Source organism: Pongo abelii, chromosome 1 (assembly GCF_028885655.2).
Source record: "Pongo abelii isolate AG06213 chromosome 1, NHGRI_mPonAbe1-v2.0_pri, whole genome shotgun sequence".
Lineage (NCBI taxonomy): Eukaryota > Metazoa > Chordata > Mammalia > Primates > Hominidae > Pongo > Pongo abelii.
Genome location: NC_071985.2, coordinates 201,282,190 through 201,509,059, shown reverse-complemented (window position 1 = coordinate 201,509,059; position 226,870 = coordinate 201,282,190). Strand labels below are relative to the sequence as shown.

Genomic DNA, 226,870 nt, shown 5'->3' with positions numbered 1-226,870 from the left:
TACTCTTCCCTAATGCCTTCTGGTTATTTATCCTAACAAAGGAACAAGGGGAAGGACTGAGTTTAGGGAGAGAATAGAGCTTATCTGCATTTTAACTGTGCCTAGGGCATTCTAGTGAGCTTGGATTCATAATGGAAAGGGATTCCTTAAAGTCAGTTGATTTATACTTGGCAAGCTATTTAATCTCTGAGCCTGTTTCTGTCTTCATTGTTGATTACTGTAAATAACAGCTAATAATTTACTGATTTCTTAGTATGTGCCAGGAAAATGAGAAAAACTGAGACTCAAGGAGGATAAAAAATTTGCCTATGGTTAGAAAAAGACTTCATGGCCTATTCTTTTGACCTATTTGTACCTCTCACAGCCACAAGTGCTTTGAAATATTAAAGCATTATGTTTGCATGAGGGGTTCATCTAGGATGACAGATCATCTAGGTTTACCCAAGAGAGAGTTTCTGGGGTATGGGACTTTAAGTGCTAAAACTGGAAAAGTCACAGGCCAGCCTCGACGAGTTTGTCACCCTGTGTTTACATTGGATGCTCTGAGTCCAGGGCTGACAAGGGAGGAGTTTGGGTGGGGAATTAGGGAATCAGATGGCATCCTCATCATATATAAATGGAGGCACAGAACCTGAGTCACTGACTGAGGAGCCACTGTTAGGTTCGTAGACCACTATACCCTCAGTCTGCTAGGATTTCTACTCGGGAGCCACAGAATTTTATAGGAAAGCTTACAGGGCTGAAGCCAAACAGATCTGAATTCAAATCCCAGCTCATCATTTGCATATTTCCAGAGCTTGTTTTAATTTTTTTTTTTTTTTTTTTTTTTTTTTTTTTTTTTTTTTTTGCTTTTTGCTTTAAGAAGAGCTGTAGGGCCTGTTTACTCCATCAAAGTAGGATAAAAATTGCTACCTACTGGCTGGGTGCAGTGGCTCACACCTGTAATCCTAGCACTTTGGGAGGCTGAGGTAGGCAGATCACGAGGTCAGGAGATCGAGACCATCCTGGCTAACATGGTGAAACCCCGTCTCTACTAAAAATACAAAAAATTAGCCGGGTGTGGTGGTGGGCGCCCCTAGTCCCAGCTACTCGGGAGGCTGAGGCAGGAGAATGGCATGAACCCAGGAGGCGGAGCTTGCAGTGAGCCGAGATCGCGCCATTGCACTCCAGCCTGGACCACAAAGCGAGACTCCATCTCAAAAAAAAAAAAAAAAAAAAAAAAAAGAATTGCTACCTACTGAATGGGATCTGAGAAGCAAATGATGTGTTTGAAATGCCTGGCATGGGGTCTAGACACAATACTGCTCAACCCTTAAGTTTCCCTCCTCCTTTTTTCCCAGGCTTGTGGGTCTTATCCAGTCCTGTTACCTGTCACAGCCTTCGTCCTCCTCCTGTTACCACTTATGGCCCTTGGGATCTTCCTTTGAGAGCCTCGACTTGTTGGGCTTGGCCCACCCACCCAGCTGCCCTGTATGTCAGTCACCTCCCCTGTAAGCTGAGAAGGGATGACATCAGCCTTTCCGTCTTCCCCACTCCCAAGCCTCTAGGCTGTTTTGAGCCATAAATATTTTAACTGGGCCTTTCTCTGGCTGTTGCCAAGGTGATGGGCTCTCAGGGGACTGGGGTGGGAGTGTGGAGGTGGGGCTGGCAGCCTGGGGCCTGGCAGCAGAGCTGGCCCTGGAGGAGTGGGTATGAGGCCTGGCCAAGAGCCAATGCTTGCAGCTCGACAAGCAGGCTGTTGCTCTACCTACCTGCCTTCCCTTTCCTCGGCCCCTCAGAGCCACTCCTATTGCCTACAGGCCCACTTCTGCCCTTGGCTGCTGCTCTTCGACCTCAGATAAATTGTTCAGTGTCCCTAGGCTTTCATTTTAACATCCGTAACAAAAATCCAAGAAAGCAAAGGAGGTTTTGTAAAAATGCTGTAAGATGCGAGGCTAGTGAATCATGATTGGAGAAGCTAGGTCCCGCTGCCCTTTCTGATAGACCTAAAGGCTGAGGTCTTGATGTCATGTGGATGTCACCCTAAAGACAGCTCTTAGATATGCCCTCTCTCCCCTTCCTCCTTCCCCACGATGCACCCCCTGCTCTTTTTCCTAAATTTCCCAGGTCTAGCTAGATGACCTCGCCTGCCATGGGGTAGCCCAGGAAGGAGTTGGTCCTGGTGGCTTATGAGCAGAGTTGAGAGTCTCTTTTGCTTGAGATACAGACATTCAGGTCCCTAAACTAGATGTGGCCCTCATCCTTACCCACCTCAGCTCTTTCCTGGTGACCTTACATCTGGCTAGCTGCTAAATTCTAGGTTGTGGCAGCATGCCCCACCCCCTCTCCTTGGGATGGGTCTAAGAAGGCCCATAGAGGGGGCACTGGGATCCATTCCCTACCCTACCATTGAGAATCGCTGCAGTTGTATCCAGGATTCCACATCTTATGCCCAGCTTAATTTCTCTGTTGTACTTGGAGTTGAGATTCCTTTGTATCAGGCTCTCTCTGGTGGTTAAGATGGGCATTGCAGAAAAATAAGATGAATGAGAGTGAATTTCAGGCCACCCTGAGAGGTGGGGATAGCTTACACTAAGGAAAAGAATCTGTGTCTCCAACTCCTAATAACATCCGCTCCATTTGTCACACAGGATATCTCTCCCATGTGTTTGCTTCTCTCCATTAATCCTCACAACATAGTAATTTTCCTAATTGTACAGATGAAACAGGCTTAGAGAGTTGAAATCAAGTCCAAATTCTTTACTGTGTGTAACATTCAGGATAATCAAGTGATCCGAATTGAACCTATTTTTCCAACCTCATCTTCAGTTATTCTCAAGCCAAACTGGACTCACCCTTCTGGAACATAGCCTACTTGACAGTTCCCTCTATCTTAATTACCTTAAATACATTACCTGCCAAAATCTTATCTCTTTTTAAACTAAAGAAATATGATATTTTCTGGGTTTTCTATAGTTTACATATATTTGTAATAAATATAAGATGTGGGAAGACAAATGTCTGGATGAGAATGGGGGTGGGGGGATTGCCTGACAGGTGGGAGGTTGTGTGGGGAGACTAATGTATACCTGGAGTGAGAATGGCCCAGGAAACTGGAAGAACATGAAGACACCTGGATTCTCTGGTATTGAAAATCAGATGTAAGTATTCTTGCTGGCAAGAGAAGGTGAAAGCAAATCCCTGGTGGGCTGGGACCGGGCTGCAGGTGACATTTTTTTCAAAGCCTTCCATCTTACATTCACATTAGTTTGCTTTGTTTGAGATGAAGTTTTGCTCTTGTTGCCCAGGCTGGAGAGCAGTGGGATGATCTTGGCTCACCACAGCCTCTGCCTCCTGGGTTCAAGCGATTCTCCTGCCTCAAGCCTCCTGAGTAGCTAGGATTACAGGCATGCGCCACCATGCCCGGCTAATTTTGTATTTTTAGTAGAGACAGGGTTTCTCCATGTTGGTCAGGCTGTTCTCAAACTCCCGACCTCAGGTGATCCGCCCACCTCAGCCTCCCAAAGTGCTGGGATTACAGGTGTGAACCACCGCGCCTGGCTTGTTTTTGTTTTTGACACAGGGTCTCGCTCTGTTGCCCAGGCTGGAGTGCAGTGGCACAATCTCAGCTCACTGTAACCTCCACTTCCCAGGTTCAAGTGATTCTCATGCCTCAGCCTCCTGAGTAGCTGGGATTACGGGTGCAAAAAACCACACCTGCCTAATTTTTGTGTTTTTAGTAGAGGTGGGGTTTTGCCATGTTGGCCAGGCTGGTCTTGAACTCCTGGCCTCAGGTGATCTGCCCATCTTGGCCTCCCAAAGTGCTGAGATTACAGGCGTGAGCCATCATGCCCAGCCCACATTAGTCTGCTTTGTACTTCACAATATATCCATGTTTTAATAAAAATAGCTAATGCTTCAATAGCACTGAATGTATGCCAGGTTCTAGTCTAAATACTTTACATAGACTCTCAAACCCATAAGGCTTGAGGAAACTGAGACCCAAAAAGGTTAAGTAACTTGCTAATGTCATACACCCAGTAGGTGATGGGGCCAGGAAGTCTGGCTCCAGAGAACGTGTTCTTAATGACTGCGATTTGATGTTGAAAATTCTGCCTTACAGGCTGGGCGCAGTGGCTCACGTCTGTAATCCCAGCACTTTGGGAGGCCGAGGCGGGCAGATCACAAGGCCAGGAGATGGAGACTATCCTGGCTAACGCGGTGAAACCCCGTCTTTACTAAAAAATACAAAAAAATAGCCAGGCCTGGTGGCAGGCACCTGCTACAGTCCCAGCTACTCGGGAGGCTGAGGCAGGAGAATGGCACGAACCCAGGAGGCGGAGCTTGCAGTGAGCCGAGATTGCGCCACTGCACTCCAGCCTGGGCGACAGAGCGAGACTCCATCTCAAAAAAAAAAAAAAGAAAAGAAAATTCTGCCTTATATTTCCATTGAATAAAACTGACATTCCAGAAAGCTGCATTGTGTTTTATCCTGCGGATTCATCACTTCTGTGTACCACCAGAGGTCTGCATAGTCTGGTCTGAAAACTGCTGATTTAAGGCCTGGCGCGGTGGCTCATGCCTGTAATCCCAGCACTTTGGAAGGTCGAGGCAGGCGGATCACCTAAGGTTCAGGAGTTCGAGACCAGCCTGGCCAACATGGTGAAACCCCAACTCTACTAAAAATATGGAAATTAGGCATGATGGTGGGCACCTGTAATCCCAGCTACTCAGGAGACTGAGGCAAGATAATCGCCTGAACCCGGGAGGCAGAGGTTGCAGTGAGCCGAGATTGTGCCATTGCACTCCAGCCTGGGCAACAAGAGCAAAAGTCCATCTCAAAAAAAAAAAAAAAAAAACCTGCTGATTTATAGGACACATTTGGGCCAGGTGTGGTGGTTCCATTTTGTAAACCCAGTGATTTGGGAAGCCCAGGCAGGAGGATCATTTGGGCCCAGAAGTTGAAGACCAGCCGGGGTAACGTAGTGAGACCCTGTCTCTACAAAAAAAAAAAAAAAAAAAAATTTTTTTTTTCTTTTGAGATGGAGTCTTGCACTGTCGCCCAGGCTGGAGTGCAATGGTGCAATCTCAGCTCGCTGAAACCTCCACCTCCCAGCTTCAGGCAATTCTCCTGCCTCAGCCTCCCAAGTAGCTGGGATACAGGTGCACACCGCCATGCCGGGCTAATTTTTTTTTTTTTTTTTTTGTACTTTTAGTAGAGATGGGGTTTCACTATGATGGTCAGGCTGGTCTCGAACTTGTGATCTGCCCACAGCCTCCCAAAGTGCTAGGATTACAGGCCTGAGCCACTGCGCCTGGCCAATTTTTTTTTTTTTTTTTTTTTTAATTAGCCAGGCACAGTGGTGTGCACCTGTAGTCCTAACTATTTGGGAGGCTTACGTAGGAGGATAACTTGAGCCCAAGAGTTGGAGGCTGAAGTGAGCTATGATTGCACCACTACATTCCAGCCTGGGTGACAAAGTGAGGCTGTGTCTCTAAAAAACAGGACAGATTTGCCAACTTTTGGCCATGGTCCCAGAATAACATGACCAAAGAAGAGATCTCAGCTTCCAGTAACCCAGTGACAGGATTGGCTTAGAGCCAGTGGCATTTCCTCAAAAACTTAAGACTCCTGGAAGGGCCAATAGATAGCAAGTTTATCAGGAAATGAAGGCTCAGGGAGGGGAAGTAAGGGTTTCAAAGTTACAAAACAGCTGAGACGTGTGGCCACAGGTCTGGAAGACAAGGGCCTAGCCAAAATCCTGCCATCTTACTATTTTCTCCAGAGATTAGTAATGATTGTATGTGGGATATAAAAATATTTTTTACAAAAGAAAAGATAAATATTTTATCCAGGGAAACTGTAAGAGGCAGATTTGAAAAGAACAAAAACCCTAGGTGTTTCAGGTAGATTCTATGATAGAATTGTAGATTCTAGATTATTTCAGTTGCAGTTGTCAAACACCAGGCACAAACTGGCTTTCTGGAACAGAAAAAAATCCATAAAAGCTTCAGGTATGGTTGGATCCAGGATTCAATTGATGCCATTAATAAAGTGTTGAGTCAGGCACGGTGGCCCACACCTGTAATCCCAGCACTTTGGGAGGCTGAGGCAGGCGGATTGTGAGGTTGGGAGTTCAAGACCAGCCTAACCAATATGAGGAAACCCCATCTCTACTAAAAATACAAAAATTAGCCGGATGTGGTGGTGCCCGCCTGTAATCCCAGCTACTCAGGAGGCTGAGGGAGGAGAATTGCTTGGAGCTGGGAGACGGAGGTTGCAGTGAGCTGAGATCACGCCATTGCACTCTAGCCTAGGCAACAGAGCAACAGCGAGACTCCATCTCAAAAAAAGAAAAAAAAGTGTTTTGGCTGGGCGTGGTTGCTCACACCTGTAATCCCAGCATTTTGGGAGGCCAAGGCAGGAGGATCACATGAGTTCGAGATCAGTTTGGGCAACATAGACCCTGTCTCTCCAAAAAACAAAAACAAAAAAAACTTTTTTAATTAGCCGTGTATGGGCCAGGCACGGTGGCTCACGCCTGTAATCCCAGCACTTTGTGGGGCCAAGGCTGGCGGATCACCTGCGGTCAGGAGCTCAAAACCAGCCTGATCAACATGGAGCAACCCTGTCTCTACTAAAAATACAAAAATTAGCTGGGCATGGTGGTGCATGCCTGTAATCCCAGCTACTTGGGAGGCTGAGGCAGGAGAATTGCTTGAACCCAGGAGGCGGAGGCCTCAGTGAGCTGAGATCGTGCCATTGCACTCCAGCCTGGGCAACAAGAGTGAAACTCCATCTCAAAAAAAAAAAAAAAAAAAAAATAGCCGGGTGTGGTCGCATGCACCTGTAGTTCCAGAAACTCTAGGGGCTGAGGTGGAAAGATCACTTGAGCCCAAAAGGTAGAGGCTGCAGTGAGCCATAAACACACAATTGCACTCTAGCCTGGGTGACAGAGCAAGACCCTGTCTTGAAAAGAAAAAGAAAGAGGCCAGGCACAGTGGCTCACGCCTGTAATCCCAGCACTTTGGGAGGCCGAGGCAGGCAGATCATGAGGTCAGGAGATCGAGACCATCCTGGCTAACACAGTGAAACCCCGTCTCTACTACTAAACACAAAAAATTAGCCAGGCATGGTGGTGGGCGCCTGTAGTCCCAGCTACTCGGGAGGCTGAGGCAGAAGAATGGCGTGAACCCAGGAGGCGGAGCTTGCAGTGAGCAAGATCGCACCACTGCACTCCAACCTGGGTGATGGAGCAAGACTCCATCTCAAAAAAAGAAAAAAAGAAATGTCTACTGATCTCTTGACCTTTTTTTTTCCTTTTGAGACAAGGTCTCTGTTGTCGAGGCCAGAGTGCAGCCTCAAACTCCTGGGCTCAAGGAATCTTCCAGCCTCAGCCTCCTGAATAGCTGAAACTACAGGCATGCACCACCATGCCCAGCTAATTTTTAAAATTTTTTGTAGAGATGGATCTTGAATTCCTGGGCTCAAGTGATCCTCCTGCCTCTACCTCCCAAAGCACTGGGATTATGGGCATGAGCCACTGCAGCCAGGCATTTCTTGATTCTTCTGTGTTTCCTTCATTGTCAGCTAAATAATTCTCAAAAGATGGCAAGATGGCCACCAAGACCTCCAAGTTTATAACTTACTTGCTCAGCCAGCCCAGAGGGGAATAAAAATTTCCTTCCCAATAGTTCTAACAAAGATCCTAGGATTGCACCTCATTTGGGCCGACAGGTCACTAATCCCCTCCTACTCCCCAACAACCCCAACCAGTCACTACCCTTAGGAGGCAGGAATATTGGAATGCTTTGATTTGCCAAGCCTGTGTCTTCTGCCCACAAAGGAACTGCAAAGTAAGGCAACCCCACCAAACCACACAGACTGAGAGTCAGAGGAAGAGTAGTTCCCCAAGGGAAAAATCAGTGTTCTTATGAGAAGGAGGAAGAATAGATGCTGAGCAGGCAAATTCAGTAGAGTCCACCACTACAAGGTGGGCTGGAGCCACAGGTGATAGGTGGGTCACATTCATGGCAGTCCATACAAGTGGACTTACCTCCCCCGCTTTTTTTGAGACGGGGTCTCACTCTGTCACCCAGGATGAATGCAGTGGTACCATCGTTTCACTGTCATCTCAAACTCCTGGGCTCAAGTGATTTCTCTCCCTTCAGCCTCCCGAGTAGCTAGGACTACAGGCACGCACCCACCATGTCCGGCTAAGTTTTAAATTTTTTGTAGAGACAGGGTTCCCCTGTGTTGCCCATGCTGGTCTCAAATTCCTGGACTCAAGTGATCCTCCCACCTCAGTCTCCCAAAGTGTTGAGAAAGTGTTGAGATTACAGGCATGAGCCACTGCACCCAGCCTCTAACAGAATTTCTTTTTTTTCTTTTTTTCTCTATAAGTATTTCTATGGCTGGAAAAAAGAACTCCCAGTCCTGCTTTCTTCTTTGTTTGTTGAGCCAGGGATAGTCATTTTCCATCCCTGGGCTACTTTTCCCCTTGAAGGGAAGGACTGACTTGGTGTAAAATCTGTCATAATTGGCCGGGCGCGGTGGCTCAAGCCTGTAATTCCAGCACTTTGGGAGGCCGAGGCGGGTGGATTACGAGGTCAGAAGATAGAGATCATCCTGGCTAACACGGTGAAACCCCTTCTGTACTAAAAGTACAAAAAAATTAGCCGGATGTGGTGGCGGGCGCCTGTAGTCCCAGCTACTCAGGAGGCTGAGGCAGGAGAATGGCGTGAATCCGGGAGGCGGAGCTTGCAGTGAGCCGAGATCGCGCCACTGCACTCCAGCCTGGGCGACAGAGTGAGACTCCGTCTAAAAAAAAAAAATCTGTCATAATTTAAAAATATACATCTGTTGAATTGGACTCCATATTTCCATTAGTGCAGGCTACATACCTTGGAGTCATCCGTATCTCTTCCTCACACACTCCTATCCATTTTGTCAACGGGTCCTGTTTTGTTTTTGTTTTAATTTTTTTTTTAAATGGGGTCTTGCTACATTGCCCAGGCTGGAGTGCAGTGGCACTATCACGGCTCGCTGCAGCCTCAGTTTCTCGGGCTCAAGTGATCCTCGTAACTCAGCCTCCCAAGTAGCTGGGACTACAGGCGCATGCCACCACAGCTTGCTCATTAAAAATTTTTTTTTTGTAGAGACAGGGTCTCACTTTGTTGCCCAGGCTGGTCTCAAACTCCTGGGCTCAAGCAATCTTTCCACCTCAGCCTCCCAAAGTGCTGGGATTACAGGCATCAGCCAACATAGTCAGCCCAACAGATCCTGTAGACTTTACCTTCAAATCCAGAATTCAACCATGTCTCACCATCTCACCCAACCTGGTGCAAACGATCAACATCTCTTGCTAAGATCATTGCCACAGCCTCCTGCCTGGTCTCCCTGCTTCCACCCTGGTGCCCCTGCAGTCTATTCTCACCATACAGCTGGAATAGTTCTTTTAAATAGAAGTTCAAACCCTAAAATAGCTCTGCATCTCATTCAAAGTAAAAGCCACACAGCCCGACATGATCTATCCCTTCTAATGTCCTACTCTTATATCTATACCTATGTCACACTGGCCTCCTTGTTATTTCTTAAACACACCCTCTTGGCTGGGCGCAGTGTCTCAGGCCTGTAATCCCAGCACTTTGGGAGACTGAGACTGGCAGGTCACTTGAGGTCAGGAGTTCAAGATCAGCTTGGCCAACAAGGTAAAACCCCGTCTCTACTAAAAAGTACAAAAATTAGCCGGTCGTGGTGGCACGTGCCTGTAATCCCAGCACTTTGGGAGGCCAAGGCAGGCGGATCATGAGGTCAGGAGATTGAGACCATTTTGGCTAACATGGTGAAACCCCATCTCTACTAAAAATACAAAAAATCAGCAGAGTGTGGTGGCACACACCTGTAGTCCCAGCTACTCGGGAGGGTGATACAAGAGAATTGCTTGAAACTGGGAGGTGGAGGTTGCAGTGACCCAAGATCACACCACTGCACTCCACCCTGGGGACAGAGTGAGACTCCGTCTCAAAAAAACAAACAAAAAAACAAAAATTAGACCAGGCGCGGTGGTGCACACCTGTAATCCCAGCATTTTGGGAGGTCAAGATGGGTGGATCATTTGAGGTCAGGAGTTTGAGACCAGCCTGGGCAACATGGTGAAACCCCGCCTCTCCTAAAAATAGAAAAATTAGCCGGGCATGGTGGCGGGTGCCTGTAATCCCAGCTACTTGGGAGGCTGAGACAGGAGAATCACTTGAACCCAGGAAGCGGAGGTTGCAGTGAGCCGAGATCATGCCACTGCACTCCAGCCTGGGCAACTGAAAGGGAGACTCCAGTCTCAAAAAAACAAAACAAAAACAAAAATTAGCCGGGCGTGGTGGTGCGCGCCTGTAATTTCAGCTTGTTGCGAGGCTGAGGCAGGAGAATCGCTTGGACCCAGCAGGTGGAGGTTGCAGCGAGCCGAGATTGAGCCACTGCTCTCCAGCCTGGGCAACAGAGACTCCATCCCCCAAAAAAACAAAATAATAAAATAAATACACCCGCCTGCCTGAGGGACCTTGCACTAACTATTCCCTCTGCCTGAAATGCCCCCTTTCTCCAGAAATCTGCACCACTGACTCACTCATTTCCTTCATGTGTTTACTCAAGTCAACTCTGAAGCCTACTCTGCCTGCCCTATTTAAAACTGCAACCCCATCCCCCTTTCCTGTTTTTCCTTCACACCAATCATTCCCTTCTAACATACTACAGAATTTACTAATTTTCTTCATGTCTATCTCCTCCCACTTGACTGTAAGCTCTATGACTATTAATGAAATATCACTAATTCAATTAATTGAATACTGCTATTAAGTGCCAACCACTGTGCTAAGCAATGGAGCTACAAGATGACTAAAACTGCTTGTAGGTCTTGTGAGGGAAGAAATCCTAATGACAATAAATATAGCTCATTTAGTGAATGCTTCTCCAAACATCATGATGGCTAATACTAAAACAGACTCAGTTCTGCATGCTCTATCTCATTTAACCCTCACCGAAACCTACACGGTGACTATCAGCAGCCTCATCGTAAAGCATAAAAAACAAGATTGCAAGGCTGGGAAATGGCAGAGTCAGGATCTGAACCGCGGTGTTGACAATGAGAACGGTGCGTAACGTCAAATGTGAGAAATATTTAGGACTTAGGCTCACAAAGACTAAGGCAAAGATCGGATGTGGGGGCCGAGGGAGGGAGGAAATGACTCCTGGGTTTTGACTGGGGTGGACTAAAGAGCAGTGAGGCCTAAGAGGATGAAGCGCAACGTGGGGCTGGGCTGGAGGTGCCCGCGGACCGCTCAGGGATATGGTCCACCCCCAGGCGAGCGGAGAGGCCGCTCCGCACCCTCCCCCGCTCGCCGCCGCCCCGGTCCAGGAGATGCTGGGAGAAGACACGCACGGGAAGAGCAGGAGGTGGGTTCCGTTCCCCTCCCTCTTGAGTCTCTTCAGCAGCAGCTGCAGGAAGGGCGTGGGGGACCCAGAGACAAAGAGCGCGCAGGCACCGCCTCCGTCCGGGCGGCCCCTTTAAGAAGCGCGCGCCAGCTTCCAGCCCGCCTTGTATGCAAATGTAGCGGCGCGGCGGGAGCGCGCGGCTGATACCCGGGACTGGGCTGCGGCGGTTAGTCCTCTCCCGGCCGCCGTCGCCTCCGACATATTGCCCGCAGGAGCTGCGGCGGCGAAGCGGAGAGCACCGGGGGGAGGAGATGGGTGAGCAGAGCGGCTCAGGCTCGGCCTGGCAACGAGCGGGCGTGCGGGTTAGGATGGCCAGGCTGCTAATTGCTGCCCCACGCGGACAGGAGCCCGGTGACGGGAGGGGGAAGGGATGCGAGCGCAGACGGGATCCCGCCCCCTCCTGTCGTTTTGCGGGGTGGGGCCTCTGTTGTGGGGGCGGGACATTGGTGGTGGGCGGGGCTTCTAAGACGATGCCCTGTGGGGGCTTGGGCTTTGGTGAGGACCCGCTCGTCGGGGCTAGAAAGGGGGGCGGGACTTACCAGTGGGCGTGGCTTCAGCGCTAAGGGCGGAGATTCTGGGCAGGGGGCGCTAGCGCAGTCGGCGTTTCTGAGCTGGAGGGGCTTACACTGGGGGCGGTGGGCCGGGGAGACTTCCGACTGAGGGAGCCCGTTCTGGAGTGGGGCGTCTGGGCTGAGAGGGCTTTTATTGGCTTGTGGGCGGGGTTTCTGGGCTGACAGTTGTGTGTAGGCGGAGCTTCTGGGCTGAGGGGCTTTATGTGGGTGCAGAGCTTCTAAAGAGAGGAGAGTGGGTGTGGGCAGAGCTTCTGGACTGGACTAAGGGTGTTTGTGTGGGATTTTCTAAGCCAAGTATAACAGCGTATGAACAGAGCTTCTGGTCTGGGGGTTTATGGAGGGCAGAGCTCTTCGCCAGGTACTTTTTAGAGACTTGTGGAGGTTTATAATTTTGGGCATACATCCAAGCCCAAAATTGGCTCCGAAGTGTGGGAAACGCTTCCGAGCTGAGATGCTACGCTGTGGGGTGTATGTGAATGGAGGCTACTGTGTTACTGTGAAGAGAGATGAACAGGTTATAACTTTTAAAAAATATGTATATGTGTATATATATTTTTTAATAGAGACCGGGTTTCGCCATGTTGCCCAGGCTGGTCTCCAACTCCTGGCCTCAAGCGATCCTCCCGCCTCGGCCTCCCAAAGTGCTGAGATTACAGTCGTGAGCCACCACACCCAGTCAGGTTGTGACTTTTTTAGGTGCTTAGGAGCTTTGTGCAGAACTTTTGTGCAAAGTGGTGCATGGGAGCTTGGGCTAGACTGCTCAGCCTAGTAGGTCCAATTTTTCGGTCCACAGCCACAGGATTCTCCCAGCCATATCCTTGACCCTTTATTTAGGCCCTGGGTCCTGCCTATGAGATCCCAGAATGCCCTTTGAGCTGAATCATGGGGCCCTGGATGATAAAGCTGTCCCAAAGGTACCCAGAGTTATAGGCCTTCAGAAACTTATGTCTGAATGGGGCCCAATGTGTACCAGAGTTGAGAGCACACGACCCAGCCACGATACTGTGACATAGTGTAAGCTGAGTTTCCTAATGTGTGAAAAACCTACCTTGCTGGGTTCATTCACTCATCAACATATACTTGCTGGGCACTGAGGTAGGGGATATAGCAGTGAAAAAGACAGATAAGGTAACTGACCTCATTGACCTTTCATTGTAATAGGACAGACAAGCAATAAGCATATTAACAAATGCATAAGATAATTTCAGAGAGTGAATTGTGGTGGAAAAAAAGAATAGAAATTGCAGAGAGAGTGATGGGGAGAGTTTTGAAGTATCAAAACTTCAGAAATGGCACTCAGGGAAAAGCTTTCCAGATAGGATATAATAAGTGCTAGAGGTAGCAATGAGCTTGGCTTGCTGAGGAAAGAAAGATCAAGATGTTTAGAGCATGGGGCGGGTGGTAGAGGGTGGGTGTGAGGTAGAGAATGATTGGGGATGAAGCTGAAGATGTAAGAAGGGGCCAGATCATAGGTCTCACTGAGGATTAACTGATAAAGTGAGATACTAGGTGACTGGCAGCTGGTATCATTGCTGTTATCCTTGATATATGCCCCCTGGCTTGAGGCTCTATTTTATGTTGAGCCCCACAGGAGGACGAAGAGGTCCCAACAGGACATCTTACTGTCGAAATCCGCTCTGTGAGCCAGGATCCTCGGGGGGCTCTGGTGGAAGCCACACTTCCAGCGCATCGGTGACCAGTGTTCGTTCCCGCACCAGGTAAACCACCTCTCTGTCTCACCCCTCACTGTGGCCTCACAGGGACAGTGTGGACAGGGCTCTCTGACTGGATTCTAAGATGTGAAATCCTAGATGCCAGTGGGGGCTTAGAGGGGAGTAAGCAGCAGAAAAGACCCAGAGGGAGCTCAGTTGAGGGATCACTTGGACAGATGCAGTGGAACATGGTAGAATAAATCCAAAGGCCTGGATTCTAATTACAGTTCTGCTCCAGATTTGCTGATGGCTTGGACAAGTTGCCTTCCTTCTCTGGGCCTCCTTTTCCTCATCTGTAGGATGGACCTAATAATTCTTTCTCTCCTAGGGGGTGTTGGAAGACCTGAATAAGATTAGGGATAGGAAAAGGCTTTGTCGGGTTCCTTTGTCTGACAAGCAGGATTAGGAAGACCCCGTCCTTGCTATGAGCTGCTTTTCTGATCTTATCCCACAATCCTTTGCCTCAGAAGCCCTTCCTGGTAGGATTCTCAGGTCAGCTGCTGATGTTGTTCCCTCCCCATTGTCAGGAGCAGTTCTGGAACAGGCCTCTCCAGCCCTCCTCTGGCCACCCAAACTGTTGTGCCTCTACAGCACTGCAAGATCCCCGAGCTGCCAGTCCAGGCCAGCATTCTGTTTGAGTTGCAGCTCTTCTTCTGCCAGCTCATAGCACTCTTCGTTCACTACATCAACATCTACAAGACAGTGTGGTGGTATCCACCTTCCCACCCACCCTCCCACACCTCCCTGGTAGGTACCCAACAAGGGTGTGTGTGTGTGTGCATGCATGTGTGTGTGTGTGTGTGTGTTTCTTTTGGTTTCAGTTTAGCATATCCTACTAAGCACCACTGTGCACTTGGCTCCATGCTGAACATGGAGGGTGCTGAAGGAACAGGAAACTGATGATTCACTGAATACTCCTTGTGTGTTTAGTAGCACATTGGGCACTGTAAGTGTATGGGAGATGAATCTGACAAAGATTTTGCCTAAAGGAGCTCAGAGTCTTTTTTCTTTTTTCTTTTTTTTTTTGAGACGGAATTTCACGTTGTTGCTCAGGCTGGAGTGGAACGGTGCAATCTTAGCTCACTGCAACCTCCGCCTTCCAGTTTCAAGCGATTCTCCTGCCTCAGTCTCCCGAGTAGCTGGGATTACAGGCATGTGCTGCCATGTCCGGCTAATTTTGTATTTTTAGTGGAGACAGGGTTTCACCATGTTGGTCAGGCTAGTCTCGAACTCCTGACCTCAAGTGATCCACCCGCCTCAGCCTCCCAAAGTGCTGGGATTATAGGCGTGAGCCACCGCGCCCGGCCAGGAGCTGAGAGTCTTAATCCAGTAGTGGAGATGAACCACAGGCATACATGAGTGCTTCAAGGGGAGGAAAGACTTCAGTGCAGAAACAGTATAGGGACAGGGGCATGTGTGAGCAGAGCAAGAGGGCTCACATACCACTCTCTTATCCCAGGGACTGTCACACTTCCCTTCTCGGGGTCCTGTCCTACTCCTCTAGGTAATTTCCTGGCCTGACTCAGCTGGAGGCCGATGAAGGTCAGAGAATGAGGACAGTCTCTGTGGAAAGAAATGGGCAGGGGGAGGTGGGTATGAAAAAAGCCTGCGTATGGGCAAGGGGCCCACATGACCCCCAGGCCTCTGCCCCCTGACAGAACTTCCATCTGATCGACTTCAACTTGCTGATGGTGACCACCATTGTTCTGGGCCGCCGCTTCATTGGGTCCATCGTGAAGGAGGTGATTGGGTCCTAGAGGCTGGCCAGGGACTTTGGGATTCCCCTTTTCCCCTGGGGATGCCAAGGAAACATGCCCAGCCCTTCAGCCTTAGGGTATTTCCTTGGGGCTCCCTTTGGACTTGGTTGAAGAACATTAGTTACATCCCATCTTGGAGTTTACTGGGCATCAAAGAGAAGGATTTACCTTGCCAGGTTCTGCCCAGCCTGCTGTGCCACCTCTCCCTGGGTGGGATCACAGGTCATGCTGGGTGGGATTTGGGCACAGCCCCTTCGGCCTCCATCCAAGGCCCCATCCCGTCCTATCTTGCCCTGACCCAGGCTTCTCAGAGGGGGAAGGTCTCCCTCTTTCGCTCCATCCTGCTGTTCCTCACTCGCTTCACCGTTCTCACGGCAACAGGCTGGAGTCTGTGCCGATCCCTCATCCACCTCTTCAGGACCTACTCCTTCCTGAACCTCCTGTTCCTCTGCTATCCGTGAGTACCCCTCACTTCACCCCTCACTGCCCAGCACCTGGCCCCTGACCTCTGCCCTGTCCGTAGCTGGCTCACCAGGCCTCCATATCTGGAAGATCGGAGGCGGGCAGCAACATCCTCTCACACTGTCTGATGACACTCACTGAGGTCAGGATAATTAGCCTTTTCTTGCAGAAGAAACTGAGGCGGCATAATTTACCCAGCTCTCACTATGGGGGAGGTCAGAATGGGACTCAGATTTGCATATATATCCCGAAGGAACATTCCCAAGAGGGAATGCATGGGCTTTGTCTCCCTCGCTCTTCCTTTCCCCTCCCTCTGGTTCTTTCCCTTTCTCTGTGTCTCTCTGTGTATCTCAGTGTTTGTGTAATCTCTTGGTATCTCCCTGAGTCTGTGTGCCAGCAAACAGCTGCATGGTTGCATGTCTCTGTGTGGGTGTCTATGCATGAAGCGTGTGGGTGTCTATGCATGAAGCATGTGTGTGCGCCTGCATATGCATGTGTGTATGCCTTTATGCCTGTTTTTGCTCTCTTTCTCCATCTCACCAGACCCTAGATTGTTGAGGATGGAGAGACTATTTTGGGGATGTGCCCAGGACTGCCCATTTCTGGCCTTGCATCAGGGAGAACTTTGGTGAGGTGTTGGATCTGGCTGCTTCTGGGGCAGGCTCCTGGCTGCCTGAGCATTAACAGTCATTTCCCAACCCCTAGGTTTTCTGGTTCACAAAATTCCCCAAGCTGGGTCAATCCTGGTCTCTGGGAAGCTTCAGAGCTGGCACCTCCCCCTTTCTACCCTGCATGTCCAAAAAGGCGCTGGCATGGGAGCCCGGTCACACTTCCTTCACTTATGTCTACTTTTTAATTATAAGAGTGACATGTGGCCAGGCGCAGTAGCACACACCTGTAATCCCAGCACTTTGGGAGGCCAAGACAGGCAGATTGCTTGAGTCCAGGGGTTTGAGACCAGCCTAGGCAACATGGCAAAACCCTGTCTACTAAAAACATAAAAAACTAGCCAGGTGTGGTGAGGCACGCCTATAGTCCCAGCTACTCAGGAAGCTGAGGTGGGAGAATCAGCTGAGCTCAGGAGGTCGAGGCTGCAGTGAGCCGAAATTGTGCCACTGTACTCTAGCTTAAGCAACTGGAGTGAGGTCCTGTCTCAAAAAAAAAAAAGTGACACGTGTGTCTTATAAAAACATTAAACTTTACAGAAGCTTTTAACATGGAAAAAGAAAGTCCCACATAGTCTTATTCCCCCAGAAATCCATTACTGGCAGCGTATTTTCCCAAAATATTTTCTGTGCAAGTACACACACATGCAATTTTTTTGTTTGTTTGTTCTTGAGACAGTCTTATGTCACCCGGGCTGGAGTGCAATGGCACGATCTCGGCTCACTGCAACCTCTGCCTCCTGGGTTCAAGCAATTTTCCTGCCTCAGCCTCCCAAGTAACTGGGATTACAGGTGCCCACCACCACGCCTGGCTACTTTTTGTATTTTTAGTAGAGATGGGGTTTCACCATGTTGGCCAGGCTGGTCTCAAACTCCTGGCCTCAACTGATCTGCCTGCCTCGTCCTCCCAAAGTGCTGATTACAGATATGAGCCACCGTGCTCGGCCACATGCAGTTTTTTAAAAAACAAAAATGGTATTATGCTATGCATGATGTACAATTTACCACACTTTTCACTTAATCATATAACAGATATTTTTCTATGCCAATACATGTGGGTCTGTCTCATTATTTTATTTTATTTTAGAGATGAGGGTCTTGCTGTATTGCCCAGGCTGGAGTGCAGTGGCTATTCACAGGTCTGTTCCCACTACTGATCAACACAGGAGTTTTGACCTGTTCTATTTCTTTTTTTTTTTTTAGACGGAGTCTTGCTCTGTCGTCCAGGCTGGAGTGCAGTGGCACAATCTTGGCTCACTGCAAGCTCCGCCTCCCAGGTTCACACCATTCTCCTGCCTCAGCCTCCTGAGTAGCTGGGACTACAGGCGCCCGCCACCACGCCCAGCTAATTTTTTGTATTTTTAGTAGAGACAGGGTTTCACTGTGTTAGCCAGGATGGTCTTGATCTCCTGACCTCATGATCTGCCCGCCTCGGCCTCCCAAAGTGCTGGGATTACAGGCATGAGCCACTGCGCCCGGCCAACCTGTTCTATTTCTAACCTGGACCAGTTCATTCCCTCCTTAGGCAATTATGTGGTCCCCCACTCCCAGGAGGTCACCATATGGATGCTGAACTTTTATGCAGGCACCTCATCGGCATAGCACATTATAGCCTAGAATTCCTCGGCTCAAGCGATCCTCCCACCTCAGCCTCCTGAGTAGCTGGGACTATGGGCATGCGCCATCATGACCAGCTGCCTCATTTTTTTAATGGCCTCACAGTATTCTATGTTATAGAATTTTCACAATTTATTTGTCTTCTATTGGCAAACTTTTTTTTTTTTTTTTTCTCTGAGACGGAGTCTTGCTCTGTTGCCCAGGCTGGAGTGCAGTGGTGCAATCTCGGCTTACTGCAACCTCCAACTCCCGGGTTCAAGCAATTCGCCTGCCTCAGCCTCCCAAGCAGCTGAGATTACAGGCATGCTCCACCATGCACAGCTAATTTTGTATTTCTAGTAGAGATGGGGTTTCTCCGTGTTGGTCAGGCTGGTCTCAGGTGATCCGCCCCCCTTGGCCTCCCAAAGTGCTGGGATTACAGGCGTGAGCCACCATGCTCGGCAATTTTTTGTATTTTTGGTAGAGACGGGGTTTCACCGTGTTAGCCAGGATGGTCTCGATCTCCTGACCTCGTGATCCACCCACCTTGGTCTCCCAAAGTGCTGCGATTACAGACGTGAGCCACTGTGCCTGGCCTACTGGCAAACTTTTAAGTTGTTTCTAGCTTTTCCTTATTCATAACAATGAGGCATATATCTTTGCATATGTGTCCAATATCTCTGCACAGTAGATTCCCAGAAGAATTAACTACACCAAAAGATAAATTCATTTAGATTTTTCATAGTTATTAACAAATTGTCCTTCGAAAGGGTTGCACTGGTTAGAACTTAAAGAGTTGCCTGCCGGGCGCGGTGGCTCATGCCTGTAATCCCAGCACTTTGGGAGGCCGAGGCGGGCGGATCACGAGTTCAGGAGATTGAGACCATCCTGGCTAACACAGTGAAACCCCGTCTCTACTAAAAAAATACAAAAAATTAGCCGGGCGTGGTGGATGGCACTTGTAGTCCCAGCTACTCGGGAGGCTGAGGCAGGAGAATGGTGTGTGAACCTGGGAGGTGGAGCCTGCAGTGAGCCAAGATCGTGCCACTGCACTCCAGCCTGGGCAACAGAGTGAGACTCCGTCTCAAAAAAAAAAAAAAAAAAAGAGTTGCCTTAATTTGACAGTTTATGGTTACTACCTGGTGAATCTTTTTTTCCTGGATGCAGAAGATAACACGCAATGTCCATATTATGCTTTATTTTTCATTATTTAATTTAAAAATGTTTATTGACCAAATATAAACATATTGTAAAAAATTAAATCCAATAGTGCTAAAAAGCTTATAATGAAAACCATTGCTGGGCATGGTAGCTCATGCCTGTGATCTCAGTGACTTGGGAGGCTGAGGTGAGAAGATTGCTTTAGCTGGTGGGTTTGAGGCCGAAGTGAGCCATCATCACACCAGTGCACTTCAGCCTGGACAACAGACTGAGACCCTGTCTCTAAAAATAAATAAATAAATAAAGAGAAAAACATTAGTCTCCAGTCCTGCTTTGAGATTTTTAGTCCCACTCTTCAATAGCAGTCTCTTTTACTTTCTGGAGTTTTTTGTTTGTTTGTTTGTTTGTTTGTTTAGAGACAGAGTCTGTAAACCTATTATCCAGTTCTAAAGTGCCACTGCGCTCCAGCCTGAGTGACAAGACCCTGAGTCAGGGTCTGGCTCTGTTGCCCAGGCTGGAGTGTAGTGGTGCAATCTCGGCTCACTGCAGCCTCTGCCTCCCAGGCTCAAGCTATCCTCCCACCTCAGCCTTCTGAGTAGTTGGGACTACAGGCATCAGCCACTGTGCCTAGCCTGCTTATTCTTTTTAAAAATTTATTTATTGGCCAGGAGCGGTGGCTCACGCTTGTAATCCCAGCACTTTGGAAGGCCAAGGTGAATGGATCACTTGAGGTCAGGAGTTCAAGACCAGCCTGGCCATCATGGTGAAACCCCGTCTCTACTAAAAATACAAAAATTAGCCAGGCATGGTGGTGCACGCCTGTAGTCCCAGCTACTTGGGAGGCTGAGGGAGGAGAATTGCTTGAAACTGGGAGGTGGAGGTTGCAGCGAGCTGAGCTTGCACCACTGCACTCCAGCCTGGGCAATAGAGTGAGACTCCATCTCAAAAAAAAGAAAATTATTGACTTATTTTAGAATTGAATAAGAGGTTTACATAGTTAAAATTCAGAAGATTTAAAAGAGTATACCATGAAAAAGTCTCCCCTTGACTGCTGCCTCCCAGCCACCCAGTTTCCTTTCCAAGAGGTAATTATCAATGTTTTTGGTTTCTTGTATATCCTGGAAACAAATGTTCTACGCATATACAAACATACCACATACACACATATGCAAGTATATTGATGCCCTGCAATGACAGATGATTTACCTCACCATCCCATCCTTATTGTTCCCAGTAATTGATAGCTTTTAATATTTTTAATTTTCTGTTGGTTATTTTTGTCGCTAGTATAAGTATCCCTATACTTTTTTTTTTTCCATCAACAGTAGTCAGTATCTTGAATCCTTTTTATGTAAGACAAGAATATTAGGCACCCTACCCAACCACTTTTCCTCCCCTCTTCCTCTTTTCACTTCCTGGCAGCTGTATTTTTACTTTTATATCGTCAAGCTTGACATTCACATTCTCCTATGTAACCACGTTTAAGCCTTCCATTCTTTGTCTAAGCCTAATTCTGAAAGTTAAAAACCAGTATGTGGCTTTGAAATAATTATGTGTATGAAAATACCATTCACTCCAGGGCCCAGTAGTATGCATACATGATATTTCTTCTCTATAGTTACAGAGTTACAGTCTTGGACCTCTTTATTTATTTATTTATTTGTTTTTTTTTGAGATGGAGTCTTTCTCTGTCACCCAGGCTGGAGTGCAGTGACGCAATCTCAGCTCACTGCAACCTCCGCCTCCCAGGTTCAAGCAGTTCTCCTGCCTCAGCCTCCCTAGTAGCTGGGATTACAGGTGTGCACCACCACACCCAGCTAATTTTTTGTATTTTTAGTAGAGACGGTTTCACCATGTTTGCCAGGCTGGTCTCGAACTCCCAACCTCAAGTGATCCATTCACCTTGGCCTCCCAAAGTGCTGGGATTACAGGCATGAACCAACAAGCCCAGCCAGGAACTTTTTTTTGTTTTGTTTTGTTTTGTTTTGTTTTTTTGAGACAGAGTCTTGCTCTGTCACCCAGGCTGGAGTGCAGTGGCACCATCTCAACTCACTGCAAGCTCCGCCTCCTGGGTTCACACCATTCTCCAGCCTCAGCCTCCCGAGTAGCTGGGACTACAGGCACCCGCCGCCATGCCCGGCTAGTTTTTTGTATGTTTAGCAGAGACGGGATTTCACCACGTTGGCCAGGATGGTCTGGATCTCCTGACCTCGTGATCTGCCCGCCTCAGCCTCCCGAAGTGCTGGGATTACAAGTGTGAGCCACTGCACCCAGCCTGTTTTTTTTTTTTTTTTTTTTGAGACTGAGTTTTGCTCTTGTTGCCCAGCCTGGAGTGCAATGGCGCCATCTCTGCTCACTGCAGCCTCCACCTCCCGAGTTCAAGTGATTCTCCTCCCTCAGCCTCCCGAGTAGCTGGGATTACAGGCATGCGCCACCATGCCCGGCTAATTTTGTATTTTCAGTAGAGATGGGGTTTCTCCATGTTGGTCAGGCTGATCTCGAACTCCCGACCTCAGGTGATCCACCCACCTTGGCCTCCCAAAGTGCTGGGATTACAGGTGTGAGCCACCACGCCTGGCCGGCAGGAACATTTTTTTAAAGGACTTCTTTTTTTTTTGAGATGGAGATTCGCTGTTGTGCCCAGGCTGGAGTGGAATAGTGCAATCTCGGCTCACTGCAACCTTCGCTTCCCAGTTTCAAGCGATTTTCCTGCCTCAGCCTCCCGAGTACCTGGGACTACACGCGCCCGCCACCACGCCCGGCTAATTTTTTGTATTTTTAGTAGAGATGGGGTTTCACCATGTTAGTCAGGATGGTCTCGATCTCCTGACCTCGTGATCCGTCCATCTCAGCTTCCCAAAGTGCTGGGATTACAGGTGTGAGCCACCGCACCCAGCCTTAAAGGACTTCTTTAAAGGACTTGTACTCCCAGCTACTCAGGAGGCTGAGGTATAAGAATCAGTTTATACCACACCAGGAGGCAGTGGTGCAATCTCAGTTTATTGCAACCTCTGCCTCCCTGGCTCAAGCCATCCTCCCACCTCAGCCTCCCAAGTAGCTGGGACTACAGGTGCAGGCCACCATGCCCAGCTAATGCCAGAGGTTACAGTGAGCTGAGATTGTTCCACTGCACTCCAGCCTGGGCAATAGAGCAAGACCCTGTTTCACACACACACACACACACACACACACACACACACACACACACACACACACACACACACACACACACACACACACACACACACACACACACACACACACACACACACACACACGTTCCTAGTGTCAAGGTGAAATGATTTTTCTTACATTCCGTCAGTTACTTAAAATCATAGCACATTTTAGTTTGCTTCAGGTTTACATCATAACTTCATAACTTTCTTATATGGCTTTTTATTTTTCTTGGACTTTCTAATTGCCTTTTTTCTTATTGACAAAAGAATGATGAGCCTTCATCATATCCTCAAGTTTATCCAGCCTCTCAGTCATACTGCCTGTTGCCTGGAGTCCATTTCCTCCTCCCTACTTCCCCTTACAAAGGCGTCCCTCCTGGAGCCCTTCCTCCTCCTGCTGCAGTCTGGAGTGTTTGCTCTTTAGGTCTGCTGTACAGCTTTCAGCCTGGGACTTCCCTTCACTGCCCTCCTGGGTTGGACCCCCTGCTTCCTGAATCCCATGTCTTCCTCTTTCTTGGTTTTCTTATTTTGCTGGAGTAAATTATCAGGTAATTACCTTAACAGTGGGTACATTGGAGATGAGTCCTTGCATGTCTAAAAGTGTGTTTATTCTGCCCTCATACTTGATTGATAGTTTGGCTGAATGTAGATTTCTTTTTTTTTCTTTTTTTATTTTTGAGACAGAGTCTCGCTCTGTCGCCCAGGCTGGAGTGCAATGACACGATCTCGGCTCACTGCAACCTCTGCCTCCCGGGTTCAAGTGATTCTCCTGCCTCAGCCTCCTGAATAGCTGGGATTACAGGCATGCCACCATGCCCAGCTAATTTTTGTATTTTTAGTAGAGACAGGGTTTCACTGCATTGGTCAGGCTGGTCTCCAACTCCTGACCTCGTGACCCGCCCACCTCGGCCTCCCAAAGTGCTGGGATTACAGGTGTGAGCCATCACGCCCAGTCTCAATGTAGATTTCTAAGTTCAAATTCACATTCTCAGAACTTTTGCAGTTATTATTCCATTGTCTCTAGTATCCAGTGTTGCTAGTTTGAAGTCTGATGCCAATTTGAGTTTGTTTCCAGTTCTTTTATAGATGACTTGTATTTTCCTTTCTGAAAGCATTGAGGAATATTCTGTTTATCTTTTGATTACTTGAAATTTCAAAGGATGTGTCTGTTGTGGGACTTTTGTCATTCATCCTATCAGGACTCTAGGACTTTTTTAACCTGGAGATTTGAGTACTTCTTTAGCTTGGGGAAATTTTCCTTTGATATTTCTTTGATAATATCTTCCTCTCAATTTTTTCTATTATCTCTGGATTTCTGTTCATCAGATGATAGACCTCATAGATTGGTCGTCTTTTTCTCCTATATTTCTCTAATATTTAATCTCTCTCTCTCTCTCTCTCTTTGTATGTGCATTGCCTTCGGAGAGATTTCCTCAGCTTTATCTTCTAGCTTTTTTACTGAGATTTTTTCAGCAATCATATTTTTCGTCTCTAAGGCCTCTACGTTTGCTGATTGTTCTTTTCTCATAGCATACTATTCTTGTTTTAAAAATCTCTTATTTGGCCGGGCGTGGTGGCTCACGCCAGTAATCCCTGCACTTTGGGAGGCCAAGGTGGGCGGATCACAAGGTCAGGAGTTCAAGACCAGCCTGGCCAACATGGTGAAACCCTGTCTCTACTAAAAATACAAAAATTAGCTGGGTGTGGTGGCTCATGCCTGTAATCTCAGCTACTTGGGAGGCTGAGGCAGGAGAATTGCTTGAACCCGGGAGGTGGAGGTTGCAGTGAGCCGAGATTGTGCCACTGCACTCCAGCCTGGGCAACAGAGTGAAACTCCGTCTCAAAAAAAAAAAAAAAATCTCTTATTTTCCTCAATTTTGTCTTTTCACTGGGGTCAATTTTTCTGTTTCATGCTGCTTGTTTTCCAAGTATAGTTAGCTTGTTTGCTTGTCTCTTTATATGTAAAAATGAAGGACTGAGTAGCAGGAGTGCATTTTCTTTCTCTCTGTCATTGTTTAAGGGGGTGGGAGCTTTGACTGGAAGCTCTAAGTACATGGGCAGTGCACACTGACTGGCACGCTTTGCTTTGAGGATGAGTGAGTGAAGTGCTGGTTGTTAGGCTTTGAGCCTCCGTAGGCCAGAAAGGGAGTGGTGGGGGTGCTACTCTAAGATATCGCCATTAGAGATCTCAATTCTTAGTTTACTCAATTTCTTTAGAAAAGAATCCTTCAGGGTGTGTTGTATGAGGTGAGTAGGGGAATAAAGGGACTGACTCTTATAAATAAACATGGGTCATTGTTTAATCCCATTTATTCAGCCGTGCTCCCCACTTCATCTTCTATCATATGTGCCCACTTCAAGCCAGAGTCTCTCTTGGGTCACTCTGGGTAGATAAGCTCCCACCTCCAGTCCAGTTCGCTCATGGCATATTCTAGACTTGTACCGTCCAGTTGAGTAGCTACTAGCCCCCACTGGTTATTGAGCACATGAAATAGGGTAGTCTGAGTTGAGATGTGCTCTAAGTGTAAAATACACACTGATTCTGAACCCTTAGTACACATACACACAAAAGAAAGTAGGCTGGGCATGGTGGCCCATGCCTGTAATCCCAGCACTTTGAGAGACTGAGGCAGGCGGATGGCTTGAGCTCAGGAGTTTGAGACCAGCCTGGGCAACTTGGCAAAATGCCATCTCTACCAAAAATACAAAAATCAGCTGGGCATGGTAGCCTGCACCTGTAGTCCCAGCTACTTTGGAGGCTGAGGTGGCAGGATGGCTTGAGCCTGGGACGTGGAGGTTGCAATAAACTGAGATTGCACCACTGCACTCTAGCCTGGGAAACAGAGCCAGGCCCTGTCTCAAAAAAAAAAAAAAAAAAAAAAAGAGAAACTAAGACTGGGCACAGTGGCTCACGTCTGTAATCCCAACACTTTGGGAGGTCAAAGCAGGGTGGATCGCTTGGGCCCAGGAGCTTGAGACCAGTCTGGGCAACATGGCAGAACCCTGTCTCTACAGAAAATATGAAAATTAGTTGGGCATGGTGGCACGCACCTGAAGTACCAGCTACTCGAGAGGTCAGAGGATTGCTCCTGAATAGCTGGGACTACAGGTGTGTGCCAGCACCTGAGCCTAGGAGGTGCTGCAGTGAGCCATGATTACGCCACTGCCCTCCAGCAGCCTGTGCAACACAGCAAGACCCTGTCTTAATAAAAAAAATGAAAATAAAACATCTCAAAATATTCATTATATGTTGAAGTGATAGTATTTGCATGTATTGGGTTAAGTAAAATAGAATCTTAAAATTAATTTCAGGAGGCTGATGCAGGAGAATCTCTTGAACCCGGGAGGCGGAGGTTGCAGTGAGCTGAGAATGTGCGACTGTACTCCAGTCTGGGGCACAGAGTGAGACTCCGTCTCACATAAAAAAAAAAAAAAAAAAAAGGCTGGGTGCAGTGGCTCACACCTGTAATCCCAGCACTTCAGGAGGCCAAAGCGAGTGGATCACCTGAGGTCAGGAGTTCGAGACCAGCCTGACCAACATGGAAAAACCCCTTCTCTACTAAAAACACAAAATTAGCCAGGCGTGGTGGTGCATGCTTGTAATCCCAGCTACTAGGGAGGCTGAGGCAGGAGAATCGCTTGAACCCGGGAGGCAGAGGTTGCAGTGAGCCGAGATCATGCCACTGCACTCCAGCCTGGGCAACAGGAGTGAAACTGTCTCAAAATAATAATAATAATAATAATTTCTTCTCTTTTTTTTTTTGAGACGGAGTCTGTCGCCCAGGCTGGAGTGCAGTGGCGCGATCTCTGCTCACTGCAAGCTCCACCTCCCAGGTTCACGCCATTCTCCTGCCTCAGCCTCCCGAGTAGCTGGGACTACAGGCGCCTGCCACCACCCCCGGCTAATTTTTTGTATTTTTAGTAGAGATGAGTTTCACTGTGTTAGCCAGAATCGTCTCGATCTCCTGACCTCGTGATCCGCCCGCCTCGGCCTCCCTAAGTGCTGGGATTACAGGCATGAGCCACCGCACCCGGCCCATCTCTTCTCTTTTTTAACGTGGCTAAATTATGTGACTCTGGTGGCGGGCGCCTGTAGTCCCAGCTACTCGGGAGGCTGAGGCAGGAGAATGGCGTGAACCTGGGAGGTGGAGCTTGCAGTTAGCCGAAATCTCGCCACTGTACTCCAGCCTGGGTGACAGAGCCAGACTCCGTCTCAAAAAAAAAAAAAAAAAAAAAAAAAAAAGCCAGGCACAGTGGCTCACGCCTGTAATCCCAGCACTTTGGGCGGCCGAAGTGGGCGGATCACGAGATCAGGGGATTGAGACGATCTTGGCTAACACGGTGAAACCCCGTCTCTACCAAAAATACAAAAAAATTAGCCGGGTGTGGTGGCAGGCGCCTGTAGTCCCAGCTACTCGGGAGGCTGAGGCAGGAGAATGGTGTGAACCTGGGAGGTGGAGCTTGCAGTGAGCCAAGATCTTGCCACTGCCCTCCAGCCTGGGTGACAGAGCCAGACTCCGTCTCAAAAAAAATAAAAATAAAAATTATGTGACTCATCTTTCTGTTGGAAAGCAGTGCTCTAGACCATGACTGCTTCTTCGTCTGTCATCATGTCTCCATCTGCTTTCTAAATTTGTCAAATCATTTGTGCACTGATGACCCTCACTCCCATTTTTTTTTGCTGATACAGATTTATTTTCTACTTTGATAGACTCACATGTAGGGTGGAGGAGATGGGAGGGAATCTGCTGTCATGCATATGAAGCTGCTTCTAACTTCTAACCTGCCAGAGCAGTCTGTCACCAAATAATTTAATTGATCATAGGACCTATCTGCAGTCCTTCTTAGAGACAAAGCCAGCGAGATTCCTTAAGTTTAAGCTGGAGACCTTTGTACGTTCACATAGGTGCCCCCACCCCCTCATTACTACAAGATACCCTGAAGAGTATTTCGGGAATCCCATTTTAGTCTTTTTTCCTGTCCCCATAGAATCACTGGCCTCTTCCTTTTCTAGTCAAAATTCTATTGATCATCTATTCTGGGCCAGAAACTATGCTAGGGGTTGTTGTAGGACTAAAAGACAGTATTTATGAGAACACTAGTGTAATACCTTGCTGAGAGTAGGATCAATACAAGCTGTGTCATTCAGGGCAAGTTAAGGAAACTGAGGCTCATAGAGGTTAAATGACTTCCCATAAATCACAGAGCTAGTAAGTGGCAGAGCTGGGATTTTTTTTTTTTTTTTTTTTTTTAAGACAGGGTCTTATTCTGTCACCCAGGCTGGAGTCCAGTGGTATGATCTCAGCTCATTGCAGCCTTGAACCCCGCTAGGATCAGGTGATCTTCCCACCTCCAGCTCCCAAATAGCTGGAACTATAGGCATGTAATCTGGCTACTTTTTGTATTTTTTGTAGAGACAAGGGTTTCGCCATCTTGCCCAGGCTGGTCTTGATCTCATGGCTGAAGCAGTTTCTCTACCTCTGCCTCCCAAGGTGCTGGGATTACAGGTTTGAACCACCCCACCCAGCCCAGAGCTGGGATTTTGATCCAGGCCTATTTGACCCTAAAGGTTATGCTCTTGACCACAGTTCTGTTTTTATATTATGGACTGTACAGTATAATTGACCACAATTTTCTAAGCTATTTTATTTAGCCTTACCACAGGAAAAATGGTAGCATCCCTATTTTATAGACTGGAAAACAGAAACTCAGGTAGGCTAAATGACTTGCCAGGGACACTCAGATATTTCTTCTTGGGACCCCCAGAAAAAAGTAAAAGGAGATTTTTTTTTTTTTTAGATGGAGTCTCACTCTGTTGCCCAGGCTAGAGTGCAGTGGTGTGATCTCGGCTCATTGCAACCTCTGCCTCCTGAAATGTAGCATTGTCAGCCGGGTGCGGTAGCTCATGCCTGTAATCCCAGCACTTTGGGAGGCTGAGGCGGGTGGAGGTCAGGAGTTCAAGACCAGTGTGGCCAACATCATGAAACCCCGTCTCTACAAAAATACAGAAATTAGCTGGGCATGATGGCGGGTACCTGTAATCCCAGCTACTCGGGAGGCTGAGGTGGGAGAATCGCTTGAACCCAGGAGGCGGAGGTTGCAGTGTGCTAAGATCGCGCCACTGCACTCCAGCCTGAGCAACAGACTCTTGTCTCAAAAAAAAAGAAAAGAAAAGAAATGTAGCATTGTGATCAGCCCTAACTCCTGGGGGCAGCCCAGGAACCCTTGTGGGGGTGTGTAATTCTGAGGACCTGGGGAAATTGAGAGGCCCCAAGCTTAAAAAGGGAATATTTATAAAAGCCCCTACTATGATGAGCATGGCGCTTACTCACTTTTTATAATTACTCTTCTAGACTATGGGCCCATCTAGTTTTCTCCGCATACAATAGCAGCCACACACATAATTAGCTCCAGCCCTGCTCTCAGGGCGCTGCTCAGGGGAAAGGATTTGTTCTGTTCAAGGGCCCATTTCAGTGCCTGGTACATAATAAACACATAAATATTTGTTCCTGAACCGCCCTCCTCTGCAAACTAAAGAGCTGTTGTCATATGCACCCATAACAACTCATTACTTATACCTCTCGTGTGTGTATTTTTTTTTTTTTTTTGAGACAAAGTCTTACTCTGCCCCCCAGGCCAGAGTGCAGTGGCACAATCATGGGTCACTGCAGCCTCAACCTCCTAGGCTCAGGTGATCCTCCTACCTCAGCCTGAGTAGCTGGGACTACAGGCATGTACCACCATACCCACCTAATTTTTTGTTGTTGTCTTTGTTTTTGTTTTTTTTTTTTGAGACAGAGTCTCACTCTGTCGCCCAGGCTGGAGTGCAGTGGCGCGATCTCGGCTCACTGCAAGCTGCACCTCCTGGGTTCATGCCATTCTCCTGCCTCAGCCTCCCAAGTAGCTGGGACCACAGGCGCCCACCACCACGCCCGGCTAATTTTTTGCATTTTTTAGTAGAGATGGAGTTTCACCGTGTTAGCCAGGATGGTCTCAATCTCCTGACCTTGTGATCCGCCCGCCTCAGCCTCCCAAAGTGCTGGGATTACAGGCGTGAGCCACTGCGCCCAGCCCATACCCGCCTAATTTTTAAATTTGTTTTGTAGAGATGGGGTCTCACTGTGTTGCCCAGGCTGGTCTTGAACTCCTGGGCTCATGTGATCTTCCCACCTCAGCATCCCAAAGTGCTGGGATTACAGACAATGAGCTACCATGCTTGTCCTCTGTGTACACTTTTAACTACTCATAATGATTTGTTGAGCAGGTGCCTTGATCTTTGGTACCAAACAGTTCTGATTTTGAGCCCCACCCCCACCTGCCCTATCACTTCCTTACTAATGTGTAAGCTTTGGGAATTTACTTCACCTTTCTGAGCCATGGCTTCCTCAGCTGAAAAGGGGACAAAATAACAGTACCTAATGAATAGTGTTATGAGAAAAGAGTTTGCCTGAAAGCATTCAGTACAGTGCCTGGAACATAGGCCATGCTCAGCGAATGTGGGCTGTTGCTGTTGTGAGTCATCCCTAGGCTGCGAGTGCAGGGACTTGTCTCTTGCTTCCTACTGTAGCCCCAATGTCAGCATTTCTGCTATACCCTTAGTGCTCGGCATGTACCGAGTGGTAATACGTGTGCTGAATGACTGGCCATTGGATGGGAGGGTGGATGGATGGAAGGACTGGTAAATTCTCCCCTCTGGGCAGCCAGGAGAGCTGAGGCCCAGGAAGGAAAGAAGATCCCCTCAGTGGCTGAGAGTTGGGATCCTGGCCCACGGGCAGGCCTTCCCTCACCACCGTCTTCCCCAGCAGGTTTGGGATGTACATTCCGTTCCTGCAGCTGAATTGCGACCTCCGCAAGACAAGCCTCTTCAACCACATGGCCTCCGTGGGGCCCCGGGAGGCGGTCAGCAGCCTGGCGAAGAGCCGGGACTACCTCCTGACACTGCGAGAGACGTGGAAGCAGCACACAAGACAGTTGTATGGCCCGGACGCCATGCCCACCCATGCCTGCTGCCTGTCGCCCAGCCTCATCCGCAGCGAGGTGGAGTTCCTCAAGATGGACTTCAACTGGCGCATGAAGGAAGTGCTCGTCAGCTCCATGCTGAGTGCCTACTATGTGGCCTTTGTGCCTGTCTGGTTCGTGAAGGTGCGTAGCTCAAGCCAGGGAGGGAAAGGGCCTAGCTGGGACCTTACCCTGCTGCCAGCCCTACGTGAGTTCTCCTGCTGGCCTAACTATGCTGTTTTTGATGTGATTTCCCATCTCTTCTCCTCTCGAGGACTGGAGCGACTACTGTCTCCATTTTATTTTTTATTTTTAAAGACAGGGTCTTGCTCTGTCACCTACACTGGAGTACAGTGGACAATCATGGATCACTGCAGCCTCAAGCTCCTGGTCTCAAGTGATCCTCCTGTCTCAGCCTCTTGAGTAGCTGCGACTACAGGCATGAGCTACCATGCCCAGCTAATTTTTAAATTTTTTATAGAGATGGAGTCTCACTATGCTGCCCAAGATGGTCTCAGAATTCCTGGTCTTAAATGGTCCTCCTGCCTCAGCTTCCCAAAGTGTTGGAATTACAAGCGTGAACCACTACATCCAGCCTGTGTCCATTTTATTTTACTTTTTTTATTTTTTATTTTACTTTATTTTTTTGAGACAGAGTCTCATTCTGTTGGCCAGGCTAGAGTACATGGCACAGTCTCGGCTCACTGCAACCTCCACCTCCCAGGTTCAAGCAATTCTCCTGCGTCAGCCTCCCAAGTAGCTGGGATTATAGACATGTGCCACCATGCCCAGCTAATTTTTGTATTGTTAGTAGAGACGGGGTTTCACGATGTTGGCCAGTCTGGTCTCAAACTCCTGGCCCCAAGTGATCCGCCCACCTTGGCCTCCCATAGTGTTGGGATTACAGGCATGAGCCCCCACACCCCAGCCTGTGTCCATTTTAGAGTGCAGAGAACTAGACTCACTGAAGGGAAGTGACCTGTCCAAGGTCACCCAGCCAGTGAGGGATACATGGCATTGTTATTCATAATACTTGATTACAAAGACTAGTGAGTTTGTATTTCAGCAGCTGTTGTAACACAGACATGTCACAATGTCTGGCTTTATCATTTAGTAAGGAAGCCAGTGTTCATCCAGATTTGAGTGATCCCAAAAGCCTGTGCTCTCTTTGTCCTAACCTCTCAGTCTCCTGGGAAGGTACCTCCTCAGCTGCAAGCTGCAGTGGGCTTGAAAGAACTTAATGTCTTTTTTTTTTTTAGATGGAGTCTCGCTCTGTCGCCCAGGCTGGAGTGCAGTGGTGCGATCTTAGCTCACTGCATCCTCCACCTCCCAGGTTCAAGCAATTCTCCTGCCTCAGCCTCCCAAGTAGCTGGGATTACAGGCGAGCACCACCATACCCAACTAATTTCTGTATTTTTAGTAGAGATGGGGTTTCACCATGTTGGCCAGGCTGGTCTTGAACTCCTGACCTCAGGTGATCCACCCACCTCAGCCTCCCAAAGTGCTGGGATTATAGGTGTGAGCCACCAAGCCCGGCCCTTTTTTTTTTCTTTTAAGACTGGGTCTTGCAAGCTCTATGGCCCAGGCTGGAGCGCAGTGGCGCAATCTTGGCTCACTGCAGCCTTTGCCTCCTGGATTCAAGCAATTCTCCTACCTTAGCCTCCTGAATAGCTGGGACTACAGGTATGCACCACCATGCCCGGCTAATTTTTGTATTTTTAGTAGAGACAGGGTTTCGCCATATTGGCCAGGCCAGTCTCGAACTCCTGACCTCAAGTGATCCACCCACCTTAGCCTCCCAAAGTGCTGAGATTACAGGCATAAGCCACCGCGCCCGGTCCTTAATGTCTTTTGAGCACCTGTAACACACCTGGAGCTTTCATAAGTGTTACAATCCTCCTAGCGCCTCTTGGAGGTGGTTCATGGTTGCTCTTTTTGTTTTGTTTTGTTTTGTTTTGTTTGAGACGGAGTCTTGCTCTGTTGCCCAGGCTGGAGTGCAGTGGCACGATCTGGGCTCACTGCAAGCTCCCCCTCCCAGGTTCACGCCATTCTCCTGCCTCAGCCTCCCGAGTAGCTGGGATTACAGGCACCCGCCACCACGCCTGGCTAATTTTTTGTATTTTTAGTAGAGACAGGGTTTCACCATGTTAGCCAGGATGGTCTCAATCGCTCAATCGCCTGACCTTGTGATCTGCCCACCTCGGCCTCCCAAAGTGCTGGGATTACAGGCGTGAGCCACCGCGCCCGGCCTTTTTTTTTTTTTTTTTTTTTTTGAAACGGAGTCTTGCTCTGTCGCCCAGGCTGGAGTGCAGTGTCGTGATCTCGGCTCACTACAACCTCTGCCTCCCAGGTTCAAGCGATTCTTCTGCCTCAGCCTCCTGAGTAGCTGGGACTACAGGCGCACGCCACCACGCCTGGCTAATTTTTGTTTTTTTAGTAGAGACAGGGTTTCACTATATTGGCCAGGCTGGTCTCGAACTCCTGATCTCGTAATCTGCCCACCTCAGCCTCCCAAAGTGCCAGGATTACAGGTGTGAGCCACTGCGCTGGGCCTAGTAGTTGCATCTATCCTCATTGACAGATGAGGAAACTAAAGCACAGAGAAGGTAAATGACTTGCCCAATGTCACATAAATAAGCAAAAGAGCCAAGATTTGAATTCAGGTCTCTTGGACCCCAGAGCCTGTTCTCTGGCTCAGAGTGGTGGGCAGTAGGAGCAAATTTCCTTGTAGAAAACCAACTAGTGGGCACAGGGCCTAAGCCTTCTTTGTTGGGTGTTTGATTCTTGGTTTCAGGGTATTCTGAGGTCTCCCCAGGACTGTCCTAACCTCTCAGTCAGGTAGAATCAGGGAAGGAAAGGGTGAGGCCATTATGGGGATCCCAGGCCTCACCCACCTTCTGCTACCCCCAGAACACACATTACTATGACAAGCGCTGGTCCTGTGAACTCTTCCTGCTGGTGTCCATCAGCACCTCCGTGATCCTCATGCAGCACCTGCTGCCTGCCAGCTACTGTGACCTGCTGCACAAGGCCGCCGCCCATCTGGGCTGTTGGCAGAAGGTGGACCCAGCGCTGTGCTCCAACGTGCTGCAGCACCCGTGAGTCACCTTACCCTGCTCAACCCAATCCCAGCCCTTCTGGTCAGCATCTGGAGTCACTTGTCCACCCGCTGATTAACTTATTCAGTTAGCAAATAGTTATAGAGCGTGTCTTGTATATTATTAGGCCAAGTGTCCAGGGTGGGGTATGGTGGGGCCTGACACACGTGTTCCCTGTCCTTAGGTAACTTGCAGTGTACTGAAGATGGGAGGGGACTGATGGTAATTCATGGATTTGTTGACTTTCTCTTTGCTGACTGTTTATTCACTCATTGCCTTACTTGCTCATGCTTCACTCTTCTCTTACCTGCTCACTCATCCACTGGGTCATTACGTCACCTACTCTTTCAGCAGACATTTACTTCCACCCAATCCACACCAGGCCTGTGGATGTGCCAGGCAAAAGAGCTTGGACTTTGACTTAGGCCCAGCGGAGATAGAGGATTTTTAGCAGTGGAGGGACCCATGCCAAGGTGTGCTTTAGAATCATCAGCCTGGTGCCAGGATGTGGTGCTGTGCTAGTTGATGCTGAACCCTGGCCAGGGAAGGACGAGATGGGCAAAAGAGACCTAGCTGCAAGAAGGCACTGCACCCAGAGCAGACACAGAAGTCACACTGCTCAGGGTCCCTTTTCCAAAGTACTTTTCACCCCAGGTTATACTAATTTTCCTGCCTGTATTTCCCCATTAGACTGGAAGCTCCTCAAGGCCAGGATCACCTCGGAAGCACATCTGAGTCTTGGGCCCAGGACAAGGCTTGGCAGAGAGGAGGCCCCTAGGACAGGTTTGCAGAGGTAGGCCCACCAAGGAGCAGAGTTGCAAGCAAGGCCATAGAAGCTAAGCCTCCTGGTGTTGGCTGTGCATGTCAGTCAGGGTCCCTTTCAGGCTCTGTCCTGGAGGTCCAGAAGAGTGACTGGGCATTGCTGATTGGGCCAAAAGGAGGCTTGGCTTAGCCTTGGGCTCTGAGGGGTGGGAGGAATAGAAAGATAGAACATAGCTGAACATGAGGATATACCTGTCCATGGCTCACCGTGGTCCTTCGCGTGGCTTCTCAGATGATGAGCTGGGTCCTGCTAGATGTTTCTGCCTCATCTTTTACCATGCCCCAACCCATCCTCTGCTCTTCAGCAAAGCAAAGCAAATCTCCTCAGGTCCTCATATGCTTTATGGACTTGTGCCTCCAGGCTTTTGCATGTGATGTGTCTTTTGCTTGGGATGGTCTTTCCATTCTTTCTATCCTGATTAACTCCTATTCATCCTTTAGCACTTTGCTTCCTCCAGGAACACTTTCCTGACCATCCAGAATGGGTTCAGTGCCCCTCCCCTATAAGGGGCCCCTCCTTTCAGTGGTCCATAATACCATAATCATTGCATTTAATGCTTTCTACTGTGTTTGCTTAGTTACCTGCCTGTCATTTCAGGACTGAAAGTTCACAAAGGTCAGGGCCCTTGCCTGTCTAGCACTCAGTTGTCTCCTCAGGCCTTTTTTTTTTTTTTTTTTTTTGAGATGGAGTCACACTCTGTTGCCCAGGCTGGAGTGCAGTGGCACAATCTTGGCTCATTGCAATCTCCACCTCCTGGATTCAAGCGATTCTCCTGCCTTGGCCTCCCAAGTAGCTGGGACTACAGGTGTGCACCACCACACCCGGGTAATTTTTACGTTTTTAGTAGAGACAGGGTTTCACCATGTTAGCAAGGCCGGTCTCAAACTCCTGACCTCAGGTGATTCACTCATCCTGGCCTCCCAAAGTGCTGGGGTTACAGGCGTGGGCCACTACGCTTGGCCTAGGCCTTTCTTTTTAAGGTAAAATTTCCATACAGTGAAATGTGCAATCCTTTTTTTTTTTGAGACAAGGTCTCACTCTGTCCCCCAGGCTGGAGTGCAGTGGTGCAGTCACAGCTCATTACAGCCACAACCTCCTGGGCTCAGGTGATCCTCCCACCTCAGCTCCCAAGTCGCTGGGATTACAGGCGCATGCCACCACGTCCAGCTAATTTTTGTATTTTTTTGTAGAAACGAGGTTTTGCCATGTTGCCCAGGCTGGTCTAGAGCTCATGGGCTCGAGCGATCCACCCACCTCGACCTCCCAGAGTGCTGGGATCACAGGCATGAGCCACTGCACTTGGCCTACAAATCTTAAAGGGTACAATTCTTTCAGTTTTGATAAAGGTATATATGCTCATGTAACCCACCCCTCATTCAAGATATAGAACATTTCCAGCCCTTCAGAAAATGTCCCCATGGCCCTTCCCAGTGATCTTTCCCCCAAGACAATTTCTGTTTTCTTTCACGAGAGGTTAGTTTTGCCTGTCGTAGAACTTAATATAAATGAAATCGTGTCCAACTTCTTTTTTTTTTTTTTTTTTTGCTACGGAGTGTCACCCTGTCACCCAGGCTGGAGTGCAGTGGCGCGATCTTGGCCCAGTGCAATTTCCGCCTCCCAGGTTCAAGCAGTTCTCCTGCCTCAGCCTCCCGAGTAGCTGGGATTACAGGCATGCGCCACCATGCCCAACTAATTTTTTGTATTTTTAGTAGAGATGGGGTTTCACCATGCTGGCCAGGCTGGTCACGAACTCCCAACCTTGTGATCCACCTGCCTCGGACTCCCAAAGTGAAGCTGGGATTATAGGCGTGAGCTATTGCACCCGGCCCCAACTTCCAACTTCTTCTTCTGTTTTCTTTTTTTTTTTTTTTGAGATGGAGTCTCGCTTTGTCGCCCAGGCTGGAGTGCAGTGGTGCGATCTCGGCTCACTGCAAGCTCCGCCTCCCAGGTTCACACCATTCTCCTGCCTCAGCCTTCCGAGTAGCTGGGACTACAGACTGGGACTACAGACTGGGACTACAGACACTGCACCTGGCTAATTTTTTGTATTTTTAGTAGAGACGGGGTTTCACCGTGGTCTCAATCTCCTGACTTCGTGATCCATCCGCCTCGGCCTCCCAAAGTGTTGAGATTACAGGCGTGAGCCACCGTCCCCGGCCCCCAACTTCTTTTATTCAGCATATTGTCTGTGAGGTTCATTCATGTTGTGAGTCGCACAGTAACTTTTCTTTTTTGTTTTTTGAGACGGGGTTTCGCTCTTGTTGCCCGGGTTGGAGTGCAGTGGTGCAATCTTGGCTCACTGCAACCTCCACCTTCCGGTTTCAAGCGATTCTCCTGCCTCAGCTTCCCAAGTAGCTGGGATTACAGGCCTGTGTCACCATGCCCCGCTAATTTTTTTTTGTATTTTTAGTAGAGATGGGGTTTCACCATGTTGGCCAGGCTGGTCTCCAACTCCTGACCTCAGGTGATCTGCCCACCCTCGGCCTCCCAAAGTGCTGGGATTACAAGTGTGAGCCAGTGTGCCCAGCCAACTATTTTTTTTTAAACAAGTGAGTCAGCAAGGCCAAGAGCATTGGGTTGAGAAGGGAGCTGCTTACTGGCTGTGACTTGCAGTCCTCTGGTCCAGGCCCTTGGGATTCCTGGGAGATCTCACAGGACATTATAAGAAAGCTCACTGGGCTGGGTGCGGTGGCTCACGCCTGTAATCCCAGCACTTTGGGAGGCCAAGGCGGGCGGATCATGAGGTCAGGAGATCGAGACCATCCTGGCTAACACAGTGAAACCCCGTCTCTTCTAAAAATACAAACAAATTAGCCGGGCGCAGTGGCGGGCGCCTGTAGTCCCAGCTACTCAGGAGGCTGAAGCAGGAGAATGGCGTGAACCCGGGAGGCGGAGCTTGCAGTGAGCCGAGATAGAGATAGCGCCACTGCAGTCCGGCCTGGGCGAAAGAGTGAGACTCCGTCTCAGAAAAAAAAAGAAAGCTCACTGGTCCCACCATCTCATTCACATGCTCACTAGGGCCTCTCTGTGCCAGGCCTTGCGGCATGCTCTGAGGACACAGGGATGGATTAGATCCTCCCACTCAAGGGCTCTCAGCCTAGTGAGGTATACAGATGGGAAATAAATAAATGACCAGCATTGGGGAATGTGGACTAGTAGCAGGAGATGCAGGGAACAGTTAAAGGATGCCAAACGGGCCAGGCACGGTGGCTCATGCCTGTAATCCTAGCACTTTGGGAGGCCGAGGCAGGCGGATCACCTGAGGTCAGCAGTTCGAGACCAGCCTGGGCAACATGGCAAGACCCTGTCTCTACAAAAAATACAGAAAAATTAGCCGGGCGTGGTGGTGGGTGCCTATAGTTCTGAGACAGGAGAATCACTTGAACCCAGGAGGTGGAGGTTGCAGTGAGCTGAGCACCACTGCACTCCAGCCTGGGCGGCAGAGTGAGACTCTGTCTCAAAAAAAAAACACTCATAGGTGGGAATCGAACAATGAGAACACTTGAACACAGGGTGGGGAACATCATACACCAGGACCTGTCATGGGGTGGGGGGAGGGGGGAGGGATAACATGAAGAGAAATACCTAATGTAAATGATGAGTTAATGGGTGCAGCACACCAACATGGCACATGTATACATATGTAACAAACCTGCATGTTGTACACATGTACCCTAGAACTTAAAGTATAAAAAAAAAAAGGATGCCAAACTCTAGGGAGTTTGAGAAAGGCTTTGTGGAGGAACCTGGGTTTTGAAAGATGATGAAGATCTTACCAGAAGGATTAGGCTTTGGGAAGGGCAATCCAATTGGAGGGAGCAGCTTAGAGAGAGACGTGAAGCAGTACAGTGCTGGAGGAACGAGAAACAGCATGAGCTGTGTGGTGAGGGTTGTGGGAAGCCACACAAGACCTCAGAGGCCATGCCAAATCCTTGGGGCCTTGACCCCAAGGGCACTAGGAAGCCTTCAAAAGGTTTTAAGCAGGACCAGGCACTGTGGCTGACGCCTGTAATCCCAGCACTTTGAGAGACCGAGGCGGACAGATCACCTGACGTCAGGAATTCGAGACTAGCCTGGCCAACATGGTGAAACCCCATCTCTACTAAAAATACAAAAATTAGCTGGGCATGGTGGCAGATGCCTGTAATCCCAGCTACTCTTCAGGCTGAGGCAGGAGAATTGCTTGAACCTGGGAGGCGGAGGTTGCAGTAAGCCAAGATTGCGCCACTGCACTCCAGCCTGGGCGACAAGATCGAAACTCATTCTCAAAAAAAAAAAAAAAAGCCCACAAAGAGTTTTAGGCAGAGGGTGGTCAGGCTGAGCTTAGTATTTTACAAAGACCACTCAGACAACTGTGTGGTGGACCACTTGGAGGCAATGGTGAGACCAGATGAAGCAAAGGGACCCAGAGAGGAAAAAGGGTTTTCTCAAGAATCTCTTAGTAATTAATGTCAGCCCTAGACCACCTAACTTACAGTACAGTGAATTTCTCATGATTCTTACCCCATTTTACAGAGGAGGCAACTGAAACCCAGAAAAGGAAAGTCAGTGTGTCTAAGTGATAGAAATGGGAATAGAACCCTGGTGATTCCCTCTTGCCCATTCTTCTGGTATCCCTTTTGTGGGTGAGCTGGGGATAAGGGGTACCATTGAACTGTGCCTCCAGGTGGACTGAAGAATGCATGTGGCCGCAGGGCGTGCTGGTGAAGCACAGCAAGAACGTCTACAAAGCCGTAGGCCACTACAACGTGGCTATCCCCTCTGACGTCTCCCACTTCCGCTTCCATGTGAGTCTCCTCCCAGGGGAAGGAGGGTTGGGGCCTGAGAGGGTGGGAGGATCTGCGGGCAGGAATGTGATGTCATTGCAAGAGAAAGCTATTTTCAGTATTTCCCCAATCCAAAAGAAGACAGTGCACACATGTAGCACAAGGACAGCCATATAAATTGTCACTTAATAACTGCAGCTCGGTCGGGCATGGTGGCTCTTGCCTGTAATCCCAGCACTTTGGGAGACCGAGGCAGACAGATCACCTGAGGTCAGGAGTTCAAGACCAGACCAGCCTGGTCAACATGGTGAAACCTCATCTCCACTAAAAATACAAAAATTAGCCAGTCATGGTGGTGGGCGCCTGTAATCCCAGCTACTCGGGAGGCTGAGGAGGGAGAACCACTTGAACTCAGGAGACAGAGGTTGCAGTGAGCCGAGATCACGCCACTGCACTCCAGCCTGGGCAACAGAGCAAGACTCATTCTCAAAAAAAAATAAATAACTGCAGCTCATTTGGTTGTAGATCTTTGAGAACATTGGACAGAGGGAGAGAAGATGATACAGTAAAAGAAGGGGCTCTTGGCAGTGAAAGACAATACTGTCTTCATTTGTTACTGTGTGCCAGGCATGTTGTTAAGCACTCTCCATGTACCTTCCTACTCAGCCTTACCCTGAACCTTGTACGTGAAAGATATGCTAGGGTTATCTCTGTTTTTAGATACTGAAATCAGCTTAGAGAGTTTAACTTGTTAAAGGGTGCCTTCTTGGGAAACTTGAGAACTAATGGTAATGACTCATGACTTAGCTATGGAAAGGGCTGCTCAAAATTATCTAAACTAGTGATCTCTATTTTTTTTTAAATTTCACTATGAAATCCCCTCCCCCCCTTTTTTAAAAAAACAACCAGAGTCCAAAATCCAATATATGGAACCTCCTGGCACTGCTCTGTTTGGAGGAGTTAGAACCCCCTTCACTTCCTGCTCACCCCCACTGTAACTCCTAAAGGATCCCCTTGAAACCTGGGGCTCTAAGGAACACAGCATGAGAAATCACTGACCTAGGCAGATGTCTTCATTTCACAGTTGAGAAATCCAAGCCCTAGAGAGGAAAGGGACTTGCCCAAAGTATTGCAGCCTGTTAGGTGCAGAGCTGAGCCTGACATCCTGGTCTCTTGGCCTCCCATTTCCTACCACTTCTCCTGTCCTGTAAGCAGCTCTTGAGATTTAGGTACCTTGGCCCCTGTGGAATCAAAATCCCTAGACACTGTGCACGCTTTTGAAATGATCAGAGATGTTTTTTTAGTCCCTACATTCTACCTTGCTGTTGAGAGTGAGCTTTTGCCATGTCCCTTGGCAGCTTCCAGCCTAGCTAGGGATGTACCTATGAAGTAGTAGGTAATTCAGGCTATAGAGTCTGTAATAACTTTCCATGCCTATGTCATAGGATTCTAATTTGTTCAGGCCCGACAATACCCAGGAGATGACATTAAAAGGTGTCGATTTTATTGAGGGTCAGTGGATGAGGGAGAAAAAATTTTCAAAAATTAAAAAAAATTTTTTTAAGGGTGTTGACTTTAGACCACAAAAAGAGTTTGAGAGAGCAAGCAGAACCTGTCAAGAAAGACTTCCTAGGGGAGGTAGAAGTTGAACAGGATCTTAGATGACGTACGTCAGAAGCAGCAGTCCTATCAGGAGGAATACCACAAGCAAAGGCAGATGAGGTGGCAAAGTCCACATCCAACCCCAGAAAGTCTTCCTCCCCACCCATGTCTGCATGGGGCCCCAAGAGCCTGTCCCCTTCACTGGCCCACCCAGAACCCCCATCCAGGAGGAAGGTTTCTGGAGCATACCTTTTAGCCATGCCCACCCCCTTCCGGGCAGTTCTTTTTCAGCAAACCCCTGCGGATCCTCAACATCCTCCTGCTGCTGGAGGGCGCTGTCATTGTCTACCAGCTGTACTCCCTAATGTCCTCTGAAAAGTGGCACCAGACCATCTCGCTGGCTCTCATCCTCTTCAGCAACTACTATGCCTTCTTCAAGCTGCTCCGGGACCGCTTGGTATTGGGCAAGGCCTACTCATACTCTGCTAGCCCCCAGAGAGACCTGGACCACCGTTTCTCCTGAGCCCTGGGGTGACCTCAGGGACAGCGTCCAGGCTTCAGCCAGGGGCTCCCTGGCAAGGGGCTGTTGGGTAGGAGTTGGGGGGGGAACAAAAGACAAAAAAATCCACCAGAGCTTTGTATTTTTGTTACGTACTGTTTCTTTGATAATTGATGTGATAAGGAAAAAAGTCCTATTTTTATACTCCCAACAAGCCTGTGTCCTGTGGTTCTTTCCCTTCGTGTGTGTGAGACCTATTGCAGAGGTGTGGGATTCTGGTTTAGGAAGCCCCAACATGTGGCTTCTGAAGCCTCTGTGGGTACTGCCTTCTTCAGTAGAGAGGAGATGAGAAGGCACTGGAGGTCATAGTAGCAGTGATAGCTACTGCGAACTGAATGCTCACTGTGTACCAGATGCTGCTCTGTGTGTATTTCAGGCCTTGCCTTAATCTAACTTTTATGACAACCCTAGGAGGAAAGTGCTGTCACTCCAATGGATGAAGAACTGGAGCTCAGAGAGTTATAGTGACTTGCCCATAGTAATACAGCTAGCAAGTGGTAGAGCTGGACATAAAACCTCTGAAAGGCCAGGCACAGTGGCTCAAGCCTGTAATCCCAGCACTTTGGGAGGCCGAGGTGAGCAGATCACTGGAAGCCAGGAGTTCGAGACCAGCCTGGCCAAGATGGCAAAACCCTGTCTCTACTAAAAATACAAAAATTAGCCAGGTGTGGTGGCGCATGTCGGTAGTCCCAGCTACTTGGAAGGCTGAGGCACGAGAATCGCTTGAACCTGGAGGCAGAGGTTGCAGTGAGCTGAGATCACGCCATTGCACTCCAGCCTGGGTGACAGAGCAAGATGCTGTCTCAAAAAAAAAAATAAGGCCGGGCGCCATGGCTCACACCTGTAATCCCAACACTTCGGGAGGCCGAGGCAGGTGGATCACCTGAGGTCAGGAGTTTGAGACGAGTCTGGCCAACATGGAGAAACCCTGTCTACTAAAAATACAAAATTAGCCAGGCATGGTGGGTGGCGCATGCCTATAATCCCAGCTACTCAGGAGGCTGAGGCAGGAGAATTGCTTGAACCCAGGAGGCAGAGGTTGCAGTGAGCCAAGATCCTGCCACTGCAATCTTGTAGTGCCAAGACTGAGCCAAGATCCAGCCTGGGCAACAAGAGCAAAACTCCGTCTCAAAAATAAAAATAAAAAACCTCTGAAAGATGACACTACTATCCTGGCAGAATGTGGTTTCTTGATTATCTCAGCATTCAGTCACTGAGACCCTCCTTGCTGGGTATTATGGTAGATGGTGAGGATGCCAAGACACTGGAACAAGCAAGTAATACTACACTGGGATGAGCCCAACAGTTACAAGGTACAACAGAGCAGAGGGGAGAGAATGCTTAATGTTCTCTGGGCTTCTTGGAGGAGGGGATAGTCTGAATTGTATTAGCCACTTCCTAGGTGGACAAGAGAGGAAAAGGGTGTTTCAGTTAGAGAAGCAGGCAAATGTAATAGTGCACATGCAGTAGCGCATAGATTTGGAACATCCTGGTGTGTTTTGGAGAAGGTAAACAGAATGTGGATCTTAGAGCAGTAAGGATTAAAAAAAAAGTGGAGCGGGAAAGGTCAACAGAGGCTGGATCAGGGAGGACCAGTAGCCCTAGGCTAGCAAAGGTTTATGACCAGGGTCACGTGCTAGAGTAGAAACAGCTGCTTGTAGGGTCACTGCCTCCTATGGGCATAGGATGGAGGGTTCAGGCTGAAAGGAGAGGAAACGGACACTCAGCCATTCTCATCTATTCAGCCCACGTTCCCTGAGCCCGTCTTGGCCATAAGGTGTGCAGACGAACTCGCAATGGTATATGGGAGACATACACCTCAACAAATATTTTTGGTGCCTCTATTGAGGCAGACACTGTGCTGAACACTGATACGGTTACAAAGATAAGGATGATACTATCCCTTCCATAGACAGCAAGGAGAGATGGACACACACTGTGAGCATATTTGGGTGTGAAATACTAAGGAAAATTAGTGTCCATTTCTTCCTGTAGTAGCAGAGAGGACAGGTGCCCTATCTGGAAAGACAGGCTTACCCAAAGAGCTGATAGCTGAGTTCGGTGTTGAAAGTGAGTAGTTCCCAGAGTCGGGCGCGGTGGCTAACGCCTATAATCCCAGCACTTTGGGAGGCTGGGGCGGGTGGATCACCTGAGGTCAGGAGTTCAACACCAGCCTGGCCAACATGGCAAAATCCCGTCTCTATTAAAAACACAAAAATTAGACTGGGCACTGTGGCTCACGCTTGTAATCCTAGCACTTTGGGAGGCCGAGACAGGTGGATCAGGAGTTCGAGACCAGCTTGGCCAACACAGTGAAACCCTGTCTCTACTAAAAATACAAGAATTAGCTGGGTGTGGTGGCAGGCACCTGTAATCCCAGCTACTCGGGAGACTGAGGCAGAAGAATCGCTTGAACCCAGGAGGCAGAGGTTGCAGTGAGCCGAGATCACGCCCCTTTACTCCAGCCTGGGCGACAGAGCTAGACTCTGTCTCAAAAAAAAAAAAAAAAACCAAAACAACAAAAAAAAAACCCAACAACAAAAAATTAGCCGGGTGTGGTGGCGCATGCCTGTAATCCCAGCTAGTCAGGAGGCTAAGGCAGGAGAGTTGCTTGAACCCGGGAGGTGAAGTTTGCAGTGAGCCGAGATCATGCCATTGCACTCCAGCCTGGACAACAAGAGCAAAACTCCGTCTCAAAGAAAAAAAAAAAGTGAGTAGTTCTCATGGTTAAGTGGGGAAGGGAGGGCACTGCATTCTAAGCAGAGGGAACAGCATATGCAAAGGCACATGAGAAGACAGGCGCATATTTGAAGAAAAGTGGTTCTCCAAATATGGTTGGAGCCTGCGTTGCCTGGTGGGGAGTGTCCCAAGAAGCAGGTAAGGACCAGTCTATGTGCCAGATTAAAATGTCTGGGCATTACCTAAGGGCAGGCAGTGGGAAGTTGCTAAGCAGAACAGTTACACTAAGGTTTCTGCTTTTCTTCTTTTTCTTTTTTCTTTTTTTTTTTAATGAGACAGCATTTCTCTGTGTTGCCCAGGCTGGTCTTGAACTCCTGGGCTCAAGCAATTCTCCCACCTCAGCCTTCCCAGTAGCTGAGATTACAGGTCTCTGCTTTTCAGGAGATAGTGGGTGGGAGCCGGAGAGTCTGGAGGCAGGAGGCCAGAGAGGAGGCAGGCAAAATAGAACAGGGCAAAGTGATGAGGTCTCACCTTAAGCAGGGGCAGTAGGAAGGGAAATACAGTGCGCCCCTTCCTGACCTTCATCCTAGAGTTTTCCTTTTGATTTCTTTGCCTCAAGAAAATGGGCCAGGCGCACAACTAAAGTTGGCAATTTGTTGTGACAGGCCCTCGTTCTGCTTCCAGAAGATAGATCCCTCTGTGTCTTGAAGATATAGCCTGGCTCTGTGTGTCTGTGTGTCGAGGTGGGGGACAGGAGGGCTGGCATGTCATGGAAAAAGAAAGGCCTGATATGTACTAGCCATACGTCCCGTGATTGAAAAGGCATATGAACAATAAGAGCCTCAATTTCCTCATCTCTAAAAGGGGAGATCATGTCCCTTGCTCTGTGTAACTCAGTTTTTTGTTCATTCCTTTGTTTATTCATTCAATAGTTATTTATGGAGCACACACAATGTGCCAGATTCTGTGCTAGGTGCTGGAGATACGGTGGTAAACAATATAGAACCCACCCCTGCCTTCAAGGAGCTTGCTGTGAGGTTAAATGAAATAACGATATGAAATCACTCTGTCAACTATACTGCATGGGTCTCATTTTCTTTTTTTTTTTTTAAGAGACGGGGGATCTTGCTATGTTGCCCAGGTTGGTCTCGAACTCTTGGGCTCAAGCAATCTGCCCACCTCAGCCTCCTAAATGCTGGGATTACAGGAATGAGCCACCACATCCAGCCTATTTCTTTCTCTCTCTCTCTTTTTTTTTTTTTTTCAGAGACAGGGTCTCACTCTATCACCCAACCTGGAGTATAGTGACACAGTCATGGCACTGCAGCCTTGATCTCCTGGACTCAAGTGATCCTCTCGCCTCAGCTGCCGAAGTACAAGTGCGTATTACCATGCCTGACTAATTTTTTTCTTTTAATTTATTTTTTGTGGAGATGCGGTCTCACTGTGTTGTTGCCCAGTCTGGTCTTGAGCTCCTGGCCTCAAGTGATCCTCTGGCCTCAGCCTCCCAAAGTGTTAGGATTACAGACAAGCGTGAACCACCACACCTAGCCCTGTTTTTCTATTTCTCATCTCCCAATAAGATTGCAACCTCAACTAAGGCTACCTATGTAGGCCTAATCAGAAAACCTGAGTTTAGTCTTACTTCTTTGTTTCCTTCTCTCCATAGCCTCATTGAGCAAGGCCCTTCCCCTCTCTAGATGATTCATTATTCATATTCAGCCCAAGGTCTATGATTGTTGTTTTTGTTTTTAGAGACGGAGTTTTGCTCTTGTCTCCCAGGCTGGAATGCAGTGGCACAGTCTCGGCTCACTGCAACCTCTGCCTCCCGGGTTAAAGCAATTCTCCTGCCTCAGCCTCCCGAGTAGCTGGGATTACAGGCGGGCACCACCACGCCCGGCTAAGTTTTGTATTTTTAGTAGAGACCATGGGCAGGCTGGTCTCGAACTCCTGACCTCAAGTGATCCGCCCGCCTCGGCCTACCCAAAGTGCTGGGATTACAGGCGTAGCCACAGCGCCCAGCCGATTGGTTTCAACTATTAAAAGAAGGGATAAACTGGCCTGGCGCGGTGGCTCAAGCCTGTAATCCCAGCATTTGGGGGCGGGCGGATCACCTGAGGCAAGGAGTTCGAGACCAGCCTGGCCAACATGGTGAAACACCGTCTCTAGTAAAAATACAAAAATTAGCCAGGCGTGGTGGCAGGCGCCTGTAATCCCAGCTACTCGTGGGGCCAAGGCAGGAGAATCGCTTGAACCCGGGAGGCAGAGTGTACAGTGAGCCGAGATCGCGCCATCGCACTCCAGCGTGGGGGGACAAGAGCGAGACTTCGTCTCAAAAAAAAAAAAAAAAGGAGGGATAAGCTTCTGGGAGAAAAAGTTCCGGGGAAAGAACTCTCACTATAAAAAAGAAATAGCAGAAACAGCTGGGAACTCCTAGACACACTTAACTTTCTTAGGTATCCCTCCCAGTCTCCTCCCAGCCACTCCTTTCGTATTTCATTTCCACTCTCCACCTTTAGTAGCTGCGGTCTCTTTAAGTACGCACTTTCGGTGTAATGATAGGCGGTTGGGCCAATAAAGCGTTTCGTCCTGGAGTTAACTGGTTTGTCCCTTTCGGGCTGCCGTCCTGCAGATCCGCCATATTGTCTACTGAAAGCTGCCGCTGAAGCTGCCGCTGCTGCCTCCGCCGCCAAGAGTAAGCGAGCGGAGCCGCGATGGGTGAGTGAGGGAACCACGCAGTAGGGTTCTTGGGCTCAGGGAGTGTCGGGGCCTGGGATTTGGCGAGAGCCTGTCTCCAGTCTGCGGAAGATGTCTGCATCCCCTCTAGCTAGGTCTGAGGGGAAAAGTCAGGCCGGGAGTGCCCCTCTTGCCAGTTTTGGGCCGAGCTAGGGCCCGTGCTGGAAGCAGTCCTTTGGTGCTGGTTCCGGGGACACCTTGGCACGCCTGGAGCCCCCCACATGGTGGCCTCGGGCAGGAGTCCACGTGTTCCTGGGAGGTAGAAAGGGGCCTACTCTCTGTCCTGCGCCCAGACTGGGGCTGGGGGACGGGCTCCCGGCGGCAGGCCTGGGCGGCGCTAAGGTAGCTTTCTCCTGGGTTGTGTTTGGCCAACGCGTGTCTTGACTAAATTCAGTGGCTCCCCTGAACTCAGGGAAGTCCTACCTACGTAGCGAGGTGGAGTCCTCTGGTGAGGGGACGCCAGGCGAGCCAGCACCAGGCCGGTAAGCATGGGCAGCCAGGCCGAGGGCAGCTTGCGCCGCTGAAGGCCGGGAGAACGGAATCAAGGCGGAAATAGTGTGGTTCGGTTGGGCTCAGAGTGGTATCCCTTGTGATAGTAGAACACCAAAGGCCAAGTCCTCTTGGCCATCTTTAGGTTGGGGACTTTAGGTTTCTGGGCTGGCCCTGGTAAGGAGAAAAGGAGCGACCTGTTGATCTTTCTGAGGGGACTCTGGCTGGCAAGGCCTCTGTTCAGAGAGAATACCATGGCGAAGTCTTTGGATTTAGAGACAGAACCAACAGTGGTAATTCTCTAAAGCAGTAAAAATTGTGAAATTTGCTAAGCTCTTTCTACGTACGGGCATTGTTCTGATTGCTTTACATGTCTTGTTTTACTTAATTTGTACAACCTAAGGAAATAGATGCTACCATTATTGCCATTTTACAGATGTGGAAGCTGAGCTTTAGAGAAGTAAAGTAACTTACCCAAGGTCATGCAGTGGCTAAGCCAGGGTGAACACTCCCAAGCCTAGTTTGTAACTGCTGTTTATTGTTGTTGTTGTTGGTAGAGTCTTGCTCTGTCGCCCAGGCTGGAGTGCAGAGACGCGATCCCAGCTCATTGCAACCTTCTGTCTCCCGGGTTCAAGCGATTCTCCTGCCTCAGCCTCCCGAGTAGCTGGGATTACAGGCACCCACCACCACGTCCGGCTAATTTTTGTGTATTTTTGGTAGAGACAGGGTTTCGTCATGTTGGCCAGGCTGGTCTCGAACCCCCGACCTCAAGTGATTCGCCTGCCTCGGCCTCCCAAAGTGCTGGGATTACAGGTGTGAGCCACTGCGTCCAGCCTGTTTTTTTGTTTTGTTTTTTTAAAAGACCTGGCCCTCTAGTGGTTGGGCAGGGAGAAAAGGGGAAAAAAGCTTTTAACCCTAGGCAAAGTTGTAAATGTGTTTGGGTTTTCTGTTCGTTTGTTTATTTTGTTTTGTTTTGCTTTTTGTTTTTGCATGTGGGCCCACTTTGAAATTTTTTTTTTTTTTTTTTTTTTTTGAGACGGAGTCTGGCTCTGTCGTCCAGGTTAGAGTGCATTGGCGTGATCTCGGCTCACTGCAACTACCACCTTCCAGGGTTCACGCCATTCTCCTGCCTCAGCCTCCCGAGTAGCTGGGACTACAGGTGCCCGCCACCACACCTGGATAATTTTTTTGTGTTTTTTTGTATTTTTAGTAGAGACGGGGTCTAGAGACCATCAAGCCAGGATGGTCTTGATCTCCTGACCTCGTGATCCTCCCACCTCGCTTTCCAAAGTGCTGAGATTACAAGCGTGAGCCACCATGCCTGGCCACTTTGAAATCGTTTTTCTGAACGAAACTGAAAGAGTCCAGAGTGAATTGATAACTCTAATTATTGTGTGTGTGGCAAGCAAAATGAGAATCTGAAATTGAATTTTTTTTTTTTTTTTTTTTTCTGAGAAGAAATTTCACTCTTGTCTCCAATGCTGGAGTGCAGTGGCCGGATCTCGGCTCACTGCAACCTCTGCCTCCCGGGTTAAAGCAATTTTCCTGCCTCAGCCTCCTGAGTAGCTGGGATTACACGCATCCGCCACCACGCCCAGCTAATTTTTGTATTTTTAGTAGAGACAGGGTTTCACCATGTTGGCCAAGCTGGTCTCGAACTCCTGACCTCCAGTGATCTGCCCGTCTCAGCCTCCCAAAATGCTGGGATTACAGGCATGAGCCACTGCGCCTGGCCTGGAATTGAATTTTTTAAGATCTGTGATTCTAAGGAAGCAGAAATTATTCACTTGAGCTTCAAGGCAATGACTTTAGAATCAGATCTGGTATTGGAAGTCACTTAAATGTCAGACACAACAACACATATGGAAAGCATCTAGCACAGTCCACAATAATGTTTTTCTTCCTTTCTGAGCCTTCCTTTTCTCACCTCTAGAAAGAAGGGGTGGGGCTGTGTTATCAAGATATTTGGGGACTAAATAAGATAACGGCATTTGGGCTGGGCAAGGTGGCTCAAGCCTATAATCCCATAGGCTGAGGCGGGTGGATCACCTGAGGTCAGGAAGATGACACCAACCTGACCAATATGGTGAAACCCTGTCTCTACTAAAAATACAAAAATTAGCCGGGTATAGTGGCGTGCTCCTGTAATCCCAGCTACTTGGGAGGCTGAGAAGGGAGAATTGCTTGAACCCGGGAGGCAGAGGTTGCAGTGAGCCGAGATCGTGCCAGCCTGGGCAACAAGCGAGACTCCCTCTCAAAAACAAACAAATAAAGAAAAAACAGATAACAGTGTTTGGAGCCTAAAGGGCTCCATGAATATCAGAACAGATTCTTTTCCACTTTCAATAATGTTCCTTTCCCTTAAGCACTCTGGTTTCCAGGTTTCCCTATTGAGTAATAAGACTGATAGGCCTTTCGTAGTAGCTGGAGCTTCATCTTTCAGTGAAAAAAATTTAGGGGGTTTTATGTTATAAACTTTATGTTATAAATTTTATATTGGTCTTCAGTTTCAGAAACACTGTTGCCTCAAAGGGAAAGAGCTAATGTTTAATAAGCTTAGTGAAATAAGTAGAGATTTACTCAGTTTTATAGATTGGGAAACTGCCTCGGAGAAGATAACACAGCTAGTAAGCCACAAAGCCAGGAGTAAGATTCTTACCCATTTTGCAGCACATAAATCTATAAGACTTAAGGAGTTAAGAAATAAAGTTAGTCCTATTCTGGTACAGTTCAACATGAAAGTTCTTCAGTGGAGCAACAAACCCTGACCAAGGTCTTGAAGGGGATTTTTATCCTAGAGTCAGGTAACTTCCTCTTTCCAGCTCCATCTCAGGTACCTCTCCCTCATCGTAGCTTGTCTTAATGAATGTCAGCTTTTTGTTTGTTGTACACCAAACTAATGCATTCATTTAATTCTAACATCTAATCTAAGGTATCTTGGGTTATCTCCATTTACGCTTACAAACTGAGGCTTTGAGAAGATTGGGTGACTAGTCCAAGGCTGGTATTCTGGATCCTTTGGGCACTGGAGACACTAACACAGCCTGCCTTCACATGCCCACAAGTACAGAACCTGCTGTATTTCACTGCCTCTTAAGTGTACTCTCAGTCTGTATCCTACTAGCTCAGTCGTATATACTACACTATTTCTGCTATGCCAAACTTCATTACCCTTAACAGACCTTTGCAGTGATTTCCCTGCCACTAGGTGCCCTGTAGGGGTGATATTTGTAGCTCTGGAGATTGCTTTATTCTGACCCTCTAGCAGAGACTACAACCTCATGAGTCTTGGCAGACACTACTTGTCTTTTCACCATTACTACTACTTTGCTAACTGGGAATCTGGCCACCCTTCCTTACCCCAGGGGGTGGGTCTTGATATAAACTCTAAACCAATCATTGTAACTCTAGCTCCCTAGACAGTGATTGATTTAAGCATGGGCATATGATGCAGTTCTTGCTAATTAGATGGGAAGGGAAGCCTGGGGAACTTCTGGAGAAGCCTTCCTTATTTAAAAGAGACTTGCCAGCTTTTATTATTTTTTGCCAGTTTTTATTTTAACCCAGGTTGCACCAAAATGTGTGAACCACAAAAAAAGACAGAGATGGGAAAGCTATAATAATAATAATACCCAACACTTGTATAGAACTTGCTATGTGCTAGGTACTCTTCTAAGTAGAGGCATACCTCAGAACTAAGGCAAGTTTGGTTCCAGACCACTGCAATAAAGCAAATATAATAAAGCAAGTCACACGAATTTTTCTGTTTTCCAATGCATATAAAAGTTATCTTTATACTATACTGTAGTCTCTTAAGTGTGCAATAATATGTATAGTAAAAGTATCTCTTTTATTTAGTTAGTTATTTTTTTGAGACAGAGGCTCGCCCTGTCACCCAGGCTGGAGTGCAATGGCGTGATCTTGGCTCACTGCAACCTCCGCTTCCTGGGTTCAAACGATTCTCCTGCCTTAGCCTCCTGAGTAGCTGGGATTACAGGTGCCCACCACCACACCCAGCTAATTTTTGTATTTTTAGTAGAGACAGAGTTTCACCATGTTGGACAGGCTGGTCTTGAACTCCTGACCTCATGATCTGCCCACCTCAACCTCCCAAAGTGCTGGGATTACAGGCATGCATGAGCCACCATGCCCAGCCAAAAGTACATATCTTAATTTAGAAATACTTATTGTGAAAAATTGCCATTTGGTGAGCTGTAATCTTTGCTGGTGGAGTGTCTTACATTGATGTTGATGGCTGCTGAGACTGATCAGGGTGGGGATTGTCTGGGGTGGCAGTGACAACCTATGAAATTTGCCACATCAATTGATTCTTCCTTTCACCACAGATTTCTCTATAACGTGATACTGTTTGATAACATTTTTCTCCACAGTAGACCTTTCAAAATTAGAGTCAATACTCTCAAACCCTGCCACTGCTTTATCAACTAAGTTTATGTAATGTTGTAAATCTGCCGGTCTTGGTGGCTCACGCCTATGATCCCAGCACTTTGAGAGGATGAGGTGGGAGGATTGCTTGAGCTCAAGAGTTTCAGACCAGCCTGGGCAACATAGTGAGACCCCCATCTCTAAAAAACATTTTAAAAATTAGCTGGGTGTGGTGGCGCGTGACTGTAGTCCCAGCTACTCAAGAACGAAGTGGGAGAATTACTTGAACCTGGGAGGCTGAGGTTGCAGTGAGACATGATTGTGCCATTGCACACCAGCCTGGGTGACAGAGCAAGATCTTGTCTCAAAAAAACCCCAAAAATCCTTTGTCGTCATTTCATGTATGTGTGTATGTATGTATATATGTATTTTTTTATTTAAGACAGGGTCTCACTCTGTCACACAGGCTGGAATGCAGTGGTGCTATCAACAGCTCACTATAGCCTTGAATTCCCAGGCTCAAGCAATCCTCCTACCTCAGCCTCCCGAGTAGCTGGGACTACAGGCATGCACCACCATGCCCGGCTAATTTTTTAAATTGTTTTTAAAGAGTGTTGCTTAAGCTGGTCTTGTACTGGGCTCAAGTGATCTTCCCACCTTGGCCTCCCAAAGTGTTGGGATTACAGATGTGAGCCACCTTGCCCAGCCTATTGTCATATCAACAGGATTAATGGCATTTTCACAAGGAGTAGATTCCATCTGAAGAAACCACTTGTTTGCCCACCCGTAAGAATAGCTGCTCATCCATTCAAGTTTGATCGTGAGATTGCAGCAATTCAATCACATTTTCAGTTATCTAGTTATCAAATTTTTACTTCTAGTTATCTTGCTGTTTCCACCCCATCTGCAGTAACTTGCTCCATTGAAGTCTTGAACCTCTTAAAGTCATCCATGAGAGTTGGTATCAACTTCTTCCAAACTCTTATTTATGATATTTTGACTTCTCATGAATCGTGAATGTTTTTATAAGACCTGAAAGTTGAAATCACTCAATTCATACAGAATGGATGGATTCTGTATGGCTACAGAATGGATGTTGTATTAACAGGTGGGAAAACAACATTAGGCCGGGCGCGATGGCTCACACCTGTAATCCTAGCAATTTGGGAGGCCGAGGCGGGCAGACCACTTGAGGTCAGGAGTTTGAGACCAGCCTGGCCAATGTGGTGAAACCTTGTCTCTACTAAAAATACAAAAAATTAGCCTGGTGTGGTGGCGCACACCTATAATCCCAGCTACTCTGGAGGCTGAGGCAAGAGAATTGCTTGAACCTGGGAGGTGGAGGTTGCAGTGAGCTGAGATCACGCCACTGCACTCCAGCCTGGGCGACAAGAACGAAACTCTGTCTCAAAAAAATATATATATATATATTCAGTAAATCAAGCTGTAAACAGATGTGCTGTCATCCAGGCTTTATTCCATTTATAAAGCATAAACACAGTGGATTCAGCATACGTTTTAAGCTTCTGAGATTTTCAGAATGGTAATTGAGCATTGACTTCAACTTAAAGGCCCCAGCTGCATTAGCCCGTAACAAGAGAGTCAGCCTGTCATTTGAAGCTTTGAAGCCAGGCATTGACTTCTCTTTAGCTATGAAAGTCCTAGATGACATCTTCCTCCAATGGAAAGCTGTTTCTTCTACATTGAAAATCTGTTGGCTAGTGTAGCCACTTTCATCAATGATCTTAGCTAGATCTTCTGGATAACTTGCTGTAGCTTCTACATCAGCACATGCTGCTTCACCTTGCACTTTTTTTGAGACAGTGTCTCACTCTGTCACCCAGACTGGAGTGCAGTGGCACGATCTCTCCTCACTGCAGCCTCTGTCTCCCGGGTTCAAGCAATTCTGGTGCCTCAGTCTCCTAAGTAGCTGGGATTATAGGTGTGCGCCACCATGCCCAGAACATTTTTGTATTTTTATAGAGACAGGGTTTCGCCGTGTTGGCCAGGCTGGTCTCAAACTCCTGACCTCAAGTGATCCGCCCACCTTCGCCTCCCAAAGTGCTGGGATTATAGGCATGAGCCACCACACCCGGCTTCACTTTTTTCTTTTCTTTTTTTTTTTTTTTGAGATGGAGTCTCTGTTGCCCAGGCTGGAATGCAGTGGCGTGACCTTGGCTCACTACAAGCTTGGCCTCCCGGGTTCACGCCATTCTCCTGCTTCAGCCTCCCGAGTAGCTGGGACCACAGGCGCCCGCCACCACACCCGGCTAATTTTTTTTTGTATTTTTAGTAGAGATGGGGTTTCATCGTGTTAGCCAGAATGGTCTCGATCTCCTGACCTCGTGATCCGCCATCTTGACCTTCCAAAGTGCTAGGATTACAAGGTGTGAGCCACTGCGCCCAGCCTTTTTTTTTTAAGATAGGGTTTTTGTCTGTCACCCAGGCTGGGGTGCAGTGGCAAGATAGCACACTGCAACCTCTAATTCCTGGGCTCAAGGGATCCCCCCACGTCAGCCTTCTAAGTAGCTGGGGACTACACGTGTGTGCCACCACACTCAGCCAATTTTTAATTTTTTTGAGACAGTGTGTCACCATGTTGCCCAGGCTGGTCTTCAAGTCCTGTCCTCAAGTGATCCTTCTTCCTCAGCCTCCAAAGCCACTGGGATTACAAGTATGAGTCACTGAGTTTGGCCTTCACATTGATGGCTTCTTTCCTTAAACCCTTTTTTTTTTGAGACAGAGTCTCACTGTCGCCCAGGCTGGAGTGCAGTGCCGTGATCTCAGCTCACTGCAACCTCTGCCTCCCAGATTCAAGCGATTCTCCTGCCTCAGCCTCCCAAGTAGCCGAGATTACAGGTGCCCACCACCATATCTGGCTAATTTTTGTATTTTTAGTTAGAGACGGGGTTTCACCATGTTGGCCAAGTTGGTCTCGAACTCCTGACCTCAGGTGATCCACCCGCCTCAGCCTCCCAAAGTCTTGGGATTACAGGCATAAGCCACCGCACTTGGCTCCTTAAACCTTGTGAACCAGTCTCGTTAGAGCCTGGCTCTGGATTAGGCTTTGGTTTAAGGCAATATTGTGGCTGATTTGATCTTCTGTCAAAACCACTAAAAGTTTATCCATATTGGCAATAAAGCTGTTTTTTCTTTTCTTTTCTTTTTTTTGAGAGAGAGGCTGGAGTGCAGTGGCCCTATCTTGGCTCACTGCAAGCTCCGCCTCCCGGGTTCATGCCATTCTCCTGCCTCAGCCTTCTGAGTAGCGCCCGGCCGGTTGTTTTTTTTAAACATTTTGTGTGTTCACTGGACTAGTACTTTTCATTTCCTTCAAGATCTTTTCCTGGCCAGGTGCAGTGGCTTATGCCTGTAATCCTAGCACTTTGGGAGGCCCAGGCAGGCGGATCACCTGAGGTCAGGAGTTCAAGATCAGCCTGACTAACATGGAGAAACCCTGTCTCTACTAAAAATACAGAATTAGCCGGGTGTGGTGGCACATGCCTGTAATTCTAGCTACTTGGGAGACTGAGGCAGAAGAATCGCTTGAACCCAGGAGGTGGAGGTTGCGGTGAGCTGAGATCACACCATTACACTCCAGCCTTGGAAACTCCTTCTCAAAAAAAAAAGAACTTTTCCTTTGCATTCACAGCTTTGCTAACTGGCGCAAGAGGCTTAGCTTTCAGCATATCTTGGCTTTTCAACATGCCTTCCTCACTAAGCTTAATCATTTCTAGCTTTTGACTTAATGTGGAGACATGCAACCGCCCCCTTCACTTGAACAAATAGAGGCCATTGTAGGGTTATTAATTAGCCTCATTTCAATATTGTTGTATCTCAGGGAATGGGGTGGGAGAGAGACTGTGGAATGGCTGGTTGGTGGAGCAGTCAGAACATAACACAGTATTTATCAGTTAAGTTCTCCATCTTATATGATCATGGCTCATGGCACCCCAAAACAGTTGCAATACTAGCATCAAATATCACTGATCACAGATCACCATAACAGATAAAACAAAAAACAAAAGTTTGAAATATTACGAGAATTACCAAAACGTGGCACAAAGTGAACACATGCTGCTGGAAAAATGGCACCAGTAGACTTGCTTAACATAGGATTGCCACAAACCTTCAATTTGTTTTTTTTTTTTTTTGAGACGGAGTTTCACTCTGTCACCCAGGCTGGAGTGCAGTGGCACGATCTCGGCTCACTGCAACCTCCACCCTCCGGGTTCAAATGATTCTCCTTCCTCAGCCTCCTGAGTAGCTGGGACTACAGGCACCTGCCACCACGCCCGGCTAATTTTTTGTATTTTTAGTAGAGATGGGGTTTCACCATCTTGGCCAGGCTGGTCTTCAACTCCTGACCTCGTGATACACCTGCCTCGGCCTCCCAAAGTGCTGGGATTACAGGCGTCAGCCACCACACCCAGCTAATGTGTGTTTTTTTTTTTTACGCCCGGCCCAATTTTTTTTTTTTTTTTTTTTTTAAAAACACACATTGGCTGGGTGTGGTGGCTGACGCCTGTAATCCCAGCACTTTGGGAGGCTAAGGCAGGTGAAACTCTTGAGCTCAGCAGTTTGAGACCAGCCTGGGCAACATAGTGAGACCCTGTCTCAAAACAAAAACAATAACAACAACAAAAAAACACACACTATCTGTGAATCACAGTAAAATGAGATATGCCTGTACTTTATATATTCATTTAATTCTCAGATTCTTATATTTTAGTTGAGAAAACCAAAGGATGGAGAGGTTTTAGTAACTTGGGCAAATTCATAGCTAATACATGGAAGAGACGCTTACTCAGTATGATTCTAATCAAAATATGGGCTGTTTGTACATAAGCATTCTTGAAGTAGCCAAAGCAATCTCTTCCCCACCTATCTTTTCCTATAGAAATCTCACCTGTTTTTCTTTTCTTTTCTTTTTTTTAATTTGAGATGGAGTTTCGCTCTTGTTGCCCAGGCTGGAGTGCAATGGCACAATCTCCGCTCACCGCAACCTCTGCCTCCCGGTTCAGACGATTCTCCTGCCTCAGCCTCCTGAGTGACTGGGATTACAGGCATGCACCACCATGCCCAGCTAATTTTTTGTATTTTTAGTAGAGACAGGGTTTCACCATGTTGGTCAGGCTGGTCTCGAACTCCCAACCTCAGGTGATCCGCCCGCCTCGGCCTCCCAAAGTGCTGGGATTTCAGGCATGAGCCACCACACCCAGCCAGGCCCTATATTAAATATAAAGTTAAATTTACTAGTCTTTGTCTTTGAGTGGAGGACAGAAACATATTGTGAATACTTGTCAGAAACTCATACTTTTAGGACCAGGCGGACAGCAATTAATTTCAGCAAATGATTATTAAGTGCCCACTATGTGCAAGGGACTTTTCTAGGCCCTGGAAATACAGTGGTTAACAAAACAGAGAAAACCTCTTTCTGGTGAAGTCCCAGATTTTATATTCTAGTGAATACTTTTATGAAATAAACCAAGGGAGACTGTTAGATGAACGGGACAACCCTATTTCCTGGCTGCTAACCTCCAGCCAATTGTTGCCATGGGGAAATGTGGTTCTAGTGTTGTTGATTTCGCATCCTTTCCACAATTCCTCTCCCTCTTGAAGCTGGAAATGTGGATTTTTTTTTTTTTTTTTTTTTTGGAGACGGGGTCTTGCTCTGTCGCCCAGGCTAGAGTGCAGTGGCACTATCTCAGCTCACTATAACCTCTGCCTCCCGGGTTCAAGCAGTTCTCCTGCCTCAGCCTCTCAAGTAGCTGGCATTGCAGGCGCTCACCACTGCACCTGACTAATTTTTGTAATTTTAGTAGATTTCACCATATTGGCCAGGCTGGTCTCAAACTTCTGACCTCGTGATCCACCTGCCTCAGCCTCCCAAAGTGCTGGGATTACAGGTGTGAGCCACCACGCTCGGCCTGGATTTTTAAATAATACCTACTGCTTTGTAAAGGTTACAAGCTAACTTTCAAAATCTGAAAACATTAACAAAAGATATTTGAGGCCAAATATAGCCTGAGAATTGTTTGTCTTATTTGTAAATGTTACTTCAATTAATATTCTGTGTATCTTATGAAATATTACATAGTCTCTGTATTTTACAAAATTATATGTATTTTTTTAAATGTTAATTTTTTTTTTTTTTTTTTGAGACGGAGTCTCACTCTGCCGCACAGGCTGGAGTGCGGTGGCGTGATTTTGGCTCACTGCAAGCCCTGCCTCCTTGGTTCAAGCGATTCTCCTGCCTCAGCCTCCCAAGTAGCTGGGATTACAGGCATGGACCACCATGCCTGCCTAACTTTTTTTGTATTTTTAGTAGAGGCGGGGTTTCACCATGTTGGCCAGGCTGGTCTCGAACTCCTGACCTCAGGCCATCTGCCCGCCTCAGTCTCCCAAAGTGCTGAGATTATGGGCTTGAGCCACCGCACCCAGCCAATTAATTTTTTTATTAATTAATTTATTTTTGATTTATTTTTTTGAGATGGAGTATAGCTCTGTCACCCAGGCTGGAGTGCAGTGGCATGATGTCAGCTCACTGCACCCTCCACCACCTGGGTTCAAGAGATTCTCCTGCTTCAGCCTCCCAAGTAGCTGGGATTACAGGCACCTGCCATCACACTCAGTTAATTTTTTGTATCTTTAGTAGAGACGGGGTTTCACCATGTTGGCCAGGCTGGTCTCGAACACCTGACCTCAGGTGATCCTCCCTCCTTGGCCTCCCACAGTAGTGCTGGGATTACCACCACACCCAGACGGAGTTCCTTTTTTTTTTTTTTTTTTTTTTTTGACAGAGTCTTGCTCTGTCACCCAGGCTGGAGTGCAGTGGCTCGATCACAGCTCACTGCAACCTTCACCTCCCGAGTTCAAGCGTTCAAGCGATTCTCCTGCCTCAGCCTCCTGAGTAGCTGAGATTACAGGCATGTGCCACCATGCCCAGCTAATTTTTGTATTTTTAGTAGAGATGGGGTTTCAGCATGTTGTCCAGGCTGGTCTGGAATTCCTGACCTCAAGTGATCTGCCTCCCTCGGCCTCCCAAAGTGATTACAGGTGTAAGCTACTGCTCCTGGCAGTAACTAGGAGCTCTTTGAGTAATGTGGTAGTCCTGGCAGGAGATGATGGCAGCAGCTGAGATGGTAATGGTAGGGAATAAGAGAGTTAGGAATTTGAATCATCAGGACTTGGTTATTGATTTCATCTGGTGGCTGAAGCCAAGTGGGAAAAAAAATTAAGCATGACTCCTATGCCTGTTGCTTTGAGAGCAGAATGGATAGTGATGCTGACTTTAAATTTGTGCATTTTAAGGATTCTCTGACCTCCAGGGAAGCTGTTCAAAAATCAGTTGAATGTAGAAGTCTGGAGCTCAAGAGTGAGGCCTGGGAATGGAGATAGAGGTTTGATCATCTATTTATCTCTGTACATGGCAACTAAAACTATGGAGTGATTCATAACACTCAGGAAAAATGTGATGAGAGCTGGGCTAAAAAGCTGGCCAGGGTAGATCAGCTGTGATGTGCAGAAAGGAAGGAAACATCAGTAAGAACTAAAAGAAAACAAGGAGTGCTTGATGTCTTAAAAGCCAAGAGAAAGAGGCCAGGTGTGGTGGCTCACACCTGTAATCCCAGCACTTAGGGAGGCCGAGATGGGTGGATCACCTGAGGTCAGGAGTTCGAGATCAGCCTGGCCAACATGGTGAAACCCCAGCTCTACTAAAAATACATAAGTTAGCCGGGCGTGGTGGTGTGTACCTGTAATCCCAGCAACTCAGGAGGCTGAGGCAGGAGAATCACTTGAACCTGGGAGGCAGAGGTTGCTGTGAAGTGAGATCGTGCCACTGCCCTCCAGCCTGGGTGACAGAACGACACTCGACTCAAACAAAAAAGCCAAGAGAGGCTGGGCGCGATGACTCATGCCTGTAATCCCAGCACTTTGGGAGGCCGAGGCGGGCGGATCACCTGAGGTCAGGAGTTCGAGAGCAGCCTAGCCAACATGGTGAAACCCTGTCTCTACTAAAAATATAAAAATTAGCTGGGCGTGGTGGCAGGCGCCTGTAATCCCAGCTACTCAGGAGGCTAAGGCAACAGAATTGCTTGAACCCAGGAGGCAGAGGTTGCAGTGAGCCGAGATCATATCATTGCACTCCAGCCTGGGAGACGAGCGAGACTTTGTCTCAAAAAACAAAATGTGAAACAAAACAAAAAAAAGCCAAGAGAAAGAGAGTATTTCAAAAATAAGGAAGTGGTTGTCAGGATTGAGTGCTGCCAAGAGAACAAGCGAAAAAAAAAAAAGACTGAAAATGTCTATTGAATTTAGCATCATGTACTTGGTAAGTGGCCTGTACAAAGACAGTTTTCATGGCATGGAAGTGCTAAGTAAGCTAAGAAATGAGAGAGGAGAGGCCTGGCACAGTGGCTGATGCCTGTAATCCTGGCACTTTGGGAGGCTGAGTTGGGAGGATCACTTGAGGTCAGCAGTTTGAGACCAGCATGTGCAACTTAGCGAGACCCTTTCACATTTTTAAAGAAAAAAGAAGAGAGAAGAGGCAAGCTGTTTTAAGAAGTTTGGGTGGGCCGGGTGCAGTGGCTCATGCCTGTAATCCTAGTACTTTGGGAGGCCGAGGCAGGCAAATCACCTGAGGCCAGGAGTTGGAGACCAGCCTAACCAACACAGAGAAACCCCATCTCTACTAAAAATACAAAAAATTAGCTGGGTGTGGTGGTGCATGCCTGTAATCCCAGCTACTCAGGAGGCTGAGGTAGGACAATCGCTTGAACCCGGTAGGCGGAGGTTGCAGTGAGCCGAGATCGCGCCATTGCACTCCAGCCTGGGCAACAAGAGCGAAACTTCATCTCAAAAAAAAAAAAGAAAAAAAAGTTTGGGTGTAAGGAGCAAAAAGGCAGTTTGATGAGACTCTTACAATGTCTAGGCAAGAGATTATGAAGACCTAAATTCGTGCAATGGCAGTAGGAATGGAGAAAAAGAGACAGAGTCCAGAAATAATTAGGAAATAATGCCGGCCATTCTTTATGATTGGATGTGATTGGATGTGGGGTGGGAGTTAAGGGAAACAGAACTGTCAAAGATTATTCCCATGTTTCTGGGATGAAAAACTTTGAAGGTATTGGTACAGATCACTAATCCAGTGTTTCCAGGCGTGGTGTTCCTCAACTTTTTTTTAATCACCTTCCTAGGGAACCTTTTTAGACCTTTTTTCCCCCCTAATGTACCTGTCCTATGAAATATTAATACTGAAATAAACTCTGTATCTTTTTATGTACCGAGTCTGTGCTTTATACATAAGAGTAAGTGTACAATTTAGTTTTTATTCAATGCATGGTTAAGAAAGACTAAACAGGGCAGGGCATGGTGGCTCATGCCTGTAATCCCAGCACTATGGGAGACTGAGGTAGGTGGATTGCTTGAGGTCAGGAGTTCAAGACCAGCCAGGACAACATGGTGAAACCCTGTCTCTACCAAAGATAAAAAATTAACTGGGTGTGGTAGCATGCATCTGTAGTCCCAGCTACTCAGAAGGCTGAGGTGGGAAGATTGCTTGAGCCCTGGAGATTGAGGCTGCAGTGAGCCAAGATCATGCCACTGCACTCCATATTGGGCGACAGAGTGAGACCGTGTCTTAAAAAAAAAAAAAAAAAAAAAAAAGGCCAAGTGGCTCATGCCTGTAATCCCAGCACTTTGGGAGGCCAAGGCAGGTGGATCACGAGGTCAAGAGATTGAGACCATCCTGGCCAACATGGTGAAACCCCATCTCTACTAAAAATACAAAAATTAGCTGGGCGTGGTGGTGTGCACCAGTAGTCCCAGCTACTCAGGAGGCTGAGGCAGGAGAATTGCTTGAACCTGGGAGGTGGAGGTTGCAGTGAGCTGAGGTCATGCCACTGCAGTCCAGCCTGGCGACAGAGCAAGATTCTGTCTCAAAAAAAAAAAAAAAGGAATGACTAAACAAAATTTTTAGGTTAAAAATTTTTAACCTGAAATTTTTAGGTTAGGCTTAAACTCCTGAGCACTTTGGGAGATTGAGGAGGAACACTTGAGCCTAGGAGTTTGAGACCGGACTGAGCAACATGATCAAACCCCATGTCTACAGAAAATACAGTAATTAGCGGTGTGTAGTGGCATGCACCTGCAGTCCCAACTACTTTGGAGGGTGAAGTGGGAGGATAGATTGAGCCTAGGAGGTAGAAGCTGTAGTGAGCCAAGATCACATCACTGCACTCCAGCCTGGGCAACAGAGTGAGACCTGTCTTTAAAAAGAAAAAAATCTATTTGGGCTGGACAAGATGGCTCACGCCTATAAGCCCAGCACTTTGGGAGGCCAAGGCAGGAGGATTGCTTGAGGCCAGGAGTTCAAGGCCAGCCTGGGCAACATAGTGAGGCCTCATCTTTTTTTTTTTTTTTTTTTTTTCCCAACAGTCTCTCGCTCTGTTGCCCAGGCTAGAGTGCAGTGGCGCGATCTCGGCTCACTGCAACCTCTGCCTCCTGGGTTCATACAGTTCTCCTGCCTCAGCCTCCTGAGTAGCTGGGATTACAGGCCCCCGCCACCACGCCTGGCTAATTATTTGTATTTTAGTAGAGACGGGGTTTCACCGTGTTGCCTAGGCTGGTCTCAAACTCCTGAGCTGAGGCAATCCTTCCGCCTTGGCCTCCCAAAGTGCTAAGATTACAGGTGAGCCAACGTGTTCGGCCGGCCTTGTCTTTTTTTAAAAGCTGTTTGCGTTTAACTTATTTATTTATTTTTGAGACGGAGTTTCACTCTGTCGCCCAGGCTGCAGTACAGTGGCGCAATCTCAGCTCACTGCAACCTCAGCCTCCTGAGTAGCCGGGACTACAGGCACATGCCACCATGCCCGGCTAAATTTTTGTATTTTAGTGGAGATGGTGTTTCACCATGTTGCCCAGGTCTCGAACTCCTGAGCTCAGGCAATCCACCCGCCTCGGCCTCCCAAAGTGCTAGGATTACAGGCCTGAGTCACCTCACCTGGCCTTAACTTAATTTTTATGGCTGTATTTGCTATGTAACTTTTAATGCAGTTTACTTGCTTACATAAATTGTATCAAATTACAATCCAGTTTGGCAGTTTGTATAAAAACAATGTAATCAAAACTTTAAAAATCATTCAAAACTAGAAAACTAGAATTTATCCAACAAAAGTAAAACAATTTGAAACAATTAAAAATTATTTAGTGAGTTTTTAGATTTTTGCTTGATAATGACCAAAGCCCAAGTCACACAATCCACTGAGGATAAAACATAAATAACATTCATGAGGCAGCCAACAGGCCTGCACAGGCCATCTCTTGCCATATCGAGATCCAGCAATCAATCAAGAGAAAGTTCCCCAGTTACAGCCATCTGGTCACCATAATTTTGTAGCATAGATCCTGCATATATTTTAGCTGCCTTCTATGAAGTCACTGTCAGTCTTGCTCATGTAATAGTAAGATTTTGTTGGGTAAGGTTGAGCTTTGGAGGGCTACGTACCATTCTAACGTCTAACTTTTTTTCTCCCTCGGCGACAAACCTATTTTGCCCTTTTGGGTATGATATTGCCCCCATTGAGAATGTATGCCTTTTAAGAAATTATTTATGCCAGATGTTTCAGAATCCTAATTTTTTGAATTTTAGAAAGTCATTATGGTGCATATAACTTGTATAACACCTCCAGTGAGGTTTGGGATAGAACCCTGTATAGTCAAATATTATGAATGTTTCTGTAGCAAAAATATCCAGTTGAAAATTAATTGAGACTATATATATATAAAGACTATAAATAATCTCATGTGAGGTTCAGATTTTGCCGCCAAATGTTTTGAGACTATATTTACTAAAAAAAAAAAAAAACAAAAAAAAAAACCTTTCCTATTTTCAGAGCTTGTTTTTCTTTTAATTTTTCTTTTTTTTTTTTTTTGGTAGAGATTGGGTCTTGCTTAGTTGCCTAGGCTGGTCGCAAACTCCTGGCCTCAAGCAATCCTCCTGCCTCAGCCTCCTAAAGTGCTAGAATTATAGGTATGAGCCATCGTGCCTGGCCTTGAGAGCCCCTTTGATTTCAGAATTCCAGGTAAGGAATTGTGGACCATGAATTAAGAGAAATATATAAAGAACAGGTTTATGGAGAAGAAGATGCTTTTTTTTCCCCCCATTTGAGGTACTTACAGACATGATTGGAAGGAACCCATGTTCCCTCTAGGTGTTAGGTATAGATTGCAGAAGTCATCAGCATTTTTTAATTTTTTGAGATGGAGTTTTTGCCCTGTTGCCCAGGCTGGAGTGCAGTAGTGTGATCTTGGCTCACTGCAACCTCCACCTCCTTGGTTCAAGTGATTCTTCTGCCTCAGCCTCCCAAGTAGCTGGGATTACAGGCACCCGCCACCACACCTGGCTAATTTTTGTATTTTTAGTAGAGACGAGGTTTCACCACGTTGGCCAGGCTGCTCTCGAACCCCTGACCTCAGGTGATCCACCCGCCTCAGCCTCCCAAAGTGCTAGGATTACAGGTGTGAGTCACTGCATCTGAACAGTCATCAATATTTAAATCACCCAAGAGGCTATAATTTTCTAATGAGTTATGATTGGAATTGCCCACTTTGAGGTGAAGTAAAGGGGGAAATAGGCCCTTTTTTAAACCCCTGGTCATTGGTTCCTTAAGTGTAGCTTTCAAGGGAATGAAGACAGAATGGAAGGATAAAGATTAAGAGAAAGAACTGAGTGTTGGAAGGAAAAGGAAAAACCAACTGTTCAATAGGAAGCAAGAAAATAATGGTTTTTTTTTTTGACCCTAACTTCCTGAAAATTTCCCTTATAAGGAATTTAGGCCTTTCACTGCAGGAGGTGAGAAGAAAAAGGGAACACCATTGATTCAGCATTTAGGCCCTAGATACTTTCACATTACCTCCTTAATCCTACAGGGCCCTATAAAGTTTATTGTGCCCATGTTATTTTATTTATTGCTTTCTGAAGACTTGCGCCATGAGAAATACCCCTGTTTTAGAGAGGCAGAAGCAAGACTAAGATAGTGGGTACTTTGCCCACAGTTATACAGTTGGGCTTGGAACTCAGTTCACCTGACTTCCGAATCAGTGCTCTTTCCACTACATCATGTTGGATCGAGTTGATAGAGTTTGAGGGTGAACATTGGATGTTTGTTCATGGCATGTCTTCTGGGAGTGGAGAGGATTCTTTGTGTGGCCTTTCAGCCTGGCTTTTCTCTCCCATTTCACCCTGGGCCTTTCTCACATGGGGCCTTAGAAGATTGCCTCCTAAATCTAACTCCCTCGTTTTTGATGAATACATACAGGTTAGAGAAATCCCTGTTTCCAATTTGTCAGAAGGGCTGTTGGAAAGGCCCTTTCTTGTATTGTTGCTAAGAGCTAAAAGGAAGAGCTAATCAGAGGGATTTTTATAATTCAGCTGACAGACAATGCAGAACCCTCTTTGTCTGAAGACTGGAGTTGGGGGTGGAGGGTACCGCAGAATAGAGGCCAGGTAGCCAGCAGTTTTGCTATTCTATCTCAGAGGCATTTTGCTGTGTGGACCTTTGTTTTTATGCCTCTTTAACCGAACTGGTCTTGTGCCCCAAACCCTTCAGAAATATTAACCATCTAGCCTTCAAAGACCACTTCAGAGCTTACCCACTCAGTAAAGAGAGTTCTCACTCTCACTCTCTGAACTCATTGTACAGTTACATTCATTATCTTTTGTATTCTTAGAGCTGTGAGTCTAAACTAAGTTGTAAAAGCTTCCTGAAGGTAGAAACAATTACACAGTGCCTATTTGAGATTGGAGATAACCATTTGGTTATCTGCAACACACACACGTACACACACACAATGCAAGTGCTTAGGAGCTATTCAGTGAATATTTTTGTGCTGGCTTAAATGGAAATTGAGCTTTTTCATTTTCCTACTTTAATTCGTTTTAGTCCCTTATGGTACCTAGTGGTAGTGGCAGTGAAGTGTTCCTAGAAAGGTAAGCCACCTGATTCTATTTCAAATGAGATCGCTGGAAAATTTCTTTTGGAGAAACTGTTTGGACTATAGTTATCCTAGTCTTCTCCTGTGTCTCCCTTCCACCTCTTACCTCCCTTCCGTAGATCTGAGCATTGTGTTTACATATTTATATATACACTCAAGGGCCAAAGGACTAGTAAATCCTAAGAGAGAATTAGGATTAGCAAACTAGAAGAACTAGGACTATATATATTTTTTATATTATTTGTGTATTTTTTATATATATATATATACACACACACATTTTTTTTTTCCTTAGACCCTGAGCTTTGAATATATAGTCATGTGTAGAGGTGATAGTTTTCCCCCGGTAGCCTTTAGCTAAACCACCTAGTTTATAAATTTAGCTTTGTTTCCTAGAGTGATTACTGTTCAGCCCAGTTCAGTGAAGATGCTACCAGAATATGAGCAGCCTTATTATGGTCCCATTGTGGACTGATCCAATTGTCCAGTAGAAGAAGAGCCTCTGCCATTGTTGTGGTGACTGGCAATTCTGACAGGCTTGCACATAACACCCTGAGAGCCTCATGTTGCCAGATCTGTTTCAAACTGTTTTCCCGTTTGCAACATTTCCTGGTCATGAATCTCTGAAAGAAATTCAGGAATTTTGAAAAGCCATCTTCAAATCTAACCTACTTTACCAGCATTGCATTTTACTGTTTACAAAGTACTCGGGTATGTATTCTCATTCAGTCTTCACTGTGACTCTGAGATAGTCTGGGTAGGGGTATGAAAATTAAGATACAGATAAATAACACCCAAGTTGCACAATTATTAAGTAGCAAGACTAAGAATTAGATCTGTCTTTTTAGCTCTTCTCACCAGTACCACATCACTTCCAATCAATGTGCCTGTTGGTGGTCCATCCAGCACAGCTACCTTCTGTCAGTACTAGATATTTCCCTCCCTCCCTCTCTCTCTCCCTCCCTCCCTCCCTCCCTTCCTTCCTCTTTTCTTTCTTTCTTTCTTTTTTTTCTTTTTTTGAGACAGGCTCTAGCTCTGTTGCCCAGGCTGGAGTGCAGTGTGAGATGTCAGCTTACTGCAACCTCTACCTACCTTCCAGGCTCAAGCCATCTTCCCACCTCAGTCTCCCTAGTAGCTGGGAGGCATGTACCACCATGCCTGGCTAATTTTTGTATTTTTTTTAGTAGAGATGGGGTTTCGCCATGTTACCCAGGCTGGTCTTGAATTCCTGGGCTCAAGCAATCTGTTTGATTCAAATGCGGTTGTTTTTGTTTTTCCTTTGAGGTGACAGCCTTCAAATGACTACCTAACTACTTGCCAGTCCCTATAATTTTGTTTCTCTGCATATTGGTATTTGTATCATTTGATATTTGTGTTTTTTTGTTGTTTTTGTTGTTTTGTTTTTATTTGGAGACAGGGTCTCGCTCTGTCACCCAGGCTGGAGTGCAGTAGCGCCATCATAGCTCACTGCAGCCTTGATCTCCTGGGCTCAAGTGATCGTCCTGCCTTAGCTTCCCAAGTATCTGGGACTACAAGTGTGCACCACCATGCCCAGCCAATATTTTTTATTTTTATTTTTAGTAGAGACGAGGTCTCACTATGTTTCCCAGGCTTATATTCTTTGTTCACAGCAAGAACTGGATCATACCTCAATTGAGAGATTGAATCAAACATGTGGTGGAATTGAAAAGCAGCATTGACACTCCTGGGAGCACACTCCTTCCAGGAAACAACAAAGGAGTCCTCTTGTGGTTGGTATGCTGTCAAATAAGGAATATGTAGTGCTGGAAACATTCGCTCTCATGGAAATACCTGGTTTAATCTCTCCCACTTATTAGCTGGTTCTTCTGCAAGTTATGCCTCAGTTTGCCTACCTCTAAAATGAGAATTCTATGTGAGTCTAAGCTAATAATCAAATTCTTACTAAATCAATTATCAATCAAATATGAATTTTGCCTGAGAATGCCTCCCTCTACAGATATTAGAGATTGGGGTATTTGAAGGATATTTCAAATATAGTACCTTGGTTTTTAGTCTGGATTTAGTAGATAAAGATTTTTTTTTTTTTTTTTTTTTTTACCATGGCCAGTGATTTTGAAAAGCATTCTAGACTGAACTTGAGAAGGCTGCTTCACAGCTAGTAGAGAGGACACAAGTGTGACTTTCTTGGCAAAGCATTGTGATCCTTGCCTGCCTTGGTGCCTAACAGAGGTCCTCTCCCAGCAGGTCATGGAAAATAAGTAACTTGACACAGGAAAGGAACTTGTATACTGAAAGTCAGTTGGTTTGATAAGTTGATTTAATCACAAAAGTCATTAACGTTGAAGGCATCTCAGGCCAGACGCAGGGTCTCATACCTGTAATCCCAGCACTTTGGGAGGCCGAGACGGGCAAATCACTTGAGGTCAGGAGTTTGAGACTGCCCTGGCCAACATCGTGAAACCCCGTCTCTACTAAAAATACAAAAATTAGCCGGGCATGGTGGTGCATGCCTGTAGTCCCAGCTGCTCAGGAGGCTGAGGTGGGTGAATCACTTGAACCCTGAGATTGCACCACTGCACTCCAGCCTAGGCAACAGAGCGAGACTGTGTCTCAAAGAAAAAAAAAAGTCACAGGCATCTCAAAGAAGTTCATTAAGAAAGGGCTCATGTGGATCACTGATTTATTTTTATTATATTAATGTGCTAATTGCTATATATAATGCCTAAAAAGAATAGATAAACATATGCAGAAGAATTAATTTGGACCCCTGCCTCACATCATACACAAAAAATTAACTCACTGGATCAAAGACCTAAATGTAAGAACTAAAACCATAAAATTACTATAAGAAAAAATAGGGGGCCGGGCACAGTGGTTCACACCCGTAATCCCAGCACTTTGGGAGGCCAAGGCGGATGGATCACCTGAGGTCAGCAATTCGAGACCAGCCTGGCCAACATGGTGAAACCCCGTCTCTACTAAAAATACAGAAATTAGCCAGGACTGGTGGCGGGCGTCTGTAATCCCAGCTACTCGGGAGGCCGAGGCAGGAGAATCACTGGAACCCGGGAGGTGGAGGTTGCAGTGAGCCGAGATTGCGCCACTGCACTCCCGCTGGGTGACAAGAGCGAAACTTCGTCTCAAAAAGAAAAAAATTTTAGGGGTATATCTTCATGGCTTTGGAGTAGGCAATGATTTTGTTAGATAAGACGCCGAAGGCTGGGCATGGTGGCTCATGCCTGTAATCCCAACACTTTGGGAGGCCAAGGCAGGAAGATCACTTGAGCCCAGGAGTTCAAGACCAACCTGGGCAACAAAGTGAGACCCTGTCTCTACTTTTATTTTTTAAAGTAAAAAAAGATTTAAAAATTTAAAAAGACACTGAAAACACACACAACCACATACATACATACACATATATATGTATGTATATATATTTAAATCTTAAGTCTATATATACACACATATATATATACATATATACATATATATGTGTGTATATATAGACTTAAGATTTAAAACTTTTGGCCAGGTGCAGTGGCCTACACCTATAATTCCAACAGTTTGGGAGGACAAGTCAGGCAGATTGCTTGACCACTGCACCCCACCATTTTTTCTTCTAATTTTCTGCCTCCCTGTCAGGGAATCCAGCCTGGCCTCTGGTGTGACAGGCAGGGATACTATAGAAATGAGGATACATTTTCACTTTCTTGATGGTGTCTTTTATTTACTTTTTATTTTTTATATTTATTTATTTTTTATTTATTTTTTTATTTTTTTGAGACGGAGTCTTGCTCTGTTGCCCAGGCTGTAGTGCAGTGGCGTAATCTCGGCTCACTGCAACCTCCGCTTTCCAGGTGGAAGCAATTCTCCTGCCTCAGCCTCCCAAGTAGCTGGGATTACAGGTATGCACCACCATACCCGGCTGATATTTGTATTCTTAGTAGAGACAAGGTTTCACCATGTTGTCCAGGCTGGTCTTGAACTCCTGACCTCAGGTGATCTGCCCCCCTTGGCTCCCCAAAGTGCGGGGATTACAGGCATGAGCCACCACGCCGGGCCCAATGGTGTCTTTTAAAGCATTAAAGTGTTTTATTTTATTTTGTTTTGTTTGAGCCTGTTGCCCAGGCTAGAGTGCTGTGGTGTGATCACAGCTCACTACAGCCTCAACCGCAAGGGCTCAGGCAATCCTCCCACTTCCCAGGTAGCTGGGACTATAGGCACATGCCCCCATGCCTGGCTTTTTGTATTTTTTATAGAGATAGGGTTTTGCCATGTTGCCCAGACTGGTCTCAAATTCCTGGGCTCAAGTGATCTGCCTGCCTCAACCTCCCAAAGTGGGAATACAGGTGTGAGCCACCATTTCCAGTCAGTGCAGCCATTTTATTTTAAAAATATGGGGTCCCGGCCCGGCCCGGCGCGGTGGCTCAAGCCTGTAATCCCAGCACTTTGGGAGGCCGAGGCGGGCGGATGACAAGGTCAGGAGATCAAGACCATCCTGGCTAACATGGTGAAACCCCGTCTCTACTAAAAATACAAAAAATTAGCCGGGCGTGGTGGCAGGCGCCTGTAGTCCCAGCTACTCCGGAGGCTGAGGTAGGAGAATGGCGTGAACCCCGGAGGCGGAGCTTGCAGTGAGCCGAGATGGCGCCACTGCACTCCGGCCTGGGCGACAGAGCGAGACTCCGTCTCAAAGAAAAAAGAAAAAATATATACATATGGGGTCCCACTTTGTTGCCCAGGCTGGTGTCAAACTCCTGGGCTCCAATGATCCACCTGCCTCAGCCTCCAAAAGTGTTGGGATTACAGATGTGAGCCACGGTGCCTGGCCCCAAAATATTTTTTTAAGTGGTTGCATGGCTGGGCGCGGGGTCTCACACCTGTAATCCCAGCACTCTGGGAGGCTGAGGCAGGCAGATCACTTGAGCCTAGGAATTTGAGACTAGCCTGGAAAACATGTTGAAACCTCATCTCTACAAAAAATATGAAAATTAGCCGGGTGTGGTGGTACACACCTGTAGTCCCAGCTACTCAGGAGGCTGAGGTAAGAGGATTGCTTGAGTCTGGGAGGTTGGGGCGGCAGTGAGCCATGATTGCACCACTGCACTCCAGCCTCGGTGACAGAGCAAGACCTTGTCTTAAAAAAAAAAAAAAAATTGTGGAGATTAGAAAGCAGTAGGATAACAAAGTGCTGAAAGAGGCCAGGTGCAGTGGTTCATACCTGTAATCCAGCACTTTGAGAGGCCAAGGCCAGAGGATCACTTGAGCCAAGGAATTCAAAACCAGCCTGGGCAACATCACAAGACCTAGTCTATACAAAAAAAAAAAAAAATTACTTGGACATGATGGCATGGGCCTGTGGTCCCAGCTATGTGGGAGGCTGAGGTAGGAAGATTGCCTCACAAGGTCTAGGCTGCAGGGAGTTGATTGCACTACTGCATTCCAGCCTGTATGACAGAGCAAAAACCTGTCTCAAAAACAAAACAAAACAAAAAAGCAAAGTGCTGAAAGAAAAACCGTCAAGCAAGAATTCTATATCTGGCCAGGCGGCATGGGCGTGGTGGCTCACCCCTGTAATCCCAGCACTTTGGAGGCGGAGACAGGCGGATCACTTGAGGTCAGGAGTTCGAGACCAGCCTGGCCAACATGGTGAAACCCCGTCTCTACTAAAAATACAAAAATTAGCCAGGTGCAGCGGCGGGCATCTGTAATCCCAGCTACTGCGGAGGCTGAAGGAAGAGAATTGCTTGAGGCCGGGCGTGGTGGCTCATGCCTGTAATCCCAGCACTTTGGGAGTCTGAAGTGGGTGAATCACCTGAGGTCCGTAGTTCGAGGCCAGCCTGGCCAACGTGGTGAAACCTCGTCTCTACTAAAAATACAAAAAAAATTTTTTTTTGTATTTAAAAAATGGGTGGTGGGCCCCTGTAGTCCCAGCTACTGGGGAGGCCGAGGCAGGAGAATTGCTTGAACCCGGGAGGCGGAGGTTGCAGTGAGCCGAGATTGCACCATTGCACTCCAGCCTTGGTGACAGTACAACACTTCATCTCAAAAAAAAAAAAAAAAAAAGCTATATCTAACAAAACTGCCCTTCTAAAATGAGGGAGAAATTAAGATATTTCCAGATAAACAAAAGCTTAGGGGGGTTGTTACCACTAAACCTGCAGTGACTTAGCCTATGATCTTAGCACTTTAGGAGGCTGAGGCAGGAAGATCACTTGAGCCCAGGAATTCAAGACTAGCCTGGGCAACATAACAAAACCCCGTCTCTACTCAAAATACAAAAATTAGCCAGATGTGGTGGTGCGCGCCTGTAATCTCAGCTACCTGGGAGGCTGAGGCAGGAGAATCGCCAGAACCCGGGAGGCAAAGGCTGGAGTGAGCTGAGACCATGCCACTGCACTCAAACCTGGGCAACAGAGCAAGAGTCTGTCTCAAAAAAAAAAAAAAAAAATGCTATAAAAAGAATATACTGATATATGCTAAAACATGGATGAACCTCAAAATCATTACGCTAAGTGAAAGAAGCCAGTCAAAGACCACATATTGTATGGTTCTATTTAAATGAAATGTCCAGAGCAGGCAAATCTGTAAGAAATAGAAAGTACCTTAGTGATTGTTTACAGCTTAGGTGGGTGAGCATTGGGGGTGACAGCTAAAGAGTAATGGAGTTTCTTTTTTTTAAATTTTATTTTATTTTTTTTACTTTTTTTTTTCCTTCGAGACGGAGTCTTGCTCTGTAGCCCAGCCTGGAGTGCAGTGGCACAATCTCAGCTCACCTCAACCTCTGCTTTCCAGGTTCAAGCGATTCTCCTGCCTCAGCCTCCTGAGTAGCTGGGACTACAGGCACGTGCTACCACTCCTGGCTTATTTATTTATTTACAGACAGAGTTTCACTCTTGTTACCCAGGCTGGAGTGCAGTGGTGCAATCTCAGCTCACCGCAACCTCCACCTCGCGGGTTCAAGTGATTTTCCTGCTTCAGCCTCCCAAGTAGCTGGGATTACAGGCATGCGCCACCACCCCTGGCTAATTTTGTAGTTTTAGTAGAGGTGGGGTTTCTCCATGTTGGTCAGGCTGGTCTTGAACTCCCGACCTCAGGTGATCTGTCCCCCTCAGCCTCCCAAAGTGCTGGGATTACATGTGTGAGCCACCGCGCCTGGCCAATTTATTTTTAGTAGAGACAGGGTTTTGTCATGTTGGCCAGGCTGGTCTCAAACTCCTGACCTCAAGTTATCCACCCACTTCAGCCTCCCAAATTGCTAGAATTACAGGCGTGAGCCACCATGCTCGGCCATTTTTTTTTTTTTTTTTTAGAGGCAGAGTCTAATTATGTTGCCCAGACTGGTCTTGAACTGACCTGAAGTGATCCACCCACTTCAGCCTCCCAAATTGCTAGAATCACAGGCGTGAGCCACCATGCTTGGCCTTTTTTTTTTTTTTTTTTTTTTTTCGAGGCAGGGTCTTATTATGTTACCCAGACTAGTCTTGACCTCCTGGGCTCAAGTGATCCGACCACCTCTGCCTCCCGAAGTGCTGGAATTACAGGCATTAGCTGCCATGCCCGGCCTTAGAGTTATGGGTTTTTTTTTTTTTTTTAGAATGATGAAGATGTTCTAAAATTGTGCTAATGGTTGCCCAGCTCTATAAATACACCAAAAATCATACTAAATATACTAAAAATGTATGAATTGTATGGTATATGAATTACATCTCAATAAACCTATTACCAAAGGAAATAAAAATAATAGGACTTCTTTGCCAACAGGACACTTAAAAGTCTGCACAAATAGATAGGATCACTTAAAAATTCTAACATGCTCTTTAATTTGTATTAATAGAATTTAACCAGAGGCTCCAAACTAGTAGTCTGTAGGCCACACTTGGCTTGTAGTAGATGTGTCTTACAGGGACTAATATGTTTTTCAAAAATTAAACAAACATTAAACAGTTGGCTGTATATAAAATCCACATTTCTAGCTTCTTTTTTTTTTTTTTTTTTTTTTTTGAGATGGCGTTTCGCTCTTGTTGCCCAGGCTGGAGTGCAAGGACGTGATCTTGGCTCACTGAAACCTCCTGGGTTCAAGTGATTCTCCTGCCTCAGCCTCCCAAGTAGCTGGGATTACAAGTGCCTGCCACCACACATGGCTAATTTTTTTTGTATTTTTAGTAGAGACAGGGTTTCACCATGTTGACCAGGCTGGTCTCAAACTCCTGACCTGAGGTGATCTGCCCACCTTGGCCTCCCAAAGTGCTGGGATTACAGATGTGAGCCCTGCCTCTAGCTTCTCTTGAAAATCAGATCTAGCAAATCTAACAAATGGGACTCATGTGAGTTAGTCATATGTAGGTCTCATTCACAATGATGGAAACCTTAGTAATTAGAGCTGTGTGAAATGAAATGGGTTGCTTTTGTAATAATATATTATCACTGGTAGTACTCAGACATAGGTTATAGGTCAGGGAAACAGAACAATGATTCAGAGTATCAGAGGAGAGATCAGACTAATAATCTAAATCTATTCTGATTCAGCCTATGGATTCTGTTTGATAAAGTGGGAAGTTATATGGAATAAGTAGAATGAGATTCTCTAGGCATTTATTCCTCCCCAATTCATTACATTTGGAGTGAAGATATGGTTAGAAGAGACATCATACACTATTACTGCCAGCCTTTCTGGTTTTCAGATCAAAGCCTAAAGGGCAGACCCTAAAGCCTTAAGTATTATTCATTCTTGAAGCCAAGTTTCAGAAATACGTTGCTTTCCTTCTTGAATTAGTAGTGGAGGAGAAAACGAAAATAAAACAATTTAAGAAGAATTACTTTGCTTTCCAAATATACTTGAGTGTTCTCTTCAAGGACAATGAAAATTATGTAAGTGCTCATTTTACTTTACTTTGGATGCCGGGTAGCTGACATGCCAAAATGCCACTCTGTTTTAATAATTAAGTGGTTCTTTGGGTTCTGTTTACTGCATTCATCTTCCCCCACTTTTTTTTGTTTGTTTTGAGAAAGGATCTTGCTCTGTCACCCAAGCTGGAGCACTGTGGTACCAGCACGGCTCACTGTAGTCTCAAGCTCCCAGGTTCAAGCAGCCCTCCGACCTCAGCCTCCCGAGTAGCTGGGACCACAGGTGTGTGTCACCACGCCTGGCTAATTTTTGAAATTTTTTGCAGAGACAGTCTTGCTAGGTTACCCAGGCTGGTCTCTAACTCCTGGGCTCAAGTGATCCTCCCACCTTGGCCTCTCAAAGTGCTAGGATTACAAGTGTGAACCACTGCACCTGGCTACTTCCCCCAATTTCTATATAAATTTGTATATTCCTAATCCAGATTCTTGTTTTATTTTTATTTCATTGAATTTATTGTAAACGACTTCAGATTCTCTAGAAAACTGAAGTTTAAAATGTTAGATGGAACATTTGAGGGCATGCTGTGTACTTTGCTATAGACGCAAAGATAAGTAAAAGAGTTCTTGTTCTCAAAGATTTAATAATCTAGAAGTGAGAGGTGATGAGGGTGTAAACTAAAATTTATTGGAGGTGGTCAGTAGGAGCCAATTTGGAGTAACAGATAAAAATCAGTTTACTGAGTTGGGGAGGAGAATGTTCATGGGTGACTCCAAGACCAGGTGAATGGTGATGGCATTAACTCCGAAATAGGGAAGATAGGCCGGGCACAGTGGCTCACGCCTATAGTCCCAGCACATTGGGAGGCTGAGGCGGGCAGATCACTTGAGGTCAGGAGTTCGAGACCAGCCTGGCCAACATGGTGAAACCCCATCTCTACTAAAAATACAAAAATTAGCCGGGCATGGTGGTGGGCGACTGTAATCCCAGCTACTTGGGAGGCTGAGGCAAGAGAATTGCATCAACCCAGGAAGCAGAGGTTGCGATGAGCCGAGATCATGCCACTGCACTCCAGCCTGGATGACAAGAGTGAAACTCTGTCCGAAAAAAAAATAGGGAAGATAGCAGAAACTGGTTTAAAGAGAAAGTTGGGTGAAGATAGCCAGTAGGCAAGATGTTTTGACAATAGGGATTTCAAACTTGGTTTAAAAGTAGAGGTGGAAGCTGGCCAGGCGCGGTGGCTCATGACTGTCAACCCAGCACTTTGGGAGGCCAAGGCGGGTGGATCATCTGAGGTCAGGAGTCGAGACCAGCCTGACCAACATGGAGAAACCCCATCTCTACTAAAAATACAAAATTAGCCAGGCGTGGTGGCACATGCCTGTAATCCCAGCTACTTGGGAGGCTGAGGCAGGAGAATCACTTGAACCTGGGAGACGGAGGTTGTGGTGAGCCGAGATCACGCCATTGCACTCCAGCCTGGGCAACAAGAGCAAAACTCCATCTCAAAAAAAAAAAAAAAAAGTGGAGGTGGAAGCTAAGGGAGATCATGAGCTTGGAGTTGGGGGCTCCTCCTGCTGAGAAGAGGACCAAAGGTAGGATTTTGGTACACACTGACATTAAGAGGTTGGCTTTGGAAGACGACCACAGTAAGAAACTTGAAGAGTGGTTGGAAGGCTAAGAGAAAAATTGGGAGAGGATGGTGTTATTAGAATCATGAATAGAGTTTCAGGAAGGCAAATTAGTTTCAGTGACAAATTAGAAAGCTAAATGCAATGACTACTGAGTGGGTCACTGGATTTAACAGTCTAAACTGTCTTTTTCTGAGGTATTTGTGTCTTGTGTCCTGTAGTTTTTATAATGGATGGTTTTAGTTTAATTTTCACATGAATTCTGGAGGAAATTGTGGTTTCTGGGTTTTTAGTAAGAAATTCTTCTGTAATCTGCCTTTGGAGGGTCTGCTTCACTCCAGTCACAAGGAAGATTTCTTTGATATATACTCCTTTACTTACCTATCTGGCAAACATTTGTTAAATAGCTGTTGTGGCTAGGCCTTGTGTCTGGAACAACGTATATGCTCAATGAGTATATAATAAATATTTGAGTGGTGATTCACTCAACAAATATTTGTTGTAGATGCCGGGGATACAACAATTCTGCCTTTGTGGAACTTAACATCCTACGGAGAGCAGATGGATTGGAATTAGTATAATGAAAGAAAGAAAACAGGTGTTCTGACAAAAATAGGGTAACTTACTTTGGGTTAGGGTAATGGGGAAGGACCCAGCAATTCCAAGAGCTAAGGAAAAGCGTTGAAGGCAAAAAGAACAGGAAGTGCAAAGGCTGTGTAGTAGGAAACAGTATGAAGCACACAGCATCACCTATATATATTCTTGGCCAACAATTGCTATATATATATATATGTTTTTTTCTCCATCTATAACCCAGCAACACCAAAAGTTATTTTTAACCTGAATCTATTCTAGCCCCTAGACTTAACTTCCATTTTACAGGAAATACAAGGGATAAGGGTATGAGTTTAATAACACAAAACTAGAATGTGAGGCGTTCTATAAGAAAACTGACCTAGTCTCTTCAGAGAGTATCACAAGCAAATAAAAGGGTTGGGGGAGAGGAGGATGAGCATTGTAGATTAAAAGTGATCAGATGTTGGATAATGATACTGTAGTTTTTAAAATGGCTTTGTTGTTTGCAGTTACGTACTGAAATGTGGATGAAGTGATAGGTCAGGAATTTGCTTCAAGGATCTGGGAGAGGCAGAAGCATAGATGAATGGCTGCTAGTTGATCATTGAATCTGGATGGTTAGTGTATGAGATTCATTTTATTTACGTTTTGTCTACTTTTGTGTATATTTGAAATTTTCCATGATAAAATGTTAAAATAACAAATACAATGTGTGAACCTTGGCTAGATTCAGGGAGAAAAACCCAGATATAAAGGATATGTTGAGATAATTAAGAAATTTGAATATGGACTAGATATTGGGTATTTTGTTAATTTCTTAGGTTTGAAAATGCTGTTGTGGTTATATAAGAAGAAGGTCCTGGGCCTGGCTCACGCCTGTAATCCCAGCACTTTGGGAGGCCGAGGCAGGCGGATCACAAGGTCAGGAGTTCGAGACAAGCCTGGCCAACATGGTGAAACCCCATCTCTACTAAAAAATAGAAAAATTAGCTGGGCATGGTGGTGTGAACCTGTAATCCCAGCTATTTGGGAGGCTGAGGCAGAAGAATTGCTTGAACCCAGGAGGCAGAGGTTGCAGTGAGCTGAGATGGTGCCACTGCACTCCAGCCTGGGCAACAGAGTGAGACTGTCTCGGGAGGAAAAAAAAAAAAAGAAGGTCATTATTATGGGCTACATACTAAAGTAATTGGGTGAAGTGCCAAGTGATGACATTTACAATTTTCAAATGTGCAGTTAAAAATATAGCTATATTATATATACATCTGATAGAATAAAACTAATATGATGTTGTTAAAGATCATTGAATATTAGTATAATTTATAGATATTTATTGTACTATATCAAACTTTCAGTGTTGAAGCAGTTTGTAATGGAAACAGAAAAAACAGTTTGGCTATTCATGAGAACTGAGAAATGGTGCAGTAGCTAAGGGAAAATGAATGAAAAAATGCACTCACAAGTGTCTGGTTCTCAGTATAAGGAATCCCAGGAGGTGAGATTCCTAGAACTGTTCCTACAGTGTGTTTTTAGCTGGCAAAGTTACAACAATACCCAAATTTTGCCATCAACTTTATATTAATTTGCAGTAAATAACTAATAGGTAGACCAGTAAGAAGACAGCAAAATTTAAGCCATCTTTGATGTTTTCTTATGGCATCTTTGGTAAGAAACTGGGCCAGGTAAGATTTGGAAGAACATCTATGAAATCTTTGGATTTATTATTGCTTCTATCACTTGTGTATTGTGTGTTATCTTCTCACCCATCACATCCCAGCATCATGGCTGGCTTTACCTGCTTTGGGGGAATTAATCCTGATGTTGTAGGTGTTAGTCCATACATGTACTTCAGGTTTGTGGTTGGTTGGATCTGTGGTCTAGGATGAGAACTCATTGTATTAATAAAAGGAAAACTTGTACTATGAAGGTGAGTTCCTATAAAAATCTGGTATGGTGGTGGAGGGGAGGCTCAACAGTCAATCGGCCTGAGTTTAAAATGTTTATGAATCTCAAAATGTTAAACATACCGGTGATTAAATGGAGCACTATGGCTATCTTGCTACTCACTAATGTGTGACCTGAGTGAGCCTCAGTTTTTTCATTTATCCATTAGGGCTTTTTTTTTTTTTTAAGTGAATTCTTTTTTTTTTTTTTTTTTTTTTGAGACGGAGTCTCACACTGTCACCCAGGCTGGAGTGCAGTGGCGCAACCTTGGCTCACTGCAACCTCTGCCTCCCATGTTCAAGTAATTCTTCTGTCTCAGCCTCCTAAGTGGCTGGAATTACAGGCACCCACCATCATGCCTGGCTAATTTTTATATTTTTGTAGAGACAGGATTTCACCATGTTGGCCAGGCTGGTCTTGAACTCCCTACCTCAGATAATCCACCCGCCTCAGCCTCCCAAAGTGTTGAGGTTACAGGCATGAGCCACTGGTGCCCGGCCTATTAAGTGAATCTTAACCTTTCTTATTACAGGCATGTCCTTGTGTCTCATGAAAGCAGTTTACTTTGATTGTCGCCTTTGCCCAGGTCTAAAGAGAAGGCTTAATTAACTTGAATTTGATATCAGACACTGGCAGGAGTCGGTGCCTTCTTTAGATTAGATAATTAGGGCCTATATTAGTTTGTGAGGGCCACCATAACAAAGAACCACAGGCTGGGTGGTTTAAACAACAGAAATGTATTTTCTCACAGTTCTGGAGGCTAGAAGTCTGAGATCAAGTTGTCAGAAGAGGTCAGGTGCAGTGGCTCATGCCTGTAATCCCAGCACTTTGGGAAGCCAAGGCGGGCGGATCACAGAGTTTGAGACCAGCCTCAACATGGTGAGACCCTGTCTCTACTAAAAATGCAAAAAATTAGCCAGGCATGCTGGCCCGTGCCTGTAATCCGGGCTACTCAGGAGGCTGAGGCAGGAGGATCGCTTGAACCCCGGAGACAGAGGTTGCAGAGAGCTGAGATTGTGTCCCTGCATTCCAGCCTGGGTGACAGAGCGAGACCCTGTCTCAAAAAAAAAAAAAAAAGGTTGTCAGAAGGGTTGTTTTATTCTCAGCCATTTGTTGTTGGCTTCTATATAGCTGTCTTCATGTTCACATGCTGTTCTCCCTCTCTTGTTTTAAGGACACCAGTTACTGGATTAGGGCCTACCCCAATAACCTTATTTACCTTAATTACCTCTTTAAGGACTCTATCTTCAAATATAGACGCGTTTTGAGGTATTGGGGTTTAGGACTTCATAATATGAATTCGGAACAGACATGATTCAGCCATTTTAAGGCCCCTACCTATTTTGTATTATCATTGCTAGCTCTTTGGTTTTAAAAGCTTAGAAAGTGCATGGCAACATTAGACATTCCCTAGAAATGAAAGATGTGACTTCAGAGACCTATTCACTTTGAGAGAGTTCCTTGACTAAGAAAACCCAAAGACAGTCTAGGACAGCCAGATACTAGAAAAGGTTTATTTGTATTGTGAATTTTAAAAAATTCATCCACAGCAAGTAAGGGAGTACATAATGGAAAAAGCCGCTGGCCTGCTGGATCCCTGAGATTCCAGATGTGCTTGTGCAGATGTTCCTCCTTCCAATCTAACCTCCCTTGTCTGCTTCCCCAGTGAAGTCATAAGCAAATATTTGCGATAGTTTCTTGTCACCATGGTGACTAAAGAAGCTCAGCATGGCTCTCCTCCCAGCTTCACTGTCAGCTGTGCTTGAAGGAGAGGCTAGCGTCCAGGACAGCCCAGGCTCAGTCATGAAAAGCTATGTGTCAGGTAGTAGGGGACAGCAGTTCATAGTGCTGCTTTCAGAAATCTGTTCTCTGTTAGTCTCACAGGGATAATCGGGCCTCAAAGGGAGTGCAGAGGTGCAGACACAGCTCACTTGCAGCCTCAACGTCCTGGGCTCAAGCAATCCTCCTGCCTCAGCCTCCCAAGTAGCTGGGACCACAGGTGCACGCCACCATGCCCAGCTAATTTTGGTATTTTTTTGTAGAGATTGTGGTTTCACCATATTGCTCAGGCTGCTCTTGAACTCCTGGGCTCAAGCAATCTGCCCACTTCGGCCTCCCAAAGTGCTGGCAGTACAGGCCTGAGCCCAGGCTACAATGCCAATTAAAAAAAAAAAAAAATATTCCAGCCTGGGCAACATGGAGAAACTCTACTAAAAATACAAAGATTAGCCAGGCATGGTGGTGGGTGCCTGTAATCCCCACTACTTGAGGAGAATCGCTTGAATCTGGGAGGTGGAGGTTGCAGTGAGCCGAGATCACACCGCTGCACTCCAGCCTGGGTGACAGAGCGAGATTCTGTCTTAAAAAAAAAAATTATTAGTGGTAAAATATATGTAACAAAATTTTCAATTTAAGGTTACAATATAGTGGCATTAATTACAGTTACAATGTTATGTGACCATCATCACCACTATTTCCAAATATTTTACTACCCCTAACAGAAATTCTGTACCCACTAAGCAATAACTCCCTATTTTCCTCTCCTCTCAGCACCTGGTAACCTCTAATCTACTTTCTGTCTCTGAGTTTGACTCTAGGTACCTCATGTAAGTGGAATATTTTGTGTCTTGCTTATTTCACTTAGCATATTAATTTCAAGGTTCAATCATGTTGTAGCATGTGTTAGACCTTCATTCCTTTTTTGGCTGAATGATATTCCATGGTATCCATATGCAGTAGTCCTTGCCTTATCCACAGGCAATATATTCCAAGACCCCCAGTGGATACCTGCAACGACAGATGGTACCAAACCCTATATACTATATTATTTCCTATACATACGTACCTATGATGAAGTTTAATTTGTAAATTAGGCACAATAAGAGATTGAGAACAATAGTAATAAAATAGAACACTTATAACAATATGCCAACATCATCACTTTTGCACTTTGGGGCCATTATTAGGTAAAATAAGGATTACTTGAACACAAACACTACAATATCTGCTACTAACTGGCAGTGTATACAGTGTAGATATACTGGACAAAGGGATGATTCATGTCCCAGGTGGAATAGATGGGTTAGCATGATGTTTCATCGTGTTACTTGGAATAGTATGAAATTTAAAACTTATGAATTGTTTTTATCTGGAAATTTCCATTTAATATTTTCAGACCACTATTGTCCATGGATAACTGACACTCTGCAAAGCAAAACTGAATAAGGGAGGAATAGTATAAAAGTAGAATTGCTGGATTATACAGTAATTCTTTTTAATTTTTTTAGGAACTACTATTCTGTTTTCCACAGTGGCTGCACCATTTTCCATTCTTATCAGCAATCCACCAGGTTCCAGATCTTAGCCAATGTGTACTTTATTATTCTTACTCCATCCTAGTGGGTGTGGAGTAGTACGTCATTGTGGTCTTTAAAACCTTTTTTTTTTTTTTGAGATGGAGTCTCGCTCTGTCACCCAGGGTGGAGTGCAGTGGCACAGTCTCGACTCACCGTAAGCTCCATCTTCCAGGTACAAGCAGTTCTCCTGCGTCAGCCTCCCGAGTAGCTGGGATTGCAGGGATGTGCCACCATGCCCAGCTAATTTTGTATTTTTAGTAGAGATGGGATTTCTCCATGTTGGCCAGGCTGGAGGGTCCCACCCTTAGATAATCTCCCCACCTCAGCCTCCCAAAGTGCTGGAATTACAGGCGTAAGCCACCGTGCTTGGCCTAAAACTTTTTTTTTTCCTTGAGATGGAATCTCACACTGTTGCCCAGGCTGCAGTGCAGTGGCGCGATCTCGGCTCACTGCAGACTCCGCCTCTCAGGTTCATGCCATTCTCCTGCCTCAGCCTCCCATGTAGCTGGGACTACAGGGGCCCGCCACCGCACCCAGCTAATTTTTTTGTTGTTGTATTTTTAGTAGAGGGGGGGTTTCACTGGGTTAGCCAGGATAGTCTCGATCTCCTGACCTCGTGATCCACCCATCTCGGCCTCCCAAAGTGCTGGGATTACAGACGTGAGCCACCGCGCCCGGCCAAAACTTTTTTATATACGTTTTTTTCAGTCAGCTTTCTCAGGTTGAATCATTGTGGTTTTGATTTGCATTTCTTTTTTTTTTTTGGAGATGGAGCAAGCTCTGTTCCCCAAGCTGGAGTGCAGCAGCACGATCTCAGCTCACTGCAACCTCTGCCTCTTAGGTTCAAGTGATTCTCCCACCTCAGCCTCCTGAGTAGCTGTGATTACAGGCACCCGCCACCATGCCTGGCTAATTTTTGTATTTTTAGTAGAGATGGGGTTTCATCATGTTGGCCAGGTTGGCCTCAGACTCCTGACCTCAAGTGATCTGCCCGCCTCGGCCTCCCAAAGTGTTGAGATTACAGATGTGAGCCACCCCGTCTGGTCTGGCTAATATTTCATTTTATAGAATGTATAAAATATTTCATTCTCTATACAATGAAATGTTTCTTTCTCCACTGAATGGACATAATATCCTTCTTGAAAATCAGTTGGCTGGCCATAGATGTAAGGGTTTATTTCTGGACTCTCAATTCTATTCCGTATGTCCATATGCTTATCCTTATGCCAGTACCACACTGTTTTAATTACTGTACCTTTGTAGTAAGTTATGAAATCAGGACATATGAGTCTTCTGACATTTTAAAGAATGTCTTCCTTAATTTCCGTATATTTGTGAATTTTCCAGTTATCCTTCTGTTACTGATTTCTAGCTTCATTCCATGTAGTCAGAGATAATGTTTTATATGACTTCAGTGTTCCAAAATTTATTGAGACACTTTTAGTGGGCTAACATATGGCCTATCCTGGAGAATCTGTACTTGAGAAGAATGTATATTCTGCTGTTATTGTATCTCTCTAGGTGTTCTGTTCATTATTGAACGTGGTTCATTAAAAGTCTCCAAATATCTGTAGGCCACAGTTGGTGGGGACAAAAAAGTCTCCAAATATTTTTTCTGCACTTCTGTCAGAACTTGCTTCATGTTTGGGGGCTCTTGTTTATTGCATATGTTTTATAATAGTTTGATGAATTGGCCATATGATGTCCTTTCTTTTTGGTAACAGTTTATGACTTAAAGTTTGTTTTGTCAGATATTCATGTAGCTATTCCAGCTCTCTTTATTCCCTTCTGATTTCCTTTTGTGTATATTTTTAATTTTTATTTTCTGTGCATGTAGTTTTTTAGATATTTCCTTGTGAACACCATGGGGATTACACTTAATATTCTAACTTTATAACACTCTAGTTGGAATCAATACCAGCTTAATTCAGTAGCATACAAAACTGCTCATGTACAGCATTGTTTCCTCCTTTATGCTGTTGTCATCACACATTGTGTGTTTAAACATTGTGTGACCAATAATGTAGATTTATAATTATTTTATGCATTTGTCTTTTAAATCATGTAGGAAATGAAAAGTTACAAACCGATGTATAGTAATACTGGCTTTTATATCTGCCCATATAGTTACCTTTATCAGAGATCTTTATTTCTTCATACGGCATTAAGTTACTGTGTCCTTTCATTTCAACCTGAAGGGCTCCCATTAGTATTTTTTTTTTTTTTTTTTTTGACAGAGTCTTGCTTTGTTGCCCAGGCTGGAGTGCAGTGGTACAGTCACGGCTCACTGCAGCCTGAACCTCCCAGGCTCTAGCAATCCACCTCAGCCTCCCAAGTAGCTGGGACTACAGGTGCGTACCACCACGTCCGGCTAATTTTTATATTTTTTTTTGTAGAGATGGGGTTTCACCACATTGCTCAGACTGGTCTCGAACTCGGCTCATGTGATCCTCCTGCCTCAGCCTCCCAAAGTGCTGAAATTACAGGCCCAGCCAGCATTTCTTGCAGAGCAGGTCTAGTGGTAACAAAGCCCCTCAGCTTTTGTTTATGGGGAAATGTCATAATTCTCTCTCATTTTTGAAGGACAGTTTTGTCAGATATAGAATTCTTGCTTGACGGTTTTTCTTTCAGCACTTTGCTTTTTGTTTTGTTTTGTTTTGTTTTTGAGACAGGGTTTCGCTGTGTCATACAGGCTGGAGTGACGGTGCAATCACGAGTCACTGCAGCATCAACCTCCTGTGCTCAGGCAATCCTCCTGACTTAGAGGTCTCCCAGGTAGCTGGGACCATAGGTGCACACCACCATGCCCAACTAAATTAAACAAAATTATTTGTAGAGACAGGGTCTTGCTCTGTTGCCCCGGCTGGTCTTGAACTCCTGGGCTCAACTAATCGTCTGGCCTTGTCCTCCCAAAGTGCTGGGATTACAGGCATGAACCACCGAACCCAGCCTTTTTTCGGCACTTTCTTATTCTACTGCCTTCTGACCTTCGTGATTTCTTTTCTTTTTCTTTTTCTTTCTTTCTTTCTTTTTTTTTTTTTTTGGAGACAGGGTCTTGCTCTGTTGCCCAGGCTGGAGTCTAGTGGTACAACCACGGCTCACTGCAGCTTCAACCTCCTGGGCTCTGGTGATCCTTCTACCTCGTCCTCCTAAGTAGCTGGGATTGCAGACATACACCACCATGCCCAGCTAATTTTTGTACTTTTTGTAGAGACGGGGTTTTGCCATGTTGCCCAGGCTGTTCTTGAACTCTTGGTCTCCAACGCAAGCCATTCACCTGCCTTGGCCTCCCAGAGTGCTAGGATTACAGGCCTGAGCCACTGCTCCCAGCCTGACTTTCATAATTTCTAATGAGAAATCACCTGTTGATCTTATTGGGCATCTTTGTATGTGATAAGTCACTTCTTTCTTGCTGCTTTCAAGATTCTGTCTTTGGCTTTCATCAGTTTGATTATGTGTCTCAATGTGGATATCTTCTTTTTCTTTTCTGAGACAGAATCTCACTCTATCACCCAGGCTGGAGTACAGTGGCATGATCTCGGCTCAGTGCAGTCTCTGCCTCCCAGGTTCAAGTAATTCTCCTGTCTTAGCCCCCCCACTTGCTGGGATTACAGGTGCGTTCCACTATGCCTGGCTAATATTTGGTTTTTTAGTAGGTGCCACCATGCCTGGCTAATTTTTGTTTTTTTTAGTATAGACACAGGGTTTCACCCGGCCAGGCTGATCTCGAACTCCTGACCTCAGTTGATCCACCTGCCTCGGTATCCCAAATGTGGATATCTTCATTAGAGTTCATTGAGCTCCTTTGTATGTAGATTCATGTGTTTTATTTAATTTGGGAAGTTTTTGACCATATTTTTTCAAATATTCTACCTCTTTATCTTCTGCTTTTAGGACTCCCATAATGTGGTGTATATTGGTCTTTTTTTTTTTTTTTTTTTTTGAGAAGGAGTCTCGCTCTGTCACCCAGGCTGGAGTGCGATCTTGGCTCACTGCAACCTCCACCTCCCGGGTTCAAGCAATTCTCCTGCCTCACCTCCTGAGTAGCTGGGATTACAGGTGCACGCCACCACGCCTGGGTATTTTTTTTGTATTTTTAGTAGAGACGGGGTTTCACCATATTGGTCAGGCTGGTCTCAAACATCTGACCTTGTGATCCACCCGCCTCAGCCTCCCAAAGTGCTGGGATTATAGGCGTGAGCCACTGCGCCCGGCCCCCCTACTTTTTTTTCAATAGAGATGAGATCTTGCTATGTTGCCTAGGCTGGTCTCAAACTGTGGGCTCAAGCTGCCCTCCTGCCTCAGCCTCCAAATTTGCTGGGATTACAATCATGAGCCACCGTGGGGGGCTGGCTATATTGGTCCTTTTAATGGTGTTCCATGGGTCCACTCGATTCTGTTCATTTTTCTTCATTCTTTATTCTTTCTGCTCCTCAGATTGGATAATTTTAATTGATCTGTCTCCAAGTTTGCTACTTTTTTTTTCTATCTGCTCGTATCTGCTGTTGAACCCCTCTAGTGAATGTTTTATTTCAAGAAGTGTACTTTTGAGCTCTAGAACATTTGTTTGGTTCCTTTTTATAATTTCTTTTTATTGATATTCTCATTTTATTCATATATTGTGTTTCAGATTTCCTTCAGTTCATTGTCCAGGTTTTTCTTTATCTCTTTCAGCATATTTAGGACAGTTGTTTTAGAATCTGTCTAGTAAGTCCAGTCTCTGGGCTTCCTCAGGGATGGTTTCCTATTTTTATAAAATTATTTAAAATAGAAATAGGGTCTCCCTCCGTATGTTGCCCAGGATGGTCTCTAACTCCTGGCCTCAGGCAGTCCTATCATCTTGGCCTCCTGAAGTATTGGGCTTGAGCTACCACATGCAGCTAGGAATGGTTTCTACTTTATTCCGTGAATGGGCCATGCTTCCCTGTTTTTGTGTGTGTGTCCATGTGCCTTGTTATTTTTTAAAGACAATTTTTAAATGGCAAAAAAGGTATTTTATGTTTATCTGCCATATCTAGTGTTTTTCATTTTGTGGATATCCGAGTTTCCATCTGGTATCATTTTCCTTCTACTTGAAGAATTTTAGCATTTCTTTAGTGCAAGTCAGCTACAGAAAAAGTCTCTCAGCTTTTGTTTATCTGAAAAAGTCTTTATTAATATTATTTTTAGTTTAGCCCATGACCTGCTGAATTGCTTTCATTTCAAAAAGTATCTTTGTTGGATATAAAATTCTAGTTTACCAGGTTTTTGTTTTTTCCAGAACATTAAAAATGTTTTGTTGTTTTCTGACTTATGGTTTCTGACAAGAAGCTAGGCCATTCTTATCTTTGGTCTTAATAGGTCTTTATCTGGCTGCTTTTAAGATTTTATCTATCGCTGCTTTTCAAGATTTTGGTTGTGATGGGTCTTGTGATTTTCTTTGTTTTTATCTTGCTTAAGGATTAGCATAGCTTTTAGGGTTAATGGGATTAGATCTGGAAAATTTTTAGTCTTTTTTTTTTTTTTTGAGACAGGGTCTCACTCTATTGCCCAGGCTGTAGTGCAGTAGCATGATCTTGGCTCACTGCAACCTCCACCTCCCAGGTTCAAGTGATTCTCCTTCTTCAGCCTCCTGAGTAGCTGGGATTACAGGCACCAGCTACCACACCTGGCTAATTTTTATATTTTTAGTAGAGACAAGCTTTCACCATATTGGCCAAGCTGATCTGGAACTCCTGGCCTCAAGTGATCCATCTGCCTCGGCCTCTCAGCGTGTTGGGATTACGGGCTTGAGCCACCATGCCCTGCCAATTTTTAGTCTTTGCTTGTAAATGTTTTTCTGTCCTTCTCTCAATTTTTTTCCCCTGTGAATCCAGTTACTAATATATTAGAGCACTTGAAACCATCCTACTATCTACTGAAGTGTCATTTCTGGATCTAACTTTTGACTGATTTTTCTCCTATGGGTCACAATTTTTATGCTTCTTGGCATGTATAGTACTTTTTGTTGTTTGTTCGTTTGGAAACAGAGTCTCCCTCTGTCACCAGGCTGGAGTGCCGTAGCATGATCTCTGCTCACTGCAACTTCCACCTCCCTGGTTCAAGTGATTTTCCTGCCTCAGCCTCCCGAGTAGCTGGGACTACAGGTGCGTGCCACCAAGCTCAGCTAATTTTTGTATTTTTAGTAGAGACGAGGTTTCACCATGTTGGCCAGGGTGGTCTCAATCTCTTGACCTCGTGGTCCACCCACCTCGGCCTCCCAAAGTGCTGGGATCACAGCCGTGAGCCACCACGCTCCGGCTGTTTTTGTTTTTTTAGAGACAGGATCTCACTCTGTTGCCCAGGCTGGAGTACAGTGGTGCAGTCATAGCTCACTGCAGCCTTGAACTCCTAGGTTCTTCAAGCTATCCTCCTACCTCAGCCTTCCAAAGTGCTGAGATTTATAGGCATGAGCCACCATGCCTGGCTCTGGCCCATAATTTTTAATTGGATTCCAAGCATTGTGAATTTTATGTTTTTAGTGTCTGGATTTTGTTGTCTTTCTTTAAAGGATGTAGGGCGTTTTATAGCTGTTGTGTTTTAGCAGTGTAAGGCTTGTTTTTAAGCTTCATGAGTAGCCTTTTCTGGGAATAGTTTAATCCCACTACTAAGCTATAGCCCTTCTAGGGTCTCTACTATGCCCTGAGTGATCAGGGAGAAATCCCCATTCAGATTTGTCTAAAGTCTCTCAGCCCTGTGCGAGCTCTGGGAACTGTTGAGCTTACATACAGCTTCTCAGTTGCCCTTTGCGTGACTCATGGAGCTTCACCTAGCATGTATGCATCCTTAGTCTTCAGCAAAGATTTAGGGAACCCCAAACAGATTTCCCAATTTTTTTTTTTCTGCCTATTTCTTTCCTCGCTGGAATGCTGTCTCAGTGTTTTCAGCCACTTCAGTCTCACTGAAGTCTCTAGTCTCTCCTCCACTAGTGAGATTTCCGTGGTGCTGTTTGGGACCCCTCTTCTGCTATAGAATGTTACTCTGGGCAGAAAGCCAAGGAGACAAGTAGAGCTCACTTAATTCGTTTCTCTCTTGGAGAATCACAATTCTGCATTGCTATTGCCCGATGTCTGAAACAGTTTATAGCAACAGGGGAAATCCTATCCCTCTTATTCCATCATGGCTGGAAGTGGAAGTGATAACTATATTAATATCCAACAGAATAAAAAGGGCAACAAAGGGCATTGTTAAGGAATAATTTGGCTCACTTTATAACAAACTTCTATTCACAGTCAAGTTACAACAGTTCTAAATTTGTATGCTTCTAATGAAATAGTATTAAAATACATAAAGCAAAATTAAACTACGGGGTAAAATGGCTACATTCACTATCAATAAGGAAAACATTAGTGAAGTGAAACATTAATAGAAGATTTGAACAACATGATGGGCATGGTGGCTCATGCCTATAATCCCAGCACTTTGGGAGGCTGAGGCAGGGGGATTGCTTGAGGACAGGAGTTCAAGACCAGCCTGGCCAACATGGTGAGACCCCATCTCTACAAAAAAAACTTAACAATTAGCCATGCATGGTAGTATGAGCCTGTAGTCCCAGCTACTCAGGCTAAGGCAAGAGAATTGTTTTAGCCCTGGAAGTTGAGGCTGTGGTGAACCGTGATCGTGCACTGCACTCCAGCCTAGGCAATAGAGTGAGGCCCTATCTCAAAAACCAATGAATAAATAAAGAACAACATGATGACAACTTAATTTAATGGACATGATATTCAGAAAGCCATGCACAATAATTTAAGAATACAGATTCTTCTCAAGCACACATGAGACACTTATGTAAATTGAATAAATCAAAAGTAATTAGATATTTAGGACTGAATTACAATACAAATATTAATTTGAAGCAAATTTATAAGCCTTAGAAAGGTAATATAGAAGTATAGTGTGGGGCCAGGCACGGTGGCTCACGCCTGTAATCCCAGCACTTTGGGAGGCCGAGGCGGGTGGATCACGAGGTCAGGAGATCAAGACCATCCTGGCTAACATGGTGAAACCCCATCTCTACCAAAAATACAAAAAATTAGCTGGACGTGGTGGCGGGCGCCTGTAGTCCCAGCTACTCCGGAGGCTGAGGCAGGAGAATGGCGTGAACCCAGGAGGCGGAGCTTGCAGTGAGCCGAGATGGCGCCACTGCACTCCAGCCTGGGCGACAGAGGGAGACTCTGTCTAAAAAAATAAAAAATAAAAAAAAAAAATTAGCCCTGCGTGGTGGTGCACACCTGCAATCCCAGCTACTTGGGAGGCTGAGGCAGGAGAATCACATGAACCCAGGAGGCGGAGGGTTACAGTGAGCCAAGATCGCACCATTGCACTCCAGCCTGGGTGACAGAGTGAGACTCCGTCTCAAAAAAAAAAAAAAAAAAAAAAGTACAGTGTGAACATTAATTACTTAGATATACAACTTAAATTAGAAAAAATGTAGAAAGGGGATAGAAATCATATAGTCGAGAAGACTCAATGAAGCTAAAACTTGGATCTTTCAAAAGACTAAAATAAAAATAGTCAAGTCTCTGGTAAAGCTTCTCAAGAACAAAAGAGGGCACAAATAAGACAATATTGATGAAGAAAGTACGCAGTCACAGATAACTGATTTAAAAGAACGTGAACAGGCCGGGCGCAGTGGCTCATGCCTGTAATCCCAGCACTTTGGGAGGCCGAGGCAGGCAGTTCACCTGAGGTCAGGAGTTCGAGATCAGCCTGGCCAACATGGTGAAACTCCGTCTCTACTAAAAATACAAAAATTAGCCATATTAGGCGTGGTGGCAGGCTCCTGTAGTCCCGGCTACTCGAGAGGGTGAGGCAGGAGAATCATTTGAACCTGGGAGGCATAGGTTGCAGTGAGTCAAGATCGTGCCATTGCACTCCAGCCTGGGCAACAAAAGTGAAATTCTGTCTCAAAAAAAAAAAAAAAGAAGAAGAAAAATATTTAAAAACATAGAAACAAACATTTTTCACAGAAGGGGAAACATATAGCAAATAACAACATGAAATCTAACCTCATTAGTAATCTGGGATATGCAAATAATCATCTCTGTGAAATACTTTATGACACCCAGTAGATTGTCAAAAGTATTGGTCAAGATATTTGTCAGTGGCAGTACAATGGAAGACAACTTTGGCACTAGCTGGTCAAGTTAACATTTATTTACCTACAACTGAGTAATTCACTGCTTAGAACAGCGGTTCTTGGCTGGGCGTGGTTGCTCACGCCTATAGTCTCAGCACTTTGGGAGGCCAAAGCAGGTGGATCACCTGAGGTCAGGAGTTTGAGACCAGCCTGGCCAACATAGTGAGAACCCGTCTCTACTAAAAATATAAAAATTAACCAGTTGTGGTGGTGTGCACCTGTAATCCCAGCTACTCGGAAGGCTGAGGCAGGAGAATCACTTGAGCCCGGGAGGCAGAGGTTGCAGTGAGTCAATATCGTGCCACTGCACTCCAGCCTGGGTGACAGAGTGAGACCTTGTCTCAAAAAAAAAAAAAAAACAGCATTTCTCAAAGTGTGGTCTGCAGACCCCTGGGATTACAGGTGGGAGCCACTGTGCCTGGTATGTGTGTTCCTGTTTTATTAAAGATTAAATTTTGAAGCAATAAAAGAGGAGCTTGTCCAAGGTTGCACAGCTAACAAGTAGAAGGGTCAGGATTTGAACACAGACAATCTGTCTCTAGGGCCCACACTTTTAACTACTAAGCTTATACCAATTGCTATAATACCACCTGTTTAGCAAGCTTATTGTAATTAAAGGAGACTGGGGCTGGGGGGCGGGTAGAGATGTCAGGCGCTATTGAGAGCTCCCAGAGAGCTGTATTCCCCCCAGAGTAGGGGAGGGTGAAGGGTGGGTAGGGATAGAAGTCTAGTGAAAAGGAAATGCTGTCCTCTCAAGAGTTTTTGGCAATGTGTATCTTTTCTTCTAGAGACCATGGCGAGCCCAGGGAAAGACAATTATCGAATGAAGAGCTATAAGAACAATGCTCTAAACCCTGAAGAAATGAGACGAAGAAGAGAGGAAGAGGGCATTCAGCTCCGGAAGCAGAAGCGGGAGCAACAAGTGAGTTAATGGGAGTATTCTCAAACATACTATTCTGGGAAACAAGCCCCTATGGTTGGCCTCCACCGTGCACCCTGACTTGCCCTGTAGAAATGTAGCTTACTAGCGGGCGTGGTGGCTCATGTCTGTAATCCCAGCCCTTTGGGAGGCCAAGCCAGGCAGATCACCTGAGGTCAGGAGTTCAAGACCAGCCTGGCCAACATGGTGAAACTTCATTTTCTCTACTAAAAATACAGAAATTAGCCGGACGTGGTGGCATGCGCCTGCAATCTCAGCTACTTGGGAGAATGAAGCAGGAGAATTGCTTGAACCTGGGAGGCAGAGGTTGCAGGAGCCAAGTTCGTGCCATTGCACTCCAGCCTGGGCAACAAGAGTGAAACTCCATCTCAAAAAAAAAAAGAAAAGAAAAGTAGCTTACTTACTGAGTGAGCTACTCATCCAGTTTCCTTTGTTGTAAATAAATGTTGGGAGCTTTGAGAAAGAGAAGACTGACCTTATCCCCTTTTCACAAGTTAGACCAACTTAGACATCATTTATGTCTTTACTGTAACATTCTAGTTCTAGCTCCTTGTTACCTTTTCTTTTCTTTTTTTTTTTTTTTTGAGACAGAGTCTCGTTCTGTCACCCAGGCTGGAGTGCAATGGCATGATCTTTGCTCACTGCAACCTCTGCCTCCTGGGTTCAAGCGATTCTCCTGCCTTAGCCTCCCGAGTAGCTAGGATTACGGGCATGCACCACCACGTCCAGTTAACTTTTTGTATTTTTAGTAGAGACTGGGTTTCACCATGTTGGCCAGCCTGGTCTCGAACTCCTGACCTTGTGATCTGCCCAGATCTGCCCGCCTCAGCCTCCCATAGTGCTGGGATTACAGGCGTAAGCCACCACACCCAGCCCGAGACTATATTAATGCCTCACCATCTGCATTCCCATGCCACCCCACCAACAGATTCAGTCACCTGATTATTATTATTATTTTTATTTATTTATTTATTTATTTCTTGAGATAAGGTCTCACTCTGTCACCCAGGCTGGAGTGCAGTGAGTCACATGATCTCAGCTCACTGCAGCCTCAAGCTCCCGGGCTCAAGTGATCCTTCTTCCTCAGCCTCCTGAGTAGCTGGACTACAGGCATGTACCACCACGCCCGGCTAATTTTTGTGGATTTTTTTTTTTTTTTTTTGTACAGACAGGGTTTTGCCATGTTGCCCAGGCTGGTCTTGAACTCCTCAGCTCAAGTGATCCACCTGCCCTGGCCTCCCAGAGTGCTGGGATTACAGGCATGCGCCACCGTGCCTGGCCAACCTATCCTGATTTTGCCCACCCTTTTGCTATACTATCATTCCTTTGTTTCTTTTTTTTTTAAGACAGGATCTTGCCCTGTTGCCCAGGTTGGAGTACAGTGGCGTGATCTTGGCCCACTGCTGCCTCTGCCTCCAAGTCCTTGAATATCTTTTCCGTGTCAGTATTCAGTAGTCTCCTCTTCTCTTTGTGGAATACATTCCAGGACCCACAGTGGATGCCTGAAACTGCAGATATTACTGAACCTTACATATACTATGTTTTTTCCCATGTTTTTATCTTTTTACTTAAAGGAAGCACTTTACAGCTTCTCTTTGGCACATTTGAATTGCCAGCATCACTACTCTTGCATTTTGGGGCTATTATTAAGTAAAATAAGGGTTACTTGAACACAAGCAATTGCCACCTGATAACCAAGTTGGTTATTAAGTGACTAACTGGCAGCAGTGTATACAGCGTGGAATGGATACACTGGACAAAGGATGTTCACGTCCTGGGCCAGACAGAACAGGATAGCATGAGATTTCAACACTACTCAGAATGGCATGCAATTTAAAACTTATGAATTGTTCATTTCTGGAATTTTCTGTGTAATATTTTCAGACCACACTTGACTGGATAACTTCAAAACTGAATAAGGGGAGACTAATGTATAAAGCTTGGCCTCTTCTCAGCTACTCTAGTATATCCTTGTCAGTTATGCCATAATTTAACATTGGATTGTTCTTTGTTTTCTTTGGTTCAGAGAGTAAGTACTCTTAACTACTGTCTCTTTACTTTCAGCTTTTTAAACGGCGAAATGTGGAGCTGATTAATGAAGAAGCTGCCATGTTCGATAGTCTTCTCATGGACTCTTATGTGAGCTCTACCACTGGGGTAAGGCCCCTGCATGTGCCTCAGGCTGACCTGGAAAATACCTGCTTCTAAGAACAGAAATTGGGCCGTTCACATCATCTACTAGCTTTGCCAGTAACCATGACAAGTTCTTTCCTCTGTGGACCCTTTTGTCAGCTTCAGGAGTCAACAAAGATTCAACTTTGTTAGATGTATCTGAGGAAACATTTAAGAGAAGCCATCAGTTGCCTCAGAATTAGGAATCACTTTTCAAATGTCCCAACTTGAAGCACCTATAGATTAAACAGACCCCTTCTCCTGAGCCTATTATGCCATCCTCTTGCCCTCAATTTTTTAGAAAACAGGATGCCAAGCAGTATTATGTGCTCACATCTGGCTCTAATGTTGATTTGCAAAGTCCTAAACTTGTTTTATGTTCTAGGAGAGTGTGATCACAAGAGAGATGGTGGAGATGCTCTTTTCTGATGATTCTGACCTGCAGTTAGCAACCACACAGAAATTCCGGAAACTGCTCTCCAAAGGTATAAAGCCTGGCCCTTGTCAGAGAGGCCCTATATAATTTAGCCTCTTTTCTTTTCACTGATGTCATCAACTACACGTGCCCTCTCTCATTCTGCTCTAGCCCTACTGACCTTGGTGTTGCTTGTACAAGACAGACACATTCCTACCTTCACACTGGATACTTCCTCTGCCTGATGTCCTCTATTCCCAGATATCTTTGTAGCAACTCCCTTACTCCTATAACTAAATCCTACCTTCAACAGTTTTATCTTTTTACCTTGCCCTACATATTGTCCTCCTCTCCCCCCATTATATTTATCTTCTAACATAATAAAATGACTCTTCCCACTAGGATATAAGCTCTCTGAGGGCAGAGACTTTTGTTTTTGTTCCCTCCTGTGTCCTCTGTACCTAGAACTGTGTGGCACACCATAGGTACTTAGTAAAAAAATTTAATGTATGATTGGAAAAATACCTCTTGTTTCAGTATATCAAATAGTCTTCCCAAGAAGAGAATACTGGTCTTTCTTGAAAGGGAAAAGTGTAAACCATGGTTGTTCATCCCTTAGGCATTCCTCTCTCCCACATCTTTCTTTGCTTACATTTAGTAAGCCAAAGATGAGCATTCTTAAATTAGGGTTGGCTTTACTCTTTAACATTCCAGCTGTATTATACAGTTCAAAGACGAGTAGATATTGTTAAAACCACCTTACCAGAAGGGAGTTTGGGAATGTTTGTAAGGGTGGTCAGAAGTGTCTAAGAAGGATTGCAAGCTGACCCCCATGAAGGGATCAGCAAAAGCTTCTCCTGCGTTTTTATTTTCCCTTCTCCCTTATCCAGAGCCTAGTCCTCCAATAGATGAAGTTATCAACACTCCAAGAGTGGTGGATCGGTTTGTGGAGTTTCTGAAGAGGAATGAGAATTGTACATTACAGGTGAGGCCTGAAGGGAAGGGGTTTGTTTTGTCTTTTAATTTTTGGGGGATACATAGTAGGTATATATATTTATGGGGTACATGAGATGTTTTGACACAGGCATGCAATTTGAAATAAGCAAATCATGGAGAATGGGGTATCCATTTCCTCAAGCATTTATCCTTTAAGTTACAAACAATCCAATTATACACTTTAAGTTATTTTAAATTGTGTAGTTATTATTGACTATAGTCACCCTATTGTGTTACCAAATAGTAAGTCTTATTAATTCTTTCTGGGTTTTTTTGTACCCGTTACTTATCCCCACCCCACCAGTCCCCCACTACTGGGAAGAGGTTATTAGATGAAAGCCCTACTTCCAAGAAATTGCAGTGGGATATTTCTATTGATATATCTCTTAGGAAGTACAAAAGTAATGTTAGGAAACATTCAGGAGAAACCATCAGTTCCCTCACAGCCAGAATCTCTTCCTTAAAACAATTTCAAAAAAGGAAAGACACCAGACTATGATAGACTGATCATTCAGTTATAAATCAGAGGGTATAAGTCCACTACCTGTGTGACCTGAGGCAAATTGTTTAGCCTCTCTGGGTCTCTTGTTTCAGAGATGGGTGATGGGTCAATCCATTGGAACTTGCCAGAACTCAGCTGAAAGGGACTTTGAGAGACCCATTTCATTCTAATCCTCATTTCAGAAATGAAGAAAGTGAAGCTCAGGAAATAAAAAAGTGACCTGGCAAAAGACGCATGGGTGTTGTGGTAGTGCAGGACTAAACCTGGGACCCTGGAAGCCCAATGTCTTATTCTCATCTATATCACATCACTGCATCTTCCCACTCTCTAAAGACGGGAGGGGAAAGGCTTATATTTTATGTGTGTGTGTTTTAAATTCATGGGCAAGAGGCTTGCTTGTGTTTTGTGAGGTTTTGTTTTGGTTTTTTAAATTCATGGGCAGGAGGCTTACTGTTCTGAGCTAGCTGATAGGCATGGCTGCTCAGTCTGAAATGACCTTTAAATCATTGCTTAATCTCACTTTCAGTTTGAAGCTGCCTGGGCTCTAACGAATATTGCCTCTGGAACCTCTCAGCAGACCAAAATTGTCATTGAAGCAGGGGCTGTCCCCATTTTTATAGAGCTGCTTAATTCAGACTTTGAGGATGTTCAGGAACAGGTAATGCTTAGATTTGGTGTGATTCTTTATAGTACCTGTGGTATAATAAAAAATATATTTGGTCTTTGTCCTGGTTCTTGGCACAGTGTTAAAACTCTTGGAATTTCCTGAGTGATAGGAGTGTCAAGTACAGATGGCCCCTGGGACTTGCAACTGGTATCTCAAGTGGGGGCAGTCTTGTGGGACTAACCTGCGGAGTCTGCATTAACTCTAGGTGTTAGTGTCAGAATGGAATTAAATTGTTGGACACATGGTTGGTATCAGAGAATGGGTGGTTGATGTGGAAAAAACTCTATACATTTGTTGTTGGAAGTGCCATTGGAAAAAAGACACCACAGTACCCATATCTCAGTACCCACAAATCATGGAGATAAAGGTACAACTTCCATTTCTCCCATTGAATTCTTGCTAGTTGGATAGAATCGGAGAGTGGTAGTGGCCTCTTTTCTCTATTACTACATATAGAGTTGGTACAAGGCAGCTACAAGAGTGCAACTTTCGCCAGGCGCAGTGGCTCACGCCTGTAATCCCAGCACTTTGGGAGGCTGAGGTGGGCAGATCACGAGGTCAGGAATTCAAGACCATCCTGACCAACATGGTGAAACCCCATCTCTACTAAAAATACTAAAAAATTAGCTGGGCATGGTGGCACTTGCCTGTAATCCCAGCTATTCAGGAGACTTGAGACAGGAGAATCACTTGAACCTGGGAGGTGGAGGTTACAGTGAGCCGAGATTGCGCCACTGCACTCCAGCCTGGGTGACAGAGCAAGACTCCATCTCAAAACAAAACAAAACAAACATGCAACTTTCTGATTACTTTCTCCTTTTCTGGGCGATGTTGTTCTGGCTTCTCTGGCTATAGTACAGATGGCAGCCTGTCTTTCCCTGCTGAACCAGGAACTCCCAGGGATAGGTCCTTGTAGAACAAGTGCTCAGTAAGAATTTCAGTAGGGAGGTTACCTGAGCTTGTATGGTATATTTGGGGCCTTGACATCATCCTCATCCTGGTGGGTACTCACTTGGCAGTTGTGGCTATAAAGTACTCACAGAAGTACCAGGCTTTGTGGGTGACAGTTTCATTATCCCCTTTTCAGGCAGTCTGGGCACTGGGAAACATAGCTGGAGATAGCTCTGTTTGCCGAGATTACGTCTTGAACTGTTCCATCCTTAATCCTTTGTTAACGTGAGTAATTATAATCATCTGTACCTGAGTGTCTATCGGGTGGCCACGTGGCAGGTCATTTGGGGGCAGCATACTTGATCCCTTAAGATGATAGGTAAGTGCAAAAACTATAAAAATGCATTCTGATTGCCAAAGTAAAAGATAAGTATCTTTGGAGATTGAGAAGGTTGTGGCCGGGCATGGTGGCTTATGCCTATAATCCCAGCACTTTGGTAGGCCAGAGCAGGTGGATCCCTTGAGCTTAGAGTTCAAAACCAGCCTGGGCAACATGGTGAAACCCCAACTCTACAAAAAATACAAAAGTTAGCCAGGTGTGGTGGCATGCACCTGTAGACCCAGCTACTTGGGAGGCTGAGGCAGGGAGGATCACCTGAGCCCAGGGAGATCAAGGCTACAGTGAGCTGTGATTGATCACACCACTGCACTTCAGCCTGGGCAAAAGAGTGAAAAAAAAAAAAAAGATTGTGCCACCCATCTGCCAAGAAGGATCTTGTTCCTCACTTCATGGCACTGCAGAACCTCATGTTAGTCATATCTTCATATCCTCCTCATTGTTGAGCCAGGGGAGAGAGGCAGGACTAGTCCACCTGGAAAAATCTAACCTTCTCTACAAAATGCATTGATTTGCTATGGGGTTTTGCATACATACATTGGACAGCTCTTGTAAATTATAGATCAAAGACCCCGTGAAGCGTCATTGTATCCTTCTCCCATCCTTCCCTCCATGCCCTTAGAGTAAACTATGCCTAAACCAAAACAGATTAATGAACTGTTCTTCAGAGACCACAGTCTCATAGCCTACCACTGTCACTTTCTTGGACCCTTCACAGAAAATTATTCCATACTGTGTGGCTAAAGCTCTCACAGTAGACCTATAGCTTTTATTTCTTAGACTTTTAGCTTTTATTTCCAGGGAACACCATTCCTTGTCCTGGACTTGTGGCCAGGGTTATGGGCATGATATATCCCACTTTAGAAGCCTTACAGGCTTACTCAAGATCTAGCCCTCTGTTTCGTCCCTATTATCTATGGTATTAACTAGCCACAGCTGTTCTGAAATGAATACTCTGTATAGAGTTTGGCCTCCTAACCTATACCAGCTCTATTAACTTCAGTCTATGAGTAGGAAGAAACAGGCTGCTAGAGTCTGAGAGGTCTCATTGGATTTGTCTCTGGGTTCATTGGCAACAGCCCTATGCCAAGGCCTCAGTGCTCAGGATCTGGCTTTGCTGTTTCCTTCAGACTCCTTACCAAGTCCACACGACTGACGATGACACGGAATGCGGTCTGGGCCCTGTCAAATCTCTGCCGAGGGAAGAACCCACCCCCAGAGTTTGCAAAGGTGAGAGAGCTACTTACTACACCCTGAGTGACATCAGGTTCCTTCATATGGAGTTTTTAAGTCTTTGGGATACTCCTTGGAGTCTCAAATCATGGGAAACTGAAAGAAGCAATTGTTAGTGAAGTAGATGATCTTGTGTACATGGGTAGTAAAGTGAAAAGGTAGACCTAAATGTTTAATGTAGTAGCGATCCCTAGGGTCTGGAATTACTTGTGTGTGCGTGTTGTGGGGGCGGTGGTTGCAATGTTAGGGTTCATGATAGAGCTGATATAGTCTTGTCCCCCTATAAGTCTTTCTCACTCTGCTTCCCACAGGTCTCTCCTTGTTTGCCTGTACTGTCTCGCCTACTCTTCAGCAGCGACTCGGACTTGCTGGCAGATGCTTGCTGGGCCCTTTCTTATCTGTCTGATGGCCCCAATGAGAAGATCCAGGCAGTCATAGACTCCGGAGTCTGCCGGAGATTGGTAGAGCTGCTGATGTGAGTGGTCTTAGAAGGGGTACAGGTTCTGGCTGGGCACAGTGGCTCACGCTTATAATCCCAGCACTTTGGGAGGCCAAGGTGGGTGGATCACAAGGTCAGGAGTTTGAGACCAGCCTGACCAACATGGTGAAACCCCGTCTCTACTAAAAATACAAAAATTAGCTGGGTGCGGTGGCAGGCACCTGTAATCCCAGCTACTTGGGAGGCTGAGGCAGGAGAATCATTTGAACCTGGGAGGCAGAGGTTGCAGTGAGCCAAGATCGCGTCATTGCACTCCAGCCTGGGTGACAGAGCAAGACTCCGTCTCAAAGGCAAAAAAAGAATCCCAGCACTTTGGGAGGCTGAGGCGGGTGGATCACGAGGTCAGGAGATCAAGACCATCCTGGCTAACACGGTGAAACCCCGTCTCTACTAAAAATACAAAAAATTAGCCGGGCGTGGTGGGGGGCGCCTGTAGTCCCAGCTACTCGGGAGGCTGAGGCAGGAGAATGGCGTGAACCCCGGAGGCGGAGCTTGCAGTGAGCCGAGATCATGCCACTGCACTCTAGCCTGGGCGACAGAGCGAGACTCCGTCTCAGAAAAAAAAGAAAAAAAAAGAAAGGGTACAGGTTCCTTAAGCTTCTCCAGGCTCAGACTAAAGAGAGAGAATCAGCAGGGCCGAAAATGGTGTGCTGGCCTTCTGCTGATCAGATCTTCCTCCTCTGTAGGCACAATGATTACAAAGTGGCTTCTCCTGCCCTGAGAGCCGTGGGTAACATCGTCACTGGGGATGACATCCAGACCCAGGTAAGAAAGAGGAGGGTGCAGGATCTTAGACCAGCTATGGAAGAGCTTGTGGAGAGCTGCCTGTGGACAAAAGCCTTTCCTGCAAAGGGCTGTGGTCCTGATGGGAGGCACTATCGTCTAAGAAAGAAAGTGTGGGCTTGAGTGAAAAGTTCCAGCTCTGTTACTCTCTAAGCAGTCATGGGAAACTTGGTTCCTTCTTTTCTTCCATAAATTGGGAACAAATCGTCTAATGGGTGAAGGAAAACTAAATGGAATAACTGGACTTACCATCTGGGACATTGTGAGGTAGTTGAGTTTGAGACATGGTCCCTTTGAGATACTGAAAGCTATGGAACTCCTCCCCTACTTCCTAGATCTTTAAGGTCTCATGGATATCAAGGACCTTGGAATAATCTTTTGTAAATAACCCTTCTGGTGAGGGCATAGTAAACAAAGTTCCCCTGCTCAAAGTCTAGAGATTTGGGTATTCTTTGGGTTTTGAGTAGCGGGCATAATTCTGTGGGATTCTGGACAGGTTTCTTAACAGGTGAGTAGTCTCACTCAAACACTGAAACCCACACACTCATTTTCTGGGTTACTTTGTATATGTATATACATGTACTTTAAAATACAACATAAAATTTACCATTTTAACCATTGGCATAAAGTACATTCACATTGTTTTTCCGTTATTGCCACTAGCCAGCTACAGAATTTTTTTATCATCTCAAACTGAAACTGTACACATTAAACAGTAACTCCCCATTCTCCCTTCCCCTAGTGCCTAGTAACCACCATTCTATTTTCTGTCTCTGAGTTTGAGTGCTCTAAGTACCTCATGTAAGTGGAATCATACAGTGTTTATTCTTTCTCGTCTGGTTTATTTCACTTAGCCTAGTATCTTTAAAATTCGTCCATGTTGTAGCATGCATCAGAACTCCTTTGAAAGGCTGAGTGATATTCCACTGTATGTATATACCATATTTTATTTATCCATTTATCCATCGATAGACATTTGGGTTGTTTCCACCTTTTGGCTATTGTGAATAATGCTGCTATGAACATTGGTGTACAAATATTTGTTCAAGTTCCTGTTTTCAGTCCTTTTGGGTATATACCCAGAGTGGAATTGCTGGATCATGTTCTAATTTTATGCCTAATTTTTTTGAGGGGACGCCATACTGTTCTACACAGCTGCTATGCTGTCTTACATTCCCACCAACAATGCAGCATGTTCCAGTTTCCCCACAGCCTTGCCAACAGTTGTTATTTTCCGTTTTTTTTTTTGGTTTTTTTTTGTTTTGTTTTATTTTGTTTTTGGATAATACCTACCCTAATGGGTGTGAAGTGATATTTCATTGTGGTTTTGATTTGCATTTTCCTAATGATTAGTAATGTTGAGCATCTTTTCATATGCTTATTGGCCATCTGTGTATTTTTTTTTTTTTTTTTTTTTTTTGGACACAGGTCCATTCAAGTCCTTTGCTCATGTTTTAATTGGGTTGTTGAGTTTTCTGGTTGTTCAATTTTAGGAGTTCTTCATATGTTCTGGATATTAATCTCTTATCAGACACATGTTTTGCAAATATTTTCTCTTGTTCTGTGGTTTTATCTTTTAACTTTGGTGTCTTTAAAAAAAAAAACTTTTAACCTATTTAATTTTTTAAAATTGAGACAGTCTCTCTTTGTCACCCAGGCTAGAGTGCAATGATGCCATCTCAGCTCACTGCAACCTCTGCCTCGTGAGCTCAAAGCAATCCTTCCACCTCAGCCTCCCAAGTAGCTGGGACTACAGGCATGCACCATCATGCCTAGCTAATTTTTTGAATTTGTTTTTTTTGGAGAGACAGGGTTTTACCATGTTGCCCAGGCTACTCTTGAACTACTGGGCTTAGGCAATCCTCCCACCTTGGCTTCTCAAAGTGCTGGGATTACAGGCCTGAAGCCACCTCACCCAGACCAACTTTCTTTTCTTTTTTAATTTTTTTTAGAGGGTCTCACTATGTTGTCCCAGCTGGCCTTGAACTCCTGTGCTGAGGTGATCCTACTGCCTCAGCCTCCTGAGTAGCTGGGACTGCAGGTGCCTACCACTGTGCCCAGCTTACTCCAATGTCTTGATGCACAAAAGTTTTTCATTTTGATTAAGTCCAGTTTACCTGGGCCAGGTGCAGTGGCTCACGCCTGTAATTCCAGCATTTTGGGAGGCTGAGGCGGGAGGATCACTTGAGCCCAGAAGTTTGAGACCAGCCCTGCAACATGGGAAGACCCTGTCTCTACAAAAAAAAAATGTTTTTTAATTAGCAGAGTGCGGTGGCACCCTGCTACTCAGGAGTCCCCAGCTACTCAGGAGGCTGAAGTAGAAGGATTGCTTGAGGCTGGGAGGTCAAGACTGCAGTAAGCCGTGATCATGCCACTGCACTCCAGCCTAGGCAACAGAGTGAGACCCTGTTTCAAGAAAAAAAATGAGGCCGGGCACAGTGGCTCACGCCTGTAATCCCAACACTTTGGGAGGCCGAGGCAGGCAGATCACCTAAGGTCAGGAGCTCGAGACCAGCCTGGCCAACATCATGAAACCCCATCTCTACTAAAAATAGAAAAATTTTCCGGGCGTAGTGGTGGGCGTCTGTAATCCGAGCATCTTGGGAGGCTGAAGCTGGAGAATTACTTGAATCTGGGAGGCGGAGGTTGCAGTGAGCCGAGATTGTGCCATTGCACTCCAGCCTGGGCTTCAGAGCGAGACTGTGTCTCAAAAAAAAAAAAAAAAAGAAAGAAAGAAAAACATTAAAAAAAAATTAAAAACAGTTTAATTTTTCTTTTGTTTCCTGTGCTTTTGGTGTTCTAGGTCATTCTTAACTGTTCAGCCCTACCTTGCCTTCTCCACTTGTTGAGCAGTCCCAAGGAGTCAATCCGTAAGGAAGCTTGCTGGACTATTTCAAATATTACTGCTGGCAACAGGGCTCAAATACAGGTAAAACAGGCAGGGAAGTCAAGGGGCATGGGAAGTCACAGGAACATGGGAGGTTGTTGGAATATTTGCTTTCAGAAGAAAGAATTTGTTTCCCTTTAAAAATTGGAGTCAATTGGCCAGGCACGGTGGCTCACGCCTGTAGTCCCAGCACTTTGGGAGGCTGAGGTGGGCGGATCATGAGGTCAGGAGTTTGAGACCATCCTGGCCAACATGGTGAAACCCCATCTGTACTACAAATACAAAAATTAGACGGGTGTGATGGCGGGCGCCTGTAATCTCAGCTATTCGGGAGGCTGAGGCAGGAGAATCGCTTGAACCTGGGAGGCAAAGGTTGCAGTGAGCTGAGATCACGCCACTGCACTCCAGCCTGGGCAACAGAGCGAGACTCCATCTCAAAAAAAAAAGAGGGGCTGGGCGCGGTGGCTCATGCCTGTAATCCCAGCACTTTGGGAGGCCGAGGTGGGCAGATCACGAGGTCAGGAGATCAAGACCATCCTGGCTAACGTGGTGAAACCATGTCTCTACTAAAAATACAAAAAAAAAAAAAAATTAGCTGGGCGTGCTGGTGGGCGCCTGTAGTCCCAGCTAGTCGGGAGGCTGAGGCAGGAGAATGGCATGAACCTGGTAGGTGGAGCTTGCAGTGAGCTGAGATCGCACCACTGCACTCCAGTCTGGGCGACAGAGCAAGACTGTCTCAGAAAAAAAAAAGAAAGAAAGAAATTGGAGTCAGTGTGTACTATTGGTCAAAGAAGCTGTGTAACCAAAACTGGGTTCTTCTGTAGTAGCCTGTCACCTATATAGGAAGAACAAAAGAAAACACCCAGAATGGGGAAGATGTCTAAGTCTTAGCTGATTTGGGGACTAGATTTATTTATCATGCTGAAATGACTTTCTCCTTCCATCTGCCTCCTCTCAATTCTCTCTCAGGCTGTTATAGATGCAAATATCTTCCCTGTGTTGATCGAAATCCTTCAGAAAGCAGAGTTTCGTACAAGGAAAGAGGCAGCCTGGGCCATCACCAATGCCACATCAGGAGGAACCCCTGAGCAGATCAGGTATTACATTCCTTTCCCATTGTCTTGAATGATATGGATGCTCTCCCTGTTTGCTCATGGTTTACAGGTGACCATATAAACTGCTCTTGCTCAGACAGGGCTGCCCCCTAGTCTCACTGTAATAGAATTTTACTGGTAAACTGCTACAGTGTCACTGGAATCTGGAATAGATTCCATGTAAGCCATGTGGGAATCTATTCCAGATTCCAGTGACACTGTAAGTTTACCAGTTTTCTCTTCTGGAGAAGAGAAACATGGCATGGACATCCATCCTTTCTCTACCTTTTCTTATCCAACAGAGAACTGAAATCTATGTAGTTCTCAATTCAAATGAAAGGGAACCATGCTATGGCTCACTCAGAACAGTTTCTTCAGCCTGGCCAACATAAGAAGACTCTGTGTCTACGAAAGATACAAAAATTAGCCGGGCGTGGTGGCATGTGCCTGTAGTCCCAGCTGAGATGGGAGGATGACTTGAGCCTGGAAGGTCAAGGCTGCAGTGAGCTGTGATTGTACCACTGCACTCCAGCCTGAGTGACAGAGCCAGAGTCTGTCACAAAAAAAAAACAAGCAAGCTGGTGTAGTGGCTCATGTCTGTTATCCCAGCACCTTGGGAAGCTGAAGCAGGAGGATCCTTTAAACCCAGGAGTTCAAGACTAGCCTGGGCAACATAGGGACTTTGTCTCATGTGTACAAAAATGTAAAAATTAGCAGGTTGTAGTGGCGTGTGCCTGTGGCCACAGCTACTCAGTAGGCTGAATGAAGCAGGAGGATCACCTGAGCCCAGGAGGTCACAGCTGTATTAAGCCGTGATTGTGCTGCTACACTCCAGCCTTTGCTACAGAGCAAGGTCCTGTCTCAAACAAAAAAGCAGCTTCTTCGGGAAATTAATTTGGGGTATGAGACTTGAAAGAAGCTAATAGAAAGCTATTTTGTTTATGTGTGCTCTTTTTGAGACCGCAACCTCTGCCTCCCAGGTTCAAGCGATTCTTCTGCTTTAGCCTCCTGAGTAGCTGGGATTACAGGCGTGTGCCACCACCCCCGGCGAATTTTTTGTATTTTTAGTAGAAACGGGGTTTCACCATGTTAGCAGGCTGGTCTTGAACTCCTGACGTCAGATGATCGTCCCACCTCGGCCTCCCAAAGTGCTGGGATTACAGGCATGAGCCACCTAGCCTGTGTACTCTTTTATTTTAGTTTCCATTATCTGAACATTAGTGGAAAGTGGTGGGAATAGGTAAGTGTTTTGCCCTTCACTTGCCTATTAAGGGGAGCATAGCTAGTATATATAAAGCCTTAGGAGAAAAGAGATAGCTGTTGAGTTAAGCTTTGAAGGATAAATATGGGATTGTAAAAGTCCTCTTAGACAGGGAAAAGCATAAATAAAGGTACAAGAATCAGAAACCTGGAGACCTTTACAAGTGTGGCTAGAATGTATTGTCCTTGGAAGGGAATAATGGGAGGCAGAGCTAGAAAGGAACCGGGAGCCAGATTGCAGAGCATCCAGGCTGGGCTGGGCTTGTAGTATTATGGTATTGTTGTGCCGTAGAATTTGGAGTTCAGGGAATTAGGGAGCCTGTGAAAAATTTTATGCAGGGAAGTGATGTGTTCAGAGGGGTAATATTGCAGCCAAGGAGACATTAGAGGCAAGGAGGAGGAGTGTTTGGTAGCATCCACATGTGAAATGAACTAGACTAACCACATGTGAAATGAACTAGAACAATATCAACAAGAAGGTAGAGAGATAGAGAAAGGATAAGCGGGTATCAAGGCTCAGTAAGAGCAGTGGCTCACACCTGTAATCCCAGCACTTTGGGAGGCCAAGGTGGGAGGATCGCTTGAGACCAGGAATTTGAGACCAGCCTGGGCAACATAATGAGACTTTGTCTCTACAAAAAATAAAAAATAAATTAGCTGAGAATGGTGGCACACACCTGTAGTCCCAGCTGTTTGGGAGGCTGAGGCAGGAGAATCACTTGAGCCCAGGAGGCTGCAGTGAGCTGGGATCGCACCACTGCACCCCAGCCTGGGTGACAGAGCAAGACCCTGTCTCAAAAAAAAGACTTGGTTGGGGAACACTCTCATTCTCTGGCATGGAATGAGGTGTTGCACAATTCTTTTTTTTTTTTTTTTTTTTGAGACGGAGTCTTGCTCTGTCGCCCAGGCTGGGGTGCAGTGGCGTAATCTCGGCTCACTGCAAGCTCTGCCTCCCAGGTTCACACCATTCTCCTGCGTCAGCCTCCCGAGTAGCTGGGACTACAGGTGCCCGCCACCACCCCTGGCTAATTTTTTTTTTTTTTGTATTTTTTTTAGTAGAGACGGGGTTTCACCATGTTAGCCAGGATGGTCTCGATCTCTTGACATTGTGATCCGCCCACCTCAGCCTCCCAAAGTGCTGGGATTACAGGTGTGAGCCACCGCGCCCAGTCTCACAGTTCTTAAAAATAAAAAAAAAAATTAGTAAGAGTGGGTTGCTGAGAGGGCAGAGCACCTGCCCAGCACTTCATGTGTCCTGTACTAATTTAGAACTTGCCTGGTCTCTGGCCCCTAGGTACCTGGTCTCACTGGGCTGCATCAAACCCCTATGTGACTTGCTGACTGTAATGGATTCGAAGATTGTGCAAGTGGCCCTCAATGGACTGGAGAACATCCTGCGGCTTGGAGAACAAGAGGGCAAGCGCAGTGGCTCAGGGGTCAATCCTTATTGTGGCCTCATAGAGGAAGCCTATGGTATGTGCCCTCTCCTCAATCTAGGTCAGAACCTGAGACTGTAGGCCTCCAACGTGGTATACATATGTTGGTGGTGGCAGAGTGTGGGTTGGAGAGCATCCATGAGACTGACGTCTGTGTCTCCAGAACAGTTAAGAGCTCCTGCCCTAGCCAAGTTTCACCATCCACAGGGTTTCAGACGTTACCATGAGTATAACGGGGATGTGCTGAGTAGCTGGGGTACAGCTAGGATTTGGATTTGGCTCATCTTTTGAGTTGAGAGTTGTCTCTCACCAGTTTCTTCTCCTTCTAAGGAGTGATAGGTCACTTCTCTTTCTGATAGGCTGTACCTATAAGAGTGCTGGATTGACTCATCACTCATCCCTGAGAGACTGATGATTTGCCCAGGTCATGCTTCTAGTTTAAAGCAGAATCAGGACTAGAACCTCTGTAACTGACATTTTGGTCCTTTCCTTTGGGATTCTGTAGTTGTGAGAAGAAATCTTAACTCTCCTCTTTAAGGTCCAAGAGTGATCTGATCATATGACTTGTGTTTGTAAGCACTAACATACCTCAGGGAAGGAAAAATAGGTAAATGTTTCACCTGCCCATAGAAAAGCACTCACACTTCCCTCTCCTTCCTTCTTACTACTGTAGGCTTGGATAAAATTGAGTTTCTCCAGAGCCACGAGAACCAGGAGATCTACCAGAAGGCCTTTGACCTCATTGAGCACTACTTTGGTGTAGAAGACGATGATAGCAGCCTGGCTCCCCAAGTCGATGAAACGCAACAGCAGTTCATCTTCCAGCAGCCTGAGGCCCCCATGGAGGGCTTCCAGCTATAATATCTGCCTCCGGGGAGGGGAGGGGATGGGAAGCACCACCAGCCAGCGGAAGAGCAGCCCTCTGGTGGGCGGGAAACCAGTGTCCCCACCATCAGCCACCACACACCTCTGCTGCCCTGGAGACTGTGCTCTTGACCTGCTCCGCCCCCTTCCCTGGAGGGAGCACCCTCTGGACAGACAGAACCATCTGAGGCTCACCTTTGGGTTTTGTGACAAGAAGGGGACGTGTTGGGTTTTTCTTCCTTACACTATATTTTGGCTGCACACATGTCTTTAACCCAGGAGCCCAGGGGTAGACAAAGGAGGACTAAGGTAATCAATTTGCACCTTTTTTTATTTTTATTTTTTTTCTTTTTTTTTTTTCAGTGGTGACTTCCTTCCCTTTATCTTTTTTCATTCTTCCCGGTCCTCTGCCCTGATCTGTGTAACTCTTATCTTGGGTACTTGAGCAGACGGTATATTCCAGAGGTGGGAGGTGGGAGGGGAAGGGAGAAATCCAAAACAAAGTGTTCTTGCTCTGACAGAATATTAATCTTGTACGCTTGGATTGAGTTATTTAATTTTTTTTTCTTTTGCACATTTTTCTTGTATTAAGATTGCTCTTCCCAAGAGCCACAAGTTCCTGGTTTTAGTAAACCCAGCTGCCTGCATTGCCTGGGACTAGAGGCTGGGGAGGCTACCATGAAACAAAGGTCCCTCCCTCCCTCTGACTCTTTGCCCAGACCTCTTTAGTTTGGGAGATCCTCCTCACTCTCCTGGAGTGTCTCAAGTATACCAGTGGGAGTGCAGGGGAGGAGCACAGGCCTTCAGGGGGCTTCCCGCGTGTAGCTACTGATCCCATATTTCCTACTCACCTTCCAAATGGTGCGACCCAACTTCATTTGTTTACTTGAAAATTCCCCCTCGAGGTTGAGAGAACCTCTGAGGTGGCTGTATTTTCTCCTAAGCTTGAGATAGGGGGCTGTGGTCCTTCCCTTCTCCTGAGGAGAAAGTCCTTGCTCTGGTGACCTGTAAGTTGCAGAGGAGGGTGGAGTGAGAGTGTCATGTATTGGGATAGTCAGGGATCCCTGCCTTTGGCCTTTCTTCTTCTTCTTCCTCTTCCATAGTTGGATCATGTATATTTTACTTCTAAAGGAGAGAATGTCAAAAAGTTCTGTATTTTTTTATATTCTATATATTAGGTAGGTCAATCTTAATTGGTCTCAAGAGGAAGAACTGTCTGTCATTTCTGTAAGTAGGATACTGTGAGGAAGACCAAAAAGAGATATGGATGCTTCCTCGCTTAGGAGGCCTGAGCTTGGTCCTTTTCCTCTCTGCTTGGATTCTGGACCACCACCTGGGACCAACCTTCAGCTCTGGAACCTTCATAAGGCAGGTCAGCGTGGCCTGATTGTCCCAGGACCTGAAGGGAGCAAGGATGGCCTCAGGGCCTGGTGAAGTCTGCTACTCTGTCCTTACTGCTGAACATCCTGCTTGTATCATGAAACTCAGAAGCAGTTTGCCTTGTCAAATTCAATCTCAATGGCCATTGTCCACATAACTGATCACCCATGGCTGCCTCTCCTATTATCTATTATCACTGATACTTAGTAGCCTGCTATTGCTTATCTTCCCTGTTTGGGATCCTTGTACCTGGTTTGGGTTTTCCCTTCCTTGTGACAATTATAATCCAGATGCCTCTTCTTTCTGTTTGAATTACGGTAGTGCACTGCCTCAGTGGCTTGCCTGTGCGTCTGGGTGGATTACATATGATAGTAAAGCCCACCTGTTTGGATGGGAGTAGAGGAAGTTGGTGTAGACCAGCTGTGGAACTGAAGGCACAGTCTGCCCCACCCCCACCTCCCCACTGTGGTTAGTCAGAGGCATCCTGCTCCAAGCTCTACTTTTCCTTCCTCTGAAACAATGCCATTCTTGCTTCTATTGCTACACATCTCCTTCTGGCTCAGGTGAAATCCATGCCCTTCTGCTTACAGACCTAAAGTTCAGGTACTTATTGGCCATTGGTCTTGAATTTGCCCTCTCCTAGTGCTGCAGTCCCACTTCAAAGCCATTTTCTGAGGAGGATGGTTTAGGTCTGGCAATTGTCCTTGAAAAATCACACCCATGTTGTACCACCATGATGAGTCAGATGCCACTCATCAGCTTGGGAATGATGGCTGCCAACTCCCAATCTCCCAGGAAGGCAGGGGGCAGAATCTTTTTTTCACTTGGCCTGCTACCTCCATTAAAAAACCATTCTCTTACAGTTAAAAAAAAAAAAGCCCTCCCCTACCCAACCTCCGCCCATTGTTCTCTTCCAAGGGCAGTTTAGTAGGATCTGCTTTGTACATCTCAAGTAAGAGTTAAGTCCCTGATATAGGGACCAGTTTCTTAGTGTAAGACATACACATCCTGCTTGTCCAGCTGTTCCTCCAAAATCTACTTTGGCTTCAGCTCCGGGTCCTGTACCAGATGGAAAATGTTTTTGGTGATCTGGCTGCTGCTTAAAGCCAGTTTTCCCTAAGAACTCCAAAGGCTGAAGTCTACTAGGGGCAGAGTGTGAGGATAGATTTCTAATCAGAGAAAAGTGGCCTCCAGGAGCTTTCATTTATGTCTTCTCCAGACCAGGTTTTCCTGTTATCTTCCTTTAATCCCCTTTCAACCAACAGGTGAAGTTCTTCCAGCCCACAGAGGTAGTAATATCATCTTTTCTATCTCCTCCTCTCCTTTGGCCATGTAATGAAGCAAAATATTATTTATTTAGCCCAGGCTTGAGAGCCACTGTTTGTGGACAGTCTTCATCTAGACTCCATACCCTGGCCTAAGCGAGGTAAGGCTCTCTGGTTATTGCCAGGATGGAGCCCCCCTACCCCAGTCTGCTGTAGGGAATACCCTAATTAGTTGAGACATGCTTTTGGAATCCTGGCATGTTGGCATATGGCTGGTCTATCCTTTTTAAGATCTCTGGTTGGGGGTATCTAGATATGGATTAGGAGGGACAAGGAGCCTTTTTCTTGGCTAATGTGTTCCAATACTTTTTTGAATGGTGCCAGCCCCTCCAGGCATCCCACCACCAAATCATCATCTTTAGTACTAACAGGGTCTCTGGTCTTAGAAGCCTGCCTTCAGATCCCAGCTGACCCCAGTGACTGCCTGGCCTTGATGTTGGCTGCAGCCTTCTGATAGAACCACATGGATTCCACCCACAGCTGGCCAGGCTTGTTACATGGGTCAGGGAATACAAATGCCCCCGCCCAGGGAGCAGGTGTTGGCCTCAGTTTTCAGGGACCCTTGGTGTTGCTCCTTACCTAGAGCCCATTAATCTACCCCATCAACTCTCTGCCATAAAAGCCATCTTCCAGGAGCCCTGTTTTTTGGAGCTGAACTGCACAGATTATAGCTGCTATTGTACTTAAATAAGGGAGAGGAAAAGAAGGTTCTCAGGCACAGACTTTCTATTTTTCTCAAGCCAAACCAGTTTAAAATGTCTAGCAGAATGAACTGTATTTCCATTTCTTCATGTCTACCTGCCTTCCCCCCACACCCTAAAGTTGTACTTGTTTCTAGCAAACTAGAAGGAAAGGATAGGAAAGCCTGGCACTACTAACCTCACCTCTTATACACCTCTTTGAAGGCCCCAGCTCTTTTGTTCAGGCCTCTCTTCTCCCCTAGACTCACTCAGCTTGGTATCCATCATCTTGAGCATTCTTCAGTAGATTCATCTAGGGTGCAGATTCCAGACTCTCAGCTGAAGACAGGGAGCCAATTTCCCCCAGGTCCCTGCAGGTAATCTAGGGACCCCGTAGGGAGAACAGGCTGACTGGGGGCATTAGGAATGTTTGTACCTCTCTGCCTCCCTGGCAGCCTGGGGAAGGGTGCAGGGCTCAGTGCACTAAACCATGGTAAACATCTTCGATAGAACTACCCTAGAATTTAGTGAGTGTGAGACTGAGATATTGCTCAGAATAAATTTCTTCCATAGCCATTTAGAATTGCATGTTCTAGACCAACCTTGTCCAGTATGTTTTCTGTTTGAGCTTCTTCATTCTTTTGTTAAGCCAGCAAGTTGAGAATTTGGCCCTGTTGGGATCCATGTAGTGGGCACTAGCTGCTCTTTGGCCAAGGCCTTCATAAATGATTCAGTCTCTCATTATCTGTCCTCTAGCCCCACACCCTGATTTAGACCGTGGCAAAGGAAGAACTTGAGGTCAAGACCAACCAAATCTGTGAATTAAAGCTGTTATTTTTTTCTCTGCAAGGGTGCTTCGCTTCAGGTCTGGGCTATGTGCAGAACCTAAGCAGGCTGTGAGAGTTAGAGGCAGCATTACATGTTAGGCCCAGAACACCATGGGAAAAGGTTTATGTAGCGTATCTTAGTGGCCTGCCTAGCTGCCTCTGGGCCAGGCTGACTTCTGATGTCCACATTAGCTCATACCTGAACCCTGTTGCTGAATGCCAGCCCTGTTCTCCTGTAACTACTATATATGCCATGGCCTGGGGGACATTGAAGGAAGTAAGCTCTCAGAGATCCTAACACTGGCTGGGAACCTCTGACTCAGAGCATGTCTTTAAAGAGTCCACATCTGGCCGGGCGTGGTGGCACATGCCTATAATCCCAGCACTTTGGGAGGCCGAGGCGGGCGGATCATGAGGTCAGGAGTTTGAGACCAGCCTGGCAACATAGTGAAACCCCATCTCTAATAAAAATACAAAAAATTAGCTGGGCATGGTGGCAGGCGCCTGTAATCCCAGCTACTTGGGAGGCTGAGACAGGAGAATCACTTGAACCCAGGAGGCGGAGGTTGCAGTGAGCCAAGATCATGCCACTGCACTCCAGCTCGGGTGACAGTGCGAGACTCCATCTCAAAAAAAAAAAAAAAAAAAAATCCACATCTTCAGCTGGGCGCGGTGGTTCACGCCTGTAATCCTAGCACTTTGGGAGGCTGAGGCAGGCAGATCACTTGAGGTTAGGAGTTCAAAACCAGCCTGACCAACATAGTAAAACCCCGTCCCTACAAAAATAAAAAAAATAAGCCAGGTGTGGTGGTGGGCACCTGTGATCTCAGCTACGTGGGAGGCTGAGGCAGGAGAATCTCTTGAACCTAGGAGGCAGAGGTTGCAGTGAGCCAAGATTGTGCCAGCCTGGGCAACAGGGCGAGACTCTGTCTCAAAAAAAAAAAGTCCGCATCTTCATGAACCCTCAGACTCTGGAGTTGGGTGTCGGCTTTTTTAGCCAGCTTTTGTGGGAATTGCCTTTGACCTATTAAGGAAAGTGGGTAATGGAGTCCCAGCCACTCAAGAGACTGGATATCCCCCAAGAATGGCTTGGGTTACCAGCTATGGACCCTTGGAAGATGAATCTAATCCTTCTCACTGGTTTTTCTTTGCAAATTCATTTGCTTTTATTTTTCTAATAACAATAAACTCTATTTTCCATGTTCTCAGGGCCCCTGGGTAGACAGACACAGCTTGATTTCAGAGCAGACGTAGGCCAAGAAAACATGGCATTGAGTGTGCTGAGTCCAGACAAATGTTATTTATATATACATCCAAATTTGAAGAGAAAATGTATTTCTTTAGGTTTCAAACACTGTAATAGATATAAAGCAAAAATAAAAACCTGTTGCAAAGTTCTAAATTGTCTTCTTTGGCTTGGAGTGACCCTAGACTGGATTTGGGGGAAGAGAATGAGGAGGTGTTTAAACTTGTAGCTTAACAGTGGAAATAAGAGTTGTACCAACCTGCACCTGCTGTAAAGTTTTTTTCATCGACTTTATTGAAATATAATTGACATACAATAAACTGTACATATTTAAAGTATATACACTTTGATAAACTGAAACACATATGCACCCATAAAACAACCACAAGATAGTGAATATATCTATGACCTTCATAAGCCGTAAGCTTCCCGCTTGAGAATCCCTCCTTTCTGCCCCACCTCCAGCAACCACTGATCTGTGGCTGTCACTGTAGTTTAGTTTGCATTTTCTAGAGTTTCTCTAAATGATTTTGACTTACTTTCATCAGCACCACTCTACAGCCCTTTGAACCTTTTTTTTTTTTTTTTTTTTTTGAAACGGAGTTTTTTATTCTTGGCATCCAGGCTGGAGTACAATGGCGTGATCTCGGTTCACTGCAACCTCTGCCTCCCGGGTTCAAGCGATTCTCCTGCCTCAGCCTCCCAAGTAGCTGGGATTACAGGTGCCCGCCACCACGCCCAGCTAATTTTTGTATTTTTAGTAGAGACAGGGTTTCACGTTGGCCAGGCTGGTCTTGAACTCCTGACCTCAGGTGATCCGCCTGACTCCACCTCCCAAAGTGCTGGGATTACAGGCATGAGCCATCGTGCCCAGCCTGAACCTCTTAAGATCAAATAGTTCACAGACTCCTCCCTTCAGTTTAGATCAATTCCTAAAGCAGAGATTACAGACAAGCAGCGAGAAAGTTGACTGAACCCACAGGAAGATTTTGCTTGGCAGAGTGTGTTTAAGTTTGAATTAGTTGCCAACATTTTTAAAAAAAATCAAGAAATGTCTGTCTTGAAAAAGACTGTCCTGAAGTGTCCATTTTTAAAAAGAGGCCAAGCACTGTGGCTCATGCCTGTAATCCCAACCCTTTGGGAGGCCAAGGTAGGAGGATCACTTGAGGCCAGGAGTTCAAGACCAGCCTGGGCAGCAAAGTGAGATCTGTGTCTACAAAAAAATTTAAAAGTTAGCTGGCTGTGGTGGCACATACCTGTAATCCTAGCTACTTGGGAGGCTGGGGCAAGAGGATCACTTGAGTCCAGGTGGTCGAGTCTGCAGTGAGCTATCATGATCACTGCACTCCAGCCCCAGCAGCTGAGTAAAACCTGTCTAAAAAACAGAAAAATACAATCTGGCCCTACCCGGCCTGAGTTTCTGCTTGGTAACAATGTGCAAGAGCTGCTGTATTTTACTGCAGTCACCACCTCTCTCTCAATCTGGCAGGTGCTAATATTGTTGCTATATTTTGTTTATAGCAAAGGAGGAAGTAACTTGTTAACCCATGTTTCTGTCAATTATTCTTGCCTGTTCTCATTACCCATCCGGCCCCTCTGGGCTATTGTTGACCCTTCTACTAACATCCTCTACCCCTCACCCCATGCATACATTTTTATGTTCTTTTTCTCACCTAGAACACCCTTGTTATATGGAAATCTATCAAGGCCTGATTTATATGGTGCCTTCTCAAGAGATTTCCAGAATGCTTTTCTAGAAATAATCAGGGCCTTGGTTTCAGGACACCTAGATTCCAAACCTTTCTGAACCTCAGTTCCATCATTATACTAAAAGTTGAATATCTCTTATCCAACATGCTTGGGACCAGAAGTGTTTCGAATTTGGGAATTTCTCAAATTTTACCGGTTGAGCTTCCCCAATCTGAAAATCTGAAATCCAACATGCACTGCTCTGAAGTCTTTCACTGAGCCTTTGGGGGAAATATTTAACATCCTAACAGCCCTAAACCAACGCTCAATTAGCACAACAGTTTTCTCTACCCACAGCCTGATGCGAGGCTCTGGGACTAGACTATTTAGCCAACAGTTCTTGCAAAATTCACTGACTTATAAGCAAATAGTAATTTCAACACCTCACTGCTAATGCTGTAACAGAACTCTGCAGACCTAGGGAGCAAGTACGGATTGCAGAGCACTGGGAAGGCTCTGAAGTGACCTTTGAACTGGGCCTCAAAAAATTTTGGGTTTGGCAAAAGCCAAATCTCTTAGGCTTCAAATTCCAGGCACAAGGATTGTTGGGTTTGATTTCATTATCCAGAAGCAATGGGGATATAGAATTGTGATCTCACGTGTAGGGAATTGTGGGGGTTTTTTCTACTTTAACCCCAGTGAGACTTTGTAGAGTGTGGGGTAGAGAAAAGGCTCATGAATATGCCTGAAGCCTAACTCAGCACCTTTCTGAGGAACTGACTGCCAAAATGGTAATGGAGAGGGGAAAATATGACCTACTTTCACAAGTTACCTTGACTGCCTCAGGGAAACCTGCTGTGGTAGTGTTTCTTCTGGGTGAAAGACCAGGTAATTACCTGTGTGCTGGTGTCAGACATACCAGTTTTGAATCCCTGTTTTAACCACTCACTATCGATGTGACCTTGGACAAGTTACCTAACCTTTCTCTTACTGTCCTTTTCCGTAAAATGGGGATAACAGATAGTAGTTATTTCTATGAGTGGTTATGAGAACCAAGCTATTAGATAGTGGGAAAGCACACAGTAAGCGTTCAAGGAACTGCTATTGTTATTAAAAGTCTCCTTTGGAAGAAGGACATTGAGGCCCACAGAGAGAAAAGAACATCCAGCCACACAGCAAATCCGTGATGAAGTTGGGACTGGAGTATGGGTCTCCTGAGTCTCAGCCCAGGACTCTATCCCACTTCCCGAGTCCTCGGAGTTCCTGGATGGAGTCACATTTGTTCACGGCCAGGGAGGAAGGTTTGATGGAGGCCTGCAGTAAACAATAGCCAGGCGCAAGGCTTTGGGAGTTGAAGCATAGCTTCTGCGAGATAGAAACAAGGTTGACATGGGCACTCGTGCAGAATGACGGGCTCCTTTTGGACTCCCAGGACTAGTCTCTTATGCACCTTGTGATCTGCGGCTAGCCCCTGCGTAAGGAGGGACGCGTAGTCTTTTCCCTGCCCCACCCTCCCGGCGCGCCCGCCTCCGAGGCCGCCCTCGGTTCGTCCTTCCCAGCAAGCTCCGCGCCGGCGCCGGCTATTGATTGGCTGAGGCGGGAGCAGGCGGCTGGCCGGCAGCAGTTACTCGGGGTTTCCGGTGCGAGGCCAGAGGTGGGGAAGCCGTCGGACGTCGGCGGTGAGGTACGTGCCGCGGCGGCCGGTGGGCGAGACTATTTGAGCGTGTGCGGGCCGGGATGTTCTCGGCCTGTAGGGAAATCACGCCAACTCCCCGCGTGGGCCGGGGGGCTGTCTGGGGATATGCGCATGCGCGGGCGTGCTTCGCGGCTGGAGGGCGCGCGGGGCGTTGGTGGCTGCGCGCGCGGGGGGCGCACGTGGGGCCTGAGGGGCGGGGGCGGCACCGGGAGTCCCGCCACGTCAGTCTCCGGCCCTGAGCCAATCCCGCGCCCGGCCTACCGCGAGGGGGCCGGTTGTGCCGGGAAGTGGCTCCAGGGAGAAAAGAGGCCTCTTCCCTCACCCGCTGTGGGAGCTGCGCCCCGAAAGCCTGCCCCGGCACGCCGGTCTCTCCTGACCCGCCAAGACCAGAGAGCCGTTGGCGCCCTCCGCCCGGGCCTGCCGGTCCGTTTAAGAAGCTTTGTGCTCCTGCTGTGGGGATTTCTGATCCAGGCTGCGAAGAATTTCGAAGTCTGGAAAATAGCAACTGTGTTTGTTTCTAAAGGATCTCCTCCTGACCCAGCATCGCTCATCACAATGAAGAACCAAGACAAAAAGAACGGCGCTGCCAAACAATCCAATCCAAAAAGCAGCCCAGGACAACCGGAAGCAGGACCCGAGGGATCCCAGGAGCGGCCCAGCCAGGCGGCTCCTGCAGTAGAAGCAGAAGGTCCCGGCAGCAGCCAGGCTCCTCGGAAGCCAGAGGGTGTGTGCCAGCTCTGCGTTGCCAGCGGGCAGGGGGAGGAGCTGTGGGGTCGGCCTCGCTTCTGGACTTAGAGGCCGAGGCCAGGATGTCCGGGAGGAGGAGATGTAGAATGAGAGGACAGTGCTGGGGCCGCGGTCCCCCCTGCGTTCTGGCGAGTTGGCGCAGCTGCCCCCTCTAAGCACAGGAACAGAGTTCTGGAGAGAAGCTCTGACGGGATTAAGTCAGGTGGCAGCCAAACGAGGCACCCCGTCAGGAAATCCAGGTCCCGTTAGAAACACCTCAGCCACCAGCAGCTAACTGCCCTTCCTGTTTGAGGCATTTCTAGAATGATCTGAATGGCAAGAAATGGTTTTGTGGGGGGGAAGGAGATGGACTAGAAGTTGCTCCTTGCCATCCCTGTGTGCTGATGCTTTACATACTTTTGTGATCTAACAAATATGTTCGGGTGGTAGTGAGAAATAGTTGTGTCATTTTACAAGTAAACAGACTTAAAGAAGTTAAGCAACAATTACTATAATTTCTTGATTTAAAAGATGTTTCGAATCTAAGTTCTGACAGGAACTAGATTTGCTGAATGATACTCCATTCTTGCTTCTCAGTTTCTATAAAAAAAGAAAAGTTAGGCAACATTTAACTCAAACTGATGAGTTTGGCTGGGCCTGAAAAATCCCAACCAGTGGTATAATCGTCTTCTTTCTCACTCTACCCCTCATCCTCTCCTGCTGTAGGGGCTCAAGCCAAAACGGCTCAGTCTGGGGCCCTTCGTGATGTCTCTGAGGAGCTGAGCCGCCAATTGGAAGACATACTGAGCACATACTGTGTGGACAATAACCAGGGGGGCCCCGGCGAGGATGGGGCACAGGGTGAGCCGGCTGAACCCGAAGATGCAGAGAAGTCCCGGACCTATGTGGCAAGGAATGGGGAGCCTGAACCAACTCCAGTAGTCAATGGAGAGAAGGAACCCTCCAAGGGGGATCCAAGCACAGAAGAGATCCGGCAGAGTGACGAGGTCGGAGACCGAGACCACCGAAGGCCACAGGAGAAGAAAAAAGCCAAGGGTTTGGGTGAGCAGAGGGCGGCTCTTTGTGAAGCTGGTGAGGAGAGGGAGTTTGGACTTGACGTTCTCTGGGCCAGTCTGTTCTGCCAGGATTCAAAGGAAAATGGTACTTCTCAGAGCAGCAAGTCACTCTAGTCTAATCCAAAGCCAGGGATGTGGGAGCCACGGCATAGAGAGATGCAGGAGTTCCCAGCACAAAGCCTTCTGGCTTTTGGAGCAACTGGAGCTTGGCATGGGACCTGTTCTCTCTTTGAGAAAATGGAGACGGGAGGCCAGGGTAGGCTCCTGTGCCAGCCAGTACTACCTGCTGTGTGACCTTGGGTGTGCCCTTCTCCTCTCTGGGTCTTAGTTTATACTTCTCTTTACAGTAAGAAAATTAGACTAGGCCAGAATTGAAAACCCAAATATCTGCATAAGCTGGGCTGGCCATGGGGCCACATGAAGATGGAGGCTTTACTGCTTCCTGATTAGTTGCTCTCAGCTATCCAACTGAGAGCAGGCAAAACTACAGGCTGGGTGCAGCCAGGCTTTTTTTTTTTTTTTTTTTTTTTTTTTTTTGAAGAGCCAGAAATCTAGAGTTATGTGAGAACTCTAGATTTTTTCATAGTTAGCAGCTAAAATGGTAAGAGCCAAACAAAACCCATCCGTGGGTTGGATTTGGCACACATGCCTGCGAATTGCAGTCTCCATGCTGCTGATCTCTTGGGCCCTTCTGGGGAAGTAGAGGGAAGGCTCCCTGACTCAGGCACAGGCAATGGGAAATAGGCAGTGACAGTCATTTTACAGCAGGGTATGTATGTTTAAGAGTCTAGGCCGGGTGTAGTGGCTCACGCCTGTAATTGCAGCACTTTGGGAGGCCGAGGTGGGTGGATCATCTGAGGGTCAGGAGTTCGAGAAAAGCCTGGCCAACATGATGAAATCCCGTCTCTACTAAAAATACAAAAATTAGCTGGACATGCTGGCACATGCCTGTAATCCCAGCTACTTGGGAGGCTGAGGCAGGAGAATGGCTTGAACCCGGGAGGCAGAGGTTGCAGTGAACTGAGATTGTGCCACTACATCCAGCCTGGGTGACAAGAGTGAAACTCCATCTCAAAAAAAAAAAAGAATCTAGAATCTAAGTCGAGTGTCATTATATCCATGTTTTATTCCTATTCCCTTTTCCCCTTATGTATCATCTTACTTTAAAGAGGAACTTTCAAAAATCTTAGGGACGGCTAGGCACAGTGGCTCACACCTGTAACCCCAGCACTTTGGGAGGCCAGGGCAGGCAGATCATGAGGTCAGGAGTTTGAGACCAGCCTGGCCAACATGGTGAAACCCCGTTTCTACTAAAGATACAAAAAATCAGCCGGGCGTGGTGGCACTTGCCTGTAATCCCAGCTACTTGGGAGGCTGAGGCAGGAGAATCACTTGAACCCGTGAGGCAGAGGTTGCAGTGAGCTGAGATCATGCCATTGAACTCCAGCCTTGGTGACAGGGTGAGACTCCATCTCAAAAAAAAAAAAAGAAAAAATCTTAGCGTCACATACATGGAAAGTATCATCTTCTTCTTCACCCCCCCGCCCCCCACTGAGATGGAGTCTTGCTCTGTCACCCAGGCTGGAGTGCACTAGCGCGATCTCAGCTCACTGCAAGCTCCGCCTCCCAGGTTGACACCATTCTCTTGCCTCAGCCTCCCGAGTAGCTGGGACTACAGGCGCCTGCCACCATGCCTGGCTAATTTTTTTGTTTTTTTAGTAGAGACAAGGTTTCACTGTGTTAGCCAGGATAGTCTCGATCTCCTGACCTCGTGATCTGCCCGCCTGGGCCTCCCAAAGTGCTGGGATTACAGGCCACCGTACCCTGCCCTTTTTTTTCTTTTTTTTTTGAGATGGAGTCTTGCTCTGTTGCTAGATTGGAGTGCAGTGGCGCGATCTCGGCTCACTGCAAGCTCCACCTCCTGGGTTCACGCCATTCTCCTGCCTCAGCCTCCTGAGTAGCTGGGACTACAGGCGCCTGCCACCACGCCCGGCTAATTTTTTTGTTTTTTTTTTAGTAGAGACGGGGTTTCACTGTGTTAGCCAGGATGGTCTCGATCTCCTGACCTCGTGATCCGCCCGCCTCGGCCTTCCAAAGTGCTGGGATTACAGGCGTAAGCCACCGTACCCTGCCTTTTTTTTAATTAATTAATTTTTTTTAGACAGAGTCTCGCTCTGTCACCAAGCTGGAGTGCAGTGGCGCGATCTGGGCTCACTGCAACCTCCACCTCCTGGGTTCAAGCGATTCTCCTACCTCAGCCTCCAGAGTAACTGGGACTACGGGCGCATGCCACCACACCAAGCTAATTTTTTTGTGTGTGTCTTTAGTAGAGATGGGGTTTCACCATGTTAGGATGGTCTCGATCTCTTGACCTCGTGATCCGCCTGCCTCGGCCTCCCAAAGTGCTGGGATTACAGGCGTGAGCCACCTCGCCCGGCCGAAAGTATCTTCATTTTAAAGTTCACTGTTTGGCTATTCTGTTGACAAGAGTTTAGTATTTCTCAAGGAGGCTAAGATACCTGTTCCTTTTTGGATCCTACCTGTATCAGGAGGGTGGGCCTTCCTTGCATTGAAACAGTATGAAACAGTAGCCCTGAATTCATAAGTGGGTTACCTTTCCTCTATTGATAGAGCAGGCAGTTTTTTTCTCCTGCCAATGGTGCCTACTAAGGAGATTTCACTAGGGTACAGTCGTTCATTTGATAAGCATTTGTTGAGCATATCTTCTGTGATGGTACTATGGACAGTACTGGGGCTATAGTGAGGGCAGGATTGAGTTGCTCCCTATGGCAAGGAAGGCAGCTAATCAACAAGCAAAATATAAAGTATGATGGGGAGGGCTATCTTCAGCACTCACGAGTGTGAGCCCAGGCCTGGAGGGGACCCCTGGAGAAGGGGGTGCATGTCTTTGCTCCTGTGCTTTGCAGGGAAGGAGATCACGTTGCTGATGCAGACATTGAATACTCTGAGTACCCCAGAGGAGAAGCTGGCTGCTCTGTGCAAGAAGTATGCTGAACTGGTCAGTTCCCCCCTCCGCGGGCACCTTCCCTGCCTTGGGAAAATCAGCATGCCACCTGGTGTAGGGTTGGGGGTGCAGAGGCAGGTAGGTGGCTTAATTCCTGTTCAGCTTTTCTCTGAACTATCTGTTAAATGGGGAATCACTCCCAGCCAGCCTCTTCAGGGCTGTGCAGCAAGAGGAGAAACTGCATATTCCTTGAAATAAATTTCTCAAAGAATGATTCCAAGGTGGTAGAGCCCTTGCTCCTGGCCTGAGTCCAAGGCACCTTGTGATCTTGATGCTTCTTCCTCAAATACAGATGCATAGAGCCATTATCACAGTTAATAAAACTAACACTAGTCACTTGATACTTTTTCCTTTTACTCCAGAGCAGTCCTCTTGTCACTGCCTCCTCATATTCTCCATGACATTGACTTTTAACAGAAACTAGACTAGCTGTCTTGTAGGATGTCCCCTTCTAGCTTTGTCATCTCTGTTGTATCATTTTACTTCTTTACCTCCTAGTGCCTTTAAGTGAAGTAGAAGTTAGCTCTAAAGCTTGATCCAATTCAGCTTCAACTTTTTGACAAGAATTCTTCATAAGTACTTCATGTTCCATCACAATAAATGCAAAGCATGCTCTTCCCACTCTGTTGTAACATTGTTCAGTGGGTTGGGGGTGGGGCAGCCAGATTCTTCCATCATCAGGTCCCCAGTCAGGATTTGAACTAACAGATTTATCCATTGATGGTCACAGCCTGTGTATGTATGTATGTATGTATGTATGTATGTGTGTATGTATTTATTTATTTATTTTGAGACGGGGTCTTGCTCTGTCGCCCAGGCTGGAGTGCAGTGGCACGATCTTGGCTCGCTGCAAGCTCCGCCTTCTGAGTTCATGCCATTCTCCTGCCTCAGCCTCCCGAGTAGCTGGGACTGCAGGCGCCCGCCACCATGCCAGGCTATTTTTTTTTTTTTAGTAGAGACGGGGTTTCACCGTGTTAGCCAGGATGGTCTCGATCTCCTGACCTCGTGATCCGCCTGCCTTGGCCTCCCAAAGTGCTGGGATTACAGGCTTGAGCCACCGCGCCTAGCCTATGTATTTATTTATTCAGAGTCAGAATCTCGCTCTGTCGCCAGGCTGGAGTGCAGAGGTGCAATCTCGGCTCACTGCAACCTCCACCTCCCAGGTTCAAGCGATTCTCCTGCTTCAGCCTCCCCAGTAGCTGGGATTACAGGTGCATGTCACCATGCCTGGCTAAATTTTGTATGTTTTAGTAGAGACAGTTTCACCATGTTGGCCAGGATGGTCTCGATCTCTTGACCTCGTGATCCACCCGTCTCAGCCTCCCAAAGTGCTGGGATTACAGGTGTGAGCCACTGCGCCTGGCCTCTAAGTATTTATTTTAAAATTAATTAATTCCACACACATTTATTAATATTTTCCTGTAAGGAACTTTACTCATCTGTAAAATGGGGAATGTCATACCTGCCTAATGACATTCTTGTAAGGATTAAATAAAAGGTATAAGGAAGATAAGCACCCTTTTAGAGTGATCCAGCCAGGGGAAAATTGCTGATGCAAGAGAGGAAATGAGTTGCTAGAGTGGTGTTGTGAGTAGAGGAGGGGAGCTGAGGCCCAGTGCCCAAGAAGGGGGCTTGGCTGTGGTAACCACATGGCTAGGTCTGTGTGACTGGAGGAGAGGACGGGGCAGGTGGACTGGCAGATGTGGAGCTTGTGCCCCTGATTCTCTAGTTTCTTCTGTGTTTTGTGATTTGATGAGAACGATGAAATAGTTGTCTGGAAGGAGAGGAGTGTGAATAGCATATGCATTGTATTGGGATTGCTGGTCTTCCTGAACTTGGTGGCCATGAATTTAAAGTGAGACTCTTCAAGTCGGGTTGTTTTAGTACTGGTGTAAAGCAGGAAGGTGCTTTACTAGGGTTGCAGTACTACTGGGGAAGGGCCAAGAGAGTTGAGGGTGTAAGAAATCCAAGCCAGGTAATGTAGTTATTTTAAAGGAGAGTGGAAGGATGGTTGAGTCAATGGATTGGAGGTCCTATAGGGTAAGAGACTTTCTGAGGATCACAGATACTGATTGGAATGAGCTAAAAAGATAGGTGATGGTAGTTCTGGCCTGGGGGATGCTGGAAATTGAGATAGTAGGTGTGCTGTCTGGTAGTGACAAAGTCTAGATCTGCGCTGTCCAAGATAAATTCGTCTCTAGCTAATTGACATGTGGCCAGTTTGAATTTGAACGTGCTGTAAATGTAAGATACACATCAGATTTTGAAGACTTAAGCAAAAACAAAGAATATAAAACATCTCACTCTTTTTTGTGAGAGAGTGTCTCAGTCATCCAGGCTGGAGTGCAGTGGCGTGATGTCCTGCTCCCAGGTTCAAACGATTCTCCTGCCTCACAGCCTCCTGAGTAACTGGGATTACAGGCGCATGCCACCAAACTGGCTACTTTTTTGTATTTTTTTTTTAGTAGAAACCGGGTTTCACCATGTTGGCCAGGCTGGTCTTGAACTCCTGACCTCACGTGATCCGCCTGCCTCAGCCTCCCAAAGTGCTGGGATTACAGGCATGAGCCACCGCTCCTGGCCTCACTTTTTTACATTGATTCCGTGTTGAAATTGTAATGTTTTGGATATTAGGTTAAATACATATATTACTAAAATTAATTTCACCTGTTTTTTACTTTTTTAGTGCGGCCAGTAGAATATTTTTAATTACTTATGTGGTTTGCATTATATTTCTGTTGTACAGGCCTGGATAGGGTCATGGGAGGGGAACTGAGCTGGGGAAAGGAGTGGGTTTGTGGAAGAGGTGATGGACTGTGAGGCCAGGGAGTCAGAAGGATTATCTGTTGATACTGAAGTGGCCACAAATGAGAAAAGTAATTGTGTTGGGGAGAGCGCTGATGAACCCAGTGCCAACGTTCTGAAGGAATGTGAGGGAGCGATGGGGGTCTGTCTGTTAATAGGCACAAGGTACGGTAGCAGATGGTCTCATCCTTGGGCATGAGTGTCCAGCAAGTTGGGGAAATGCAACAGCTTGAAGTGGCTCTAGTGGCCCAGAGTCAGAGCTGGAATAGGAATTGGCATCTGCTGGCTGTGTGGCCCCTGCTTGCCCTAGTGAGTTACCATTTCTCTGTCCCTACAGTGGAGCCTTTGGGGTTATTGTGAGTTCATGGGAGGAGCGTGTAAGCACCGGTACAGCATCAGCCCATGAGAGCGCTCCTGGCCTGAGAGGGTACAGGTCAGGGCAGCTCAGGAGACCCTAGACCTGCATAGTGATCCCCCCACCAGGAAGGCCCCACAAGATGCTCACCTGCCCTCCCTATCCCTGTCCCCAGCTGGAGGAGCACCGGAATTCACAGAAGCAGATGAAGCTCCTGCAGAAAAAGCAGAGCCAGCTGGTGCAAGAGAAGGACCACCTGCGCGGTGAGCACAGCAAGGCCGTCCTGGCCCGCAGCAAGCTTGAGAGCCTATGCCGTGAGCTGCAGCGGCACAACCGCTCCCTCAAGGTAGGCCTGGGCCCCCTGGAACAGGTGACTCTGGTTTCCTTGACTTCCACTTAATGTTTCTTTTGTGGGCTTTTCTCTTAAAAAGTAGTGCAGGCTAGGGCCGGGCGCAGTGGCCCACATAAGTGATTAAAAAGCTTCTGGCCACTGAAAAACAGGTGAAATTAATTTTAGTAATATACTTAACCCAATATCCAAAACATTACAATTTCAACATGGAATCAGTGTAAAAAAGCAAGGCTGGGTGCGGTGGCTCACACCTGTAATCCCAACACTTTGGGAGGCTGAGGTGGATGGCTCACTTGAGGCCAGGAGTTTGAGACCAACCTGGTCAACGTAGTGAAACCCCATTCTACTAAAAATACAAAAATTAGCCGAGTGTGCTGGCACATGTCTATAATCCCAGCTACTCAGGTGGCTGAGGCACGAGAATTGCTTGCACCCGGGAGGCTGAGGTTGCAGTGAGCCGAGATTGCACCACTGCATTACAGCCTGGGCGACAGAGTGAGACTCAGTGTCCCCAAAAAAAAAAAAAAAGTAGTGCAGGCTTGTGGCATAGAAATACACTTTCTCAATAATGCCTTACATTAAGAGAGTGCTACTTGTAACCATTTGACATGTATTAGATAAGGTGAAGGATAAAGTACTAAGAGAATCCATAATGCACTGGCGTCGGTATTTCTCAATGAAATGGCAGTCCCCTGGTAAGCGGAGGCCTGGCTCTGACAAGCAGCTCTTGTCCCAGAGGTTGGTCAATCAGGAACCTGGGTCCTTCCCATGTTCTGCTGCTTCTATGGTGAGGTCAGTCTGTGGTTACATCAAGTTTAAACACAACCTTTTAACTTTCTTTTTTATATGTAAAATCTTACATGTAGTTTTTAGAATGAAATTATTATACATGTACCATTTCATATCCTGTGCCTTTTTTTCACTTTACATAACGTTTTTCCCTATCAGTATGTGTAGGGCTATCTTCTCATTATATGGATATATTATATCAGTGCCCTAGTTAAAGCATTTTGGGGGTTGTTTACAATTTCTCATTATTACATATAGAACTATAGTGAAAATTCTTGTTATATTTATCACTGGTCAGTTATATGAACTTATCTGTAGGATAAGTCATGGAAGTGAAATGGCTAGGTCACAGTATATGCAGATTTTTCATTTTAATAGATTTTGCTGGATTGCCTTCCAGTGAGGGGGCAGTGTGCCTCCCCCATCAAAAGTGTTGAGTGCCTAATTCTGCACAACTTTGCAAACCCTGGGTGTTACTAAATTTTAACAGCTTGGTCTCTGGGGGTACAGAGGGGACAAATGCACATTAATCTGAAATCTGGAAGAATAGGCCTTAGGAGATCCGACTTGCTTCAGAACGGCACTTAGCACTTACATGTGTGCATGTGTGCCTGCATTTTTTCTTTCTTTTTTTGGGGGGGGGCGGTGGACAGAGTCTTGCCCTGTGGCCCATCACCCAGGCTGGAGTGCAGTGGCGCGATCTTGGCTCACCACAACCTCCGCCTCCCAGGTTCAAATGACTCCTCTGCCTCAGCCTCCCAAGCAGCTGGGACCACAGGTGCTCGCCATCACGCCGGCTAATTTTTTATTTTTAGTAGAAACGAGGTTTTACCATATTGGCCAGGCTGGTCTCAAACACCTGACCTCGTGATCCGCCCACCTCAGCCTCCCAGAGTGCTGGGATTACAGGCGTGAGCCACCGCGCCTGCCATGTACCTGCATTTTTCTAGGGGGAGAATCTCACTTGATGTCACCTGATATACAGAGGAGCCCATTGGAACCCGCATTGCACAACATCCTGGAGTCTGGCTACTCCTCACTTTGGGAGCAGGGAGGGCTATTGGCAGAGACCATCTGTGGACTAGCTGGGGGACCCTTGTAAGGTAGCAGTGGATGATGGCTCTCGGGCTGACTTCTTTGCCCAGGAAGAAGGTGTGCAGCGGGCCCGGGAGGAGGAGGAGAAGCGCAAGGAGGTGACCTCGCACTTCCAGGTGACACTGAATGACATTCAGCTGCAGATGGAACAGCACAATGAGCGCAACTCCAAGCTGCGCCAAGAGAACATGGAGCTGGCCGAGAGGCTCAAGAAGCTGATTGAGCAGTATGAGCTGCGAGAGGAGGTAAGGGTATCACGGACAGCAGTCATGGCCCAGAAATTGTGAGGTTTTGAGTGTGTGCTAGGCACTGGGACAGTACCTTTTCAGGATTCATCCCATTCTCCCTTTCTTCCTCCTCCTCCTTGGGAGGAGAGTAATGTTATTCCTTATAGATAAAAAACAGGTGTGGAGAAGATGCTCACTTACAGCCACACAGCCCCAGGTCCACAGTGCCTTGTCCCAAACGACTGGGCCAGGCAGCTTTTGGAATTAGAACTATCCACATTTTAGAATGGAGGTACATATATGGACTGTGTGTTATATAGCACCCTCAGCAGGGCCTTGGGGAAGCCAGACACATTAATGTGTTTATGCAGTAGAACTTCCAAATACTCACCTACATTATGGGCTTACAATGATGTAGGTCAAGTCTGGCTGCCAGCTGTGACAATTTCCATTTTCAGAGCTTTGTAGAATTTGGAATTGCAGGGGAGGGGCTGTACCTGTGATCAGTGATGGACTCCAGAGACTGTGTCCACTGATTCCTTGCTGCTCCTGCCACTTAAAAGGCAGAATTTATCAGGCCGGGTGTGGTGGCTCATGCCTGTAATCCCAACACTTTGGGAGGCCAAAGCGGGCGGATCACCTGAGGTCAGGAGTTCAAGACCAGCCTGGCCAACATGGTGAAACCCTGTCTGTACTAAAAATACAAAAAATTAGCCAGGTGTGGTGGTGCACGGCTGTAGTCCCAGCTACTCGGGAGGCTGAGGCGGGAGAATTTGTTGAACCCAGGAGGCGGAGGTTGCAATGAGCCAAGATTGTGCTACTGCACTCTAGCCTGGGTGACACACCAAGACTCCATCTCAAAAAAAAAAAAAAAAAAAATGCAGGATGTCACTCCCTTTGTCACTGTGTTGGCTGCCACCCCAGGCACTTGAATCTTTGGATCTTCCATGCCAGTCACCTGGCTGTTCTGGGCACGTTCTCATCATGAGAAGGGAGACCTGCAGCCCCCTTACAGGGCTGGCAGAGGACCTGCTCTGGATTAGGCCCTTTCCTAGCCCCTGGGGTGTGGCAGTGGGTGAGACCGGGAAGATCTGCCCTCTTAGGTTCATAGGCCAAAGTGATGATCGTGTGTGCAGGACCTAGAGGGCACTCCCCTGACCCACCCCTTTCCTTGCCATACTTCCTCCTCTGGGAACAAAGCTGCTTGTTTGGTTTGAGGGGAGTTGGTTTGGTTCTTATCCCTCAGCGCTGAGACATAGAGGCTTCCTGGGCCACTATAGTGAGACACGAACTTCAAGAATCTGAATACCCCCGTTTTCTCTCCCCGCCAAGGCAAAAAAAGACTTACTACTACCTGTGGAGAAGGAGATGCAGGACATCAGGCCCTGCTGCTTTGCATTTACAGCCCTCCCCAGACAGACACAGGCACTTTCATCATACCCAAACTGGACTTACCTGCTAGGCACCTTCCCTTCCCCATCCAAAAAAATGGAGTTATTTTCCCTTATTTCAGCAAGTCCAGTTGATTTTACCTTTGAAGTAGCACCTGAGTCCTTCACCTTCTCTCCATCCCTTCTCTCTCACCTGACACAGGTCTCCAGCGCTCCTCTAGTAGGCAGGACAGCCATTCCTTGGGGATGCACATGTCTAGTCTTTGCCTAGGTATGGCAAGTCTTTGCCAACTGAGCTAGGCTGTTATGTTCTTAGAGGCATTGTTTTTGCCCATTCTTCCCATTTACAAGAGAATCAGGGACACAGAAGTGAGGGCTTCCAGCCCCATAGGTGATCAATACTGGGGTCAGAGATTTGAGTGTGTTTATTGCTTGGCTTCTTGGGAGCAGATTCCATCCATAAACCATGTGCTTACCAAGGTCTGACTTACTGGGAGAGAAATGACGTGAGGTTGGAAAGCTGACCTTCCAGAGACTTGGGGCCCATGTTGTGTGGTACACATGGGAGTCCATCATATCAGATTGAGATGGGGGGCTGGGCAAAGTGCCCTGGTCTGTGGCTGTGGGGCCACCCTGAGAAAGGGAGTGCCTGACAAGCCGACTGCTCCCACCATCTTTGTTGCAGCATATCGACAAAGTCTTCAAACACAAGGACCTACAACAGCAGCTGGTGGATGCCAAGCTCCAGCAGGCCCAGGAGATGCTAAAGGAGGCAGAAGAGCGGCACCAGCGGGAGAAGGATTTTGTGAGGCTCAGGCCCCAGGGTTGGGGTGGGGGTGTGGGAGGAGGCAGGCTGGGCTCTGGCTCAGCTTATAGCTGGGTTATATGGGAGAAGTCTGGCCAGACCAGGCACAGATTCCTTGAGTACCAGTCTGAGAGCAGGAAGCCTCAGTGGGTCTGGTGCTTGTGGCTAAAAACCAAACATAGCCCCTGGGGGCTTCTGACAGGATCTGGGGTTCTGTCTTGGAAATAGCTCCTGAAAGAGGCAGTAGAGTCCCAGAGGATGTGTGAGCTGATGAAGCAGCAAGAGACCCACCTGAAGCAACAGGTGAGAGCATATAACCTGACCCTGTGCCTTCAAGGTCCCCTCACTGGGCCCCATCCTGGGGGTAGTGAAATGGGACCCTCATTCTAGGACTGGCTATGTCCTGGCTGCTATGAGACCTTGGTTGAGCCTTTGTTCTCTCCGGACCTGCACAGTACCTATGTGGTGATGACCAGGTAGTTAGGTGGGCTCAGAGGACTTCATTTGTAGCTCAGAAATGTATTGCCTTTGAGGAGGTAGGAACAGAAGAGTTTGAAAATCAACATAAAGGCAAAATAAAAGTCACCCTAAGTCTCCTACTTTCCAGGCTTAGCATTTTGATTATATCCTTCCAAATATATAGCTTTGCTTTGTTTTAAGGAAAAATAGTATCTCAATAGAATTACTGGGTCAGAGAGTCAAGGAGGGGTCTGAGTGTGTTGACCAGAGTGCCTCCCAGAGAAACCCAGTCTTATCTGTGGGCTGCTTTCTCCCCCAGCTTGCCCTATACACAGAGAAGTTTGAGGAGTTCCAGAACACACTTTCCAAAAGCAGCGAGGTATTCACCACATTCAAGCAGGAGATGGAAAAGGTAACTGTGGTCCAGGCCCAGGCATGGCTGCTGGGGCATAAGCTGCTTCATTCAAAATTGTTGGGCATGCCTTCAGGAAGCTCCCATCTGGGGTGTCTCAAGGGCAGGGCTGTTAGGAAGGTTCACAGCCTTTCCTCTCTCGAGGCAGTATCAGTGGTATATATACACCCCAGGTTGTCCCGGGGAATGGGGCAGTCTTATTTCTTTTGTTTGTTTGTTTTTTGGGGGGTTTTTGTTTGTTTTTTGTTGTTGTTGTTGTTGTTTTTTGAGATGGAGACTTGCCCTGTTGCCCAGGCTGGAGTGCAGTAGCATGATCTCAGCTCATTGCAGCCTTTGCCCCCCGGGTTCAAGTGATTCTCCTGCCTCAGCCTCCTGACTAGCTGGAATTACAGGCGCGTGCCACCATGCCTGGCTAATTTTTTTTTTTTTTTTTTTTTTTGTATTTTTAGTAGAGACGGGGTTTCACCATGCTGGCCAGGCTGGTCTTGAACTCTTGGCCTCAAGTGATCTGCCTGCCTTGGCCTCCCAAAGTGCTGGGATTATAGGCGTGAGCTACCATGCCTGGCTCCTTACCATTTCTTGTTATTGGTGGTGGACACCTGTGACTTCCTGGTGGTGAGGTGGCACAGAGGACATTGACTGCACCCTGTAATGCCTTGCACCTTGGGATCAATCAGTCCCCACCTTGGAGACACAGGTGCAGTCCCCACCTTGGAGACACAGGTGCAGTCCCCACCTTGGAGACACAGGCCTTGGAGAGGCCAGCTCTGACCATTTCCTTCTGTCTGTCACATAACCTAGATGACTAAGAAGATCAAGAAGCTGGAGAAAGAAACCACCATGTACCGGTCCCGGTGGGAGAGCAGCAACAAGGCCCTGCTTGAGATGGCTGAGGAGGTGGGCTCTCTGTGATCTGCAGCCAGGGTGGGGGTGTGCACTTAGCGCATATCAGGCCCTTTCCTGTATGTTCTACCCATCAGTGACACAGCTAGCATGAGGTAGAGGTCAGATTTGCACACAATGTCCAAGTCCAAAGTTAATGCTGTTCTCTCCCTATGGGAGGTGGTGAGCCCAGTGGTAGGTCTCCAGTGGGAGTGAAGGGAGCAAATGGAAGAAAGGAATAAAAGAGCAGAAAAAACGCGTGCCAGTGATGTGCCTGGTTTACATGTAAAGCAGCCCAGGTAATTTGTGATTTCATGGCTTGTAATGTAGAAGAAAGGAACTAACTGATGGAGCAGCAACTGCAAGCCAGACCTTGCTGAAAGTTTTTGGGTTTTTTTTTTTTTTCTTTTTTTTTTTTTTTTTTTGCTGCTGAATGTTTTTAGGTACGTTGTTTGTTGAACCTTCTCTTGAGCTCTGAGGATGGTGTTAGTAGTCCTGTTTTACAGATGAGACAGGCTCAAAAGCCAAGTCCTTTGCCAAGGTCACGTGGTAGATAAATGGAGGAATATATTATCGCCAAGCCGTGCCCCTTTTCTGCACCACGCTGCCCCACCTGACAGCCTAGTCATGGCTTCAACTAGGACTGTTTCCTAGAGGGGGCCAGCTTTGGACTCGGTCTGCTCCCAGCCTTGTTAAAGTGTTTGCCGCCAAGTGGTGATGGTAAGTGGGAGGTTGATGGGGCACGGCACTGAAGGTCTCATTTCTCTCCCTAGAAAACAGTCCGGGATAAAGAACTGGAGGGCCTGCAGGTAAAAATCCAACGGCTGGAGAAGCTGTGCCGGGCGCTGCAGACAGAGCGCAATGACCTGAACAAGAGGGTACAGGACCTGAGTGCTGGTGGCCAGGGCTCCCTCACTGACAGTGGCCCTGAGAGGAGGCCAGAGGGGCCTGGGGCTCAAGCACCCAGCTCCCCCAGGGTCACAGAAGCGCCTTGCTACCCAGGAGCACCGAGCACAGAAGCATCAGGCCAGACTGGGCCTGAAGAGCCCACCTCCGCCAGGGCCTAGAGAGCCTGGTGTTGGGTCATGCTGGGAAGGGAGCGGCAGCCCAGCCAGGCCTGGCCCATAAAAGGCTCCCATGCTCAGCAGCCCATTGCTGAAGCCAGGATGTTCTGACCTGGCCGGCATCTGGCACTTGCAATTTTGGATTTTGTGGGTCAGTTTTACGTACATAGGGCATTTTGCAAGGCCTTGCAAATGCATTTATACCTGTAAGTGTACAGTGGGCTTGCATTGGGGATGGGGGTGTGTACAGATGAAGTCAGTGGCTCCTCTGTGAGCTGAAGAGTCTTGAGAGGGGCTGTCATCTGTAGCTGCCATCACAGTGAGTTGGCAGGAGAAGTGACTTGAGCATTTCTCTGCCTGATTTGAGGCTCAGACCCCTCCCTGCCCTTCAGAGCTCAAGACAAGTTATACACCCAGGTCTTGACTGCATTTCTCTTGTGAGCAGGGCTTGCTTGGGCAGCTCAGGCCCTCCTAGCTGCTCTGGAGGCTCCTTTGATTCTCTAGACCTGGAAAAGGTGTCCCCAGGCAGCTCCCTGGCAGGGTGCTCAGAGCTGGGGATTTCCTGCCTAGAACAAGGGACCTGGAGAATGTTTTTGTGTGGGATGATGTGCTGGTCAGGAGCCCCTTGGGCATCGCTTCCCCTGCCCTTTGGTAGTGCCAGGACCAGGCCAATGATGCTTCTCAGTAGCCTTATCATTCACAGGTGCCTCTCTAGCCTGCACAAATGATTGACAAGAGATCACCCAAAGGATTATTTCTGAAGGTGTTTTTTCTTTTTTTTTTTTCCTTTTTTTCTCTCTCTTTTTTTTTTTTTTGCACATGACAGTGTTTGTATTGAGGACCTTCCAAGGAAGAGGGGTGCTGTGGCAGTGGTGCCTGGGTGCCTGGTCTCCAGTGTCCCACCTCCTTCACCACCCCACTTGGCTCCTTTGCCGTCTTGATGCTGAGGTTTCCTGTTTGGTGAGATCAGGTTGTTTGTTGTAAAAGAAAGGAAAGGGCTTCTGATGGCTTTGCCACAAGCTTACCTGTGGGTTTCAGTCCTGAGAGGCCACCACCAGTTCCCATCAGCACCGTCTCCATGCAGCAGTTTCTGGGCCCCAGGTCCGGCTGCCTCTTTGGCTTCATGGGTTTTTCTGCTTCCTGCCCCCACCCCCACATGTGCAATCCTCAAGATTTGTCCTGATTCCATTTCCTGGCACCTCCCTGCCTGTCCTTGGGGATTCTACTTCTTCCTGTGTGGGAGCCCATAGCTGTTGTCTAACAGGTAAGAAATGAAATTGAACTATTGACTGGGCCCCGGAAATACATAAAATGGCTGCAGACAGTTGCTTCTGTGTCCTGTTCTCTCCCCACTCCAGTACATAACTACTATGTACTGTGTAGAGCCATTCTATATGCTGAATGTTCTGCTGTTGCAAACTTGCCAGGGTATTAGCCAGTGTTTGTGCAAAGCAGTTTTCTGGGACAATAGAATGACTCAGACCAAGATGGATAGGATGGTTAGGGCTTTGCTTCTTGCTGTTTTTCTTTGAAGCTAGTTCATTGTCCTGCAGGTCCCTTCATCTTCCATACCTAGCCCACTCTTTTAGCCCTTACCTTAAATCTCTCAGATAAGTTGGTTCACAAAGAATGTTAAGTACTGAATCATGTGTGACTGAGACCAGAGATGGCAAATGAATGGCACACCATTTCTCCTTCTGCCCCAGGGCAGGTACCACTGATCTGCATCAGAGTTGCCTGCTATTCTCTGGTGTATCCTTCACATCTAGGTGCCCTCAAGCAGCTGTGTGAGTGTTGAGATCTCTGCCATCTCTGGCTGAGATACTGCTGTCCTGTGAAGTGTTTCCCATGATCTTTTTCTTCCCCTTTGAATCCCTCTGTCTGGAGTAGTCCTTGCCTCTTCCTGCTCCAGTAGGGCCTTTTCCCTACCCCAGCCCGTGTGCCAGGCTAAGCTGGTACAAGAGCTGCCAACCCCACAGAGTGTTTGCTAGGCGAGAGAGGTGCAGGGAGGAGGCAGAGGTATGCACCTTCCCCCTTGAAGAGAGGGGAAAGGCCTACAGTGGCCCACATAATTGCCTGACTCACACTTCAGCTACCTCTTAAAGCCCGTGGAGGGACTGGAGCTGCTGGATCCCAGTGTGGTGGTGTAGGAGGCCACAGTGAGCAGGTGGCCCCAGCTGGGTTTCCCAGGTGGCCCCAGCTGGGTTTCCCAGGTCAGGAATGTGGGCCCCAGGCAAAGTGCAGCCTTTGCTCACAGCTCCATCCATGTCTAGACCTTCAGGCCAGTCTGCAGATGAGAGTCCCTACCTTTTTCTTCTCTTCATTGACCAAATCAGCCAATCACTACAGCTGCTCTGCTTCTGCTTTCCAAAGTAGCCCAGGTCCTGGGCCAGATGCAGGGGAGGTGCCTATCCTTGAGTGAAGGCCAGTGCCTTCCTCACCCGGGTGGGTCCCACACTTGTGACCTCAGTTTTAGGACCAAGATCTGTGTTGGTTTCTTATATTGCTAGCTTTTCCTCCAGGGGACCACAGCAGGTGAAGCTCAAGAGCCCATGGCTCTGCTAACAGTAAGTTGTTTTCAGGGCCTTGTCCAGCTGAGAGCTTCATGTCCACCAGATTCTGAGAGGTGTCAGCAGCACTTTTTTTTTATTTGTTGTTTGTTTTCCATGAGGTTATCGGACCATGGGCTGAGCTCAGGCACTTTCTGTAGGAGAATGTTATTTCTGTAAAGATGGTTATTTAACCCTCCTCCACCCCATCACAGTGGCCCTGAGGGCTGACCCGGAGGCCAGTGGAGCTGCCTGGTGTCCACGGGGGAGGGCCAAGGCCTGCTGAGCTGATTCTCCAGCTGCTGCCTCAGCCCTTCCTCCTTGCACAGCACAGAGGTGGTCACCCCAGGGACAGCCAGGCACCTGCTCCTCTTGCCCTTCCTGGGGGAAGGTGGCTGCTTTCTGTCCCTGTAACTGCTTTCCTTATGGCCCAGCCCGGCCACTCAGACTTGTTTCAAGCTGCACTGGCAGCTTTTTTGTCTCCTTTTGGTATTCACAACAGCCAGGGACTTGATTTTGATGTATTTTAAACCACATTAAATAAAGAGTCTGTTGCCTTACTTGTTTCTCTCCTGACCTGTGTATTCCTTTGTTTCTGGATCTGATCCATTCAGCCCCTTCCATCATCACTGACTTGTCCAGGTCTGCTGCAGAGTGCCCATGGTGGTGCCTTGGTATCTTACATATTCCACAGTGTCTTTGAGCAGTCGCCACAGCCTCAGGACACTGGCACATTCACTTGAGCTGCCTGAGTGGAGCCCTTGGCAAAGTTGGCAAGACCCTTGCATCAGAGATGATCACACACACACACAAAAGTTCTCCCTGACCTGGGGGCTCACAGGCTAGTGAAGGGAAAAGGTACTTTTAGCTATAGACAGGTCAATGGTGCTGAGAGCAGAGAGGAGGCCCCTGCCCCCTTCAGCAAGGGGAGGGTGTGATACCTGGAATGGCCTTCTGAACCAAAGGGCAGGTAGAAGATGAACGTCATTTAGTGATGAAATGGTACAGCTGGGAAGCAGGTACATGGAACTGGGAGAGGGGGTGAGGCTGGGCCCAAAGTCTGGGTACCAGGTTAAGGAATGTGGGCTAGATCCAGAGGGCGGGGGGGGCGACTGAAGGTGTTTCAATAGGAAATTGATAGGCTCCAGGAGTAAGGCAAAAGGCATGGAGCCAGGTATAGGCCATTTGAGGCCCAGGTTAAGAGGGGTGGACACTCAGCACTGCTATTTGGGTCTGAGCTGTGGGTAGGCTCCTATAGCCCTGGCCTGCCCAAGGGAATGCACAGGGACCTCTAATTGTATGCATTCCTTAAGGAGAGCACATTCTTTGTTCAGTTTTTACACCCCCCATTTACGCACCTCAAGCCTGGGACTCCTATATGGGAGACATTCTGCTGGTGGCCTCACCCAGCACCCTGTTCTCTCTGGGTCCTGGGTTGGTCGGGCACAAAGGATGATATGTGTTGAATGCCCAGGAAATGGCAGAGACAACCCACCTGCCCTTCCCTCCAGGCCTTCACAAATAGATGCGTCCACACTGACTGTGACAGTCCCAGCAGAGCCTCTGACCCTTCTAGCTGGGTCCTGATACATGTTTTCCGTGCTGGCCCTGTTATTTCTAGTCGCAGATCCTCTGGAGGGTGTGGGGGGATGCCACCCCAACTCTTAGAGATTCCAAGCAAAGCAGCTCTGAGAATAATGAGGTTTCTGACCCCCCAGTGAAGCAGCTGAGGATGGGAACCACAGGGGTGCTCCCTCTGTCAGCAGCATTACTATTGTCTAGCAGCTCTGGTGGGGAAGGAGAGGGATTTCTGTTGTCCCCAGTCTGGGCCCCTGGTTATTGAAAAAGTTTGGAATTTCTCTCTCCCCTTGTGGAGTGTTCCGAGTGTTGGAAGTATCCAGGAAGAAGCCCTGAGCAGGTGCCCTCAGGAGCAGTGCCCATGGCTCCCCATATCAGCCAGAGGCCCAACCCCAGGAAGCCACTCCTGCCCAGGGACGGGGAAGGTGGGCTGGGTGGCTGTGTGCACTGCTCTGGGCCAGCTCACTTGAGCCTGCTGAGCCGCCTGGCCAAACATGAGCCTCTCTCCTGTTGTATCAGATGCCGTTCTGGGGACCTGCGCCAGGAGCCTCTGCCAGGGCTTTAAATAGCTGCCCCCATTGATCTGGCTGCAGGTAGCAGCAGTCACACTGGGTCAGCCTCCATCAGGAGCTCAGGTTTCCCTGAGGACTGGAGTCAGGTGCCAGGGAATCGCGTGGTCTACCCTACGACCTGGTGCTCCCCACACCTGTTTCCTAGGCCTGGGGGGTGGGGAGGACTCCTGTCACTTCATCTGTGGCAAAATACAGCCCCCACCACTTACCAGAGAAAACTGTCTGGCATTGTAGGGAGAGGGGTTTTGCCCTCAAAAGACTGTTGCTTACTTTCAGTCGAATGGGGAATGACACTGGTATCTTCCTTAAGGGTTGTTATGGGGATGAAATGTATGTAAAGTGCTCAATAGGGCACTGGACTCACTCCATTGATGGCTGTCTTTGCTCGAAGTGTCTTCCTGATGCTGCTGCTTTTGCTGCTTGTGCTTCTTCTGTGCTTACATTCTCCCTCTCACTCACTCACTCTCTCTCTCCTCTCCCCCGCCCCACCCCCTTTCTGACAAAGCCACCACCATTTTGTAAGGAACTGTAGCTTCTCTCTGAAACTGCCGGGAAAAGGAAAATCTTTTTAAAACAGACATCACACAACCAACAGGGTCCCCTAGGTTCAGGCCGGGAGGTGAGGTCGAGTGAGAGGAAAGGCTTAGCATACGCTGGGATGCTCCTCCCATCTCACCCCTCCGCGCTAAGGAGAAGGTCACTTTCTCTTTAAATGCAAATGAACTCCCTCCAGCTTAGCTTTCACCCGGTGGTGTTCCCGGGAGGAGAGGGCGGAGGGCGGAGGGAACTTACACCGAAGCATCACTCGAGACCCCAAACCTCCAGGTCAGTAGCCCCCTGAGGGAGTGAGGGCGGGGGCGGAATGACGCGGGTCTGACGCTCTGTCTTCCAGCGCGGCTCCGGAGCTGAGCGATGAGTTTGGCACATGGCTTTGGAGCCCGGGCGTGGGAAATAGATCCCCGGTCGCCCCAGCCGCTCCTGGGGAGCACAGGCTCCGGCTCCAGTTCTTCTATCAAGTCCCTAATTGGGTCAAGCTGCTGCACGGAGAGGCAGAGGATGCGCTCCTATCTCCCCTCCCCACACCCGCAGACCCCGTCGGTGCCAGCCAGCTATGTGCCAGTGTAAATGCTTAAGCGCCACCCACCCCCCCAACCCCCCGCCCCCAGTCCCAGAATTCGAAGTTAGGCTCGGTAGCAGCAGCCTGGAATGAGACCCCCAGAGGAGCGAACCCCAGCCGACCAGAGGCTTGGGGGGCGCGGCTGGACCGGGGACCTCCTAGCAGCCCAGCCACAGGCGCAGCCTTTGTCGGAGGCCCAGGCAGCCAGCGGCCAACCACCCAGTCCACCCTGGCTGCAGCTGAAGCCCAGCAGGGACTTTCCGACTGGGAAAAATGAAGCAGCTGGAAGCACACCCGGGGGACCTATAGGGAGTCCCTAATGTTTTCGGTTGGGGGTGGGTGGAAGTGGAGGGATGCCGGTGTCTATGTTGGGGAAACCCACAATGAACCCTGCCCTGTATGCCGCGGCTTCTCCTACAATTACCCACATCCTGGGGCTTTCCCAGGCGGCCCCACCTGCACCTTGTCCCCCTCCCATGCTGACAGGGTTTGTTAGCATCTGCTTAGGCCACTGATAAATAGAATAGGGCTTAGTTAAGACACCCCTAATCTTCGGCTGGGCTTCTGCAGCTCACCTCCGTCCTGTCTCCCACTACATTTCCTCTGCCAGCCCCGCCCCCCAGCCGCGGGGACAGGAAGCCCCAGTGGCGCCAAGATAATTGTGTCTGGTCCCACCTTTTCAGGAGGGGCCTAGGTTTTCAGGCAGAAATTAGGGTGGGCCTTAGAAGGTCCTTCAAGTGTACATCCACGATCCCAGCAGCAGACCCTGGCATCTGGCTCTGCCCCTACTGTATAGATGAGGTGACAAGCTGGAAGGTCCCAGGGCCCTTCCTTGGTGCAGCTCTCAGGGATTTCTGGGTGAAAGGCTAACTTTGCCCCTGGCTATCTTTGTGGGGTTGCTTCCCTCCTAGGCCTGAGGCCCAGCCAGCGCCCAATGGATGACAAAAAGAAGAAACGGAGTCCCAAGCCCTGCCTGGCCCAGCCAGCCCAGGCCCCAGGCACACTACGGAGGGTCCCTGTGCCTACCAGCCACAGCGGCTCCTTGGCCCTAGGACTTCCTCATCTGCCATCCCCCAAGCAGCGGGCCAAGTTCAAGAGGTGGGTACAGAAGGGAAGGAAAGGAGGAGGGACCCCAACTCTGGGTTGCACTGTAGAGAGGAAGGCAAGGGGGGCCTCCACCTTTAGTTCCTAAGCAATAATTGATGCCTTTCTGGAGCAGGCCCCTGAGAACTCAGAGCTCACTCAGACCCAGTCCCTACCCTCAACTGTGTAGCAAAAAGGCCAGGTGGGTCACCGGGATCACATAGCGTGAGGATGTGCCTCAGAGGAGGGAGTGAGCAACTCTGCCAGAAAGTGAATGTTCCACGCTGAGAGGCTTACCTGGTATAAATATGGAAGAAAGCTATTACCTGAAAGGTTTCAGGAACCACAGGTGGTTTGGGGGCCCTGGAGTATCAGGGGACAGGAAATGGTGAGGGAATACCTGGGGGCACAATTTGAATTCTCTGTTGAATTTTTTTTATGATTGGGAGTTTGCATGCTGCCTTATAATGTGTCCATGTTGGCTCCCCACTAAACACAATGTGTTCTTTCTCCAGTTGCTCCAGATAAGACCACTGTGTTTCCCTGTGGTTTTGCACACCACTTGCCTAAAGGGCATGAAGCTCAAGGCTGTGGGGAGAGTAGCAGGAAAGGCAACTGGGAAGGCAGGAGGGCCAGGCTGGCAGGGGCATTCAATTTTATCCTGCGAGCAGTGGAAATTTTAAGACAGTTTTTTTGGTTTATTGGTTTGGCTTTGTTTTCTATGTATTTTTGTTTTTGTTTAAAACAGTTTTTAAATAGAAGAGGGTTGGCTGGGCATGGTGGCTCACACCTATAATTCCAGCACTTGGGGAGGCTGAGGCAGGCAGATCACCTGAGGTCAGGAGTTTGAGACCAGCTTGGTCAACATGGTGAAACCTCATCTCTACTAAAAATACAAAAGTTAGCCCGGCGTGGTGGTGGGCGCCTATAATCCCGGCAACTTGGGAGGCTAAGGCACGAGAATCGCTTGAACCCGGAACGCAAAGGTTGCAGTGAACCGAGATTGTGCCACTGCACTCCAGCCTGTGTGACAGTGAGACTCTGTCTCAAACAACAACAAAAATTTTTTTAATTAAAAAAAAGAAAAGGGCTGGGGCAGTGGCTCACGCCTGTAATCCTAGCACTGTGGGAGGCCAAGACAGGCAGATGACCTGAGGTCAGGAGTTCGAGACCAGCCTGGCCAACACGGTGAAACCCCGTCTCTACTAAAAATAAAAAAAATTAGCAGGGCGTAGTGGCGGACGCCTATAATCCCAGCAACTTGGGAGGCTGAGGCAAGAGAATCACTTGAACCCAGGAGGCGAGGTTGCAGTGAGCCAAGATCACGCCACTGCACTCCAGCCTGGGCAACAGAGCGAGACTCTGTCTCAAAAAACAAAAAAAAAGAAGAGGGACAGAAAGATATTTTGGGAGGAGTTAAGATAGCCCCTGGTGGCAATAAGGGATTAGCTGTCTCTATATACACTGAAGACTAGGGAGGATAAGTGACTCATTCAGGGTCATAAAACAAATCAGTGAGGCACTCAGACAGGAACCCAGGGACCCCCTTTCAGGCACTGCTCTCGCTGTGTTATTAGCAGAAAAGACTTCTTTTTGACCTCTTCACGCCTCCTCACCCCTTCCCAGTGCCCAAGGGGAACCATAAACTTACCCATTTATGCTAGTGAGTAGATAGGCAGATGAGTTAGTGCAGATAGACAGATAAATTGGTGCATAGGCAGATGGCATGAAAGAGCAGGAGGTGCCTGACTGCCCCCTATCCTGTGATCATGGTCATGTCCACCCCACCCAGAGTAGGCAAGGAGAAGTGCCGCCCAGTCCTGGCTGGAGGTGGAAGCGGCTCTGCAGGCACGCCCCTGCAGCACTCCTTCCTGACCGAGGTGACTGATGTCTATGAGATGGAGGGGGGACTCCTGAACCTGCTCAATGATTTCCACTCTGGCCGGCTGCAGGCCTTTGGTGAGTCCTGGGGGCTGGTTTCAGCGGGTGTGTGGATAGGGCTGGAGGGCCCAGTCCATGGGGTATGACTGGGACCAAGGTTCCAGGGTTCCAGGACCCTTTCCCAGGGTTCAGACAGGGGCTTCGTTCCAGGGAAGGAATGCTCCTTTGAGCAGCTGGAGCATGTTCGGGAGATGCAGGAGAAGCTAGCCCGGCTGCACTTCAGCCTGGACGTGTGTGGGGAGGAGGAGGACGATGAAGAGGAAGAGGATGGGGTCACTGAGGGGCTACCAGAGGAGCAGAAGAAGACGATGGCTGACCGTAACCTGGACCAGCTGCTTAGCAATGTGGGTTCATGTCTGGGTGCTTTGGTTCCTGGGGGCACGAGGGGTGGAGGAGGTACATACTCCCAAAGCCATTCCTGGGCCCTGGGTGAAAAGGTGGGCGTGCATGGATCCAAGAGCTCTGGGCCCCTCAACCTCCCCAGAAGATAGCCCCCAGAGCATTGGGGATTTGGCCTTGTTCCCCTCCTAACAGAAGCCTCCCTTTTTCTCTTTGTTGGCAGCTGGAAGACCTAAGTAATTCGATGTATCCTTTCCAAGGAACCCGTCTATGTGTGTGTGTTCCTGAGAGGTCAATTTCCTCCTCCCCAGCCCTCCAGGAGTATTCACACACAACCAACTTCCCCACCTCTTGCAGTCCTGTCAGATTTAGCTACAGACTGCCCAAACCCAGGTACAGGAATTTAGAATTTCCCCCAAATTAGAAGAAAAGTGGTTGTAGGGGATGTTTTACTACTGATCAAAATCTTTGTGAGTACTTTAGCTGACATCAATCATGGCAAAGCTTGTCCGATGTCCTCCTATCCTTTCAGCATTGAACAATTATTTTTACTAATTTACACTACCACCTCACCTGGTCCTCAGTCAGAAACAGCGCGAGTGCGTGCGCATACACCCCAGTGTGTCTGACCTGCACGATCTGGATGAAGAGAGAGGGGATGAGAGAGGGCAGGCGCGGACTGCAACCTCAGTCCACAGACGGCCCGAGACCCTCGTCCCCGGCCCTTTGCACAGGTGAGGAAACTAAGCCTGTGCAAGATGGGAGACCGGGGTGGGAGGAAGGACTGGTCCAAAGCGCCACGATCCTTGACGGGCACAGCCAGAAGCTGCACCTGGCCGAGAACGCCGAGCCTGAGGAGCAGTCCGCTGCGTAGGCGTCCCACGCAGGCCCACGCTGCCCCTCTCATTCTCTTCAAACTGTGACTTTTTACGGACTCGGGCGGGTGTTCTGCGGCCCCCCAGGTGCTATGGGGGAGGGGGGCGTTGAATGGAATTAAACCAGAAAGAAGGCAAGCGGCTCCGTGTCATGCTTCCCCTCCTTGCGCCTTTTCTCCCGGCCTCCGCGGAGACAGCCCAGCGCCGCGTGCCTTCGGTTATGGAGGTCCCGCCTGCGGGATTGGAGTGCCCCTTGCGGCTGTGGGAGGGGGAGTCGGGGGCTGGGGAGACGCAGGTACGCCTGTCGCGAGGACGCCTCTACCCTGGACGGTAGGAGGTTGCCGTGGGAACGGCGGGGGCAGAGCCCACGCCTGCGCATGCTCAGGAGCGACGCCGACCAATGACGTACTTCGCAGGCGCGCGGGCGGGCCTGGCCGTTGGCGCCCATGGAGCCAGAGCTGCTGGTTCGGAAGGTGTCTGCATTGCAGGTGCTGGGGCGGGCGCGGGGTTCACAGGATTTTTCCCTTAGGGAAATCATGGGGTCTCGTACCTGGACCTCCCAGCGAGATGCTACCACGTTCAGTCCCCTAACTGCGCGCCAACCTCTGGAGATACCGGCTGTCCCCAACCGCGCTGAGGAAAGCTGGGACCCTCGGACTCCCTGCCCTGCGCGCCTCCACTCCCACCACACGCTCGCGCGAGATCGGGGAAACGGGAAGAGCCTTAAGGCGAGGAGGGGCATCCAGTCCGGCATCGTCCCTCGAGCCCCCCGGAGCCCTAGCGCACAGCCCACCTATCCTTTCCCCGCCGTCGGGTCCCCTCTTGCATTCGCCGGGACGACCTCTCCAGGACAGTCCTCCGAGATGCCCCCTCTCTTACCGTGATAAGGGACTTCTTTCCTCTCGTTCTGCATACCAGGCCTGCGTCCGGGGCTTCTTGGTCCGACGCCAGTTCCAGAGCCTGCGAGCTGAGTATGAGGCGATTGTACGAGAGGTCGAGGGCGACCTGGGCACGCTTCAGTGGACCGAGGGCCGCATTCCCAGGCCGCGATTCCTCCCAGAGGTAGAACACACCTAGGAGAGAAGGGAAGGAGGGACTTGGGCAGGGTGGAACCCACCCTTCCCGGTGACAAGCTTTTCTCACTGGAAGAGGCAGTAGGCTCACCTCCTCACACCCCACTCCTTAACCCTCACCAACTTGTCTGCTAGATCATGGTACCCAGATACGTGGAAGGGTTTAGCCCTGGGGCTCTCACATCTCTCTTGTTTCTCAGAAGGCAAAATCCCATCAGACCTGGAAAGCAGGAGACAGGGTAGCAAATCCAGAGCAGGGGCTGTGGAACAACTTCCCATGTGAAGAGTCTGAGGGAGAGGCCACCGGGGAGGAGATGGTGCTGAAGAAGTCAGGAGAGACCTCAGCAAATCAAGGAAGCCTCTGCAGAGATCACAGCTCCTGGCTTCAGATGAAGCAGAACAGGAAACCCAGCCAAGAGGAGACCAGAGACACGACAAGGATGGAGAATCCAGGTACCTCTCTGCCAAGATCAGGACAAGCCCCTAACCCTCACTGTGCCTCAGCCTCCCCATCTGAAGAGTGAAAGGCTTGCGCTAGAGAAGCTGCATCCGTTTCCCATCTTCCCTCTGCCAGGATAGGGCCACCACATGGTTGGGCAGTGGGGGGGGAGGGAGTTTCCAAAGTCTAAGGCTAGGCCATTTCCCAGGGTCTGGTCCCTCAAGGTTTTCTCCTTCCTTCCTTCCCTCCTTCACAGAAGCCACAGATCAAAGACTGCCCCACAGCCAACCTCAGCTTCAAGAGCTTCAGTACCACCGCAGCCACTTGGCCATGGAATTGCTGTGGCTGCAACAGGCCATCAATAGCCGTAAGGAGGTAACACTAACCTGGAACTCTTTCTGAACATTTAGGGTCAAGGGTGGGGGTTAGGGAGAGACCTCCTGCCATGCCCAAGCAGGCCTGCTTGGTACAATGTACGTTCTCTCCCCCAACAGTACCTACTTCTCAAACAAACACTGAGATCCCCAGAGGCAGGCCCGATCAGAGAGGAACCCCACGTGTGCCTAGAACATGGGGAACAGGCCTGTGAGAGGGACCAGTCACAACCAAGCACACCACTGGAGGACCAGTCCTACAGAGACAGGACCACTGGAGAGCTAGAACAGGAGGATGACGCCTGTCACAGGGTCAAATCACCCCACAGATCCCCAGGAAGTTTGGCCACTACACAAAAAAACATTGCTGGGGCTAAGTGCAGAGAACCATGCTACAGCAAGTCTGGACCACTGTCATCTATACCATCAAACAGCCAGGCCTTGGGGGACAGGCTCACCAAAGGGCCAGACGATGGAAGACAGACCTTTGGAGGGACCTGCCTGCTGCAGATGAAAATTCTGGAGGACCAGACCCCCAGAGGTTTAAAACCTAGGGACCATTGTCCCAGGAAGTCCAGGACACAGCTGTCTGCACTCTATGAGGACTCAAGGAGACATATCCCAGAAAACTAGACCACAAAGAGCCTGACTGCCAAACAGTCAGGACACAAGAGTTGGGCCTCTCAGAGGACCACACCGTCTGGGATGGTACCTTGGCGGGGCCAGAGCATAGTGTCCTCGATCTCTGGAGGACTAAACTACCCAAAGGCCAGGCCCCCACTGACAGAAGCTCCAGAGATGGAACCTCCAATGAGCCTAGTCATGAAGGACAGAAAAACCAGAGGATTATACCATGGAGATAAAAGTCACCTGAGATCCTGTCTTCTACAGGGGCAGGCTGTACAGGAGAGGAACAGTGGAGGGGCTGGCCATGGAAAACAGGACCACCTGGCTAGACCCTAGGAAGCCAGGAGAGGATCAGGTTCCAAAGGGGAATGCTATGAAAGGGCAGTGAGACAAGACCTCATCCTACCTCTCTGACCAGCTCTGGCTTCTGCTCCTGCCCCTGGCCATTGGTGGCTAGTGGGGCCAAGAGAAGCTGGAGCAGAGAGCTGGCATGAGTACAGGGAAGGAGAAAGGACACGCTTTCAATCCTCTGCCTGTGGCTCAATCCAAATTTGTGGATAAGGGGCCGGGTGCAGTGGCTCACACCTATAATCCCAGCGCTTTGGGAGGCCAAGGTGAGTGGATCACCTGAGGTCAGAAGTTTGAGACCAGCCTGACCAACAGGGTGAAATGAAACCCCATCTCAACTAAAAATACAAAAATTAGCCAGGCGTGGTGGTGCCTGCTTGTAGTCCCAGCTACTCAGGAGGCTGAGGCAGGAGAATCGCTTGAACCCAGGAGATGGAGGTTGCAGTAGGCCAAGATGATGCCACTGCACTCCAGCCTGGGCTACAGAGCAAGACACGGTCTCAAAAAACAAAACAAATTTGTGGCTAAGGAGTTACCTGGGGGAAGTGGAATGAGAGGTCTGTTGGGAATAAAGGTTTTTCTTAGATTCTGAGCCTGGCTGCTTTCATTTCTGCTTCTGGCCAGGATATACTCTGGGCCTTGCCATTCACTTCCTACTGGCATGGGGCATTGACCCCGGAGCCAGCTAGGAGCCATGGCCCAGGAACAGATCTAGCCATCCTCCTTAGGGAACAGCTCCCAAAGCTGATCCCCAATTGAGCACAGCCTTGTGCTTTAGAGTGGCAAGGAGGCTCTGGAGAGTAGGGTAACACCTATGTTTAAGTGTGATCTCCCCAGGGCAGATTGGATAAAACCCTGAAAGCAGATAAATGCTCCTGCCACAGTCTCCCTCTGCCTTCCTGGGTGAGAGGGCAGGATTCCGCCTCTGATTGGCAATGTTCCCAGCCCTTCCTTGGTTGCCTGGCAACAGGTCTGTTTCTCTGACTGAGGATACACTATGGCGGGTGGCAGTCCAGCAGCCAAGAGGGTAGTGGTGTACCGGAATGGGGACCCATTCTTCCCAGGCTCCCAGCTGGTGGTGACTCAACGCCGCTTCCCCACCATGGAGGCCTTCCTCTGCGAGGTGACATCAGCTGTGCAGGCCCCACTGGCTGTGCGTGCCCTCTACACACCTTGTCATGGCCACCCTGTCACCAGCCTGGCAGACTTGAAGAACAGAGGGCAGTATGTGGCCGCTGGATTTGAACGATTCCACAAGCTCCAGTGAGTGGGCTGGGGCTGGTCAAACAGCCTAGCAAGGGAGGTAACGGCAAGAGCGTGTATTCAGTATCTACCATGTATATACCAGCATGTTACTGGTACTTACTGAACTCTACGTAGGAGGGGTGGTTTTGCCTCCATTAGAAAGGGAAAACAGACAGAAAACCTGCCTAAGAGTACATAACAAATAGCTGAACTGAAATTCAAATAGAATTCTGTGTGTTACTAATGTTTATGCCCATCACAGCCAAGATCAGCCTGTGGGAAGACCACTCTCCCACAGGGTGAGCCCCTTTTTCCAAAAGCTCTTCTTGCTTGGACCCCCTATCACTGAACACTCTAAATCCACCCATCCATTCCTCCCCACTGTGCATAGGCATCCCAGACTCTCCCGTTAGGCTAGGGCCATCCCGTTGCAGGAGGAGACTGTCTCCCAGGGTGGGAGAAGAATTTGAGTACCTGAGTCTCTGACTCATGTCTGGCTTCCAGGTCCTACTCTTAGCTCTCAGCTGAGGTTGCTTACTATAATGTAAGGATCAAGAGGGGGTAAGTGGCTGGGCACGGTGGCTCATGCCTGTAATCCTAACACTTTGGGAGGCCGAGGTGGGTGGATCACCTGAGGTCAGGTGTTCGAGACCAGCTTGGCCAACATGGCGAAACTCTGTCTCTACTAAAAATACAAAAATTGGCTGGGCGCGATGGCTCACGCCTGTAATCCCGGCACTTTGGGAAGCCAAGGCGGGCAGATCACCTGAGGTCAGGAGCTCGAGACCAGCCTGACCAACATGGAGTAAACCCCATCTCTACTAAAACTACAAAATTAGCCGAGCGTAGTGGCGCATGTCTGTAATCCCAGCTGCTCAGGTGGCTGAGGCAGGAGAATCGCTTGAACCTGGGAGGCGGAGGTTGCAGTGAGCCGAGATCGTGCCACCGCACTCCAGCCTGGGCAATAAGAGTGAAACTCCATCTCAAAAAAAAAAAAAAAAAAAAAAAAAATTCAGCCAGGCTTGGTAGCACATGCCCATAATCGCAGCTACTCAGGAGGCTGAGGCAGAAGAATCGCTTGAACCCATGAGGCGGAGGTTGCAGTTAGCTGAGATCGCACAACTGCACTCCAGCCTGGGGGACAGAGACTCTGTCTCAAAAAAAAAAAAAAAAGAAAAAAAGAAAAAAAAGGCCAGAGGAGGGAAGCTAGGTAGACTTAGAATCTAGGCTTCATTCCTTGTGTGACTTTGGGCAAGTCACTTAATTTCTTGGAGTCTCATACAAAATGGAGATAAAATGACCTATCTCATGAATGAGAATATTCTTGGGATACAGCAGGATGCATAATGCACTAGTTTCTAGTTTCTCTTGACTTTTTTTTTTTTTTTTTTTTTTTTGAGACAGGGTCTTGCTCTGTCACCCAGGCTGGATTGCAGTGCACTGGCACGATCATGGCTCACTGCAGCCTCAAACTCCTGAGCTCACGCAATCCTCCTGCCTCAGCCTCCCAAGTAGCTGGGGCCACACATGCATGCCACCATGCCTGGCTAATTTTTGTTTTTGTTTTTTGGTAGCAATGAGGTTGCCTAGACTGGTCTCAAACTCCTGGGCTCAAGTGATCCTCCTGCCTCAGCCTCCCAAACAGCTGGGATTACAGGCGTGAGCTGCCATGCCCAGCCCTCTTGACCTTTCATCTCATGGTTAGTATTGAGACCCCAGTCTGGATTTCCAGACTTACCCAGCACTTACCCAGACAGCACTTGAGCACTCAAGGGGTCCTAGGGCAGGTTCAGCTGCCAATATCTTGTTTCTGGACTGAGATGATTGCCACTATTCCATGGGGAGGGATATCTGGTGAGCTGCGCCCCAACCCAACACTGACATCTGCCAGGCTATTGAGGCCTCGGTCTCCACAAGATGACCTGTGACCTATCTATCCTTTCAGCTATTTACCCCATGGAGGGAAGGACCCAGGTGGGAAGAGCTGCAGATTACAAGTGAGTCCCGGGGAACCTGTGCCCCAGCCCCTCTGTCTTCCCACTCCTCCTGGAACTGCCCCCAATTTTGTCTGGGAAGCCAGGGAAGCAGCAGGATCTGCCAGTTCCATGGAGGGGGGTACTTTGGAGCCAGCTACTATCTTTCCTGGGGTGTGGGATTTCAAGACACTATTTCTTGCTTCTGTTGCAGCCTTTATTTCCACACTGGGGTCCCCAAAGGAAAGAGGAAGCTGTGAAACACAGATTGGGAAAGGGGGTGGTTAGAATGTGACTTCGGGAACATTGAAGCACCTTTTGGTGAAAGGTGTGACCTGTCTTACTCGTCCTCGCCCCCTTCCTGCCCCAGTCTGGTTCCAGCCCCCTCACTCCACACCTTGGATGGACCCACCCCTAACCAAAGGCCCCAACTCTCCTGATTTGGAGGCCTGACTTGGGTTTCAGGGTCCTCCCGTGACTCGCCACTTGTGTGATGGGGTCATTGGACGGCAGCTGCCTGCAGGTGCTCCCAGCTATATCCAGTGAGTGCCAGTGTGGGGGAGCAGGGGTGTCGATGTTTGTTTTAGTAAGACCAAGAAAATGGTGTTGGGTTTGTTCCAGGAGCCTCTGGTTACTGTTGGGAATGTAGAAGTCCAGCATGCTTGATGGGTGAAAAGAGACCAGTGTTATGGTTATTGCTGGCCCTGTGCCACCCTTCCCCTCTCATGTAGGGACTCCTGGGGACACTCCCCCTTACCAGGCTTTTTGTCTCAGTGTGTTCAGGAATGGGGACCTGGTAAGTCCCCCATGTAGTCTGAAGCTGTCCCAGGCTGCCAGCCAGGACTGGGAAACTGTGTTGAAGCTCCTGACTGAGAAGGTCAAGTTGCAGAGTGGGGCTGTGTACAAGTGAGTATGGGGACTGGGAGGACCCAAAAGTCCCCAAAGAGAGCCTCGTCACTGGCTTCAGCTGTGGCTGAGGATGAAGAGGCAAAAGGAAAGCACGTTCCCCCACATGGGACTTCCCCCTATGCCACTGGGAGAGGGCCCTCTGCCCAGCCCTCAGGGGCAGGGTAGAGCCTGGGTGCCCAGAGGCCAGAGGGCACCTTGGAATAGCTGCACCCACCCCTTCAGTCTGCTGAATGTGAAGAAGCATCGAGTCTACCAGCCCTTATCCTCACCTCTCTCTCCCAGACTCTGCACCCTAGAGGGACTCCCACTGTCAGCAGGGGAGGAGCTGGTAACTGGCCATTACTATGTGGCTGTCGGAGAGGATGAGTTCAAGGACCTTCCCTATCTGGAGCTGCTGGTGCCCAGCCCCTCCCTGCCCAGGGGCTGCTGGTATGTATGTGGGAGGTGGAGCGGTAACAGGCCGGGCAGAGGAAGCCACCCTCTGGGTCTGTGTGCTTTGACTCTATGTCCTCTGCCCACTACAAGCCTTTCCTTTTGTCATTGTAGGCATCCTCCAGGCTCGAAGTCTAGACCCCACAGGCAGGGGGTAGGTGACGCAGGGGACAATGAGGGGTGGGAAGGAAGGGGAGTGACTGGCTGACAACTCTTCTGGCACAGGCTCTGACCTTATTTCACTGCATCCTCTCTTTTTCCTTTTTTCTTTTTTTTTTTGAGACGGGGTCTTGCTCTGTAGTCCAGGCTGGAGTGCAGTGGCAGGATCTTGGCTCACTGCAACCTCCGCCTCCCAGGTCCCGGTTCAAGCAATTCTCCTGCCTTAGCCTCCTGAGTAGCTGGGATTATGGGCACGCTCCACCATGTCAAGCTAATTTTGTGTATTTTTAGTAGAGACGGGGTTTCACCATGTTGGCCAGGCTGGTCTTGAACTCCTGACCTTGTGATCTGCCCGCCTCAGCCTCCCAAAGTGCTGGGATTACAGGCGTGAGCCACTGCGCCTGGACTCCTTTTTTCTTTTATTTTAAATATAGAGATGAGTCTCACGAGATTGCGAAGGCTGGTCTTGAACTCCTGGGCTCAAGCAGTCCTCCCACCTTGGCCTCCCAAAGTGCTGTGATTACACTATGCCCAGCCTGCATCCTCTTAATCATCTTTTTTTTTTTGAGACGGAGTTTCGCTCTTGTTGCTCAGGCTGGAGTGCAATAGCACAATCTCAGCTCGCTGCAACCTCCACCTTCTGGGTTCAAGTGATTCTCCTGCCTCAGCCTCCCAAGTAGCTGGGATTACAGGTATGTGCCACCATACCCGACTAATTTTTTTTTTTTTTTTTTTTTGAGACGGAGTCTCGCTCTGTTGCCCAGGCTGGAGTGCAGTGGCGCAATCTTGGCTCACTGCCAGCTCCGCCTCCCGGGTTTACACCATTCTCCTGCTTCAGCCTCCCAAGCAGCTGGGACTACAGGCACCCACCACCATGCCTGGCTAATTTTTTTTGTATTTTTAGTAGAGACGGGGTTTCACCGTGTTAGCCAGGATGGTCTCGATCTCCTGACCTCGTGATCAGCCCACCTCAGCCTCCCAAAGTGCTGGAATTACAGGCGTGAGCCACCGCGCTCAGCCACACCCGGCTAATTTTTTTAATTTTTAGTAGAGACAGGGTTTCTCCGTGTTGGTCAGGCTGGTCTCGAACTCCCTCAGGTGATCTGCCCACCTCAGCCTCCCAAAGTGCTGGGATTACAGTCGTGAGCCACCTCACCTGGCCACTCTTAATAATCTTGTGAAAGAAAGATTATCCCATTTTCCAGAGGTAGAAACTGAAGCTGAAAAGAGTGAAGTGGGCCTTGGGCACGATGGCTCATGCCTGTAATCCCAGCACTTTGGGAGGCTGAGGAGAGTGGATCACCTGAGGTCAGGAGTTCAAGACCAGCCTGGCCAACATGGTAAAACCCTATCTTTACTAAAAGTACAAAAAAATTAGCTGGGCATGGTGGTGGGTACCTGTAGTCCCAGCTACTTGGGAGGCTGAGGCAGGAGAATCACTTGAACCTGGGAGGTGGAGGTTGTGGTGAGCCGAGATCACACCACTGCACTCCAGCCTGGGTGACAGAGTAACACTCAAGTCTTAAAAAAAAAAAAAAAAAAGAAGTGATTTGTTCAGGGTGACACAGTTAATTGAGTGGCAGGGGCCAGACCAGAATTCTCATCTGATTTGCAGGACTTAATGCCTTCTTGCTAGGTTGGACGCTGGGGGAGAGAATTGGCATATTTGGCACAGCAGGGTCCAAGGGAAGTTATATTATCCAGGTCTAAGCCCTCCCAAGAAATTAGCCAGTGAGCATGGGGCATGGCAGTGGGGGTGGGGAAGCACAGTCTGGTTTCACTGCGCATCGAGGAGTGCCAGGCACCTACTGCTCCGTCCCTGGATAAGTCAGGCTGGTGGGAAGAGGCAGCAAGGAGGGAGGACGTAGTTTGTGAAGACAGACAGCATCTCCTCTGCCATGTTCCTGCAGGTGTCAGGGGCTCTCTGAAGCCTGAACTGGGGAGTAGGAAAGGTAAGAATGGCCAGCAATCAGGGTCCAAGCCCAGTGTCCCTTCTCTAGGCCCAAGGCCACAGGGCCCAGGTAACCCAGCCCTCTCCAAAGGAACCAGACCGAATTAAGCCATCTGCTTTCTATGCCAGACCCCAGCAGACCATTCAGCCAAGAAGCAAGCTCCCCACACTCTCATTCCCATCAGGTGAGGGGTCCCTGGGGCTCAGGCCCTTCTCAGCTGCCCTTTGACAGTGACATGGGTTGGTCCCTGCTGTTGTTGGGGATGTCCATGGGAGCAGAATGCTCAGACACAAAACCGGCACTGAAAAAAAAAAAAAAAAAAAAAGATAAAGGAGTCTGAACCTACTCTGGCTCAGGAGACTGCCCGTAAAAAAAAAAAAAGCTGGTCCTGACCTCATAATAACTGTCTCCAGCTGCCCCCATCTGTATATCCTGTCCCTTCTTCACAGGGCCTCATCACACGAAAAGAAGCGCCTGGAAAGGGCAGTGCTTAAAGCGATGAGACTTCAGGGGTGGGATCTAGAGGGGATGGGGGTGGGACCAAAGGCCTACCTCTCACTTCCTTGCCATCCTGGGAGGTGGTGGGGAATGCAGAACCAGGTTCAGGGGAGGGAAAGGGGCTAGCATGAAGGTCCAGGGCAGGAATGCTGAGGGCTCTTCAGCCTGGGCATCACCCAATGCTGCCTCCCCTCTTTAGGAGTTATAGGAGTACACGGAGCTCCCCACCCAAGGAAGGAGACAGCGGGGGCCCTGGAAGTAGCAGATGATGAAGACACCCAGACAGAGGAGCCCTTGGATCAGGTAAGCTGTTGGATCAGGAAACAGTATGTTGGGATGGGAGGAGCTCTGAGCTGGAAACTGGCAGCCTTGGGTCCCAGGAACAGTTCTCCTCCCTTGTGATTGAAGGTAATCTCCTAACTTCCTACCTTGTTAAATGAGGAAGCAGTTCCTAATTTCCAGTTTCTTCCTTCCTTGGGGTTGGGGACCTCCTGGCTGAGAGCTGGAGGCTGACCATACTCACGGCTCCATTCTGTATGGCCTTCCACCTCCTCCAGAGGGCAGCACAGATAGTGGAAGAGGCCTTGTCCCTGGAAAACCAGCCTGGGGCTGGGGCTGCTATCTCAGCCTCAGCCCCAGCTCTGCCATCTTGAGAGCCAGCAGCTCCAGAGGGCAACTGGGGACCACTACTCTGGCCACCTTTTGTCCTCAGCCTCCAGCAGCTTGTTCCTCAGGAGCCAGCACCTCCGCTGGGCTCACAGGGTACACTGCGGCCTCCTCAGCCCTTCCTGTTCTCCTGCTCCTAAACCCACAGCCCAGCCTTCCCTTCCTCTGAGCAGAGCAGCCCTGGCTGTGGGGGCTATTTCCTTATGGGATTCTCTGGCCAGAGAAAGAAGTAGCTGACTGAGCCTGGGAGACAGGCCACAAACGGGGGAGCGAGTTTGTCACAATAAAAGAATACTTACTAATCTCCGTCTGTTTACCACAGATTTATTGACAGCTACTACTCGCCAGGTGTGCTGTGTGCTGGAGTCAGGTGGGGCTGGGGCTCACAGCTCTCTACCTGTTTAAGAGGAGCTGGCAGTGAGGATTTCTGCCTACCTCATGGGTGGGGCAGGCAAGGCTAATAGACAGCTCATTTCCTGCATCTGCCACTCCGACGCACCTTCTTCCCCTCGGTTCCACACCTCATTCAGCCAAAGCGCTCTGACTGAGCCCCAGAGGCCTCCCGTTTGCATTTCTGGCTCAAAGTCTGCAGCTGGCCCTTTCCATGCAGCTGGAGTTCTGCAGTCCATGGAACCTGCCACTGTGATAGTCCAGATCAGGCCACAGTAATGGTGGCTGGGCTGGGGGCCTGAGATGTCAGCAGGAAGAGAGCTGCTGGGGCAGAAAGGTTGCTGAGGGTGAGCGTAGAGTCTCCTGTGCTAAATCCCCGCAGCTGAACAGCACTTGAAGGTTACAAAACTCTTTCACTCTTGTTCTCTTATTGTGATCCATGAGGTAGCTGTTATCCCCATAAGAGAGGAGGAAGCTAAGGCCAGAGAGGGGAAGTGCTAGGTCCATCCGCTCACTGCCAGCACTTCATGGCCCAGGGGCTTCCTGGAGGCAGCAGAGCTGGAGGTGGGTTCGGCCCACTCAAAGGGTAGACTGTTGCCCCTGGGTCTTACTCACTGAGCTTGTGATGCAGAGTGAAATTCCTATCACGGTGAGCACCATGCCAGCAACTGCTCCTGGGATAATAGGCAGAAATCAAGGGGGTCTGAGCTCAGCCATGCCAGTAGGAGCTGGTACAGGGCTGGAGGAAGGGCTCAGATGGGGTCTGGTCCTGAATCCCACCCCAGCCTCTGTCTTTCCCCAGACTGTCCAGGGGAAGGGAACTCTGATGGCCACAAGGAAGCAAAACAGCTGCAGAGGAAAGGGCAGGATGGGAAAAGGCCGTGTCCTCACCCACTCTGGGGAGATGGGTTCTGGGAAGGAACTAACACAGGTATGTCGAGATCCACAGAGTTGCGTCCCACACTCGCAGTAGCCTGACTTACGTTTTCCACCAATATCTTCTCCAAGGGCCTTCCCAACAATCAGTGTGAAGATGATGGCCAGAGAGTTACAGATGGGCACAGCCAGGGTCAGATCTGGGTGGTCAGAATGAAAAGAATGCCTGAGATGCAACAAATGCCTTTCTAGGCACAAAACACTTCCATCATTATTTCATACCTTTAAAAAAGGTATTAAAACCCCATCTTCCAGATGAAGTCACAGCAAATCTCAGGACTCAAACCCACATCTCCTGACTCCACGTTCAGTGCTTCCCAGGATTCCAGCATGAAGACATGAACTCTGAGGTCTGGGACCAGCCTGGTTTGATAATGAGAATGAGGTCTTTGCACTCAAAGAGAACTCGTGAGATCTCAAGGACATCTGGACGGACAGGCAGGCACCCAAATCCCAAAGGATGCAGTAGAGAGTCAAGTAACACCAAGCACAGCCACCATTTATTAAGCACATACCATGGCCTAGGTGCTTTGTGTACATATCTCAATTTTCACAACACTGCAAGAAGGGGATTATCACCATTTTGTGTAAAAGAAACAAAGGCTCAAAGAAGTCACATAAACTAAGGCAAGTTGAGGATTTAAACCAAGGCTTGCCTAACTCCAAAGCCTGCGCTGTTATTGAACTGTGGATATAGACAGAGCAGAACATCAGGTGAAGCACGTTTCTGTTTCAGCCCAAGCTCAGGCCTTATGGAGTTAAAAATAAAAAGTGTCAGAAGGAAGAAGCCAGGACCTGTTCAGGACATTGGGCTGGACCTGTGGTGTGGGTAGAGGGCATCATAGCCCAGGATCTGTTCCTTAATTTTGAAGTTCCAAGGGGCTGACTGCCAATAAGCAAACTTGAAAAAGAGTAATGGAGTTGGCCGGGTGCGATGGCTTACACCTGTAATCCCAGCACTTTGGGAGGCCAAGGCGGGCAGATCACCTGAGGTCAGGAGTTCGAGACCAGCTTGGCCAACATGGTGAAACCCCGTCTCTACTAAAAATACCAAAAATTAGCCAGGCGTAGTGGCGGACGCCTGTAATCCCAGCTACTCAGGAGGCTGAGACAGGAGAATCGCTTGAACCCAGGAGGCAGAGGTTGCACTGAGCCAAGATCGCACCATTGCACTCCAGCTTGGGCAACAAGAGCGAAACGCCGTCTCAAAAAAAAAAAAAAAAAAAAAAAAAGAGCCACATACACATAAAAAAGGCCAATGGACAAATCAGCTGAGTTATCCATAAAAAAGACCAATGGACAAATCAGCTGAGTTATCCATGGTAACAAGACTCAACTGCAGACCAGATGCTCACACTGGCTCCTCAGCAAATTCTTTCCCAGCACTCCCAGGGCTCGCCTGTGTGAGGCAGAGGAGGGAACTGTCCTGCTCCTCATCCCCTGGGAGGCCCCAGCATGGAGGCATTACCCATCTAAGAAACTGATACAACAACCCCACTTACAAAGAGTTGCTTTCTTTTTTTGTTGTTTTTCGTTTTTGTTGTTGTTTTGAGACAGGGTCTCTCTCTGTTGCTCAGGCTGGAGTGCAGTGGTGAGGTCACGGCTCACTGCAGCCTCAACTTCCTGAGCTCAAGCGATCCTCCCACCTCAGCCTCCTGAGCAGCTAGGACTACAGGCACACACCACCAAGCCCAGTTAATTTTCGTATTTTTGTTGTTGTTGTTGTTGCCTAGGCTGGTCTCTAGGCTCAGGTTATCTGTCCACCTCAGCCTCCAAAGGTGCTGGAATTATAGGCCTGAGCCACTGTGCCCTGCCCAGAGCTGCCTTCTTAAGTTTACATACCTTACAAGGAGTGTCATGGCTGCTAAGGTCTGGTTTGCAACAGTAGATGGAAGAAGGATGCAGCACAGTGCAGTGAAAAGTGAGGGCACTGGAGTGAGGCAGATCTGAGTTTCCCTTGTAATCTTGGTTAGGATATTCAAACACTCAACCTGTTTCCCCACATGTAAAGTAGGGATCACAGTATACCATTTCTTTTGTTGGGTTGTTGTAAGATGAACTGTGATAATGCATGGATAGTCCCTGGCTGAAGTGGATGCTTCATAAATAGTGATTACTGTTCTGGTTATTAGAAAGGATGGATATTAAAGGATACAAGCAGAAAGGGTAATGAGATAAAAAGAACCTAATACTGCAATTTCATTAAAACTTGGTGAATGGCTACCTGTAGTCAGCTGGTCAAGGGTTCAGCATTCTTCCACAGCAGTGAATGCATGAGGCCAGAGGTTTTCAAACTCTTTAAATAAGTGCATATTATTTATTTATTTATTTTTTTGAGACAGAGTCTCGCTCTGTTGCCCAGGGACTGGAGTGCAGTGGCGTGATCTCAGCTCACTGCAACCTCCGCCTCCCGGGTTCAAGCCATTCTCGTGCCTCAGCCTCCCAAGTAGCTGGGACTACAGGCACACACCACCACACCCAACTAATTTTGTTATTTTTAGTAGAGACAGGGTTTCAGCATGTTGGCCAGGCTGGTCTCGAACTCCTGACCTCAAATGATCTGCCCTCCTTGGCCTCCCAAAGTGCTGGGATTACAGGCGTGAGTCACCATGCCCAGTCGAGCATAAACTTATTTAATATATGGCTTCAAATCCTTCTGCACTGACATGCTGTGGGACTTAAGAAAGGTGAAATTGCCCAAAGTTTTGCAACTTCATTTTCTAAGATAATCATATCTGCTTTACAGAGTCATGATTGGAATTAAATAATGTGTAGTATCTGACGTAGTAGAGGGCAGTCACAAATGTCAAGAGAAAGGAAATTTATGTATATGGAGCTCTGACTGTGTGCCAGGCACTCTCCTAGATGTTTCCCATTCATTAAATTTAATCCTCACAATGCTATGAAGCCAACTATATAAAACCAAGGCTCAAATGAGTGACTTGCTCATGGTCAGGTAGGTAGCACAGTGGAAGCAAGAATGTGAAAGCCAGCACTTGGCACAGCAAAATGAACCTTCCTTCTTCCTCCACTGGTCACACAAGACTGCCAGGCTTCAAACCAACTCCAGTGCCTAGCAACATACTCATAACCAGCCCACTGTGCCCCTCTTGTTCAGAGAAGAGGGTAGTAAGAGGGAACTAGTGTTAGTCAGCCCTCTCTCACTGATGGGAATGAGGTGTTTCAAGCTCCACCCGCCCCCCCCAATCACTCTTCCAGGTGGCCTCAAACACTAAGCAGAACAGTTCCAAGCCAGGACCCACCTGTCGATGCCAAGGTGAGGTAATAGAGAAGGGATCCACACTGGTTGAGGAGAAAGGGCATCAGGTACTGGAAAGAGGAGAAACCTGCAGTCAGCGTGATGGCCTGACTGAGCAGCACTGCCTTCTTTGAGCTCCTAGCGAATGCCTTTCCTTGGAGGGAGGCAGGGTTATAAAGACCCAGAGAACACTAATCCCTCTAAAGAAGGAGGATCCTTCCAGGGCAAAGAGGGAAACAGACTGAACTCTGTGCCTTTGCTCAAACTACCCTCTCCCTCACCTCTGCTAGTTCCCATCCTGCAAGGCCTTGATGCCAATGTCAGCCCCTCCAGGAAGCCTTCCCCAAGGCCTCCAGCTCCAGCCTTCCTCCTCTGAACTCCTCCCCTACAGGGCCAATTTGAGCCCCAAGCCCTCCCTCTGGAAAGGCTCACAAATGTTGCCTTATGTAACTGAAGGAATCACAATAAAATATGAATAATGGCAGCCATAGATTGAGCACTTACTATGTTCTAGGCCTAATGCTAAGTGCTCTACGTATCTCACCTAATTCCTGCCACTGACCTATCAGATGGTTATTATTATAATCGCCATTTACAGATGATGAAACTGAGGCTCAAGGACAACTGACTATTCCGAGAATTTCTAGTAAATGGTGGAGCTGACCCAGACCTGTTTGACTCCAAAGACCAAATTCTTGGCGGCAACTCCCCCGAGAGAGAGGCCTTTCACAGAGACTCACCTCAGTATTCAAGAAGAGGGTCTTCATCTCCTGTAGCAACTGCCGGACCCAGGTCGGCTCACGAACCCGCTGCAGGGCGGCGGAGGCCCGCTTCAGCAGCGGCTGGGTGCCACCCCATAGAGCGGCCACCAGCACCAGAGCCAGCACCTGCCCTGAATGCAGACGAGTGAGTCACCCTGACCCCCACCCCAAACGGCCGCCCACCCCGCCCTCTCCTGGCCTTCTAGCCCCAGCTAGCCGCCCCCACTTCCCTCCTTCGCTCTCTTCGCCTCGGCTGCGACTGGCGGCTAAGGCAGGCCCAGGGAAGCTGGGGAGATGAATCCAGGAGTCCGGCCTCTGGGGTTGTAGCAGGGGTCGGGGTTTGAGTGTGGATGTGGAGCAGGAAATGAATTCGAGGCGAGGGTCGGGAAATCCGTGGAAGGGCGTGGCCGGCTACCTACCCAGAGACGCCGCCATGGCAACGCCGCTGTCTTCTACTTCCGGGAACGAGGAGGCGGAGACCCATAATCCGGAAGTGGCCTCGAAACTTTTTCCGGTCCTACTCACGTTGCGGCCTTCCTCGCGTCACCGCCGGGATGGTGAGTTCCAGAGTTGGGGGTATTGCAGTGGGGGTCCTGGACTGAGGCTGGGGCCCAATTCCGAGCACTGACGTTACTGTCTTGTCCCCACAGAAGCCGATCCTACTGCAGGGCCATGAGCGGTCCATTACGCAGATTAAGTATAACCGCGAAGGAGACCTCCTTTTTACTGTGGCCAAGGACCCTGTGAGTGTTGGCTGGAGGGCGGGCGGGACCATGCGGACGGGGTCCGGGAGGGGCGAGATCCTTCTGCCAGGACGATGGGTGGACACGCCAGTTTTGCCGTTAGCGGGGAACCAAAGAGCAGCCCATTCTGAGAAGTAGGGAGAGGCCATGCCGGGGGTAGGTTGGCGAAAGTATTCTACCGGGAAAGGTGGGGAAGAACTCTATTGGCCGAGTGCGGTGGCTCACGCCTGTAATCCCAGCACTTTGAGAGGCCGAGGTGGCAGGGTCGCTTGAGCCCAGGAGTTGGAGACCAGCCTGAGCAACGTAGTAAGACCCATCTCTACACCAAAAAAAATTAGCCTGACGTGGTGGCTCGCGCCTGTGGTTTCAGCTACTTCGGAGTCTGAAACGAGAGGATCGCTTGAGCCCGGTGAGCTGAGATCGTGTCACTGCACCCCAAGAAAAGCAAGAGACCACTGTGGAAAGGGGATAAAGATGAGGGTCAGCTTGCCCAGAGAACGGGATGCGACCTTTAGGGATAATCTAATCTTTCTACCAGGATAGGTGCAGGCTATGTTATTCAGACACAGGGAACTTAATGAGGGTGTCTCTAGTCTCGTTTTAAGTCAATCCCATCCTGCTACTCAATGGCAAACAATCCCTCATGATACTGCCTTTTGAGGCACCTGGCCATTTTATTTTATTTTTTCTTGAGACGGAGTCTCGCTCTGTTGCCTAGGCTGGAGTGCAGTGGCGCGATCTCGGCTCACTGCAACCTCTGCCTCCCAGGTTCACGCTATTCTCCTGCCTCAACCTCCCGAGTAGCTGGGACTACGGGCTCGTGCCACCATGCCCGGCTAATTTTTTGTATTTTTAGTAGAGACGGGGTTTCACCATGTTGGACAGGCTTATCTTGAACTCCTGACCTCAGGTGATCCGCCTGCCTTCCTCGGCCTCCCAAAGTGCTAGGATTACAGGCATGAGCCACCACACCCGGCCTGGCCATTTTCAAGATAAGAAAACTGAAGTTCAGAGGAGAGAAGCACTGTTTTGAGATCATATAGTGAGACAGTGGCAGAGCAGGCACCAGAACCCAGACTTCCCTACTACCAGCTGCTCCCACTGGGATAAGACATCAGAGATACTGTTTTTCTGGACTGGAGCTCAACTTGGCCTTTTATTCTTTGGAGCCATTGGGAGTCCCAGGAGAGCTGGAGCTAACAAATAAGGATGGCTTTACGAGCCGCCTGACTCCTCTGTTGCTTACCTTCAGGAAGGGAGGAGAATCCAGGAGTTGGTCTTTTTACCAGCTCCCTGCTGTTTCCCAAGAAATGAACAGAAGAGGGCAGAATCAGCCTGGCTACAGGCTGCTGAGGGTTCCTGGGGCAAAATAGGAAGCCATTGCTCTTACTGGGATGTGTACTATCCTGTGGTTTGAATTTTCCAGATCGTCAATGTATGGTACTCTGTGAATGGTGAGAGGCTGGGCACCTACATGGGCCATACCGGAGCTGTGTGGTGTGTGGACGCTGACTGTATCCTTGTTTTGGCTGAGTCTGTGTTGCTAGGGTCTGTCAGCGATGGAGAGGCTGAGTTGGGAGTTGGGGGTGCTGTTAAGGGCCTAGAGAACGATACCTCCTACTCCCTGGTCTCTTCACTGGCTGGGGAAACATTCAGGACAAGTTCCAGTTCTGGATAAGGAGGTAAGAGGGGAAGAAAGGCTCTTTGGGGCTGAACAGGGAGATGATTCACTTGGCATCCCAAGAGGACAAGGGCTCGGGTGAACTTCGTCATATTTCTTAACAACTCTTCAGGGGACACCAAGCATGTCCTCACTGGCTCAGCTGACAACAGCTGTCGTCTCTGGGACTGTGAAACAGGTAAGCTGGGTTCATTCACTTTTTAAGCAAATATTGAGGACCTACAGTGTACCTGTTTGAGTAAACAGGTCCTAGGAAAATAGAGATAAAATCCATAGATAGTTTCCAGTCTAGGGATAAGAGATGAGAAAGACAGATGAGAAAATACACACCATGGTAGAGGAAGCATAGATTAAGTTTTCTTTTTTTTTTTTTTTCTTTTTCTTATTTTTGAGACAGAGTCTCGCTGTCACCCAGGCTGGAGAAAAATGGCACTATCTCGGCTCACTGCAACCTCTGTCTCCCGGGTTCAAGGGATTCTCCTGTCTCAGCCAGCCCGAGTAGCTGGGATTATAGGCGCATGCCACCATGCTTGGCTAATTTTTTTTGAGACAGATTTCTCTCGCTATGTCACCCAGGCTGGAGTGCAGTGGCACAATCTTGGCTTACTGCAACCTCCGCATCCCAGGTTCAAGCGATTCTCCTGCCTCAGCCTCCCAAATAGCTGGGATTACAGACATGCGCCATCACACCTGGCTAATTTTTGTATTTTTAGTAGAGACAGGGTTTCACCATGTTGGCCAGACTGGTCTCAAACTCCAGACCTCAGGTGATCCACCCACCTCGGCCTCCCAAAGTGCTGGGATTACAGGCATGAGCCACTGCACCTGGCCGCCAGCTAATTTTTGTATTTTTAGTAGAGACAGGGTTTCACCATGTTGGCCAGGCTGGTCTCGAACTCCTCACAGCTCAAGTGATCCACCCGCCTTGGCCTCCCAAAGTGCTGGGATTACAGGCATAAGCCACTGTGCCCAGCCTAAGCTGTTCTGTTTAGTGCCAGGTCTATGCTGGGTACTGGGGACATGCAGGGAAATCAGATCAGGTCTTTGCTGTGGAGAAGCGCAGTCTGAGGGAGAGACAGATATATTGCAGTCTGGGTATGAGCAGTGCCACATTAGCAGGATGTCTGAGGAAAGAGTCTAGGTAAGAAGTTAAAATACTTGGCCAGGTGTGGTGGCTAACGCCTGTAATCCCAGCACTTTGGGAGGTCGAGGCAGGTGGATCACCTGAGGTCAGGAGTTCAAGACCAGCCTGGCCAACATGGCGAAACCCCGTCTACTAAAAATACAAAAATGAGCCAGGCATGGTGGCAGGCGCCTGTAATCCCATCGACTCAGGAGGCTGAGGCAGAAGAATCGCTTGAAAGGTTGCAGTGAGCCGAGATCACACCATCGCACTCCAGCCTACAGGACAAGAGTGAAACTCCATCTCAAAAAAAAAAAAAAAAAAAAGGCTGGGCACGGTGGCTCACACCTGTAATCCCAGCACTTTGTGAGGCCGAGGCGGGTGGATCACGGGTCAGGAGATCAAGACCATCCTGGCTAACACGGTGAAACCCCGTCTCTACTAAAAATACAAAAAATTAGTAGGGCATGGTGGCGGGCGCCTGTAGTCCCAGCTACTTGGGAGGCTGAGGCAGGAGAATGGCGTGAACCCGGGAGGCGGAGCTTGCAGTGAGCCGAGATTGCACCACTGCACTCCAGCCTGGGCAACAGAGCGAGACTCTGTCTCAAAAAAGAAAAAAAAAAAAGAAAAGTTAAAATACTTTTTAAGTTTGGGTCACTGGAGCAAGAGAAACAGTGAGATGTGATGGTAGCATTCTCTAGAATGTCCTCCCTGCAATTGCAATGGATGGTGTAGCCCAGACTCTGCCTGACTCCAGGAAAGCAACTGGCCCTTCTCAAGACCAACTCGGCTGTCCGGACCTGCGGTTTTGACTTTGGGGGCAACATCATCATGTTCTCCACAGACAAGCAGATGGGCTACCAGTGCTTTGTGAGCTTTTTTGACCTGCGGGATCCGAGCCAGATTGGTGAGGGCTGGGAATAGGGCTGGGGTTGAGGTAAAGGGTGCAGTTCTAGAGCCCAGGGCTTAACATCTACTGCCCCACACAGACAACAATGAGCCCTACATGAAGATCCCTTGCAATGACTCTAAAATCACCAGTGCTGTTTGGGGACCCCTGGGGGAGTGCATCATCGCTGGCCATGAGAGTGGAGAGCTCAACCAGTATAGTGCCAAGGTAAGAGGCCGCATGGGGCCTGAGCCTACCAGAATGATTTTTTTTTTTTTTTTTTTTTTTAAGATGGAGTCTCTCTCTGTTGCCCAGGCTGGAGTGCAGTGGCGCCATCTCGGCTCACTGCAACCTCCACCTCCCTGGTTCAAGCAATTCCCCCGCCTTAGCCTCCCGAGTAGCTGGGATTACAGGTGCACGCCACCGCGCCTGGCTAATTTTTTTTGTATTTTTAGTAGAGACAGGGTTTCACCATGTTGGTCAGACTGGTCACGAACTCCTGACCTCAAGCAGTCCACCGCTCCCGGCTTTTTTTTTTTTTTTTTTGAGAGAGTATCACCCTGTCGCCCAGGCTGGAGTGCAGTGGTACGATCTCGGCTCCACCGAGGTTCAGTGGCTTGAACCTCCACCTCCTGGGTTCAAGCCATTCTCCTGCCTCAGCCTCTTGAGTAGCTGGGACTATAGGCACCTGCCACCATGCCTGGGTAATTTTTGTATTTTTAGTAGAGATGGGGTTTCACCATGTTGGCCAGGCTGGTCTCGAATCCTGACCTCCTGACCTCAGATGATCCACCTGCCTCGGGGACTGGTGATAGCACACTAGTTCAGAACAAGGGCAGGGCTGTATGCTGTGGCTCACATCTGTAATCCCAGTGCCTTTGGGGGCCAAGGCAGGAGGATCTCTTGAGCCCAGGGGTTGGGGCTGCAGTGAGCTATGATTGCACCACTGCACTCCAGCCTGGGTGACAGTGAGACCCTGTCTCTAAAAAAAAAAAAAAAAAAAAAATTAATAAAAAATTTTAAAAAGAGCAGAGATGAGATTCAAATGTAGATTTCACCACTTTTTAGCTGTGTGATTTTGGGCAAGTTACATGACTTCTCTGACCCTGTTTATCTGTAAAATGTTTCAAGGATCAAATGATATCACATGTTTGAAAAACTTGTCACAAAGTACTCAGGACATGTTAATAAGGATCACAGGCCGGGTGCGGTGACTCACACCTGTAATCCCAACACTTTGGGAGGCTGTGGCAGGAGGATTGCTTGAGCCCCGGAGATTGAGATCAGCCTGGGCAATATAGGAAGACCCTATCGCTACAAAAAAAAAAATTAAAAATTAGCTGGGTGTGGTAGAGCACACCTTTGGTCCCAGGTACTCAGGATGTTGAGGCTGAAAGATTGCTTGAGTCTGGGAGATTGAAGCTGCAGTGAGCCATGATTGTGCCACTGTACTCCAGCCTGGGTGATAGAACAAGACCCTGTCTCAAAAAAATAATTAAGGATCACAAATGAGCATTTCCCTGCCACCACTGAGTATAATGCCCTGTGCTGAGCTCCTAGAACAAAGAAGTAAATCAGACACAGTCCCTTCCCCCATGGGGAGACAGACTTGCAAACAGCTAGCATCTGAGTCAGATTGTGAATTGTGCCACCATAGAGGTCTCAACCAAGAGTGGAAGGTGCACTGTCCCAGGGAGGTGGTGTGTACATTAAACCCTGGAGAATAAATGGAGCTTCAAGCAGGAAGGAAAGAACATCCCACAGGCAAAAGGAACAGCAAAGGTAAAGGCACAGAGTTAAGAAAGTATGGAGTCTTCAGAAACCCTTGGGGTGTGGTCTTGGGGACAGAGGACGGGGAATAGATTTTAAACGTCCTTCAGTGTGAGGAGGTAAAGAGTTTTGATTTTCCTCCAGGCAGCAGGGAATCTTTAAAGGTTATCGACGGCCAGATTTTCCTTCCAACAGCTTTTGCCGGTTATGTTTGGAGAATGAACCTGAACTAGCCAATAGGCATAGGATGTACATTACTGGACAGAGTCAAGGGATATTTAGGGGTGACTGATAGGATAGAGGAGGTGAGGAAAACACAAAGTCCATGCTGTCTCAGCTTTCATTTGGGTGCTTGGGTTTCTGGGGAACTGAGATTAGTAGGGATTGGGCCCAGTCAGTCTCACTCTTCTTCCTTCCCCAGTCTGGAGAGGTGTTGGTGAATGTTAAGGAGCACTCCCGGCAGATCAACGACATCCAGTTATCCAGGGACATGACCATGTTTGTGACCGCATCCAAGGACAACACAGCCAAGGTGAGCCTGGGCAGCGGTCTGGCAGGGCTGCTCCCTCCCTCCCGCTGCACAGCTCACCCTGCCCGACTTCCCCCAGGAAGGCTCTTTTTACAGATTTCCCCCCTGCCTTCTCTCTCCAGCTTTTTGACTCCACAACTCTTGAACATCAGAAGACTTTCCGGACAGAACGTCCCGTCAACTCAGCTGCCCTCTCCCCCAACTATGACCATGTAAGAGAACCCCACCAGCTTTCCTGCTGAAGCCTCAGGAAGCTTCCAAGTCTAGATGCTTGTCCAGAAGTTGGGCTACAACATTGTGGGGGAAATGATGTCAGGCAGAGAGGAGATGCCCAGAGGAGTGACAAAGCTGGAAGGATTGAATAGCCCCAGGGAAGCCAGCAGGAGGTGGCAGAAGTGTCTGATCATCCCCTACCTTTGGTATCCTCCCACTGAGCTGTGTGAGATGTTAAAAATATATATGGCAGGAGAAAAACACAAAATGGACTTGGTGTCCATTGGTCCCATCTAGAATTTCTTCTTCCATTCAGGTGGTCCTGGGCGGTGGTCAGGAAGCCATGGATGTAACCACAACCTCCACCAGGATTGGCAAGTTTGAGGCCAGGTAAAGAAGAAGAGAGCTCTTCCAAATTAAAATCTCATGGGGTGTACCTTTTTTGTTTGCTTTTGTTTTTTTTGTTTTTGAGATGGAGTCTCGCTCTGTCACCCAGGCTGGAGCGCAGTGACGTGATCTCTGCTCACTGCAACCTCTGCCTCCCGGGTTGACGCCATTCTCCTGCCTCAGCGGCCCAGGCGCCCGCCACCATGCCTGGCTAATTTTCTTTTTGTATTTTTAGTAGAGACGGGGTTTCACCGTGTTAGCCAGGATGGTCTCGATCTCCTGACCTCGTGATACGCCCGCCTCAGCCTCCCAGCCACTGTTCCCGGCCTTTTTTTTTTTTTTTTTTTTTTTGACACGGAGTCTTGCTCTGTCACCCAGGCTGGAGTGCAATGGCACGATCTCTGCTCACTGCAACCTCTGCCTCCCGGGTTCAAGCAATTATCCTGCCTCTGCCTCCTGGGTGGCTGGGATTACAGGCACCCACCACCACACCTGGCTAATTTTTGTATTTTTAGTAGAGACAGGGTTTCACCATGTTTGCCAGGCTGGTCTTGAAATCCTGGCCTTAAGTAATCCGCCCACCTTGGCCTCCCAAAGTGCTGGGATTACGGGCATGAGCCACTGTGCCCAGCCTTCGTTATATTTCTCTATGTCCAAATTTTCTCTACTGTATAATGAGACAATGACAATATACTTACCATAAAATTATGCAGATTAAATTATTCAGTTAATATTTATTAAGCTCTTTAAGCACTGCCTAGCATCTATAAGTATTAGTTATGTATTCAGGCAGACATCTGGGTCCAGTCTTCCCCTTATAATAATAAAGTTAAAAAAGTAAGAGACAGGGTCTCACTATGTTGCCCAGGCTGGCCTCGAACTCCTGGGCTCAAGCGATCCTCTGGCCTCAGCCTCCCAAAGTGCTAGGATTACAGGCGTGAACCACAGCACGCAGCCACCAACTTCCATCTTATTTTGTTCACATTCACTTCTTATTATCTCAATTTTTCTGCTTTATTATTATTATTTTTTGAGACAGGGTCTCACTCTGTTGCCCAGGCCGGAGTGCAGTGGCACCATCTTTGCTCACCGCAACCTCCTGGGCTCAAGCGATCCTTCTACCTCAGCCTCTGAGTAGCTGGGATTACAGGTACATGCCACCCGTCCCTGGCTGCTTTTTGTATTTTTAGTAGAGATGTTGGCCAGGCTGGTCTCAAACTCCTGGCCTTGAGTGATCCACCCGCCTCGGCCTCCCAAAGTGTTGGGATTACAGGCGTGAGCCACTGCGCCTCGGCTTCTGCTTTATTTTTTGTGATACAATTTGCATTTGAGGCCAGGTGTGGTGGCTCATGCCTGTAATCCCAGCACATTGGGAGGCCAAGGAAGGCGGCTTGAGGCCAGGAGTTCATGACCAGCCTGGCCAACATGGTGAAACCGCATCTCTACTAAAAATACAAAAATTAGCCAGGCATCTGTAATCCCAGCCACTAAGGAGGCTGAAGCAGGAGAATTGCTTGAACCCAGGAGGGGGAGGTTCCAATGAACTGAGATTGCGCCACTGTACTCCACCCTGGGTGACAGAGTAAGACTCCATCTCAAAGTAAATAAATAATAATTTGCATTTGGGGAGTGCCACCTCCAAAGTGTTTTGGAAGAAGATGGAAAGTGAATTAATTGTGTCCCTTTTCCTCCAGGTTCTTCCATTTGGCCTTTGAAGAAGAGTTTGGAAGAGTTAAGGGTCACTTTGGACCTATCAACAGTGTTGCCTTCCATCCTGATGGCAAGAGGTAGGGTCCCAGTGAAGCAGCTGACCTAAGCTTGGGTTGGGTCTCTACCTCTCTCAGAGTAAGCACCTGACTGGTGCCTGGCTATCTTTTTCCAGCTACAGCAGTGGTGGTGAAGATGGTTACGTCCGTATCCATTACTTTGACCCACAGTACTTCGAATTTGAGTTTGAGGCTTAAGAAGCTGGATCTCCTGCCAGGCGCGGTGGCTCATGCCTGTAATCCCACCACTTTGGGAGGCCAAGGTGGGCGGATCACCTGAGGTCAGGAGTTTGAGACCAGCCTGACCAACATGGAGAAACCCCGTCTCTACTAAAAATACAAAAATTAGCCGGGCATGGTGGCACACGCCTATAGTCCCAGCTACTCAGGAGGCTGAGGCAGGAGAATCACTTGAACCCAGGAGGCAGAGGTTGCAGTGAGCTGAGATCACGTCATTGCACTCCATCCTGAGCAACAAGAGCGAAACTCTGTCTGAAAAAAAAAAAAAGAAGGTGGATCTCCATCCAGGCCAAAGAAGATTCTCACAGAAGGTTTTGAACTCTAAGAAATAAATTGGTTTGGTAATAAATGGCTTCTGGTCAGATATTTTGTGGTGTCTGTTTCATCATCTTTCCTTTTCACTGACGCCCCAGCAAGCTGATGCTGATCATGGAGACTTTTATTATTTAGACCTCCCTATACTTTGGACACTTCAGACTTAAGACACTCAGTACTTTTGGCTAACCTGGGTTGCAGGCACCCTCATCCAAGGTGTAAAGGTCCTAAGGGGCCTGCAGAGGTTTTGGGAACATCTCAGCTGCTGTCCAAGGAGCCAGTGCTTAGAGTGGGGGCTCGGCTGAAGCAGTTGGCTGAGAGGCTTCTGTCTTCACCCTTCCTGTCACTATTTGCCACACTCTTCCCCCATGTAGGTTCTGCAGGCTCAGGTGAGCAGGTCCAGCGCAGAAACAGGCCTGAGGAAGAGGAAGACAGCTCAGGACGCTGAGCAGAGGGGTAATCCCCAGGGGAGAAGGTGTGGGGCTCACCTTGCTACAGCCGCAGGCTCTGGGGCTCCTCAGATGGCCAAGGGATTGAGGATGTAGAGTGGGTTCCGGAGTCTTTGTTGCTCTTTTGGCTGGTTGAGCCCAGACCACAGGGAGTGTGTCTGAGTCCTCACTTCACACAGGCATCTGCAGAAAGGCAGGGAGTGAGTTTCCAGCCCCAGGTATGCCCTCTGGGAGTCTGGGTGGGCAGCCCTGGTTAGTAGGGTGACAACTACTTTGGAGCAGTGATAACCTCTCCTTTTCTCCTTTTTCTTGCAAACATTATTGCCAGTCAGATCTTGTACTAGGCACTAGAATAAAAGAGGAACAAGACAAAGTCCTACTTAAGGAGTTCTATTTAAAGGGAGAAACCAATTTAGTTTTGCCTCAGTGTCAGAGAAGGCTAATTAAGAATGTGATGTTTGAGCTGAGTCTCAACAGACCTAGCATACCCACTGTGCAAAGCAACAGCCAACACTTGGGGAGAACGGCATGAGCCAAAGAAAGAAGGTGGGAAAGGGCCCACTGTGAATATTGATAGGTCTGGACCCAGGAGCTTTTGAAAGAAAACTGATAACAATGAAGATGCAGAGAATAGTGAGGCAGCTACCGGAGAGTCCAGATGGAAGAGACCAGTGTGGATGAAAACGGGGGGAGGGCCTTCTGGCAAGGGAGGACCAAACTCAGACAATGTTAGAAGAAAGACTAAAGATGAAGGATGGGGGAGAGGGAGGTAAATAGAGATGATCCAGGACTAGTGGGGTTAGTGAAGCAGGATGGGGTATGGAGGAAGACTGAGCAACAGAAGATCACTAAATCTGATCTTCACCCTGGAAAGGTGAACACTCCTTCCCAGCATCTCTCAGTCTCATAAGACAGCTGGCATCTGGGGCTGATAGGCAGCATATGCAACAAGCCAACCAAATAATAAAAATACCACTTCTTTTATTTATTTATTTATTTATTTATTTAATGGAGTCCCACCCTGTTGCCTAGGCTGGAATGCAGTGGCATGATCTCGGCTCATTTCAACCTCTGTTTCCCAGGTACAAGCAATTCTCATGCCTCAGCTTCCCGAGTAGCTGGGATTACAGGCATGTGTCATCACACCCGGCTAATTTTTTTTTTTTTTTGAGACGGAGTCTTGCTCTGACGCCTAGGCTGGAGTGCAGTGGCGGGATCTCGGCTTACCGCAACCTCCGACTCCCAGGTTCAAGTGATTCTCCTGCCTCAGCCTCCTGAGTAGCTGGGACTACAGGCAGGTGCCAACATGCCCGGCTAATTTTTTGTATTTTTAGTAGACGGGGGGTTTCACCATGTTAGCCAGGGTGGTCTCGATCTCCTGACCTCGTGATCCACCCACCTCAGCCTCCCAAAGTGCTGGGATTACAGGTGTGAGCCACCGTGCCAGGCCTAATTTTTTGTATTTTTGGTAGAGATGGGGTTTTACCATGTTGGCCAGGCTGGTCTCGAACTCCTGACCTCAGGTGACCTGCCTGCCTCAGCTCCCAAAGTGCTGGGATTACAGGCGTGAGCCACCGCGCCCGGCCAGATTATGGCTACTCTTATCCCCTTCATGCTACCGACGAGATTGAGACTCAGACAGGTTTGCTATGAACACCCAGCAGGTGAGTGGTGAAACTGGAATTTGAGCCCAAATGATTCCACTCTGCTTTCAACCTCTGTTCTATTGCTTTGAAACAATCGACCTTGCAAAGTGGTAGAGAGCCCTAGAAATTATTTTTGCAGCAAATTTCCCCTTTAATCCTTGTTTTCAAGGTAGGGGTTCACTTGCAATTGGCTATGGACAGAGTAGATCTGTCTAAAGGATTGGCCTTGGACCTATTTATCTCTGGGTTTGCAGAAGTTAGGAGGAAGTATGAGATTTGGAGATGGGGCAAGGAGAACACTCAGTTTTCCTAAAAGACAAACCCACTTGAATTTGGGAAAGATGGCTCCTAAGGAAGTAAGGTGCTGGCTGGGCGCGGTGACTCACGCTTGTAATCCCAGCACTTTAGGAGGCCGAGGTGGGCAGATCACCTGAGGTCAGGAGTTTGAGATCAGACTGGCCAATATGGTGAAACTCTATCTCTACTAAAAGTATAAAAATTAGCCGGACATGGTGGCAGATGCCTGTAATCCCAGCTACTTGGCAGGCTGAGGCTGGAGAATAGCTTGAACCAGGGAGGCAAAGGTTGCAGTGAGCCCAGATTGCGCCACTGCACGCCAGACCAGGCAACAGGCGACAGAGCAAGACTTCATCTCAAAAAAAAAAAAAAAAAAAAGGCAGTAAGGTGCTGATGGCACAGGTATCCAACTCTTTCCTGTGCCTGCCCCCTAAGCTACCTCAACACACCCTCAGCTCACCTCTCTTTTTCGCTGTTGCAGAGGAAGGTGCCAAAAGGGGAGGCATAGGCGTGCCCAAACAGCGCTAACAGTAGCCCTTCCCCAAACTCCAATGACAGTGGGAACCGGCGGCCCAGCTGCCACACGCAGTCCAGGAAGAGGAGAAAGGTGGGTGCCTCGTGCTTGGGGTAGGCTTGGGAGAAAGCTGAATGGGCACAGCGCAGCTGGAAGGGGTGGCCGGCCTGGGGAGGCAGCAGAGCAATGGGCACGAGGAAGCAAGTTTCTGGATGGAGGGTAAGGCTGGGGTTGGGTGGTCACTTACTTTCCTGGATCCACTCCCACTCCACCAGTTCCTGGAATCCAGCCATGGTCTTGCTCAAGGGGTCCAGGATGAGTTGGGCCAGTGAAGTCACAAGCAGGGTGCTGTCTGTGCCTTCAGCCCCATGTACCAGGCCAGGAATAGAATGGACCCAGTTCTAGGCTATATTTGCTTACTGAATCACAGTTTTGCATCCAGGGGTTGAGAGCCCTGCCCATCCCACCCTATTCTGTGTCAAGGGAGCCTTACTTCTCCATGCCCCGGACTGCCAGGCAGGCGGTGCTCGGTGCCTCCTTTACATGTTACAGCCAGCGGCAGCCGTCCAGCCGACTCAGCCAGTTGTCCATGCTCTGCTCCGAGTCCCCACAGGCCTCCACTAGGCGCATGAAGCTCTCCTGCAGGGGCCGCCCTCTGGGCGGTGAGAGTCTGGTCATCTTTCTCAGCCCAAGCCCTTGCCAAGTACAGCCAGGGAGCAAGTGTTCAAGACCAATGAGGGAGACACAGAATCCTGTAAAAAGCCCATCTGATAAAAGGGACACAGAGCCCTTTAGGGAGTCCAGTCTCAAGGCACACACAACCCACAGAGGAGTTCCTAATCTTTGAGACAGGGTCTCATTCTGTCCTGAAATGGTTTCTTTTTTTTTTTTTTTTTTTTTTGAGACGGAATCTTGCTCTGTCTCCAGGCTGGAGTGCAGTGGTGCGATCTCAGCTCACTGCAACCTCCGCCTCCCGGGTTTAAGTGATTCTTCTGCCTCAGCCTCCAGAGTAGTTGGGACTACAGGCGACTGCCACCACGCCCAGCTAGTTTTTGCATTGTTAGGTTTCACCATGTTGGCCAGAATGGTCTCGAACTCCTGACCTCGTGATCCGCCCACCTCGGCCTCCCAAAGTGCTGGGATTACAGGCGTGAGCCACCGCGCCCGGCCTAAAATGGTTTCTTAGCTTTGAGGATTCCTCAATCTGATGGGAGAGACTCAAGACCCTTTGAGAAAGCACCTGGGGAGGGGTCACATAGCCCTCTGGGGAAACACACAATGTCCTGGGAAACCACCAATTTGATGGAAGTATCACAACACCCTTGATGTACACCAGTCTGATGGGAGCAACATAGCACTCCCTGGGGAGCCCCGGTCTGACAAGAAAAACACAGTTCTCTTGGAATTCTGCATCTGCTCCTACCTCCCAGAAACTGCTCTGTTCAAGGTTACCGGTGACCTCCTGCCAGAAAATCTAACAGCGACTTCTCAGCTCTGTTTAAAAGCCTTCAGTGGCTGCCCACTGCCTTGAGGATAAAGTCTAAGCTTATCTGTAGCCTCATCTGTCCTCCCATTTCATACTCGACACTCCCACCATACCAAGGACATTAGTTGACCCCATCCATGGTTTCACTTTCTGAGGTTTCAGTTACCCATGATCAACTGTGGCCTGAAAATATTAAATGGAAAATTCCAGAAATAAACAATTCATAAGTTTTAAATTGTAAGCCCTTCTGAATGTTGTGATGAAATCTTGAGTCACCCTGCTCTGTCTCACTGGATGGGAGTCATCCCTTTGTTCAGCATATCCATGCTGCACACAGTGTCTGCCCATTAGTCACTTAGTAGCTGTCTTGGTTATCAGAGTGACCGTGGCAGTACTGCAGTGGGCTTGTGTTCAAGGTCAGTAGGAGCCTAAGGCTGTATTACAAGGCCTATGTCATTCACCACATCTCATCACATGGGCATTTAAGCATCTCACATCATCACAAGAAGGGTGAGTATAGTACAATAAGATATTTTAAGAAAGAGATCACATTCATACAACTTTTTATTTTTTTTAGATTGAGTCTCCCTCTAGGTCACCCAGGCTGGAGTGCAGTGGCACGATCTCAGCTCACTGCAACCTCCACCTCCTGGGTTCAAGTGATTCTCCTGCCTCAGCCTCCTGAGTAGCTGGGACTACAGGAGCCCGTCACCACGCCTGGCTAATTTTTTTTGTATTTTTAGTAGAGACAGGGTTTCACCGTGTTAGCCAGGATGGTCTCGATCTCCTGACCTCGTGACCCACCTACCTCGGCCTCCCAAAGCGCTGGGATTACAGGCGTTAGCCGCCATGCCCGGCCTCATACAACCTTTTTTTTTTTGGAGTTTCGCTCTTGTTGCCCAGGCTGGAGTGTAGTGGCGTGATCTCGGCTCACTGAAACCTTCACCTCCCAGTTTCAAGTGATTCTCCTGCCTCAGCCTCCCAAATAGCTGGGATTACAGGCCCGCGCCACCAGACCTGGCTAATTTTTTTGTATTTTTAGTAGAAGCGGGGTTTCACCATGTTAGCCAGGCTGGTCTCGAACTCCTGACCTCAGGTGATCTTCCCACCTCAGCCTCCCAAAATGCTGGGATTACAGGCATGAGCCACCACACCCAGCCAATTTTTGTATTTTGTACAGAGACAGGGTCTCCCTATGTTGCCCAGGCTGGTCTCAAACTCTTGGGCTCAAGCAATCCACCCTCCTCGGCCTGCCAAAGTGCTGGGATTACAGGCATAAGTCACCGTGCCCAGCCACAATCTTCTAAGTCTCCAAAAATACCTATCTTTTACCTCAGCACCTGACCTATACAACTTTTATTATAGCATATTGTTGTAATTGTTCTACTTTATTATTAGTTATTGTTGTGCTTACTATATAAATTAAACTTGGCAACTTGGCTGGATACAGTGGCTCACGCCTGTAATCCTAGTACTTTAGGAGGCTGAAGCAGGTGGATTGCCCGAGCTCAGGAGTTCAAGACCACCCAGAGCGACATGATGAAACCCCATCTCTGCTAAAATACAAAAAAAAGGCCTGGCGTGGTGGCTCATGCCTGTAATCCCAACACTTTGGGAGGCTGAGATGGGCGGACCACTTGAGGTCAGGAGTTCCAGACCAGCCTGGCCAACATGGCAAAACCCCATCTCTACTAAAAATACAAAAATTAGCCGGGCCTGGTGGCATGCGCCTGTAGTCCCAGCTACTCAGGAGGCTGAGGCGAGAGAATCACTTGAACTCAGGGAATGGAGGTTGCAGTGAGCCAAGATCACACCACTGCACTCCAGACTGGGCAACAAAGAGAGATTCTATCTCAAAAATAATAATAATAAAATAAAATACAAAAAAAAAAAATTAGCTGGGCACGGTGGCAGGCTCCTGTAGTCCCAGCTACTTGGGAGGCTGACGTATGAGAATTGCTTGCATCTGGGAGGCAGAGGTTGCAGGGAGCTGAGATCGCACCATCGCACTCCAGCCTGGGCGACAGAGTGAGACTCTGTCTCAAAAAATAGTAAAATAAAATAAAATACAAAAAAGAAAATTAGCCGGGCGTGGTGGCACATGCATGTAGTCCCAGCTACTTGGGAGGCTGAGATGGGAGAGTCACTTGAACCCAGGAAATGGAGGTTGCACAGAGCCAAGATCGTGCTACTGCACTCCAGCCTGGGTAACAAAGCGAGACTCCATCTTAAAAAATAATTATTATGATAAAATAAAATAAGATAAAATGCAAAAAAAAAAAATTAGCTGGGAGTGGTGGCAGGTGCCTGTAATCCCGGCTATTTGGGAGGCTGAGGCAGGAGAATCACTTGAACCTGGGAGGAAGAGGTTGCAGTGAGCCAAGATTGCGCCACTGCACTCCAGCTTGGGTGACAGAGCAAGACTCTGTCTCAAAAAAATAAATTAAAATAAATAAAAATAATAAAATAAATTAAACTTTATCATAGGTATGGAAAAACATACCATCTGTAGGGTTTGGTACTATCTGAGGCTTCAGGCATTCACTGGGGATCTTGGAACATACTTCCTGAGGATAAGGGGGGACTACTGTACTTGGCAGTTCCCCAAACAGGACAAATGACCAGGCTGTCTCTGCACCTGGACACCTGCAATTCCCTCCACATGCAGGGTCTTTCTTTCTTCTTCTGGCTCACTCCTCCTCCATTTTTGGGTCTCAGCTAAAGCATCTTATTCTCAGGGAAACCTCTGATTACCTGAAGTTGGCGTAGTAAGAGAGGGGCACCTCCTCTGCGCTGCTGCTCATCTCAGGGGAGCCTGATTGCCCATTCTCTGCTGATCTGTGCCATGTGTGAGCTGGCCACTGTGGCAGCCCCTGTGCTCAGTGCTGGGTAAATAAATGAATAAACAGAGCTTTGTATTTCGGATAGGGAAGCAGTCTACTCTCCTCAAAACACAAAACTCCCTCAGGACCTCTTCTTGGCACTGCCATCACCTGGAGACAGGGAACAGATCACATCTGTGCAGGTGCAGCCCTCAGGGAGGGGGTGCATGTGTGCAGGGAGGTTGTTCTGGGAAGACAAATTTCAGTTTAATGTAAAGAGGTGCTTTTTCTTCCCAGGCAAAGTTGGGGTGCCTAGAGAGTAAGGAGCTCTCTCAGTGGTGGTGTGCAAGTGGGGTTGCCCACGTGGAGGGATGACACCAGGAAAGTCTTGAGTCTTCAAGGTTCCTGGAGGACCGCCCCACCCCAACACATACTCACACACATGTACATTCACAGAACCCCGCAGGAGAGGTCCTGGGAGAGGGTGGGAGACCCCTTACCTCTCCAGGGACCAGTGCAACCGTTTCCAGCCAGGGTAAGCGGCCTTTGCCTGCGTGCCTCCGCCAGTCACGCGGGCCTGTTTCGCGGCCTGGGCCAGGAGCGTGTCCATGATGAAGCCCCGCGCCCAAGGACGAGTCCTCGCTAGCACAATTCGCAGCAGCTCCTGGTCCTTCTCGCAGCGCCGCTTCTGGGGACCAGTCAGGGGCTGGCTGGAGCGTAGCAGAACCTGCGGACTGGACTCAGTTCTGGAAGTGACCCACCCCAGCCTTAGGGGGTCTCTAGGCCAGATCTGCACACCGATAGGCTGGAGTGCAGCGACCAAGGCGAACTCACGAGGCTTCGGACCAGTCTGGGGGTGTTGTGGCCAAAGTGGTTTGGGACCCTATGAATAGACCGTGGGCGGGTCCTGGCTTGACAAAGAAGGGACTAAGCTTCGCGGGGCCCCGAACCGTCAGGGGCGGGGCCAGAGAAAGGTGCTACCCTCCCCAGCGAAAAGGCGGGAGAGGGGCGGGACCAGAATGGGGGAGGAGCTGGGGGCAGCGGCTAGGCCGCGCATTGGCCGGGCCAAAAAGAAAAGGCCCAGAAAGGACGCAGCCGCCTAGGGGCGGAGCGTGGGGAGGGCGCGCTCACGGTGCCGCTGGGAGCCGGATGGTAGCTGAGCACCTGGGAGCGACCTCCCTGACGGAAGCGGGCGCTGCGCGCCAGGGCATCATCGTCCACCACGTGTGGCACGATCACCGCACGGGGGTATCTGGGGCACAAGCTAAACTCATCGTTCACCTCGCTCAGCCGCCACGCGTTGTCTGCGGCGCAGAGAGGAGAGAGGCCAGGTCTAGGGCACCCAGGGAGTGCCCTGTCCCCGCGCCTCTTCCAGGCCCTGCGCTTCCACCTCCCCGGACCCCCACGACCGCGCCCACTTCGCGAGCTACTCTCTTGTAGTAGCGTCCGGGCGGAAGTGCCAGGAGTCGCCCAATCTCAGGCCCTTGGGAAGGTAGAATAAAGGGAAGGAGGTGATGACTGATTCCAGGGAGGACAGCGTCCGGAGAAGGAAGTCACGGGCTCTGGGGAGGGTCGGAATTGTCTCGCCCGCCCCCTTTCCAGCCCCTCAGCCCTGTAGCTTCAGCTTCGGCCTCTCCAAGTACCCCGGACCACCCTGCATCCCCCTGCCATTTAGCTGCGGCTGCGGAGCCTCTTTGAACAGAAGCACCTTTTTATTCCCCTCTACGCGAGACAGGGAGAGCTTAAAGGGCTCGGGCGCGCCCTCGGCACACCTCGATGGAGTGGGCGATGCCCAGCGTCGCTTCCGCGCCCTCTATTTCCAGCTGCAGCACTCGCAGGTCCTTACAGCACAGGGTGATGGTGCCCGAGTCACTCGCAACCCTGGGGAGGGACGGTCCTTTCCCAGGAGAGGGGCAACGAGTTTCCCGGATTGGGCGTTACGCAGGAGGGCTCCAGCTCCGACTGCGCTGGCCGTGCCCCCTACTCCGCCAAGCCGCGCGCTCCCCAACTCCGGAGACCCCCCCCACCCCGCCACGTCTCACTGCTTCTCGAAGGAGTCGACGCTACGCAACAGCAGCAGCCACAGGTCCGGAGAGGACGCGGGCCCTGGCGACAGCAGCAGGTGGTGGACGGTGACTCACAGCGTGCGGCGAAGCGGGGGCGCCTCCGGGCCCCGTAGAAACTCTGCTTGGGCCCAGCCCATATGGATCAGCTCCGAGAACTCCATTCTGCCAGTGAGAGACCCGGGACCCAGCAGAAGGCCAGACTCTGAGAGCGTCAGGAGGGGCAGGCTGGAGCTCCGAAAGGGATAGGAACTGCCTGGGCAGCTGGCGACGCTGTCTGGACAGCTGTTAAGGAGGCCCCTCAGAGGAGACGATCACAGTTTCACAGGAATTTCCCCTCATATTGCCAATATCTCTTAGCGAGGTCCCTGGCCAGAGACTGTTATAAGCAAATCTCCATGTCATTGTCTGTGAAATGGGGAGAATAATCTTGCCTAAAGTCCTTAACCCTGTGCCTGGGCTGCAGGAGACACTCAATATTTTTGTATTTTTGTTTTTTCAAGCCCTGAGGTGCTAGCACTACTGCTAACTTTAAAAAGAAACAAAGGCCGGGCGCAGTGGCTCAGGCCTGTAATCCCAACACTTTGGGAGACCCAGGCCGGGCGGATCACCTGAGGTCAGGAGTTCGAGACCACCCTGGCTAACATGGCGAAACCCCATTTCTACTAAAAATACAAAAAATTGGCCAGGCGTGGTGGCTCACACCTGTAATCCCAGCACTTTGGGAGGCTGAGGCAGGCCGATCACGAGGTCAGGAGATCGAGACCATCGTGGCCAACATAATGAAACCCCGTCTCTACCAAAAATACAAAAATAACTGGGCATGGTGGCACGCGCCTGTAATCCCAGCTACTGGGAGGCTGAGGCAGGAGAATCGCTTGAACCCAGGAGACCGAGGTTGCAGTGAGACGAGATAGCGCCATTGCACTCCAGCCTGGGCAACAAGAGCAAAACTCCGTCAAAAAAGAGAACGGAAAGAAGAAAGGAAGGAAGGAGGGAGGGAGGGAGGGAAGGAAGGAGGGAGGGAGGGAGGGAGGGAAGGAGGGAAGGAGGGAAGGAGGGAAGGAAGGAAGGAAGGAAGGAAGGGAGGGAGGGAGGGAGGGAGGGAGGAAGGAAGGAAGGAAGGAAGGAAGGATAACTATCTCTTCCACCGTACCGTGGTGGAAGAGCTGAAAAGTGGGTGTGAAACTGGGAACTGCCTACTTCCTCCCATACATAAGAAACTTGGGTTGGGGAAATCCTTTGGCCCACCTTAAATGCTGCAGCTGTGTAGCTGGTGCCCCTCACCGACCTCGCAGCTGGAAGTCCCTGCCTGAGGGCGCCCTCTGTGCAGCCCACTTCTGGCTGAGTCCAGACCTCAAGAACCCCATCCGCTATCCGCCATCGTTTCAGCAAGTGTGTATTGCCCGTACAGTGAGCTAGCTGGGCCCTGTGTTTGGTGCTGGGGCCCACGGATGACTGGGGAAGGTTCTGTTCACAGGGTTTTCAGTCTGGCGAGAGACACAATTAAGCTGGTAAAATTGCAGGAAGAGAGCTGAGCCAGTTTACCACAGGACCCATCTATTCATCCATCCATCTTCTTTTTCTTTTGTAAATATTTTTGTGGAGATGGAGGTCTCCCTGTTTTGCCCAGGCTGGTCTTCACCTCCAAGCCTCAAGCAATGCTCCTGCCTCATGGCCTCCCAAAGTGCTGGGATTACAGGCATGAGCCACCATGCCCAGTTTATTTTATTTATTTATTTATTTTCTCTTTCTTTCTTTCTTTCTTTCCTTTTAATTGAGAATAAAGGAATAGGGCTGGGTGCAGTGGCTCACACCTGTAATCCCAACATTTTGGGAGGCTGAGGTAGGTGGATACCTTGAGGCCAGAGGTTCAAGAACAGCCTGGCCAACATGGCTAAACCTGGTCTCTACTAAAAATACAAAAATTAGCCAGGCAAGGTGGTGTGTGCTTGTAGTCCCAGCTATTCGGGAGGCTGAGGCAGGAGAGTCCCTTGAACCCGAGAAACAGAGGCTGCAGTGAGCTGAGATCACATCACTGCACTCTAGCCTGGGCAACAGAGCAAGACTCTGTCTCAAAAAAAAAAAAAAGCCAAGCGAATTGGCTCATGCCTGTAATCCCAGCACTTTGGGAGGCCAAGGCAGGCGGATCACTTGAGATCAGGAGTTCAAGACCAGCCTGGCCAACATGGTGAAACCCTGTCTCTACTAAAAATACAAAAATTAGTCGGGCATGGTGGCTCACACCTGTAGTCCTAGCTACTTGGGAGGCTGAGGCAGGAGAATTGCTGGAACCCAGGAGGTGGACGTTGCAGTGAGCTGAGATCACGCCACTGCATTCCAGCTTGGGCAACAGAGTAAGACTTGTATCAAAAAAAAAAAAAGAAAAGAAAAGAAAAGAAAAAGAATAGAGGAATAGGGAGGGGAGCGGTGGCTCGTGGCCATAATCCTAGCACTTTGGGAGACCAAAGCAGTAGGATCACTTGAGCCCAGGAGTTTGAGACCAGCCTGGGCAACATGGTGAAACCCCGACTCTACCAAAAACACAAAAAATTAGCCAGGCGTGGCATGGGCCTGTGGTCCCAGCTGCTTGGGAGGCTGAGGTGGGAGGATCACTTGAGCCTGGGAGGTGGGGGTTGCAGTGAGCTGAGATTGTGCCACTGCACTCCAGCCTGGGTGACAGAGTGAGACCCCGTCTCATTAAAAAAAAAAAAAAAAAAAAAAAAGACGCCGGGCACGGTGGCTCACACCTGTAATCCCAGCACTTTGGGAGGCCGAGACGAGCAGATCACGAGGTCAGGAGATCGAGACCATCCTGGCTGACATGGTGAAACTCTGTCTCTAATAAAAATACAAAAAAATTAGCAGGGCATGGTGGCAGGTGCCTGTAGTCCCAGCTACTTGGGAGGCAGAGGCAGAAGAATGGCGTGAACCCAGGAGGTGGAGCTTGCAGTAAGCCGAGATTGTACCACTGTAATCCAGCCTGGGTGACAAAGCGAGACTCCGTCTCAAAAAAATAAAAACATAAATAAAAAAATAAAAGAATAGGCCGGGCGCAGTGGCTCACGCCTGTAATCCCAGCACTTTGGGAGGCTGAGGTGGGTGGATCACTTGAGGTCAGGAGTTCGAAACCAGCCTGGCCAACATGGTGAAACCCCGTCTCTACTAAAATATACAAAAATTAGTGGTGGCAGGCAACTTAATCCCAGCTACTTGGGAGGCAGAGGCAGGAGAATCTTTTGAACCCGGGAGGTGGAGGTTGCAATGAGCCCAGATTGAGTCATTGCACTCAAACCTGGGGGATAAGAGTGAGACTTCTCTCAAAAAAAAAAAAAAAAAAAAAAAGAGAAGAAAAGAAAAAAAGAATAAAGGAATAAAACAATGGTACTTCATAGGCACAGAAGCCTTTTGTTAAATTTTTTATTTTGAGACAGGTCAGCATCTGTCACCCAGGCCTGGAGTGTAGTGATGTGATCAGGGCTCACTGAAGCAGCTTTGCCCTTCTGGGCTCAAGCAATCCTTCCATCTCAGTCTCCCAGGTAGTTGGGCACAGGCATGTGCCACCATGCCCTAATTTTTTTTTTCTTTCTCATCCTCTGACTTTCAATCCTGCTATTTATTTTTTTTGAGACGGAGTCTCACTCTGTTGCCCAGGCTGGAGTGCAGTGGCAGGATCTCGGCTCACTGCAAGCTCCACCTCCCGGGTTCACGCCATTCTCCTGCCTCAGCCTCCCAAGTAGCTGGGACTACAGGTGCCTGCCACCATGCCCGGCTAATTTTTTTGTATTTTTTAGTACAGATGGGGTTTCACCATGTTAGCCAGGATGGTCTTGATCTCCTGACCTTGTGATCCACCCACCTCGGCCTCCCAAAGTGCTGGGATTATAGGCGTGAACCACCGCGCCTGGCCGAGTTCAAAACCATTATGAGCAACAGAGGAAGACCTCATCTCTATCAAAAATTAAAAAAAAAAAATTAGCTGGGTGTGGGGTCTTGACCCTGTAAGTCCCAGCTACTGAGGAGGTCAAGCAAGAGAATCACCTGAGTCCAAGAGTTCAAGGTTGCAGTGAGCTGTAATCCCACCACTGCACTCCAGCCTGGCAACAAAGCAAGACCCTATCTCAAAAAAAACGTACAAATTGTAAAATTCCAGACCAGCAGCAGCTGGGATAGGAATTTGGTAGAAATGCAGTTTACCAGGCCTCACCCCATACATACTGAATCTGAAACACTGGGTGGTGGGGCCTAGCAATTTTAGCAAGCTTTCTAGGTGATTCTGATGCATGCTAAAGTTTGTGAACCACTAGAAGGTATACAAACAGAGAAAACTATGCTGTTAGAATGAGGGTGATGTTACCCTTAGGAGATTAGTGACAGGCCAAGAGCACACAGGAGGCTAACAGCCGTTCCTGGGTGCTGGTAATATTCTGTTGCTTGATCTGGGTGCTGGTTACATGGATGTGTTCAGTTTGGGAGAATTCATCGAGCCATACATTTATTTATTTATTTATTTACTTATTTTTTGAGATGGAGTTTCTCTCTTTTTGCCCAGGCTAGAGTGCAGTGGTGTGATCTTGGCTCACTGCAACCTCCGCCTCCGGGCTCCAGTGATTCTCCTGCCTCATCCTCCTGGGTAGCTGGGATTACAGGCATGCACCACCACGCCCAGCTCATTTTGTATTTTTAGTAGAGATAGGGTTTCACCGTGTTGGCCAGGCTGGTCTTAAACTCCTGACCTCAGGTGATCTGCCCACCTCAGCCTCCCAAAATGTTGGGATTACAGGCATGAGCCACCCTGTTTCCATGCATTTATGATATGTACAGTTTTTCTGTGTGTATGTTATGCTTCTTTCCCCTTCCTTCCTTCCTTCTTTCCTTCCTTCCTTTCTTTCTCTCCTTCCTTCCTTCCTTCTTCCCTCCCTCCCTTCTTTCTCTCTCTCTCTCTTTCCTTCTTTCTTTCTTTTGACAAAAGTCTTGCTCTGTCACCTAGGCTGGAATGCAATGGCTCGATCTCAGCTCACTGCAACCTCTGCCTCCCGGGTTCAAGCGATTCTCTTGCCTCAGCCTCCCAAGTATTTGGGACTACAGATGCATGCTACCACACTTGGCTAATTTTTTGTATTTTTAGTAGAGACGGGGTTTCACCGTGTTAGCCAGGATGGTCTCAATCTCCTGACTTCGTGATCTGCCCACCTCGGCTTCCCAAAGTGCAGGGATTACAGGTGTGAGCCACTGCACCTGTCCTTCTGTGTGTATGTTATGTTTCAAAACAAAGTTTAAAAAAGGGAACTGCTCTGGTTGAAGCCCTGGGAGGGGAAGGAGATGGAAGGCAAGGAGCCCATCCACAGCTCCGCCCTTCTCCTGCAGGCAGCCCTTGAGGGTTCCTTAGAGTATTAGCTTGAAATCCTTCATCTGTCCCAACAGAGCTCTGAGAAGGTCAGTGACTTGCCCAAGGTTCTGCAGAGCCAGCACTAGAACTCAGGTCTCCTGACTCCCAGGCCAGGGCCCTGGAGGCTAGTCCTTTCCTGAAGGGCTGGTGTCACGAGTAAGGACAAGGAGTGGCTAGGCAGCCTCCTCCCAGATCTCAGCTCCCTTAACGTGAGTCTTGGGAGGAGGGCCAAGACTCTGGTATGAACGATGCTTTTCTCATCCTGGAGCAACTTCCTTTCTGGGAACTGGGTGTCTCCTTCTGGGCAAAGACAATAAAATTCATCCAAAGGGCCAGAGGAGCAGGGTTCCTCCAGCTCCCACCCAGATGGGCATCACGTGGCTCCCAAGTTAGCAGTCCAGGAAAATTCCAGCCCTTGCATACTTGGCCTCACACACCCATCTGCTCACTCCTCCTGGCACACTCAGCCCCTCAGCCCACCTTGAACATTGACCACCACACACTCCCTGGCACGCTCTTCTCACCCTCAACTTCTGCCACCTCTCCCTGGGCAATATTGCCAGCCTTTCCCTAATCCCAGAGCTGCAGCCCTGCCCTGTCACTCACCTCAAACCTGCCATGTCCCTGGGGCTACTGAAATTCCAGGCAGTGGGTGAAGAGGACGAGGAGGATGAGGAGGGGGAGAGCCTGGACTCTGTGAAGGCACTGACAGCCAAGCTGCAGCTGCAGACTCGGCGGCCCTCATATCTGGAGTGGACAGCCCAGGTCCAGAGCCAGGCCTGGCGCAGGGCCCAAGCCAAACCCGGACCAGGGGGACCTGGGGTCATCTGTGGTTTCGACTCAATGGACTCCGCCCTTGAGTGGCTCCGACGGGAGCTGGTGAGTCTGGTGGGGTGGGCAGCTTTGCACAGGGCCTTCAGGCTGATCCTCCTTAGAGTCCAAGACCGCAGGCATGGGGAAGGGATGAGAATGGACCCTGCCTCCAGCAACTGCCCACTCCAGTGTCCTGGGCTAAGGAGCTGGGAATGGACTTGTCCAGTGTTGTATTCAGGGAGCCTTGCTGAAGAAGGATTCCATCCAATCTACTGATCTTGTGCTCCTGTTGCTTAGGGGACAGAGCACTGGCGTTGGGGAGTGTGGGGCACCATTATAAATAGGGAAATACACAGCCTCCCCTACTCTGGGACTTTCTATGGCCTAAAGATACAGCGAAGTGCAAAAGGAGGCACTGGCCATGCTGCAGGCAGATTCTGAAGAGGTGAAGTTTCAGTAGGTGGCTCCCAACTCAACACGAGCAAATATAAAGATACCCAGGCTCCAACGCAGAGATTCCGCTTATTTGATCTGGGATGGGGCCCAGGCAGTTGGATTTGCTTAATAATGACTCCTTAGCTGGGTTCGAGAACAACCAGGTGAAGCCAGATTGGGAGATAGGGAGAGATCAAGCCGAGGTGAGAGGGGGCTGGGGAGGACACAGCCAGTGCAAAGGCCCAGCGTTGCCAGGAAGGGAGAAACGGCGCGCGGCCGAGGGCCTGTCCGGCAGGCTCACGCCCCCTCTCGGCCGCAGCGGGAGATGCAGGCGCAGGACCGGCAGCTGGCAGGGCAGCTGCTGCGGCTGCGGGCCCAGCTGCACCGACTGAAGATGGACCAAGCCTGTCACCTGCACCAGGAGCTGCTGGATGAGGCCGAGCTGGAGGTGGAGCTGGAGCCCGGGACCGGCCTGGCCCTGGCCCCGCTGCTGCGGCACCTGGGCCTCACGCGCATGAACATCAGCGCCCGGCGCTTCACCCTCTGCTGAGGAACACCTGTGCCCCCCTGACTCCCCGCCCCCTCTCCCAATGCCGCTTCCCCTGCCTGCCTGGGAAGAGGAAAGGGAGGGGTGCCCCAGAGGCACTAGCTCCTGGCGGGGGAGGAGGAACATTCAGGTTTCTGAGAGCTGAATTCCAAGAGTGCAAAACCCCAGCATCCGGTTTCCTCTGCTGCCCCAGCTGGGAGGGGGAGGAGGAGGAGCTCACACCCTCAAACTCCTCAATAAACGCCCTCTCTGGTTCCCATCAAGGTCTCTTGCAGTCATTTATTCAGGCCCAAGGCCGCTATCTGAATGTCGCCCGTCACTGGGACCACCCTAGTTCACTGCAGGCCCATGGAAGGTGACTTAGGTAAATTGGGCTCCTGAAGAATGCAGAATCTGAGAGACATGGGTTCAAAGCCAGCTACCCCGTTTATTTCTTTTTGTTGTTGTTATTTCTTCTGCTTCTTTTTTTTTTTTTTTTTTTGAGGTGGAGTCTCACTCAGCACAATCTCAGCTCATTGCAACCTCCGCCTCCTGGGATCAAGCGATTCTCCTGCCTCAGCCTCCCAAGTAGCTGGGATCACAGGCAGCTGCCACCCCACCTGGCTAATTTCCTTTCTTTTCTTTTCTTTTTTGAGATGGAATTTCACTTTCGCCCAAGCTGGAGTGCAGTGGCGCGATCTTGGCTCACTGCAACCTCCACCTTCCGATTTCAAGCGATTCTCCTGCCTCAGCTTCCCGAGTAGCTGGGATTATAGGCACCCGCCACCATGCCTGGCGAATTTTTGTATTTTTAATAGAGACAGGGTTTCAGCATGTTGGCCAGGCTGGTCTCAAACTCCTGACCTCAAGCGATCCACCAGCCTGGGGCTCCCAAAGTGCTAGGATTACAGGCCTGAGCCACTGTTTATTTCTATTCGACCCTGAGGAGCTCCCTTAACCCCTGAGTCTGTTTCCTCACCTCCACAATGGAGATGCTGATTCTCACTCCACAGGCAGCAGATGTGCCTTACGGGAAATAGTGCACAGTGAGCGCTCAGTGAATATGAACTATTACTCACTCCCAGCGCGGCAGTCTTTCTATTCTGTGCTGAGACCGGGAGATGGACTGTGAAGTGTTCAGGCTTACATTGCAAGGGAGTCTGGGCCCAGCACCAGGCTTGGAGCTCCAACTCTAGGCTCTGTGTCACTGTGAAGGTTTTTCACTTTGTCTCTCTCAGCCTTTGTTTCTGTGTTACCCTCTTTGTCTGACTTTCCAACTCAGGCTTCCTCTTCCCCCCACCCATTTCCTGCCCCCCCCTCCCCTTCTCTCCGCAGCTGAGGTGCACACAGCATTGCTTCCACCTCACAAGCCCCAACAATGCTCTGTGGGTTCCCCTCCCCCTACCAGCTCACTCAGGCAGTGACGCATGTGCACTTTCCTCCTGGTGGGGTCAAGGCTGGGTTCTTGGACCTGATGAGGCCACCTGGAGTTCCTCATATCACTGGTGACCTGGCCCTCAGCTAATGATGGGCACCCCCTCAGCCTGGCCCCAGGGGAAATGGAAATTCTTTGCCTGCCTGCTGCTCGTGACAATCTTCTTGCCTCCTGCTTATAACAAAAAGTCCTGACAGTCTGTGGCCTGCACCTGGGGGCCTGAGCGGCCCTGTTTGCTCTGTCTTCCACCTGTTGCAGGAGATAGTGCCAAGCCCTCCACCTCTGCCAGGGGCTGTGGCCTTGCCTCTACCTGAATTCGAAGTGTTGCCCTACTCTCCAATCATGATTAGTGGATGTTGTCCTGGCCTCTGACGACAGCAGGGGCCGTTACTATGCCCTCTTGAAGACACGAGGTTGTCCTGTCTGCCTCCTGAAACAGGCTGTTTTCCAGCATTCTGTCTGTAAGAGGGATGGTAGCCTACCATTCACATCCCCTTGACTATAATAAAGCTACTGTTCCATGCTCTGAGATGACATGGGAATCGTTCTCTTGGCCTGACCTGACTGTAACATGCCTGGTCTGCTCACTAGCTATTTAACAGGGATATTGTCCTCTCCTCTGACTCTGAATGATGCTACCTTTGCTGCCAGACAGAAACAAAAGGGTCTCTCAGCTGTTAACGGTGGTGCTGCGGTGCTGTTTGCCTCTCACCGTAAGCTGAGTGTGTGTCTGCTTGCCCCCTGCTCACTGGGCCCAAAGGCTGCCCTTGAATCTCTTGCCCAGGTGCACCCTGGGGGGCAGAAGGAAGGGTCTATCAGACATCCTCCCCTCAACTTTAAACCTCCCAGTGTCACCCTGGGACAGTAGGGGAAGTAGGACCTGGCCTGGAGATGTAGGGGACCCCCAGGGGCTGAGAGGCGGGGGTCTATGGTGGCAGGAAGCTTGGGGTGCTAGAGGGTTGTGGTTGGGCTGCTGGGGCCCGGTTGGCTGCGGAGCCCTCCGGAGGAGGCAGGAAGTCAGGGTGGGACGTGGGCGCGGGGAGACAGGTGGTGGCTACGACGGCGAAGGGAGCTGAGACTGTCCACGCAGCCAGGTTAGGCCAGGAGGACCATGTGAATGGGGCCAGAGGGCTCCCGGGCTGGGCAGGTAAGGAGCGCTGGTATTGGGGGCGCAGGCGCCGGGGTGAGAGGCCTGATAGCAGACTGCGGCTGTGCGGGCCCAGGCTCCCTAGGGATGCAGCAGCCCTTTGTGGCTGGGGAGAGAAGATCCTCGCTCAAGGTCAGGTGGGAGGCAGGCAGTGTAGCTGGGTTGCCTCTTTCCTGCGAAGCTGGTGGCGCTTGCCTCTGTCGTGCTGTCCACCAGCGGCCCCACCTCACTGGGAGCATGTTTCCTGGAGACCAGGCACATGGACAGTCAGGTGTTAAAAAGGCTTCCAGAAACCACCAAGTCCAGTCCCTCATGCCATGAGGATGAGGCTCCTGAGGCCCAGAGAGAACAAGGCACTCACTGCCCATGGTTTCTCAGCAAGGCAGTGGCAGGGCTGGGCCTCAGGAGAAAGTGATGACTAAGGCTGTGACCACCCCGCCTGGAGCAGGGTGATGGACAGGCTGGACTCAGAGGACCCAGGAATCCTTCTGGTTTCTGGGGCAGACCCCAGTGACAAGAATCTCCTGAGAAAGAGAGAGAGAGAGAAGGAGAGAGAGAGAGAGATCACCCAGGGCTTCCAGATGGACATGCGAGGAGTGATTTTAGCCTTAGCAATTGAGGGAAGAATCTCCTGATGGGCGTGGACTGATATATGTGGGGGTGTCCATCATCTGGGATGGAGCTCCAGGGTGGATGGACATATCTGATCTGAGTCTGGGAAGTTGGAAGTGAAAGAGAATGATGGGAGAAAGGAAGAGGAAGTACTATTTTTATCCCAGACAGGGGTGCAGGTCCTGGGTGAGGAAGCGCTGAACTCCCATCTGGAAAGTCACAATTCCTGCCCCTGCCAAGCGTCACAGCAGGATGTCCTCCTCTCGCTCCTGGCTCCCTCCCACTTCAGCCCTGCCTGTGTAGGGCCAGTTGGTTTTGCTGATTCCTGCTTCAAACCCCAGGGAGGTGGAGAGAGACTGGGGAGGCATCGTTGCTACCTGCTCACCTCCTCACTTTTTAACTCTGAGCCTTAATTTTTTTGGGGAGTCCCCACTCAGCCGGATTTCCAGGTTTCCCCTGCTTCGTTGGAGTTTTTCTTGACACACACTTTCCGCCTAGTCAGCATGTCCCAGCCTTTCTCCTGTCTACAGCTCTAAGTCCTGTAGCCTCTTGTGGGGGCTAGGGAACATGGCGGCTCTCCCCGCACTTCAGGGAGGGTCATTCACCCTGGATAGGCATGAGCAGTTCCTTCCACCCAGTCCTGTGCTGACAGATGAATCAGACAGGGTCCCTTGCTCTTGGGCCCCAGGAACAGAGGCTTTTCTCAAAGAGAGAAGAGCCAAGTGGACAGGGGCCAAGAACAGGCTGAGGGTTGGTTCAGAGGAGGGGAGAAGGTGTCTCTTAAGATCTGGAAAGCTTTCTGCAAGAGTCAAGACAGTTCTGAGAAGGAGAAAGACCCATTTTCGAGAGTGCCTAGGACATGAAGCCAAGGTCACTATCCCTGGCTTCTGTTCCTTGGGTACCACGAGGGCAGAGACCTCAGAGCAAGACCAAAGGCAAGAGAGCCCACAGGTGTGGTGTGCGGCAGAGAACATGCATTTCAGAGACAGGCCGACCCAGTCACAATTCCGCTCTACCATTTCCTTCAGCAAGTGGCTTCATCTCTCTCTCTGAACTTCAGTTTACTTATCTGTAAAGAGGCAATAATCAAGCTGGGCACGGTGGCTCACACTTGTAATCCCAGCACTTTGGGAGGCTGAGGTGGGCAGATCACTTAAGGCAAGGAGCTTGAGATCAGGCTGGCAAACATGGTGAAACCCTGTCTTCGTTAAAAATGCCAAATTAGCCGGGCGTGGTGGCAGGTGCCTGTAATCCCAGCTACTCAGGGGGCTGAGGCAGAATTGCTTGAATCCGGGAGGTGCAGGTTGTAGTGAGCAGAGATCGAGTCATTGCACTCCAGCCTGGGCAACAGAGCGAAACTCCATCTCAAACAAAAATGCCTCCCGGGTTCAAGTGATTCTCCTGCTTCAGCCTCCCAAGTGCTAGGATTAAAAGGCAAGCCACATGCCCAGCTAATTTTTGCATTTTTAGTAGAGATGGAGTTTCACCATATTGGCCAGGATGGTTTCGATCTCCTGAACTTGTGATCCGCCCACCTCGGCCTCCCAAAGTGCTGGGATTACAGTCGTGAGCCACCACACCTGGCCAGCACATAGTAGGTGTTTAAGGGAGGTGAGGCACTCCCTCCCCCTGCAAATGATGCACCAAAGGGAGGGCTGTCCATACCCAAATTACGCCCACTCAGCACCTTGGCGGGCCAGTGAACCACCCATTCCCTCACACTTGTGGTGTGGCTTTGCAAATCAGCCTGTTTCCTGTATATAGTGTGAGGGGTGTGAGAACTCAGGCAGGCTGGACTCTGAGCGGGGCCATGGGATCTACTTTAGAAGAGGATCTCTCACACAGCCACACACAGACACACACACACACAAGCCAAAACACCATACATATCATAGGAAAATGTATGTGTACAGATGTGTTCAGAGGCAGGGCAGGGACCACACATAAAACACAGACTACATCCTATAACTCCATACACACACCCATGAGCTGATGGCTTCAAGGCCAAGCTCAATTCAGTGAAAGTAATTCTCAGTGGGGTGGGGTGGGGTAGGTGGTGAGGAGCAGGTGGGACCAAGGTACCATCCAGTAATGTGGCCTCTAACAATTAACCTCAGTGTTGATTTTAAAGTATCTGGAGCTAGGGGTTTGAGGCTGCAGTGAGCTATGATCACTCCACTGCACTATGGCCTGGGTGACACAGCTAGATTCTGTCTCTAAAAAATAAATATGGCAGGGCGCAGTGGCTCACACCTGTAATCCCAGCACTTTGGGAGGCCAAAGCAGGTGGATCACCTGAGGTCAGGAGTTCGAAACCAGCCTGGCCATCATGGTGAATCCCCATCTCTACTAAAAATACAAAAAATTAGCCAGGCATGGTGGCTCATGCCTGTAAACCTCCACCTCCCAGGTTCCAGTGATTCTCCTGCCTCAGCCTCCCTAGTAGCTGGGATTACAGGCATGTGCCACCATGTCTGGCTAAGTTTTGTTTGTGTTTTTTTTGTTTTGTTTTTTGAGACAGAGTTTTACTCTTGTTGCCCAGGATGGAGTGCAGTGGTGCGATCTTGGCTCATTGCAATCTCCGTCTCCCTGGTTCAAGTGATTCTGCCGCCTCAGCCTCCCGAGTAGCTGGGATTACAGGCATGGACCACCATGCCCGGCTAATTTTGTGTTTTTAGTAGAGATGGGATTTCTCCATGTTGGTCAGGCTGATCTTGAACTCCCGACCTCAGGTGATCCGCCTGCCTCAGCCTCCCAAAGTGCTGGGATTACAGGCATGAGCCACCTCGCCCGGCTGTTTTTGTTTTCTAATTACAAAATTAGCACCTTGCTGTTTTAAAAACACTCAAACAGGCCAGGCACAGTGGCTTGCACCTGTAATCCTAGCACTTTGGGGGGCCGTGATGGGAGGCTCACATAGGCCCAGGAGTTTGAGACCCGCCTGGGCAACATAGGCAGACCCCATCTCTATTTAATTATTTAAAAAAAATAAAATAAAACTTAAAACTCAAAGAGTACAGGGGCATATAAAGAAATACAACAAATGCAGCCTCCTCCAATCCCACTTCTGGGATATGCCCATCATGAAAAATTTGGTGTGTGTCCTTCCAGATTTTCCCATGTGTGGCTGCTGAAAAACATGGAGGTTAAGTCTAGTCTCTGCAGGCTGGCAAACCGGGACTCACTTCGCAACTCCACTGTTCATTTGTTTGTTATGAGGCCTCAGACAAATCATTTTACCTGGTTTGGGCCTCAGTCTTTGCATCTGTAAAATGGGGATAATAATAGCACTTCATAGGATTATTATGAGAATTACATGAAATAATGCAAATAAAGGCTTAGCACAGAGCTTATTTAAAAGAATCCCCTGTCTACATATGTCAATGCAAATAGGCATATACTCTGCATTCTGTTCTGCAACTTGCTTGCCATGGTGCATGCGGGATGTCTTTCCGTGTCAATACACGTCAATACAAAATACCTCATCCTTTTAACTGTTTCACTAAACGTTAGGCTGGTAAATGGTTATCGGTGGTGATTTTGAAATGTTACTTCCTGGCAAGTGTTGCTGTCATGCGCGGCCATGTTGTTGGCAGTCACAGATATTATTGATCAGTGAGCTAACTACAAGCCTTATAGCCTCCTGTGAAAATGAAGTGACCCACCAGAGGGGCACCCACCTCTGTCACAGAGGGCAGGGCCAAATGCATGGGACGCTGTCTGTGCTCACTTCTGCATCCTCAGCACTAGGTCAGAATCTGGCACATAGGAGGTACCCATTAAAATTTTTTTTTTTTTTTTTTTTTGAGACAGTGTCTCAGTCTGTTGCCCAGGCTGGGGCACACGGTGTGATCATAGCTCACTGTAACTTCACACACCTGGGCTTGAGTGGTTCTCCCACCTCAGCTTCCTGAGTAGCCTAGGACTACAGATGTGTACCACCATGCCCAGCTAATTATAAAAAAATTCTTGGCCAGGCACAGTGGCTCATGCCTATAATCCCAATACTTTTGGAGGCTGAGGCAGGAAGCTGTCTTGAGACTAGGCATTCAAGACTAGCCTGGGCAACATAGCAACACCGCGTCTCTATTAAAACATAATAATAATACTATTTATTTATTTATTTATTTATTTATTTATAGATGGAGTCTTGCTCTGTCACCCAGGCTGGAGTGCAGTGGCACAATCTCAGCTCACTGCAACCTCTGCCTCTGGGTTCAAGCAATTCTCCTGCCTCAGCTTCCCAAGAGCTGGGACTATAGGCACATGCCACCAAGCCCGGCTAATTTTTGTATTTTTAGTAGAAACGGGGTTTCTACTAAACTCCCAACACTTTGGGAGGCTGAGGCGGGTGGATCATCTGAGGTCAGGAGTTCAAAACCAGCCTGGCCAACATGGTGAAACCCTGTCTCTACTAAGAATACAAAAAATTAGCCAGGCGTGGTGGCAGGCACCTGTAATCCCAGTTACTTGGGAGGCTGAGACAGGAGAATTGCTTGAACCTGGAAAGTGGAGGTTTCAGTGAACAGAGATCGTGCCATTGCACTCCAGCCTGGGCAACAAGAGCGAAACTCTGTCTTAAAAAAAAAAAAATGTGTGTGGAGATAAGATCTCACTATTTTGCCCAAGCTGCACTCACACTATGTATGGTCTCAAGCAATCATCCTACCTCACCCATTACATTTTTGTCAGTAGGCCAGCTCCTTTAATCCACAAGCAGCAGCCTAAGCCCAAAGTTCTCTCTTGCAGTGTGGCATTTCCTAAAATATGACCTGTACACCACTCAGGTGTGTGAGTGATTTTAGGGGATAATGGATGAACATTTACGAATGTTAATTTATGTGTTTATTTTAGTGTGCGCTGTTGTTTCACTTCTATTTATGTCTCATGATTCTGGTTTTCCATTTATGGTAGTAAAGTTTCCATTTTAGGTACATATATCAAACATGAAAAGGTAGCCCCTGGAAGTGCCAAAAATCATGAAGGAAAATGAAAACGATCAATCATTTTAGCCTGAAAGATGTTTACGGCCAGTGTCTATGTAGCAAGCACTATGTTATGTTAAGCATTTTATTTTATGAGATCATCTATATATCACGTATAATGCTCACCACAGCCAGCCTTAGATGCAAGTCTTATTTTTGTCATCATTTTGCTGATGAAGGAACTGAGGGCAGTGCAGAGGTTTAGTAAGCTGCCCAACAGCCTTCTGACAGTGTCTTGTTTTTTGTTTGTTTGTTTGTTTGTTTTGTTTTTTTTTTGAGACAAGGTCTTGCTCTGTCGCCTAGGCTGGAGTGTAGTGGCTCAATCTTGGCTAACCGTAGCCTTGACCTCCCCAAGCTCAGGTGATCCTCCCACCTCAGCATCCCAAGTAGCTGGGACCACAAGCATGGGACACCAAGTCCGGCTAATTTTTGTATTTTTTTTTTGTACCGATGGGGTTTTGCCATGTTGCCCAGGCTGGTCTCAAACTCCTGGGCTCAAGTATCTGTCTGCCCACCTCAGCCTCTCAAAGTGCTGGGATTATAGGCGTGAACCACCCCGCCTGGTGCCCTTCTGCCAGCAAGTGATTGGGAGAACCTGGATTGAACTTGGGTTGCCATGGCATGGACATGGTGAACTGAGCTTCCAGAACTGCCAGAAACGTTCATAAAGCAGTGTGGATTGCCAAGCTGTAAGTAAGGCTCCATCCTAATAAAACTCCCATGATACAAAAAGCACACCAAAGCTACCCAAGGGAGCGGACTCAGTAAAAGAGATTATCAGGTACATTCACGTTACTGGTTGGGGGACTTCTACTAAAATACCAATTAGAATAATTGCTCTATATCCCTTATTTATAGTGATACTTGACTAGCAGAACCAGTTCTATGTTCAAGACACTCCCAATTTGTGAAAATAAATCCATTTTGCTTGCATATAAAATAATGCTTTTTTTTTTGTTTTCTGTGTCAAGAGGCTACAGAGTTCATTCAAAAAAGGTATTAAGCCAGGTGTGGTGGCTTGCGTCTAGAATCACAGCATTTTGGGAGGCCAAAGCAAGGGGACTGCTTGAGCCCAGGAGTTCAAGACCAGCCTGGGGAACATAGGCAGACCCCATCTCTACAAAAAATAAAAAAATTAACTGGGCTTGGTGGTGTGTAGCTGTGGTCCCAGCTACTCAGGAGGCTGAGGTGGGAGGATCACTTGAGCCCAGGTGGTTGAGGCTGCAGTGAGCCATGATCATGCCACCGCACTCCAGCCTGGGCAACAGAGTGAGATCCCATCTCTAAAGGAAAAAAAAAAGAGAAAGAGAGGAATTAAAGCCAGGTGCAGTGGCTCCTGCCTGTAATCCCAGCTATTCGGGAGGCTGAGGTGGGAGGATTACTTGAGGCCAGAATTTTCAGGCTGCAGTGAGCTACAATCACGTGCTGTACTACTCCAGCCTAGGTGACAGAGTGAGATGTGAGACTCCATCTCTTTAAAAAAAAAAACAAACACAAAAACAAAAAACCAGGCCGGGCGCAGTGGCTCATACCTGTAATCCCAGCACTTTGGGAAGCAGAGGCAGGTGGATCACAACATCAGAAGTTCGAGACCAGCCTGACCAACACGGTGAAACTAAAATTAGTTTCTACTAAAAAACACGTCTCTACTAAAAATACAAACAATTAACCGGGCGTGGTGGCGGGTGCCTGTAATCCCAGCTACTCGGGAGGCTAAGGCAGGAGAATCGCTTGAACCCGAGAGGTGGAGGTTGCAGTGAGCTGAGATCACATCACTGTACTCCAGCCTGGGCAACAGTGCGAGACTCCGTCTCAAAAAAAAAAAAAAAGAAAAAAAGAAAACAAACAAACAAAACCCAGCCTGTGTGACATGGTGAGACCCTGTCCCTACTAAAAATACAAAAATTATCCAGGTGTGGTGTTGCCCACCCATAGTGCCAGCTACTCAGGAGGCTGAGGTAGGAGGATCACCTGAGCTTTGGGAGGTCGAGGCTGCAGTGGGCCATGATTGTGTCACTGCACTCCAGTCTGGGCCACAGAGTGAGATACCATCTCAAAAAAAAAAAAAGAGTATTATGTATTTAAAAAAATATAAAAAAGGAGGTAGCCCAGGACACATTCCTGATTTACCCACTAGAAATTAATTACTGATGGGGCACGGTAGCCCATGCCTGTAATCCCAGCACTTTAAGGTGCTGAGGCAGTGGATTGCTTAAGCTCAGGAGTTTGAGACTAGCCTGAGCAACATGGCAAAACCCTGTCTCTACAAAAATTCAAAAAATACAAAAATTACCCGGGCCCTCTCACTCACAGCTTCTCAGGTAAAAAAAAAAAAAAAAAAAAAAAAAAAAAAGAAAAAGAAAAAAAAATAGCTGGAGGCTGGGTGCGGTGGCTCATGCCACACCCGTAATCCCGCACTTTGGGAGGCCAATGCAGGCAGATCACTTGAGGCCAAGAGTTCTAGACTACCCTGGCCAACATGGTGAAACCCCATCTCTACTAAAAATACAGACATTAGCCAAGTGTGGTGGCACACTCCTGTAGTCCCAGCTCCTCGGGAGGCTGAGGTAGGAGAATTGCTTGAACCTGGGAGGCAGAGGTTGCAGTGAGCCGAGATCACGCCACTGCACTCCAGCCTGGGCGACAGAGTGAGACTTCATCTAAAAAATAATAATAATAATAATAGCCGGGCATGGTGGCATATGCCTGTAGTCCCAGCTACTCGGGAGGCTGAGGTGGGAGGATTGCTTGAGCCCGGGAGGTCGAGGCTTCAGTGAGCTGTGATTTTGCCACTGTACTCCAGTGGCACAAGAGAGCAAGAGAGCAAGAGGGCAAGACCCTGTCTCAAACTAAAATAAAATAAAGAAAGAAATGATTTACCATGCCTGCTAGTCCTGATTCTTGATATTGCTTGATGTTGTCATGAGGGTTCTATGTGGGCATGAATAGCTAAGGCTCGTTATTGAACATGGGCAGCTTTGTCATTAATCAAGTCTGGGTCAGGGGCAAAGGCGAAGAAAATGTTTTAAATGATTCATTTTTTTAAATTTTATTTTTATTTTTATTTTATTTTATTTTTGAGACAGAGTCTCGCTCTGTCGCCAGGCTGGAGCGCAGTCCCGGGTTTAAGCAATTCTCCTGCTTCAGCCTCCCGAGTAGCTGGGACTACAGGCGTGCACCACCATGTTCAGCTAATTTTTTGTATTTTTAGTAGAGATGAGGTTTCACCACGTTGGCCAGAATGGTCTCAATCTCTTGACCTCGTGATCCACCTGCCTCAGCCTCCCAAAGTGTTGGGGTTACGAGTGTGAGCCACTGCGCCTGGCCTTTTATTTTTATTTTTACAGAGACAAGGTCTCACTATGTTGCCCAGGCTGGTCTTGAACTTCTGAGCTCAAGTGATTTTCCCATCTCGGCCCTAGGATTACAGGCATGAGCCTCCAGCCCTGGCCATTCTAAATGATTTCTGACAGATTTTGCCATAAGGTGGTCCAGAGTACAAAAATGGTCTGCAGTAGAATAGCCTGCTTGTTCTTTTTTCTTTTTTACTTTTTGTGCTCTACATGTTCAGAGAAACTGAACTAAAGAAATGATCCCTAAAGGAAGTATAGTCTTGTCTGCTGTTTTTTTGTGTTGCTTTGTTTGTTTTGTTTTGTTTGAGAGAGGTTCTTGCTCTTTCCCCCAGGCTAGAGTACAGTGGTATGATATTGGCTCACTGCAACCTCAACCTCCTGGGCTCAAGCGATCCTCCTACCTCAACCTCCCGAGTAGCTAGGACTACAGGCGTGCACCACCACATCTGGTTAATTTTTGTATTTTTTGTAGAGATGAGTTCTCACCATGTTGCCCAGGGTGGTCTTGAACTCCTGGCCTCAAGTGATCCTTCCACTTTGGCCTTCCAAAATGTTGAGATTACTGGCGTGAGGCATTGCATCTGACCACCTGCCTGTTCTTGATGTAAAGCATTGGCCCAAGAAACTCAGCCAAGAAGCTGGCACACATTTTGGACAAAATGTTCAATAAATCAATAGGTCTATAGTTGGAGGACAAAAAATATTAACTTAAAAAAATTTTTAAATTCAATTTAATTTTCTTTTTTTGAGACAGGGTCCCCTGTCGCCCAGACTGGTGTGCGAAGGTATAATCACGGCTCACGGCAGCCTTGATTTCCTGGGCTCAGCGATCCTCCCACTTCAGCCTCCTGGGTAGCTAGGACTACAGGCAAACGCCATCACGCCATCATGCTTGGCTAATTTTTTTTTTTTTTTTTTGAGACAGAGTCTCACTCCATGGACCAGGCTGGAGTGCAGCGGCATGATCTCCACTCATTGCAACCTCCACTTCCCCAGTTCAAGAGATTCTCCTGCTGGCCGGGCATGGTGGCTCAAGCCTGTAATCCCAGCACTTTGGGAGGCCGAGGTGGGCGGATCACGAAGTCAGGAGTTCAAGACCAGCCTGGCCAACATAGTGAAACCCCGTCTCTACTAAAAATACAAAAATTAGCTGGGCGTGGTGGAACGCGACTGTAGTTGCAGCTACTTGGGAGGCTGAGGCAGAATAATCGCTTGAAGCCGGGAGTTGGAGGTTGCAGTGAGCCGAGATCGTGCCACTGCACTCTAGCCTGGGCGACACAGCGAGACTCTGTCCTCTGTCTCAAAAAAAAAAAAAAAAGGGCTGGGTGTGGTGGCTCACACCTGTAATCTCAGCACTCTGGAGGCCGAGGTGGGCAGCTCACGAGGTCAGGAATTTGAGACCAGCCTGACCAACATGGTGAAACCCCGTCTCTACTAAAAATACAAAAATTAGCTGGGCGTACTAGGCACATGCCTGCAATCCCAGCTACTCAGGAGGCTGAGGCAGGAGAATCGTTTGAACCTGGGAGGCGGAGGTTGCAGTGAACCGAGATCACGCCATTGCACTCCAGCCTGGGCAACAGAACTAGACTCCGTCAGAAAAAAAAAAAAGAGATTCTCCTGCCTCAGCCTCCCAAGTAGCTCAAGTAGCTGGGACTACAGTTGCATGCCACCACACCCAGATAATTTTTGTATTTTTAGTAGAGATGGAGTTTCACCATGTTGGCCAGGCTGGTCTCGAAATCCAGACCTCAAGTGATTCACCTGCCTCGGCCTCCCAAAGTGCTGGGGTTACAGGTGTGAGCCACGGCCCCCGGTAGCTGGGCGCCGGCCACTAATTATATAGCTGGGCATGGCCAGGTGCCGTGGCTCACACCTGTAATCCCAGCACTTTGGAAGCCGAGGCAGGTGAATCACTTGAGGTCTGGATTTTGAGACCAGCCTGGCTAACATGGTGAAACCCCATCTCTACTAAAAATACAAAAATTAGCCGGGTGTGGTGGTGCGTGCCTATAATCCCAGCTACTTGGGAGGCTGTGGCAGGAGAATCTCTTTCTTTCTTTTTTTTTTTTTTTTTTTTGATGGAGTCTAGTTCTGTCGCCCAGGCTTGAGTGCAATGGTGTGATCTCGGTTCACTGCAACCTCTGTCTCCTGGGTTCAAGCGATTCTCCTGCCTCAGCCTCCTGAGTAGCTGGGATTACAAGCATGCGCCTAGTACGCCTGGCTAATTTTTGTATTTTTAGTAGAGACGGGGTTTCACCATGTTGGTCAGGCTGGTCTCGAACTCCTGTGCTCAAGGAGTCCTACTGCCTCAGCCTCCCAAAGTGCTGGGATTACAGGCGTGAGTCACCATGCCCAGACTCCTTCTGGTCTTAGTTTGATAAAGACTGCTGAGTAGCCAACATGATCTAACCAGGTTAATAAATGAGGTCAGTAAAAAGAAAATCAAAATTAAAGCTTAATATAAATTTCTCATTGTCTGAAAGAAAGAAGTGGAAGAAGGTAAAAAAAAAAAAAAAAACCAGATGAAAGGAATCCCCAGGGCTCCCAGAACCAGCAATGAGGGCAGATTCTGGGGTGAATGAAACAGGACATTCTTTTCTCCCAATTTAGGAATCCAAGGTCACGAGTAAGAATTTCGTAGATTCGAGGCTGTCTCTGACTAGGGCATGGAATGTTCTCAGTCAAACTTAAGGCTGCCTGTGGCCCACAGAACATTTTGTGATGATTATAAAAAGGCCACCGGCCAGGTCTGGTGGCTCATGCCTGTCATCCCAGCACTTTGGGAAGCCGAGGTGGGCAGGCCACTTGAGGTTGGGAGTTCAAGACCAGCCTGGCCAACATGGTGAAACCCTGTCTCTACTAAAAATAATAAAAATTAGCGGGCATGGTGGTGCATGCCTGTAATCTCAGCTACTTGGGAGGCTGAAACAGGAGAATTGCTTGAACCCAGGACGTGGAGGTTGCAGTCAGCTGCAATTGGGCCACTGCACTCCAGCCTGGGGGACAGAGCAAGACTCCATCTCAAAATAAATAAATAAATCAATAAATAAATAAAATAAAAATTAGACTGGGCATGGTGGCTCATGCCTGCCATTCCAACACTTTCGGAGTCTGAGGTGGGAGGACTGCTTGAGCCCATGAGCTTGAGACCAGCCTGGGCAACATGGTGAAACCTTGTCATTGCAAAAAAGTAAAAATAAAAGGCTGGGCATGGTGGCTTATGCCTGTAATCCCACCACTTTGGGAGGCCAAGGTGGCAGGTTACTTGAGCCCAGGAGTTTAAGACCAGCCTGGCCAACATGGTGAAACCCCATCATTACAAAAAATACAAAAATTAGTCAGGCTTGGTGGCATGGGCCTGCAGTCCCCACTACTCAGGAGGCTGAGGTAAGAGGATCCCTTGAGCCCAGGAGGCAGGAGTTTGCAGTGAGCTGAGACAGTGCCACTGCACTACACTCCAGCCTGTGCGACAGAGCAAGACCCTGTTTCAAAAAAAAAAAAAAAAAAAAGAAGAAGACTGGAAGGATGGGGTATACCCACATTTTGTATAAACAGATGTATGCCTATATGACTTCACAATTACATAGGGACAGTCGCTGCTATTCATAGTCTCATTCTGTTATATATCCCCCTGCACACACAGACTCCTGCAAACCCACAGATATGCACCCATAAGCACAGTGCTCACTGCATATGTTTTCATATGCACAGACTTGCATTCAACAGGCAGGTAAATATATACCCAGAAACATGCATTCCAGGTAGAGGGAGGATTGTCTTGAAGAGAAAAGCCTTTGTTAACAGCACAGTGGCCAAATTTTTTATGGGAAGTGGACCCTACCCTGTCAGACCTGCCTTCCTGCCTCACATTCTTCTAGACCTCTCAGCCCTTCCCCTCCACCCTTAGACTTCCCAGGTAGTGAAAAGTAGAGGAGAGGATCTTGATAAAGGATGTAGGAGCCAAGCCAGGCATATGCCAGCAATCCCAGCTATTTGGGAGGCTGAGGTGGGAGAAGCGCTTGAGCCCAGGAGTTAGAGACCAGCCTGGGCAACATAGTGAGACCTCGTCTAAAAAAAAAAGGATGTAAGGTTTTGATATGAGTTTTGCATCTGCCAGGAACCCTCAGTGTATTATTGGGACAATCACTGAACCTCTCTTTTTCCCCAGTTTTAAAATGAGGCTGATGAACTGTATTTGTGTTTCCTAAACTCTTGTGAAGACAAAGTGTCTTTTACCATTCCCTGTTCTACACTCCCTCTTCCCCACATGGATCTCATGATTTTAAAGTTTTTACCTACTAAGCTACCTCATTTAGATGCAAATTTTCTTATTTTTCAGTTAAAAAAATTTTTCTTTTAATAGAGAAAGGGTCTCACCACGTTGCCCAGGCTGGTCTCAAACTCCTGGGTTCAATCGATCCTCTCTCCTCAGCCTCCCAAAGTGCTGGGATTACAGGTGTGAGTCACCGCACCTGGCCTCAAGTTTACATTTTAATCAAAGATTTGGCCGGGCACAGTGGCTCTCGCTTGTAATCTCAGCAGTTTGGGAGGCCGAGGCAGGTGGATCACCTGAGGTCAGGAGTTCAAGACCAGCTTGGGCAACATGGTGAAACCCCATCTCTACTAAAAATAGAGAGATTAGCTGGGCGTGGCGGCACGTGCCTGTAATCCCAGCTGCTCAGGAGGCTGAGGCACAGATGTTGCAGTGAGCCAAGATTTCGCAACTGCACTCCAGCCTGGGTGACAGAGTGAGACTTTGTCTCAAAAAAAAAAAAAAAAAAAAAAAATTTAATCAGAGATTTAATTAAGTATGCAATGAAGAAATAAATAATACAATTTGTCAAAACAAGAAACAAAGTATAGTGGAATTTCCTTTCAGATTTTTGAAATATTAAAATAACCTAGAGGCCTCCCCGGCACTAGCCTGGGACTTCCTGGGAGCACGTAAACTTCAGGTTGGGAGTCTCTGACCACAAACATTTCTGGCATTGCCAGATCCTATAGACTTACGATTGCTGCCAGGCCCTATCCTCCAAAGCTCATATGCTTATAGAGGGCAGGATCTGCCACCTGTAGCTGGGGGGCCATAGAAGAAACAGTAGAGGCCAGATACCCTGCAAAGCTAGAGTTCCTCTGATCTTAATTTAACATAGGCTGACTTTTTCTTACTTTTTGCCCAGTCTTAAGTCGGGGATTTTCTGGCCCAGATTCAGTCTAGAATCTAGGACCTGCCTTGCATGCTTTCCTGGATCCTAGCCCAAGGCCTTGTGGTTCTTTTTCCCTCCCCACGTGACCCCAGCCTGGACCAGGTACCAGCTTCCAGCCCCATGATCTCCAACCTAGATTCCTTCTGCTTCTTCTACTGGCCTTTTCTCACTGTTGCACTCTAGTTTATCTCTTCTCCTTCTCCTCCTCCTTCTTCTTCCTCTTCTTTTTTTCCTTTATATAGAGACTGAGTCTTGCTATGTTGCCCAGGCTGGTCTGAAACTCTTGGCAATTCTTCTGCCCCAAAGGGATTACAGACGTGAGCTACAGCAGCCGGCCTTGTTTTGAGACAGGGTGTTGCTCTCTTGCTCTGTCATCCAGGCTGGAGTGCAGTGGCGTGTTCATGGCTCACTGCCGCCTCAACCTCCCAGGCTCAAGTGATCCTCCCCACTCAGCCTCCCGAGTAGCTAGGACTACAGGGGTGCACCACCATGCCCTGCTAATTTTCAAATTTTTTTTGTAGAGATAAGGTCTCACTATGTTACCCAGGCGCTGGTCTCTAATTCCTGGGCTCAAGAGATCCTCCTGGCTGGGCACGGTGGCTCACGCCTGTGATCCCAGCACTTTGGGAGGCCGAGGCGGGCAAATCACAAGGTCAGGAGATCAAGACCATCCTGGCTAACATGGTGAAACCCCGTCTCTACTAAAAATACAAAAAAAATAGCCGGGCATGGTGGCGGGTGCCTGTAGTTCCAGCTACTCGGGAGGCTGAGGCAGGAGAAGGGCGTGAACCCAGGAGGTGGAGCTTGCAGTGAGTGAGTCGTGATCACGCCACTGCACTCCAGCCTGGGCAAGAAAGCGAGACTCCCTCTCAAAAAAAAAAAAAAAAAAATGAGAGATCCTCCTGCCTCAGCCTCCAAAAGGGCTGAGATTATAGGCCTGAGCTACTGTGCCCTTTCTTCCTCCTCCTCTTCCTCCTCCTCCTCCGCCACCACCACCTCCTCTCCTCCTCCTCTTCCTCCTCCCCTTCCTCATCCCCCTCCTCCCCCTTCCCTTCCCCCTCCTCCCCCTTCCCTTCCCCCTCCTCCCCCTCCCTTTCTTTCTCCTTCTCCTTCTTCTTCTTCCCCATCTCTCCCTTCCTCCTATACATTCCCTCTTCTTAACCTCAAACTTCTACAATCTTTCTCTTGCCTTTTTCTAAAGGCTCCAAGAATGTCAAGCCTGGCAGGGATCTTACTGGTCTAAGTCCACATTCCATCTGATGTTGATATTCTCTTTACAACACAACCAACTTGTGGTTTCCCAGGGCTCATACAACTATCACAAACAACAGGATGCTCACTACCTCACAAAACAGCTCAGCTCATCTGAGACCAGTTCCAGGTTGCTGTTAGTCCTTTTCTGGGGGCTTTTGTTGCTAATTACTCTCAGGCTATAACAGTCAAAAAGTCATTTGCAGTCACAGATGGGTGCGCTCTGGTCTAGCAGGATTTCCCAAATGTCCACCTCCCCCCAGGACTCCTAACAGTAGGGGAAAGGGTGAATACATACCCTTTTCCTGGAAAGTTTCTTGATTTGATTTAAAATTCCATGCACATTTTGCATTTTCCTCCATACTAGGTCATGTTTGTTGAACTTACATGAATAAGGTCAGGAAACACTCATGCTCTGGAAAAATGCACACCGTGACATGACTTCCGGTGCCCATGGGAGGCTGAGTATCTCATTTTAAGAAACAGGAGTCGAGCTGGGCGCGGTGGCTCACGTCTGTAGTCCCAGCACTTTGGGAGGTCGAGGAGGGCAGATCACCTGAAGTCAGGAGTTCAAGACCAGCCAGACCAACATGATGAAACCCCGTCTCTACTAAAAATACAAAATTAGGCTGGGCGTGGTGGCTCACGCCTGTAATCCCAGCACTTTGAGAGGCCGAGGCAGGCAGATCACCTGAGGTTGAGAGATTGAGACCAGCCTGACCGACATGGAGAAATCCCGTCTTTTAAAAAATACAAAATTAGCCGGGTGTGGTGGCACATGCCTGTAATCCCAGTTACTTGGGAGGCTGAGGCAGGAGAATCACTTGAACCCGGGAGGCGGAGGTTGCAGTGAGCCAAGATCGCAGCATTGCACTCCAGCCTGGGCAACAAGAGCGAAACTCCGTCTCAAAAAATAATAATAATAAGGCCGGGCACAGTGGCTCACGCCTGTAATCCCAGCACTTTGGGAGGCCGAGGCAGGAGGATCACAAGGTGAGGAGATTGAGACTATCCTGGCTAACATGATGAAACCCCATCTCTACTAAAAATACAAAAAATTAGCCAGGTGTGGCGGCACGCGCCTGTAGTCCCAGCTACTAGGGAGGCTGAGGCAGGAGAATCGCTTGAACCCAGGAGGCAGAGGTTGCAGTGAGCCGAGATCGCGCCACTGCACTCCAGCCTGGGAGACAGAGTGAGAATCTGTCTCAAAAAAAATAAAAAAGAAAAAGGTAATGAGAGAAATGCAAATGCAGAAAGAGAAATGCAAATGCAGAAAGAGAAATGCAAATACCTGGCAGTACGGTGGGCTTCTTTTCAAAACTTAAAAAAATTTATTATTATTATTCATTTATTTATTTACTTTAGACAAGGGGTCTTGTTCTGTCACCCAGGCTGGACTGCAGTGGCGCAATCGTAGCTCACTGCGGCCTTGAACTCCTGGGCTCAAGTGATCCTCCTGCCTCAGCCTCCCAAGCAGCTGAGATTATAGGCATGCCCCACCATTTCCAGCTAGTTTTTATAATAATAAATAATAATAATAATAAGAGGCTTGCTTGAGGTGATGGATAGCTCATTTATCCCTTTTGTGATTATTACACATTGTATGCCTCCATGAAAATATATCATGTACCCCATAAACATATATACTTACCAGATACCCATAAAAGTAAATAAATAAATAAATAAATATACAAAATTAGCCGGGCGTGGTGGCACATGCCTGTAATCCCAGCAACTTGGGAGGCTGAGGTAGGAGAATCGCTTGAACCTGGGAGGCGGATGTTGCGGTGAGCTGAGATCGCGCCATTGCACTCCAGCTTGGGAAACAAGAGCGAAACTCCGTCTCAAAAAAAAAATAAAAAAGAAAGAAAGAAAAGAAACAGGAGTCTAGGGCTGAACACGGTGGCTCATTGCCTGTAATCCCAGCACTTTGGGAGGCTGAGGTCAGGAGTTCGAGACCAGCCTGGCCAACATGGCAAAACTCTGTCTCTACTAAAAATACAAAACACAAAATACAAAAATTAGCCAGGCGTGGTGCACGCCTATAGTCCCAGCTGCTTGGGGAGGCCGAGGGAGGAGAGACAGAGCTTGCAGTAAGCCTAGATCACACCACTGCACTCCAGCCTGGGCAACAGAGCAAGTCTAAAAAAAAGAAAAAAAAGGGAAAGAGAGAAAAGAAACAGGAGTCTAGGCCGGGCATGGTGGTTCAAGCCTGTAATCCCAGCACTTTGGGAGGCTGAGGTGGGCAGATCACTTGAGGTCAGGAGTTCAAGACCAGCCTGGCCAGCGTGGTGAAACCCCTGTCTCTACTAAAATTACAAAAATTAGCTGGGCGTGGTGGCACATGCTTATAGTCCTAGCTACTCAGGAGGCTGAGGCAGGAGAATCACTTGAACCTGGGAGGTGGAGGTTCCAGTGAGCCAAGTTCACACCTCTGAACTCCAACCTGGGTGATAGAGCAAGATTCTGTCTGTTTTTTTTCTTTCGAGATGTTGTCTGCTCTGTCACCTAGGCTAGAGTGCAATGGCACGATCTCAGCTCACTGCAACCTCCACCTCCATGGTTCAAGCAATTCTCCTGCCTCAGCCTCCCAAGAAGCTGGGATTACAGGCACACGCCACCATGCCCGGCTAATTTTTGTATTTTTAGTAGAGACAAGGTTTCACCATGTTGGCCAGGCTGGTCTCGAACTCCTGACCTCATGATTTGCCCTCCTCAGCCTCCCAAAGTGCTGGGATTACAGGCATGAGCCACCACGACTGGCCAAGACTCTATTAAAAAAAGAAAAAAGAAAGAAACAGGAGTCTAAAGCAAAGGAGATTAATTACCCAGTCCCATTCTTCCACCTTCCAAAGCAGGAGTTGGTAGGACAGAATGTGCACTGGTGAAAGTGTTTCTAAGCACTAAAGTAAGCTAACATTTATGTGAGCTTATGAGAAATGGATGAAGAGCCCCATTTGACAGAAGAGGAAAAGTGGGGCTTAGGAGGAATGATTTCAGCAAAGTCACACAGTAAGTGTCAAAACTGCTATTTGAACTTAGGTCTCTAACTTTGGGGACAGTCTTCTGAGTTTTGCTAATGAGAAACTTCCACTGCTCCTTGCTTCCACTTAGACCCAGCATGAATTCTCTCTCTCTCTCTTTTGTTTTTTTCTTTTTAGACAGAGTCTCTGTCACCCAAGTTGGAGTGAAGAGTGCAGTGGCAGTGGCAGGATCTAGGCTCACTGCAACCTCCATCTCTTGAGTTCAAGCAATTCTCCTGCCTCAGCCTCCCGAGTAGCTGGGATTACAGGTGCGTGCCACCATGCCCAGCTAATTTTTTTTTTTTTTTTTTTGTATTTTTAGTAGAGACAGGGTTTCACCATTGTTGGCCAGGCTGATTGTCTTGAACTTCTGACCCCAGGTGATCCACCCACCTTGGCCTACCAAAGTGCTGGGATTACAAGCTTGAACCACCGTGTCCAGCCTGCTTTTTTGAGATGGAGTCTCGCTCTGTCATCCAGGCTGGAGTGCAGTGGCTTGATCTCGGCTCACTGAAACCTCTGCCTCCCGGGTTCAAGTGATTCTCCTGCCTCAGCCTCCTGAGTAGCTGGGATTACAGGCATGTGCCACCATGCCTGGCTAATTTTTGTATTTTTAGTAGAGATGGGGTTTCACCATGTTGATCAGGCTGGTCTTGAACACCTGACCTCGTGATCCACCCACCTCAGCCTCCCAAAGTGCTGGGATTACATTACAGGCGCGAGCCATCGTGCCCGGACTTTTTTTTGTTTTTGAGACGGAGTCTCACTTTGTTGCCAGGCTGGAGTGCAGTGGCGCAATCCCGGCTCACTGCAACCTCCACCTCCCGGGTTCAAGCGATTCTCCTGCCTCAGCCTCCTGAGTAGCTGAGATTACAGGCACCTGCCACCAAGCCCGATTAATTTTTGGAGTTTTAGTAGAGACAGGGTTTCACCATGTTGGCCAGGATGGTTTCGATCCCTTGATCTTGTGATCCGCCCGCCTTGGCCTCCCAAAGTGCTGGGATTACAGGTGTGAGCCACCGTGCCCGGCCTTATTTATTTATTTATTTATTTATTTTTGAGACAGGCTCTCGCTCTGTTATCCAGGCTGGAGTGCAGTGGCACAATCATAGCTCATTGCAGCCTTGAGCTCCTGGGCTCAAGTGATCTTTTTGCCTCAGCCTCCCAAGTAGCTGGAACTACAGGCGTGCACCATCACATCTGGCTAATTTTTTTATTTTTTTTCTAGAGATGAGGTCTCACTATGTTGCCCAGGCTAGTCTGGAACTTCTGAGTTTGAATGATCCTACTGCCTCAGTCTCCCAAAGTGCTGGGATTACAGATGTGAGCCACCACATCCGGCCAGCAACTCCAGCTTTGCTCTACTCCAAATAGGTTGTGTGACTTTAAGCATACCTCTGTGGGCCTCAGTTTGCTCATCTAAAATCAGAGGTTTAGCCAGGTATGGCAGCTCATGCCTGTAATCCCAGCACTTTGGGAGGCCAAGAAGGAAGGATCACTTGAGGCCAAGAGTTTGAGACCAGTCCGGGCAACATAGCAATACCCCCATCTCTAGAACAAATAAAAAATCACCTGGGCTCAGTGGTGCCAGCTACCCAGGAGGCTGAAGTTAGAGGATCACCTGAGCCCAGGAGTTTGAGGTTCCAGTGAGTTAGGATTGGGTCATTGCACTGCAGTCTGGGCAAGAGAGTGACACTCTATCTCAAAAATAAATCAACAAATAATAAAATTGGATATTAGGCTTGCTGGTTTCTAAGACCTTTGCAGATGGGAGACTCTGTGCATTAACACTCCATGTTCCAGTTGACATTTATTAACTAATTTTGGGTGCTGGTAGCTTTCAGACAAGTAAACTACAGCTTCTGCTCTTGATGAACCCCCACTCTCATCAAAGGTATGGGAGAGGCAGTGGGACCCTGAGGCTGACATGTAAATCAGTAATCATGGAACTCTGTGTCTAAGTTGATTATTGAGGTCTGAATAGAATGTTGCAGGAGACTGGGGTGAGAGGGAAGCAAAGAGCATTGGGAAGTCTTCACAGACTAGGTGATATTTAGGCCAGGTGCCTGTAATCCCAGCATTTTGGGAGGCTGAGGCAGGAGGATTGCTTGAGGCCAGGAGCTCGAGACCAGCCTGGCCAACATGGTGAAACCCTGTCTCTACTAAAAATACAAAAGTTAGCCAAGCATGATGGTGCATGCCTGTAACCCCAGCTACTCAGGAGGCTGAGGCAGGAGAATTGCTTGAACCTGGGAGGTAGAGGTTGCAGGAAAAAAAAAAAAAGGTAATATTTGAGCTGAACCTTGAAGAATTCAGCAGCTGGACAAAAGAGAGCATGCCGACTGGGTTCGGTGGTGCATGCCTATAATCCTAGCATTTGGGGAGGCCAGTGCAGGAGGATTGCTTGAGCCCAGGAGTTCGAGACCAGACTGGGTAACATAGTGAGACCTCATCTCTACAAAAAAATAATCAGCTGCGCATGATGGTGTGCACCTTTAGCCTCAGCTACTGGGGAGGTTGAGGTGGGAAGATTGCTTGAGCCCAGGAGGTCTAAGGGGATTGTGCCACTGCACTTCAGCCTGGGAGAGGAAGGGAGACCCTGTTTCAAGAGAGAGAGAAAGAGAGAGAGAGAGCATAAGCATTTCAAAGCAGGGAGAACCACAAGTACAAAGGCATTAAGTAAGAAAATAGCATAGAGTGTTTGGGAAAGGCAAGAATAGTTCAGAACACAGGGTATGTGTGGGGGTGTGTGGGGGTGCCTGTATGTGGGTGTTTGTGTGTGTGTGAGTGTGGGTGTGTGGGGGTATGTATGGAGGGGATGCCTGTGCGTGTGTGTGTAAATGTATGTGGAGGTGAGTGGGTGTGTGCATGGGTGTGGGTGAGTGTGTGGAGGTGCCTGTGTGTGTGTATGAATGTGTGTTGGGGGGAGGGGAGAATGCGTGTGTGTGTGGGTGCATCTGTGTGTATGTGGGTGAGTGTGTGTTTGTGGGTGTGACTGTGTGGGTGTGTAGACGAGTGTGTGTTCGTGGGTGTGGGAGCCTGTGTGTGGGGGGGGAATATGTGTAGGGTGTGTGTGAATGTGTGTGTGTGGGTACGTGTGTGAGAGTAGGTGCCTGTGTGTGGGGGGTGAGTCTGTGTGTGTGTGTGTGTGAGGGGGGCACTTGTGGAGGGTGAGTGTATGTGTTTATTGAGTGTGAGTGTGGTTGCCTGTGTGTGGAGGGTGAGTCTGTGTGTGAGTGTGGGAGGGGTACCTGTGAGGGGTGAGTGTGTGTGTGTATGTGAAAGTGTGTGTGTGGATGCCTCTGTGGAGGTGGGATGGGGGTGCCTCTGTGTGTGTGTGAGAGTGTGTGTGTGTAGGCTGTGTGTATGTATAGGGTGTGTGTGAGTGTGTGTGTGTGAGAGAGTGTGTGTGTAGCAGAATGGACTGCAGAGGTGGATTTGATCTTGATATGAAAGGTCTGGAATGCATGGTACATTAGACTTTGAGGACAGCGCTTTCCAAGCACTCTGAGGAGCAGCCCTAGAGAAGGAGGAGCTGCAGGGACTCCGGGGGCTTCAAAGTGAGGGCCCCACTCTGCTTCAGGCAAAACAGGCACACGTTTATCGCTTTATCTATGGAGTTCTGCTTGATTTCATCAGACAAAAAATTTCCACTGCTAAAACAGGCAAATAAACAAAAAAAAAGTTATGGCCAACAGTCACTGGAGGGTTTTCTGCTGGGGAGAAGCAAGCCCGTGTTTGAAGGAACCCTGTGAGGTGACTGTGGGCTGTGTGAGGGGAACAGCGGGGGCCTGATGGTGGACTTCGGGAGCAGAAGCCTCTTTCTCAGCCTCCTCAGCTAGACAGGGGAATTATAACAGGAGGTGGCGTGTGCACACCTCTCCAGTAGGGGAGAGTCTGTTAAGTCAGGTCTCTCTCAGGCTTGGGAAAGTGTGTGTCATCTCTAGGAGGTGGTCCTCCCAACACAGGGTACTGGCAGAGGGAGAGGGAGGGGGCAGAGGCAGGAAGTGGGTAACTAGACTAACAAAGGTGCCTGTGGCGGTTTGCCCATCCCAGGTGGGAGGGTGGAGCTAGGGCTCAGGGGCCTTGAGTGAATTTACTTGTAGCCTGAGGGCTCAGAGGGAGCACCGGTTTGGAGCTGGGACCCCCTATTTTAGCTTTTCTGTGGCTGGTGAATGGGGATCCCAGGATCTCACAATCTCAGGTACTTTTGGAACTTTCCAGGGCAAGGCCCCATGATGTCTGATGTTGGGGGAGCAGATCTTGGGGGAGCCCCTTCAGCCCCCTCTCCATTCCCTCAGGGACCATGGGCTGTGGCTGCAGCTCACACCCGGAAGATGACTGGATGGAAAACATTGATGTGTGTGAGAACTGCCATTATCCCATAGTCCCACTGGATGGCAAGGGCAAGGTAAGAGGCGAGACAGGGGCCTTGGTAAGGGAGTTGGGTAGAGCATGCAACCCAGGAGAAAGAAATGACCAGCACTACAGGCCCTTGAAAGAATAGAGTGGCCCTCTCCCCTGGAATACAGAAAGGAAAAGAGGCCCAGAGAGGGGAAGGGACTCTTCTAAGATCACACAGCAAGTAGTTGGTAAACTCAGGGATAACATCCAACCAGGCTGGAGAGGCTGAGAGCAGGGCATGGGGGAAGGGGGCCAGGGTCTGACCCAATCTTCTGCTTTCTGACCCCACCCTCATCCTCCACTCCACAGCTGCCCATCCGAAATGGCTCTGAGGTGCGGGACCCACTGGTTACCTACGAAGGCTCCAATCCACCGGCTTCCCCACTGCAAGGTGACCCCAGGCAGCAGGGCCTGAAAGACAAGGCCTGCGCATCCCTGGCTGTTAGCTTCCACCTCTCCCTCACCTACTCTCTCCCCGGTCTTGCCTTCCTTGTCCCCTGGCCCAGGCTTCTTGTCCATCCCAGCCCTGTTCTCCCTGATGCCCCTTGTTTTTACAGACAACCTGGTTATCGCCCTGCACAGCTATGAGCCCTCTCACGACGGAGACCTGGGCTTTGAGAAGGGGGAACAGCTCCGCATCCTGGAGCAGTGAGTCCCTCTCCACTTTGCTCTGGCGGAGTCCGTGAGGGAGCGGCGATCTCCGAGACCCGCAGCCCTCCTGCGGCCCTTGACCAGCTCGGGGTGGCCGCCATTGGGACAAAATTCGAGGCTCAGGATTGCTGAGCCAGGGTTCGGGGAGGCTGGCTTAAGGGGTGGAGGGGTCTTTGAGGGAGGGTCTCAGGTCGACGGCTGAGCGAGCCACACTGACCCACCTCCGTGGCGCAGGAGCGGCGAGTGGTGGAAGGCGCAGTCCCTGACCACGGGTCAGGAAGGCTTCATCCCCTTCAATTTTGTGGCCAAAGCGAACAGCCTGGAGCCCGAACCGTAAGTGGGGACCCGTCGTAGGGGTGGGTGGGAGCAGATCTAGGGATCCTGGAGCAGGGAGTGGACCTAGGGTGGCAGTGAAGGCTTGAGGGCCACGGAGGAAGATCCGACGACAGCCGACGGCCTTCGTTCGCTTCCGCCCTGCACAGCTGGTTCTTCAAGAACCTTAGCCGCAAGGACGCGGAGCGGCAGCTCCTGGCGCCCGGGAACACTCACGGCTCCTTCCTCATCCGGGAGAGCGAGAGCACCGCGGGTGAGCGGGCGGCGGTCTCGACCGGGCGCGGGGGTGCCGCGGGGTGTGCCTGAGGCGGGGCGCAGGGTGAGCCCGAGGTGGGGACACGGGGTGGGTCCGAAAGGGACGCGAGATGAGCCCGAGGTGGGGACGCGGGGTGAGTCCGAGGTGGGGGCGCGGTGGCGGGCCAGACTCACTGCGTTCTTTCGTCCCTTTGTCCATCCATTCATTCATTCAGGATCGTTTTCACTGTCGGTCCGGGACTTCGACCAGAACCAGGGAGAGGTGGTGAAACATTACAAGATCCGTAATCTGGACAACGGTGGCTTCTACATCTCCCCCCGAATCACTTTTTCCGGCCTGCATGAACTGGTCCGCCATTACACCAGTGAGTCCGACGGGACCCCTCCCCCGTGCCCTATCAGCCTATCTCCCCTCAGTTCCCCTCGGGTGTCCCCCATCCATCTTTCAATGCGCTCCTCCATTCCCCGCAGTGGGTGAGGTGTGGAACCTGACCCTACAGCCCCAAGTGTTTGGGTGACAACCCCACACCCCCCTGCTAGTCCACTTCACCTAGATGGGGGCTTGGAGAAGTGGGGGAGGTGGTGTCAATAGGATGCCTGCCCTATTGACAGCCTTCACCCCTCCCTCGTCCTCGCAGATGCTTCAGATGGGCTCTGTACACGGTTGAGCCGCCCCTGCCAGACCCAGAAGCCCCAGAAGCCGTGGTGGGAGGACGAGTGGGAGGTTCCCAGGGAGACGCTGAAGCTGGTGGAGCGGCTGGGGGCTGGACAGTTCGGGGAGGTGTGGATGGGTGAGTGTGGCCTCCAGGACTGCCTGGGAAGAGGGGAACGGGAGGGGCCGCTGAGGTGGTGAGAATCCCAGGACAGCTGCCTGGCGACCTTCCCACTCCTTCCCTTCCCCGACCCAGGGTTCTACAACGGGCACACGAAGGTGGCGGTGAAGAGCCTGAAGCAGGGCAGCATGTCCCCGGACGCCTTCCTGGCCGAGGCCAACCTCATGAAGCAGCTGCAACACCAGCGGCTGGTTCGGCTCTACGCTGTGGTCACCCAGGAGCCCATCTACATCATCACTGAATACATGGAGAACGGTGGGTGCTGCCCGAGTCGGCTGCCAGGGAATACTGCTCTCCCCGCTGTCGCTGCTGGAGGGTGGAAATACACCTTTTCTTCTGGCCCAAAGCTCAAGCAAGGAGGGTTTCTTGAGCTTTCCTAGCCCCTGAAGACTCGCCTCCAGCCGGGCGCGGTGGCTCACACCTGTAATCCCAGCACTTTGGGAGGCCGAGGCGGGCAGATCACGAGATCAGGAGTTCGAGACCAGCCTGACCAATATGGTGAAACCCCGTCTCTACTAAAAACACAAAAATTAGCCAGGGGTGGTGGCGCATGCCTGTAATCCCAGGTACTCAGAAGACTGAGGCAGGAGAATCCCTTTAATCCTGGAGGTGGAGGTTACAGTTGCAGTGAGCTGAGATCATGCCACTGAACTCCAGCCTGGGTGACAGAGCGAGACTCTGTATCAAAAAAAAAAAAAAAAAAAAAAAAAGACTCACCTCCAGGCATGAGAAAAAGATGTATCCTCTGATCTGATCCTGTCTGGGGGCAAGCCTAAGGTGGCAAGAATGTTCTGGAAGAGCATTCACCCCAACCTTCCCTGACCTGCAGTTCTGTTTGCTTTCTTCAAAGCCCTACCTTGATCTCAGGATGCTTGATCTCAGAAAGCAAGTGGGTCCCTAGCCCTGTTTCTCTCCCTTCTGCCCCTGAGCCTTGGGAGGGCAGATCTGCCCCCAAAACCCTCTTTTTCAGTTCTGAGTGAGCCCCCCACCCCTGCACCCCTCTTGGTCTGTTACTGGACAGAGTGAGAGCCCCAGGAAGAGGAATATGAGTTTCTAGCCTCAGCTTTGTTCACACCGATTTGCTGTGTGACAGGCCAAGTGCCTACACTGTCTCTGGTGCTCAGTTTCCCCAAGTATAACAGCAGAAATCTAAATGGGCTCACCAGAAATAATACAGAGTATTCATCAAGGCCTCTAGAGTCTGACTGCCTGGGTCAGAAGCCTGGCTTCATGATTTTATGGCTTCGTGATAATTATATCACCTCTTTCTGCCATGGTTTCCTACTATAATAACGCATTAGTAACTTCCTTACAGGGTCTTGTGAGGATGAAATAATTAATACATATAGAGCAGTTAGAACTATGCCTACTTCCAGGTGCTGTGGCTCAAGCCTATAACCCCAGCACTTTGGGAGGCCAAGGTGGGTGGATCACTTGAGCCCAGAAGTTCAAGACCAGTCTGTGCAACATAGCGAGACCTCATTCCTACAAAAAATGTTTAAAAATTAGCTGGGCATTGTGGTGTATGCCTGTAGTCCCAGCTATTTGGGAGGCTGAGGTGGGAGGATCACTTGAGCCCAGGAGGTTGAGGCTGCACTGAGCTGTGATTGCACCACTGCACTCCAACCTGGGTAACAGACCGAGAACTTGTCTCAAAACAAAAAACAAAAAACCTACAAAACTATGGCTACCATATAGTAATTGATCAATAAGTTTGTTGCTGTTATCTGGCTCTGTTTCTTTGGGAGTGTAAGATCTATCCTTCTTTCAGGAAGAGAAACAAGCTGTTCATTGGCTAATGGGAAATGGCAAATAGATTATGTCATGTGTATCTTTTTTTTTTTGAGTCTCAGTCTGTCCTCCAGGCTGGAGTGCAGTAGCACGATCTCAGCTCACTTCAACCTCCCCCTCCTGGGTTCAAGTGATTCTCATGCCTCAGTCTCCCAAGTAGCTGGGACTACAAGCATGTGCCACCATGCCTGGCTAATTTTTGTATTTTTAGTAGAGACAGGTTTTCGCCTTGTTGGCCAGGCTGGTCTCAATCTCCTGACCTCAGGTGATCCTCCCGCATTGGCCTCCCAAAATGCTGGGATTACAGGTGTGAGCCACCACGCCCAGCCTATCATGTGTATCGACTTTGATTGGTAGTTGCTTGTAGTGCTGGAGAAGGATTCTGAGGTTCATTGGAAGTGAGTGCCGGGAATGATTAGTAACATCTGCCGCGGACACAATGGAAGAATGGCAGTATATCTATGTCTATGTATTTGCTGTGTGTAGGTGAGGTCTTTGTCTCTGGTAACTAGTTCAGCACTCAAAGTGGGGACACTCAGGTTGCTGTCATCCTTTTACAGGGTTTTAATCTCTTGGGAAGGGCCATTGGTCACTCACTCCATCCTAGCAACTCTCATCCATGTCCAGCTGCCCTCCACTATTAAAAAGGTGGTCCCTTAGGTCCCCAGACCCCCTCTTTCTTATTAAATCCAATATATTCAGTACATTGTTATTGTTTCTTACTCTCGGCTGGGCACCAGGAACACAGATGGATGAAACAAGGTTCCTGTTGTCAGGGAAACCTGATTTTAGTTATAGCTACTGGGGAAACCAGAGTTTGTGCAATGGGAAAGTTCCAGCATGCCCATGGGATTGTAGATGATGATCCAGTTTATTATGCCTGGTAGGATCTAGAGAGGCTTCCTAGAGGGGCAGTCTAGCTGGGCCATGAAAGAAAAGTAGAAATTTTAGCAGGCAGAGATGAAACAAAGAAGCTTTGGGGTGAGAGCCTAGTGGTCTGAGTGCAGGATCTCAAAATTGCTAAAGTGTTTGAAGTCAAAGGCAGAGTAGGGGAAAGAGAAGAAGCTACCAGTGTGGACCATGCCAAGCTTTGGATACTAGTTGAGGAGTCTAGGTTCTACCTTACTGGTGATGAAAAACCTACAGATCCCTCCCAGCATGCTCTACCCTAGCCCCTCTGCAAAAAAAAACCTTTACATATCCTGGGCATCCTTACCCTGAACACACACTCCTCCATTCTCACTCTTCACTCTTCCTTTTCACGTGTCAGACACAATTCTAGACTCCCAGTTGGAGGAGAAGGGTCTGGGGGCCTCCCCCTGGGGCAACTTGGGCCAGCAACTCTTGCTTCTGCCCACAGGGAGTCTAGTGGATTTTCTCAAGACCCCTTCAGGCATCAAGTTGACCATCAACAAACTCCTGGACATGGCAGCCCAAGTAAGGAGACTGGGGAGGGGCTGGGCAAGGGCACAGGCCAGTGGCGTGAAGACATTTGGCTCAGGACTGCTGATCTGTGTTTGGTCTGCAGATTGCAGAAGGCATGGCATTCATTGAAGAGCGGAATTATATTCATCGTGACCTTCGGGCTGCCAACATTCTGGTGTCTGACACCCTGAGCTGCAAGATTGCAGACTTTGGCCTAGCACGCCTCATTGAGGACAACGAGTACACAGCTAGGGAGGGTAAGTGTGAGATTTAAGGGTGGTCTGGCCCTGCAGGGTCTGGCCAAGCAGACCCAGGTGACCTCACTCTGCCTCCTCCTTAGGGGCCAAGTTTCCCATTAAGTGGACAGCACCAGAAGCCATTAACTATGGGACATTCACCATCAAGTCGGATGTGTGGTCTTTTGGGATCCTGCTGACGGAAATTGTCACCCATGGCCGCATCCCTTACCCAGGTTAGAGCCAAGGGCAGGAACTGAAAGGGTGATGGGAAGGGCAGCAAGTCCATGTCTTCCCGTTCAATTCTTTCCAGTCTCAGAATCTGAAACTTTGTAGCTGCATCTCCTCTATCCTCTCAGGGGTATGACTCCAACATCCCCAGGCAGATGCCACATCTCCCAGGGCTGGCTTCCATCTCCGTATCTCTCTTTAATAACCCCAGTTCTTTTCTTTTTCTCTCTTTTTTTTTTTTTTTTTGAGACAGAGTCCTGCTCTGTCTCCCAGGCTGGGGTGCAGTGGCGCCATCTCGGATCACTGCAATCTCTACCTCCTGGGTTCAAGTGATTCTCCTGCCTCAGCCTCCCAAATAGCTAGAATTACAGGTGCCCGCCACCATGCATGGCTAATTTTTTGTATTTTTAGTAGAGACAGGGTTTCACCATCTCAGCCAGGATGGTCTCAATCTCCCGACCTCGTGATCGGCCCGCCTCGGCCTCCCAAAGTGCTGGGATTACAGGCGTGAGCCACCACACCCAGCCCCAGCTCTTTTCTTTAGTTCTGGCCCAGGCAGCCTAGTATGGTAGAAGAGGATCTAGCTCAGGAACAAGAGGCCTACCTTTTATTAGCAGATCTGCCACTGTTGCTAACTTTCTGTTTGGCTTTGTTCAGATCATTCCTGTGACTAGTGAAGCTAGTCACTTCACTTCTCTGAGCCTCAGTTTCCTGATACTAAAAATAAGAGACTAGGCCAGGTACAGTGGCTCATGCCTATAATCCCAGAACTTTGGGAGACCAAGGTGGGAGGATTGCTTGAGCCCAGGAGTTCGAGACCAGCCTGGGCAACTGGTCGAAACCCCATCTCTACAAAAACAAAAATTAGCCAGGTTTGGTGGCATGTGCCTCTAGTCCCAGCTACTCAGAAGGCTGAGGTGGGAGGATCACCTGAGCCAGGGAGGCAGAGGTTGCAGTGAGCCAAGACCATGCCATAGCACTCCAGCCTAGGGCAACAGACCAAGACCCTGTCTCAAAAAAAGGAAAAGAGAGACTCCATCTCTACAAAAAAAAAAAAAAATTAAAAATTAGCTGGGCATGGTGGTACACACCTGTAGTTTCAGCTATTTGGGAGGCTGAGGTGGAAGGATCGTTTGAGCCCAGGAAGTTGAGGGTGCAGTGAGCCATGATCGTTCTATTGCACTCCAGCCTGAGCAACAGAGAGAGAACTTGTCTCAAAAAAAAAAAAAAAGAAAGAAAGAAAAAGAAAAAAGAAAAAGTGAGAGACCATTTGTGAAAGATCCTGACTCATAGTAGGTTGTCAGTATACACTGACTCCTGAACAAAGCCCTTTACCCCTGAATTCAGCCAAGACAGGGATGGAATTTTTGAAAAGAACTTGCTAAGAAACTCTGGGGAAAGGAAATGGAGCACAAAGACAGGAGTAGGGAGGTCTTGCAGCACGGTGGCTAAATTTGTAGAAACTTTCCATATCCCCAGAGCAAGGTGAACAGACCTTTGCTCCAAGGAAGGTAAAAACACCTTGGAAGGCCGGATGCTGTGGCTCACACCTGTAATCCCAGCACTTTGGGAGGCCGAGGCAGGTGGATCACAAGGTCAGGTGTTTGAGACCAGCCTGACCAACATGGTGAAACCCTGTCTCTACTAAAAAATATATATATATAAATTAGCTGGGCATGGTGGCGCACACCTGTAATCCTAGATACTCAGGAGGCTGAGGCAGGAGAATTGCTTGAACCCGGGAGGCAGAGGTTGCAGTGAGCCGAGATCATGCCACCACACTCCAGCCTGGGCGACAAAGCGAGACTCCGTTTCAAAACAAAAACAAAAACAACCACCCTGGAGACAGGTGAAAAGCTGAGGAGCTTCCTTGCCCTGGGCTTGCCCCAACCCAGAGTCCAGGGGTAGTGCTGGAGCTGGAAATACGGAAATATTCTCCAGTTATCCTGCCAGGGGTCCTCACTGCTCCTCCCCTGTTCCCACAGAGGCAAACCCATACGGAATGTATCTATTAGAAGAAAACAGGCAGTGAAAGCATGATGATAAATGGCAACTGACATATAGCATTAGGGTCAGGGAGACAATGGGGAGAAATGGGGACCTTGGTAAACTTGCAGCTGCTCCAGCAGATGGCTGCAATTAAGGCGTGGGGGACCCAAAAAAACAGATCTTTTGTTTTTTTAAGAGAAGCCAAAACTTGGAGTTTTAGGAAAATTTGTTCATTTCCATTTATTGGCGATTGATTCAAATTGTTTAAAAGCACTCTAGGGGCCGGGCACGGTGACTCACGCCTGTAATCCCAGCACTTTGGGAAGCTGAGGTGGGCGGATCACAAGTTCAGCAGTTTGAGACCAGCCTGGCCAACACGGTGAAACCCCGCCTCTACTAAAAATACAAAAAAATTAGCCAGGCGTGGTGGTGGGCACCTGTAGTCCCAGCCACTCAGGAGGCTGGGGCAGGAGAATCACTTGAACCCGGGAGGCGGAAGTTGCAGTGAGCCATGATCACGCTGTTGCACTCCAGCCTGGGCAACAGAGTGAGAGTCCATCTTAAAAATAAATATAAACAAATTCAATTAATTAATTAATTAAATGAATAAATAAAACCACTCTAGGGCCAATCCAAAGTGGATCTGTGGGCTACACTCAGGCTGGATTTAGCCTGTGGGCTTGCACCCTTAACTCTGGCCATGGGTGTTTAGTTCTGTGGCCTACGTCCTCCTATGCCCCAATTTTAAAATGTGAGACTCCCGGCCAGGCGTGGTGGGTCACGCCTGCAATCCCAGCACTTTGGGAGGTTGAGATGGGCAGATTACATGGTCAGGAAGTGGAGACCAGCCTGACCAACATAGTGAAACCCCATCTCTACTAAAAATACAAAAATTAGCCGGGTGTGGTGGCATGCGCCTGTAGTCCCAGCTACTTGGGAAGCTGAGGCAGGGGAATCGCTTGAACCTGGGAGGCAGAGGTTGCAGTGAGCTGAGACTGTGCCATTGCACTCCAGCCTAGGCAACAGAGCAAGACTCTGTCTCAAAAAAAAAAAAAAAATGTGAGAGTCCCGTAGGTAGAGGCTCCCTTGTACAAGTCCTGGGGAGAAAGGGTCTCTGTTGACCAGGCTTTAGTCCCAAGCTTTCCAGGAGCAAAACTTTGATTTTGTAAATACCCTGTAAAGTTTTGGTCTTTGGGAACTGCTTGTCACAATTTTTGTTCAGAAGACTGAAGGAGAAACCAGACACTACACGAGCAATTTAGAAATAGGGAAGGAGAGAGCTATGTTACTGCTGTGATCATGTAGTTCTCCAGAGCAGCTCTTCTTGGGGTCTACATGCCAAAAGCCTGCCAGAGGGGCCAGGACCAGCATAAAGGGAGGGAACCAGCTCAAAGACTATTTCATCTGGGTCATGGAGGGGCCTGGGGAATCTTCTCAAGCCCAAGCAAGGTCTGCTTTTCGAGGCCCAGGGTCCATTTGGCTTCCTGATGCAGGATGTCATGTGCATGGTCTTAAAACTGGAGAGATCTCACCACTGTCTTGGTTGTGGGTGCCCATCCTGCCCTGGGCCCTGACCATCTCATCATTCCTACCAAATAATGATAATCCCAGGCGCCCTTTATTATTTATTTATTTATTTATTTATTTATTTATTTATTTCAGGCAGAGTCTCTGTCGCCCAGGCTGGAGTGCAGTGGCACAATCTCAGCTCACTGCAACCTCTACCTCCTGGGTTTAAGCGATTCTCCTGCCTCAGTCTCTCGAGTAGCTGGAATTACAGGTGTGTGCCACCACACCCAGCTAATTTTTGTATTTTTTTAGTACAGACAGGGTTTTACTATGTTGGCCAGGCTGGTTTCAAACTCCTGACCTCAGGTGATCCACCCGCCTTGGCCTCCCAAAGTGTTGGGATTATAGGCGTGAGCCACTGCAGATGGCCTCAGGTGCCCTTTATGAAGCATCTCCGATCCAGACTTTCTGTGCCTGGATAGATTTGATGCTTTCTGTGATATATATATATAATAATATATATATTATTTTTATTTATTTTTATTTATTTTTTTTTTTTTGAGACAAGAGTCTGGCTTGAGTTGCTCAGGCTGGAGTGCAGTGGTGCAGTCTCAGCTCACTACAACCTCTGCACCTCCATCTCCCGGGTTCAAGCAATTACTGTGACTCAGCCTCCCAAGTAGCTGGGACTACAGGCGCATACCACCATGCCCGGCTAATTTTTGTATTTTTAGTAAAGATGGGGTTTTGCCACGTTGGTCAGGCTGGTCTTGAACTCCTGGCCTCAAGTGATCTGCCTGCTTTGGCCTCCCACTGTGCTGGGATTACAGGCATGAGCCACCACGCCTGGCCTGTGCACTATATTTGATGCTTTCTTTCTGTGCACAATCTCATTCAATCCTCATAACAATTCTGTGAGGTAGGAACAGTTATTTACTCTATTTTCCAAATAAGGAAACTGGGCTCACCCAAGGTTCCATAACTAACATGTGTGTATTATTGAGCATTTAATTTACACCAGGGGAGCCGGTCGCGGTGGTGTGCACCTGTTGTCCAGCTATTTAGGAGGCTGAGGTGAGAGGATCACTTGAACCGAGGGGTTCGAATTTGCAGTGTGCTATGATTGTGCCTGTGAACAGCTGCTGCACTCCAGCCTGGGCAACATAGTGAGATCCCTTATCTAAAACTTTTTTTAAGTAAATAATCAGCTGGGCACGGTGGCTCACACCTGTAATCCAGCACTTTGGGAGGCCGAGGCAGGCGGATCACCTGAGGTCAGGAGTTCAAGACCAGCCTAACCAACATGGAGAAACCCGTCTCTACTAAAAATACAAAATTAGCTCGGTGTGGTGGTGCATGCCTGTAATCCCAGCTACTCGAGAGGCTGAGGCAGGAGAATTGTTTGAACCTGGGAGGTGGAGGTTGCGGTGAGCCGAGATTGCACCATTGCACTCCAGCCTGGGCAACAAGAGTGAAACTGCATCTCAAAAAAAAAAAAAAAAAAGGAAATGATCTATACCAGGCACTCCAAGTGGTGCGACTGACATTCAACAAGTACCGCTAGTGTGACCTTACCATTGATGAAGACCAAGATTCTTTTGGATTGGTGCTAACACTGCGCCAGTTAAATATTCCGAACATTACCCTTGCCTGTGGGCTTCCAGTGCCTGACCTTGATGTCCTTTCTCCCATCAACCCCTAGGGATGACCAACCCGGAGGTGATTCAGAACCTGGAGCGAGGCTACCGCATGGTGTGCCCTGACAACTGTCCAGAGGAGCTGTACCAACTCATGAGGCTGTGCTGGAAGGAGCGCCCAGAGGACCGGCCCACCTTTGACTACCTGCGCAGTGTGCTGGAGGACTTCTTCACGGCCACAGAGGGCCAGTACCAGCCTCAGCCTTGAGAGGCCTTGAGAGGCCCTGGGGCTCTCCCCCTTTCTCTCCAGCCTGACTTGGAGAGATGGAGTTCTTGTGCCATAGTCACATGGCCTATGCACATATAATCCCACCCACATGTGACACATATGCACCTTGTGTCTGTACACGTGTCCTGTAGTTGCGTGGACTCTGCACATGTGTCTTGTACATGTGTAGCCTGTGCATGTGTGTCTTGGACACTGTACAAGGTACCCCTTTCTGGCTCTCCCATTTCCTGAGACCACAGAGAGAGGGGAGAAGCCTGGGATTGACAGAAGCTTCTGCCTACTTTTCTTTCCTCAGATCATCCAGCAAGTTCCTCAAGGGCCAGGACCTTATCTAATACCTCTGTGTGCTCCTCCTTGGTGCCTGGCCTGGCACACATCAGGAGCTCAATAAATGTCTGTTGATGACTGTTGTCCATCTCTTTACTGTCCACTCTTTGTGGGTGGGCAGTGGGGGTTAAGAAAATGGTAACTAGGTCACCCTGAGTTGCGGTGAAAGATGCGATGAGTGGATGTCTGGAGGCTCTGCAGACCCCTTCAAATGGGACAGTGCTCCTCACCCCTCCCCAAAGGATTCAGGGTGACTCCTACCTGGAATCCCTTAGGCAATGGGTGTGTCAAAGGACCTTCCACCCCATTATAAAAGGGCAACAGCATTTTTTACAGATTCAAGGGCTATATTTGACCTCAGATTTTGTTTTTCTAAGTCAAATGAAGCAGCGGGAATGGAGGAGGAACAAATAAATCTGTAACTATCCTCAGATTTTTTTTTTTTTGAGACTGGGTCTCATTTTTTCATCCAGGCTGGAGTGCAGTGGCATGATCACAGCTCACTGTAGCCTCAGCCTCTCCAGCTCAAATGATCCTCCTGTCTCAGCCTCCCGAGTACCTGGGACTACTTTCTTGAGGCCAGGAGTTCAAGGCTACCCTGGGCAACAGAGTAAGATCCTGGTCTCCAAAAAAAGTTTTAAAAAAACCAAACACACTTAGCCGAGCATAGTAGCTCATGCTTGTAGTCCCAGCAGATCAGGAGGCTGAGGCATGAGGATTGCTTGAGATATGATTGTGCCACTGCAGCACTCCAGAGTAGGCGACGAAGGGAGATTCTGTCTCAAAAAAAAAAAAAAAAAAAAAGGGAAGGCTTCATTGAGAAGGTAGGTGGCTTTTGAGCAAAGATTCCAAGGTGAAGGAGTGAGCCTTGTATGGAGGAGGGGGAGGAGCAGTCAGCCAGAGGGAATAGGGTGAGGCAGGTGTTTACCGGGCATGCTCTGAGAGAGGGGGATAGATCCTACAGGCCTGGGGCCTTGTGGCCTCTGCAGAAGCCATTTTGAGGAAACTTTGCAGGAATCTCTGCAAAGCTGATATGATCTGAATTACATTTTATTTTATTTTATTTATTTATTTATTTTTATTATTCATTTATTTTTTGAGACGGAGTCTTGCTCTGTCGCCCAGGCTGGAGTGCAGTGGCACGATCTCGGCTCACTGCAAGCTCTGCCTCCCGGGTTCACGCCATTCTCCTGCCTCAGCCTCCCGAGTAGCTGGGACTACAGGCGCCCACTACCAAGCCTGGGTAATTTTTTTGTATTTTTAGTAGAGATGGGGTTTCACCGTGTTAGCCAGGATGGTCTGGATCTCCTGACCTTGTGATCCGCCCGCCTCGGCCTCCCAAAGTGCTGGGATTACAGGTGTGAGCCACCGCACCCGGCCTATTTTTTTATTTTTAATTGAGATGGGGTCTCACTCTGTCACCCACGCTGGAGAACAAAGCTGAAATCTCAGCTCCCTGCAGCCTCTGCCTCCTGGGCTCAAACAATCCTCCCACCTCAGTCTCCTAAGTAGCTGGGACCACAGGAATACACCACCACTCCCGGCTAATTTTTTGTATTTTTGGTGGAGACGGGGTTTCACCATGTTGCCCAGGCTGATCTCAAACTCCTAAGCTCAAGTGATCTGTCTTCCTCTGCCTCCCAAAGTGCTGGGATTATAGGCGTGAGCCATAGCGTCCAGCCCTGACTTACATTTTAAAAGGATGGCTCTTACTGCTGTCTTGAAAATAGACTGAGTTAGTCAGTTTATAAAACTGGGGAGATTTTGCATAAAACTCCAGATTTCTGCCTTCTCTTGAAAAATAGGGGCTAGGTGCGTTGGCTCACTCCTATGATCCCAGCATTTTGGAAGGCCAAGGTGGGCAGATTGCTTGAGCCCAGGAGTTTAAGACCAGACTGGACAACATGGCAAAACCCTGTCTCTACCAAAAAAAAAAAAAAAAAAAAAAAAAAAAAAAAAAAAAAAAAAAATTAGCAGGGTGTGGTGGTGCACACCTGTAGTCCCAGCTACTCAGGAGGCAAGCCTGTATTTCCAGCTACTTAGGAGGATAGTTTGAGCCCAGGAAGTCAAGGCTGCAGTGAGCATGATCCTGCCATTGCACTCCAGCCAGAGCAAAAAAGAGAGTGAAACCCCATCTCAAAAAAAAGGGAAGATTTAGCTATGTTGGACTTACCTGTCCTCATGGAGCTGAATAATGGCCACCCCTCCAGGTAGGGCCTGAACTCTACCTTTGCCAGAGTCCCTTCCACTCCCTGTTGGTCTTAGACAATGAAACTGAGTGTTAGTAGCTATTTACCACCAAGCTCATGCTTGTTGTTCTTATAATAAAGATAAATGGTTTAATAAATGGTATAATAAAGAAAATTATATTATGGTATTATACCATTTAATAAATGGTATAACAAAGAAAATGGTTTTTTGCACCTACATTTCCCTTAAAAAGTGAGAAAATTAAAGATACCTGAGGATGGCAGAGTGTTTGATGAAAGATGGGGAAATGTCGGCCAGGCCCGGTGGCTCACACCTGTAATCCCAGCAGTTTAGGAGGCCGGGGCAGGCGGATTACAAGGTCAGGAGTTCAAGATCAGCCTGGCCAACATCGTGAAACCCTATCTCTACTAAAAATACAAAAAATTAGCCGGGAGTGGTGGCGGGTGCCTATAATCCCAGCTACTCGGGAGGCTGAATGGTGCGATCTCGGCTCATTGCAACCTCTGTCTCCTGGGTTCAAGCGATTCTCCTGCCTTAGCCTCCCTATTAGCTGGGATTACAGGCGCCTGCCACCACGCCTAGCTAACTTTTATATTTTTAGTAGACGTGGGGTTTCGCCATGTTGGCCAGGCTGGTCTCAAACTCCTGACCTTGGGTGATCTGCCCGCCTTGGTCTCCCAAACTGCTGGGATTACAGGAGTGAGCCACAGTGCCCGGCCTGTAATTTTTATTTTTAATTTTTTTAATTTTTTTTTTTTAATTTTTATTTTATTTATTTTTTGTAATTTTTAAAATATACAAAAAAAGGGCCGGGTGTGGTGGCTCATGCCTGTAATCCCAGCACTTTGGGAGGCTGAGGCAGGCGGATCACGAGATCAGGAGATCGAGACCATCCTGGCTAACACGGTGAAACCCTGTCTCTACTAAAAATACAAAAAAATTAGCCGGGCCTGGTGGCAGGCACCTATAGTCCCGGCTACTTGGGAGGCTGAGACAGGAGAATAGCATGAACCCGGGAGGTGGAGCTTGCAGTGAGCCAAGATCACACCACTACACTCCAGCCTGGGCGACAGAGCGAGACTTCGTCTCAAAAAAAAAAAAAAATTATATATATATATGTGTATATATATATGCAAACAAAGAGCATCTGAGTCATAATAATGTAAATCTATCACCTGACTGACCTGCTGCCACACCTCATGATCTCATCTGATCCCCACACTCCTTCTCTTTGGGATACTGTGTGCAGCCATAGCGTCGGTGAACTTTGTATTCCTACCCTCCCCATTTTTGTTATTTTATTTTATTTCTTATTTATTTGAGACAGAGTCTCACTCTGTCATCCAGGCTGGAATGCAGTGGCCTGATCTCAGCTCACTGCAACCTCCACCTCCCGGTTTCAAGCGAATCTCCTGCCTCAGCCTCCTAAGTAGCTGGGACCTACAGGCACACACCACCACGCCCAGCTAATTTTTGCATTTTTAGTAGAGACGGGGTTTCACTGTGCTAGCCAGGCTGGTCTCGAACTCCTGACCTCAGGTGATCTGCCCACCTCAGCCTTCCAAAGTGTTAGGATTACAGGCGTGAGTCACTGCGCCCCGCCTCCTCCCCATTTTATAACAAGGGAAATGGAGGCCCAGAATGGTTAAGTAAACCCACCCAGGGCTAGCTGAGAATTAGCAACAGAGAACTGGGAGTAGAATTTGTTCCCTGGCCCTTTGCTGTTTCTATTATAGAGCCACCCAGTCTTAGATTTTCTGTTACCTTATAATTAATGACTCAAATGCAGTTTCTGAGTGAGTCCCAAACACTCATTAAAGAGGCATAAAGATGTATCTTGTTGTCTTCTTTTGTTTGAGACAAGGCCTGGCTCTATTGCCCAGGCTGGAGTGTGGTGGCATGATCTTGGCTCACTGCAACATGTGTCTCCTGGGCTCAAGCCATCATCCCACCTCAGCCTCCTGAGTAGCTGGAACTACAGGAGCGCGCCCCCACACCCGGGTAATTTTTCTATTTTTTGTAGAGATGGGGTTTTGCCATGTTGCCCAGGCTGGTCTCGAACTCCTGAGCTCAAGTGATCCACCCGCCTTGGCCTCCCAAAGTGTTGGGATTACAGGTGTGAGCCACTGTGCCCAGCCTCTTGTTGACTGTAGGACCACAAGTAGGTGGCTAACTTAGAGCAATGTTTGGCACATAGGAAGCACTCATTAAATATTGACATTATTGTAGTTATTTTAATAGCCCAGCATTGCACTTTTAGGTCTTTCAGCTTTCAGTGATGATCAGTTGATAACTGATGATCAGGTGGAGTGGTTCTCAATGGTAGAGTTGGGGGCAATTTTACACTCCCTTACACCCCACTAATCTTTCCCCCAACCCTATGGTAAAGCTATTGCACAGTATTTGGCAATGTCTAGAGACAATTTTGGTTGTCACAGCCTGGGGGGAAGGTGCTACTGGCATCTAGTGGGTAGAGGCTAAGGATGCTGCTTAATCTTTTTTTTTTTTTTTTTTTTGAGACAAGAGTTTCACTCTAGTTGCCCAGGCACAGAACAGCTTCACAGAAGCTGTTAATGCACAGAACAGCTTCCTACAAAAAAGAATTACCTGGCCCAAAATGTCATTAGTTACCAGGCTAAGAAACCTGCCCTCCTAGGCCGGGCGCTGTGGCTCATGCCTGTAATCTCAGCATATTGGGAGGCCGAGGCAGGCGGATCCTGAGGTCAGGAGTTCGAGACCACCTTGACCAACATGGAGAAACCCAGTCTCTACTAAAAATACAAAATTAGCCGGGCATGGTGGCACATGCTTGTAATCCCAGCTACTCGGGAGGCTGAGGCAGCAGAACCGCTTGAACCCAGAGGCAGAGATTGTGGTGAGCCGAGATCACACCATTGCACTCCAGCCTGTGCAACTAGAGCGAAACTCTTGTCTCAAAATAAAAAAAAAAAAAAAAAAAAGGGAAAGAAAAGAAAAGAAACCTGCCCTCCTATCATAGGATAATCCCATTTCC

At 48.4% G+C, this 226,870-nt stretch overlaps 11 protein-coding genes and 1 pseudogene across 55 annotated transcripts; 10 read left to right on the top strand and 2 right to left on the bottom strand.

Moving 5' to 3' along the window:
• Nucleotides 1-11,572: 11,572 nt before the first annotated feature.
• TMEM39B (transmembrane protein 39B) lies at nucleotides 11,573-41,568 on the top strand. Of its 11 annotated transcripts, none has more exons than XM_054555664.2 (10): nucleotides 11,579-11,722; nucleotides 13,631-13,757; nucleotides 14,279-14,498; nucleotides 15,410-15,493; nucleotides 15,811-15,965; nucleotides 27,983-28,060; nucleotides 30,374-30,710; nucleotides 33,477-33,664; nucleotides 39,154-39,274; nucleotides 41,136-41,568. In XM_054555664.2, the coding sequence occupies exons 1-10, from the start codon at nucleotides 11,719-11,721 to the stop codon at nucleotides 41,376-41,378; spliced, it is 1,557 nt and encodes a 518-aa protein (XP_054411639.1). In that variant the 5' UTR covers nucleotides 11,579-11,718; the 3' UTR covers nucleotides 41,379-41,568. The 11 variants fall into 11 exon arrangements, with proteins under 11 accessions (XP_024104653.2, XP_054411650.1, XP_054411639.1 ...); XM_054555661.2 differs by having other exon boundaries at nucleotides 27,983-28,075; XM_063713603.1 differs by lacking the exon at nucleotides 11,579-11,722 and adding an exon at nucleotides 11,928-11,962 and having other exon boundaries at nucleotides 27,983-28,075.
• Nucleotides 41,569-46,704: 5,136 nt separating this feature from the next.
• Nucleotides 46,705-113,837, top strand: KPNA6 (karyopherin subunit alpha 6). Of its 10 annotated transcripts, none has more exons than XM_024250092.3 (15): nucleotides 46,705-46,811; nucleotides 85,527-85,644; nucleotides 91,976-92,109; nucleotides 94,192-94,284; nucleotides 94,685-94,784; nucleotides 95,605-95,699; nucleotides 96,739-96,870; nucleotides 97,967-98,055; nucleotides 99,298-99,397; nucleotides 99,712-99,875; nucleotides 100,586-100,664; nucleotides 103,486-103,611; nucleotides 104,539-104,666; nucleotides 107,218-107,396; nucleotides 108,033-113,837. In XM_024250092.3, the coding sequence occupies exons 2-15, from the start codon at nucleotides 85,563-85,565 to the stop codon at nucleotides 108,218-108,220; spliced, it is 1,689 nt and encodes a 562-aa protein (XP_024105860.2). In that variant the 5' UTR covers nucleotides 46,705-46,811; nucleotides 85,527-85,562; the 3' UTR covers nucleotides 108,221-113,837.
• A 2,248-nt stretch (nucleotides 113,838-116,085) lies between these two features.
• Nucleotides 116,086-135,638, top strand: TXLNA (taxilin alpha). Of its 4 annotated transcripts, none has more exons than XM_054555642.1 (11): nucleotides 116,086-117,054; nucleotides 117,590-117,790; nucleotides 118,519-118,854; nucleotides 121,796-121,971; nucleotides 125,229-125,399; nucleotides 127,340-127,534; nucleotides 129,593-129,712; nucleotides 129,941-130,015; nucleotides 130,491-130,583; nucleotides 131,385-131,480; nucleotides 132,239-135,638. In XM_054555642.1, the coding sequence occupies exons 2-11, from the start codon at nucleotides 117,622-117,624 to the stop codon at nucleotides 132,530-132,532; spliced, it is 1,725 nt and encodes a 574-aa protein (XP_054411617.1). In that variant the 5' UTR covers nucleotides 116,086-117,054; nucleotides 117,590-117,621; the 3' UTR covers nucleotides 132,533-135,638. The 4 variants fall into 4 exon arrangements, with proteins under 4 accessions (XP_054411617.1, XP_024104865.2, XP_024104872.3 ...); XM_024249097.2 differs by having other exon boundaries at nucleotides 116,462-117,054; nucleotides 121,796-121,887; XM_024249104.3 differs by having other exon boundaries at nucleotides 116,462-117,790; nucleotides 121,796-121,887.
• A 3,624-nt stretch (nucleotides 135,639-139,262) lies between these two features.
• Nucleotides 139,263-146,030, top strand: CCDC28B (coiled-coil domain containing 28B). Of its 2 annotated transcripts, XM_002811123.5 has the most exons (5): nucleotides 139,263-139,443; nucleotides 141,221-141,387; nucleotides 141,520-141,713; nucleotides 141,932-141,954; nucleotides 142,528-146,030. In XM_002811123.5, the coding sequence occupies exons 1-5, from the start codon at nucleotides 139,280-139,282 to the stop codon at nucleotides 142,580-142,582; spliced, it is 603 nt and encodes a 200-aa protein (XP_002811169.1). In that variant the 5' UTR covers nucleotides 139,263-139,279; the 3' UTR covers nucleotides 142,583-146,030. The 2 variants fall into 2 exon arrangements, with proteins under 2 accessions (XP_002811169.1, XP_009230734.1); XM_009232459.3 differs by having other exon boundaries at nucleotides 141,932-146,030.
• Nucleotides 142,978-146,030, top strand: IQCC (IQ motif containing C). The gene is given in 6 exon segments (XM_063719589.1): nucleotides 142,978-143,071; nucleotides 143,502-143,645; nucleotides 143,857-144,109; nucleotides 144,352-144,470; nucleotides 144,590-145,073; nucleotides 145,076-146,030. Coding segments are annotated over 6 exon segments (1,392 nt in total). The 5' UTR covers nucleotides 142,978-143,029; the 3' UTR covers nucleotides 145,426-146,030.
• DCDC2B (doublecortin domain containing 2B) lies at nucleotides 145,558-158,649 on the top strand. Of its 11 annotated transcripts, none has more exons than XR_010138512.1 (10): nucleotides 145,558-145,710; nucleotides 146,509-146,707; nucleotides 148,635-148,686; nucleotides 149,128-149,204; nucleotides 149,437-149,568; nucleotides 149,854-150,157; nucleotides 150,757-150,854; nucleotides 152,073-152,114; nucleotides 152,243-152,298; nucleotides 152,812-152,915. XR_010138512.1 is itself a non-coding variant. In XM_063719601.1 (10 exons), exons 1-10 carry the CDS (start codon nucleotides 145,587-145,589, stop codon nucleotides 158,489-158,491), a joined length of 1,287 nt encoding a protein of 428 aa, XP_063575671.1. In that variant the 5' UTR covers nucleotides 145,558-145,586; the 3' UTR covers nucleotides 158,492-158,649. The 11 variants fall into 11 exon arrangements, 8 of the variants coding, with proteins under 8 accessions (XP_063575671.1, XP_063575674.1, XP_063575667.1 ...); XM_063719601.1 differs by lacking the exons at nucleotides 150,757-150,854; nucleotides 152,073-152,114 and adding exons at nucleotides 154,471-154,599; nucleotides 158,462-158,649 and having other exon boundaries at nucleotides 152,163-152,298; XM_063719604.1 differs by lacking the exons at nucleotides 150,757-150,854; nucleotides 152,073-152,114 and adding an exon at nucleotides 153,325-153,580 and having other exon boundaries at nucleotides 149,854-150,000; nucleotides 150,118-150,157; nucleotides 152,163-152,298.
• Nucleotides 151,843-159,091, bottom strand: TMEM234 (transmembrane protein 234). 9 transcript variants are annotated; one of them, XM_054547672.1, is made up of 11 exons: nucleotides 159,044-159,091; nucleotides 158,604-158,755; nucleotides 157,868-157,934; nucleotides 154,652-154,744; nucleotides 154,284-154,342; nucleotides 153,778-153,918; nucleotides 153,041-153,675; nucleotides 152,667-152,920; nucleotides 152,508-152,588; nucleotides 152,214-152,415; nucleotides 151,843-152,098 (listed from the first exon to the last, which is right to left on the bottom strand). In XM_054547672.1, the coding sequence occupies exons 1-6, from the start codon at nucleotides 159,057-159,059 to the stop codon at nucleotides 153,805-153,807; spliced, it is 501 nt and encodes a 166-aa protein (XP_054403647.1). In that variant the 5' UTR covers nucleotides 159,060-159,091; the 3' UTR covers nucleotides 151,843-152,098; nucleotides 152,214-152,415; nucleotides 152,508-152,588; nucleotides 152,667-152,920; nucleotides 153,041-153,675; nucleotides 153,778-153,804.
• Nucleotides 158,467-168,331, top strand: EIF3I (eukaryotic translation initiation factor 3 subunit I). Of its 3 annotated transcripts, XM_063716957.1 has the most exons (12): nucleotides 158,467-158,769; nucleotides 159,094-159,181; nucleotides 159,275-159,367; nucleotides 160,794-160,881; nucleotides 161,161-161,226; nucleotides 162,929-163,078; nucleotides 163,161-163,288; nucleotides 165,252-165,362; nucleotides 165,482-165,571; nucleotides 165,889-165,962; nucleotides 167,654-167,746; nucleotides 167,842-168,331. In XM_063716957.1, exons 2-12 carry the CDS (start codon nucleotides 159,179-159,181, stop codon nucleotides 167,921-167,923), a joined length of 978 nt encoding a protein of 325 aa, XP_063573027.1. In that variant the 5' UTR covers nucleotides 158,467-158,769; nucleotides 159,094-159,178; the 3' UTR covers nucleotides 167,924-168,331.
• A 55-nt stretch (nucleotides 168,332-168,386) lies between these two features.
• Nucleotides 168,387-176,705, bottom strand: LOC100438551 (myotubularin-related protein 9-like; annotated as a pseudogene).
• On the top strand, nucleotides 176,521-178,549 carry LOC112133875 (uncharacterized). Its single transcript, XM_024248882.3, has one exon. It carries the CDS (start codon nucleotides 177,009-177,011, stop codon nucleotides 177,804-177,806), a length of 798 nt encoding a protein of 265 aa, XP_024104650.2. The 5' UTR covers nucleotides 176,521-177,008; the 3' UTR covers nucleotides 177,807-178,549.
• Nucleotides 178,550-181,414: 2,865 nt separating this feature from the next.
• FAM167B (family with sequence similarity 167 member B) lies at nucleotides 181,415-185,000 on the top strand. The gene is made up of 2 exons (XM_002811122.6): nucleotides 181,415-183,825; nucleotides 184,514-185,000. The coding sequence occupies exons 1-2, from the start codon at nucleotides 183,565-183,567 to the stop codon at nucleotides 184,742-184,744; spliced, it is 492 nt and encodes a 163-aa protein (XP_002811168.1). The 5' UTR covers nucleotides 181,415-183,564; the 3' UTR covers nucleotides 184,745-185,000.
• A 2,172-nt stretch (nucleotides 185,001-187,172) lies between these two features.
• On the top strand, nucleotides 187,173-221,724 carry LCK (LCK proto-oncogene, Src family tyrosine kinase). Of its 2 annotated transcripts, none has more exons than XM_054555622.2 (13): nucleotides 187,173-187,302; nucleotides 210,038-210,147; nucleotides 210,450-210,531; nucleotides 210,698-210,788; nucleotides 211,026-211,124; nucleotides 211,274-211,377; nucleotides 211,595-211,744; nucleotides 212,018-212,170; nucleotides 212,288-212,467; nucleotides 215,364-215,440; nucleotides 215,532-215,685; nucleotides 215,769-215,900; nucleotides 221,096-221,724. In XM_054555622.2, the coding sequence occupies exons 2-13, from the start codon at nucleotides 210,043-210,045 to the stop codon at nucleotides 221,296-221,298; spliced, it is 1,530 nt and encodes a 509-aa protein (XP_054411597.1). In that variant the 5' UTR covers nucleotides 187,173-187,302; nucleotides 210,038-210,042; the 3' UTR covers nucleotides 221,299-221,724. The 2 variants fall into 2 exon arrangements, with proteins under 2 accessions (XP_054411597.1, XP_054411598.1); XM_054555623.2 differs by lacking the exon at nucleotides 187,173-187,302 and adding an exon at nucleotides 209,818-209,940.
• The last annotated feature ends 5,146 nt before the right edge of the window (nucleotides 221,725-226,870 follow it).

Coding starts and splice junctions, on each gene's coding strand:
- EIF3I (XM_063716957.1), top strand. Junction 161,227..162,928: donor TCTCTGGGACTGTGAAACAG/GTAAGCTGGGTT, acceptor GCCTGACTCCAG/GAAAGCAACTGGCCCTTCTC. Junction 165,963..167,653: donor ATTGGCAAGTTTGAGGCCAG/GTAAAGAAGAAG, acceptor CTTTTCCTCCAG/GTTCTTCCATTTGGCCTTTG.
- FAM167B (XM_002811122.6), top strand. CDS start 183,565: ATGTCCCTGGGGCTACTGAAATTCCAGGCAGTGGGTGAAGAGGACGAG. Junction 183,826..184,513: donor AGTGGCTCCGACGGGAGCTG/GTGAGTCTGGTG, acceptor TCTCGGCCGCAG/CGGGAGATGCAGGCGCAGGA.
- KPNA6 (XM_054558238.2), top strand. CDS start 80,403: ATGGCTCTCCTCCCAGCTTCACTGTCAGCTGTGCTTGAAGGAGAGGCT. Junction 94,285..94,684: donor ATGTGAGCTCTACCACTGGG/GTAAGGCCCCTG, acceptor TTTATGTTCTAG/GAGAGTGTGATCACAAGAGA. Junction 99,876..100,585: donor AGATTGGTAGAGCTGCTGAT/GTGAGTGGTCTT, acceptor CCTCCTCTGTAG/GCACAATGATTACAAAGTGG.
- TMEM39B (XM_063713603.1), top strand. CDS start 11,938: ATGCCCTGTGGGGGCTTGGGCTTTG. Junction 11,963..13,630: donor CTGTGGGGGCTTGGGCTTTG/GTGAGGACCCGC, acceptor TGAGCCCCACAG/GAGGACGAAGAGGTCCCAAC. Junction 33,665..39,153: donor TCCAACGTGCTGCAGCACCC/GTGAGTCACCTT, acceptor CTGTGCCTCCAG/GTGGACTGAAGAATGCATGT.
- DCDC2B (XM_063719597.1), top strand. CDS start 145,587: ATGAGTACAGGGAAGGAGAAAGGACACGCTTTCAATCCTCTGCCTGTG. Junction 145,711..146,508: donor CAGCGCTTTGGGAGGCCAAG/GTGAGTGGATCA, acceptor CATTCTTCCCAG/GCTCCCAGCTGGTGGTGACT. Junction 146,708..148,634: donor GAACGATTCCACAAGCTCCA/GTGAGTGGGCTG, acceptor CTATCCTTTCAG/CTATTTACCCCATGGAGGGA.
- LOC112133875 (XM_024248882.3), top strand. CDS start 177,009: ATGACTGATTCCAGGGAGGACAGCGTCCGGAGAAGGAAGTCACGGGCT.
- LCK (XM_054555622.2), top strand. CDS start 210,043: ATGGGCTGTGGCTGCAGCTCACACCCGGAAGATGACTGGATGGAAAAC. Junction 211,125..211,273: donor AACAGCCTGGAGCCCGAACC/GTAAGTGGGGAC, acceptor CGCCCTGCACAG/CTGGTTCTTCAAGAACCTTA. Junction 215,441..215,531: donor TCCTGGACATGGCAGCCCAA/GTAAGGAGACTG, acceptor TTTGGTCTGCAG/ATTGCAGAAGGCATGGCATT.
- TMEM234 (XM_063723431.1), bottom strand. Junction 157,935..158,603: donor CCCTCTTCTTGAATACTGAG/GTGAGTCTCTGT, acceptor TCCTCTTTCCAG/TACCTGATGCCCTTTCTCCT. Junction 153,919..154,283: donor CACTCTGCATCACAAGCTCA/GTGAGTAAGACC, acceptor GGACTATCACAG/TGGCAGGTTCCATGGACTGC.
- TXLNA (XM_054555631.2), top strand. CDS start 117,172: ATGCGCATGCGCGGGCGTGCTTCGCGGCTGGAGGGCGCGCGGGGCGTT. Junction 121,972..125,228: donor GGTTGGGGGTGCAGAGGCAG/GTAGGTGGCTTA, acceptor CCCTGTCCCCAG/CTGGAGGAGCACCGGAATTC. Junction 127,535..129,592: donor AGTATGAGCTGCGAGAGGAG/GTAAGGGTATCA, acceptor TCTTTGTTGCAG/CATATCGACAAAGTCTTCAA.
- CCDC28B (XM_009232459.3), top strand. CDS start 139,280: ATGGATGACAAAAAGAAGAAACGGAGTCCCAAGCCCTGCCTGGCCCAG. Junction 141,388..141,519: donor TGGCCGGCTGCAGGCCTTTG/GTGAGTCCTGGG, acceptor GCTTCGTTCCAG/GGAAGGAATGCTCCTTTGAG. Junction 141,714..141,931: donor TGGACCAGCTGCTTAGCAAT/GTGGGTTCATGT, acceptor CTTTGTTGGCAG/CTGGAAGACCTAAGTAATTC.